Genomic DNA, 288358 nt, shown 5'->3' with positions numbered 1-288358 from the left:
TCGACTTGTGACTAGAAGAGTTTGTGTAGATTTAGAAAAACAAGTCTTAAGAGATTGCTCTAACGATTTACAACGTTCTTCCAACTCTGCTATCCTTGCCTCTCTTTTCCTTTTCAAATTGACCGCGAAGGAGCATGTCAAATCTCTAATAAATCCTTTAGTTGCTTACCATGTATATGCAGGGTCAGAAACTGAGTCGGTATTAATTGATATAAATTCAGCCAGTTTGGTTCTAAATTCTGTATCAAAAGCTGTGTTCTGGAGAAGGGAATTTTTAAATTGCCAAACACCTTAGAACTAGGTCTCAACCAGCTGTTAAGTTCTGAAGTAGGCTATGTGAGAAACAATTTCTGGAATAAGGTGTGTGTAAAACACACCAATCTAGTTGGAGCAATAAGCAGACTATGAGCTGAACAGACAGCATCCCTCATGATCTTTCAGTTCAGCTAAATGTTGAACAAACATAGACTGTAAACTGACCAGCCAGTATTTATCATGTATTTTCAGTCTGGTTAAGTGTCCCTTTAAAGCCTGGCTCCGAAACTTACATACCGTGTCCTCAGGATTTATCATGTTTTTTTTCAGCCCGATTAAATGTCCACAAAAGCATAGACTGTGTAGACTGAGTAGGCAGCATTCATCATTTCTGGTTACATGTCCCTTCAAAGGTTGGTTCCAAAACCTAGAAACAGCGTCCTCCAGTCAGTCAGTCAGTACAGTCGGTACAGTAGCCTAAATACCGTTAGTCCACCGGTGCTGAGTCCTCCAGTTGCGGCCACGGCACCAAACACGAAGTCCCACCGCCGCCCTCCGGTTCCTCCGGTCGGTAACGGTCTGTGGTGCGGGCCGACCCGTGCATGCTTCCTCCACTTCTAATTCCAGCCAGAAAACACCCGGCTCGCGGCTGCAGCGAAGACAAACTCTCTCCCTCCGTGGATCGCTCCCAGGGCAGGCAGGTGGCTAAACGATTCCGAGTTGCGTTCAGCGTGTAGTTTGTGTTGAGTCCCTTCAGGCACCCGAAGCCACTGGATCGTGAATGTGACGCAGTCAGATTGCTCTCACATACCATAATTTCCTGCATCTCAGGTTCTGCCTCGATGTGATGCTTCGAGGCATTCATTTCTGCCAACAATTTCTAGAACCTCCTTTCACTAGTTTTATTAGTAGATCACTAATTCAAGCACACTTAACTGCATCTCCAAAACCCGAGCGATTAAGTCCTCCATTTTAGAGAACGCGTTCACATCAGTTGCTCCATTAGCCGCCGCCATTCTAACAAATTTCTCTGAACGAGTAAATAGTTTAGGCGACAGCGAGACCCGCTTTTTCGTGCCTGCAGGAGTCACAGAGATAACAGACAGTGGGAGTGTGGGAGCCTCAATCTCTTGCAACCATAGCGGTGGCTGGTCACGTGATCCCCCCGCAGTTCCCTTTGAACTGAGCATGTTTGCTCCCTACGGTTTCGAATCTTACTTAACATGACTGAATACCCTGCACAGTCCACTTTGCAGGGAACTACTAGGCAATCGGAATGCACCCCCAGTCTCGTCAAAACTGATAACTTTGTCATTTCAGTCAAGGGGATTTCACATAAGATTTTCTGATATATTATCATGATCTAATGTGCCAACTGACAATATCAGCTGGCTTTAGCAGTTTAGATAACAGACACTTAACTGTCCTGCTGTTATTACAGAAATGCAAACTAATCACAGACATTTGCCTCATTAAGGAATCATGGCGGTGCACTGCTGCAGAAAGAATCTCTGATGTATGAAACTGCCTATTAGGTGCTGAAAGACAAAAGAAAAACTCCACAGAAATGTATTGAAATCACAAAGAGAACAATGAATAAGACTTTTGGCTTTTAAAAAAGTGTTCTCCCAAGTCTTGGCAATAAGGGGAAACAAAAATATACACAGTAACTAACACAAATTAAAAACTAGATTAGATTAGACTTATTCCCTAAAATGTCCATATGCTTTTATCCAAAAAGTTAGTTGTGCCATCTCCAATACACCTCCTACAATACTATCCAAATGCGCAAATGAGAATCTATGCATTAGTTATATATAACCTTCAGGAATTATTGCACAAAGGCTTTGATAAGACACTGCAGTTCCAGGCTGAATTACAAAGCTTCTGGAAGGCCCAGGATCGCGCGGAAGCCCTCTTTGGAAAGACCCAGATGTTAGCTAAAAACACTAGCTTTAAGTGATGTGGCGATATTGAACATTACATAACTTAATTTATGGATTCATAATTATGGATTCATTGTACAAAGCCACTGTAGTTCCAAGCTGGATTACATAGTTTCTGGAAGGCCTACAATCGCACAAAATACCTCATTGAAACGGCTTCATAAAAAAAAGTAAGTCTCTACACTGTATTGATCAGTAGGCCACTGCGAATGACATGCTTTACTGCAAGCCGTGAAGCCCTGCAGCTGCACACAGCAGCCATTTAGTTTAGCCAGGCCTGGAATTTTATCAAGCATGAGAAGTTTGGAGCATATTGGACAATGTACATTTGAGTTATAACAACTTCCTGTTTCATGCAAAAATGCGCAAAATGGCCGCCACACTATCTGACTTCCTGTTGCCAGTAGGTGGCGCTATGACTATGAGTCAATACTGGCATGAAGATGTCCTAATCATGCATGAGAAATATGGGGCAAATTGAACAATATATATTCAAGTTACAACCAACACGGCCACGCAATTCAACGAAAACTCACACTCTTCACCATAAAGCATCATCAAGGTCACAAGGCTTTCCTGACCTCATTTAATCAGGTTAACCAGCTTGGAGAAGCACATCAAAGTAAAGTCACTTTATAACTTCCTGTTGCTACTAGGTGGCACTCTGACTATAACTCAATGTAGATGTTTCAGGTTGAGACTCTTATCAAACATGTGAAGTTTGGGGCAGATTAGAAAATGTACAGGCTAATTAACAACCACTTCCTGTTTTGTGGCATAACATCAAATTTTGATACCTTCCTACGTCGTGCAACAAAGACACAAGCTTTGCAATTTTACTTTTCCAGGTCTTTAGATTGTACCGAACAATTTTGAAGTCAATCAGGTTAAATCAGTGGGAGAAGTGGGTTAAAGTACAGTCCAAGGAAATGGTAAAAAACATCCAAAAATGGCACAGTAAATTCAATATGGCTGACTTCATGTGGGGTTTCGCAGATGGCTCCAAAAGGTTTATTTTGTAAGTCTAGATGTAATACATGTGCCTACCAATTCTAAAACATCTAGGTATAACTTATTGTGAGTGCTACTTCATTGAAGTTTTGTAAGGGGGCCATGGCAACACTGTTCCATGAAAACACAAAAGTTTTGCAATTTGACATCGTGAAAGTCTTGACATGTTTCTGACCCAATTTAAGAAGGACTTGTTGAAACCTCTAGGAAGAGTTTCAAAAGGTTCCATACCTGTAAAGGACTTAAAATAGTGTGTTGTCACATGACCTATGACATCATCGTCAGAGCTATCGACTATTCCTTCACCTTTTAGAGTCACATTAGTCGGAGGATTATCCCAACCAAATATGAAACAAATCTGATAAACCCTCTAGGATAAGTTTGAAACCAAACCGCTGTATAGTCTCGCAATGCTCACAGGTTTTGACGTGTGCGCCAACTTTCGTGAGTTTTTGAGTATATCAAGGATGTCATCAAATGCTAAAAGTAATTTGGGGGCGCTATAGAGCCAACCTGCCACGCCCAAGCCCAATTGAAAAAATAATCAAAATAATTACTAGTTTGAACATGGGTGCAAAAGTTTGTGAGTTTTTAGGCATCAAACATACTGTATGTTCATAAAATGAAAATTAATGCACAAAGTCCAGGATGGCTGATTTCCTGGCAAGTGAAATAAAACAAAAGAAAGTATATGTTCCTAAAACTGAAAGCAATGATCTCACCAAATCTCGGGAACATCAAAATAACGCTAACCCAAAACTGTCATGCATAGGGGGCCGCTATGGAGCCCGCTGTCCACACCTGAGCCCAATCACTGCACTATAGCATATAGTATTAACTTTGCAATTTTACCAGGTCTGAAGTCCCTCAAAAATGATATTGTGCAGCAGAAAAATAAAAATAATTTTTACAAAACAAAATAGGTTCCTCACACTTTCAGTGCAAGGGAACGTTGGGGCCCTGGCACTTTCGTGCTTCAGCCCTAATAAAAATCTTTACAAAAATAATAAGCACTTTCAATACCAGGGACCGTTGGGCCTTAATAATGAGGATATTTATAATAATAATAATAATAATAATAATAATGATAATGATAATAGGTGATTGGTCCCCAATAAACATAGCCATTCCAATAGGGAATAATTAGGAACTTCATATCAGTGATAGAGGACATTGGCTAGGCAATCTCTTGATTTCAACACATTAATCTATCTGTTGCTCCACTCCTGTTTTAGGTGGAGTATGAAGGTCTGAAGCACGAGATTAAGGTCCTAGAGGAGGAAACAGAGCTCCTCAACAGCCAGTTACAAGATGCACTGCGTTTGAAGGACATCTCAGACGCCCAGCTGGAGGAGGCGCTGGAGTCTTTGAAGAGCGAGCGTGAGCAGAAAAACCACCTGCGCAGGGAACTGGTCCACCACCTCAGCATGTGTGATGTGGCCTACACTGGCAGTGCCCACCTGACATTTACCTCAGCCCCACCCAGTGGCACCGCAACCCCAACAACTCTGCTCTCCCCAAACGCAGATGAACCAATGAGGTGGCTATTGCACACACGAAAGTCATGTGGAGGAAAATGTAACATTTACATGTTAGTGATCACAAGAGTGTTACTTGCAAATAGTCAACTCTGTCTCCTACAAACACATGATATCCTACTAATTTGCTTTGCCAAATATGTTTCGGAGGAATAGTAATCGCTGCATGGATGTACACTTGCGATTTTTTTTTTTTTTAACTGAAGTAGGACCTGATGCATCCAACTATGTCAACAGTAATCAGGTTCTAGTGTATACACCTGTTTAACAGTTTGTGTAAAACAAACTGTAACCAGTCAACAACAAACGCTCTTGCAGGTAGGCGGTTGTCAGGTTTGTCTGGTGGCACCATCAAACCAGCTTTAGTGTTTTCTACAGGTCTAATAATGTTAGAAGTAGAATGTGCGCGAGCATGACTGTTTTTACAATTACTACCTGCTCCCGCAGTGTGTGTTTTACTCCAGCCCATTCCCACATTGTGTGTTTTGTCCCGCCCGCAGCGCAAACATTAGATTGATTGACTGTCTGACTGATTGACTCTGATTGATTTTTTGTCTTTTCCCCTCGCACAGGGAGACTAGTTATTTTACTGTGCAGTAGGCTAATGAAAATATGTATACCTGTCGGTAATAAGTAGCGAAATTACCTTCCAGTGCATAATTACATTCATACTAGTGCAATAGTTACGATTATTCTAGATTAAGGGCAAAGTTACATAGTATTAATTTATTTACTTCACTTATTTTAGAATGTGTTGTTGGCTGTGGGTTGTTTTCCTCGGGTTGTTTAATTTGGTTTTGTTTCCCTGTCAAAACAAAGGCCTGTTTGTCCCTGTTGATTGGATGATGGATCCCTCTGGTTGCCATAGGAGAAAGGGACTGGGAGCCCTGGGAAAGTGAGAGAGAGGAAGTAATAGAGTGTTAATAAAGCGTTTGGCTGGTATTCAACTGGATGCTCCGTGTGCGTTTCTGATTTTCTTATGAAACCTAGCTAGGCGAACCTATGAACAGTCGGTTACAGCACTGATCAGGAGCAGCCCGCTTGAATCCTGGGACCCGCTGTCTATTTTTGGACTTGAAAGATTTGTGTTGGGTCACGTGGGACCCATGGGAACCCAATCCTAATGCAGTCCCCTAGTTGGAAGTTGTAAAACTACAAATAAAAACATAAATGGCAAATTACTGGCATGTACTCATTCATAGTCCTTTACATGAATATATTGTTCACAGCAGCACTAAATAACATGTAGCCTAGGCTAGCCTAACACCAACAATGCATAGTAACAGTTAACTTGTCATTACGGAGCACACATAGTTTTCTCATAATGATCTTATTAATATTACAATATGGTGTCAAAACGATGTACACCTAACAAATATCTAAATAGAAGTAAAGATAACTATCAAATTAACAATATACATACAGACGATGCCAGGAAAGATTAAAGCAGATGTAAATGGTTTGTGGAGAAGGCCATCAGCATGTCATGTCAATGTAAATACACATACTTGCTGTTCTTTTTTAACATTCTGTCTCATGACACCTGGAACTTATTCCAGAATCCACCACTAGGTGGCAGAAAAAACACGTAATGTTACAGCTGAAACAGCACAGGTATAATAGTTTTAAGTGTTGGCCTGCGTTCTTGTACTCTACTTTATTGTGCTGTTTATAAATCTCTCTAATTTTCTATACTTGTGGGAAGCAAAGTGAATCTTCTGGATTTTAAAGATGTTGTACTCTACTCTGATCTGTCAGGTTTAACGGCCACCTCCAAGGTGGGACTGGAGCAGGGATGGCTGCAGAGTCGGTGCCCCGAGCTAATGGAGAGTGCCGAGGCCTGGGTCGGAAAGTTGAGGGGGCCGTGACGTCGGACCTCTTCAACGAGATGAACCTGACAGAGATTCAGAAGCTTAAGCAGCAGCTGATGACGGTGAGTTTGCTCTCTGATCAACAATGTACAAATCATTTACTTTAAGAAAGCCAGCATTAGGGACTTTGTTCAAAATGGGAGCACAAGCACAGCATGAAAGTGTTAGTCGGAACAAACAACATACTAATGAGTCTCAGATCTGCATTCCGATGAGTTGTAGAGCTGAGGGGCCCTGACTGTGAAAGCCCGGTCACCTTTGGTCTTGAGCCGGGGCATAGGAACAGCCAACATTTACCATCAGAGCCCTGCGCTCTGGCTCATAGGAGAGCAACAAGACCATGAAGTGCTTTAAACTTGAGCCTAAAAATCATAATTTGAAAAACTCTGAAACTGAATGGTAACCATTGAAGAGTCAAGACGTGACCATATATGAGCATATTAGCGGTCTTCCGTATTCAAGATCTGAATTTCCGATCCTGATGAGGGACTCGTAGTCATGAGATGGCCGCAGAGATGGTCTTGCTAGCTTGAGCTCTTCTTCATCTTTACCTGTGTTTACTCTGATGTTTGAATGTGAAAACTTGACCAGCCAGGCTAGCTAGCCCAGGCCAGCAGAGCTGGCAGGAGGTTAGTAGAGTCGGTAGGAGAATGGCAAGGATTCCCTGATCCTGATGAGTGACTCATAGCCACATGCCATCACTATCTAACATCAACCACATAAAGCAGAACTAATATTTGTTAAATTCAGCATACAATTCAGCATAGATTTTGCGGCACTGATGGAGAGGCGACAGGAGAGGTCAGTGCCGTCTAGAACATTTTATCAATCTGTGACACTTCATACAGCTCTCCCCTCTTTGTCGCACAGACAATGCATGCACAGAACAGCCAAAAGGAACGCTCTCGCTCTCTCTCTCTGAATTGACTATAGTCTCATGTGACGTCTAGATTTTCTGAAGCCTGAATACAGAGCCAAGAGGAGGTGCAAAAGTCTAGTTTTCTCTCAGATCACTTGAATTACAATATGCTGAAAGATCATTATGGACTTTTTGCCCAACGACACCAAAAATAAAGTGTCTACCACAGCTTTACTCAGTGAGCTTTAGAGGTGTTGGTAGAAGTATTTCTGAACTTTGCACAGAGTAAGACTAGCTTATTCCTGCTGCAGTCTTGTCCCTCTGAAATCAAGCGTTGCATGTCCCAAAATCTTCTTCAGCTAAAGGAAAATGAATGAAATAGTTGTATTTGGTCCTCCAAAGTCCATCCCCACTCTGGGGAAGCGTCTTGACCGTTGGATTAAAGAAGTGCTCGACGGGAGAGCCTCCAGTTGAGCAAGATTAGTCTCCAGGCTAGCAGATATGTAAACGCCAGGGCCCGCCTCACTGCAAGCAACAGGGAGGTCAGCGTCAGGGGAAATGCTAAAAATGGCAGACAAAGGGTTAGGGGGGATAATGTGATCATAGGCTCTGCTCATGGTGTCAAAATGCTCATCCAGAAGGTTGATAATTTAGGGTAAGACATATGAGTATGGTTGGCAGGGGACTGGTTACAGGCGTACCGAACAGTGGAGTATATTTTAGACCATTTTGTGTTTGTGTAGTGGACTATGAAGGACCTTGCATTGGATTAGGCCATGACGAGCACATATGGAGGATGAGTGAACCATAGCCAGAGCAAGGTCCCATTGTTGGTCAGTAATAGTCACGATCAGATCGCCCTCCCACGCAGCTTTTGTCAAAGTATGAGGGTTCGTGGAGGCCGAGCATAGTAAATCGTACAATACAGAAACGCATTTCTTACGGTTGGGGTCTATTGCCAGGAGGGAGTCAGTCAGAGTTTCGGGGAAGTTTGGAAAGTGGGGGAATATCTTCTTGACGAGGTCTCTAATCTGGAAAAAGCGAAAGAGGTGTGACTTCGGCAAACCATAAAGGGAAGAGAGCTCTGTGAAGGACGCAAATATGCCGTCCTTTTTTGACAATGCCATCCATTTTTGACGATGCCACTACTGTGCCAGGCCCTGAATGCCAGGTCTGAACTTGAAGGTAGCGCAGTCGTCGCTCATCCAGTATAAGAGTTTTTGCAAGTTAGCTGCCCAGTAATATCGTCTGAAGTTAGGGAGTGCCAGACCCCCCTCAGTCTTTGCAATATCACCTTTTGGATCCTAGCAGGTTTGCTGCCCCAAAGAAATTTAGATATTGCCATGTCCAGCTTGTCAAAAAAGATTTAATGATAAGTAGAGGGATGTGCTGGAAAAAGTAAAGGAATTTGGGGATTACAACCATCTTAATTAAATTTATCCAGCCCACGAGGGAGAGCGGTCAAAATCACTGCCACACAGTCCTCGTCTTATCCACCACTCTCTCGCCTGTAACCTTACAGTAGTCTGTAACTGACCCGAAGACCGAAGTTTTCGAGACAGGGATGGCACCAGGCAGGACAGCATGAGACGAGGGCATGAGACCGGAGGCTCCAGGCTGCAGCCATAGAGTCTCGAAGTTTTCCCAAACTTGCTGGCGGGTCCTCTAACTCTTGTGGGTCGCCACCACTCGCCATACTCGTGCCGCTATCTCTGACTCACTCACTGGACCGTCGACCTGACAAAAAAACTGCATTTAGGCGGAGGAGCACGACCCATGAGCTCGGCTAGCTTCAGAGCTAAGGCGGGGCTACAGATTAGGTGTCCCTAGAACCCGCATTACATTAATTAATTTGCACGCAAGTTTTATTTATTTATTTAATTTAGTGACGCACCGACACAAATTATTTGTGTTGACGCATTTGCGTAATCGATGACGTCGACTACGTCGACGAATCGTCCCAGCCCTAGTTACAGGCAGCCTACTGTAGCAACATGCTAGTTCATAAACTTTGCAAATAAACTCAGACATATTTTGGTTACAATGACGGGGTTATACATTTGTAAAGTGTCTATATGTCAGTAATGTTTTGAAATTAGCACTTTGCCAGCAAGCAGTACTTTGTGGGCAGTTGTGCTAAAGTTTGCTTGCTAAAATAACTGGCTGGCTGGCAGACACCTCGCAAAAGCCCCACACCCTCTAGTGTTATGGCGGTGAAATGCACCGCGATGCAAAGCAACCCCGACGCAGAACTATAGGAGCGAAGGCGTAGCTTCAGTCAACAGATTCATATCGATGTAGCGTACTGTAATAATACAACCGGATACCGATTCGTATCAGTAAATCTTTACACCCATGATAGATATTCCATCAAACTTTCTGTAAAGTCATCCCAAATGGTTCATTTGTGATCAATTTTGGATTTGATGTAAAAACAGTGTCTACTCAAGATTCAAGATTAACTTTATTGTCCCACATCGTGGGAATTTTGTCTTGGGCACTTAACCCATTCTGCGGCCATAGTAAAAACAAACAAACACAGACAGCATATACAAACAACAGATACTGTACAATACCATACAACAGACCGTACTATGGTCCTGATGGTGTATAAAACCCAACATGGTGTCATGCAATGCAGTGGGTTCATAATCCAGCAGCCGACTCCTCTTTAAAAAGCGAAGGCTCTTTGAATAATTTACTGTAAAACCATGCTGACATACAGTATCCCCACAGCGTAAAGCACTTTGTCTCTGACTTCACCCCTTTGTCTCCTCCTCTCACACACACAGTCACATATTCATTCTTGTGTTCTTTCCTAACACATTTCTCACACATTTCACACGTTCCTAAAGTCTCAGGGCATTTGTCAAAGCCTACAACTTACTTAATGCATCATACCATGCTCAGATCACCACAAAACTGTATATTATGTGTATACCCACTCCTCTACAGGAGTTTGTGTGAATCTGCTTCAGTTCTTGTAGGTGTAATCCCATCTGTTCCTGCTCCCTACTGCTTTGCTGATAGGTTGGGCTGCAGGAAGTGCTTATTTATATCTCAGCTGACACACTACACTATCGACCACTCTCCTGTAGAGGAGTGGGTTTCATTGCTGCTTTTGCTGCTGTCTAGGCTGCTATTTAAAATGTTAATGAATAACTTTTGTTCTACAATGTTATTTCTTTCCACCTCCTACATTTGTAGCATATGAAAAGAATGCACACTTCACAATATTTTTTAAGTTCTGTACATTACATATTGCAGAAATGATTAAAGGTACCCTGTGGAGTGTTGAATATACAGACATGTATTTACCTCACCAAATCACTTGTGTGTATCTTTGAGGCCTAATAAACATGACAAGCTTAACGCTTATGCTTATCTGTCTTTTCCCCCTGCTTTTTGCTTCTGCATGCTTCTTGGTGCATTACTGCCACTAACTATTGATCAGGTGTGTGGCATTGCGTCGTCATGTCATCTTGTAGAGCACACACTGAACTTGGCAGACTGGTGTTCAGAGAACAACCTGGCTCTGAACACCAAGAAAACCAAGGAGATCATTGTCAACTTCAGGAAGTACAGCACCGACCTAGCCCCCCTTTACATTAACGGCGAATGTGTGGAGAGAGTCCACACCTTCCGGTTTCTCTGCGTCCTTATCTCCGCTGACATCTCCAGGACAGACAACATCACAGCGGTCATCAAGGAGGCTCAACAGCGGCTACACTTCCTGAGGGTCCTCACTCAGGAAGCACAACCTGGACTCCAACCTGCTGCTGACCTTCTATTGCTCGTCCATCAAGAGCCGAGAGTATGGCAGCTGCACCGTGGCAGACAGGGAGAGGCTTCAGACATTTATTTACCTCACCAAGTCTGACGTAAAGGCAGCACAGAAGATCATTGGCTGCCCTCTCCCCTCCTTGATGGACACTTACACCTCCCGCTGCCTCAGCAGAACAGAAAACATCACCAAGGACAGCTCCCACCCTGGCTTGGATCTGTTTAACCTGTTGCCCTCAGGGAGGCGCTACAGGTGCATCAGAACAAGGACCAACAGATTCAAGAACAGTTTTTTTTCCAAAAGCCATAACCACTTTGAACTCACACATGCACTGACTTCACAGTCTAACCCCCCAACCCCCAGACTTTCTTCTACTCACCTACTGTGCAATATTTAATATTTAATACTATTGATAATATTGATAATACTGTGCAATTCCATTACTGTGCAATATCTGTATACTGTATACTATCATTACTCTCATTGTCCAATATCTTTTACTTATGATCACCACTATTGGGCAATAGTCAAATAATGTGCAATAACCCACACTGCAAATCACACTGTATATAAAACCATACTTATTTTTTTATATTATATAGTGTCTCAACTGTGCACCTTACCCCCCCTTCTTTGCACTACTTATTTTATTCCATGTTATATTTTTTCTATGTATATGTTGACACTGGAAAAGTTGCTTTTAATCTAAGTATAGTCTAGTATAGTGACAATAAAAGGCATTCTATTCTACAAGATACAAATTGGGGACTCACTGATCAAAACATTGCAAAAACAATTTCCCAACCAGCTCATTCCACAATCCAGAAGTCTCGGCAAAAGAACACCACAGCTCCCTGGTCTTGCTTGTCTACGTAGTCGGGATCATAGCCATAGTTCGTAACTTACAGCCATCTTCACCTTTTCATCTGTCTTCACTTGTATTTATTTGAAAACCTTGACCTTACATGGTACATATAGAAATACTTGAGACGCCGAAGGAGCAGTACGGCTTCTGAAACAGGTCTTGAATACACCTTAAGAGTACCTTGTCTAATCTTTGCATTGACTTTCCGAATCCTGCCATCATGGCTGGGGATGGTTTCCACAACAACACCTGTGGGCCACTCATTCCTTTTAACTTGAGTGTTATTAGGAGTACCACATCGCCAACTTGTAGGTTCTGTGTTTCTGATTTCCACTTCTTCTGGGGCTGTAGGGTGACCAAGTATTTTTGCTTCCAGCATTGCAAGCATTTGGACTTGCCTCCATTGCATCCTTGAGATCCATGTTCCCTAGAGGAGTAGATACTGGGGCAATCTTTTGAGTGAGCATCATTGCTGGCCTGAAAACAGCTGGCATCTCAGGTTTAGAGGACACTGTCACTCAGCCATGAGTGTCACAAGTACTTCATCATAAGAGAGGTGACAGTTCTCCTTTAGCAACATGGTATCCAAAATGTGGCATGCAATACTGATCATATTCTCCCACATAACTCCCATGTGAGAGGAGTGTGGAGGATTGAATGTCCAGGTGCAACTTTTGTCTTGCAGGTGAGCTTTCAACTCTGGATCTTTTGAGTTTATCTGCAGTTCTATGCGAGCTTCAACAAAGTTTGTCAGAGCAGTCTCACAGGCGCTCTTAAAGCAATGAATCTCCTCAAAACATTAATGAAGCTGGAGGTTGACATGGTCTTGATGTGCACCGCGCCCAGCATTTGTTTTCCGCATGACAACCTTTGGTCCTGCGCAGTGTTTCAGATCAAGGCTCGAAGACGTCACATCCAACGTCTGACTTACCTATGGACAGACTTACTGTCCATAGGTAAGTCAGATATTTTTTGTTATTCTAACTTTTCACTTATTCTTTTGCAGGTCACAAATTTGTGTATCAATCCCTTACTTCCTGTTATCCACAGTCTAGCTTTCCAAACTGTGCCTTCAGTGAAGTGTCAACCTTGGTTGAGCAACCTGTTTGTGGTAGTGTCTTACCAGCAGAGTTCTAGGGAAAAAACAATTGAATGGTTTTCTGTCCAGAACTTTTCTGCTGACGATATTCGCTCTCAGACTCTCAGCAAACCATTGTCATCAATGATGGGATCCAAACTTCCTCACCTCTTTTTCGCTTTTCATAATTATCAGAGTTCATCCTTTTTCTGTTTATGGTCTGACGATTTGTAGCAGGCTCTGGACTTTTGGATGAGGCTTGCTGTTGCACAGGTAAGTAGAGAGAAGTCCACCAGTAGCTTTTGTAGCATAGGTTGCATAGTCGGCAGGTTAGCTATAGCGTCAGGATTATGTCATATCTCGCGAGCGCAATAAAACATGCTCACAAGCAAATTATATCATTCCACACGTGCATATATTACTCTTTGTGCACCAATTCAACAATCAAGAGTTGTACAGCTTGAAACAAAACATAGGGAGAGGGAAAGAATGGCACCTTCGTGTATAAAACTAAGCAGCACGTGCACAGAGCAGCCACCACACGCCCACGAGTGTCTGCTTTGAGAGCGCTGGAGGGCATACAGCTGGTAAACTCTGCTCTGAAAGTTTTTTCTGCTCGCCTGACTTTTACGTTTTGGGGGCAGAAACCAAGGAGGCACAAGCCCTCCTATGATTGGTCACTTTTAACGCAATCTCACCCTAACTTGATTGACAGCTGTCATTCAGATAGCACGGAGTTGGTGTCCCGGCCGAAGACGTGTTTTTCTGTCTTTATTAACGATGTAGCACAAGATAGCACCGTAAATAAAGGAATCTATAACTGTGTCTCTCATCCATTCTGTTGTTGGGACATGTGCGATGCTTTTGAAATGTCCGTAATCCATAACAGAAATTTAGAGCCAACTGACCAAATACTTATATTATTTTTGGCATGTTTAACTTATTAGTAGAAAGCGATCACACATTAACTTTACATCATACACCACGTCATGAACATTATTTCTAGATAAATCAGACTGGATGGCCAGGATAACAACAGCCATGTTAGCTAAGGCTAACGTACACTCTAAGAGAGAGACAGAACAACAGAACGGATGAGAGACACTTATACATTCCTTTATTTACGCTGCTGTTTTGCACTACATCATAAATAAAGACACAAAAAAACTTCTTCGGCTGATACACCTCCGTGCTTCCTGAGCGATAGCTGTCAATCAATCGTTGGTGAGATCGCCTCGAAAGTGACCAATCATAGAAGGGCCAGTGCCTCCTTGGTTTCCGCCCCCAAAATGTCAAAAGTCAGTTTAATTCGGTCGAGCAGAAATCAACTTTGAGAGCAGTTTACCTGCGAGAGTGTGTATGCCCTCCAGCGCTCTCAAAGCAGACACTCGTGGGCATGTGGCAGCTGCTCTGTGCACGTGCTGTTTAGTTTTATACACTCAGGTGCAATTCTTTCCCTCTCCCTGTGTTTTCTTTCAAGCTCGCAGCTGCCTGTACAACTCTCATTGTTGAATTGGTGCGTGAAGAGTAATATCTGCGTGTGTGAAATAATATAATTTGCTTGTGAGCATGTTTTAACGGGCTCGGGAGATATGACATAAACCTGACGCCATAGTTAGCAGAGTCAGCAGGAGACTGGCAAGTTGATTTCCCTATCCTGATGAGCGACTCATAGCCACATGCCATCAACCACATAAAGCACAACTAATATGTGTATAATAGACAATTCAGCACAAATTTTGCAGAGCTGACAAAGAGACGACTGGAGAGGTTGCCTGCAATTTAGCTTGTCAAGTTGCCAGTGGCTGGTTTTACAATGTAAGGCACGTCACCTGTTTCATCAGCCAATAGTTAACTCAGCTGTTTTTTTATTTATGGGTTACGAACTGTCATCCGGTCAAAATGGCAGCATTTTGGATGGAGGCTCAACAAGTGCCCGCGAGCGCGGTATATGGTCAAGCGAGCTAGCGAGTAAAATGGCAGGTTTCAGAATGTTGCAGACTGGAGTATTGCAAGTAGTTGCAAGTTTCAACTAGTTTTGTTGGGAATCTTTGGTCTGAATTGGGCTAAAGTCTAAATGTGATGTGTTAAATGTTATGAGCTGTAAAAAAAGGTTTGAAATCTGCTGGGATCATACCATATATGCTGTGTTTCTTGCTAATCTTGCTGCTGCCCCCTTCAGGTTGAACGTGAAAAAGTATCACTGATGACCAGTCTGCAGGAGTCCCAGACTCAGCTCCAACACACCCAAGGGGCCCTGAACGAGCAGCATGAGAAGGCCCTCCGCCTTAGCCAGAGAGTCACTGCCCTCCGCCGCCTGCATAGAAGGGCCCACCTCAACCAGGAAGCCCATGTCAGTGCCACCTCTCAGCTCAACCCTGAGGCCCTGATGGAGCTGGACAGAGATGAAGAGGAGACTGAAGAGGAAGGAGGAACTGAGGGGGATAGGAGTGAGAAGTTAAACAAAAGTCAGGTATTTTCCTACCAGACGCCAGGTCTGGAGATCCTGCAGTGCAAGTACCGTGTGGCTGTGACAGAGGTGGTGGAGCTCAAGGCGGAGGTGAAAACCCTCCGTGACAGACTGACTCAGTGTGTAGAGGGAGCTGCAGAGGAGAAGCCAAGGCGAAGCGGTCAGCTTCAGAAGCTGGAGAAGCAGGTTGCCTCATTGGAGAAGAGCTGCTGGGAGGGTCGGGAAAAGGTAACCATGTCATACTGACTGTGTCTGTTTGAATGGAATGACAGATACTTACAGAGGTAAAGGATTTCCTCTCCTATCTTCTCAGGTGTCTAGCATGGAGTTGGAGTTGCAGGCAACTCAGTCAGCAGCCAATGAGAGCCAGGGCGCATTGAACGCAGCTCAGGATGAGTTGGTGACGCTGAGCGAGGAGCTTGCCCAGCTCTACCACCACGTCTGTCTGTGCAACAATGAGACGCCCAACCGCGTTATGCTGGACTACTACAGGTCTGACTGTTGTTTTACTAGTGGGACACATGCAGCACCAAATGTTGTGGAGCCTGCATTAGAGGGAGGGCCACTTGAGAAATAATTGCACCTATGAGATCTAAATTCAACCCGCAACCATACATTTGTTACATATGACCCAATTTCCTCTCTGGGGATCAATAAAGCTTTATCTTATACTGTATGTATTTATCATTTTCTATCTTTAAATTGTATTTGTTTCCTTTATATTTCTTCTTTTGTTAATTCCTAATGTAATTATTATTATTTATTGCACACGTCCTTTAGCAAAGCCTTAACAGTATGCCACCTATAACCTATTCTTAGTAAATGTGACAAATAAAACCTTTGATTGATTATTATTATTATTATTATTATTATTATTATTATTCATACATTCAGAGCTCCTGGCCCTCAAGCCTAGTATAGTTTCATAACCAAGAAATTAGAGTAAATTTTTTTAGGAACCTTGATTCTCAGTCTGTGTTTTCACATGCATGGTTTGTGCAAAAAGATGTGAACCCACAAATGGACTGCAGTCAGCAATAGTAGACACCCTGCCTTAACTTCCCTTTTAAAACTGTGTAATGGATCCTCATTTATTTCAGACGACAAAAATATGTTTGCAGGCTACCTTTGCTTTACGTTTGCTCACTTTAGGAACACCAAGTTAGAGCATTTCCACCTGGTTGCCACTGTGGTGGAAGTAGTAGTAGAGAAGTGGAAGTAGTAGACTCAAACTCCAGAGATGGCTAATATCTGCTGCAGATATCCACGAACATAATAATAAAGGTTCTACAGTTCAAAAAACCTAATTCACTCTGTTTTTCTTCTAGACAAGGCAGAGGGCTCCGGGGCCTCAGTGCCTGTCTTAAAGCCATGTCTTCGGACAACAGCAAAGTTCTCCTCACACCACGCCTCGCCAGGCGGCTGGCTGCTGTCGCTTCCACAACCTTTACTCCTGGGGAGTCGCGGAGCCCCTCGCAGTCTCCATCCAAGGAGCCCTTATCTGGGGAGGGAGGGGGGGGGGAGAAGGAGGGGCACAAGGAGGGCCTCCAGGTGCCATCTGAGCAGAGCCTGCCACTCTGCACACCTCCGACCCGCTCACCCAGCATCAGTGCCTCTTCATCATCATCGTCATCATCATCGCCTGCCCTGGAGCCAGCTGGTGAGCTGCGACGGGAGCCCATGAATATCTACAACCTCAACGCCATCATCAGAGAACAGGTAGAACAGTGTTCTCACATCAGTGTCAGTGGAATTCCCTTTGTCCTTTCTTTTCTCTCCTCTCTTAAACTCTTATCTCTTCTTGTCCTCACTAGAGCTGTCACAATTCCAAATTTTGCTATACAATTAATTGTCTCAGAAATAATTGCGATAAACAATATAATTGTCTCTTTCAGTCAAAATTTAAAAATATTTATTTATTACTTTTTCAAACAAATTAAAGTTCTGAATGAATTTCAGGATACGTCTTTTGGTTATATTACTGTTATGTGACCCAGACCATGTAGTAACACAGGTACACAGCCTATAAAGGTAACCACGCCTCTTTATTATCATAAAACATTGTTGCTGTTTTTTTAAATGAACATTGAACCAGAACATTTTTCCTTATCAATAAAAAACAAAGCATTGATCCTGAACCAGATTAAATTAGGAGAACAAAAAATAGTTATCACTATTGGCAAAACTATGTGGCAAAATAGTCATCACTGCTTCTGTATGTTTTATGTTTTTTTCTAACTGTATCCCTGTAACGGGAATGTCTTCAAATGACTCGTAAGAAGTATAGGCTAACAATTCATTCCCTAACATAAAGTGTGCTAGTAAAGGAAAGGCCGGCGGCAGTGGGTTAAGTGGTGCTTACCTGGAGCCGCGACCTCAGCTAGCTCCGTCAGCAGCTCTACACAAGCGACCAGCCCCGTCTTAAGTTGCTAGTGTCTAGTTCAAGTTTTTTGTTATTAGTGGTTGGTCAAAAAGAAAACAAAGCTGGCAATAAAAAGCGTTCAGGCTTCCAGGCCACAGGCAAAGGTGCTCCAATGGCAAAAGTCTCTTCAGTGTCGATAGCTACACACCACCTCCGTAATTCCGCCACACGTCTCTCTTCTTTCCAAGACTCCATCTCATTATTACAGTTTTTCTCAGTCGCTTTGGTACATTTCTCGAATCCTCCTCGCCATTTGCAAAACAGTAAGTGCATTTCTCAAAACAATTCGTACAAATAGCAAAACACATCTCTTGCTCAAAATCCTTAGTTCATCTCTCAAAAGTAAATATCTGTGTCAATGAACATGTCAGTGCCATCATAATGACAAGTCCTTGTGTCATTGTGTACGGCTAAGACAGTCAAATTGCTTAGTCATGTTGTCAGTATAACAGTGTACTCTGGAGGGATGTTCTGATGGAAACTATGGATAAAGTTTTAATGACAATTATTGTAAATTGTAGGTTACACCTTAGTGTATGTGGGAGTTTCATTGCAAGAGACTGGACAAAGATTCACATTTACGCTTTTACTGTTTGTGCTGTAATTTGTTGACAGACCATGTCATTGCGATACAGAAAGGAAAAGACAGCACTGCATAGCACAAAGAAATGTGAACAGAGGACATCTCCTTAGGGAAAACTGTACATGCATTGCTGTAGGAATTACAGTGCAGTCTTCCTACACCTCCTGACATTCATTGTAACATTGTGTTGCGCTCTGGCTATATATATATATATATATATATATATATATATATATATATATATATATATATATATATATATATATATATATATATATATACTTGCCAGTTGATGGTTCATGAGATGCACCTTCGTTAGAGAAAGTCAAGATTCACCTGGGAGAAATTTACCAATTCAGGACAGATTTTTAAAAAAAGTCTAATGGAAATGTATAGAAATATGCTTGACATATTATGACAACTTGTTCAACCATTTTGCATGTAAAGACTATGCTATGAACTAATGCCGAAATGTTGTGGGGGATGAGACTATTCAACAGAGACCATTATAATACATTTTGATCAACTGACATAAGCAACTGATAATGTAGGAAACAGCAGATAATTGTACATAATCATTTGCATGGATGTACCAAAGCATTTGCAACTGTTTCAAAGAAATGAGAAACTGCTTTTTTCAAGTGACACAATGATGTGAAGATTGAACAGGTAGTTTTGAGAATTTCAATTCTGATCTGAGAAATGTACCAAAGCAACTGAGAAAAACTGTAACTCAGAGCACCTGTGGATAAGCCCCACCTACTACCAGCCAGCCAAAACAAAAAAGGAGGAAGTACTAAAGACTACTAAAAGGGCACACTGCTCACCCTAACAATCCCCCCTTGTCATTTTTGTTGCTATGGACACGCAAGAGGGACAAGTACCAGCAACTAACAAAAAACATAGCTTTAGCTCAACAGTCCGACGAAAAATCACTTCTGTAATTACAATTTGGCACATACAACAAAATCAACAATTACCATCAACAGCCAAAAATGTTAATTGCGGTTAAACAAAGAAGCCGTGTTTACGTAAAAATATTTCAATTAGACAATTATGTAATAATTGTTACAGGCCTAGTCCTCACCTCATCTCTCCTCCCCCAGGTGAAGCACCTCCAGCGGGCAGTAGACAGGTCTCTGCAGCTGTCGAGACAGAGAGCTGCAGCCAGGGAACTGGCCCCTCTGCTGGACAAGGACAAGGAGAGCTGCATGGAGGAGATCCTGAAGCTCAAGTCTCTGCTCAGCACCAAGAGAGAGCAGATAGCCACCCTCAGACTGGTACTCAGGGCTAACAAACAGGTGAGACGTGATCTGTACATGTTATGATTGTAGCTGAACAATACTGGCAAGTGAAATAATATTTTGGATTATGTCATGTGAATTTTAGTTAAGTTTAGTTTAGTTAATTTCCACACAAAAATATATAAAATACATACACACATACACAAAGTAACATTATTACACATAAATATACATATATATGTGGTAATGTTGTTGTGGGTATGACTGTTGGTCCAACATTCAGAGCTATGCTGACCAAAGACTGTGTCAAAACTGTCATAAATGTAGCACCAAATTCTTGTGACTGCTGCCACGTCTGAAAACCAACCAGTCACAATATGACATGAAATGCAATTATGTTATCCTAAATATAAAAGATTTAGCTGCGCTAATGTGTGCTGTGTGTATGTTCACCCAGACGGCAGAGGGGGCTCTGGCCAACCTGAAGAGTAAGTATGAGGCGGAGAAGTCCATGGTGACTGACACCATGATGAAGCTGAGGAACGAGCTCAAAGCCCTGAAGGAGGATGCCGCCACTTTCTCCTCTCTGCGGGCCTTGTTTGCCACCAGGTCAGAGACGAAACAGAAGCATTTAAGTCCATTACTCAATATTTTATTTAGATTAATGACTCAGATGACTAAGTGCAATGTGAAAAATTTTGCTTGCAGTGATAAATCCGCAGAGCAGTTCCCCTAAGCTCTACTTTTGAGCGGCCAAAATGGAATAAATGCAGCTGTAGTTGCGATCTCAGAGTTTCTTCAGTTATATTCAAGAAGACACAGGAAAGTTGTTTTTCAGCTCTTTCATTTCCCAGTGTACCAATATGTGTAAGATACATTTTCTCTCAATCCAACAATCAACAATCTTTCTAATCTTACAGTAATGAAATAGGTTGACATTTTGGGAGATTATAATTATATATTATTAAAATTAGGGTTTTTCTGAAAAGATCGATGCCACTCTTGTGTCTGCACAGTAACTGAAGCTACGGCCAACCACTGGCTAGCTTAGCTTAGCACAAAGACTGGAAACAGCCCGGATCCATCTGAATGCATCACAGTCTGCCTACCAGCACCTCTAAAACTTTCCTGTTAACATGTTATTCCCAGACCCCAACTGAATCCGAATTTAGCGGACTGTTTTTCTGCTTGGGTTCGAGATGTGTTAACATTCTAAGATATTTTTGTTATTCATTTAAAATCTGTGGAACATTCTGCGGAACATACTGCATAATTCTGCGTCCACAGATTCCATGAAGCCCATGTTGTACCTTGTCTGTTTAAATGTATAAAAACTGAAGTGTAAAAGCAACACATTATAGGGGCCCCAGGAAGTTACTGCGCTTGTCCAAGAAACATACATAAGAATAGTATTGATCTTCTAATCCAACTATTAACCGAATTGTATTTCCCTCTTTATGGCCTTTTTTTCCACGTTTTTGGTAGTTATTTCCACATTTGTATCCGCTCCTTTTTTTTTTTACCTTTTTCAACCTGTTGAAACCATGCCCTCTCCAGGTGTGACGAGTACATTACCCAGCTGGATGAGATGCAGAGGCAGCTGGCTGCAGCCGAAGATGAGAAGAAGACTCTGAACTCCCTTCTGCGGATGGCCATCCAGCAGAAACTGGCCCTCACCCAGCGCCTGGAGGATTTGGCTTTCGATCAAGAGCAGACCCACCGCACCCGCGGGGGCAGGCTAAACCGCGTGAAGACCAGCACTCCCAAAGTAAGTCCCTCGGCCTCGGCTTCGGCCTCCAATATAGCCCATGGCTCTTCAGCTTTGGCCCCTGTCAGCCTCCCCCTTTCCAGCCTTCCTAGTCCTACGTCAATTCTTCCTGATGATCCCTCTGTGCCCCTTAGCCTATCTGTGGTCAGTTCAGCATTGGCCTCAGCTATCACCTCCCCTACGTCACACATACCACCTCGCAGTCCGTCATCACCAGCGGTTGCCTCATTGGCTGGCCCTTTGGCGCCAGAGAGCCCTCCATGTCTGGAGGCCCCCTCCTCTCCCTCAGCGCGGACCTCGCCCTCAGCCACTCTGAATCTGGCTCGCTCCCAGTGGACCCTGGGGGTGCGGACGGTTGTGGTTGACTCCCACAGTTTCAGTGTCAACATCTCCCCCACTCTGCCTCGTAGCTCGGGCCTCTCCAGGCACTACACCCCAGACTCTCAAACCTCTCCCCCATCCACCACCATCACCAGGCCCACCCAACCAGGATCTGCCCCATCCTCTCCCTACCGGTCCCCTATTCTGGGTCTCAGGCGCTCCACATGGAGCCCCTCACCCCGAACTCGGCCCTTGTCTAGCCTGATGCGCTCTTCTGTCCTTCCCTCCCCTTACTCCTCCTCCCACTCCCCTTCTTCCTCCCACAGCTATTCCTCTGCCTACTACAGCTCCTCTCCTGCTTTTACCCCCTCTAGCTCCTACCTTACATCTGGTACCTCCACTTCTTACAGCCACTCCACCAACTACACGCCCCTCTACCCCAGATACTACAGTTCATACCGGCCCCGGCACTGACGCCTTACTATAAATTCTTTACTATAACCTTTTTGAAGGCTTTTCCACCAGGCTCCTTATTGACATTAAAACTGCAACTCCCATCAGCCTTCTCTTTTTGTCATCTGAGAGAGTGGGGGCTCACAGAGAGGAGGACAGAGTGGTTTCCTGTTTCCCAGTTCCTGTTTCCCTGTGCCTAAGCTTTGGCCAATGGGTTCTAAATGTTCGGTGACTTTGCTCAGGGATTTGACATAAGGAGCACAAGCGGCCCCACTTTTCTTCTATTCTGAGACTGCTGATTGGTCCATAGGAGGACGTTAATAGAGACTTTTTAACGAAGGTTTTTAGCATTTAGGTTCTTCAGGTTGAGACCACACTTGCATGAAATGATTGAAACACAGAGACATTCAGACATTGACTGGACATCTTGCAGACAATTTCATAGGTATGAATGAGGGCCATGACACTAATTACCATGCTCTATATTCAATATAATATCCACTCTGCAGTGAGTCTGTATACACAAAAACACTGTAAACCACATCTTTCCAGTGCAAGCATTCTCATTTGTTGATGAGGTACTTGGGTTCAGTATGATTCAAACAAATTTGGTTGTGTCGTCTGAACATGTCTGAAGACAAAAGTGTTTATACCAGTTCCAAATGGCCACACACAAAGCTCTGTTGTAGACAGCGGGGGCACGATGATCTGTCCTGAAAGTCGGTTGTGGTATTGCACTCGGTGGCAGTAGAAGCTTTGTGAAGAATAAAAAAAGAGCCTGCAATTTTTTACACCTATGCCACCTAGCCAATTGTTTAGGCAAAGTCGCCATGCTTGCTAAATTGTTGTTTTTGAAACGTAAGGAAAGTTGTCGGACGCAGACCCCTGAATTCCAACATCGGGAGGGTGCTTAAGAGGCTGTATGTCCTTGCAACAAGAACTTTGTTTGAAGCATACTGACCTTTAGTGTTTCAGCTTTGATCTCACTCTATAATCTCTCCCTCTCACACACACACAAACACACTTGTTTGATGAGAGAGCACATTGATATGCACAGTATATAATCTGTCATGGTGGGCACCGCTTCCCAAAAGGAATTCATAGGACAGCTCAATGAGTATTCTTTGTTTCTTGTCCAAGGTTGTTGCCCTCATCAGCTCAACTTTCAGCAATTGTTGTGTATCTCTAGCACCACCCAGTGGTTTGTTCTCATATAGCAATGTACTCCGCTATGCATGTTCACGTTTGGATGCTCTTATACTGTAAACTTCCTCCCCCTTCCATTTAAAAAATGGATCTGAGAGAGGTGCAGGCTGTATAAAGGTCGTTGCAGGGATGAACTTATGAGGAGGAAGGAGAACACTCAAACATGGCATATGACCAGTGTAGGATCAGCTGAATATCATAGTGTAGTCATTTTACAAAGAAGCAATACGAGTTAGCTCTGTGATGTGTCTCAATAGTCTGAAGTTTCCTTCTCCTCATTTCTTATTTGAACTTGCTTTAAGTATATCAACTATTAAAAAAGCACTTCTAAAGTAACTATTCAATTCAACAACAAAAAAATGGAAAAATTAAGAGGAATTCCTCAACAAGTTGAGTTTCTCCCACATATAACCCATTATTTACAACTGACTTGCTTTTGAGAAAGATGCTAATCCCCACAAGCTACACTGGTTAGGATTAGAAATATGAACTTTTGTAGGAGGGTATAACTGGGCATGGGATGATTCTGACGGTATGATAACCTTCAGCAAAAGCCCGGTATTGCAATTACAGCTTTAAAATGTATTATATTTTTAATATGTCTGAGTAAAATTTTTTTTTTCATTGAAAACAATGTATTTTATTTTTTAAACACACTGCACACTGGCAGGGAGAGATATTTCTAAACTGCACTTCCTGTCCTTATGTCCACTCATAAAAAACAGCTTATACCTTAGGAATGGTATGACAGAAAATGTTCCTTGACATGAAACCTTGACTTTTTCAAAAACGGTAACCGGCCCATGCCGAAGTACAATAATCATTTGTAATTTGCATCTTCTGGCCCTGTATCACTTTAACCAGGTTAAAAGTAAGTCCCATTTCTATGCAACATAAGATTTAAACCCAGACTGCTGTCTCTCACTGTTACTTTTAGCTTACACAAGATGATCACTACAGAGGGACACTGATAATTTTGGTTGAGTAAAATTTGTTTGTTTAAAGTGTATATGTTTTCTCAAAATGCAATTTTGTGAGTAACCATAAACTAAAGTTAGGCATTTATTTCAAAAACGTGATTCAAGAAAGTACTACCACATGACCACATAACTTAGTATCTTTATATCCAAACACTGACAGCAAGTGATTCAAGACTATTCTATCTAACTATAATGGCCAACTAAAGGGTTAAACTTGTAAACCCACAATGTAGCACCCTTTTGTGCCTCTGAGGCCATCTGCAGAGGTCCGTCCAGTGACACAGAATGAATTCTGACACAGAATGTATTCAGGTTATGTTAAGTCTTGTTCATGGCATTGCATCAAACTCAGGGAACGTGACACACCTAATTCAACCTATAATGAGTCAACAACCATCATTCATGAGTCAACAACCATCCAGAATGACATTATGATATCATTTTGACTTAGAGAACAGATCTCCCAAATTAGATTGAAGGTTTGAGTTAATTTTAGTCAAGTTAACGGAAATATGGATGTTTTACATCTTACCCAGAGTCATACAAGAAAATTGATATCAATTTCATCTGGGTGTCTAGTACAGAGATAGTTCTCGGGTTTGTGTATCATGTTATTCCAATTTGGGAGTGTTACACAGTGTTTCACTTTTGTAGTGGATCAAATCCAACCTGTTTAACTAGTTTTAATTTGCTGAATTTGAGTTAATATTGGATTTAATTTAGATGCAACTGCCAGCGATGGTGGCTTTGCAGCCATTTTGCAACCGCTGTTTGTTGACACTTTTTAGTTCTTTCTGCCAAGTGGGAGATATAGTAGCTGTTAGAAATTCCTGATATCTTTGACTTTGAGGAATAAACCTGGAAATCTGCCATGATGGTTTTTCCCCACTTTGCTGCCCGTCATTGTTGAACGAAACAGATTAGGGCCGTAAAACTGAAAACACAACTTCCAGGAACTTTTTTTTGTTTACCATCCGCTCATTATCAGTATGTGGTTAGCTAGCAAGCTAGTCACCAATTCCAACTCTGTACTGGATTTGTTGATCTTTCCGTTTGACCTGAGTTGACAGCAAACTCATTTCTTAAAAGATGTTTTTATGTACTTTTAACTGTTAGCAAATGACATATGTGAGATATGAGTTCAGCACACATGACACCGTATTACCTGTGTCTGTGTGTGCCTTACAAAACTGATTATACAGCACCTACACAGTGTAGCCTGATAACAAATGCCTTATTTCCAAACCTTTTGTTTTGTGTGTATTTGTTTTTGGTTTAGATTGTTGTCTGTGGGGATGGATTGTGATTGTGCATAGTCAGATAATACTTGTAACTGTCAGTAGATATCAGACTTGGCAAATACTTGCCCATTAGTAACACTACCCTCCCCTTTTCTGCAATTCGTTTTTTCCTTTTTATCATTGGAACCTTTAATTACCACTTTACTTCTTTCTTTTCTGATCTATTAATTCAGACTATCACAGTAGTCTGTTGACTATTGACTCGTGTTTAACACTGTAAACACATGCCTTTTTTTAATATGCAACATGGGGCAAAAACTCATTTGACAGGCACCTTTATTTTCCGGATTTTTGATTGGCTCCTTTGAAAGTTGTGTTTAGCATAATAGGCCCACATCTTGCCTTCATTTTTTTCTACCTCAAACAATCAAATGTCAATCAGATTTTAATGAACAAATGGCATTTGAGAAGTCCTCTTTACATTTTCTGTATGCTACTGCTTGATCAATGATTTATGAATACATTTGTGAAAGAAATATGACCACAAAATATTTTAATAAAATTCACATCCCAACCTTATTTTTCTGCACTCAACCTGAGCCCTTTCTTTGACACCTGGCCTCTACATGTAATTTGAATCAGATAAATGCACATTACTTCCCTTATGGGACCACACCAGAGTTTTACTTTTTTTTTTTTATTTAGCACAGATTAGGCTCACCATTTTCTAAAGAATCCTCTACGGTTTCAGTTTTTCCTGACTTGAAACTTGCTTGTCCTGATTTAGAACCATCATACTACCTATAATGGTAATGCATCTCTATCTTCTGGAACTTGGGTATTTCAGTTACTGAGTAACTAGACTCCTCTTTTACAATCTATATAAACCATGGCACAAGGATGGCAAAAGATTTATTTTGTGTTCACCGACGAGAGCTGCTCAGCAACAATGTGCTAGGTTACAGCAATTATACTTAATCAATGGTAGAGTCAGTGTAAATGCGGTACACTATCATATTTGTAAGAGACCTTTTTCGTCGTTGTATGTTAAAATATGATTTAAAAACAGCACATACTAGAGAGGTGTTGCTGTTTATTTGAAAAGGAGCAAACAGATCCTTCTCTTTCTAAGGGGCCCCTGTCGAAAATGTGTTAGAAGCTTTAAACTGGGTCAGTGGGGCCAGTGTTCGGGGTCCTGGCAGGTTCCATTCTTCCCTCTACCTTTAGGTGTCAAAAAGCAGCCTCACAGCGGCTGTCTCCCTCTAGCGTATTGCTTGCAGTTGTAAGCTGACGCGCAGACGTCATGTCAGCTAACATGCAGAAGAGACACCTCTGGCAGGCCGGATTAATGCCCCCTGCTCTCCCCACTTTGGTATGGAGGAGATGGTGGATTCAGATGTAGAGGTGACATCCATGCTCTACTCTGAGGGCGGTGTAGTGTCCTACGGACAGAACATGGACAAAGTCATTGACTCCATTGTCAATGATTTTGAACAGCTTCTTGGCAGGGCGGCCATATCTCTGGACATTGCCCTTCCTGTTAACCTGACAGCACTCCTCTCTCAGTTAAAACGAAGTACGAGGGTGCAAAGGTGCGCTCCACACTGGTAGAATCCTGATTCCACAAACCTTGTGTGTCTCACCGCCGGCCACTCACAAGTGGTCTAGATCCTAGGGAGCAGGTTGTCTGCGGGCCGCTCCCTCCTCTATTTCTCCCTCAGCTCAGTGAGACCTATTGTGAAAAGGGGGTGAGCAGGGACCTCCAGCGGAGCCCTTGTCCTGCCAGTGGCCTCTTCGGCGGGCGCAGGTGACTGCCGCTGTGCACAGGAGATTTTTGGATAGTGGCCTATCCAGGCGTAAAGGGATGTGGATCTCTGAACCTCAGCCAACACTCAAGGTTGTGGCATGAGACCAGGAGGCCTCAGGCCCTTGACCTGAGCTGTGCGAGAGCGCAATAGAGCCTTTGAATTCTTCTTCTATTTTTTTCCTACAAACTTATTTTATTTTATTTTATATTTGCAGTTGGGAGGGTGCTTGCCACATGTGTAAGTTCACCAGGTGGTTCCCTACTCTGCGACAGCAGCTTGGCCTCCTGTCGTTTCTGCTGACCCAGCTAGTAGGCGGGAAAATCAGTTGCAACCGTGCAAGGAATTTTGGCAGTGGTCTAGACTGTAGTCTGTGTGTTGTGCTTCCACACTGCATGACTGACACTGACAGTCCTTTAGTCTCTCTTTGCTTTAGTCTCTCTTTGCATAGTGGACCATGGTCAAACGACCATGGTCCTTGGAGCACTTCTGCATCCTTCCTGATCTGAAGTGGCTCTCCCTTGACACTGGGTTACTCTGGCATACCTTTGCCTGAAGAGTAGGCAAGCTCCATGACACACCAACACCAACACAATAGCAGTTAAGGCTGCAGGTTCTTGGAGGATGGGGCCGGTTTATCCTTTACCCCGATCCAGCATTCCTGAGAGAGGTTCCATCATTTTGACACTATCTACGCTTGGGCAGCATTGTCTCCTCACAGGGTGTCTTAAAGAATTCCCCGTACATATGGAATATGTAACGGTAGAGAGATCTCGATACGATAGAGAACGCTCGGTTACGGTGTAACCTTGGTTCTCTGAGTGAAGAGACTATTTCTCCAGCTGTAGGCCACTCGGAGACGGTTCCAATCAAACTATCAGTGATTCCACGCCAGCACAGGTGCTTTATAGGAAATAGCATAGGGCATGGCCGGGCAAGCCGGTGTGTCTTAAAGAAGTATCCACGTACCTGACCTCAGGGGGATCATCCCCGTACATATGGAATATGTAACGGTGGAGAGATAGTCTCTTCACTCAGAGAACGTTACAGAGAGGGTTACAACGTAACCAAGCGATTTGAACACAGTAGTGAAATGTGAAATAATGACCTTTGACAACATTCACAAATGTAAAACACAACTGTGCGATTTAGAAAATTGTCAGCAGTAATGTTGATGAGTTTTAAAAATGGACTAAATCACAAGTATGGTCCCTGAATGACTAATAACACATCCTCAGCCATGCAAAATTGGTGGAATCTGCTGTCATTGCGTCAGCTAATCAGCAATTTACATGGTCATCCAAGATTATTTGAGGCAAAGTTGAGGTGATGCAAAAGTGGACTCAAAAGAAGGAATATTAAAATCTTGTGTGGGTGTAACCTGTATTATGGTTGAGGTAAAAGAAGGAAACCAGTGTGATCTCCTCTCTGTGATACCCTTGCTCTGGCTTAACAAACACAACTCACACACATGCATCTCCCTGTTCTCCGCCAACATACCAACTTACTATATACTGATCAAGTGAAAATGTAACCTATGGAAGACAATTTAAAGTCTGTCAAATGTTGTTATCTGTCCCATGGTACATCTATATCAGTTTTGCAGTTTCATTCATATACTGTTTCAGAGTAATCTCTGTTGCCTTTCTCGTAGATGGGACCCAAAAGAAAATTCATGCAACAGACACATTGAGTGGTGTACTAATTTTGGCAGCCATAGTGTAAAAGTGACCTATTATGCTCATTTTCAGGCTCATACTTATATTTAATGTTTCTATTTGAACATGTTTACATGCTTTATTGTTCAAAAACATTTTATTTTTCTCATACTGCCAATGAGTGCTGCACCTGTATTCACCTTTTGTCTGAGACGTTTTGTTGTGCCTTTTTTTTTAAGCCCCCCTCCCGAAAAAGCCCAGTCTTCTCTGATTAGTCAGCATTTCCGGGTCTCTGTATCTCTTCTCTGCTTTCGCTGTCACTGTGACGTTTGTTGCAGCCGGGGACTGACTGTAACGGAGTATAGGCAGCACTTTCTAACGTGAAAAATCACCAATAAAGGCTTCTAAACCAAAAATTACAATTGCATGTTCCAGCAGGAATGTGATCCGAAATGGTGGAGAAATGAACAACGTTGGCAGCCAAGATTACAGCTTTCTCTGGCGTTAGCATGTAGCTACATGTAGTTAGCAGTGGACTGTAACGGAGTATGGCAGCACTTTTTAACATGAAAACTCACCATTAAAGGCTTCTAAACCAAAAACTACACAACATGACATGTTCCAGCAGGAAGTGATCTGTTATTGGGGAGATATTTACATTGGCAACCAAGATTACAGCTTTCTCTGGTGTTAGCATGCAGCTAACATTACGGTTACATGTAGCAGTGGACTGACTGTAACAGATGATAGCAGCGCTTTCCATAGTGAAAAATCGCCCCAAAAACTTATAAATCAAAAACTACAACCATGATTACAGGTTTCCCTGACGTAAGCATGTAGCTACATGTAGCAGTGTATGTAATGTAAACACTGCAGTAACGTTCTTGGAGCAGGTGATAATACAAAGAAATCTGACACAAACTGACATCAGTTCGAGCAGAGTAGAAAAAACTTTGTGTGTTCAGAACCTATATCTGAGGTTTTTGCTCACAGGGATTACTTTAACATATGTTTACCGCATTATTAGAAGCTATGGCCATGTTAAATATTAACATTTGACATTGTAACATATATGACAGAAAATAAGGAAAGGCATAATAGGTCTCCTTTAAATAACTGTAAAGAAATATTAGTGTTAAAGGTATTTGTTCAGCCTGATTTGACATACTTTTCCTACAATATTGTATTGGTGACAGTATTCATTTCACAGCTTTTTATGACTATTTTCCCAAAAATGTTCCATTATTTACTGCAATAGACACTGACTTTATTACAGTTAAATGGAAGGAGTTTTCCCAGACAGACAATTCACAAAACTACAGAGCTGTTCCTCAGAGATAAATCATCTTATTGATTAGGTTTGACTTTTGTGGCCCAGAACCAAGGAACCACAGTTGAATGTTGAGTGCAAGTTGAATAACTCAGTGGTCTGACTAAAACATATGGCATGTTTCTCTTCCTTATTTCGTGGCCATGACAGTAAAATATTTTGCAAGAGCTCTAGGCTAAAATTTTCAAAAAGGCAGCTGCACTAACTAGAACAAACACAACTGATAAACAACAACTTTGTTTATCAAGCTTGTAGTAGCCACAAAGGGAACCAAATGTGTTCACACAACCAATTTATTTGGGTCCTCTCAAGGTTTGTCTGTCAATGGAAGAAACTTAAAGGTGCAATATGTCATACTGACAGCTAGCACTTAAAATGATTACTGCGATTACTGTCCAAATTCGAAAATTCGAAATACTGGAGAGGGTCGTCTCCCCTGGCCCCTCCTCCCCAGACTCGAAGTTCACGGGGTTGCCAGGTTGAGAACACTGAACCCAATGTCCCACAATGTCAATTAGGGATGCACCGATATCACTTTTTTTTAAGACCAAGTACAAATACTTACATTTGGCTAGTCGCCAGTACAGAGTACCGATACAAGTATTTAAAGACAAGACCGTAGGGTCCGAGGGTGTTTTCAGACACACAGATGATTTTGGCCTGCTCTGATATTGTTGTCAATTAGAACAACTAGAACTTTTTTTAATTCAAAGCTCAGTGCCCATTGGCTGGATATTACTCCGAGCTAGTGTCAATATAATAAATCATATCATTCATTCTGGATATCAAAATACTGAGTGAAGTTCAGAAAGAATGAAGAAGGCAAAGTCTGATGACGTCATTCACGTGCATTAAGTAGCCATGTGTTACCAGCTCCAGCAGAGAGGATGGTTTGTTTACCCAGCAGCTAAGTTCACAAGATTTTGTCCAAAGACTCATGGCTAGGACTGGGTACCAAATTCAATACTTTTTAGGCACAGACCGAATTGCCTCTAAAGTATCGAGGATCGAAAAATGCCTCATCATTCAATACCCAAATTCAATACCTAAGGAGTAAATCTCATCAGCGTCAGTGAGCCAACAAGCACGCAACATGCTTCTACCAAGTGCTAATAATGTTTGTGATTGACTGATGTTAGAGGCACGCAGGAAAAACTCTACGTTACACACAGAGGACTAACTAATAAAATAAATAAAAAGATTTGTTGAACGATAACCAGCCCTACTCGTGGCAAACTGTATAAACATTAGACTACAAACTGACAGCTTTCATTTTAGCTTGTTTGTAAAAAACAAAACAAATCACTATTTGCAGATTAGCACTGTGGTTGTACAAACAGCGCTGTGTAGAGACCGCATGCAGACGGAACAGATTGAAATATGGTTTTATTCATGTTTATGCCTGTTAAGCTGATGAGAGACATTGGGCTGACACTGCTACTCCAAATATCAGTGGCTTACCGGCAGGCTGCAAATGTGCACAAAGCAGCTTTGGAAACAGGGTTTCTGTTATGTGGTGACGGCTGGGAATCTCATTCCTCGGCTCCAGTACACTGAGAAGACATCAAAACCCAGTATTATTAACGACTGACAATGGCTGGTCGTCAAGTGCAATCATGGTCAGTTATTTTTACAGCCAAAAATCCCTAAACGGCTGGCATTGCTCCTCATCTGCCGCATAAGACCTGCTCGACGGAGAAGTTAATGTCACGTTGCTATGAGTGTGGTAGTATCAGAGTCATTTTATGATTACAAGTACAAGTACATGCATACGGCATCGGACCGATGCTCGATACTGGCATTGATATCGGTTCATCCCTAATGTCAATGTTAGCTAGATGCTAGTCTCGCATTGCCAGACATTACTCCACAGTGCTGTTGAGTAGCTAAATGCTGCCTATGTCGACAGTCATAAAAGCCTGTACTCTTGCTGAGCTCTGTATCCGGCTGACAGTCACCTTTTATCGGCTAAACGTAACAACAACCGCTAAGAGACTGCGACCTTGAGGAGCTCTGTACACGGCTGACACCCACCCTTTCTCTGCTAAATGCTACTGTGACCACCGGCTAAAAAGACCGCGACCTCGCGATCCTCTGTACCCCACTGACAGCCACTCTTTCTCGACAACGTTACTGCAACAACTGCTAAAACTACTTCTAAAAGCAGCTTGATTACACATTATGGTTGCATGTCAGTTTGTAACAAAGTGGGAATCATCTTACTGTCCAACATATCATAACCTTGAAGCTGAAGCTAGTAACATTAGCCAAAAGAATATTCCATAACGTAACATACCATACATTGCAGAGCGACCTGTAGTAAATGTCCCAATTCAACATTGTTGTTTTGCCAAAGTTAAATTGCATGTTTCCATTATGAGGAAGTCAAACTTGCAGTTTCTGTCACATGTCTGTCACGGTGGTTGTTACCAGCTTGCCCGATCCTCTGGTAACGTTAGTAGTTAGCGTGTGTTAGCATGGCAGCGTTAGCGTTAGTTAGTCACTTCACTGACTGTGTCTTAATATTTTTTGCGAGTAACTATCTTGAGTACACTATGTAATTTAATGTCAGTACGCAAACGTTGAAATGATTGAAAATGCCCATCATTACTACTAACGTTAGTCGAAATTACCGTAAAGCTCAATGCTTACCTGTTCAGGAGGAAATTAGCCAACTCAGCGTCCTTTTGGGCTCAAAGCTGGCACCATCTTTTAAATGTATCTGCAATATCCGCCCGTGTTTTACCACATCTCTGTTCATGCAACTGCTAGAAAGATGCAGTTTTTTTTAGTTCAGGTAGAATGAATCTATCTCTGTTAATCCAGTTGTCAGAATGGAAATTTCAAAGGAACAAATACTGGCTTTAGCACTGTAGTCAGACATATTGTTGACATGTTGCAGCCATTTTTTTTAAAAACAGTAAATGTATTACATATTGCTCCCATAAGTTGTCATTGCTCAAAATGTGCCATATATTGCCAAACTTTGCATCAATTGAGTTAAAATACGTATCATTTGTAGGTGGAATTTTGGCCACTAGTGCCAAAGTACCTTAAAATGCAAAATCCAAGTCAAAGTAAATGCCAGGATTGTTCTCACCATTGGCAGTGGCTCTCATCGGCAAGCCAGTATGGAGCAACAGTACGGAGTTAGAATGTAAACACATAACACATTTGACAAAAAAAAAAAACAGCCCCAAAACACATTGCAACCTTGCTCAGCAGTACAGAATGTATACAACAGGGTCTAGACACACCTGCTTAGGGACTGTTCGTTATTTATTTCAGGTGCCACCGGAGGAGTTTTGGGACCTTTAGGCAAAATAGACCTGACCCTCCCTACACCAGTCATACAATTTGGATGACCCTCCAAAATGACATGGAAAAAAGGGATGACCCTCCCCAGCAGGCATCAATAAATTGCTGGGGAGGGTCATCTCTTTTTTCCAAAAACATCCAAAACACCATACGAAAACATAACGGATCAGATGCAAGCTTTTATTTTGAAAAGTCAAAGCTTGCGAACTGCACCAAGGCGGGAGGGCATGAGATGGGAGGTCTCCAGGCTGCAGCCGTACCTGACTCAAATATCCTTTCGGTTCCGGTGATATTACACATATAAATGACAGAAGGAAGGAGCTGTAGCATGCAAGCTCCCAAATTGACACAAAGACATACAAATAGCCATTGTTTTTTTTTTACAGCCATGACATATGTGACGAAACCTCTGCATTCTCATCTTATGCATCACACTCCTCTGTCACTCCTCCCGTCTCATGCCCTCCTGGCTTGGTGCAGTCCGCAAGCTTTGACTTTTCAAAATAAAAGCTTGCGTCTGATCCGTTATGTTTTCGTATGGTGTTTTGGATGTTTTTGAACTAAACAGTACGGCAATCATGCTAATGAATACAATTATTTTTTCATCAGATGTCTTAGTTACAACACGATGGAGCTAGCAAAGCAGTTTTGTGTTTATATGTGCGAGCGGGATTTATTCAGTTTGGGAAATCCCACGGTCTCTAAAGCTACAGTTCAAATTGTCTGGCTGACTAAACAGGGAGGGACTCATCTGCTAGCGATAGGGGCTGAGACTGAGAGAGCTACATGGAGCTACATGGATAAATATGCACCAAACAAGCCACTTTGAAATGTTGCTGTTCTGACGAATACAAAAGTTGGGTGACCCTCCCCCCTAGACTAAAAAAACTGGATGACCCTCCCCTCAACAAAGAATAAAAAGACATGACCCTCCCCTATTTTCCTCCAGTGGTCCATTCCATAAATACCGAACGGTCCCTTAGGTAGAGAAAGTCTTTGTGGCTCCACCCCCTGCATTTAAAATCAAGAACTGTCTGTCTAGCTAAAACTTCAATCTCCTGTCACTGTATCAACTTATCACACAACACTATTGATTTACTGTTTTATTTTATTATATTGTAATAAAACCTTACTTGGTCATGCTGAGATTTAGCTGAGCTAATGCCCTGCTGTTCAAACATCCAGACTGTTAAATGTCATACCACTAAATGTGTCCGATGCCTGTTTGCTTTTTGACCACTTTATATGCACGTGTACATAACAAGTATTTTAAAGCTTTAACTGTAAATATATACTGTAAATATATATACAGTAATACTTTGTGTGTCATATTTTGTGAATGGGTGGTTGATTATCATTCTCCATTATTCTACACTACTTATATTTATTCCCATAATATCCATTTGTAGTTAGGTTCAAGTTCATACAGTGTACTTACCAATACCAATATAGCCCTTCAACAGAACAAAACTTAAAAAAATAACTTAATCTGACTTTCCATCAAAATACCAAATCCAACCCAACCTTAACCTGATGTGTGGGTAAGTGTTGAGTCCTTGATGTTCTTACCCTTTGGACAAACTTTTTACCTTTTCATGATTATATCTGAAATAGTTACAGTGTATATCTGTGCTTTGTGTCTATCTAACAGTGTCAGTCTCTTACAGATCGTCAGTAGCCTTCTGCCACAGTGCCGTTCTTCGTATCCTCCCCACAGCTGAGGGTTTGAGCCTCCTCAGCTCCTTTCACAGGTAAAAGCAACATCACAGTCACACAGCAGACTCTGAGACAGGAAAATAGATTGGATGAAAATGAATGATGAAAATGTGTAAAGACATTCATGGTCCCCAAAGAAGGACTCTCATTTACTTTGGTGATCCCCTGACTTTTCCTCTAGCACCACTCAGAGGTTCAAATTTGTGGTTTGGATTGAAATATCTCTAACTATTGATTTACTGTGAATTACTATATGCTGAAAGGTTATTATGGATTTTTTGCCCAGTGATGCCAAAAAAGAAAATGGTTGCCCCAGCTTTAAAAGGTAGTTAGACTTGAGTGAGTGGCAACTCACAACCCCTGTGTACCAGGCTACAGAATATGTAGCCTATTCTTCTGCTACGATAGATAGATAAATAGACAGACAGACAGACAGACAGACAGACAGATAAGATAAGATAGACTTTATTAATCCCACACTGGGGAAATTCCCTAAATAGATAGATAGACATATTAGAAATGCTTCTTTGCTCAAAAACAAACAAAAAAACTAAAGCACAATCAAAACACATTCAAAAATACACACATGTAGAATAAAAATGTCAAAACTACAACTTACAAGAACAGTGTAAAACAGGTCAGAATGCAGTGCCTATTTTAATCTGTTCAGAAAAGCCAGACAATGTGTTTATTCTTTTATTTTTTTACCTTTACATGCTATGCACATCACCTGCTATAAATAACCTATGTACCTGTATAGTTTGGGTGGCTGTAAGGTAATTAATTCAAAAGGAACATGATAGTACATCACATTTACAAAAGAATGTGTTTTAAATAATTACCTCTAGTTTTTTTTTTCCTATGTTGCATATATCTACCCTGCTACTCAACAGGTTGCCAGGCATTATGGTCTATGTAAAACCACTGGACGCCTACAATAAGTTTGACATTGTAGGTCAACCATTCAACTACTCCTTGCTCTCTTGTTCTCAGCAGCAGTGTGTCATGGATCCCTGACCCTCGGTCTGCCCACCGTGAGTGCCTCCTGTCATGGAACACAACACCTGACCCCTGTCCTGTGACACTGTTGACCCAGAAGACTTGCCCAACATTCTGTTCAGGTGGACAAGGTCAAATGTTCCATGATGCTTCTACAGGGATTGCCTGGCTCACACACATTTACATTGCTTTGGAGAAGCAGGAATGATGCTATGACACTTGCTACCGCCGGTAGAGCCCCATGAGCCTACTGACACAGCCATTGCCAGAACTGCATTACCTGTCTATCCACATATTGACCTATTCAGTTTGGGTGTTTGGAATATTAAAAATCTAATTAATCAAATCATTTTCAGTATGACCCACAGTCATCACACACTTTACTGTGTGTCAGCGTAAACATTTGTGTGTACCACAAACAGTATGGCACCATACAAGTATGTTAACCATTTTTGTGCATTTCATAAAGCATGTGCAACTGTAGAGGTAGAGCTTTCAATGCTTCAGAAATTGCTTCTTTTGAACCCATATGTAAAGCACTACCTGGCATTTTCCATGTTTTTCCTTTTCCATGTATTATTTCTACCCATACTGTAAAGCTGCCTCGACATTAAAAAATAAGGGAAAAACCTGTAGGATAAGCACAAACTGAAGCAATGCATTCCAAAAATGTGTGTGTGACTGTTAGCATCATATCAAAAGCTGCAAAAAGCTGACAGTACATCAGTATTCAACACCCCCTCTTTATGAAGTTGACAGTGCATGGATGTAACTTCAGAGTTACATCCAGGCTCCTCTGTGCTCTCTCAAAGTGAAAAGGGAGCACTTACTCAACTGCCAGAAGCTGAAGCCAAAAGGGACGTAACTGGATGAGCTGGAGTCTGGGGAGAAAAAGAAATGTATATCATTTGCGATTGCATCATAGAATTTTTCTTGACTCCAGGCTCTTAGAAATCTAACCCGATAGGCTTGTTTTGCAAGGTAGAGGTTTATTCACTTACACAGAGGGTACAGATAGAAGCTTTTACAGCCTGAATTCTGAAATACTTAAGTCACAAAGAAGAGTAACATTTGATTGGCAGGATGTTATTTACTTGAAACAAAATGGATCTGTGAATAAGAGATTAATCAGCATTACAAAGCAATATTGTTGTAATATGTTTGTTTCAGATATTGCCCACTACAGTAAAAGCCTTCTTTTTCAAATCCGAAATAAACTACTCGTACTCGCATTTGCTCTCTCTTTTCTACCTGTTCTGTATCCAAAGACTGTAGGAAAACATGGATGTTAGTGATATCATCCATATGTTTTTGAATAAATATTAAAAGTCTGGGTGTGCTTGCTTGTTTCCATGTGGAAGGAACACTGTCCAATTTCACCGTTTGGTAAAGGTGAGAAAGCCTGAGTGGAGCTGAAGTGGGGTGAGCAGGCAGCAATCATAATAACAGGAACAGAGATCCTCAAACCCACTAGTTATATAATTAGGAAGATATTAGAAGATAAGACATTACCTATCTAGGCCTGAACTCATGGAAACAAGGGCTAAAAGTTTATAGCCCCACTAAATGCCTTTTGAGCTTGTAGCATTAGAATAATTATGTAAAATGTTCATTCAAATTGTATTGCAATCCACCACTACATTTTGAGATATTTTGACCACAACTGCATATGTAAAGCCTAAGAGTGGCTCTATATGAAAGACTGAACTGTTTCCAAAATCAAAATATATAGCACTAGAATGATTCTGATAGTGAATGCTATTGCAATTATTTCTGTGGGTGGTGCAAGAGATGTGTTGTCAAATAGATGAAAGGGTTTCTAAATTCACTTTTCTTTTATTTAGTTGCCTTTTCTTTCTCTCTTTCTCTAAAATTTGATGTATATATCAAAATGCTGATGTGTTGCTTGTGTCTATTAAATTATTTGTGTGATTTGTAGATATACACTTTTTGAGCGTTAAGTGGCAAGTAGCCTACATGGTAGCTTTGCAGATCAAATTTTCCTGGATTGTTCTGAGAGCAGTTCATATAAATGATGGATAGTTTTTTGATTAGGCAATTAAGTGTCTGCTGACCTTAACCTCAAGTGTTATAACTATTTCCAATAAGGGCAACCTGAATAGATGTTTACATTTTACAGATAGAAAGTAAACAACCAGGAAGCTACAACACTGAGACAGACGCAGGGAGTGACGATGATCTGATACTAGACAACAGAAACACACAGATTAAATACACAAGGCAACGAGGGTAGTAGCGAGGGACAGGTGACATGAGGGCTAGTCTCGCTTTGCCAGACTCTCCTCCAAAGCGTGCTGGAGGAGAGTCTGGCTACTCCACATAACATTCGGGGATGGGAGAAAAACATGCTCTGGTTTATTGGCATTTCTTTAAACCAATCACAATCGTCTTGGCCAGTGCTAAGCACCGGAGAAAAGCTGCGGTAGCAGTATGTTTGTGTTGTTTAAAAGTTGTTTTAGTCATGCAAAAGAACACTCAGATTGGACAGATAGTCTAGCTACAGTAGCTGTCTGGATTTACCCTGCAGAGATCTGAGAAAAGGTTAACCGTAGTCCTCATAAATCCACCGGAGTTTAAAAAAAACACCAAGGAAGCCCAGGCAACGGATATCCGGCCTAAATGAGTGAGTTGCCGGCGGCAACAGAGCAATCCCGGAAGTCAAGTATAATTATAAACGTTTTTTAATATGTTTTTGGTGATCAGACAAAATTGTATCAAGACAAAACAAAAACAAAAAAAGTGCCTTTACAGAAAGTATTTCAGATCATAATAATCTTAGTGGTTATAAAGGAAGTAAACAAGATAAAGAAAGTTTAATTTAATTACATTTTACTTATAATGTCAAATCATATCAGACGTTATCTGATATAGAGTAGGTGACCACACTATAATTTACAGAGACCCAACAATTCCACCAAGAGCACTTAATGCAGCAGCAGCTAGCAATCAGCTAGCTTATTTCAGAATTTGATAGCTGGTTGAGACCTCGTTCTAGGGTTTTTGTAACACCGTTCATGTTTAGCATAAGAAGTTCATTAGACCTGTTTCAACATACCTGTGACTTTAGACAGGAGGGGTAATTGTGAGCTGGAGTTTGCGCGAGCTGCGTTTGATGTGGCCACGTATCTTGCAGATAGGGGTTGGGGTCTGCGGTTTCTCAGAGGGTTAGGGGATTTAGTTTATTTCTTTTATGTTTTTACCACACTTTGCTCCCAGCTAACAGTTCACCCTTTGCTACAAATTTATCAGCGAATCCCGGTAGGATACTCTAGACATGTATGCGTGTACATTTTGAAGATGGCTGAGCTTTCAATCCTTTCCACAAGCAAAATTTCTGGACTATTTAAGAAGGAAGAACATATGTGGCATTTACACAAGAGTCACATTTATGTAAAAGAGATGTAAATCGTCTACAAAATAAATACTTCAAGGTTTTTTTTGTAACCTTTATTTATTCAGGGAAGGTTCACTGAGAGGCAGCCTCTCTTTTGCAGGAACACCCTGATCACATTCACACAGTTACACATTCATACCTGGAAGCTGCCCAGTACAACCACAGTCTGATCTAATCACATTCATACCTGGAAGCTGCCCAGTACTACCACAGTCTGATCTGCTGGCCACTGAGCAGCTCCAGTTGGGGTTAAGTGCCTTGCTCAAGGGCACCTCAGTGGTGGTAAGGAGGGAGGGACAAGCACTGTTCTTTCACTTTCCCCACCCAGATTTCAAGCTCGCATCTCTAACCTTTAGGCCACCACTGCCCTATCAAGGTTGCTGCTTCATCTAGTGACGACACCAAAACCAAAATTATTATTTTAATGGCTGTAAACCAAGCAAATAGCTTGCTTTAAAATTAAAACAAAGCGAATCCAGAGCTACTATCAATAGCATCCGCACAGACGAGGTATCTTCAACGAATCTTAAGGATATCAGCGCCACTTTTCAATCCTTCTATTCAAAGTTGTATGAGCAACCCAGATCCGACACAGTACCAGAAGTTCCTAAAAGAACTATACCTGCCTCTTCTTGAACCAGAGGAGGCAAAATAACTTAGTCAACCCATAACATTAGAGGAACTTAAATCAGCATTAAAAACAGTTAAAAAGGGGAAAATGCCAGGGTTGGATGGAATTCCATCAGAACTTCTTCTACAGTATTTTGACATATTAAGACCTACCATTTTACACGCTTTAACTTCAGCCATAGAGAAGGGTACTTTCCACCAACAAACACTGTGCTAATTTCTGTTATACCCAAAAAGGGCAAAGATCTTACGAATTTCAGGCCCATCAGCCTCATCGGGACTGATATTAAGCTGTATTCCAAAGTCTTGGCTCTCCGCCTAGAGCGCTTTATCGAGAAGCAAGTCCACCCCGACCAGTCAGGTTTTATAACAAAGCGTCATGCTGCAGACTATTTCATGTAATAGAAGAAGCAAAAAACCTCCCAACAAAGGCAGCAGGGGGGCGCTGTCGAGCACTGCATGGAGTAAATGCTTTTTCGAGTGGCTCCACTACCCTCACTCAAATTACATTTAAAATCTACACTTGCACTGAAAATATTTAACCATGAGCAGCTCTGCTAGAAATGCTGCAAAGGGGAAATCTGCCATCCAAAAACCAGCCCCAAAGAAAGACGGTAAAGCTGCCTCTACTATGGAAGAAGGTGTCAGTGTTAGCATTGCCGAGCTAACTTGCTCAGCATTAGCTCCGAGGGCTACCCGAGCCTGCAACCTACACTGACCGTTATCTTAGCGGCCATCTAGAAGCTCGAAGAGGACATGAACTCTAGATTCAATGCGCTGCACTCGAAACTAGAACAAGTACAAACTTCTCTGACTGACCATGCAGCTCGCATTGCTGACCTGGAAGGTTGCGCCACTGACCACGAGTCCCGCATCACAGTCCTGGAGAAACGGTGCGAGGAACTGACAGAGATCAACAAGGCCACGATGCAGCTAATTGACCTAGAAAGCAGATTGAGGCGCTCGAACATTAGAATATCAGGCTTACCAGAAAAGGCGGAGAAGGGCAACCCGACGCAGTTCATGGCGGAGTTCCTGCCGCAGCTTCTTGGGATAAACAACTTTCCCAGCGGACTCAAAGTGGATTGGGCGCATCGTATAGGAGCACAATCCTCATCTGCACGCCCGTGCACTATGATCGCCAAAATCCACCATTTCCCGGAAAAAGAGAAAATCTCCCGTTGTTCAATGGAACCCGCATCAGCATCTACCCTGATTTCTCCCCTGAAATAATGGATCAACGCCGTGCCTTTGATGGAGTCAAGAAAAAGCTTAGAGATGCTGGGATTAAACATGGTCTCATCTTCCCTGCCCGCCTGATCTTCATGTTTGGATCAGAACAGAAAACATTCCATGACCCGGCAGACGCTGAAACGTACATAGACAGGTTTATCAATGTTGCAGCTGCCACTGCCTCGCAGCGCACTTGAGCCCGACCACCTCGCAGATGCCAGCTGCGCTAGAGGAGCCTGTGGTTCTTCGGCTTTTTGTTAAGAACTTTGTGCTGCTCAAATTAATCTTAAGAGCAATTGTTATGGACACGAGGGTAGATGGGACTGTTCAACAGGACAAGGTTAAGGTATGCTATTTTTATTAGCCTACGCAGTCAGTATGTTTAGGCATGTAGTGCCCAGCTGTCTCTGATGTCCATGAGAAAATTTGTACTCCACTTCGTTTGGGGAAGTGAGCAAATGGGGGGGGGAGGGTTTGCTGTTGTGTGTTATTTATTTTTGTTTAGTTTGTTTGTGTTTACCTAGGCTACTCCTGCTCTTCCCATTCTGCACCGTCACCAGTGTAACTGTTCATATATTAAAACAGCTTTGCTTAGCTATCCTTAATTATGGCCACTAGAAGTTCTCATCTTTCACCACAATGTGGCACCCTATCATTAATTAGCTGGAATGTCAGAGGTTTAAGGTCCAATCTGAAAAGAGGCAAGGTCTTCTCTCATTTAAGATCTTTATCTGGGGATATTATTTTTATGCAAGAAAAGCACATAAAGCATGGGGAACAATGGAGGTTAAAATGTAGTTTTAATCAGTCCACTTTTCATCCAAGGCCAGAGGTGTAGCCATATTAATTCGTGGAAACATCCCATTTGAACATGTTTCAACCATCTCTGACCCAAATGGACGTTATCTCATTGTAACAGGCCATATATTATCACGACATGTAACTTTTTTAAACTTGTATGCACCAAACTTCAACGATCCTGGTTTTTTTAGGAGAGTTTTTAATCTCATCCCAGACCTATCTACTACCCACTTAATCGCAGGTGGAGATTACAATGCCATTTTGGATTGCTTCACTGATAGACTTTCCACCCGTCCTGTTTCACCCTCTAGATCCTCCGTCGCATTAAATAATCTAATTGTAAATATGAATCTCGTTGATATCTGGAGACTGCAACACCCAACTGACAGAGATTATTCTTTTTTTTCACCTGTACATAAATCTTATACAATAATTGACTATTTCCTCACAGATGCTAGACTGACTCCGGACATAACCTTTACTAAATACCACAATATCATAATTTCTGATCACAGTCCTGTCGAATTAAAAATTACATTTGGCAGTGCAAAGCCCACATTCACTTGGCGATTCAATCCATTACTTTTAAATGACCCACAATTTCTCCAAAACACATCCAGCACAGACTATCTTTCTCACAACGACACCTCTGAAGTGACTCAAATATCCGACTTCCTTCAAGCAAGGGCTTGAAGGAAGTCGGGCTTATTTTAGGTAGGTGAAGGCACCTACCTAAAATAAGCCCTTCTGCACAGAAAGAGTTGAATGCAAATATAACATTAGAGGAAGTCAAGGAAGCAATACAGTCCTTCCCTAATGGGAAAGCCCCTGGCCCAGACGGATTTAGCATTGAGTTCTATAAAGCATACTCAGACAAGGTTGCTCCAATTATGTTAAGGATGTTTAAATCACTCTATTGTAACTCGTCATCTACCTGAATCTTTATATTCTACTAATATCTCCCTGATATTGAAAAAAGATGAAGATGAGACTGATCTCGCCTCATATTGCCCCATCGCCTTACTAGGCTGTAATGTCAAGGTGTTCACTAAAATACTCGCAAACAGACTCAATAAATATATCGCAAACATAATCCACCATGACCAAACGGGATTTATTCCAGGAAGATTTTCTTTTTTTAATGTCAGACGGCTCATGAATATTATGTACTCCAGATACGACAAAGATTCTAAAATTGCTATTTTAGCGCTGGACGCCCAGAAAGCCTTTGACCAGATAGAATGGCGATATGTCCTAACAGTAATAAAGGAGTTTGGTCTAGGTGATGGCTTTGCTTCCTGGGTCGAAATGTTATATGCTGCTCCAATGGCCTCTGTCATCACTAACTATAACAGGTCCCCCATCTTCTCACTACAACGTACCTGTCGTCAAGGCTGCCCTCTGAGCCCATTATTGTTTGCGATTGCGATGGAACCCCTTGCCATCAGTATAAGAAGTCATCTCTCTATCACCCCATTAATCTTAGGTAAAGTAGATCACCGCATCTCACTATATGCGGACGACGTGGTTTTGTTCCTGTCCCACCCCGAAAAATCCCTACCCCCGCTGCTAGAACTTATTAAAACATTTTGGTGGATTTTCTGGCTACACCATAAACTGGGAGAAAAGTGAACTCATGCCTCTTGTTGGAGACATGGACCCTGATTTTCTTAACAACTTGCCCTTATATTACTGAAGACAAGATTAAATATCTAGGAGTTGTCATTCCCAAAAATCTTCTTTATGAATTGAATTATTTGAACTTGAAAAACTTAAGAGCAACATTGAGACCTGGAGACTACTACCTCTGTCAATAATAGGTCGCGTTAACGCAATTAAAATGGTTGCACTCCCCAGGTTCCCTTTACCTCTTCCAAAACCTGCCTATATTTTTACCTAAAGCATTCTTCAAGCAACTAGATTCAATTATCTTACTATTTGTCTGGGGATTTAAAGTTCACTGCATTTCTAAAAAGCATATAACTAAGCCCAAATCTGCCGGGGGCCTCAGCTTACCTGTTCTAAGGCACTACTACTGGGCTGCAAATGCTAGAGCACTAATGTACTGGTAAGACGCATACCCAGGTAACATTACTGCTTCTACCCCACCATGGCTTGCCATTGAGCAGGATATTTCTAAAAGCTCTCTACCTGCGCTTCTCTTCTCATCTACCAAACCTCTCTCAACCATATCAGGTAATAACTTCATGGTAAAAAGCTGTTTAAGAATCTGGTATCAAATAAGGAAATCATTTAATTCACCTGAAACCTCCACTGCCACGCCTGTTCTCTATAATCATGCCTTCCCCCCTTCACTCACTGATGCTGCTTTTAAGATCTGGAAAAATAGAGGCATCGTTACTGTAGCGGACTTATACGTCAATAACACTTTTGCCACCTTCATCCAGCTAAAGGAGAAGTTCTCTCCCACCTAAACACTTTTTTCGCTACCTCCAGATTAGAAATTACATCCGGACAAATTTGCCACATTTTGAATTAACGCCAGCCCCCATTGACCTTTATACTTTAATGATCAGCCCCCTGACTCCAAAAAATGTGTCTCTCAATTTGTTGACCTGTTTACAGCATTTAACCCAACTCTCACACAGAATTTGAAGGAAGCATGGGAAAGGGACCTGGGTGTGATAATTACTGATGAAAACTGGTTTTCTTATCTTAAAGACATCCACAAATGCTCTATAAATTCTAGACACCAGCTAATTCAATTCAAAGTGCTCCATAGACTTCACTACTGTACTAAACTACATTCTTTCTATCCTTCTGTCTCCCCATACTGTCCAAAATGTAAGTCTGCTGAGGGCACCCTGGGTCACCTCTTTTGATCTTGCCCTAAGCTTAACAGATATTGGTCAGATATCTCTGCCTGCCTCTCCAATGTTTATGACTGTGACATTGTACTAGACCCGTGTACTGCGGTTTTCGGCAGGACCAGTCATCTAAAAATGTTGCACCACCTACATCGTAAGACAATATGGCATGATTATTGCCAAACGGAATATTTTGACATTGTGGAAAAGCGAGGATGTCCCCTCTTTTAAGACCTGGCTAGCAGAGATGTCCAACTTGCTACATATGGAGAAAGTACGATACAATGTCTCCCTCAACTCTGTAACCTTTGACGAAATTTGGCAACCATTTTTATCTTATCTATCAAGAATGTCTTAAAATGCTTGATTTTCACTTGGCGACTGTGTCAACTGGTTTTACTGTTTCTCAGAAGAGCATCATTTATTTATTTCTTTTATTTGATCCTGTGTTTGTACATGTATAATGTATGCATACTTTGTTACAATATTTTCTTTTTCATTTAGCTACCTAATTGTTAGTCTATTGTTATTGTTTTTTTTTTATGGAATAAATCTAATCTTCTTTTATTGAACAACAGGCATGTGACATCAGCCATTCCAAAGCAAAATTACATATTTATTTATTACCATACACACGTCGCTACAGCGAGTTGTCCAGGACAACTATGAAACTATATTAAGTAATGTTCAAAGGGATCTGGCCGATTGGTCTGCGCTGCCGGCATCGCTATGGTCCAGGATTGCTGTTGTTAAAATGAACATAGTTCCTCGTGTGAATTTCTTATATAATATATTTGGAATAATAAACATCCTAGGCTAAAATACCCTGCAACGTACCACAAACACGGGACGCTTGGCCCTTCCTAACCTTAAAGTGTATCACAGAGCGTTTCAGCTATGGGCCATCAGAGTGTGGATGGACCCCTCATCTACAGTTCCATGGAGAGAAATAGAGCAAAATCTCACTGGAAGTCTAAGACTGCAAGACCTCGCCTTTGCAGGTGTATGCCCAAAAAGGTGTATGCTGGCCCATGGCCCTATTATCACTAACACACTGACCAACTTTAAACAGGTGGAGGAGCAACTATGCTACACCAATAAGCAGTGTTGGGCAAGTTACTTTTAAAAAGTAATTAGTTACAGTTACTAGTTACTTCTTCCAAAAGTAACTAAATTAGTTATTCAGTTACAAATTATGAAAGTAACTAGTTACTTCAGAAAGTAACTATTGCGTTACTTAGATTACTCTTTAATGGAACTTAAAATACATGTGCATGTTCAATTATTTATGATACATCTGAATATTAGAATGAAATGGACACTTAATACAATACATTATTAACAGAAACAATGTACACAAATCTAAACTATTTTAATGTTGCTGTGGGACAAAGTGAGACTAGCCTCCAATCAAATGCCATGTATGTAGATATTATGTTTATATAGTGGATCACACTCAACACCTCAACAGGCCACAACTGGGCAAAATTTAATTATGCTTGTTAAGCACTATACCAATAATAAATAACACATATATACACTCTTTGTAGTGCAAATAACGTAAGTGGCCTGATCTTTATACTTGTGCGCTAGTGTGTGCCTCGAGCCGGTGTGTGTGTGTGTGTGTGTGTGTGTGTGTGTGTGTGTGTGTTTGTGGGGAGTAGGTGATAGAGCGAGGGAGAAGTGAGAGTGACGGCGATTAGCTTTGGAGCGAGTACCGACTCTAGAGTCATATAGTAAGAGAAACTGTTCTTTCTGACCAAGGTGGGAAATCTGTAGCAGGAAACGTTCCCTCTCCTTCATTTCATAAGCTTGTGTTGTTCTTGTGTGTCTGACTATGCGTTCTTTCGAACACCCGCCCAACTCTACCTCTGATTGGCTAACCATGACATTTTACTCAACCTCAGCCAATCGTCAGCATTTATGCGCTTCTGGTATATTAGATCGAGCACTCGGTGCTCGACTATGTTGCACTGTCAATGTTGTTACTTGGTGTTCAGGAAGTGATTACTGCCCCCCGGTGGTTGGGGATGTGTGTCTACAAGTAAAAGACGTGCTCGTACCGCAGCCTTGCCTCCGTGTGTATTATTAAATAAATGAATAGGAGCCTAACCCACAAACAGTAATACTAAAGTAGTATACATTACATAAAGCTACAACATGGTGTCAGAAGTTGGTGTTACGGAATAAGCCGAGGACGGTACTGTGAGTAAGCTAATTGAAGATTAGCAAGCTAACTGAAGATTAGCTGACAGCCAACAGACGGCGCAAACATGGAGCAATTCAAACCACCGTCACCGCTTATACTCACCGGCAACATAGCGTGCGTTGGCCTCAGAAGAGACGGTCAAAGTAGCCATTCTCCTTCACACTGTTGGCGAAGAGGCACTAGAAGTGTACAACACACTCACAATTACCGCAGCTGGGGACAACGCAACGATGGAGGAAGTTCTTAAAGCATTCAAGGATTACTGCAACCCAAAAAAGAACGTTGTTTTCGAGCGTCATCAATTTTGGTCACACAGGATGTCAACAGGAATATCGGTGGACAGATTAATCACGGAGCTACGTCAGAAGAGCAAAGATTGTGAGTTTGGTCGAAATGAAGATGACATGATTAGGGATAAGTTAGTGTTCAGTATAAATGACACGTGATAATGAGCTCACTCTGCGCAAGGCCATAGACACATGTAGATCTGCAGAGCTTGCCAAAACACAACTACAGGCGATGCAGACGTCACCTGTCGCTCAGGACACCTCAGTGGATGTATTAAGGAAAGCAACAGGGCAAACACGAATGGGTAGCGTGAACAAAAGCAGAACAAGCGGAAGGAAGCAAGCAACAACTGTCTGCCATAAATGTGGAAACAAGCATGAGCCTCGTCAATGCCCAGCTTATGGAGCAATGTGTCACAAATGTGGAAAAAACAACCATTTCTCAATACTCTTTATACATTGGCATGGTTCATAATGACAACAAAGAAGAAGCACGCCAAACAAAAGGCACTGTGTGGCATGAAACAGCCACAGTCAGAGGCGTAGCGATTCATTTCAAGCTCGACACAGGTGCTGATGCAAACGTGCTTCCCATGTCCATGTACAGGCAGTTACCAGGTCCCATTCAGATGAGGCCCACACAGACTGTGTTGATTGCCTTTGGTGGAGCCCGTGTACCCACAGATGGTGTTGTGTCTCTAGAATGCAGGACAACCAAAAGTGAAGCAGTGTAGCATGTGACTAGCCAGGCAGACAAGCCGATTCTGGGCGGAGACGCATGTGAGGAGCTGCAGCTGGTAAAAAGGGTTGAGGCACTCACAGCAAAGTTGCCGCAGCCAGGTAAACCACCAGCCACCAAAGAGGAGCTGATAGAAAGGTACGCAGATGTTTTCACAGGACTGGGTGAGTTTCCCGGAGTTCACAACATACACATTGACCCAACCGCCACACCTGTGATTCACGCCTGCAGAAACGTACCCCTCTCTATCCTGGACTCACTGAGAGAGACACTGAAAGACTTACAGAAAAGGAAGGTGATAACACCTGTCAATGAACCAACAGAATGGGTGAACAGTCTTGTTGCTACAAAGAAGAAAAACGGTGCGCTAAGGGTGTGTTTGGACCCTTGCGACCTGAATCAGGCAGTCAAGCGCCAGCACTACTCCATCCCTACTCCTGAAGATGTACGCAGCAGACTAGCTGGGAAATCCATCTTCTCCATCCTGGACGAAAAGGATGGATACTGGCAGATCAAACTAGACGAGCCATCGTCAAGGCTATGCACCTTCAACACGCCGTGGGGCCGGTTCCGCTTTCTCAGACTCCCATTTGGGATCAAGTCTGCCAGCGAGGTGTTTCAACAAAAGAACTGCGAGACCTTCGGCGATATCCAAGGTGTGTACGTCATAGCAGATGACATGATAATTGCAGCGTCATCAGAGCAGGAGCATGATGAAATCCTGCAGAAAGTGATGGAGAGAACAAAGGCAGCAAAGGTAAAGTTTAACAGAAATAAAATCCAGTTCAAAGTCGACACAGTGAGATATATGGGGCATGTCATCACGGCAGCAGGACAGAGGGCTGACAACACAAAGATCAAAGCGATCGTTGACATGCCAGCCCCAGAAGACAAACAAAGTCTCCAAAGCCTCCTGGGAATGACAAAATTCCTGGCGCAATACATACCAAATGAAGCTTCACTCACGGCACCCCTCAGACAGCTGCTTAAGAAGGCTGTAGCATGGCAGTGGTGCTCACAGTGCAGCGCTACAGACACTGAAATCTACCCTCACACAAGCCCCAGTGCTGAGGTATTATGATCACAAGAAGCCACTAACGCTACAAGCAGACTCCTCAAAAGATGGACTCGGGGCCTGATGCAGGAAGGTCACCCAGTATGCTATGCCTCACGAGCGCTCACTGACACCGAGAAAAGGTACGCACAAATAGAAAAAGAGTTGCTAGCCATAGTGTTTGCCGCCAAGAGATTCCACCAATATGTCTATGGTAGACCAGTAACTGTGCAGTCTGATCATAAGCCTCTGGAGGTCATTGTGCGCAAGCCGCTAAGCAAAGCGCGGCTGCAAGGAATGCTGCTACAACTGCAGAGGTATGATCTAAGCGTCACATACACGCCAGGCAAGCACGTGTACATTGCTGACACACTCTCACGCGCTACAGTGACTAGGGATGGCGAAAATGTTGACGAGAACCCCTGCGTTGAGAGAGTTGTGTATGCCTTGGAGTGAGGAAACACTCATACAACTGAAAGAGGCAACTGCAGCAGATAGCGTGTTACAAGCTGTGTGTGAAAAACACACAAAAGGCTGGCCTACGAAGAAGCGTAGCCTACAGGAAACTACACAGCTACTGGCCGATGCAGCAAAATATCAGCATACAAAACGGAATTGTAATGGTCAGAGACAAAATCGTCATACCGCAGAGCTTCAGGAGAGTGATTTTGGAGAAGCTGCATCTCGCTCACCAAGGAGTGCAGCGCACAAAAGCCAAAGCACGGAAAGTCCTCTACTGGCCTGGCATGGCACGAGATATAGAGACAATGGTGGGGAAATGTGTGCAGTGCCAGCAGCTACAGCCCAAACAGGCAGAGCCGCTTGTCCCACATCAGGTTCCAGACCTGCCATGGATGAAAGTCGGAGCTGACATCTTCGAGCTGAGTGGTCAGTCGTATCTTCTGTTAGGTGATTACCTGACCAAATATCCTGAAGTGCTCAATCTACCTGATAAAACGGCTTACACAGTAATTCAGAAAATGAAGTCAGTTTTCGCCAGGTACGGGATCCCCAGAGAGCGATCATGTCCCATTCGCCAGTTATGAAATGAAGTAATTTGCGGCTTCATGGGAATTCAAACTCATACATTCTAGCCCAGGTTTTCCCTCTTCAAATGCAATGGCTGAGCGGGCCATAAAGACTGTAAAACATGCGCTGAAGAAAGCCATGCAGACTGGCACTGATCCACATCTAGTGTTGTTGTCATTGAGGAACACACCGGTGACAGGACTGAGCATGTCACCTGCACAAATGTTGATGGGAAGAATCTTGCGGAGCACGCTTCCGTTTTCCAGTGCCGTGCTGAAACAGTCTACACCACAACAGATCCACAACAGAATACAGGACCTGCAGTCACGCCAAAAGCAACACTACGACCAGCATGCAAAGCCACTGCCGGCGTTGACCTCAGGTGACACCGTACACCCGGCACGGTTTGGGAGCCTGCAGTTGTTATCCGACAGAGAGATGAACCACGCTCCTACACCGTGCAGACACCGGCAGGAAGGATGCTCAGGAGGAACATACGACATCTGAGGAAGATACACCCGAGTCTCTTCAGGGACACATGCTTTGATGAACATTTGGACTCAGAGGTACAAACTTCTTAGACACCACAAGACCCACCACCACAAGACCCGCCACCAAAAGATCCTCCCCCTGTCAGTGTGGACAGCAGGCCTACATGCTACACTAGAGGTGGTAGAGCGGTCAGACGACCTGCCAGGTACAGAGACTGATCTCATGGACAATTCATATATTCATACATTCATATATATATATATATATATATATATATATATATATATATATATATATATATATATATATATATATATAGATACAGTGGGTACGGAAAGTATTCAGACCCCTTTACATTTTTCACTCTTTGTTTCATTGCAGCCATTTGCTAAAATCAAAAAAGTTCATTTTATTTCTCATTAATGTACACACCCCATCTTGACAGAAAAAAACAGAAATGTAGAAATGTTTGCAAATTTATTAAAAAAGAAAAACTGAAATATCACATTGTCATAAGTATTCAGACCCTTTGCTGTGACACTCATATTTAACTCACATGCTGTCCATTTTTTCTGATCCTCCTTGAGATGGTTCTACTCCTTCATTGGAGTCCTGCTGTGTTTAATAAACTGATTGGACTTGATTAGGAAAGGCACACACCTGTCTATATAAGACCTTACAGCTCACAGTGCATGTCAGAGCAAATGAGAATCATGAGGTCGAAGGAACTGCCCAAGGAGCTCAGAGACAGAATTGTGGCAAGGCATAGATCTGGCCAAGGTTACAAAAGAATTTCTGCCGCACTCAAGGTTCCTAAGAGCACAGTGGCCTCCATAATCCTTAAATGGAAGAAGTTTGGGACGACCAGAACTCTTCCTAGCCCTGGCCGTCCAGCCAAACTGAGCAATCGTGAGAGAAGAGCCTTGGTGAGAGAGGTAAAGAAGAATCCAAAGATCACTGTGGCTGAGCTCCAGAGATGCAGTAGGGAGATGGGAGAAAGTTCCACAAAGTCAACTATCACTGCAGCCCTTCACCAGTCGGGGCTTTATGGCAGAGTGGCCCGACGGAAGCCTCTCCTCAGTGCAAGACATATGAAAGCCTGCATAGAGTTTGCCAAAAAACACATGAAGGACTCCCAGACTATGAGAAATAAGATTCTCTGGTCTGATGAGACCAAGATTGAACTTTTTGGCCTTAATTCTAAGCGGTATGTGTGGAGAAAACCAGGCACTGCTCATCACCTGCCCAATACAATCCCAACGGTGAAACATGGTGGTGGCAGCATCATGCTATGGGGGTGTTTTTCAGCTGCAGGGGACGACTGGTTGCAATTGAAGGAAAGATGAATGCGGCCAAGTACAGAGATATCCTGGAAGAAAACCTCATCCAGAGTGCTCAGGACCTCAGACTGGGCTGAAGGTTCACCTTCCAACAAGACAATGACCCTAAGCACACAGCTAAAATAACAAAGGAGTGGCTTCGGAACAACTCTGTGACCATTCTTGACTGGCCCAGCCATAGCCCTGACCTAAACCCAATTGAGCATCTCTGGAGAGACCTGAAAATGGCTGCCCACCAACGTTCACCATCCAACCTGACGGAACTGGAGAGGATCTGCAAGGAAGAATGGCAGAGGATCCCCAAATCCAGGTGTGAAAAACTTGTTGCATCATTCCCAAGAAGACTCATGGCTGTACTAGCTCAAAAGGGTGCTTCTACTCAATACTGAGCAAAGGGTCTGAATACTTATGACCATGTGATATTTCAGTTTTTCTTTTTTAATAAATTTGCAAAACTTTCTACATTTCTGTTTTTTTCTGTCAAGATGGGGTGCTGAAAAATAAAATGAACTTTTTTGATTTTAGCAAATTTAGCTGCAATGAAACGAGTGAAAAATTTAAAGGGATCTGAATACTTTCCGTACCCACTGTGTGTGTGTGTGTATGTGTGTGTGTGTATATATATATATAGATATCTATATCACTTAAAGTTGAAAGTAGGGGGGTAAAGGAGTGTTTAACTTGAAATGTTTGAATGTTCAAAATGTTTATATGCTTTACCCAACAGGATGCAGAACAGAAAAGTTTGTGGTGATTTATTGGAAGCCATTGGTTCATTGAAAACATGCTTTATCGATCCTTGACATATGCATGTTGAAAAGAGGTATGTTTAATGTTGATAGACCTGAGTTAATGGCTAAAGTTTAGGTAGCTGATTTCGTGGACCACTTCTCAGTCTTGGAAAAGAGGGATGTGGTATATTAGATTGAGCACTCAGTGCTCGACTATGTTGCACTGTCAATGTTGTTACTTGGTGTTCAGGAAGTGATTACTGCCCCCCGGTGGTTGGGGATGTGTGTCTACAAGTAAAAGACGTACCGCAGCCTTGCCTCCGTGTGTATTATTAAATAAATGAATAGGAGCCTAACCCACAAACAGTAATACTAAAGTAGTATACATTACATAAAGCTACAACAGTGCTTGCGTCGTGCACTGCCCACTAACCAAGGAAGAACAGTAAAACAAAGTATTTGCCTCTCGGCTCAGACTCAGATCTAGTTGGTCTGATGAAAAAAACAGCTTCAAATATAGTAACGCGCTGCATTTTTTGGCAGAAACGGAAACAGTGTTATTTAGATGGGAAGAGTAATCAATTAGATTACTCGTTTTCTGAAAAAAAGTGGCATTTGAATACCCCAATATCGCACAATGCACACTTACTGTCTGGTAACAAACCCTTTGCTTGTAAGCAGTGGAGTGACAGAGGTGTTTATACTTTAGACTAGCTATTCAATGAGAGAGGTATGTTGAGTTTCGAAGACCTGAGAGCTAGTTTTGAGGTCCCCAGGACATCCTTCTACTTTTATCTGCACTTAAGATCAGCCCTAAAATGTTATGGAGTGCCATGGGGAAACAGTCTTGATAAAATGACTGTTTCCCAGTCATTAAATGGTTTGTTGATTTTCCTGTGAGAGGATTAGTGTCCAAGATTTATGCTAAACTGATGCAAATATCCATAGGAGAACTCCCAATAGTAAAGAAATGGGAATGAGAGCTTGTGCCCTGAGGGGAACACAATTAATTGGGAGACATTTTAGGACATTTTCCACTGTTCCAAAAACCCAAATCACCAGTATATCCACTTCAACATATGCCATAGGACATATTGGACTCCTCAGAAGAGATACGTCTCGAAAGCCATTCCCACTCCCTATTGTACATTCTGTAAACCTGAACAAACTGGAACTTTCCTACATATGGTCTGGGGGTGTGAACAGGTGCATGAGTTCTGGCATAAAACAACATCAATACTATCTGATGTGATAGGATATCTAATCCCTACTGACCTTTGTTTTGTTACTTAATGACAGAGTTGTTCACAATTAATTTTTTGGAAGTCCAAGTCGAGTCTCAAGTCTTTGAGCTAGAGTCCAAGTCAAGTTTCAAGTCTTAGAGGGGCAAGTTCAAGTCAAGTCTCAAGTCTTTAATGTCTCTTTCATTCAAAAAAATGTCTAATGTCGAAGTGGAAATCAAGAGAATAGTGGCTGCGCCACACCAGTTACAGAACAACATGCATCTCAGTGTCAGTCCAAATTACGCACAAGATATATGCTAAATTTAATGTCGCTTTCACATTAGCAAGTGACTGACCCATCTGGGTGCGTTTTGCCTGATGAAGTTCGACGACAACGCCAGGAGGACTTGGTGTCGCCATCGTCAATGCATTTTTTTATATATATTCACTGTGTGTGCGGTCGCCTAAAAATGTCTTGTTCAGCGTTATGCCAACAAAGCTAGCTTCTGTACCGCTGTATATGCAGATGAATTGCGCAGGACTAGCCAGTAAATCTCCATCTCCAAATCGTCAACTTTCCCTTTTTAGAATTTAGCGCAGCGCCATTGCAACCATAAACAAAACTGCTTCACCCTCTTGGGAAAAATCATCACATCCGGTTACAAAAAAACAAGATGGTGATTGCTGGATTCCCTAACTCAAAAAGGCAGTCCACAAACCAATGGGTGACGTCACGGATGCTACGACATCGACGCATCCGTGATGTCACCCATTGGTTTGTGGACTGCCTTTTTGATTTTAACAGCCTTGATTTTAACAGTCCTAACACAGGAACATTTAATCCGCATACAGACAATCTTTACTTACTTACTAGCTTTTTTTGGAGCCTTGATCGGTTTCTCACAGTATTCATCAGCAGATGGATATGATTCAGGTGTCATCATGTGAAACCTTGATCTAGATCTTTCTTTGGATGTTCACTGACTCAATTACCTTTGACCTCTTACCAGTGGATGCTGGGAGTGGTTTTGGGCTAGTATTTACTATTATAAATTGTATTGTCTGTTTCAGGTGTCAATTCACTGTTCAAGGTTTAAGGTTCATTTATTGTCATTGCACAACAGAAATGCTTTTCTGTTTTAGCCCCTTAATGCTACACAAGAAAAACAAAACAAAAACAGTGAATTGGAATTTACATCAGAAGGAATGTAAACAGCAGCAACAAAAACACAGGTGAATTCTCTGGGCAGATAATACGTTCAGGATCTTACATAAACAAACAAAAAATAGACACCAGGCAAAAGTCAAATGTGTGGTCAAATGACACATTCACACTCAGTGTTTGAGATTTTGGCATTTAGTGCTAAAAGCGCAAAAAAATAAATAAAAACCTAACAGCAGTGCCATATAGTTTTATTACATTGTAGGTATGGCCAATATCTCCAACTCAACGCAACTCACACCAAAACAATCTAGACTGAAAAATAAGATTTACAGATAAGAGGGAAACTATGTATTTTTGATTTTGGGGTGAACATTCCCTACATACCCTAAAATTATTTTGCCTAACGATCGAAGATAAAATGTCATGTTCATGTTTAACATTTTTATGTTTTTAATTCTTTTCATAATTTCTATCCATAACAATACATTGCACTCATCAAGTGAATGTAATAGCTGAGATCTGGGAACATGATGACATCAATGAAATAAGTCTGACAAGTCAAGAAACATGAGAAGTCAGGTGATCCTGTCTGATCTTTTAAGGTTTTAAATGAACCCACAACTTAACCAAACATGCAATGCGTAACAATTAGCATTACTTATTCAATGCAAAACAACAGCCCTGTTCTAAATGCAAAACGCTTCCCATTCATTTATATGGGCGCAGCCGTGCAATGGATTCTGGTAGCAAACAGGGTCTTTGGATAATAAAGTTGGCTCAGCTCAACGCCTCTCAAAAGCTGACGAAAATCTTTTGAACTGACCGTTGTCGATCTAAAATGAAGACAGATTTAGCAACTTCATGGCCTAGTTCTATCTTATAATGTTTTCAGAAACACGTTTCGGTGAACTATTTTCGTAAAATAAGAGATCGTATTCCAAACGAGCTGCCATTGCTTGTCAGTGGTCATTGAAGAGAAACTGATGGCAAGCTCACTAGCGTGCAATGCTGGGAAACGGGGCGATTCCATCCATGAAAACAAAGCGCATATGGACACGTATTATGAGGCTGAAGTGAGCTGAGGGCCCTGCAGCCACCAGAGAGACCCCAACATCAAACATCTTATGACCCTTAGGGGGTTTCTCTTTCCTCATGATTTAAGTATTAAAGGGTAATTTCATTTTTTTTCAACCTGGAACCTATTTGCCCGCATACTCTGGCCCAAATGAATACGGGCGGCCATCGAATTATAATTACCTCGTCCACATTGTCGAAATCATTTAAATATTGAGCCACGGCATGGAAAATCTTTTAGATAACACAAACCTATAATTTCCATACTCCAAAACAACAGACTACTTTACCTGACTCACGTCTCACTCTCCACACCGCTGTCTTTGGACAAGAAGTCACCTCGTGAGATTGATAATGTTGTCAGACACTTTTAATAACAATCTGAGCCTGTCAGTGGTAAAAAAAAACAATCACTTTTAGCGGACAAAAACTGAGGATGCACAATTGTCCCATTAGGTTACATTGCACCATTTTTAAAGATTTTGCTCACATCAGTCTATTAGACACAAATGCATGGGGAAATGGGGTCTAGGTTTGAACAAAAATCTGGTTCAGATATGGATGGTCCCCTCAGGATTAATAACTTTGGTTGGTATATCTGTATTCTATACTTGTCGGTGAAAATGTCTTAATTTATGTCAAGGAAAATACAAAATTCTAGTGGCAGGTAACAAATCAAAATTTTAATTTATAATGGAATGTAATGCAGTAAGGGAAGGGGGCTTTCGCATCTGATCTAAAATGGACCACAAAGTCCAATTCATCTGATTAGTATTAGTCTGGCATTGCCAGACCTTCTTCCACAGCTCTGAAGAGGAGAGTCTGGCTAGTCCACACTGCATTACGGGATGGGAGAAAAATGTGCTCTGGTTTATTGGCATTTCGTTGAACCAATCACAATCCTCTTGTGCAGTGCTATAGGCCACACGGAGCAACAGCGCCTCTGCAAAATAGCCTTGGGAAGGAACTTGTTTGGGTGGAACGTGTGTACGTTCAAAGGTTCAAAGGTCGTGCAACAGAAACAATTTCCGGCAGCACCTGAACAATCCCGGAAGTGGAACATCGTGGATATACGTATAAAAAGGGCATAACCGTATCTTTTTTCCCAAGGAGCACATTTAGCTCCTTAGCACATTTAGCTTATACAGGGAGTCAGGGCAATGCCGCACTCAAACTCAAACTTTGGTTTTCATGCCTACTAACGTACGGCTCGCATCAGGTGTTAAAACAAACTGTACCAAAACACGGGAAAAGTATTTGATGCTACTACGAGAAGTTTTTACAGGTTAATTTAATGCTGATAGACAGCAGCGCAGCCCGCTGTGCAGACAGACAGCAGTTGGAGCTCCGGAGGAAGAAGAGCTCTACGTCCATCAGCAACGGTTTCTCGCCACGCTGCCGGTCCCCAGAGCAGCATGGTTACTGGGAGAGTCCGGTACAGTCTGACTCTGCAAATGAAGATACCATTAGCGCTATACAGCTGAGTGTTCAGATCCAGTCAAATCAGCGCCAGCCGCATGTAATACAGTAATGGCTGTGGGTGAGAGGGAGGCTGGCTGCTGAAAATCAGACGTTTTGGCGCTCGTGTTATTCCTTAGGCGCTGACTGAAACCTCTTTGGGGGCGCCAAAAATGTCTCTATGCAGGAAAAACCCTGTCACAGTAATAATATGAATCGTAGTTGAAATATAGCTGGAAACACATGATGTACAATTTAGTGGATAGATGATTAATCGTAATTTCCTCCTAAAGGCAGCTACACACCGGGCCGATAAATAGGCCGTTGGACAGTCTGGCGAGGTCAGTGACTCGAGTCTGTTCGGTGTGTTCCGTGCCGTCGTCCGTTGGAGGAGCTGTCGGCCTTCATTTTGGCCGACCTGACATGCTCAGTCGGAGACAGGGCAGTCGGGATTCACCAGTGTTGGGTGTAATTCGTTACAAAGCGTTACAAAGTAACGCATTAAAGTAACGTAACTACTTTTTTGGGTAAAAAGTAGTGTAACGCGCTACTACTGAAAATTTGGTAACAAAACATAGTTCCTTTTTCAATTCGGCGCAACGTTACTTTTCCCAGGGACAGATTTGATAGTGACACTGCCTTCTCAGCTGCACGCTCACAAGCTCCACACGGGACGTGACAGAGGCTGGTAGCAGAGCAATCATGGCAAACGAGAAGCAGCCAAAGCTAACTTTTGAGAGCGTTTTAGCTTCGTGGCTTTTTGCTGGACGGCGCTATGAGCCAGGCAGACACAAAGCTGACAACCCCACAGATGGATTAGTATACACTAACACCGTGTAACGCCGATGACCTGCTGATGTGCTGCAACCCGGACTCATTCATAATGAATCAGCCGTCACTCTGTGAGAAGAGAATCCAGTCTGCAGTGTAGTTCAGACACTTCACTGATACACCAGAGATCGGCTTTATGGGCAAAGATAGTTTTTGTATAATTAACTTCAGTCTCTGCCAGAGATGCCTGCTTTTAAAAGTAACGTAAAAGTAACGAGTAAAGTAAAAAGTTACTTTCCATAGGGGGTAACTAAGTAAAGTAACATTACTTTTTGAAGAAGTAACAAGTATCGAGCAAACACAACTTCTTAAAAGTAACTTCTCCAACACTGGGATTCACTGACCTTTGTTGATCTGAAATGAAGACAGATTCAGCAACTGCACGGCCTATTTCTCACTTAAAGTGCCCATATTATGAAAAAAACACTTTTTCTGGGATTTGGGGTGTTCTTTTGTTTCTCTGGTGCTTCCACACGCATACAAACTTTGAAAAAAATCCATCCATGCTGTTCTGAGTGAGATACGGTTTCTGAATGTGTCCTGCCTTCAGTCTCTGGGTGAGCTGGTCAAAATCGGCACGGCTTGTGCACAAGCCGTGCAGATTTTGAAACGAACTGGCTAACCACAACCGTTAGCTCGTAGCATTAGCGTTAGCATGCTAACGCTAATGCTAACGCTAGCATGCTACCTCATTCTCAATAGCAAAGCACTGCTACAACACACACAAGTTCACCATAATCTACAAAAGAACTACTTCCATGTGAGCCCTCATTTAGCAGTCTCCCAGCTAATCCTGCCTTGTAACTGACCGAAGTTGGAGAAACAGCCTTTCTTTTACTGTCTATGGAGCTAGCTAGCTGACATGATCTACATCTGAGCTATGTGCGAGTGAAATCAAAGATAGTACAGAAGAAGAAGAAGAAAAGAGGTCTCACTCTGTAGCTAAAACAGAGACCAGGTGAAAAGAGGATCTGCAGCAGTGAGAGAGAGCTGTGCAGTTCAACAAAAATATGGTGTTTTTTGAAAATTAAACCATGTAAACCTATTCTGGTACAACCTTAAAATACAATTATGAACCTGGAAATGAGCATAATATGGGCACTTTAAAATGTTTTCAGAAACACGTTTCGGTGAACTATTTTAGTACAATATGAGATTGTATTCTGAATGAGTCGCCATTAATGGCCGGTTGAAAAATCCAAAATCCGGAAGCAGCAGCCAGAACCACGTGACGCGTTCGTCCAATCAGCTGCTGGTTTTCATTTTTTAGGCGCCAATACAGATTAGCGCCGCCTGCTGTTATGGAGGCGTATTAAGTCTCGTCTCTTTGGTGTGTTCCGAGGCACGTTTTTGACCAACTCGGGGAGACTGATCAGTCCAACTGCCTTTTCTGCCAATGGTCAGCCGTCTGGTTGGTCTGTAACGACTGTAACAGACAATCAATACTTTTACAATTTCACAAGTGAATTGCTTCTTAGTTGTTACTTGATGTTAAAAAAAATATTTACCTGCAAGGATCTCCTACCATAGAAGGATTAGCAGGATATTTCTGAGCTGCTCACATAGACATATATAAAATGGACCAACAGATCCCGTTGCTCTGGACAGAGACTAGTGAAGGATATTAGAATTATTATTTTATTATTATTATAATTATTGATCACTAAAATGCTAGTTAACATTAGTAATTAAACTTAAACAACGAATGTCGAAACTGCCTGCGAGCTTCTCCTGTACTATACGGTAATTCCTCTAATATGCAACAGTAAGTTGCGTGGTTATGACACAATCGTTAGCCTATTTTTACAAAAACTTCTACTATGGAGCCATAACGTGAGATACAAGGTAATGGAGCCTTTTATACATTGTCGTGTTTCTTTAGAAATAAACAATGGACAACTAGAGTCTTTAAACACTTCAGATGTAAAGTTATTCACTGTCAAAGTGGCGCCAAAATTAATGGCAGTCAACGGGAGGTGATGGCTTGGTAGCATCAAAATGGCGCCATAGGAGCTACACGTTCCGGGGAGAGACCCTTGGCTGCTCAGCCTGTCTGTCGGCCATCTTGGATTTGTGAAATTTGTGTTTGTGTCTTCATATGATATAATAATGCTTGCTGGATCAGCTTCAGCTGGGACAGCTATCCTCACTCATTCGAGTGACTTGACATATGTTTGCTGTTGCAAGTCCATCTGCAGATTTTTTATTTTTATTTTTATTTTACCTTTATTTAACCAGGAAGAGATTCATTGAGATTAAAAATCTCTTTTTCAAGAGTGTCCTGACCAAAACAGCCTAAAAGTGTTTAATTAACAAGAATTGTCATCACATTTGGTCTGTAGCTTGACTTCTGTGACTGACCTTTGACACTCAGTACGGCAGATAAACAACCAGTGCACGGCTTGCCCTCACAACCTCCCCTGGCACAGCAAAGGGTTACACGGAGAAGACTTGACTCCTGAGAGCCTGAGACATTGCTCACAGCTGTGGACCAGTGAACCAGGTGGCTTGGCAGTGCTTTCTTACTGGTAAGTTATTTAGGGGGCCAAAATGATTCTTGCCAACCAAGAGTGTAGGTGTGTCAGACATGTCAACAGATCAGGCCTGGGGCCACTGTAATATCTCCGAAACTTCAGGTTAAAGAGCTATAGCGAAAAATCACTGTTGAACAGTGCATTTGGTTTATCAATGTTTTAAGCCCCCAACGTCTCCTTCCAGGCAGCGCTGCCTGGAAGGCACTAGGATGTAGGCAATGGTTATGGTTAGGGTTAGGTTTGGGTTGAAACGCAACGCCCAGGATGGGCGCTGCGAGGGGCACGGGCACAAGAGCGTTTAAAAGACGGCCAGATATTAAAAACAGGTTAATAAGGGATCGTCCACGATACGGTACCGTACGAAACGGCACCTCTGATTAATATTTAGATAATTTGATAACGGTTTAATTTAGCCACTTACCGATTTTTCCTGCTAAAAGCTAATGAGTTAGCCATCACGGGGGTGTCTTTGTAGCCTTTACAGAAGGTTTTCTATCCAGCCTGGAAGTTGTGCCTCTTTTCGGAGTTGTTTATCCACTTGATGTCCGTAATTTAATAATTTTCCGTCCTTTTTGCCGCTAGCTCGATGCTAGCTGCCATTTTGAATATCCCATGATGCTTTGCGAGATTGTGTTGATGTCTTTCAACCAATGGGAAGGCAGGTCCGTCATACAAAGAGTTTATGGAGTGAAAAGATGGATCACTCCAGCGAATCCGAGCGAGAACAAAGGCTATAGAGTGGCAAGATAGGTCACTCCAGTCTATTACCGTTCTACAGAGAAGAATGTTTTGAGATGTGGCACACATTTGGGCCTTTTTTTGAAGAAATGTAAATAGTTTATCCTTTTACATGAGTTATAATGTTCATTATGTTTATTTTTGCACTGCATGACTCCAAATATATAGGAGAACTGTTTTAGAACATTGCTGTGTGTGTGATTTCAATAAATATGACATTATTATTTGATTATTGGCATAAGTGAATGTCATGAAGGCAAAAGCGTCTGGACTTTTTTTGAAAACATGTATATATTTTGTCAGCTGTATAAGTTATAATGTTTATTTCTTCACAGTGTGACTCCTAATACATATGGGAACTGATTTAGACAGGAGATTGGCTTAGCTTTAATTGATATGTGTGTGTATATCAATACATATCTGTGAGATTCATGTTCCGTTTTATTTATTTATTTGTCTTTAAGGTCATAAAACCTTTTTTTTACATTCAAGTGACCTCACTGCACGGTCTCTCTCCTAAAGACATTACAAAATAAAAAAATAAATAAAATATATATATATAGAGTTATGTAAATAAATAGCCCGGCGTCACAATACAAAAAATTCTTAACCCAATATTAAAGACATTATTTAACCTCAAAAATTAAAATAAAAACATTTAAAGGCTCTAAAATACTGTTTGAATTACTTGCCCTTGAGGTTAAAAAATATATACACATACCATTAAAAATTAGTGCTGTGTTTAAAAGTGCTTTAAAAAGTAAAAAGTGCCACACAATAACTAACCATAAATAATTTAAAATACATCATAGAATAAAACCACACTGTTAGTAAAATGCATAAAACCAATGGCATGTGTATCATCATGTTAAAATCTTGAGGCAAGTAATTCAATTTGTAATAATAATAATAATAATAATAATAAATATTAGCAATAAAGACAGAAGCACAATCAAATTATTAAAATATAGATAAGGCAGAATAAAAGTTATAAATTACAACTGAGGCATCTTTGAACATTTGATAAATTGAACCCCAAAAAAGAAAAGAATAATAAAATCTGAGAAGCATGCTATAAAAGACATAAATATGGAAATATTACAACAAATACAGTTATTATTAATCATAAATATGAATTAAAACAATAAAAAAGGTCATTTAAAATAGAAAACAAAGGAAAAACAAGGAAAAGAAAAGAAAGCATGCAGGGGGGTTAAAAGGTTGGGTATGATGCGCTGTAGAGGAGGTCCAGCTAAAACCTGAGGAGGAAACCAGAGCAGTGGGAGGAATTATTTCTAAAAATACCCTGTAAAACTTAGATTAAAAAGAGAAGTGGACCCATTTTAGTATTTGTCATTTAGACCCGTAGGGTCTATGGTTTTTAAAAAATGGATCCACTTCCTCTCCGCCGCCCGACGCTGAGCCATGGTCCAGGCTCTGTTGCTCTCCAGGCCCAGGATGCTCTGGACACTTTGAGAGCCGTGGAGTTTAAAATGTGCATATAAAACAGTTGTGCCATCGCCCTTATTTAAGATATACTGGTGTTGCTTTATTCTTAAATATAGTGCATTTCTTGCCTCCCCCACATACAATTTGTGGCAGGCCCTGCACCTAATTGCATAAACCACGTTAATGGTTGTGTGCTGCAGGACCTGCCCCGGGTTAAAACCAACTCTGCTGTGGGGGTTAAAAATGTGGGGGAGACTCATAAAACCAATATCCGAACCCCGAAGCGCCTCCCTAGAGTCATTATTTTTGTTGAGGTTGGTATGGACTAAAATATCTTTTAGATTTCTGTTCCTCCTGTAGGCGGAGATCATACAGCAGTTTTTCAGTCACACTCTTCCCCCGCCCCCTGGAAATTCCTTTTGATGGCTGGTATCAGGTTCCTCAGACTCTCTGAGTAGGTGATAACCAGGGGGACGAGGGTCAAGCTAGACGGCTGGATAATGATGTATTTTTCTTTATTCGTAAAACTGCCGCTGACCCCCGCCTTAATACCTCTAAGGAAGCGCCTTGAGTAACCCCTCAACCTCATTGCACTAAAAAGTGTACTAGTGGCCTCCTCCACATGCTCCGGGAAGGTGCAAATCCTGTGGAAGCGTATCAGCTGGGACTTAATGAGGCCTCTGTACGTGTGTTTAGGGTGATAGCTGGTCTTATGGAGAAGTGCATGGCGGTCGGTGTCCTTGAAATAAACTTTGGTGGCTAGTATTTTCGTCTGGTCTGCGGAGCTGCAGAAGAAGACCCGTGTGTCAAGGAACTCCACTGTAACGGGTTTTATTTTAGGGTGATGTGAGTTGAGGATGTCCAGAAAAGTAAAAAAAGTCTGTTCAGTGTTGTCCCAGAGGCCGAAGATGTCGTCCAAGTACCGGAAATAAAGCAGAGGTTTGATGGTGAGTTTATGGAATACTGTTTCCTCCCAATGGGCCAGGTAGATGTCAGCGTATGATGGGGAATAGTTCCGGCCCATTGCACAACCACAAAGCTGGAGATAGTGTTTATTGTTAAAAGTGAAGTCATTTCTGGTGAGTGTAATATGGAGTAACTGTAAAATGTGGCTGTCGGGTCTGGATGGATCTGGGTATTTATCAAAAATGTGTTTTATGGCAGAGAGGCCAAGTGGTGTTTCTATGTTAGTGTATAAAAAGTCTATATCTATTGAAAAGAGGAGAGTGTGACCGGGTACTTTAATTTACATACAAATTCGTATGTATCTTGGATGTAGCTAGGATGGAGTTTAGAAAGTGGGTTAATGAAATGGTCTATGTATTCTGTAATGTCATATGATTCTGATCCGCAGTCACTTACTATTGGTCTGCCGACCGGAACAACAAAGGGGACTGTCCAAGTCACAGGAGGCTTGTGGATCTTCGGGAGGAGGTAGAAGAGGGGAGACCTGGACTCATCCGGACCGTCCAGGTATTTTTTAGGTTGTCTGTAATGTCCCTAATAAGTGTTTATGTTTCCAATTGTAACAGGTGAGTAAGTGGTCTGTAATATGTGTTATTTGTTTATTATAGTCTGTTGGCTTCTAAAATGTAATTGTTCTTATCTTGAATAACTATTTGGCCCCCATTTGTCTGCAGGTTTTATGACTAGGTGTTTGTTATTACCTAGTGAATTAATAATGTGTTTTTGTTCCTGACTAATGTTGGGTGTTTTGTGTGGAAAGGGGCGCCAATGAGTGTTTGGTTGTTTTTATCGATTAATTGTACTATTTGTGGTGATAATGTGTCTGTGTGTGGTTCCCAATGGGACGGTCCGGTGAAGAGCACAGGCTCCCGCCTCTGTGGACTCCCTGGAAGTGGTCCAACAGTTTAAGCCTCCTGTGAAAGGTGTGTAGGTCCCCCCTGAGCTCCATCCGGGTAGGAGGTTTGGTTGTGGGAATGAAAGTGAGACCCTTTTCCAGTATCTCCAGCTGTGTGGGTGTGAGGGAGAAAACAGCAGAGAGATTAGTTATATTTGAATGAATGGGGGTTGTATTATGACAGTTGGTCCCCGTTAGTAGTTTAATTGCTGTTTCCAGTACTTGAACAACATCTTGGTCGTGTCAGCTGTCCAGTGAATGTTGTCTTTGGCTGTTTGGAAAAGGAGTGGGTTGATTTCTGCAAGAAAGGTGTATTTGGAGGTTATTGTGTTATTGAGAGTGGTTAGTAGGGCCTGTTGGTGTCTGTTCAACCTGTTGGAGAAGTTTATTACAGGGACTGTGACCAGTTTTTACCATCTGCTGTAGCTGTTAGGTAGTCTGTTCGTGTTCAGAGAGGCAGTTGTTGAGTCCAAATGAAAGTATGATGTGTTGTGGTTGTATTTCTTTTAATAAGATGGCTGTTATGTGATGGAAGGTAGCTCCGGGGTAACTGTCAACCTGTATGTCTGGGTCTGTGAAAGATGGAATGCGAGAGAGGTTGGAGTCCCCAAGAAAAAGGGTCCGCTTCCCCATCTCCAGCGACCAGTCTTGGAGTTTTTTTAATGTGCGTGGGTGTGTGTGTGGTTCCGGGTGCCCTGGGGAGCCAGGCGCTGCCGCAGAGACCCTGTTTGGGATAGAGGTGGATAACTCAGATGTTTGGGCTTTGTTTTGATATTTACCTCAGTATTGGGTTTCCCCCACAGGGTCCTGCAGCTAACAGCTCTGGCTCCCTCTGCTGTTTGTGGGATGTAATGGACTCTGTGGGTGAAAGAGATGAAATGGTGTTACTACAAGGTAGAGCAACATTGTGTCAGGTACTGAGGGGGGTGGGGAGGTGGAGGAGGCAGGGGGGCAGGCAAGGGACTCAGCCCGGCTCAATCCATGCCGCCGTAGTTCTTTGGCCGACAGGTTCATTTCCACCCTCACATGGCGTCTCGGGTTCCGCTTAGGGAGTTAGATTGGGAGCTGAGTCACCTCGCCGGATCCCCCGGGCACCTCCACCTCCCGCATACAGAGGCCTGAAGGACCGGGTTGTGCGTCAGAAAGGACTGGTGGAGGGGGGGAGGAGGAAGGAGGGGTAGGGGGATGAGGGGGGGAGGTAAGTAGGGTTGGAAAGAGGGGGGAGGTAGGTGGGGAGGAAAGAGGGTTGAGGTTAGGGTGAGAGGAGTGAAGAGGAGGGAGGATTTAGAGAGAGATAGGGGAGGAATAGTTACAGAAGGAGGGGTAGGGGGAAGTTAACATTGCCTAATCCTAGTGCCTTTCAGGCAGGAAGCCTGAAAGGCCTGGAAGGAGACGTTGGGGGCTTAAAACATTGATAAACCAAATGCACTGTTCACCAGTGATTTTTCGCTATAGCTCTTTAACCTGAAGTTTCGGAGATATTACAGTGGCCCCAGGCCTGACCTGTTGACATGTCTGACACACCTACACTCTTGGTTGGCAAGAATAATTTTGGCCCCCTAAATAACTTACCAGTAAGAAAGCACTGCCAAGCCACCTGGTTCACTGGTCCACAGCTGTGAGCAATGTCTCAGGCTCTCAGGAGTCAAGTCTTCTCCGTGTAACCCTTTGCTGTGCCAGGGGAGGTTGTGAGGGCAAGCCGTGCACTGGTTGTTTACCTGCCGCACTGAGTGTCAAAGGTCAGTCACAGAAGTCAAGCTACAGACCAAATGTGATGACAATTCTTGTTAATTAAACACTTTTAGGCAACATTCCAATCATCTGCAGATGGACTTGCAGCAGCAAACATATGTCGTCACTCGAATGAGTGAGGATAGCTGTCCCAGCTGAAGCTGATCCAGCTTCAGGGTCAAGCATTATTATATCATATGAAGTCTGAATGAATAGTACAGAGAACAGAGATGCTTTGTCTGTTATGTTACCCATGTTCAACATTATACATTAGTCCAGGGGTTACATGAATTATATGAAATAGTCAATAAATCAATGTGTCTTGGACTGCTATTACAAAACACTTGAAAAAAACCTACAAAAAAGATTTCTTCACTGCAAGGCATCCAATCCTCTGAATTTATTATCTAGAAAGTCAGCGGAAATTCATGCATTCAATTTTAAATTGAATTAATGAGCAGCTCCACTCAAACAAACTTTTACTAACATGCAATAAGAGAAATGGTGTCGTGAGACCTTCATTAAAGGGGAGTTAAGGGATGGCTGTACCGGGGACAGTAAGACTCCAGGGAGCTGATAACCTGGGTGCTAAGCTCTCCCTGCTCTCATTTCATTTAGAGTCAGGTCAGCCCAAACTCATTATAGCCTCAAATATCCTAAAAGGCTGAAGATAATATAGTATAAACTTGGCATCAGAGAAAATACAATAGTAAATAAACTAATCAAGAAGTATTACAAAGTTTCACTTATAGTGATCAGCGTGATGTTGGAAACCAGGCCTCAGCCGGATGCATAAACTATAGTATTAAAATATTATTAATTAATAATTATCAAGATAACTATTAATTATATAAAATAATGTGGTTTTATTTAAATAAAGTCAAGTGCTCTTATGGGCAAACTTGATAGTATTAAGAATTAAATTAAATGAAAATTAAATGAAAAAAATGATAATTTTGGTAAAGGTAAATGGTAATAAAAAAAACTAATTAACCTGGACCCTGTTATGTTTAATCATATAGCAGTGGACTGTAATGGAGTATAGAGAATGTGTGGTCACAAGGCTAAATTATATTCATTAAGACAAAATTATAAAACAAAGTAACAGCAGAGTGTTTGACTCTTTGCTTTTATTCAGGTAGCAGCATCAGTCAGCACTGTCCTACTTACACAATGCAGCTAATTCCAGCCCAGCAAAGCCACACACATTCAGAACAGTCAAACTTCACACAACTACATACTGAACATAAATGTACAATCAGACACACGCACCCACACACACACACACACACACACACACACACACACACACACACACACACACACACACACACACTACACCAAGCCCTTCGGCAGCTTTCCTGTACACAGTGAGAGACTGCTGTCATGACTGAGAGAGAGAGAGCGATAGAGAGAGAGAGCGGCCTCTAGTTTCACAATGCATCTTAAAAATAAGGAAATGTATCCTACTCTTTTTCCTTTCACATTTCCACATGCACTTATAATGAATAACAACTATCCTAACGGTAATATGTTTGACAAAACAATTCCAACTCAACTTTTAATCATATTGCATGGTCTTCATCATCAGATGGAGAATGCTCAGTTGTCATGGAGATTACTTTGTTAACAAGCTTTTTACGACTTCTCATCTGAATTAAAGTACATTCTTGACCTTGGAAATAGTACTTTAACAAAACTGTCCTCTTTGAGTTTTCATTTGTATCAAATTATTTGTGTGATTTTTTTATTGATTATATTCCTCAGGCATGACAGTGGCAGGAGATGCGTGACTTAACGGGATGGAAATCAGATTTTTGGAATACATTGTAGTCTGATTTTGAAAAGGTGTAAATACATCAGTCTCTCTTTCTTTTTTTTAACTTCTTGCCAATGTAACTACGTCAGTAAGCAATCTTTGGAACCCCTAACCCTAACTCTACAGTCACATGGGATAATGGCAGCTAAAGCCACACTGAAATTAACCATCTTTCCTACCGGCATATTGAAGCGAAAGCGGCTTCAGCGATCTCTACACATATGATCATAGAGACAGCGGAGTGAGCGGTTGTAGTGGTTATTCAATCCCTGATTACTTGATCTGTGTGGGGGAAGCGCTGTGAATAGGAGCCCATACAGAAGGTAAAACGTTTGTCATGCTCGTATTCCACAATGCAATTCATTAATGAGTTTGTCTTTAATGATAGTAGTTGTTGCAATGTTTTTGTTGAAACTAAACTGCTAACATGAAAAAGTTCTTCTTCTGGTGTCAGTTACCAAACAGCTTCAGGTGTATTATGTAGCACCACCCTCTGGATTGGGGAAACAAACCTGATTTGAATGTAACTTGGGAAAACCAGGACATATTGTAATCATATCTGAATTTGTTATTTATCATTTCAAGCCTGTATAATATTTAATATAATATTCAACATCGCACAAATCATCACAATCATATTTCTCGGTTATCTGTCATTTATCTTATACAGTACATTATTACATGGCTTGGTTGAATACTTGACTCTGATTGGTCAATCACAACATTCTGTGGTTTGCTATTTCTGTATAACAGACCGTTGCCATGGACGAAGTTCTGATCATAGACTCTGGGGGACCATTTTTTAATCAATAAAATATTTTTTTAATCAATATTTGCTCATACGGCTGATCAGCGTGGGGGAGAGAGAGGGTGGAGGAGACAGGGATCGCTAACAGTGCTAATGGCAACAGTGCAAACAGAGTGCAAACTGTCAATCTACCTGCCACGTTGGCGGGTAGCCAATGAGAATTGAGTGATTCATTAGTTGTTGTTGCCAATGTTCTTATACATTTCAACCATGTCCCTCATTTCCTTGGATTTGAGCTAAAACATGTGGCGGCACATGACTAGGTTGAAGAGGCCTGCTGAAACAAGCAACCAACAAAAAGAGTCATTAATTATATTCATTTTCTTAATAACTTGACAGCACATAAATGTGTATTCTTAACAAATCCAAGAACGATGCTTGTCCATTTCCTGTATTTCACCTTAATGAGGCAAAAAAGGCTGGTAAAAAGCCTGTGTGGCTAGTGGATTTTAAAAACCACCTGCCACAGTGGCTGGTGGCCAAAAAAAGTTAACTTCAGGCCCTGGCCGTGTAATAAACTGTGTAATAAGTGGGATAATGTAGAGACAGCTGGTCATTCTTGCAAATTAACACCTGCATCACCCTGGGTTCTAATTTGATAATGACCGGTCTGTCACAGACGCTACAGCAGTTGTAACAGCTGAACAGAATATCCGTATCAAAACCACATCAGGATCAACACACCCAGCCTGATGGTGTGTAAGAACACAAACAGAACACCCACCACTCCAAGGTTATTGGCTGCCACTCTACTTTTGTCAAACTAGAGGCCAGAGTGAGAAGGAAATAGCTAGAGCGAGATAAAAAAAAAGAGCATCCTGACTGCAAGTGGTTGAGTTTCAGAGTTTAAAGTCTCTTTCCTGTCGTCCTCAGATCCTCCTTACGGAGGATAATCTAACCCTTCTTGCTCCACCCGTCAGGACTGTAAACACACTGATGAATAATACTGATTGTTGGAAAGAAAAGTAAACAGTGAGCTCAGTGATTGATGTTTTGCCTCGTGCTGCTCGAAGTGGGACTTCCACTGCACCAGCTGCTGTCAGATTCTGTAGTTGTAACAAAACAATCTCTAGCAGCACGCTCAGGCTGATGTGAAGATACCCTAAATATCAATCGCATGGACGACCTCCAGCCATCTTTGCACTTCACTTGTCATACAAGAAGGAGGATTTATTCTGATCTGCATCAGCAATAAAACAAATTAAGCAGCAGCAGATGGTCGGCAGGCTGGCTGCTCGCCTCAATATCTGAGTGTGTGCCGCTCGTCACAATGACATTTTCAAAATCTGTGTTGACATGTATACAGCTTTGTCTTATCCTGCCGCCTGGTCACACTATTCACATTTGAGTTGGGGTGTGCTGTCATTCAGACTGCTGCTGCTTGTTGTCAGCACTTGGAAGGCGTGCAAACAGAACGTAGGCCCACAATGCTTTACATCTTTAGCTCTCCTTAAGCTTTTTGCTAAGCACTGTCCTGGACAAACAAACACACAGTCACACTTTTCATCTATCTGCATTTACACACACTCACACGCATTCACACATACATAATGTTACACGCAGCCCACAACTCTGTCACTGGCCTTACAAATATGGCAAGGCATTGAATGTCTGCTTTCCTTGCCTGCTGTCTGTCAGATTTCAGGGCTCAGGGCCCACACAGTCAGGGCCCATCCCTAGCAGTCACTCATGTTGTCTTTCACAGCTTCTACATCCTGACAGAGATGATCACCTTCTGGAGTATCTCTCCAATCCACAGCAGAGGAAAACATAAAGACCCTTGCAGTCCCACACAGAAAAGGGGCAAACGTTCTAATAAAGTCAGAAGGACTCAAGTCTCAAAGTATCCTGATGGCCTCACATGGGCTGGCCGTTTCCCCACCCCCCACCCCAGCCCAGCCCATGCAGTGTGTCAGTAGTTCAGGGCTGGGGGTGTGAGGGTCTGCAGTGGTGGCTAGCTGTTGTTCTCAGCCGTCATGTATTTTAGGGCGGCGAAGCCGTAGCGCCGCGACATGTTCTGCTGGAACTCCTCCTTCAGGGTCTTGAGGCAGACCCGGTACTGCTTGTTGGAGCGGAACTTGGTGATGTCGAAGCTGGGAGCATGAGGCATGTGGATCATGTAAGCGTTGGGCAGAACCACAAACTCATACTCCTGTAGAGAGAAGAACACAAAGAACTTTCAGTCTGGACAGCTGAGTACTATAACCACCACATGTCTTTACTACAACACCTCATATGAAGTTGCATTAGTTGTTTTTGGCCACATCCAGCAGACACAGAGCAACATTATCATTCATTTGGAGTCATTTTTGTGTCCACCTGATGAATGTAAGTCCAATATTCCTTTCAGCTCTATCAACTCCTGTTAAGTTTGATTGGAATTTTAAGGATAAAGGTAACACTAACGGCTATATTGCAACTACTTCCTTTCACATTGAACTAACCACTTTGTATAGTCTGTAAATCTAGTCTGTTAAAGGTTCAGTGTGAAGGATTAATTAGCATCTAGCAGTGATGTTGCAGATTACAACTGAATCTTCTCCCGTGTGCGTGTAGGAGAGCTACAGTGGCCGATGCGAAAACACACACAAGTACACAAATGCAATGTTTGGCGGTGTGTCTGTGTTTAACATGGATGTGTTTACCACTGTTGCCAGGCAGCCTGCTTTCCTTTACTTCCACTCTCTAATTCTTCTTCGCTACTTCTTGTTTATTTGCAGATTATTTTGTTTGTACGCCCTCTGGAATTTTGGAGAATTCTGCAACGAACAATGCGTTGATATCAGTGTTGGGGGTAACGCGTTACTAAGTAACTTACTAAGTAACGTGTTACTGTAATCAGATTACATTTGTCTGTAATGCAGAAATGTAATGCATTACTGTTGATAACTCACATAATCACATTACAGTTACTTAACAAATAATTATTGCTGGTTCTTCAACTATCTGCCTAACGTGAGGAGAGAATAACAAATCAGATGTCCATTTTTGTGCGTGTTTGCGTAACACCATAACACTCGTCCGAGTGACGAAACTAAAATGTCAGAGCCACCGCTTAAGACGTCTTTTGAGGGGTGGAAGTATGCCCATTACTTCAAATTAGTTGCGCGAAAGGACAAAAATTTGATTGTAAAGTGTAAATTGTGCCCAGGCCACAAACACCTCTCCACCGCCACAAACACAACATCCAATCTAAGCCAAGCAGCCAAGACTTGATTTTCAACAGCAGGTAAACAAAGCAGAGATAAATAGGCTTGTTGCAGCATACATAGTGGAGGAAATGTTGCCTGTTTTGACAGTGGAATCGCTGTCTTTCCGAAACATACTGGGCAAAAAACAGATAATGAAGAGCGGACGACCACCAGTTCTTCTTGACAAATGTGCTGATGTTCACAACTTTGTTGTCAGCTTTGCGGTATTAAAGAGCATATAAGAGAGAGCTTGTGTATGTCCTCATTATAATAAGGGTTTGTGTTGATCTGGGCATACATGAGGTTTAACTTTATATTGTTATTTGGCAAGTAAGTTATGGTGCATCTCAGGTGATATTACGGAGTAATACAAAAGTAATGTAACTAGCAGTGTAACTAGTTACTTTCAGCAGTGAGTAATGTAGTAAAGTAAGGCATAACTTTTTTTTTAAAGTAACTAGTAATGTGTAATTTATTACTTTTTTGAGTAACTACCCCAACACTGGTTGATATACATTGCTGATAAACTAAACTAAGCTAAGCTACTGTTTGCTGCTGAGGAAACATGAAACATAAGAGCAGAGTTTGTGGATGGAAGAAAAAAAAAACAATGAGCTGAAAGCTGCTAAAAAGCTTTGTAGAGCTGAGGGGAACCTCGCCTCTTGCCCAATGTCAGCTGTGATCACGTCCAGACCTCCCCAACCCTCTAAGGATAAGCGGCCTGATGGATGCATGGACTTTACTTCATTAGGGTTCAAACCCCGATGTCTGGCCCAGGGGTTGGCATTTCATTGATTAGGACAGAGCAAGGACAGATATTGAGGTCTTCATCCAAACCTGACCTAAGGCAATATAATAAAGCCTAATCATAATTAGATGCATAGTGACTTTTCTACAGTGGCATGTCTACAAGGGCATTTGCTGTACAACTGTATAGTTTTTACAACAATTTAGTTGGTATTTCAAGATGCCTTATTTCATGAACTGCAGACACCCTAACATGAAGCATGGAGAAGAAGCATACTACAATCCACAGATTGGGTGGTGGAGAGTAAGTTACCTGTGCATCCAGCTCCATGATGTGAGCCACCTTGTTCCAGCCGAAGCCCACAAAGCGGCGGTCATACTCAGGACTGTCCCTCCTCACCATGACGTAGGGCTCGAAGTCGGCTTCCCACTGCACCTTGTAGGGCGTGGTGGCTGTCCGCCATTTGGCAAAGTTAGTTGGTGCGTGGCCTTTAGTCCACACATGGTACCTAGAAGGAGAGATTTTTATTTATTTATCAAAGTAAACTATCCTCCTATATCCAGACTTACTGAGGAAGTGTGATTTATAGTTTCTAAAATATTAGGTGGCATTTTGATTATAAACCTCTGTCTGTATCATAGAAGGTCTTAAAAGTCTAGACTTTATTTATAGTGTTTGTAGACCAAATCATTTTTGATGGGAAAAAGTTCTGTTGTCTCCTTTTCTGTCTGTGCCATCAACACTTCTTTTTTCACCAACCCCCAAGATAAAAGAGTTATTTACTAACTGCAAATTCTAGGCAGGCGAGGCAAAGTGAGTGTGACTACAGGAAGCGTGACCGCCTGTAAGGTCTGCACACAGGAGAAAAATGAACACCCCAAATGTTTTGAAAAATAAACCATTAAATGGCACTTTCTGGAGAGTTTTGTGCAAAGAAATGGAGAAATTGAGTCTTACATGATATGTACAAAACTGCAAGGTTAAGAGCCTATACTTTGCATTGTTGTAGTATCAACAGGTATTTACATTACTGTTAATCAGTCATCACTTGATTACACATTGCATTACCTTGTTATAATATAAATAATGTGCCACATGAAGAGACAGTGCAGCATATGACAGTAGCAACAGCTGAGAAGATTTGGGTCTGTGGTGACCAGGTCCACCTCACACAAACTTCCTTCTCCCATTCTCTCTCTTTACTACACACACACACACACACACACACACACACACACACATAAATTAGCAGCCCACATTACCACGCCCATGCAGCCCCACCCACAGACACGTGCATTCACTAATTACATTTATGTATAGATGGTGAAATAATATAAGCAGTACTTTATGTAACAGATTTTTAAACATTTAATGTAACTGGCAAACAATGCTTTCTGCTTTTTAAAGAGCACACGTTTATAACAAATTTTTATTTATGCCGTTTGTATGCTGTTACTGTCATTCTCTACAGTATGTATGTAGGCCTATGTAGTATGTATGTTGTCACTATCTGTCTGTTTGATTGTCGTGTTTCTCTCTGTTGACACTGTACATATTGTCTGTCTGGTTCTCCATCTTTTCATCCGTTTTAACTCTAACTCTGCAATTTAAATGTTTTTTATGTCTGTCTGTGATTATACTTCAGGGTTTTTCCTTGCTCAGAATTTGTCTTTGCGGGAACACACAAAGCAGGTGGGGGGGGGGGGGTGGTCTGGGGGAAATTTTGAGGGTAAAAGACTTCAATTCCTGCATTCTGATACATTTTTAGGCACCAATTTATGGTAATAATGTCAATATTTATTACAAGGAAATCACAAAATTCTGGTGGCAGGTAACAATTCAAAATACTAAATATAATGGAATATTATTATATTCAGTAGTCCAGTAAGGGGGCTTTCACATCCGTGACATGGGCAGGATACAACAACATTTGACCCTAAAAGTCCAGATGTTTAATTAGCATGAACAGGGCTTTATGGTAACTTTTTTTCCCTAAGGAGCACGTTTTGCTCCCAAGTTGAAAAATGTAGGATTGACTTAGGCTACTTAATCAGTGATGTTGAATATAGTCTACAGTGTAACGAACCACCACAGTTCATACATACATGTGAACCGCGGATTAATTGCAGAGTTTAACCTACATAGTGTAAAATTAATTGTCTGCAAATATAGAGATATCACACCTCTAGAAGCTGAAAGAAATGAGTTAGAAAACTGTTTCCTCTAGATATGGACTTGTTTTTGTCTTTTTGATATCAAACTAGCAGATACAAGCACTCGGCAGATCTCCCATAATATGATCATGACTTAAATTTAACAATAAAATCATATATCAATAAATTACTGAGTTTGTACCCTTTTAACAATTTTAAATATGGAATTAATGTTTACCAATACCCCCGACCTGTGCCTTGCGCCCCCCCACACACACAAACGGATTTGCATGATTTACGAGAGCTTCATTTTCAGGTCGGAAATGCCGGATTTCCGGATTGATCCGGAAGAATCACACCCCTGTTTTCACCCGCAATTTCCACCAGTATTTTCACTGACTGCGGAACAGCTGCGTTACGACTCCATCCCAGCTCGGGCGATCTGCGGAGCAGATACGCAGAGCTTCTATTTTTGCCGGATGCCGGAGAGCTCCGCAGCAATTCAGCACAGGGCAGATTGTGCGGGTCAGGAAGTCGAGCACAGAAACAAAATAAAACATCCGGCTAATTTTCAAAATAAAATACACCATGCTCACAGCGGATCATATTTCCCTGCAGGTCAGCAATGACTTGTTCCCCCTATACTCCTCTGGATGGAAACAAACTGTTGTTGGTTTCGAGATCATACATGAATTCGTGAGATCTCGTGGGTCCTCGTGATTTCAGCTGTCAGTCATGGCCGCAGCCGTTCCGCAACAAATCCGGACCTGGTGGGTATTGAAGGACGGCGGAGCACGGAGCCGACACGCAGCGGAGCCGATCTGCAGCCGTTCCGCAGTTGGTGGAAATTGCGGGTCAGTCCCACACAAGCCGGGAGAGCTTCTAGTGGCCAGCTTTTAGGAAACAAATGTTCCCTTGTCCCTATGGATGATATTTTTATTCATAATAAAGTCCAAAGAGAAAATGAAGAGATCAAATTAAAAAAAACATTATTATTTAACTATACTACTAGGAATAATCAGGCCATAATTAAATTTAAAAAAAATAAAAAGGAAATTGAAGAAGCAAAGTTAAAATGTAAAATGATAATTTGAAAATGTAAAGTGACAGTGAAAAAAGTAAAAATGTAAACATTGTACAATTGTACCTAAAAAGTAGCCAGGGAGTGTAGTTTTTGTTTTGTTTTACATATATTACAAAAAGAGGTGAAGTCGCAACCCCTACCCCTGTAAACCTCCCCTAGTACCCTTACCGCCCTCTCCCTCCCACCTTCACCCCCCAAATACAATTAGTGACTTACATATTCAGACAGACGGGAGTGTATGTCAAAGGAGTTGTTTTGAAGTAATAATAATAACTAGAAAATTCCAGAAGAAATTTTGACAGTGTGCCTACTACTTGGTGCACATCCAAATAACACTAGCTCTAGTATTAATAATTAATAATAATTAATAAGTATTAATAGCAGTAGCTGTATAGGTCACACTGTCACTGAGAGAGAGCGAGAGAATACAGTTGTTTAACAATAGCAATAGGGAATGGATGGATGGCCTTACAAGACACCACAAATGCATACAGGTCAAGACCAGAGTACAGCGTAGTACCACTTACAGAAAGGTTAAAGTACTGATTATTTACATGGAGTTTGGTGAATTTAGGGTGCTTAAAGTACAGATTATTTAGATGGAGTCTGGTGGGTTTAGGATGCTTAAAGTACTGATTATTTACATGGAGTCTGGTGGGTTTAGGATGCTTAAAGTACTGTTTATTTACATGGAGTCTGGTGGGTTTAGCGACGCGAGCCTTAGCAATACAATATATAAATATAAGTTTTGCTTAAATTTTAAATGCATACAATGTTGCTTTAATGGTGAAGTGATAAATGTCTTAACCCTTCAGAGATAGACCGTTTTAAAACCTATTTAAGACCTTTCTGTTTACCAGAAACAGCTATAAAGTAGCTTGCGCTAAACCCACCAGACCCACAGACAGTACTTTTAGCTTGTATAGAGCCAACATATGTTTTTACATGTAAATCGGTAAACGGTAAATGTGTTTATTTCAACCAACACTAGTTGTGATGGTTGGAAAAATGTAGAGAAAATGAAAAACGTCTTTTCATAGTTTTATTTGGTTTCTGTAGACTTTGAATGAAGTGGGTTTTACGATGCTTAAATGACTATTTATTTACGAGGGTTTAGCGAAGCAAGCCTGTTTTAACAGTGAAGTGTTAAGTGTTTTAACCCTTCAGATATAGACCTTTTTAAAACCTATTTAAGACCCGTTTACCAGAAACGGCTATGAAGTAGCTAGCACTAAACCCACCAGACTCCATTTAAAAAAACAGTAGTGTTAGCATGTATAGAGCCAACATATTTTTACACACGTAAATCGGTAAACCTGTGTTTATTTCAACCAACACTAGAGTTGTGATGGTTGGAAAAAGTGTAGAGAAGACCAAAAACGGCTTTTCATAGTTTTATTTGGTTTCTATCTACTTCGAATGAAGTGTGTTTTCCGATGATAAAATGACATGGAGTCTGGTGTTTTTAAAAAAAAAAAATTTAGAGACAATTTTTTTGGGGTTTTCCCTTTTATTATGAAGTGACAGTGGATAGACATGAAAAGGGGGAGAGATATGGGGAATGACACGCAGCACATGGTTACATGTCTGCGACTGGCACAAAATTTGCTTCATTTTGACCAACAATGATGTATGAAGAGTGAAAACTGTAGGGGAGAGAGCAATTTGTTTGGAGAAAATTCAGAGAATCGTACCACAGCTCCCCACTCTGTCCTCCACTCTAACTATGAAGATTCCGGCCCCATACACACACATTGGAAAATCTGAAACGGTCTGAAAACTGGATGATACATAAACTGTGGTTTGGTAGAAACCGTGCTTGATATCAAACCAGATATCAGCCCATTCAGCCAAATAAACGCAAAATTCTTGTCTTCGGTTTAAACTTTTAATTATGTTTCTACATAAATGGCGATACAGCGGGAGAATTGAGATGTTTAGCTAGATTCCACCATCGCGTCTGTTACAGAAGATATCGACAGCGCATTCATTTTAAAATCTTCAACCGGCCTGTCTCAAACTAGCTGATGGTGTGGCTGCGACTCAGCTGTTCAAGTGGCAGAGTCTGGTTTTAGAACGTAAGAGGCTTCACCTGTTTCTACGACCAATAGAGAAGTCAGCTGGTAAAGTCAGATATATAACTATATGAATAAAATGATCATTGATCCATTTTATTTCTGCATTACAAACGCAGAAATGACAGAGTTTTAGACGGAGCGGAGCCTCTCAACAACCGCCCGAAAGCACGTAGCGTTATATGGTGGAGAGAGATAGAGAGAGACTGAAGAGAGGGAGCGCTCAGCGGCGTTAGAACAAAGCCGTGAATCAGAGAAATAAAATGCAACTGTAGCAAGCATGTCACTATCACTAACGTTATCCACATTTATATTTACACATTTATATTTACACACAACAAATGATATATCCAGCTTCAAAAAAGTCTAAAAGTTGGAAGTTAGAACGAACGCATTGTGATATGATTAATAATAATGTATAACAATAACAATAACTTATTTCACTAGTAAATTGCTGTTGAACGACAAAAACAACCACCAGATAGGAAAAGGACATTTACAATAACTTCAAATGCACCACGAGGCTGTAGTTTACCAGTTTCATTGAACGCACCGTCTGTGTTGTTTCTCCGACGGCAGCTGCAGATTGTTACATACCGGTGTTGAATCCTCTGCAGTAAAACACAGTCAAATTTTACACCGTTTAGCGTTAGCTGTCAGCATTTTAACCATGTTTAATCCAGCTACTAGCTAGCGGTAGGCTAACGTTAGCTACTGTTGAGTATTGTGTTAACTAGCGTCACATGCAGCGGGGTTTGTGTTTCCTGTAACGTCGGTTTCAGAGCATCAGAGAGATGCGCAGACATATCAGTGGCACCAGATTTCGTCTGTATGCAAACGTCAATATGGAATGGATTAATCTGCGTTAATTTTTTTAACGCGTTATTTTTTCTCAGATTAATTAATCGAAAATAATGCGTTAAAAAAATGAACGCAGATTAATTAATTAATTAATCGAAATTAACGCGTTATTTTGACAGCCCTACTTTGTATTATTAGCAGACATATACACTGCATAGATCGAAAAAACAATCAATCTAGCTGAGATGAGAAGTGAAATATATTGCGTGAAAAGAAGGGGGCCGAACAAGAGGTAAGAGACTTCCAATTGCTACTTAGTGGTTAAGTGTTGTCCTCAGGGACACTTTGATTGATGTATGACAGCAGGATTTGAACCCAGGTCTCCCACACCAAAGGTATGTGTCATATCCACTGTGCTATCAACACCCAATAGAATATGGGAGGTATATCATTCACCTCTAAAAAAGCCTTTCTTTGATCTGTAATTACCACACCTGCTGATGCTAATGAGTGAGACTCAGTGTGTGTCTGTGTGTGTCTGTGTGTGCGTGTGTGTTTGCGTGTGTGTGTTTGAGTGTGTGTGTGTGTGTGCGAGCGTGTTTGTGTGCATGTGTGTCTGTGTGTGTGTATGTGTGTCTCTCTGTGTGTGCGCATGTGTGTCTGTGTGTGTGTGTCTGCATATATGTGTGTGTGTGCATGTGTTTGGGTGTGTGTATGTGTGTGTCTTTGTTTGTGTGTGTGTGTGTGTCTGTGTTTGTGTCGGTGTGTGTGTGTGAGATGTTCTGTTATGTTCTTATTAAACTGTCTGTAGTTCAGTCTGTCAAGGGTACTAATGCCATGGTTACCATGTTTTTAAACACAGTATGGAATGCTTTGATGTATGTATTGAGATTCCTTTGCTCTTTAATCAGTTAACGACCGTGTCACCTGTGCCACACTGGAGCTATTCAAAGACACTGAGAGCAAGCTCTCAAATAAAGGCTCAGACTGCTAAAACGATAAGGGGTATCAGTCAAATGATGTAATCGTGACCACCACAAGGCCTTTGTGAACGTATTCATGTAAAATTTATGTTGATAAACCTAAAAATGTGGGCATATCAGCGATTTAAAAAAGTGGTTCGCTCTGCATTTCGCCCTGAAATGTGGAAAATGTTAAACAGGGCAGTGAATGGAGGAAGATGTGGAACTCTTGTCATTTGGAAGCTCACTGAGCCAAAAGTATAAGTATCATATCACATATCTGAGCACATTGGATGAAACTAGACAAAAGTACCTACGTTTTGATTTTTTAAGGCTCTGCACTCTAGTTTATGACATCATCCACTCTAGCTTGCGCAATACACACCCATATTAAACGCAAACAAATCCTGAAATGATCACTAAACTTAAACAGCTTTTTCACACAAACTGCAAAAGATATCAAACTGAAAAAATATAGCCTAATACCTGAAGGTTTTGTGAACTGCCGTCTGTAGGTGAAAGTACGAAGGAGCTGAATGTTTTGTGAGCGGAAGAAGATTTTAAGGATTTGAAGCATGCTCTCATTGAGTTTAATGTTAAAATAAAATGTTTAAAATCTTAATATTTAAAAAAGTATAAATAGTAGAAAAAAAGTCCTATCATCTGCTGAAAGAGCTGAACATTTTAAAAGTTGAATGGTTTTAATAGCTGAACGTATGCAGAAGTTACAGAGAGCCAAAAAATGTACGGAATAAATAAGAAGACAGAATAATAAATAACAGAATAACAATAGTTGGAATGCTGTTGAACAGCATTGCCACTAATAATAAGTATGAGCAATAATAGTGATTGTGCCGATTGCTGCTATTGCAGCACATCGGCATACTCACGGAGCTCTGTAGCCAACATTTTCGTATGATATTGTATGAACCCATTCATGAGAATGCGTTGATCACAGAGACAGATATCTCAAAACTTAGACAAATAATATTAAAACTAACATGGCTACCACTAGAGGTAATTGAGGAAATGTGTGCATTATTTATTTTTACTACTGGAAAGTGACTAGTCAAAAGGGTTATTACACCAATAGTAGTAATACAGTCATATATTCATGATTTACGATTCATAAGGATTGACTGAAACAATATTTTCTTTGACATTTTGTGACCATTAATTCCATATTTAAAATTGTTACAAGGGTACAAACTCAGTGATTTATTGATATATGATTTTATTGTTAAATTTAAGTCATGATCATATTATGGGAGATCTGTCGAGTGCTTGTATCTGCTAGTTTGATATCAAAAAGACAAAAACAAGTCCATATCTAGAGGAAACAGTTTTCTAACTCATTTCTTTCAGCTTCTAGAGGTGTGATATCTCTATATTTGCAGACATTTTGTGTTTACTATGGATTTTCATATACATGTATTTGGATATATTTTTTAATGTTATTTGTTTACTGTATATTTAATTTACAGAGCTGTAGCTTCTTGGTGCTTGCTGGAACATGTTGAGACTTGTTGTGTTAGGGAAATACATGGCTCAATATCACTCAAGTCACTCACAAAAAAGCCATGTTTCATGTATATATGAAGTTGAAATTGTTCATGCATTTGCTTACTTTTATAATAAAGTTTCCAATAGCATTCCAACAATTACATTAAAATAAATCCTAATGTTACCGTCCATTGTTTTGATTGCTTATTATCTTTTCCTCAATTTTATTAAATTTTTGTGTTGCACAAGTGCAAGTGGGTGTCTCGCAGTGTGCTCCTGAGGATTAAGTAAAGATCTGAGTTAATGAATAAAAAAAAATATATGAAACAATATTGCTGATTTACATAACTTCTACCACAGAAAAGGAAATGAAAAGAGCTGCTGTAGTGTTTTGTTGAATGAAAACCTGAAGACTCTTGAACATTGTTGGCTTCAGAAACAAAGACACGGTTCACCTGAAGGTGAAGAGTGTGCCCATGTCCAGCTGAGAGAGCAGCTCAGCCTTGGACTTTGGGTACGAAAGACGATATCGCAGCGTCTCAAAGGCTGGAACCACCAAAGCTTTCTTGGCGTTGGCCATGTCCAGCTGCACCACTGACTTCCTACAAACAAACACAGATACGATTGGATTACATACAGGATATCACTACAGCGTGCATGTGCGATATCTCATAAAAAAGGAAATAAAAAAAAAACTCATGCCTTTCTAAAATCTAAAGATACGAAAAACCAAGTGTACAGGAGTCAGTGACTGCCAACTTAGCTGGTTTCCATCTGATTCTCTTTCTCCTCTTACCTGAGGTACTCATACAGGCCATACATGGGCAGGAAGTCGATGTCCGATAGGAACATGTAAGGTGTGTTGACCTGCCGCATGGCCACATTACGCAACAGGTTGACTGGGTAGAACTGTCCCTCTTTGTAGACGATGTGGTAACCAACGTTCCCGCGGCTCATCAGCACCTCAGAGCCCTGAGCATAGCGCAGAAACTGCTGGGCTTCAGCGTCGGACAGATACAGGGCCAGGCTGATTGGACCTTCCCAGTGTTTACATATAGCCTCCAACATCTGGAGCCTGCAGAGGGCAGGACACAGGGATGGGTGACATCACAAAAATGTATCACTTTACACACTATACATTTGAACAATTACCCCAAAGTTGTTTTTTTTTGTGTGAGATAATAAAAAGAGTTACTTCTTTCAAATAATAACTAACAGTGAAAACACACTGAGCGTGTAAGATATTTTTATTTCAGCGCGCATGTTGTCCAATCTGTCTGTTCAAAGCGGCCGCGTCGGCTCGTGCGCTGCAGTGATTGTTTCTGCATAACCTCTATTTCTTGCGCAAGGTGCGAGTGAATGTGTCAAGCCAGGCAGGTAATCACATACAGGAAGACCACAGTGCTGCTAGATGCTTTACAAAAATAAAACACATTTCAAAATAAAACACCTAGGTTCATGGTGATTTTGGCTTTCTTGACTTCTCACAGCGAGACACGCAATCAGGCACACGGAGAGAGAGACAGATGGACAGAGAGACACGCACGTGCACGCACACACACACACACACACACACCACACACACACACACACACACACAGCCACATATACCGTTGGCTACAATTACCACAGTTTTCCCAAGTTATCCTGTCTCTTTCTATCGGAGAGAGAGAGAGAGAGAGAGAAAGAGAGAGAGAGCCGAGAGGCGAAGGATGGCTTTGTAACCGGCGCGTAGAAATACGATTCCGGTATGAATGGCCAGGCGCGGGTTCAGGCACGTATCTAAGCTACGCGGGCTATACATGACACTTAAGCGCCCGGGGTGTTTTCGCTGTTACACTGTTATACTACCATTCCATTTTAGCTTTAGTTACTTGATAATTTTACATACTATAATACAAACACATTTTGGTTTCCGTTAAAAGGTACATACCATTATAATTATAAGTAAGCTTTCTGAATGCACATCCTCCCAACCTCACTACATGACACTTATAAAATGACTTATAAACTTATAAATGACAAATATGGCAAAAAAACTTAGAAAATATGCTAACTGTCTTCCGTTGGCTGCTATTAATTCATCTGGCAGAATCTGGAAGAAGTATTGAGCCCTGCAGCTGTTTCCAACGGTTTGTTTCTTTGTGACTTTAAAAAGTGAAACATGCAATACAACATAACCATTAGACTTAGCCATTCCTGTCCAGAGCTTTAATTGTTTTTTTTGTGTAAATATATGGAATGAGTTACTCAACCTTGGACTTGATATGAAAATAGGGTACTTATTTCATATTTGTTACATTAAGGAATGCTTGAGCCTGTCTGCCTTAGCATTAGATTGGGCTTTACTTTGAGGAGTCAAGCTTCAAAAACATTTTGTTCAGGCTAATTATACTGAGTTAGGCACATTTCAGTATTTTAAATTCTGAAGCCTCCATGCATTGATTTGTAAAACCATGGTTTGTCAATCTCCTTTCCCCCCCCTTCTAGTTCCTCTGCATGCTTATCACTGCAGTAACTCTATTCATTTAATATTCTATCTGAAGGTGAGTTTGTGTTATTTGCTGAGTGTCTGACGCTGTTTTGATCTGGAATGCCAATATTTCCCTCGACAGAGCCACCATGGGCCTTATTAAAACAAGACAGTCCAATGCAAGCAATGCTACTTACACATACTAAACAATAATATATAGCTGAGCAGAAGACAACATTCTGACTAAATATTAAAACGGGGCTAAACTTTTGTTATTCCTGAGGGTGACTTAACGCACCATGGGGTTATCCAAATCAAAAGGGTTATTCCCATGGCTGCATGAATGGCCTCCGCAAATTTCATGACAATGTATTAGATCATGTTACATAATCATCTTGTGTGGAAGGTTTATATTTTGTGGCACATTAGGATTGCCTGTCGGATGTCTATAATGGAAAGCGATCATCAATGTAATGTAAAATGTGCCTGTGGTTTATTTCGTGGATATTGAAGGTATTAGCACATTACCACAGGTATTAGCAACCTTTCTCTGCCATAAACATCCATGACAATCTGGCTGGTACTTGTAATGGTATCTTAGTTTAAACCATAGTGTGGGAACAGATGGAGGAACCAATGCCATTCTTGCATCACGCTATTAGCAGATAATTTCTCACTAACATACCCATCTCATTCCACCACGGTCTACTCCTTTTTTGTACATTAGCTTGAATAATGTGGGGGTTAAATTATGCCCAAGGGGGAAATTGGGTTGTGGCAACAACACAGAAAGAAACACTGGTAACATACCAGGAAAAGAAAACAAAGACAGTGAAGGCAAGATTTGTAAAATATCAGCTAAATTAATAATATCTAATATGAAAACATATTAGAAGGAACAATCAGTCTGTTTTCGGTGTCAGCAGGAATTTTGAAAAATGTTGATGGGTGTTTATCTCTCTATCCTTACTTCAATTGCTGCTGAGATCCCAAGCTTACTAAACAAGCAGCCTGGCTCCTAGTTCCCACACCTTGAGGCTTAATTCTGCCCTCTGGAGCCAGCAAGAATTTAAAGATAGCAAGTAGATGAGGACATTTTCAGACATGCAATCCCTGACTTCATTAATCAAAATTATAAGTTCAGGCAGAAGACAATTCTGTTGACTTTGCCAAATTAATCCTAATGAATTCTGCATTTTGCAGACAATCTTAAAATTCAGGCACTTTCTTTACTGGTGGAGAAAGCTGAAAAAAGTGAAACACTGTCACATCCTTATCATTTTACAACTGGTTCTTGAGGTGGAGATAATGGATGTGGAGTTTTGAAGACCTTAGAAGATGTTAGACCCAGCAGCAGTGGGTCAGCGGACCGCAAACGTTAGACCCAGCCCGCTGTTCAGCTAATTCTCTGTAAACGATGCAGCAAAAAAGCCCGGCGGAACCAGCAAGCCAGCCGATGTTAGTTGGCTAACGTTAGCTTGCTGACTCCGCCTTAACGTTACCCCCTCGCCACATCGTTAACAGAAAACGAGCTGAACAGGAAATAAAGCTGTCACTCGTGGCAATAGCAATGTGCTTTGTCTGGATGAAGCATGAAGTTCATTTGACTCATTTTAATGGCTGGCTCTCTGCCTCGTTACATTACTACTCCACTGCTCGTTACTGCAAAACCTCAGCTGCGCGACTTGCCTGAAGTCGGCTTATTATCGGAAGTTTATAAGTTACCATGGCAATGGTACACATAAAAATGGCTACTGCTCTGACCATTCCGCTACGTTGATTTGAATGGAAATGGCCTTTCTATCCATTTTATTTCTATGGGTGGAGACGTGTTAACATTCTGAGTTTTATTTTGAATTTTATTAATTTGTTTAAAATCTGCGTAAAGTTCTCTGGAAAGTTCTGCAGAATTCTGCGTCCTCAGACTCCGTGTCTGTGGCTGATAAATTTACACTAGCTGCTTTTATCCTGTAAATCCAGTGTTTTCTCATTGTGCTGTGTCCTATTGTGTACAGAGAGCAGCAACTCACTATCAACCTGTGGAGGCAATGCGACAAAAAACAAACATTCTGCTGATTCTGAGAACAGACAGGACGGACATCTGGACAGTATACAGTAAATCTCGAATATGACACATCATTTCAATGAAACGCCACAAAGAAGTAGTAATCAGCCTGTTAAGCCTGTATATTAATTCTTCTGTCAGCAGCTGGGCTTATTGCAGGTTTAACTATCCTCAATATGGATCATATTGTTTATCCTGTTGTAATATTATTTCAGATTTACTGTACCTTCAGAAAATGTACTACATCTGTTAGTTGTGATATGCGTGTGAGCTGTCGCAAGCATGCACGTATCCTGGCCAGAAACCCTTACGTTAAATGGGTTCCCACGCAGATGGGCATGCTTGTCAGATTATCAGGTTATGAAAAGTTACCAAAAATCATCGAAAACTGCCCCCCAATTTCATGTTGGAGAGGTGTGGGTAAGGTTTGATAAACTGACAATCTCATAAGCACTTCATTTTAACAGCTGGAACACACCGCACACGTAGTGTGCAAGTGTCGCGTAGCGTAGATACGTCCCTGATCATGAGCCTGGCCGTTCATACCGGACGCGTATTTCTACTTTAGTGTCTGGCAGTATCTAACAAACTAGACTGCAATTAGTCACGTTACAAAGCTTTTCGCTTCACGGATGTGCAAATTAAATTTTCTGTGCCACCTTCTGACGTGACAGCTCTAGAAATCTGATGGATCCAAAGTGTACTAATGAAAGCAATAAATAAATAAATAAAGTAAAGAAAACAATAAGCATCCTCAAAGATAAATGATATTCCAATGTCATCCCTGCTTGGGACTTGTCATAAGCAAAAGGACTTTAAAATTTAGAAGAAAATGGATGTTGATATGAACACAATGCTCATTGCAAAAATGTGCATATACTCCCCCTGCTCATTGTTAACGATGAAACAAACAGCAGATTTTTGGCAGATTAATCAATATGCCCCATTGTCTCTTAGCATGGTGTTAGTAGAACACTGACAACCATTCATGGCTTGTAAATGACCCCTGTCACATGAAATATGAATCTGATAGGTGACCATATCCAATCTAAGCCAGGATTCTCAGCTGTCGTGTGTGCATGTACATGGAAGAGACCCTGGATAGGAAAACTCTCAGTAGATGCAACATGTAACTGCAGCACCATGAAGAGCCCATTTGTTCCAATTCAACTGCACTTTCACAATTTCTCCTTGAACCTATTTATGGTGAGTGGTTGCGCAGTCACTTTCAAAGGTGGTGAAGTGTTTGTGTCACCAATGACAGAATTTATGCAAATTTAGAGAATTAAAAGTATCAGAAGTACTTTTCCCCCACTGTAAATTCCCAGTTTTCCTTCAATGATTTCCTCAGTGTTCCTCAACATAGAAACACAGGAGTCTTCTGGATAATTGAAGCGGTTTATGGTATGGACATCATCAGTTGTAAAAAAAAAAAAAAGTATTACTTAGATTTTAAAGTAAATTAAAGTATTTTTCTAAGTAATCATGTTTTTCTTTCTGTTTTGAGCTCTAAATATGACAAACAAATTTCGTAAACTACAGAATCCAAAAGTGACTTTGTTTCTGCCAAGTGTAATCTTTAGCTTCAGCCACTCTTAGCAGTGGAAACACATTTATTTAATTGTTGTGGTTTTTTACCAAAAGGCTCCTTGGGAGTCGTAGGTGCATTCTCTACTAGTTTAATCTACACATGCTTGTACCTTTGATGTTTTTTATCAAGAACCTGATATAACGCAAACAGTTTAGCAGATTTAACCAGGAGAGTTTCATGTTGATCTAGGCTGGAAGTGCTCTAATTTCCATTCACTTAACATTATCTATGTAGAAACTATATGGATCTTTTACTTCTGGAACCCTGCAGTGCCCTCTATCACATATACTATAAGCACCACTGTTGCAGAACAAGGGTGTAAGCCAAAGCTAACTAAAAGTCATTTAGAGTTTTTTGTATTTGCTAATGTTTAAGTTTCTATATTATTATAGTTATTTTATGTTGACGTACACTGTATTCAACTATGAGCGTAGATCTGATTTACTCTAGTTCTATGTTTGAGCTACTGCGCAGGTGCCTTTTGTTTGCTAGAGAAAAAGAGTTGTTGGGGATCAACAGGTAGCGGCGGGGCAAAATGTTTTTTTGACCGTAAAAGTAATGTAAAGTTTGTAACGAATAAGTAATGTAACAAAGGTCAGAAAGTTGGAACAGAAGGTTGTACGTTTTCAATGTGGATTTATGTCTGAGAGAAGCTCAGGGAAATGTTTGGATGAAAATAGAACACTTGCATGGTTGTACAGGAAAGTTTGCTAATAAATTCACAAAACGCAACGCGGTGATGTGTATTCTGTGGGTACGTGACTGCAAACTTAACTAAAGAATTGGAAATAAAGAACGAATCAAGGCTAACTGTGCCTACTGCTGACAGAAGGGGATTTAATACAATATTTGATTTTGCCACTACAAAGGGTCTCTCAGAAGTTCACTATTTACGTGCAGTGGAGTGTTAACACATTTTTAACAGACTACCTTTTAAGCAGACTGAGCTTTGTTACTGTGGGTGTAGAAGAGTACCTGTCCATAGAGAGCTGGGCAACTAGTGTGACATCAGTGTTGTCAGAGCTGGGCTCATACTCATAGTGGAGGAAGTAGAGGTGCGTTCGGTGGACGGTGAATCGTTCTCGACGGAACTCGTAGCAAGGATCATCTTCATCCAGCTCTGACAGAGTCTTCTGAAGCTGCAGGCAGAGAGGGAACAAATTAGTAGGAAACAACACAAACACCATTTGCTTTGTCTCCTTTGTGGTGCAGGAATTTAAATCCCCCCAAAATCCATTTAAAAAAAGAGAACATTTCCCACACATACTTGTTACCTCTGCATTGGTTTATTGTCTTTCAAACAACTACATGTAGTATTACTACTACATGTCTTGACGACGACCAGGTGACAAGTGTGTGCAGAAAATTTCTTTTTTTCTTAGGAGAGAAAGGGACACCAACAGTAAGACAAGAAGGTTAATCACTGAAGGTGATGGATCATAGTCTGTGGACTGCCCGTGAATTTCTGTCTGCATAGATATCTTCTCCGACATTACCAAAATAGGACAAAAACAGACAGAGTGAAAATCTTTTCACATATACCAAACTGTGCCAGAGTAAATGGACTGCATTTATAATGCTTTCATCCAAAGCACTTTACAATTTACCTCTCATTCATCCATTCACATACAGACACACAGATGGCACAGAGATGCTGTGCAAGGCCATCAGGAAGAATTTGGGGTTTTGCTAATGAACACTTTGACATGTAGTCAGGAGGGGCCAGTGATCGAACCACTGATCCTGCGATTAATGGACGACCTGCTCTACCGCTGAACCAAAGCCTACCCTGGTAGGGTAATTAAAATGCAGTGATGAGAAAGCATGCACATACAAGTCATTAAAGTGACTAATGTTTAACTTTTTCATCTGATAATCATAAATGACCTGTAACAGCAAACGAGACTTACAGTGAAAAGAACGCTATTTTTATATAGTTTTTATTAATGCCTCTGCCAGGGTCAGATTTTTCCCGCAGTCACAAAATGATTTTTTGGCAGGTAGGTCCGGCTTTCAGCAAATGGAGACAATTACTGGATTGTAAATGATTCAAAAACCTCCCAGAAATTGCCCTCAGGCATGTAATATGTCTATTTAATTCATAAATTAACTTTACAATGCGCAATGTGGTTGTACACCAGTAGCCTAGATAACATTTTGTCCCCCTTCCATTTAGCGTGGACGTTTTATTCCTTTTAGTCTGTGTTTGTGTTGGCCTACTTTTTTCTTTTCCCTTGTCCCCCTATATAAAGGGCCCACAAACTTCTCCCTATGAGGTTTTCAGGGTGTATAACAATGTCATACTACTTCAGCCTTAGCTCCTGATATTGCCACTAGAGGTCTTTGTCAGTTAAATACAAACCTGCATCTTACTTAGGCATTTAAATAAACGACTGATACTGTTGTTTTTCACTGGAAAACTTCAGTGTCCATGTCTACATGTGTACTGAATCTTTGGGGTGGTTATGCTAGAGCAGCGTGGATTAAGTTTTGTGGGCTTTTCTGTGTCCCAGTCTGCCTCTGCGTACCACAAATCCAGGCCTCTGATCCTATATAAGTCCATTTAGCACCAAGCGTTTTTAAATTTAATGTGAATAAAATGCAGTTTTCCAATTAATTCTCCATGATTACTTCTTGTCAATTTTCTTTTGCCACACACAAACAGGGATGCAAGATTTGCTGAACACAAAGCTAAAGCCTTTTGCACAGTGTGTTCATATACTGTAAACTGTAGGGGTGGCAGTAGCTCAGTCAGTAGGGAGGTGTGTTGGGAACCGGAGGGTTGCTGATTCAAGTCCCCATACGGACCAAAGTATGGTGGTGGACTAAGGCACCGAACCCCCAACTGCTCGGGGCGCCAGTCCATGGGCAGCCCCCTCACTCTGACATCTCTCCATAAGTGCATGTATAGGTTCTGAGCATGTGTGTGTAATTCAGCCCTGTGTGTAATGTTGTAATGTAACATTGTAATTTCCCCTTGCGGGATTAATAAAGTATAAATTATATTATTATTTTATTTTTTAAATGTGATGTGTGACACATCACAAGTATGAATGAATGTCAGCATACTGTCCTTAGATCTATGTAACTTGTTCAAGAATTCAAGTGAAGATGAGCTTAACACTGAAATTCTGAAGCTCAACAAGCACAATCATTTTGCTCTGGGGAACAGCAGAGAGAAGTGGCTGAAGGCTGTCAGCAGAGGACTTGGTGTGGCATCGCTCTGCTTTGAACAGCGTTATTAGAAAGCGGCAGTGAGTGACTGGACTGCAGTGGCACTGTGGCCCTGGAGGAGCCCTGTCTGCAATGTGTTGCTGGAGCCAATCCCTCAGTGACTTCATTAGTCTACTTATCACTTTAATGGGATTTAAATCTTTGCTCAAGCTCTGAAAAATGGAGTGAGCAAACTATTTCCTGAGTTAAGGACACATTAGAATTGAGTGTTGGCAAAAAGGGCTCTTGCATACAATGATGGCAAATAATAATGTGATTAACTGACTGAACTGAACTAACAGATCCGACACTTAAATAATTCTATGGCCCCATAGTGGCTGGTCCTGTTAAAACCCAACTCCCCACGGTGACCTACAGCAGGTTAGAAGCTGAGGATGTCTGAATGATAAACCAGCAACAGAGAGTCTATACAGTAAGCTGGGCACTTACAGGGTGTGTCAGGACCTCAATAAGGCTCAAACGAACCAGGTTATACAACATATGGGCCAACCAAGTCTACAGTCAAAGTGTTTCCACCTGTTCTGCGCTGCACGTCGAACGGTTCACGCCTTCTCCATCGTCCATTAATTCCTGACAATGGACCCCTCATCAGGCATTTACACTTACAGAAGGCCCACAAAGCAACCCAACTGTATACTACTGACTGTGTAATTCTACTTCAGAAGAAAACATTGTACTACTACCTGACAGAGAAATGTTACTGGTTACGTTACAGATTCAGATTTTATAGAAAAATAGGTAATATTTTATATATATATAATATTATTTATTAAACTATCCAGCAATTTATTAGAGTTGAAAGCTCCACCTTGAGCAGACGTTAAGTACATTTTAGTACATTGTGCTGATATAATGCCTCTCTTTCACTTTAAGTAAACATTTGAATGCAGGACATGTACTGAGCTGTATCAAAACGTTTCAGTCCAGTTTTAGTCAAAGAAGTTATTACATGTTAGTCAACCTTTTGTCAATACTTTTAGTCAAAATGTTTTCTCTCTGAATTTTGTCAGGTACATTTTATTTAGTCTTATCCATCCATCTTCGTCCGCTTATCCGGGGTCGGGTCGCAGGGCTAGCAGCTCCAGCTGGGGACCCCAAACTTCCCTTTCCCGAGCCACATTAACCAGCTCCGACTGGGGGATCCCGAGGCGTTCCCAGGCCAGGTTGGAGATATAATCCCTCCACCTAGTCCTGGGTCTTCCCTGGGGCCTCCTCCTAGCTGGACGTGCCTGGAACACCTCCCTAGGGTGGCGCCCAGGGGGCATCCTTACCAGATGCCCGAACCACCTCAACTGGCTCCTTTCGAAGCGAAGGAGCAGCGGCTCTACTCCGAGCTCCTCACGGATAACTGAGCTTCTCACCCTATCTCTAAGGGAGACGCCAGCTACCCTCCTGAGGAAACCCATTTCGGCCGCTTGTACCCTGGATCTTGTTCTTTCGGTCATGACCCAGCCTTCATGACCATAGGTGAGGGTAGAAACAAAAACTGACCGGTAGATTGAGAGCTTTGCCTTTTGGCTCAGCTCTCTTTTCGTCACAACGGTGCGATAAATTGAATGTAATACCGCACCCGCTGTGCCGATTCTCCGACCAATCTCCCGCTCCATTGTCCCCTCACTCGCGAACAAGACCCCAAGGTACTTGAACTCCTTCACTTGGGGTAAGGACTCATTCCCTACCTGGAGAAGGCACTCCATCGGTTTCCTGCTGAGAACCATGGCCTCCGATTTAGCATGATCCTCATCCCAGCCGCTTCACACTCGGCTGCGAACTGATCCAGTGAGTGCTAAAGGTCACAGGCCGATGATGCCATCAGGACCACATCATCTGCAAAAAGCAGCGATGAGATCCTCAGCCCACCAAACTGCAACCCCTCTCCACCCCGACTATGCCTCGATATCCTGTCCATAAATACTACAAACAGGATTGGTGACAAAGCGCAGCCCTGGCGGAGGCCAACTCTCACCTGGAACGAGTCCGACTTACTGCCGAGAACCCGGACACAGCTCTCGCTTTGGTCGTACAGAGATTGGATGGCCCTGAGAAGGGACCCCCTCACCCCGTACTCCCGCAGCACCTCCCACAGTATCTCCCGGGGCACCCGGTCATATGCCTTCTCCAGATCCACAAAACACATGTTTGGGCATACTCCCAGGCTCCCTCCAGGATCCTTGCGAGAGTAAAGATCTGGTCCGTTGTTCCACGACCAGGACGGAATCTGCATTGTTCCTCTTCAACCTGAGGTTCGACTATCGACCGAACCCTCCTTTCCAACACCTTGGAGTAGACTTTACCGGGGAGGCTGAGAAGTGTGATACCCCTGTAATTGGCACACACCCTCTGGTCCCCCTTTTTAAGGCACCGTCCCAGACTTCCACGCAATGTTGAAGAGGCGTGTCAACCAAGAAAACCCCTCCACACCCAGAGCCTTAAGCATTTCTGGACGGATCTCATCAATTCCTGGGGCTTTGCCACTGTGGAGTTGTTTAACTACCTCAGCAACCTCCACCAGGGAAAATGACGACAATCCCCCATCATCCTCCATCTCTGCCTCTACCATAGAGGGCGTATTAGTCGGATTTAGGAGTTCCTCAAAGTGCTCCTTCCACTGCCCTATTACCTCCTCAGTTGCGGTCAACAGCGTCCCATCCTTACTGTACACTGCTTGGATGGTTCCCTTCTTCCCCCTCCTGAGGTGGCGAACGGTTTTCCAGAAGTACCTTGGTGCCGACCGAAAGTCCTTCTCCATGTCTTCTCCGAACTTCTCCCACACCCGCTGCTTTGCCTCTTTCACGGTAGAGGCTGCAGCCCTTTGGGCCCTTCGGTACCTTGCAACTTCCTCCGGAGTCCTCTGGGATAACATATCCCGGAAAGACTCCTTCTTCAGTCGGACGGCTTCCCTGACCCCGCCCCTTGAGGCACCTAAGACCCTAAGACCACAGCTCCTCACCACAGCTTCAGCAATGGAAACTTTGAACATTGTCCACTCGGGTTCAATGCCCCCAGCCTCCACAGGGATGCACGAAAAGCTCCGCCGGAGGTGTGAGTTGAAAGTCTGTCGGACAGGGGCCTCCTCCAGACGTTCCCAATTTACCCGCACTACCCGTTTGGGCTTACCAGGTCTGTCCAGAGTCTTCCCCCACCCCCTGACCCAACTCACCACCAGATGGTGATTGGTTGACAGCTCCGCCCCTCTCTTCACCAGAGTGTCGAAAACATACGGCCTCAGATCAGATGAAACGATTACAAAATCGATCATTGACCTTTGGCCTAGGGTGCTCTGGTACCAAGTACACTTATGAGCATCCTTATGTTCGAACATGGTGTTCGTTATAGACAATCCATGACTAGCACAGAAGTCCAACAACAAACAACCACTCTGGTTTAGATCAGGGAGGCTGTTCCTCCCAATCACGCCTCTCCATGTGTCTCCATCATTGCCCACATGCGCGTTGAAGTCCCCCAGCAGAACTATGGAGTCCCCGACTGGAGCCCCATGCAGGACTCCACTCAAGGTCTCCAAGAAGGCCGAATACTCCGAACTCTTGTTTGGTGCATATGCACAAACAACAGTCAGAGTTTTCCCCCCCACATCCCGCAGGCGTAGGGAGGCGACCCTCTCGTCCACCAGGTTAAACTCCAACGTAGCGGCGCTCAGCCGGGGGCTTGTGAGTATCCCCACACCCACCCGGCGCCTCACACCCTGGGCAACTCCGGAGAAGAAAAGAGTCCAACCCCTATCCAGGAGTATGGTTCCAGAACCGAGACTGTGCGTAGAGGTAAGCCCCACCAGATCTAACTGGTAGCGCTCCAGTTCCGGCTCCTTTCCCCACAGAGAGGTGACATTCCACATCCCCAGAGCCAGCGTCTGCTGCCCAGGTCTGGTCCGTCGAGGCCCCTGACCCACCCATATGGCAGCGCACCCGACCCCAGCGGTTTCTCCCACAGGTGGTGGGCCCATGGGATGGAGAGATAGGTGCCACGTAGCTTTTTTGGGCTGTGCCCGACCGGGCTCCGTGGCAAACCCGGACACCAGACGCTCACTGACGAGCCCTCCATCTGGGCCTGGCTCCAGACGGGGGCCCCGGGCTTCCTCCGGGCAGGGTCACGCCATCTCTACCTCGGTCACTCATAGGGTTTTTGAACCATTCTTTGTCTGGCCCCTCACCTGAGACCACTTTGCCTTGGGAGACCCTACCAGGAGCACAAAGCTCAACACAACACAGCCCTCAGGTTCATAGGGACACACAAACCTCTCCACCACGATAAGGTGATGGTCCCCGGAGAGTCTTATTCCTGTGTCAAATATCCTTTCAGATTATATTAAACATTTCCGGTAATCTAGTCACGCAAAACCAATAATCTTTGTCATTATACTCAAACTGATATCACATCTGATATATCTTATCATTATCTGATGAAAAACACAGGTGCCTACCAACACTTCACCTGTTCAACTGACTTTAGCAGTTTAGATAACAGACACTTTGACTTAGGCTTGCGGTGATTGGCGTTCAGTTTTCCCTACGCATATTAAAACGATATTAACTAACTTACTATCAGAACTAAAATATCTAGAATCTGTGCCCTACTGTTTATTTTCTGGTGGAGAGGTAAGTCCACCCGCTGAGCCCCATTAATCAGCACGAATGACGAGTGAATTTTAAACCCTAACGTTAATTACAAAGCAGTTTACCGTCTCTTTTCCATGGATCTGACACCTGATAGGCTGTGCTTCTTTCGGACAGTCACCCAGCCTTCCCGGCTGCTGCCAGGGAAGGAAGCTATATTAGGTCAGCCTGCACCAATTAACGTTACTGGGTCTAGTAATGGTCTAGTTTCCCTGGTGCGGCGCTTCGCCTCCAACATGACACGGAAGCTATAGTTATTACATAAGGATGCAGAGGAAACGCTTTACATTTAACACACAGATCAACAGAGAGCCGGAGAGTGAGACAGAGAAGCCACTGCAAACTGCTAAACTAAAGTAGCTAACAGAGCTAATAGTGTGTAAACAACTATGGGAATAGCAAGAAATTCGCAAAAAGGAGATTGCTGTAAGTGCTTGAGTGATCTAGTGTAAAGTTATGTTTAAATGTTACATTGATAATTAGCCACTGTAATAAAGAATATAACAAAAATAACTGCATCGAGCTACCGAAGCAAGACGGTATCAACACGTCAGCCAAGCAGGAAGCAGGACAGCCATGCCGGTGTAGCCAGTTTCATTGATGAAAGTGAAAGCCGCTCCACATATCCATAATATGTTATGTCCAATTACGTGTTGTAGCCTGTCAGACTGGTTATCAGATTGCCTGTTGGCAAGCTTGAGTAACCACAAATGGATTTGACGATTTGAAAGTATTAGAGGTCGCCCAAGCCTAATTTGACTGTCCAGCTGTTATGACAGATATGTGAACTAAGCACAGGCACTCAACTGTCCAGCTGTTATTAAAGACATGTAAACTACGCACAGGCACTCGACTGAAACAGATAGCAACACTGGCTGGTGTATATATGTTGGAAGTGTGTGTGAGCAGACTTGAGAATAAAAAGTGCTTTTGTCTGTGAACAGACTGTCGTGTCAACAGACTTACTTGTTGTTTGGGAGCCATCAGTGTGATGATACGATTCTTTGTAAGGAGGATTTACATTTTGCAAGAGAAATTGGCTGTTTTTTGTTTGGGAGATTAACTCACTCTCAACGTGCTGTTTGCCCGTTGCATTGCTGTTTGCTCCTTCCCTCACAAGGAGGTGAATATCTTCTGCAAAAAGTTGTTCCGTTGACAACACATAGAAACATCAACTTGACAACACATTCGCAGCTTTTTGTAGAAAGTGCTGTAAGAAGCTTACAACACAATGGAAACAGTTTCCAGGGGACACTAAAAAAGTGATGCACACGGGCCTATGCGTGGTCTGCTAACTCCGGGTTTGTGCCAGTGATTGCATGTTATCATTATTATACATCCATGGTGTAGGTATGCCGGTTTCCGCTGTTTTGGACTGTTGTTGAAGCACTTTCACCTGCTACTCCCAGCAACCGAGAGAAAAGTTTCAAATTGTGCATATCAAGTTACGTCCCAATTAAGAGGGTGAGTAACGTTAAATAACCATATAGTGTAGCGCTAGCCTATAGCCTAACCTAATGTCTGTAAACTTATTGTTTTTCTTCATAGAGTTTAGCTAGATTGAAAGACCGATGATGGAAAGTAAGTTAATGGCCTGACTTTGTATATTTTCTTAGTATCTAAGAAAGACTAAGACAAAGATGTTGTGTGTGTGTGAGGCTGTTATGGTCAACCCAGTCTCACGGCAGTTCGTGAAATGTTCACGTAATTTAATCTATTGATTCGTATACATGGACACGTTTATCTCGTTTTTTTCGTGATGGTCAGCATGTTTTTTAAACTAATGTATTTCATGGGAAGCATCTTTCGTGATCACACCATGATTCTTTCTGCCAGTCGGGCTGCAGTAGAGAAGCTGTATACAGCTTTGCTATTATTGGTATTTTTAGCCCAATAACCACTGTTTTAATCAACATTTACAGTGCCCTTCACCATACCTAGAGATTGGCATGGTTGTATTTCAGTTAGCCTAATAGCTGGTTTGATTTGCATTGAGAGATGATTTTATGGAAAGTACCCAATTCCCATCTCTAGGTATGGTGAAGGGTATATGATGATGTGGGGCTATTTTAATTCCAAAGACCAAGGGAACTTTATCAGGATGCATAGTATCCTGGATCCATGAAATAACGCCTTTATTAATAACGCCTCTGACTGCCTCTATGGGAATTTCACATAGGGGTGTACTTACTTATGCCCCCTGTATTTTAAGGAAGAACATTTATTTATTTACGATACATTATTCATTCACAAAGAAAATTGGTGTCCTTAAAGGTTGGATTTTTCCTCATTTTTTAAATTAAGGCATTAAGATCAATTTCCAAAAGATGATTTTTTTTATTCCTTTTTTTAGTCAACTTTAGCATGGGTTCATAAACTTATGAGTGCCACTGTATTCACCAGATCTTATCATGGTATTTCTTTTAATGTTATTATTTCGGTCTTATTACCAGGGAAGCTGGATTGTTTTGTTGTTTATTGATATTTGAAAAAACCATAACGCTACATCCATCGACATTTATTTAGATGTTATCATGGTATTCATTTCTTTATTTGAATAACAATATTTCAATCTCATTACCGGTGAAATATTACAGCATGCTGTAAGACAGAATACGATATGATCCGAGCGGGGCGCATGCAAAGTCCATATCCCACAATGCAATGCAGGCATTCATATCAGAGAATCTGACAGCGATCAGCAGGTCATAAACGCCAGTATCACTTAAATGTACATATTTAATCTGTGGTTTTGTCACCAGCAACAACACATTGCTCAGTTTTGTACCAGTAAGTTATGCACCGCAATAACGTTTAAAAAAAGTCAGCGGAATACTCCGGAAGTAATGTAGTAATTACCGCTCGGCGGATAGGAAGATACAAATACATAATATTCGTAATATTGATGTTTTTGTTTAATGTTGTATTTGAGGATTTAAACAATAAAGACAACAATAATAATAAAATATAGTTTCATGTATTTGTCTCATGTACAGGTGCTGGTCATATAATTAGAATATCATGAAAAAGTTATTTATTTCAGCAATTCCATTCAAAAAGTGAAACTTGTATAATTTATACATTCATTCCACAGACTGATATTGTTTATTTCTTTTACTTTTGATGATTAGAACTGACAACTAATGAAAACCCCAAACTCAGAAAATTAGAATATTACTTAAGACCAATACAAAAAAAGGATTTTTAGAAATGTTGGCCAACTTAAAAGTATGAACATGAAAAGTATGAGCATGTACAGCACTCAATACTTAGTTGGGGCTCCTTTTGCCTGAATTACTGTAGCAATGCGGTGTGGCATGGAGTCGATCAGTCTGTGGCACTGCTCAGGTGTTATGAGAGCCCAGGTTGCTCTGATAGTGGCCTGTTGGGTCTGGCCTATCGCATCTTCCTCTTCACAATACCCCATAGATTTTCTACAGGGTTAAGGTCAGGCAAGTTTGCTGGCCAATTAAGAACAGGGATACCATAGTCCTTAAACCAGGTACTGGTAGCTTTGGCACTGTGTGCAGGTGCCAAGTCCTGTTGGAAAATTAAATCTGCATCTCCTTAAAGTTGGTCAGCAGCAGGAAGCATGAAGTGCTCTAAAACTTCCTGTTAGATGGCTGCGTTGACCATGGACCTCAGAAAACACAGTGGACCAACACCAGCAGATGACATGGCACCCCAAACCATCACTGACTGTGGAAACTTTACACTGGACTTCAAGCAACGTGGATTCTGTGCCTCTCCTCTCTTCCTCCAGACTCTGGGACCTTGATTTCCAAAGGAAATACAACATTTACTTTCATCAGAGAACATAACTTTGGACTACTCAGCAGCAGTCCAGTCCTTTTTGTCTTTAGCCCAGGTGAGACGCTTCTGGCGCTGTGTCTTGTTCAGGAGTGGCTTGACACAAGGAATGCGACAGCTGAAACCCATGTCTTGCATATGTCTGTGCGTGGTGGTTCTTGAAGCACTGACTCCAGCTGTAGTCCACTCTTTGTGAATCTCCCCCACATTTTTGAATGGGTTTTGTTTCACAATCCTCTCCAGGGTGCGGTTATCCCTATTGCTTGTACACTTTTTTCTACCACATCTTTTCCTTCGCTTCGCCTCTCTATTAATGTGCTTGGACACAGAGCTCTGTGAACAGCCAGCCTCTTTAGCAATGACCTTTTGTGTCTTGCCCTCCTTGTGCAAGGTGTCAATGGTCGTCTTTTGGACAGCTGTCAAGTCAGCAGTCTTCCCCATGATTGTGTAGCCTACAGAACTAGACTGAGAGACCATTTAAAGGCCTTTGCAGGTGTTTTGAGTTAATTAGCTGATTAGAGTGTGGCACCAGGTGTCTTCAATATTGAACCTTTTCACAATATTCTAATTGTCTAAGATACTGAATTTTTTTTATTTTTTATTAGTTGTCAGTTCTAATTATCAAAAGTAAAAGAAATAAACACTTGAAATATATCAGTCTGTGTGGAATGAATGTATACATTATACAAGTTTCACTTTTTGAATGGAATTACTGAAATAAATCAACTTTTTCATGATATTCTAATTATATGACCAGCACCTGTACTGTTTGTTCGGTCGGCTGGCGTCAATCTGAAATGGAATGAAGCCCATTCACGGCAGACAGTACAGACAGACAAGTACACTAGTTTTGTAACAGGCTCTGTGGCGCGTCTCTAGTGGGAGCTGTAGTTTTAAAATATATTGGTATATTTCTCATAAGTAGAAGTTGGCAGTGTAGAATTTTGGATACACACTGGGGTTTTTTGGGATGGGGAACACACTGGTGTCATCATATTTTAAAATTTGAATCGTTAAATAGGTGAAAATAGCTTATTACCATATATGTTAGTGCTTACAGTGGGTAAACTTTGGTGACCATATCTACATGACAGCTGAGGTCCAGAGCTTTCTATAACAGCTGGTCCTATGTGTGTAGCACCTTCTGTTGCTAAATGACAAGCCTTCAAACATCTACTGGGTTCAACGCTCAGAGGTCAATATTTCAAAGCAGGAGTAATGTATCCTCTTCAGACTGACATATGTTACTGTCGAGGTTGAGACCTTTTCAATGTTTGCTATAGGCTTACTACAACATTTACATTTTTACATATCATGGCGACCACTTTGCAGGTGATACTTTGTCCTCAGAGGGATATTTGCCTTGAGTTCAAATGCTTCACACATAACACTTGACATATTGTTTTATCATACAGCTGACATATTCTTACAATAAAAAACAACATAAACAAAGTGATATGTAGCCAGACTGAAGCACATCACATAGCCACAATCTATTGCTCATCTTTCACTAATAGTGACAAGAGCAACCTACACACAACTCTATGTATTATATCATGAAGCTATTGCAAAACCCCTGCAGCCTCAAGCAACATTATTTAAAGTTTGAATTGAGGTAGGTCCAAATTAGGCCTATAGTTTAGAAATATTTAGTTTGCATTGGGGTACCCTATATCTTCTGCCAGAGGATAAGAGCTCATACTTGGCATGGAGAATAACGATAGATCAGACCATATTCCCTCTGCTTGCCTGGTTTCTATTCCTCTACACAACCTTCATGACAGTCACCTGACAAACAAGCTTTAAATGAGATGTTTTTAGATATTGCCATGCTTTCTGACATATAAATATGCTCTCTAATGCAGCCTTAATGCAGGGTGAATCATAAACCCTCTGATTCACCGTGAGTGTCTGCTCTAAATGATAACACACATTTTCAACACGGGCCTTCCAGCCAAAGGTGTTGTCCATATAAACACCAAGGTGCCTATAGGAGCAGAGCCGATTGATTGGTTCATCATTTATGACCTCTGATACCCTCTGACCCATGTCACGACCCTTTCCTCAGTTTGTGAAATGGTTGAATGAGATTGTTGGCATTGCACCACTGCACACAGGTCTCTATTTCAACAGAATATTCAAAAGTACTTGTGTCAGGCTCATTGAACTTAAGAAATTCACACGGGGAACTATGTTCATTTTAACAACAGCAATCCTGGACCGCAGTGATGCCGGCAGCGCAGTCCACCTGGCCAGATCCATTTGAACATTACTTAATATAGTTTCATAGTTGTCCTGGGCCACTCGCTGTAGTGATGCATGTATGATGATGCCCAAATATGTAATTTTGCTTTGGGTTGGTATTTTACCACTAATAGCTGATGTCACATGCTTGTTGTTGAATAAAAGATTAGATTTATTCAAATTAATTTTATAGCCGGAGATTGAGCCAAATTCGCAATAGAGGAATAGAGTCCTCAAGATCAGAGATGTACAACAAAATATCATCTGCAAATAATGATATTGAGCTGCTATTGGATTTAATCTGGACATTACATATTTTATTTTGCCTTATGGCTTGGGCTAACGGTTCAAAGAGAGATGGCAAATAGCATGGGGGAGAGCGGGCATCCCTGTCGAGAGCCCGGCTCCGTGGGAAATGGCTGAGAATGCAAGCCATTGATTGAGACTATGGCCATGGGATTCACATATAAAATATGCACCATGTCAATGAATTTGGCCCCCAAACCAAGCCTCTCCATTACTTGCCACAAGTAGTTCCACTCTAGGCGGTCAAAAGCTTTTTCCGCGTCCACTGATAAAACTGCTGCCGTTGTTGGAAGGTTTCTGGCTTCTTCTATTACAAGAAATAATCTGCGTACATTGTCTGCAGTGTGACGCTTTGGTATAAAACCTGATTGGTCAGGGTGGACAAGATTCTCAAAGCGTTCTAAGCGGAGTGCCAAGACTTTGGAATAGAGCTTACATTAATATCAGTCCCAATGAGCCTGATGGGCCTGTAGTTTGAGCACTCCGTAAGATATTTGCCCTTTTTGAGTATAACAAAAATTAGTGCAGTGTTGGTTTGTTGGTGAAAAGTACCCATCTCTATGGCCGAGGTTAAAGCTTGTAAAATGATAGGTCCTAATATGTCAAAGTACTGTAGAACAAGTTCTGATGGAATTCCATCCAACCCCGGCGTTTTCCCTTTTTTAACAGTTTTTAATGCTGTTCCTCTAACGTTATAGGTTGACCCAGTTCTTCTGCCTCCTCTGGGTCAAGAAGAGGCAGATTTAGGTCTTTTAGGAACTCCTGGCACTGTGTCGAATCTGGATTGCAGGAGGACTCATACAACTTTGAATAAAAGGATTGGAAAGTGGCGTTGATATCTTTAGAATTCGTTGAGATACCTCGGTCTGTGCGGATGCTGTTGATAGTAGCTCTGGACTCACTTTGTTTTAATTTCAGAGCCAGCTATTTGCTTGGTTTGCAACCATTAAAATAATGTTGCCTCACTCTGTGCATTATAAATTCAGCTCTCCTTCTTAGCAAATAATGGAGTAGTAAAGTATGGAGCTAGAACAGTGACAGTAACCTGTGATATTGACAATCAAAATTGGCATTGAAACGACAAAAATTGGCACTGAAAAATGTTGAACTGAAATATAAAACCCAAACATTAAAAAGTTATAATCTCACAATCCTATTTTATTTCACTTTGACTTTTGTTTGCATTATGATTTGATGTGAACATTTTTTCTTGATGTCTGTCTTTTTTCAGTGACAGTTTTTTTTTTTACGCTGTCAGGATTTTTACAATGTCACTGGTTTTCAGTTTCAACTTTCTGTCACTGTTTTGGCATAGGGAGGAGGGGCCTGAGGGGAGGGACAAAGGGCGTGGTTTACAGGTAATTTGCATATATTTTGCATACTGTGAGAGCCCGCACCTCCACAGGCATCCTCACAGATTACCCATATCTGCAATGGCTTCCACAAGTTTACCTGGAACCTCCAAATCTCAAGTAAGTCTGTTTATCTCTGCCATTTTTTTTCACATAGAAGCAGGCTGGTTTAGTGTTAACTTTAAATGTAGGCCTAAGCTGTGCTGTTTTGGCAGCGGTTAGCTGAACAAGCGCTACCGCTAGCTAATACCACATCAGCTAGCCCACTTGGGGGTTTAAAGTGATATCAATAGTGCACTGATGTGTCAGTCTTTAAGAGGGTCGCCTGCTAGATCCCTCCAACAGTCTGCATTTATTTTGTACCCACTATATATTTGTACCATGCCTCCAGAGGGACCATGACACTTTACCAGACTTCTCCAGGACCCTGTGCAGCTTCAAAATGTTCAAATAAACCTTTTTTTTAAATTTTGTTTTGGATATTTATTATGGCATTTATTTATTAAGTGTGCATTTCATTTACAAAAAAAATTGTTTTGTGAAGTATTCTAAAAGCAACTGCAGTCTTTTAACATTACTTGTCAATTACAGGATATACAAGATCTTTTCTTGGAAGGGGACCATGACAGGGTGACAGAAGAGTCTGCCAGTGGAGTACTTTTACCACCCATCCAGTGCCCTCTGAGGCCGCAGACTATGGCAGAACTGAGGGCAGCCATTAACCCTGTGACTCCCTCCTAGGACAATGGCGGATAGCTTTGCAAGACTGCACTTAACTATGTGATTCTTCACACATAAACATGGCAGGATAACACAGGAAAACCATTTTGTTGTTATTTTAAAATGACAATACCACTACTACTTTATATGTTGTACTGATTTTAATCCATAACAGTTTAATCCTTAACAATGACATGCATTTACAGTATGGACTCCAGCAAAACAGTTAAAGCTGTACCTTTTCAATGAATAACAAATACATATAGTCAAGTAAGAATTTGACTCTATATTTCATAACAAATTACAGTAAATGCAATGATAATGCATATTAGGGTTACTGTCTACTGGCCTTTGCAAAAAGGTACAAGTCCCATTTCATGACTTAAAACAGTGTAAGTGTAAAACACTGTAAAAGTGTAAATAGTCAAAATCCACAGGGTGACGTTGCAGAACTTCCTAAAGCCTTCTCAGCAGTCTCTCCATAAACTCCCTCCCAGTGGAAGGTGCCTGTAATTATACACAACTTAGCGAAATCGGATGAGAAATGTAAAGGTTATGCCTTTAAGCCAGAAATACCACAGACATACTTGTTTTTGTTTACAGGCAAGTTTATACATTTATGTCCAAGTAAACCTTTAACCGATAATATTTTTGACTAATTAACACTGTCAGTTAAACAGTTATACAATATTGTACTGGACTGGTTCACATGATAATGTTAACTGTTATGTTCAGCTAAGGCAGTTTTTCAGTAACTGTGTTTTCCCAGTTTTAGGAGATGTCAGTGAACGCGTTCTGCTTGTTAGTGTGATTTGCCTAGAAACCTGTCAGTCAGCAGCTATACTTGTGATTGGAGGATAGTTATGGGGGAGGGTTAACATTCCCTGCCAGTGTTAGCGGCAGGTAGAGAGCGCGGAGCTCGTTCTCTTAATACATCCATGATGGCGCTAATGAGAGATGCAAGCGAGTCAAGCCTTGTGCACCAGCAATAACACTGGCTTTAGGACTCCTAAAGGACAGGAATTACTATTATTATAACTACTAGATTATAGAAGATAGATTGACATCCCAGGCAGGAGACTTAGCTACAATTAGCCACAAGTTAGCTAACGTGTGCTAACCATGGATGTAGAACTTAAGAGAACAGTTCTAACCTCTGCCAAAACAGCACAGCTTAGGGCTACATTTAAAGTTAACACTAAAGCAGCCTGCTTCTACGTGGGAAAAAAATGGCAGAGATAAACAGACTTACTTAGATTTGGAGGTTCCAGGTGAACTTGTGGAAGCCATTGCAGATATGTGATTATAACACATAGATCTGTGGAGCTGCGGTCTCTCCCAGTAGCCTATGCAAATTACCTGTAAACCACGCCCTCTTTGTCCCTCCCCTCAGGCCCCTCCTCCCTACGCCAAAACAGTGACAGAAAGTTGAAACTGAAAACCAGTGACATTGTAAAAATCCTGACAGCATAAAAAAACCTATCATAAAGCAAACAAATGTCAAAGTGAAATAAAATAATAGCATTGTGAGATTACTTTTTGATGTTTAGTTTTAGTTTTAGTTTTTCAGTGCCAATATTTGTTGTTTCAATGCCAATTTTGATTTTCAATACCACAGGTTACTGTCACTGTTCTAGCTCTATAATAATTTAGTTCTGTTCGACTTGTGACTAAAAGAGTATGTGTAGATTTAGAAAAACACGTCTTTAGAGACGGCTCTAGAGATTTACAACGTTCTTCCAACTCTGCAATCCTTGCCTCTTTTTTTCTCTTCAAATTGACCGCAAAGGAAGATCTCTAAGAAAAACTTTAGTTGCTTGCCAAATGAATGTCGGGTCAGAAACTGAGTATTGATTGATATAAACTCAGCCAGTTTGGCTCTAAACTCTGCATAAAACGCTACGTTCTGGAGAAGGGAGTTATTAAATTGCCACCTTCTAGATCTTTCTCCTAACATATCACAATAGAATGTAGTTATCAGCGCATTGTGATCAGACAGAATTGCTGGTTCTATTGCTATTGTGTGGAACATTGCCTTAAACTCACTAGAACACAAAATATAATCAATGCAGGAGTGGGTGAGGTGATGTGTGGAAAAGAAGGTGTAATCATCAGGTGTAAAAATTTATTTTGTAGGTGATTTACATCTCTTTTACGTAAATGTGACTCTTGTATAAGCGCTACATCTATATTCTTTCTTCTTAAGTAGTCCAGTAATTTAGCTCGTTTGATCGGCCCGTTTAGCCCCCTGATGTTAACTGAAAGGATTGAAAGTTCAGCCATCTTCAAAATATACATGCATACATGTCTCGTGTACCCTACCGGAATGGGTGTAATGCTTGTGATCTTCGTTCCACATGACCGTGACCCCTGTATTGTGACGGTTCTGCACGAATACACAAACTGTTACAGCTGTGCCTACTACAGTCGACTAAACACTAATTTAGTCAGCACTTAATACACACCACAACCAGAAATACAGAAGCAGTTCCACCTACGTTCTCACTGTTGTGGTCAGCCTCGCTGGGACATCCAAACAGCTCTCGTCGCAGCAGGTTGCCATCGTACTCCAGAAACGTAAGATAGAGATTCCGAAAAAACTCCACATGCTTGTTCTTTACTCGCAGCTTCTTGGGAGAATTCCAGTGGATCACCTAGGCAGAAGAACCACAGAGAGGAGAGCAGTGAAGAAGTTGTCAGGCGTTGGGACCACAGAAAGGGGAATTAAACTATCTCTGAAATAAAGGAGACACGTCCAACTGCGGCCTACATCGCAACTCTACAGCCTGACTGCTTTCTGAGACAAAGAAACGTGGCTTTCTTAAACAAAGAAAGGCCTGGCATGTAGCTGTAGCAGCCTGACATTTCAAACATCTATGAGAACTCCACGAAGGGAGGGGGTTTCAAACTGGGGAGGTCTAAAAACTACAGACGTTGTAGTTCACACCTTCTAAAACTGTGAATTCCGATTGGCTAAGCGGAACCTAAACGCAGGGTGGGTCCATGTCCGGTGGCCAGAATATATAAAACTTCATGTCACCACTGAACCATTGTCTTACCCCTGTGGCTTCGGTCGCTACAGGTGGCACGCAAGCGTTTGCTGTAAATAGCTTCATTTTCCGGAAAAGTGGACTATTTCTTGGTTCTGGTGAACATATTGGATCCTGTGAAACACGCGCCCCGTGTTTTAATGCCTGCAGAAGAGAGAACGACGTTTCTCCAGTAGAAGAAAATTGGACAACAAGGAAACTGCTTTTCTTCCCAAGTCGACTGAAACTGTTTTTCCTACTGCCTTTCTGGGGAGAGACAGTTTTCTCCGTGACTCGCTGACGAGCGAACGGACCCGTTTTACCTTGGAGAAACACAAACTAACGGACTGCACACTGAGTAAGGAGGCTTATTTGTTCTGGGCCGATGTAGAACATGTAGTGTGTTTTTATTAATGAGTGATAGAGTCCGGATCGGGCCAAATTTTTCTGTCCGAGCCCGGCCCACGTCCAACAGAGCCGTGACCGAACCCGGCCCGAGCCCGACAGGCATTAAGAAATTTGTGTCCGAGCCCGACCCGAGCCCGACCCAAAATCAAATTTTTTTTCTCATACTAATGACACATGTAGGCTACGTTTTTGTGTGGAAAGCCCGCTTTTATTAAGCAACTGTAGGAAGGCATTCGGAAATGTCAACAGATGAGCGCATCAGCGCACATGGGGCAACAAGCGTACGTTAATAAGTTGTTAAAATGTTCAATGTGTTAACCTTTCCTGCTTGCTTCGTTTCCGACCGTGATCAGAAAACCAGGGGAGACTCGTTACCACCAGGCCGACGTTATAAAATGAATAACATTGGGGTTAAAATCCCGTTTCTGGTGAGCAAATGAACAAACTTGGCTTTCAGTCTGGGGTTTATTTCGGACACCACACACACCGTGTACAAAACTTAAACTCATTCCACCAACTGCTCCGGTTGCATACAACATGTCTGCTTCCTCTTTCTCTATCTCTCTTCTGCCCACTTACCACACACACCCACACGCACTGAGCTCTCTTAAACGAGCACCATTTTACAACAAATGCCTTATCGTGCTGATGTGACCGAGCCCGACCCGAACCCGACCATAATTTCTAAATATCTGTCCGAACCCAGCCCGGCCTGTCGGGTACCGTCGGGACCCGTTGAATTGTCAGAGTTTATCATGTGTAGTCCTTAAATCAGACAAAGTACTTATTGTAGGTGATTTTAATATCCATGTGGACGTTGACAGCAATAGCCTTAGTACTGCTTTCAACTCATTATTAGATTCAATTGGTTTCAGTCAGAGTGTGCATAAGGCCACACACTGTTTTAACCACACCCTCAACCTTGTACTGGCATATGGCATTGATATTGAGGATTTAATATTTCCGCAGAATCCTGTATTATCAGACCATTTTTTAATAACTTTCGAATTCTTACTACCCGACTATACAAAATTAGATAAAAGCTTCTACACTAGATGCCTATCTGACAGTGTTATAGCTAAATTTAAAGAAGATATTCCAACAGCATTTAACTCAATGTCATGCCTTAATAATACAGAGGACCTTTGTGTTAACTTTAGTCCCCCCCAAATTGATAAATTTGTAGACGGTGTTACCTACGGACAACTTTAGACTCTGTTGCTCCCCTCAAAAAGAAGATGATGAAGAAAAGGAAACTAGCACCTTGGTATAACTCCCAAACTCCCAAATTAAAACAAATCTCGTGAAAACTTGAAAGTAAATGGCGTTCCACCAAACTGGAAGAATCTCGTTTAGATTGGCAAGACAGTCTGAAAAATTATAGGAGGGCCCTCAGAAATGCCAGATCAGACTATTCCTCATCACTAATAGAAGAAAATAAGAACAACCCAAGGTTTCTTTTCAGCACTGTAGCCAGGCTGACAGAGAGTCACAGCTCTATTTAGCCATCTATTCCTATAGCTCTGAGTAGCGACGACTTCATGAGGTTCTTTAATTATAAAATTAAAACGATTAGAGATAAAATTCATCACCTTTTGCCCTCAACTTCCAACGGTTCACCTTTAAACACAGGACTACTAGAAAGAACGACAAGACCTGACATATACTTAGACTGCTTTTTTCCTATAGACCTTCAACAATTAATGGTAAAAGTCTCTTAGACCCCATCCCAACGAGGCTACTTAAAGAAGTGTTATCCGTGGTTAACACTTCATTACTAGATATGACCAATATGTCTTTATTAACAGATTATGCACCGCAGTCATTTAAAGTAGCTGTGATAAAACCTCTTCTGAAAAAACCCACCCTCGATCCTGAAGTCAGTTATTGTCAGATTATCTACATAGCAATAGTTTGTCACAGTATCACAGCACAGAGACGGCACTGGTGAAAATGACTAACGACCTTCTAACTGCTGCCGACAAAGGTCTTGTCTCCATACTTGTCTTATTAGATCTTAGTGCTGCATTCAACACTATTGACCATACCATCCTGTTACAGAGATTGGAACATTTAGTTGGCATTAAAGGAATCGCACTAAGCTGGTTTAAGTCCTATTTCTCTGATCGATCTCAATTTGTTAATATTAACGATAAATCCTCCAAGTACGCTAAAGTTAGCCATGGTGTTCCACAAGGCTCAATGCTTGGACCAATTCTATTCTCCTTATATATGCTTCCTCTAGGCCAGTGGTTCCCAACCTTTTTTCCTTGGCGCCTTCCCACTTATGTCTAAGAAAAGCTGAGCCCCCCCCTCCGAAACCGAAGTTGAGGTAACTCTCGAGATATAGCCTTACTTTCTTTTTTGATACAGAGGAGTTATCAGCACTTTTACGTTTCTCAGCTATGTTTCATTCATAAAATAGTGATGCCGTGGCAGCAGGAAAAATGAGGATGATAGCAGCTAGCAGCTGACCTGATGACAGCAAAGGCCACAGATTAAGAGGTCCTGGAGGTTTGGCCTACTAAGTAGCCTGCCTACAATTTTAAGCGAGAACAAAAAATATAGTTTCTCCGGGAACCATCACCTTATCGTGGTGGAGAGGTTTGTGTGTCCCTATGAACCTGAGGGCTGTGTTGTCTGGAGCTTTGTGCTCCTGGTAGGGTCTCCCAAGGCAAAGTGGTCTCAGGTGAGGGGCCAGACAAAGAATGGTTCAAAAATCCTATGAAAAATCGAGGGAGGGATGAAGTGACCCTGCCCGGAGGAAGCCCGGGGCCCCCGTCTGGAGCCAGGCCCAGATGGAGGGCTCGTCAGCGAGCGTCTGGTGGCCGGGTTTGCCACGGAGCCCGGTCGGGCACAGCCCGAAAAAGCTACGTGGCGGACATCTCTCCATCCCATGGGCCCACCACCTGTGGGAGGAACCGCTGGGGTTGGGTGCGCTACCACATGGGTGGCAGTGAAGGTCAGGGGCCTCGACGGACCAGACCCGGGCAGCAGAGGCTGGCTCTGGGGACGTGGAATGTCACCTCTCTGTGGGGGAAGGAGCCGGAACTTGTGCGGGAGGTGGAGCGCTACTCGGTTAGATCTTGGTTCTGGAACCATACTCCTGGATAGGGGTTGGACTCTTTTCTTCTCCGGAGTTGCCCAGGGTGTGAGGCGCCGGGCGGGTGTGGGGATACTCACAAGCCCCCGGCTGAGCGCCGCTATGTTGGCGTTTAACCCGGTGGACGAGAGGGTCGCCTCCCTACGCCTGCGGGTTGTGGGGGGGAAAACTCTGTTGTTTGTGCATATGCACCAAACAAGAGTTCAGAGTATTCGGCCTTCTTGGAGACCTTGAGTGGAGTCCTGCATGGGGCTCCAGTCGGGGACTCCATAGTTCTGCTGGGGGACTTCAACGCGCACGTGGGTAATGATGGAGACACATGGAGAGGCGTGATTGGGAGGAACGGCCTCCCTGATCTAAACCAGAGTGGTTGTTTGTTGTTGGACTTCTGTGCTAGTCATGGGTTGTCTATAACGAACACCATGTTCGAACATAGGGATGCTCATAAGTGTACTTGGTACCAGAGCACCCTAGGCCAAAGGTCAATGATCGATTTTATAATCGTTTCATCTGATCTGAGGCCGTATGTTTTGGACACTCGGGTGAAGAGAGGGGTGGAGCTGTCAACCGATCACCATCTGGTGGTGAGTTGGTTCAGGGGGTGGGGGAAGACTCTGGACAGACCTGGTAAACCCAAACGGGTAGTGCGGGTAAATTGGGAACGTCTGGAGGAGGCCCCTGTCCGACAGACTTTCAACTCACACCTCCGGCAGAGCTTTTCGTGCATCCCTGTGGAGGCTGGGGGCATTGAACCCGAGTGGACAATGTTCAAAGTTTCCATTGCTGAAGCTGCAGTGAGGAGCTGTGGTCTTAGGGTCTTAGGTGCCTCAAGGGGCGGTAACCCACGAACACCGTGGTGGACACCGGTGGTCAGGGAAGCCGTCCGACTGAAGAAGTCTTTCCGGGATATGTTATCCCAGACGACTCCGGAGGCAGTTGCAAGATACCGAAGGGCCCGAAGGGCTGCAGCCTCTGCCGTGAAAGAGGCAAAGCAGCGTGTGTGGGAGAAGTTCGGAGAAGACATGGAGAAGGACTTTCGGTCGGCACCAAGGTACTTCTGGAAAACCATTCGCCACCTCAGGAGGGGGAAGCGGGGAACCATCCAAGCTGTGTACAGTAAGGATGGGACGCTGTTGACCTCAACTGAGGAGGTAATAGGGCGGTGGAAGGAGCACTTTGAGGAACTCCTAAATCCGACTAATACGCCCTCTATGGTAGAGGCAGAGCTGGAGGATGAGGGGGGATTGGCATCAATTTCCAATCCTGTTTGTAGTATTTATGGACAGGATATCGAGGCGTAGTCGGGGTGGAGAGGGGTTGCAGTTCGGTGGGCTGGGGATCTCATCGCTGCTTTTTGCAGATGATGTGGTCCTGATGGCATCATCGGCCTGTGACCTTCAGCACTCACTGGATCGGTTCGCAGCCGAGTGTGAAGCGGCTGGGATGAGGATCAGCACCTCTAAATCGGAGGCCATGGTTCTCAGCAGGAAACCGATGGAGTGCCTTCTCCAGGTAGGGAATGAGTCCTTACCCCAAGTGAAGGAGTTCAAGTACCTTGGGGTCTTGTTCGCGAGTGAGGGGACAATGGAGCGGGAGATTGGTCGGAGAATCGGCACAGCGGGTGCGGTATTACATTCAATTTATCGCACCGTTATGACGTAAAAAGAGAGCTGAGCCAGAAGGCAAAGCTCTCAATCTACCGGTCAGTTTTTTGTTCCTACCCTCACCTATGGTCATGAAGGCTGGGTCATGACCGAAAGAACAAGATCCAGGGTACAAGCGGCCGAAATGGGTTTCCTCAGGAGGGTAGCTGGCGTCTCCCTTAGAGATAGGGTGAGAAGCTCAGTTATCCGTGAGGAGCTCAGAGTAGAGCCGCTGCTCCTTTGCGTCGAAAGGAGCCAGTTGAGGTGGTTCGGGCATCTGGTAAGGATGCCCCCTGGGCGCCTCCCTAGGGAGGTGTTCCAGGCACGTCCAGCTGGGAGGAGGCCTCGGGGGAGACCCAGGACTAGGTGGAGGGATTATATCTCTAACCTGGCCTGGGAACGCCTCGGGATCCCCCAGTCGGAGCTGGTTAATGTGGCCCGGGAAAGGGAAGTTTGGGGTCCCCTGCTGGAGCTGCTACCCCTGCGACCCGACCCCGGATAAGCTGATGAAGATGGATGGATGTTTAACATGTGCAATTTTTTTTTTTTTACCTCAACCTCAAACCAGATAAAGACTTGCGCACCCCCTGTGATCTTTGCCGCCCCCCTGAGGGGTCCCCGGACCCCAGGTTGGGAACCACTGCTCTAGGCAATATTATTAGGAAACATTCAATTAACTTTCACTGTTATGCGGATGATGCCCAGTTATACTTGTCAATCAAGCCAGATGAAACCAGTCAGTTAGCTAAACTTCAAGCATGCATTAAAGATATAAAATCCTGGATGATCTACAATTTTCTGATGTTGAACTCAAACAAATCTGAAGTTAGTGTGCTGGGCCCCAAACACCTCCAAACTTCTATCTTATATCTAAAGATATAGCTACCCTGAATGGTATTGCCCTGCCCTCCAGCACTACTGTCAGAAATCTAGGAGTTATTTTTGATCAGGATATATCCTTTAATGCCCATCTAAAACAAACCTCAAGAACAGCCTTTTTTCATCTTCGTAACATTGCCAAAATTAGGAACATCCTGTCTCAAAACGATGCAGAAAAACTAGTCCATGCATTCGTTACTTCCAAATCCAGAATGCTGCAGCACGTGTTCTGACAAGAACAAAGAAAAGAGATCATATTTCTCCTGTATTAGCTTCTCTGCATTGGTTTCCTGTAAAATCCAGGATTGAATTTAAAATCCTTCTCCTGACCTACAAAGCTCTAAATGGTCTAGCACCATCATATCTAGTAAAGCAGGAGCACTACGCTCCCAGAATTCAGAGCTACTTGTGGTTCCTAGAGTCTCTAAAATTAGGATGGGAGCCAGAGCCTTCAGCTACCAGGCTGCTCTCCTGTGGAACCAGCTCCCAGTCTGGGTTTGGGGGGCAGACACTGTCACCACATTTAAGAATAAACTGAAAACCATCCTCTTTGATAAAGCATATAGTTAGAGAGTGAGGAGATCCAGAAATGCTTGTTACTAACCTAGCTCTGGGGAGTTTACTCCCCGGAGTCCTTATGTTTCTTTTTCCCAGCATATTTCCTTGGATTAGGATGGCACCAAGATCTTGGTTGCAGCTGTCGCCATGGTCCTGCTTACTACACCCTGCTACGCTCTGCGGTGCCCTGCTGCTGAACCTGCTATGTCCAGCCATGCCGTGCTGTGCCACGCTACATACTGTATTGCCCTGCAGTGCCCTGCTATGACATGAACTACTACAACTACCATGTTCTAGTCACTGTTCCATTATCTTTATTGTGACTATTACTGCCATCATGTGATTATTGTTCATCACATCCCCAACCGGCACCGTCAGACACCGCCTACCAAGAGCTTGGGTCTAGCCGACGTTTCTTCCTAAAAGGGAGTTTTTCCTTGCCACTGTCGCACTATGCTTGTTCTTGGGGGAATTACTAGAATTGTTGGGACTTTATCAATTATAGAGTGTGGTCTAGACCTACTCTATCTGTAAAGTGTCTCGAGATAACTCTTTTTATGATTTGATACTATAAATAAAATTGAATTGAATTAAACCAGTTGCATTCCACCAAAGCATAAACCTGGTTCTGGGATTTAAGCCACTGTCATTCTAGCCCATAGTCTTTTCCCCAGGTCTCTACCGACCCGACTCTTAACAGACACAAAATGCAATTAATATGTCTGTGCCACATGAACAGGGCCTTACGTGTCAACAAGATGCGTTTTCAACTCAGACATTGTTTAAATTCACCTACCCTGGTCCTTGTATCGATTCTGCCGGTAGCTAGCTTGCCCTGCTAGCTGATAGCCGTTAGCCGTTAGCTGCTAGCTGCTGTCCAGTGAGTGTATTCAGACAGGCTTCTGTAATAATCATCCCAATAACAATCCACGGAGCGGTGGTGGTGTGGCTATGTCCTCCAGAGGACAGGTCATGTCACGTCTTGAAGTGTAGTCCCCCCTAAAATAAACAGTAGTGCGGTAGTAGCTGTTAGCTGCCCTCCGGTGAGTGTGTACAGCCACATAGCCGTTAGCCGTTAGCTGCTAGCTGCTGTCCGGTGAGTGTATTCAGCCAGGCTTTTGTGATAATCATCCCAATAGCGGCGGTGGTGTGGCTATGTCCTCCAGTTACTGAAGGCTAGCTTTAGCTTGCGTTTGGAGCATCAAGTTCATCTGCCTGTTTCCCCTCTGTCTGTCTCGTTCTTTCCAACTCTTGTGAGGCTAGTTCTTCGTCTGTATACTCGGGTTCAAATAAATAAGGATGACCATCAAACTCAAAAGGCTCTTCCGTGTGTTGTATATCTGCTATATTCTCCATAGTTACGTTACTCCAACCTTCTTCCCTTATAAACAACTCCGCTCTTCACACACTATATGTTTACCTTTTCCTGCTACAACTGAATTCCCAGGAGACAGCGTGATGCTACAGCTAAGCTTCAGTAACGCTATTACTGTGCAAGCCACAGACATCGTTTATCCCGTTTCCATGTAGTTATATAGTCACTGTTATGATCATAACCACTACAGTGCTCAATTACCTATTTTGAGGGGGAAATAATCTAAACCTGATGATTACCTGATGATTATCACAGAAGCCTGGCTGAATACACTCACCGGATGGCAGCTAGCAGCTAACGGCTAACGGCTATGTGGCTGTACACACTCACCGGAGGGCAGTTTTTTTTAGGGGGGAATACACTTCAAGACGTGACATGACCTGTCCTCTGGAGGACACAGCCACACCACCGCCGCTTCATGGATTGTTATTGGGATGATTATCACAGAAGCCTGTCTGAATACACTCACCGGACGGCAGCTAGCAGCTAACGGCTAACGGCTATGTGGCTGTACACACTCACCGGAGGGCAGCTAACAGCTACTACCGCACTACTGTTTATTTTAGGGGGGACTACACTTCAAGACGTGACATGACCTGTCCTCTGGAGGACATAGCCACACCACCACCGCTCCGTGGATTGTTATTGGGATGATTATTACAGAAGCCTGGACGGCAGCTAGCAGCTAATGGCAAGCTAGCTACCGGCAGGATCGAGACAGGGACCAGAGTAGGTGAATTTAAACAATGTCTGAGTTGAAAACGCATCTTGTTGACACGTAAGGGCCCTGTTCATGTGGCACAGACATATTAATTGCATTTTGTGTCTGTTAAGAGGCACAAAGGCACTCCAAAACTTGCCCCGACCACTACTGTTTTAGCTCAGGGGACACTTGTAGTACGTAAAAAAAACATACTTGATTGGCTACCTCTTTTGATACCATGGTTAAAAGGGAAAAAGTCCTAGGCACACAAAATGTATTCACAACTTGCACACAGTGCTGGTTCAGAAAAAGTCACGTTTAGATGGCAGAAGGGTACTTTACAACAAGAGAGATGACGAGGTGCACCTGAAAGCACCATTAGTTTACCAGGTGCACTTGAATGTACCATAAAGTTCTGGCAGTGACATGCTTTACCATTTGTTGTTTGTTTACATAACTCACGGTACCTGAATTGCTTGCACTGTAATGCTAATGTATAGCAGTTTCCACAGAATTTTAACCGAAAGATTTCTCCGCCAATTTATTTTTATCCCATGTGTTTAATCTTATTCACCACTTGCCTGATCAGGAAAGTGAGTTGCTAGGTTTACTAGCCCGATGTGGCATTTTGCTTGCCCCAGGCAATCGGGCAATCCTTATTATTGAGCCCTAAAGAAGAACAAAATGTGTGTCTCTTTGAGTGTGTGGTTGGCTTGAGACTTTTGAATAATGTAGGTCAAGTCTTTTATGTCTAAAAGGTGACTGAGTGTAAGCATATTGGGAACAGCAGGGTTTCACCTTGAGGTCTGACACGTCTTTGTAGCATTTCTCAGAGCGGGTGTGGTCAGACAGCTGGACGTTCCAGAAGCAGGGCAGCTGGTGAACCAGGAAAGGGTTCTGTTTGATCACAGCGTTGAAGATGTCCTGCAGAGAGACAGAGAGAGAGACACACACACACACACACACACACACACACACTGAGCCTTATGCTTTGCCTTATGTTTCATCATCAACAACCCTGCACCTCACACATTAATCTCGTTATTAAATGACCACACAAAACAGACCTAAACTAAAGACCAATTTCACAACACAACACAATTTTTCAAATACCAAACAGTATGTCTAACATGTTTTTAATTCATGCTTTATTATATTTTTTTAAATGATTATTTTAATATAGTATTGTACTATTTTTTAATTTAGCAAATTATGACAGCACATGAATACCACAAGCACAGGGTGAAACATTTTTGCAGACAGCAGAGGATGGTAATGCATAATACATACGTATTTTATCCCTGTAGATGATGGTATGTATAGAGGGAGACTGGAGGGTCGGAACCGACGGGACACATAGGTCTGACTCGTAATTAGCCACTGATGCAAACACACCTGGATATTTTGGGTACATCCCAATTACCTAAATTGCATCCATGTTTCCCTCACTGGCATCTTTACCTTGCTTGATGGTTTGGAGTATGTTTACCCATATACACACTCTCCAAATATTACTTAGTTTTTTAAGTCCTTCAGTATGTTTAATATGTTTAAACTGTGACAATTATTTGCACATTTATTAAACATGTATTTATTTATTTTGAGCTCAGATCAGTCAAACCACAATGTGTAAATAACTTTACTGCTCAGACACTGAACCATTTCTACTGGCAGCAATAGAATGCAATGCATTTTTAAACTGAATATTTCTTTGTATCTGCATTTGACATTACAACTAACTACATTAGAAAGTATGGATGTCATCAGCAGGCGATCGAAAATGGCAGTGATACAAGTGGATTTTTGTTCAGATGGCGAAAAGGTTGCCTCAAAATTCTGTGTGTAAAATGCAGATCCACACACACGTAGAATTGAGATCCACAAATGCCTTTTTTTGATTCACAGATAAAAACTGGACTCACTAATGCCTGTTCGAAGTTGAAAAAGTTAGGAAGATGTTCACAAATGTTTTTTATTTATTGCAACTTGTTTGTGTATTTTGCAGATGTGTTTTATATTTGCAAATTATTTTGTGAGTTTACAAATCCTTTTTTGTATTTGTGGTATGTGGTTTATATTTACAGATTGTCAATCTGTTCACACACATACTATTGAAACACATCTCTCTCCATGGTCATGAGGCCAATGTCAAAACCAACCACTTAATGACAATTTAATGTAATGTTAACACATAAAGTTAAATAGTTGCTTTAAGTTTGATAATTAGCCTGCTATAACATATTTATGACAGTTTACGTTGTCCAGGTTAAGGTCAAGTTGTTATATCAAAGACATTGACAGGTTATAGTGTCTCGCTTAATGTTGTTAAGTTGTCATAGCACAGAGATTGTAGTCATTGTTAATGTCATATTGTCATGACACAAACCTCTCAAACAAAGCCAATTTAGCATTAAAAGGGTAATAATTACCAAATTACACTTAAAGTGGCCATATTATGCTAATTTTCAGGTTCATAATTGTAATTTGAGATTGTATCAGAATAGGTTTACATGGTTTAATTCAAAAAACACCATATTTTTGTTGTACTGCACATTGCTGCAGATCCTTTTTTCACCCTGTGTCAGGTCTCTGTTTTAGCGTGTGTCTTTGTGGTCTTTTAGAGTGAGACCTCGCAACTTCTGTAACATCTTTGTTGTCAGTCGCACATGCGCAGTAGCTAGGGATTACATGAGCTAGCTAGCTGTTTCTGCAACTTCGGCCTGTACAAGGCAGGATTAGCCAGGATTGAGGGCGCACTTCCAACTTTGTGTGGAATACCTGCAGAACAGGGACTTGTTCTATACAATTTATTTTGTAGATTAGGGTGAATTAGTGTGTGTTGTAGCAGTGTTTTGCCATTGAGAACGAGCTAGCATGCTAACGGTTAGCCCCCTAAGCCGCTCATCTCGGCTAGTGACGTAGAAAGCCGTGCAGATTTTGAACAGCTCACCCGGAGACTGAAGGCAGGACACATTCAGAAACCGTATCTCACTCAAAACAGCATGGATGTTTTTTTTTCAAAGTTTGTATGTGTGTGGAAGCACTAGAGACACAAAATAACACCCCAAATCCCAGAAAAAGTGATTTTTTCATAATATGGGCACTTTAATGAAAACCTTAATAAACATTTATAAAGACCCCCTTATGTTCATGACAAGTGTTGTGTCATGGTTATGACAGTGTCATGCCAATCTTATGCACACCTCTTCATATAAAGTGTGACCAAAAGTATTTATGCTAAAAAAAGACTTGTTAAATTATTCATGATACAGATTAAAAGGCAAATAACAGATCATGAAGAGAAAGATCTTTCTAATGAATGAAGAAAGTTGTTGAAAGGTTAATCTGATGTCTCCTCAGAGATCCCTACTCACTCCTCAGAGCATGAATAAGCCCATTGGAACAGACTTAATGATGGCGGACCAGAACCATTTCTGAGTCAACTGAAGAGTAAGTAACGATTAAATATAGCCCTTGAGTTGTGCATGGCCTTGATCCTGAAATGGTGAATTGTCTCATTGTTGGTTTGGACTGAAACAACCTGAGCAATCGTCTAAATAGAAGCCTGACTCTACTGTCTTGTTAATGTTTTGTACGTCTCCAGATGTTCAGGCTTTAATTCCTAATGTATGTCTAATCATACTCGCAAAGAGAGTATACTTCAAATTGCTTTGAGGAAATGTACTTTGGTTACATCTGAGGGACTTTTTTGACTTTGGGATCTTTGCAGGTTCACAAGACAAAAGTCTCAGTGACAGATTCCAGCTTCCTAATGGTAGACATAAAACTCCACAGCCACATAATGATTGCTGCGATAAAGAAGGCTGACAGCCCATTGTTGGAGCTCATACAACAGAAGGCAGATGGAATGCTCAAACGATTTCCAAAGCCCTGTTCATTTTCCATACTGCATACCTTGCAGGATTTTACTTAATGAAGGTTTAATTAAAAACTCATAAACGCACCTCTGATCTACAAGAGCTGGGAATAGCTCTGAGATAATGGAGAGACCCTTTGCCAAGGTCTCAGTGTCTGCCCTTACTATGTGAGACATAGAACACTGCACAATTTAAAGTGTAACTCAATTGGATGAAAAAAGTCTAACCAAACCTTTGTACAACTTTGACATATAAATTAAGTGTCAGATGAAAATAGAGGCATACAATGTATGTAAAGTAGTTTAGTTTTTTAGCTTTTTAATTAAAGCTGCTGTGGGTCCCTTGCAAAAGATCAAAAGAACATAACAGTAGCACAACCCAAACACATCCACCAGCAGCAGACTCTCAGTTCAACTGTATTATACATTATTTCTGCTGAACCAGGAAAAGTGCTCATTGTGGCTGCTTAGCCAGGTGCCTCCTCCTACAGCACACAGCCAGGAACCTGGGATTTACCTCCATATTGGATGATGCTGTAAATCACTATTTAGGTTCAGTGTTATTGCAGAAAGTAGTAGGGCTGGGCGATATAGCTGAAAAATGTATTATGATAAAATGTTTAATTTCAGTCAATATCGATAATTATTGACAGTTTTTAATGACCTGGTTTTTAATAATTACCAGGAGAAAAAAGGTTGAATATAACCACTTTATTTACTAAGGCACACAGGTAATATTTTAATATTGAAGGGGATTTTCAGAGTTTTTTGCAACAGAAAGTGTAGCTTTGTGTTATCTAAAAGATTTTCAATTGTGGATTTTCCGATTGTGCCAATGAAATGCTGAGCTACAGCTTTTATAGAGCTTACATTTGGATACGGACAGTCAGACAGGCTGAAGTTGTGGCTAGTTGTGCTACAGCTACAAATGGATCCTAACACTCCGGTCTATACACTGTGCGTTGTAGACCATCGGGTCTGCATTGACCGTTTTGACTGGGATGACTACTGCCAGCCAAAAAGTTAAAGAAATCCTATACCAAAGAACATTTACCTAAAGAAAAATGCTGTTTCAAGAGTGGACAGTTGCAGACAGAGCAGCTAAAGTTACTGTATTGACCTGGCATCAATATGTTACACACAAAAGCCTGGCGATAATGGCAACTTATCTATCTCTCCATAATGTTGTCAGACACTCACTTTAGGAAAGAATTTTGACGGTGCGCATTGGCCCTATAGGGTTAAGTTGCAGGCTGGTTCACGGCTGTTACAGTGTTCTCGCTCAATACTGGACCAATGTTAACGATTTTTGTCACTTAGACACCAGCTTGTCTTTGCCAGACCTTCCTCTACAGTGCTGCGTAAGAGGGTCTGGCTTAGTCCACACAGTATTCTGGGATGGGAGACAAACTTGCTCTGGTTTATTGACATTTCTCTTTAAACTAATCACAATCGTCTTGGACGGTGCAGAGCCGCGGTGCCGCTGCAAAATAGCCTCAGGAAGGAACTTGTTTTGGTGGAACGTGTATGTAACACAAAGAAAGTGGAAGGTAATGGATATCGGGCAGAAACGAGTGTGATCAGGCAGAATTCCCGGCGGCAATGGAGTAATCCCGGAAGTGGAACGTCGTGAAATACTTAGACACAAATGCATTAGAAAATAGGGTCCAGGTTGAAAAATCCAGAAATTCCCCTTTAATACAACAATGAAAAGGGTGGTAGCGGAGATAAAATATTGTATGTTGTTGTATGCCCACTCTTGGTTGGGGTTAGGTTCTCCTGCACAGTTTAAACCCATCCACAGCATGTGAGCGGAGCAGGATGATTTTGGATGGAGAAACGGCTAATTTGAATTACCATGTCTGAGGTGTGAGGATGTGTGTGTGTGTGTGTTACCTGGTCTGCCAGGGAGGTGGACAGCATGCTCATTAGTTCTCTCTCTGCAGTCAGTCTCCACATCTGCTCCCATCTCAGCTTTCGCAAACGATCCAGGAGAAGCAAAATCACCCCTTAAAAGCACACACACACACACACACACACGGTAGCTTAAGAAACAGAGAGATTATTATCAGCTGCCTGGTAAAGGTGATAAAGTCCCATCATGAGGCTCTGAATCACATCCTTGTGTTTTCTGAGATAAAGCTGCAGACTTAGAGGTTAAAGACTGACCAACGTTGGATGAAGACAACATTTTAAAATCCTCCTGGAAACACAAATATTCTTAGAAAGTCATGCTGCTTTTCTCTGCTAACTTTCTCCCACAACAAATGAAAAAACAAAAACTTCTCAGTTCCCTGGCTAATAAAATCAATATTCTGGGGTGCTACAAATAAAATCAAGCAGCCAGTTTTCAGAGGGAGGGACATGGGCATAATGTTTTTGCAAATCGGAACAAACAAACCATCTTTCACACCCCGCTATGCTCTGTTGCCACGACCATGGTCACAAAGCCAACCAGCCTCAGCTGAACTGGAGGCTTTCTCTCAAATTGCTGTTCTGTGTAAACACATGGCTTTCTATTTCTGAGATCTGCTGTTCAGTCATTCTGACAGGCAGTTTAGGAACAGAACACTGAACCTTTACAAAGCAGATGTGTTCAGGTGAGTTTTACACAGCTCCCACTGAAATGTGTTTGCTGGGAAATTCACACAAACTGCTGCAGCAAGTCGTGCTGTTTGTTTTGGACTATAGTCAATAGAACGATTATCCTCCAGCTCCAAATAGAACAGAGAGAGCTAGAAGTCTCCTGAAGAAGACCTGCTGGATTTTAAGGAGGAAAAAATATATAGGCAGGGGAAAATAACAATGTGTAATGGAATTCAATCAATTCCACTATCAGATTTTTGAAGATGTTTTTTTCATTCAACTTTTAACACGCCTGTATTATTCATCAATGCCTCTGAAAATGTACTACATTCTTGCAAGAAAAGAAACTGCCTCACTGCTTCTTTACGTTCTCTATTTGGCTTTGAAATTACTATGGACTGACAAATCACAGTTTAAACCTCTTAAATCTAACCACTTAGTAGACTGCAGGGCGCTCAAAGAAAAATGCAGGAAAAACTCAATATTTAGAGCCCATTTGCACCAGTTCAATAATGATCGAGGGTCACTGACACTTTTCTGGACTGGAAAACAAATTCAACATCCAAGTTGCAACAATATTCTCCCGTCATGTACTATTGTGGGGACATCGACTAAATGGAAGTTTGAAACATTTTATTCTTCTTTTTTTGGGACCAAAACTATTTCAAATGTAAATACTTTATTTGGTTTCTGAATTATACTATTTTAACCTCCATCCATCCGTCCATCCATCTTTGTCCGCTTATCCGGGGTCTGGTCGCGGGGGTAGCAGCTCCCTTTAACCTATGTTACGTAAATAGCTGTTAGTTCAAGTTTAAGTATTATTAAAGGGAAGAAGGAAGCTTTAACATTACAGGTGATTCCAAACTTTTGAAAGGCAGTGTACATGTCATTTTATAGCAAGATATAATAACAAGATAATATAAATTGTAATATAGTACGTTTTCTGGAAAATCAATTGAGAAACTGTATGCATACAGTAACCAGACACACGTTTGTTTTAATCATCTGAAATGATTCCCATGAAACAGTCCTGCTCATTGATTTTACAACATTGCCCACAACCAGAAATATTAAAGAGAGCACTAGCACAGTACAAACAATCTGGTAAAATCACTGACTTTTGACAAATAGATATTGTCTCATGGTGGATATCGCCATTTTGGCCATCACTATGCCATAGTATACTGTTTTTGCATTTAGTACACAAGGATAATGTACTTTACCATTTTGTGCTAGCAGGAAACAATATAATATGTAGGTTGACACTGTCAAACAGTGATTTTGGAATACCACTGCTGACGGATACATGAAGAGGAAGCTATATAATTTCCCAAAGATTTAATACAGCAATTTCCACTGAATGAGTCGGCGACAAGTTGCAAATGTCCACAGGAAGTGTATTAGAAGCAGAATGTCTCCCAGCAGTCTATTGTTCAGCAGACATTTCCAGTGTTGTTTTTGAGTTGTTTACTAATCCTTTTGGTATTTTCCAAGCATATTGACAACTTACAGCTTCTTCATGATCGATGTGGTAACAGACATTGTGGCTGTATTGCCTGGTCTGTATTTTCCTGAAAAGTGAATATTATCAGAAGGAAACCTGCAGCATTTATTCTCCTGCTTTACATACTTCACAGGCAAAGAGACAGAAACAAAGAAAAGTTGAAGTCAATAAATAAAAATGCACCATTAGATATTCATTACATGTCAACTGTCTATTTGTGTATACATTCACAAGTAAATATCACACAAAGCTGCGAGCTACATTGGCAAGACTCTACAGTGGCAGTAAAATGCCTCCGGCAGCCGCTACAGAGCAGAATGCAATGCAACCATATCTAGAAGGCATTGGAGGTTTTCTGAGATCTGACGTGCTCCTGTGAAACCTCACCAGTGTTGAAGCCTCTGCTCAGAGCCGGCCAGGGTCGATGGTTCTTCCACAGGTTCCCCAGGTACCAGTCACTCTGGTTCTCCACCAGACCAAGAACCTGCTGACCTGAACATAGCAAACACAACACCGTTACTGCTTTTTCACATTCTCTACATCTACATATTTTCTCTGCAGCTTTCATTTATTTAACTAGAGTTTATTTTATTGTACGCTTTCTTTAATTTATTAATTGGTACTAATGTATTGTCTCCTGGGGCTTTTGGCTGAAGTAATTTGGTGGTTTTCCAAAAACCAATGCTGAATATCTTTAATATGTGTACCTCTAACTCATTGTACCCCAAAGAAACTCAACTGTATACTACTGACTTACTGTGTACTTCTATTTCAGAGGAACTACATTTACCTGACAGAGAAATGTTACTGTTGTTGTAAATGTTACAAAATATAACAATTTAAATGCAATGCATTATAATTCATTAAACTATCCAGCATTATATTAGAGTTTAAAGCTCCACCCTTAAACAAATGTTAAAGGTCCTATGACATGCTGCTTTTTGGATGCTTTTATATAGGCCTCAGCGGTCCCCTAATACTGTATCTGACGTCTCTTTCCCAAAATTCAGCCTCATAAAGTGAAATTGTCATGCCATGGGACCTTTAAGTAAAGTTAAAGGCATAATATGCAATAACTTCCTAAAAAGCAATGTATAGACTAATACAAAAGTAATCCCACTCAATTATCACTTATAACCCACTAGAAGTTTGTGGTGGTGTCTGTATCTGCAGAGACCCTGCCCTCTGCCTGGATTTTCTCTTTTCTTCTTATTTTGCTGATTGCAGGATGTTAATGGGCATCAAAGACAAGATTAACTGACACAGACACAAACACAGACAGGATGACGCTCTGCATTCACTCATAATCGGATGTGTGGCTGTTACGCGGTGGAGACAAACATTTTGGAAGACAGATTCCTAGGCGAAAAAACGTGGGCAACGTTAACCAGACCACAAGGAAGCTGGAATATGGCGCTTAAGAAAAATACAATCCTACCCGATGAGGTGGAGGAGATCAAGAAATCTCTGGACTTTTTGTCGGCGGAGATTTCAACCGTTACAGAGCAACAGAAGAAAATCATGGATCTGATGGGTGAAATACAAACGCTAAAGAGGCAAAGTTTGGAGAGCGACCGAAAGATCGCTTTTCTGGAGACTCGAGTTGCTGACCTCGAGCAATACTCCAGAGTTAACGATGTGGTTATCAGCGGCCTGAGAACCAAACACCGGAACTATGCCAGGGTGGCTGCGGACGCTGGGCAAACCGCTGCCGGAGTGAGTGAAGCCTCAGAGGAAGAGAAGGAGTCGCTGGAACAACAGGTGATTTGCTTTTTGGACAACAAAGGCATCTATGTGGACAGTGGGGACATTGAGGCTTGTCATACCCTGCCAAGCAAAAACAAAATGGCCACTCCATTGATAATAATCTGGTTCATGAATAGCAAGAAAAAGTCAGCACTCCTTAGACAGGGAAGGAAATTAAAAAGGGACCAAAGTTTACATCAACGATCACCTCACCAAAAAAAATGCTGACATCGCCAGGATAGCATACTCAGAAAACAAAACAAGATGCAGGCAACATGGTCAAGAAATTGTAAAATATTCATCAAACTACATAGGTCGACACCTGAGGCAGCAAAAGTGCTTCTCATCAGGGACATCACCGAGCTGGATAAGTTGGAAGAAGGAATGAATCAAGAGCAACATTGGCCTACATAAGGTAACTCGATACAAACTGAACTGAACTTATCAAACACAATGATCATGACAAACTTGGACAGAAATTCATCTGCTACATATGAACAACTGAACTTGGAAACTTTCAAATACACAGAACATAAACCACAAGATATTGAAAATGACATTGATCCAGATAATAACTTTTACATTGGTACTCACAGCCAGTGTGAATATTACACAGTTGAGCAGTTCAAAAAATACATAAAAATGGATGGCACAATATTAATAATAAATTTTAACAGCAGGAGCCTTATCACAAATCTTTCAAAAATCAAACAGTGCCTAAAACAAGTGGAAAAAAAATTCACAGCAATTGCCATAACCGAGATTTGGCTCACGGTAGAACATCAGGAGTGGTTGAGATTAAGGGATACAAACTGTTTTTCATCAACAGGAAACAATCAAAGGGTGTGGGCCCCCCCCACACCCTTTGATTGTTTCCTGTTGATGAAAAACAGTTTGTCATTTTGGACATATAAATGTCATTATATATTGACAAAAGATATCAATGTAAAATAGTTAATAAAATGTCTTTTGTTTTAGATACAATCATGGAATGCATCACAGTACAAATTGAAATGGGAAAATCTAAAAACACATCTAATTAGCTGCATTTATAGGAAACCGGGATCAAATATTGACATGTTTAAGGAAAAAATTACAGAAATATTCAGTAATAGCGATAACAAAAAAATGTTTTTTATCTGCAGAGACTTTAATATTGACTTGCTCAACCCACAAGAACACAATAACACTACAGAGTTCATTAATTTGATGTACAGTACCGGTTTATATCCCTCAATCACTCGACCAACCAGAATTACAACAAATAGTCCTACACTAATTGATAACATATTTACCAACGCTATTGACAATAAAGTTGAAAGTGGACTAATAATAAACGACATCAGTGATCATCTGCCAGTTTTTGCAAACATACATAGCTACACTAAGACCAGGACACTGCAAAATATACACAATGACCAGACACAGAACTCAAGAAAACATCAATATATTCAAAGAGGATTTCATGAAACAAGACTGGGGCAAAGTGTACGTAGAAAATGCAAATGAAGCCTATGATTAATTTTTGACTGTTATAACTGTTTATAAAAAAAACTGTCCTCTTGTAAAGAAAGAAGTAAAACAGAAATCGGATTAAAAAAAACCTGTGGATAACTAACGGAATATTAAATGCATGTAAGAAGAAAAATGTATTATATAAAGAGTTTTTAAAGAAGAGGACTAAAGAAGCAGAAAAGAAATATAAGATATACAAAAACAAACTGACCAGAATCATGAGAAGCAATAAAAAGAATTATTATAGTAAACTACTGGAGGACAACAGAAGCAATATAAGAAACACCTGGATGGTGCTGAATGAAATTATCAAGAAAAAAAAAAGGCAAAACAGGAGAGACTAACTATTTTTTGACTAAAAATGATAGAGGTTAAGGATAAACTTGGCTGCAAATGAATTTAATGATTTATTTTGTTGGAGTTGGTCCAGTTTAGCTGAGGAGTTTGCAAAGACTGGCAGTATAAATTATGTGCTAAGCAAGAATGTAAATATTATCTATGTTTGTTAAGGGAACTGATAAGAAAGAAATGATTGAGATTGTTAAAACATTTAAGAGTAAAAAGTCCACAGACTGGAATGGCATTGACATGTTTATGGTCAAAAGTATTATTGATTGTGTTGTGAAACCTCTAACACATGTATGTAATCAATCTCTGAAAACTGGAGTCTTTCCAGATAAAATGAAATTGGCAAAGGTGATACCAATATACAAGGCTGGTGAAAAACATACACTCTCAAACTACAGACCTGTTTCACTGCTCTCCCAATTCTCAAAAATACTAGAAAAAATATTCTCTACAAGGCTCGATAATTTCGTTACTAAACATAATATACTGTGTGATCAGCAATATGGTTTCAGGGCTAATAGGAGAACTTCACATGCACTTATTCAATTTGTAGAAGAAATAACAACAGCAATAGAACAAAAAAAATATGCAGTGGGTATATTCTTGGATCTTAAGAAGGCATTTGATACAGTAGACCACAATTTATTGATCATGAAATTATACAAATATGGAATTAGGGGGACTGCACTTTCTTGGTTAAATAGCTACTTATATAATCAACAACAATATGTTGAACTGCAAAACCATAAATCAAAGTTAAGGAAAATCACCTGTGGGGTCCCCCAGGGGTCAGCGTTGGGACCATTGTTGTTTAACTTGTATATAAATAATGTATGGGAGGTGTCAAAAAAATTGAAAACCATTTTATTTGCTGATGACACTAATTTAATCTGTTCTGGGGAAAATGTGGAACAACTCTTGGATACAGTGGAAAATTAATTAAAAAAGATGAAAAGTTGGTTTGATGCAAATAAACTAACACTGAACTTAAGTAAAACTAAATTTATAATTTTTGGTAATCGTGCAATAACTTTACACAAAAAACTTAATAACATTGAAATAGAAAAAGTAAAAGAACTTAAATTTCTGGGAGTAATAATCGATGAAAACCGATGTTGGAAGCCATATATACACTATATTAAGGCTAAAATATCCAAATCAATTGCTATACTGTATAAAGCCAATTACCTATTAAATCAACGCTCATTGTATACATTGTATTGTTCCTTCATACTGCCATATATTACTTACTGTTTGGAAGTGTGGGGAAACACTTACAAAACGAACATTGAACCTATTTTTATTCTTCAAAAGAGAGCCTTAAGAATTGTAAATAAAACCACTTATAGAGCATCAACTAATTCACTTTTTATCAAATTAAAAGCACTAAAATTCAGAGATATTGTTGACTTTAAAACTGCACAAAATATGTACAAAGTAAATAATCAACAGCTATCGAACACTATCCAAGGGTTGTTTCAAATGAGAGAGAGCAAGCATAACTTAAGAGTAACGTTTGTATTTCAAAAGAAACTTATAAGAACAAATGCTAAATATCACTGCATCACAACCAACAGAGTTAATATATGGAACAGCTGCAGTGAAGAGATGAAATCATGTACAACAATGAGCAACTTTAAGAGACAATTTAAAATGAATATATTGAATGGATACGAAAAGGTCTTGAGGTGATAGTATTGTATACTGACTGTATGGTTCCCAAACCTATTAACTAAGTGTAGTATGGATGTGTTATTTGATTTACTATAGATAAACGGAAAGGAAGAAGATCGATGGAAAAAAAAGAAGAAGAAAAACAATGTAAATGTGTGTGTATGCATGTATGTATGCATCTGTGTATGGATGGGTATATGTGAGCTGTAGGTAGGTAGTTATACGGTGTATGTGTATGTAAAGAAGAATTTTGTTGAATTGTTTTGTATTTAACTAAAAGATAAAAATAGAGAAAGGGGGTAGGACTAGAAAAGTTGTTTGTTTGTTTATGAACTTCTTCCTAATCCTTTTTGAACATGGGAATTTCTTATTTGAATTACTTATAATAACTTTGGTAGATTGTGCTGAGAAGTACATGTCCTTATTTATCTGTCATTTTAATTTTATATATATACATTTTTTTTTATTTTTTTATTTTTTTTTTTTTTACACAAAATAAACTTCAAAACCACTCATTAAAGATCAAAACCACCTGGGTACCGGATACACCAGGCCAGCACTGAGAGGCTCAGGAGGAGCTTCTACCCTCAAGACACTAGGATGCTAAGTTCCTAAGACTGCCCCTCCAGCCCCCCACATTCTGATTTATGATGAATCATGCACAAGTTGAAGGAGCTGATGGGATTACATTTCATTGAAATTGTACCTCATAGGATTTTCATGTGACAAATAAAATGATTGATTGATTGAGATAATTGAGGGATGATCTGAAGCTAATCAGCTGTTCTTGGCTTCCCTTGGATTGGACTGTATGCAGACAGAAATAGAGGTTAAAAGGGGCTTTTATGTCTGAGTCAATGACCAACTGGGAGAGAACCTTAACTTCCACCTCACAAATGGCACACCGCCTGCCATTAGAGAAGGTCCAAATTGAATTCTATACTCAAAAAAACAATTAATTTAAAGTTTTTAAGCCACAAGACAAAAGGTATAAATAGGACAGGCAAGGAAGCAGAATGAAATAAAGAGGAGATCCAGGAGATGACGGGACAAGAAGGGAAGGGATGTAACGTGGGCTTTAGGGCGAGAGATTATGAAAGGCAACCTGAGCAGAGATAAAGGTCGAGGAGAGCCTGAGGAGCAGGCATGGGTGTAACAGTTGCAGCTTGAAGGCTGTAAGAAAGATTAATGAGAGCTTATTGGAGCAGGCAGCAGAGAGCAGGCAGCCCCTTTAGAGAGGCTGCAAAACAAAGAGGTGATGACTGAGCGGGACAATTAGAGCTCAAAAACAAAACCTGCTCATTTTACTGAGACAAACTTCACAGGTGATTCTACTTTGGTTTAGGTTCATCAAAAAAGTGCCTGTTAGCTTAATCTGATTGTGTATGTCTGCTATTTGCTGCTGAGCAGTTGGTGTACAATGGGTTTATCCGGGTCTGCACTGAAAACAGCTGCCTGCTGCTGGAAATGAGTTTGATGAGCAAAATCCAAAACAATGGGCTGAAAGAGGCTAAAACACTGTAGAGCTGAGGGGAACTGTAGAGTTGTTTATGATTCTATGTGGGTTTGTCACTACAGGCACTAAACAGGGAAACATGTTGATGCTGTTATACTAAATAAATGCTGTCATGACCACAATGTGTTAACACCATAGACAGTATATAAGAATGGACCAACAGATCCCGTTGCTCTGGACGGAGACCAGTGAAGGCCATTAGAAGCACTTTTCCGGTGAGCGCTGAGCGTTACTGCGCAGTCTCCAACTGAGAGAGATGATGTAAATGTGACGTGAGCAACCTGTCTGAAAGTTGTAAGTCTTCTGGTAGCTGTGCCAAGAGAAATCTCAATCATTCCCAATCTTGCAGAGACGGAGAGCGTAGGTATATGTAAGGAGATAACATGAACACAGGCTAATTATTGCTAACTAAAATGCTAGTTAACATTAGTAATTAAACGTAAACGGCTAATGTAAGTCGAAACTGCCTGCGAGCTTCTCCTGTACTATACGGTAATTCCTCTACTATGCGACAGTAAGTCACGTGGTTATGACACAATCGTTAGCCTATTTTTACAAAAACGTCTACTACGGAGCCATAACGTGAGGTACAAGGTAATGGAGCCTTTTATTAGTGATGTTCCGATACCGATCCGATACTGCCTAAAACGCTGGTATCGGTAAGTACTGGAGTTTATGCACCGATCCGATACCACGTTATAAAGCCCTAAAGAAAATCTACGTTAAAGTAGTTCATGTATGTTCTTTTTCTGTTATAACTGACTGTCAAACTGCATAATAAAAGAAAGTTCTGGGGCATTCATGTTTCACAAAGAGTTTAACCTGAGCCAGACTGACAACAAAGATAGAAATCATATCACATCCATACAGGGATAGTAGTATACAGTTGTTAAAACATAATAAAATATATGACACACTGGTATCGGATCGGTACTCGGTATCGGCCGATACGCAAGTTCAGGTATCAGAATCGGTATCGGGAAGCAAAAACTGGTATCGGACCATTTCTACCTTTTATACATTGTCGTGTTTCTTTAGAAATAAACAATGGACAAATAAAGTCTTTAAACGCTTCAAATGTAAAGTTATTTGCTGTCAAAGTGACGTCAAAATGAATGGCAGTCAATGGAATGCTAACGACGGGTGATCGCTTTGTCAAAATGGCACCATAGGAGGTTCGAGATCTGAAGCGAAGCTTACCCCCTTGGTTAACATACAGAGGCCTACCTTTCTTAAAAGTGTTTTGACTAAATCTAAACATCCACAATGAGAAAAACTGAGGAGCACCTGACCGTGAACTCTCAACCATCGGCCCTTTTCAAGAACAGTTAAATACTGGGTTTTCAAGTCAGAGAGCCATGACAGGCAAGAAAAAGGAAACAAAATCATAGAGCTGTACTCTGTTTCAACAAAGAATAGGTTATTCATCTCCGGTTTAGAATATCTTAAAGAAAATAGCCCAAATAGCTCAAAACAAGGTGATTCTTCTCACTGAGCTTTTAGAATCTTCAAAACATTCATTCACATTACACTGTTCAGTAGCTATTGATTTTGTAATTCACAGACTGGCTATCTGGCCTGTGAGCCCGTGAAGAATGAAAGCCAATACCTGCTATTCAGCAATTACAGTCTGGTTAGAATGGATTACAGTTGGACATAATAGTATGTATGCATGTCCCACTAAGCAAAGTCCTCACACAGCAAACCTCAGGCCATCCAAAATCTATTTCTCAGCATGCAGCATGCGGCTGAGGGGGAGTGAGCAAGTTCTTAAATTAGCTGTGAAGAGGTACAAGGAGATCAGTGGGAGTGTTTCCTGCTGAGTCAGTGGTGCTGGTACAAGTAAAGATGAAAGCCAAGGTCAGCAAGCCCAACATAGCCTCTCCTCACTCCACCATTTCATCCTGCTACTGCGCCTCTCACATGGAGCTTTGATTAACAACCATATCAGGATATTTATTCATCATTAACAAGTCTAATCACATTTCTAATTCTAAGTGAGAAATCTTTGAAACTTTTGTTCACTTGGAGGTTGTTTTGTCACTAAAATGATCCGTACTACGGTTAGAATTTTTATGATATGATGATATTGTCTTATTGTTTTACAAAATTCTGTTGTCCAAATTCATGATGTAACTTGTGGAAAACAGTTAATTGCAGTAAACATTAATTTAATTATTTTATGTAATTTTAAAACAACGTGATATACTGTGTAGACCACATGGAGGCACATAAGATGATACATTTTTCCTGGAATCTATTTTTGAAAACTCGAGGACTATTCAATTATGTGGTCATAACATCAGATATTCCATTTGAACGAAGCTCAGGTGTAACACCAGCTTCTCTCGAAAGTGTTGCATTATGAGTTGTTTGTAGCCTTATTGTTGCTAAGCTAGTTTCTTCAAGTCTGTTTATAGTGTCAGCTTAAGTCACCATTAAAGAGTTTAACCTGAAGTAGTTTCTGACGGCATGTATAATGTTTTTTGCTGCCACAAAGGAAAGAAATTCCCAAGAAGTGAAAAGCCAAAAGCATCTCCCAGTGTCTACAGCGTTTACTGCAGAAACAGACAGACAGGTTCAAATCCTCCACCCATCCATACATACATTTATGTTTTGTTTTAATGAAAGTATTTCATTGATTTCTATGAGGAAAAAAAGCCTACAGAAATGAGGACTATCTTATCCTTGAACTAACTATCTCAGGAAAGCTTTCTCAACAGAAATCTGAAAGAAAAAATATTTTCCAAAAAACAGGTGGCAGAAAAGGGGGGCTCACAATAATCAGGATAATGGCCAAGATGGTATCAGAAAAATATTTGATTCATATTGTGATATTGAATTAATCCTTTTCAGGCCATATTCTTATTTTTCACTGTTCAACACTGCCACCAAAAATGAACATTTTTATTGGAAAATTTAGTAAAACCCCAGACTACATTAAATGAAAATGTTGTTTAACCTCCAATGCCAAAGGTTTTTCTCCAAGCAGGCATTTTGTCTTCTCATGGTAGGAAAAGCACAGGCATTACTAACAGGGTCAACAATTCTATTCAAGTGTCCCAGCAAACCATGACAGTGTGACAGTGAGCCAGCATGAACAACACCAGCACCCTAAACTGAAGCAGCTAAATGGAATTCAGCCACCTTCAATGCATTTTATTGTTTACACCTGCGCTTCCATCAGGGGCGGATCTACAAGGGGGCAAGGGGGGGCAGCTGCGCCCTTAACTCAGGTGTTCTTAAGGGCCCTGACACACCAACCCGATTATCGGCCGTTGGACAGTCTGGCGAGATCAGTGACTCGAGTCTGTTCCGTGTGTTCCGTGCCGTCGTCCACCGAAGGAGCTGTCGGCCTTTATTTTGGCCGATCCGACATGCTCAGTCGGAGACAGGCAGTCGGGACTCACCCGGAAATGGCGAGCGGATGAGCCTCTCAAAATCTGACGAAAATCTTTTAAACTGACCTTTGTCGATCAGAAATGAAGACAGATTCAGCAACTGTATGGCCTATTTCTCGCTTAAAATGTTTTCAGAAACACGTTTCGGTGAACTATTTTAGTACAATATGAGATCGTATTCTGAACAAGCCGCCATGACAGTCTGGCTGTGAATTACCGGAGAAAAAAGACCCACGTGACGCGTTCGTCCTATCAGCTGCCGGTTTATATTTTCTGGGAAACAATACAGAGAAGTGCCGCCTGCTGCTATGGAGACATATTACGTTTCACGCACGCGCAGAGCGTACGGTCAAGTCGGCATCGCCTTAGTGTGTTTTGAGGCATTTTTTTGGACCTCGGGGACCCGACTGATCAGTCCGCCTGCCTTTTCTGCCGACGGTCGCCGTCTGATGGTGTGTAACAGCTATAAAACTGTACTTGTAAAAACAAAACGCCACTATGTCCACAAGCTTCTCAAAGCATTAAAATAAACAAGAAATTGACTAAAACTGAATAATACATACATAAGCCCAATTTATGGTCCTGCTTTAAATATACGCCGCAGGTATGTGCGTAGGTATGCGTAGATGCGGTCACAACACCGTACCCTACACCGTTCCCTACGCCGTAGCCTGACGTGCACCTCTCAAGGCCGTGGCCTGGTAGCGTCACATTTCCCCCAACTCATTTCCTGGTTCTCCTTCTCCAAAAACAACATGATATCAGGGAGAGGGTTAACTTTTCCTGATACAACTTTCCAACCGTGGTCAGAAAGCACAGGGGAGACACTTTGTTTCTCCGTCTCCACCTCAAGAGTCAGATTTGCTCCAGAGCTAATCCTCATCATCATGTACCACACACTCCCCACGTATCCACACATGCCGGCTCTGCTATTCTCTTAAAGAGAATTGCTAGAACGATGCAGACACCAGGACACAAGTATTAAACCTGAGTAATTTCGTAGGCTACGGTGTAGGCTTTGCGTAGATCCTACATACAACCATAAATCTGCCTTTAGGCCCCTGTCCCTCCAATACTAACTGTAGCTACATCCCTGCATCCAACCTGTTCTCACTCCCAACTTAAAATACTGATGCTTGGTCAGTGACTCTCAGGGTCGGATACCGACGCAAAAATCACCAGTTAGCGTCTGTATGGGATGCACTGGGCAGAGCAGCAGCTCAGCCACAGTGCTGTAAGATGACGTAGTATTAAGAGCAACAACAGTAGCGAGTAGTATGAAGGATCGAAAATCTGCATAAGGAGGTAGGTTGGGGTGGTGGAAGTGTCAACCAACACAGGACTTTCACCCAAGAGACTGGGTTTGTGTCCCGTCATTGTCCCGTGTGTCACTGAAACGTACATTCAGTAACCCCACCCCCAATCTTTTCCTAAACCTAAGGGACTGTTCGTTATTTAATTAAGGGGCCACCGGAGGAGTTTTGTGGCCTCTAACCTTACTTCAAATACTAAGTTACTCTAGTAAACTAGTATTCACATGAAATAAAACAATAAAACATTGAGACCATTTAGCAAAGGACAATGGGAAATAACAATTCAACACTGATTGCTATGGACTTGTCACTAGGCTTCCTCAGTCATTGTATATTTTAGCACATAGGTAAAGGTGCCGAAGCTGAACATTATATTCCAAAACATCTATGTTTATTTTTAAAGCAGATTTTAAATTACATTGTAACAATTTAACAATTCGCCCTGATGAAATCCAATTGCGGCACGGCTGTTTTGGAACGCAATAAACTCACCATAAAACGTTAAGACGCGTTAAGAAAAAAGATCCGTATTTTGCCGTAATCCAATGACACGGAAAAAAAGTAATCCACAGCGATCAGTAGATCCACAAAAAGGGTCACGGTGTATCCAGCAAGGCCTATACGAGCGTCACATTCACCAGCCAGCTACAAACAGGTGAACGAGGCCTCTCCACTTCTCCGTTTAAACAAAGTGGAATAAACGTATACCTGTCCAAATCTACACAAAACCCGCAATCAATTAGTAAGCCGACATCACATTTATATACAGGGCATTTAGGAAACCTTTATTGCAAGGTTGGCACGGCAAGATGTCCAGACTAGTGCAACGGTAACTTTCGTTTTTTGCGTCCTGCTGCTCCCATCATCAGCCAGGTAATATTTTTTTTTACTAAAGCAGTATCTGAAATCAGATGTATTACCTACCACCATTTAGTTGTTTTGTGTTATTTAAGATATTTATAAAATATCTGGTCATGCCAGACGTAATTATTCGCCTCATTTTTTAAACAATGCAATTACCCGTTTCAGCCACCAGGGGGGCCCTGCCCCCCCCCCCAGCAAACTCCGTGTATGCGGTCAGACCCATCTGCTAGGGGGCCGAGACTGAGAGCTACACGGATAAATATGCACCAAACAAGCCACTTTGAAATTTTGCTCTTTTCATGAATAAAAAAGTTGGGTGACCCCCCCAGACTAACAAATGTTGGATGACCCTCCCCTCAACAAAAAATAAAAAGACATGACCCTCCCCTATTTTCCTCCGGCGGTCCATTCCATAAATACCGAACGGTCCCTAACTGTCCAGTTTTCAAGTCATATGTCAGTTAAATGTATGTTGCGACCCAGAGCGTCAAAAATGTATGCCAAAGGGCTAGACGCGAGTCCCGAGAGTGCCAAATGATGACGCCAATAGTCCTGATCCAGAGCGTCAAAAAGTGACGCCAAGATTCCTGACCCAGAGTGTCAAAAAGTGATGCCAAGAGTTCCGACCAAGTGTGTCTAGATATGATGCTTGTCAAGGTTTTGGTATTTTGTTCTGTCTTATTGTGGTAGTCTTGTTTTTCTGTTATGTTCTGTAGTCTGTCTTTCTCCCTAGTCTTGTCTGATTTACTCCCTGTCTTTTGGTTTTCCAGCCCTTGTGATTGTCTTATGTGTTTCACCTGTTCCCCAGCCCTAGTGTCACCTGTCACTCGTTTCCTCATTACCCTGTGTATTTAGTCTCTGTGTTTCCTTTGTGTCTTGTGGGATCATTTCATTCTGTCTGTGTTCTGTTGGTGGGTGAGTTTATTATCAAGGAAACTACAACAAAAAGTGTCCAGAAACTGGCAGAACAGAAAACGAGTTCCAAAAATCACAGGGGAAACTAGAGACATGAAAACCACAAGAAAACTCAGCAACAAGGAAACCGCAACTCACCCACCAACAGAACACAGACAGAATGAAATGATCCCACAAGACACAAAGGAAACACAGAGACTAAATACACAGGATAATGAGGAAACGAGGGACAGGTGACACTAGGGCTGGGGAAGAGGTGAAACCAGTGGCGGTTCTACATTGAATTATACCCAGGGCGAGACCCCCTTTGAACCCCCCCAAAAAAAAACTTTTGCAAAATTACTATATTATAGTGTATATTTATTTTAAGTTCTGATAACTTATACTGTCATATTTTGTGCAGAATTGTGTTCATTGTCTTTTGAAAATGTTGGAGGTGGAGATTGTGCACTTAAAAAGTGTTTCCTGTTGTAATTGCAATAGTTAAATAACTGGATTCTCTTAAGTGTGTTTTTCAAATGTTCTAATATGAAAGATTTGTGCAATTGAGAAATATAATTTTCTCCTTCACTTATGTTGTTATAATATATATATAAATAAATGTGCCAAAAATATATACAATCAGATATATATAAATTGTAACAATAGCAGAGAGCAACAATAATATAAAATATTAAGAATAATATACAAATAAAATATAGAATAAATAAGCCTATTCTAAATAGCACAAATCCTTCATCACACAAATGTGAAAACACACTAAAGAGAATCTAACTGTTGCACTAAGAACAGAAAACACAAACTAAAACCTGACCTTTCTGGCCTTCCTTGATGCAAAATCATCAATGATGTTATTGTATGAAATCTGCTCCACTATTGAATGCTCACGGGCGCACGCCCTTTAAAAAAAAAAGTAGTCAAAAAATGTTTGCATTTCAGACACGAACACACACGCCTATCAACTCGATAATAAAGCCGTAAAGTAGGCAAGACTCTTTCAACTCAGGATAGGATTGAGATGAAAAGTTTAACTGACACATAACCGCGATCAGCTTCGTGGGTGCTCAGCATTTTCGGAGCACCAACGGTATCGCCGCCTATGCCCAGCAACCCGTTCGACCCAGAGGTGAACTGTCCCCCGCTCCCCCCTCCCCTTTCCCCTTCTCACACAGCATCTCTGTGCAGTGTGCGCACGGCACCTTCTCAGCAAGCAGGGGCGCAAATTTGCCAATTCCCCACACGGTGAAATGATAGATAATACAGTTGAAAACCACTTCGAGGATTTTTTTTGAGTCATAAAAAAATGCGCCCGGGCGGCTGCCCGCTTCGCCCGTGCCAAAAACCGCCACTGGGTGAAACACATAAGACAATCACAAGGGCAGGAAAACCAAAAGACAGGAAGTAAATCAGACAAGACTATGGAGAAAAGACAGACTACAAAATAAAACAGGAAACAGAAGAACATAACAGAAAAACAAGACTACCACAATAAGACAGAACAAAATACCAAAACCCTGACAACGCTAAAGGAGATTTTTTGCATCAATAACAAACGCCAAAGGCACCTGTCGCTTTTTGAGGCGATGGGAGTGAGAATGTGTTGCTGCATCAAACGTGCAGGGTGGCGTTCACACAGTCTGGCTCTCACACAGCGTTTCTTCTGTGGTGGCCCTGCATCCCGACAAAGACTGGAGCGACTGAGCTGCCCCCGAGCATCTGAAAGTGAAGTCAGTTTCACCTGGTGAAGTTTAAACACATCAATTTAACTTAAAGTTAAATTTGTAATGAATGTAATGTCTGCTAAAGGCGATTCAGCATTAGCAATAATATCGTGTCCATTAATTAGTCAAATGTGAAATCGCTCCTTCTTGATTTGTAAGAGCATTTTGTCCTTTGATTAGTTCTGATTTTAGTAAAGACAAGAACAGCTTAATATAATATATTTAAAACTGGCATGTTTGAATTCATAACGTACAGAGGGTCGTCGTATCAGGGGCGTTATGTTACAACACACTACACAGTGCTAGCTAGGAGATTGATCATTTTTATTTGATTAGCTAAGCTGTACTATAAAATCCACTTCCTCTCACATATCACGGCAATGAGCCTGCACAAATTAAACCAGGTGGCATCCTTTACTGTCAAACTGGGAAAACAACAAATACAATGTGATTAAGAAGGCTAGTCTAAACATAACTGTTGTGTGCATGTGCCAACTCTTTTCTCATTAGGGCCCTAGCGGCGAAGGCCCTATTGAAAATGAAGGAATAATTATTATTCTTTTTCCCGGCAAATGAATTGCCTTTTTGAGGGACTTAACATACTCAAAAACTCATCAAAATTGGCGGTCAATTCATCCGATGGACTTCAAATTTGGTCTGTACCATCTCAACACATTAAAATTGAAAAGTTATTAAAAGAAAAACTTTTAATAACCAATATTGACTTTTGGTCATAGCGCCCCCCGCTGGCAACAGGAAATCAGCCTTATATGACAAACATCATCCGATTTACATGAAACTTATATTGTGTGGTCTACATGTGATACTGAGCCACCTCCTATACTGTAACCACGCCCACTTACTCAGGCCACGCCCCCTTTCATAACATTTGAACCGTTTAAGGTAGTCTTGTGTGAGGTGTCATTGAACTCAGCAAGGAGTTCCTTCTTCATTGGTGATGGTTTGGCCCGCCCCCTATGCTGAAGCCACGCCCCTTTTTCATAACTGGTGACCCGTTTAAGGTACAGTCTTGTGTGAGGTATCATTGAACTCAGCAGGGAGTTCCCTTTTCATTGCTGATGATTTGCAGTGTCTGAGTGCCGTGCAAATGTGGGTTGCAAGGAGCGGCTTCCGCCAGTAACCCCGACATGCACAGAGGTGCGAGGGCCCGAGCGCCGACAGCGGCGAAGGCCCTATTGAAACTGAAGGAATTATTATTTTTTTCCCGGCAAATTAATTGTCTTTTTGAGGGGCTTAACATATTAAAAAACTCACCAAAATTGGCGGTCGCATCAAGCCTGGTGAAAAAGTTGTTTTTATTATATTTTTTATTTTATTTTACATAAACAGTGTAAAGATATTTCAAACAGACAGAAACTTCCATAATCATAAACAAACTACAAAACACACAAATCAAACAACATAAGAAATGCACTCAGATAACACTTTTATCGTAATCCCTAACATTAATGTAAAAATGTATAAAATCAAAATCTCTATGAGACTGCCATATCTTCAAAAAGTCTGAGGTTCTGTCTTTACTAATATAATAAATTCTGTCCAAAACAAAGTAGCTTGAGAGTTCATACATTTAAACACTGAGATATCAACTTGGTAACAAATTTCCAAAATAACGAAAGTTGTTCACATAACCAAAGCATATGAAAAAAAAGTACCTTTATATTTCTTACAACGCCAACAAAGGAATGATATTTCACTGTTCATTTTATTTAATTTCTCTGGGGTATAATAGACCCTATGCATTATCTTAAATAATGCTAATTTATGCCTTAAATTATAAGAGCATTTATATACTTTGCTGCATATAAAAGACCAATCTTCTCGCTGTATTTCAATCTAAAGGTCTTGTTCCCACTTTTGTCTTAAATAGTCTGTATTTACCCATGAGCTTGTAGTAAGAACACTATAAATCTTTGAGATAAGTTTATCCTTATTTTTCTCCATATTGTTCATTATAAAATCAATTTTTGATGGTTCAGGTTCTTGCAAAGAACCATGCTCCAAGTTGACTACATGCCTTTTTTGAAAATATCTAAACAAATGTGAAGAAGGAACTCCATATTTCTGCTGAAGCTCAATAAATGAAAGAAAAACCCCCCTTTCAAACAAATGTGAAATTTCTCTTATACCTTTATCATACCAAAGTTTAAAAGTATCATCCCCACAACAAGAAATACCTGGATTTCTCCAAATTGGGGAAAACGGGGAGAGAGTATTTTTATATCCTAACAATTTATGAGACCATTTCCAAATATGGAGGCTATTCAGTATAACAGGATTTCTAATGATTTTAACCACTTCTTTAAGATCCATATATGGTTATATATAAGTTATATGGACCAATGTGCAAGGATTCTATTCTTTCCCATGAACATGTTGTATCTAAAAACCATGATTTTATCTGTTTGAGCTGAGATGACAAAAAATAATAATAAAAATTGGGAAGCTTCAGGCCACCAGAGTCATATGGTAAGTGCAAAACAGACACCCAGACACGTGGGGATTTATTATTCCAAATAAAGAAAGAGATAAGACTTTGTAGTCTTTTAAAAAAATGTTGTGGTGGGGTAATCGGGAGATTTTGAAATAAATATAAAACTTTAGGCAAAACAGACATTTTAACTATATTTACTCTCTCCATAAGTGAAATGGGTAGTTGGCCAATTCTTTTTAACTCCTCTGATACTTTATTAATTACTGGAAGGTAATTCAAACTAAATGTATCTTCCATTCTTCTAGGGATGAACAAACCCAAGTATTTAATAAACTGTTTAGACCAATTCCAATTGAATTGATTCTTAAGAAAAGTACAATCAAAATTGGAAATTGGCATTATCTCAGTTTTATCCCAGTTAACTTTGTAGCCTGATAACTTTCCAAAGTTTTCAAACAATAATAACAAAAAATGGAATTGAATTCATTGGGTCATGAATATACAACAAAATATCGTCTGCATACAAGATATGAGGTGCTCCTCCATCCCAATTTCCACACCCTTGATATGATCATGAGCTCTAATTGATGCAGCTAAAGGTTCGATAATAGCAAATAATGCAGGTGACAGTGGGAAACCCTGTCTCGTGCCTCTTGAAAGTACAAAGGGTTTAGAGTAGTTAGCATTAGTTTTAACCACAGCCATTGTACAAAATGTGTATCCAATGACAGAACTTAAGACCAAAATTAAATCTTCTGAGAACAGACTTAAGATAATCCCATTCAACCCTGTCGAATGCTTTCTCCGCATCGACAGAGAGTATTACATTTGGAGAATTGATATCGTTAGTATGATAAAGAATATCAAAGTACCTGCGTAAATTATCAGTAGAAGTACGACCAGGAACAAAACCAGTTTGATCTAAATGAATAAGACTAGGTAAAACTTTTTCAAGGCGCAGTGCTAAAAATTTGGCAATAATTTTGTATTATAGAATTATATAATGTAAATGTATAATAATATACATTTAGAATTGAGATTGCCCTATATGAAGAACATTGAAGAGGATCCTTACCCTTTTTTTGGAGTAAGATTATGGAGGCCAGGTATAAGGATTGCGGGAAGTGACCTTTACTAAAGCAAGCATCAATCATAGCAAGAAACAGAGGCATTAAATAAGTTGAAAAATGTCTATAAAACTCAATTGGCAGTCCATCCAAACCCGGAGCTTTACCACTTTTAAGTGTGGCCATGGCAGTCTGCAGCTCTTCTAAAGACACATCCGCATCTAATAATAATCTGTCTTCTTGTGCTAAGGTAGGTAATAAAGTTTTCTCCAAAAAAGATCTGCATCTGCCTAGGTCACACTGTGAAGTAGATGTATATAGTTCACTATAGTATGATTTAAAAGCATCATTGATCTGAAGAGGGTCCATGGTAGTGCCGCCATCTTGTTTTTTGATTTTAAGAATTGTTCTATCTTCCGACTCTTTTTTGATCTGCCTAGCTAATAGTTTGACTGCCATTTCACTCTGTTCTACATAGGATAATTCTGATTTTATGAATTCTAATTCACATGCATGAGTATTAATAGAATTATACTTCAACTTAAGTTCATCTATCAGCAATAAAATATTGGAGTCATTACTTACATAGTGTTGCTTCTCCAAATTATTTATATCATTTTTAATGCATTTCAACTCATTTTTTGTTTTCTTTTTAAATGATGATGAAAAGGATATCACACACCCTCTTATATAGGCCTTAAGCGTGTCCCATATTATCAATGGACACTCTGAGCTATTTTGATGTACCTCAATGAACATTTCCAAATACGCATTCATATACAATGTAAATTACTCTTTTAAGAGTAACATAGTATTAAATCTCCATGGCTTGAAGTTTGATGCTAGCTTTCCAAATTCTATTTCACAAATCAAAGCAGAGTGGTCTGAAAGAATCCTAGCATAGTAAGAGCACTTTAGAATTAATATAGATAAAAAATCTAATCATGAATATGAATCATGCACATGGGAGTAGAAAGAGAACCCTTTCTCCTCTGGGTGAAGCGTTCTCCATGCTTCATAGAGTCCTACATTTTGTGTATTATTTACCAAAGCTCTTGACATATTAGATAATACATATTTATTTTGAGATGATCTATCCAATGTTGCATCCAGTACACAATTAAAATCTCCACCCCCAAATATTGGAATATCATGCTGGAGTAACATAATATAAAGATTGTTAATACATTTAGGATCATCATAATTAGGACTATATGAATTCAATAGAATAACCTCTTCATGGGCTAAAAAACCTCTTACAAATATATACCTACCACATGGGTCCGATTTAACTTCTTAAAATAAAGGTATATGTTTACAGACAAGAATAGCCACCCTCTCGAATTAGATGTAAATGACGAATAATACACTTTCCCAAACCACCTAGAGTTAAGATGATCATGAGCAGATGATATGAGGTGAGTCTTTTGTAAATAAGCTACGTCTATTTTATTTCCTTCAAGGTGCAACAATACTTCTCAGAACTCCCCAACCCTTGAACATTCCAACTCAGAAATTTATATTTCGGCATTGCATAGAAACATCATGAGTACATATGAAACCGAGATGCATTACAAAAAACACACAAAAACGAAAAGGAAATACATACTTAACAAATGACACCCCCTAGACCTAACTCCCACCCCACTAACGTTATATACTCCCTGTACATGTCCCCCTCTAAGCAATGAAAGAGGTGCTGCATGGTATACAGTCAGCTCCGCCTCAATTACATAAAACTTAAATATCCGTATTGAAGTTTGAACATATCCTTTAACTATTGTCCATTAAGAGACAAAACTAAACAAAAACACTATCCATACTCCATGTAACTCCCAGTCTACTCATTTAAATTCTTAACGCCATCTGGCCAAAAATTTGGATGACGAGAAAAAAAAAAAGAAAAATAATAAGAAAAGGCAAGAGCAGGCGTAAATAGTAATAACAGAAAAACAAAACAAACCGCCCTATAGACTACCTGGCCCGTTTATCTAACAAAACATAAAAAAACTCAATATTAAAAAAAAAGTGAGCCAGAAAACAACCAGCAAAAAATTGAATAAATAAAAAAAAAAAAGAAGAAAAAAAATCTGGCAGTGTTTACAGTAGTCAAAACTCAAGAAAGAGATCCATATACGGACCTTTCACACTTGTGGCACCAAACATTTCCCTCAGAAAGTTGTTCATGAAGGCAGTCGGTTGTCCTCCTTCTGCGCCGCTAGGGATCCCGATGATGCGAACATTAAATTTACGGCTGTGATCTTCAATTTGTTGGATCTTTTCTCTCAATGAGATGTTTTCTACATGTAGATTGGCATATTTCTTCTCCATTTCAGTCAGCCGATGGTCATTATCTGTAACTGCTTCCTCTACCTCCCGCAGTTTGGAGGATGTGTCCTTTATGATTTCTTGTAAAGAATCTAGTGATTGCTTTATCGGCTGCAATTTTAAATCAAATGCCAAACCAATCTCCTCTCGAATAACATCTCTTATAATCACAGTGAGCTCTGTGCGATCCTTGACTGAATGCATGGCAGAATTGCTCCTCAAATTATGGTCTTTCCCTGACATTAAGCGTTTAAATTGCAAAATGTTTCAAAACTTGCAATTCAGGACATTGTGTAGTCTTGATTAAAGGAATGGTCAAAAGTAGAGATGGTCCGATACCATTTTTTGCTTCCCGATACCGATTCTGATACCCTGAACTTGCGTATCAGCCGATACCGAGTACCGATCCGATACCAGTGTGTCATATATTTTATTATGTTTTAACAACTGTATATTGTACTATCCCTGTATGGATGTGATATTATTTATCTTTGTTGTCAGTCTGGCTCAGGTTAAACTCTTTGTGAAACATGAATGCCACAGAACTTTCTTTTATTCTGCAGTTTGACAGTCAGTTATAACGGAAAAAGAACATAAATAAACTACTTTAATGTAGATTTTCTTTAGGGCTTTATTACGTGGTATCGAATCGGTGCATAAACTCCAGTACTTCCCGATACCGATACCAGCGTTTTAGGCAGTATCGGAGCCGATACCGATACCAGTAACATCTCTAGGCAAAAGTAAAAACTTTTATCAGAGGACAAAGCGACCAGAACGTGTTCACGTCATGCTGCCGGAACAGGAAGTCACGATGAGCCTGGTGAAAATGTACGTATTTTAAGGGTTTCGGGAATAGGCGCACAGAAATGGCTCGCTAACACCCCCTACAAAATAAAAAAGAAATTGAGCCCCTGCAGTACGTTTAATGCAGACTCACGAAACTTGGTACACATATGTAGCATTTCAAGACGTACAAAAAAGCTCATTGGAGCCATACCCTAAACCCAACAGGAAGTCCGCCATTTTTAATTGAAAGTTCGAAAAATTTTGGCCATTTCCACATGTCGTACTTTAACGAACTCCTCCTAAAGAGTTCATCCGATCAACTTCAAATTTGGTCTGTGCCATCTTAAGACCTTAAAGATGAAAAGTTATTAAAAGAAAAACTTTTCATCACAGGGCATGGCCGCGGCGGGGCGGCCATTTTGTGCGTTCCGCCATCGAAACAGGAAGTGGGTGTAACTCAAGTGTACATTGTCCAGTTGGCTCAAAACTTTTTATGATTCATAAGACTCTAACTCTGAGGACATTTACCGGACAAAACTGACTCAAAGTCATATCGCCCCCTAGTGGCAACAGGAAGTAGGCCTAAAAGTCAAGGTTCTATACTTTAACGAACTCCTCCTATAGATTTCATCCGATGGACTTCAAATTTGGTCTGTACCATCTCAACACCTTACAGATGAAAAGTTATTAAAAGAAAAACTTTTCGTCAAACGGTGTGGGCGTGGCGGCCATTTTGAGTGTTTAGCGATGAACGAGAAAGTGGCTGTACATTGTCATATCTGCTTGAAATTTCCCAAAATGAACAAGAGTCCAGTCCTGAGGACATATACAGGCCAATATTGACTTTTGGTCATAGCGCCCCCCACTGGCAACATGAAATCAGCCTTATATGACAAACATCATCCGATTTCCATGAAACTTAGAATGTGTGGTCTACATGTGATACTGAGCCGCCCCCTATACTTTAACCATGCCCACTCACTCCGACCACGCTCCCTTTCATAACATTTGAACCGTTTAAGGTAGAGTCTTGTGAGGTATCAATGAACTCAGCAGAGACTTCCTTATTCATTGGTCATGGTTTGGCCCGCCTCCCTATGCTTAAGCCACGCCCCCTTTCATACCTGGTGACCCGTTTAAGGTAGAGTCTTGTGTGAGGTATCATTGAACTCAGCATAGAGTGCCCTTTTCATTGGTGACGATTAGCCACGCCCCCTTTAATAACTAATGACCCGTTTCTTGTACACTATTGTGTGAGGTATCATTAAACTCAACAGAGAGTTCCGTTTTCATTGGTCATGGTTTGGCCCGCCCCCCATGCTTTAGCCACGCCTCCTTTCACAGCTAATGAACTGTACGACGTCAGGTCTTATGTGAGGTATCATTGAAGTCAGCAGGGAGTTCCCTTTTCATTGGTGATGATTTGCGGTGTCTGAGTGCCGCGCAAATGCACAGTCGCAAGGAGCGGCGTCCGCCAGTAACCCAGACGCGCACAGAGGCGCGAGGGCCCGTCCAACGCTGCTTGCAGCTTTAATTTTGTATTTGTTTTCCTTCTTCATGGCCCTACAGTGTAATGTAATACAAGGATAACCAGAGCTTTTCACATGAGGCAAGTCCCCATCTCTCCACATCCTGATGTCCTTGAACACCAAGTAATCAGCCAAAAAGCATTTCTGTCACCTTAGGTTTAAACTTCTGAAAAAGAGAGAAATAATGTCTCCTGCACTTAGAAAATGGCAATACACTTAAGTGTTTCTAATTCAAGGGCAGGTAGTTTTGCCTCAATGCCCAAAGGCAGGGCATTGAGGCAAATCATGTAGTGTAGAGTGTTGGCATGGTGACCAACTTCTGTCCTAAGGGCGAATTCCATTTTGTAAATTAATTGCAGGTGCAGGACAGGTTTGAATTAGGTTTATATCTACTCTATGAAAATGTTAAAAGAACAACATCCAGAAACATAATTTATTGTATAGTATAGACCATAGAAATAAAATGGATAGAAAGGCCATTGAACTGTTTCCCGTGGTCATTTGATTGGTACACAACAAAATGGCGATTGTTACAATATGTGTAAACTGTGTCGCAGCTCGTTAGAAGGAGAGCCGCCCGACGCAGCTCGGGAGACGTTCTCAGAGTTGCAGGGAGTGAGGAGGGACAGTTAGATCTAGCGGCAGGGGGTCAGCGAATCGCTACCCCCTCGCCACATCGTTCACAGAAAACGAGCCAAATAAAGCTGTCACTCGTGGCAATAATATAATAATATATATATTATATACATTATATTATCGGAAGTTTATACGTTACCATGGCAATGGTACACATAAAAATGGCTGCTGCTCTGCCATGCTACGTTGATTTGAATGGAAATGGCAAACATATATATATATATATATATATATAAAAAACTATGTAAATAGCCATTTACATATACGCCTCTCAATGGGCTGTCTTTTTACATTACATTCTCCTGTCATGCCTGAGATCTAAAAATGTATGGGGCATTCTGTTTGTTTCCTGGTTAGTGAGCTGAGGCTCACAGGCTAATGTTGCATAAGGTCAAGTTGTGTAGTGCTCTTCTTCCATTGTGTCCATAGTAGCTATAGTGCCCACCCACCACCATGCAGAAGCACTTTTTGATTTTAAAATGGACACTGCTGTGAAGGATTATTTCATCGGTTTAGGAGGATGTTTAACATGAAAATCAATTTTCACTTTAACTTTTAGCTCCTTTAGTTCATTTTTTTCAGTTTCCCCGTTTGCTCACAACCCTGGCTCTCTGAAGCTCTGTGCACCGCCAACACCACTAGCAGGTGGCTGGATAGTTAGCTAGCTTGCTAATTCTGCCATGCTTTCATGCTACACTGGTTACAGAAAATGTTGTCACTCATAAGGCGTTAGCAATGTGCTTTCCTGTGCTGTGACAGGAGTATGTGGATGAAGCATTTAGCAGTTGGCTGGCTAGTTAGCTAGCTAGCTAGCTCATGCCTCCGCGTTGAAAAGCCATATCACCAGCATATCTACGTGGTTACTGACGCCCATGTTGTTTCCACCACAACCCATGCAAAAAAGTTGATAATATCTGGACCATAGAAATAATGATACCCAAATCCAATCTGATCACTTGCACATAACAGTCCGGACAGTCTGATTATATATTTGTTTGCTGTTTTTAATCATTTTATTTTCACTGTAACTCTTATATACGCGATATAGATGAATTAGATGATTAGATGAAGAATGTGTGAAAGTGTGGCATATTTGAAAAAATGCGGACATTGGCTGATTATGCATTGAATTATGCGATCGCATAATTGCGTTTTTCTGGAGGGACTGAATAACATATTTTTGTAGAACCTGACATCTTTCAATCACCTCCTCATCAGGGTCATTTCATCAGATCCAGAAGATATTATACAGCTCAAGTAAATTCACCTTCATGTAAAATTGGTGGTGTTCCCCTTTAATTCTAGTCTACATATACTGCCTCTATCTATTTGTGTCTAGTGCCAGGACCTCTTCCTATAATTCCACTGAGCACATCTTTAAGTGTTTCATGTTTGTCTGAAAATATCAGATATCAGATAAAAAACTTATGAATAATTTGCGATCAATCACAATTAAATATTTTAATCAATTGACAGCCCTAGCTTAAACATTTGCTTCCATCTGAAATGAAGGCTTCTTTTGCACTTGGCCCTCTCAGACACACTCTTAGACAAAAGTCAAAGCACATGCAGCTGATTGTGAGAGACTGATTTTGCCATGTGCATACAGTGTAGGTGACTGTACAGTACTGTGCACTGGTTGTACTGGGCAGATTTCAGGTGCGAATGTGTGACTGAGAACAGGGAATTCCAGAAAAAGACAGCTTTTCTCCCATCAAAACTACCCTGGTCAAATAAAAAAAAAGTGCCCAGCCAAGGCTCAGTTAAGGTGGGCTGACCTTTAAGGTAGGCCAACCATAGAGGCCTAACAACAGTGCTGCTGCCAGCCTTTGGCAGTTATTTAGAATTTAGGACAGGGTGTATGCCTTCCTGCCTTGGCCATAGTTTTTTTTCCCTGAATGCAGTTAGGAAACGTGTATGTAATAGCAAAAATCCTAATTTTAATCCTAAACTGAGATAAAATATTCCAGACTAAGGAAGTTTCTGTAATGAGGCCCCTGGGCTCTATATCCAACACCTGAGAGATGTTTAAGAATGAATGAGTTCAAATGCATTACAACATACTGTTCAATCTCCACCCCACCTCTACATTAAATACCTGACTTCAACCTGCCTGCCCTCTTCGCCTTGCTACAAACCCTTGCAGGCCTCAAATTTGTCAAAGTGGGAGGGGTCATGGATTGTACTCCCTGGAGGACATGGTATATGGGAATGAGGCTAAGATGAAATATGAGGTGTTGAGTCAAGCTCTAATTTCCCTGGGGCTCCACACCGAACCTCAGGATATCTTCTGATTAGAATGGGAGGGTTAACTCCAGGCAGGCACTAGTGATTTCTGACAATGGATGGATAAATGGTGTACGTCAACATCTCTGAGTAGCCCTGGAGCCCATTAGCAAGAACATACAATCAGCAGTGAGGGAGAAAAGGTGGAATCAACATTTCACCTTCCTAAGTGCTGCCAGAGTCATACGGAAAAAACAGGAGAGCTAAAAGAAAAGGCCTGCAGCCAAGCGGGAAACGTAATCCTCGAAATAGACAAAGCAATTAACTGACAATGTGAGCAAACCAGCTGTGAAATATAGGGTCCATTCTACCAACAATTACATTAGATTGGACTAACATGCACTGCATGCAGAGTTTTGTAGGACCATATTTTACATCCTAAAAATAACGGTAACCGATACATACATGTCAGATTGACATACACTGAAAATCAACATCCAAAACAATAATTCAGACAGGCATACATGCTGTTTTTTTAATTATAAGCATGTTCGTTATGACCCTAACCCTAATCTTATATATTAAATTCTCAAATAATGGCATTTATTAACTCAACTGCAGAGATATTGGATTGGAATCAAGCTTATATCAGAGACAAGCCTTTTTCTGATTTCCCTTTTTTAAACTAAGACTCGCTCGCAAACTCACGCACGCAGTCACTCACTCACTCACTCAGTGACAGACTAGAAAGAAATAGAGTTTCTGCTGAATTCTGAGATCAGTCAGAGGCTGAGTGGAACGCAAACACACACACACACACACACACACACACACACACACACACACACACACACACACACAGTTGATGCCTCTGTTGCTATTTGGGGCAAATCAACACCGATTGTGCAAACGGTCCAGTGGTCAAATTGTTGTGCAAAATTTGCTTAGCTTCCTGTCTGAACAAACATTTACAGCTCTACTGTTTTCAGCTTTGTGGAACTGTAACAATCACCACACTTACTCCAAAGAGTGGATGATGAGAGACACTACTACATCAACAGGGACCACTGGACCGGACCCAGGACCTCTAGTGGGAGCTGAACATCAGCTCCTTCATCAAAAAAGCCCAACAGAGGATTTACTTCCTCCGGCAGCTGAAGAGTTCAACCTGTCAAAGACAATGATGGTTCACTTCTACACTGCCATCATCGAGTTCATCCTCACCTGCTCCATCACCATCTGGTACGCTGCTGCTACTGCCAAGGACAAGGGCAAACTGCAGCATATCTATGTGTGAAATGAAACTGAACCAACGGTAAATCGCTCCAAGTTTACAAACTCATCAACTGATTCCAACCAGAGCAAACAAACTATAGGTTTGAAAACGCCCTTAATGACAACAGTCATAAACATTTATAAATACTCCTTCATGTTCACAACAGGTGTCATGTCATGGTTATGATGTTGTCATGTCAGTCTAATGCACACCCTTTCGAATAAAGTGTTATCATAAAGTCTAAGTCACGCTGGATAATTTTAGCAACAGTCCTACAGTGAAAACATACCAGGCTGGACCAGCCGCGTAGCACAGCTATTTTTATTTCTGGGCCCATGTTATCCAATATGTCCGTTCATACCGGGCACGGAGCAGCTGCGTCGACCCGTGTGCTGCAGCGATCATTTCGGCATCTCCTCTATTTCTTGTGCGAGACACGAGCAAATGTGTCAAGGCAGGTAATCACATATAGGAAGACCACAGTGCAGCCAGATACTTTACAAAAATAAAACACATTTCAAATGAAAAACACCTAGGTTCATGGTGATTTTGGCTGTCTTGACTTCTCACAGCGAGACACGCGATCAGGCACACTGAGAGAGAGGTGCTTTGGCGCGGAGAAATATGCGTCTGGTATAAATGGCCAGGCTCGCGATCAGGCACATATCTACGCTTTGCAGGCTATACGCAACGCTTACATGCCCGGTGTTTTTTCACGGCTAGGCTTAAATCAGGGAGGCACTACGTGTACACAACACCAGAAGAAATGTCTGTTTTAAAGCTTACAGAGTGTATTATATCAAAACAGAAAGTTTGAGAGTGGGAAGATGGAGACAAGGATGAAGAAAGGTAATGTTGTAGTAATGTTGGTACATGAAAGAAAGAAGAAGTGAGTGAGTAGGAGCACTATTACCTGAGCAGAAAAGATCAAGACAGGCTGCTGACTGGACTAGCTTTCGACACAGTCAACCATCAGGTTCTTATTGCCAAACTGTCTAATTTTAACTTCTCCCATATCTCAATTATCAAGCCATATCTAACTGATAGAGAACAATATGTTTCTGGGAGCGGTTATCGTTCATCAGCTCTTAGCTTATGCACAGGGTTACCACAAGGATCGATACTTGGCTGACTTTTGTTTAGTTTATATATTAATGATTTTCCGTTTGTTTGCCCTGATGTCAAAACACTAATGTATGCGTGATATATGTGCATGCCAGACAAAACATCTGACTGCTGCCAAACTCACCACGGCCATGAATCAGATCACCGATTGGCTAAATCGTTCCTGCCTTCAACTTAATGTAAATGAAACTTTAGAAATGTTTTTCACAAAAAGACAATGTAACATTGTGTCAAATATAACCATCTCTGGGCAAAACATTAGTATTGTGCCACAATTTAAGTATCTTGGCATTATTATCGATTCTAATCTTTCTTTTAAAGCACATATTAAGAAAGTGTGCAATAGCCTAGCCAATTTTTAATATATTAGAAATGCAAAACTTTTAATTCTGCCAAATTATTTATGGATGCCATGATTATGTCACATCTAAAATATTTTCTGGCAAGCTGGGGACAAACAGCTCATCATTAAAGCCACTAGCTACTCTTTACAAGAAAACACTCAAAGTTTTGCCACTGTATTATCCTTAAACAACGTAAACTGCTGAGCTGGGAAGATGTAATTAAATACAAAAACATCTGTCTGGTCACAAAGATTCTGCATAACACTGCTCCTCCTCCTTTGAACTATTTCATAACCCAACAGCAGTAAGATCACCAGAAGCACCACACGAGGTGACCTTCTAATTCCATTCAGGAAAAGCATATTTGGCCAATCATTTTCTGTTACGGCAATACAAAACTGGAATTCACTGCCCACTACTATTAAAGATATACATACATATTCCACCTTTACAACACACCTTAAAACATGGCTGTCTGATAACTATTACTGCACACATTAATCTGTCAGATGTGATGTGTGTTTGATGTGACAATCATTGTTGTTGCCGCTCCATCTCTGCTGCCTGCCTCCATGTTATGTCTTGTATGTGCTTTCAATGTGGCCTCTGTGACTTTTTCCTTTCTCTTGTCTCCTTTTTATTGTCTTTACTGCACAGACTGTTTTAATGCCTTTGCCATCATCTGTGCTTGCTTGTTTGTGCTCCACTTCTTTGTATGTTTTAATCCTTTTTGCTTAGGCCTGCTGTCATTATAGATATAATGTAACTCATTTTAATGTTAACAATTGTATTTTAGGATGCCTATTGTCAGCTGGCCGGGGACTACAGCTGGAAATTAGCTGTAGAGGCTAAAGCTGCTCCTTTTACTGTACAGTTAATTAAGGGGGATTGTCCACGATATTATGAAATAATAAACTAAACTAAACTTCAGAATTTGACTTACAGAGAATCCCACAGCCTCTCAAAAACACAGCACATCAGGGTACTTTTTACAGCAACTCATCTGCCACTGTTAATGGCTGTTAACATTGCAATGCTATAAATTCAGTCTCATTTACAGGGAACTGATAGCAGTAATAGTGAGACCAGAGTCAACAAAAGCACAACAGAAATGTTAAGTTTAGAGCAGTGAGGGGAACGTGTACCAGGGGGTACATCGGCAGTTGCCAGAGGGTATGTGGAAATATCGTAGAGTAGCTTAAAAAATTAAATTATGATTTGATTGGAAGAATATTTGGGGTTGGGGATGTGATGAACAGTGGCAATAATAGTCACTGTAATATATCCACATATTGACATGAAGTCAACTGTGTGTTTCCCGAGTCCCGACAAAAGCCTGTTGGGACGCTAAAATGTCCCGGTTTACACCAACCACTATGAAATTGTCCCGGTTGTCAGCGATTACATAGCGGATGTGATCTTATTATAGCCCGATCATTAACTAAACCCATGTGGAAAGACTAATAAAGCGCCCAGTGTATGATTTTAACAATGTGTGTGTGTGTGTGTGTGTCAATCAATCATAGTGGTCTGTGTCTGCATAATCTGTGCAGCCAGCGCAATTTATTTGTAAACACTGTTGCAATGCCTCTTCTTATCTGTCGCTTTTTAAATGCGGTGAAGTTGGCTGGACGTTTGCTATTCGGTTGATATTCGACTGATAACTTCCCCTTTGTTCGAGATCGACAACGCAATTCAGGTCAATGATGTGATCAGGGTCAAAGAAAGTTGACATTATTACAGAGTATCAAGAGAAAACAACTACAATTATTATCAAGTTTTATTATAGAGTTTTATTGAGTTTTGTATCCGACATAAAGCTTCATAGCACTTTATCATCTGTTCTGTCTCTAGATTCTGTGTAAGGGACCGTCAACAAATTACCGTTTTGGTAATTTGGTAAAAGTAGAGATGCAAAACGTTCATGATGATTGCATTACTTCCCAATACGTACAGTTCCGTTATTATTATTTCTGGAAAATATTAAATAAAAATCTCATTCTCTCATTCTGACTGCTGTAGTAGGCTACTTCCCAATCACTCACTGCTACTTACTACAGGTCACGGTTTCCTGAAAAGACAATTTATATGGATGCAGGACTCAATTTTCTTTGAAAAATATTCACCAAAATTCAATGAAATTAGTTTTTCTCATTTTGATTGCTGTAGTACTTCCCAATCACTCACTGCTACTTACTACAGGTCATGGTTTCCTGAAAAGACTATTTATATGACTAGACTAGACGAGCACTACGGTCACGCGCAAAGTGTCCCGGTTTTAGTTCCGGGTAATCTGGTCACTCTAAAATAGTAGAAACAACTAGTCAAAAGTAATGACTAAACAGTTCAAATTATTATGTAATGGAGAATTGGTTAAAAAAGCTAAATGCTGAAATAGTTTGCTGACGGTTGAAATAGTTAGAAAAAAGTAATGGCTTATGGTAACGTTAATGGATATTTGGCTGAAACATTCAGCTTTACTTCAAGTAGTAGTATCTTAGAAGGCTTGAAGTAGTAGGATTGCTAACCAAACCAACCTTGATATTGACAGTTCAATTGTATGAAATAACTAGAAAATTACGACAGTGTGCCTACTACTTGGTGTACATCTGAATAACACTGGCTAACAGTAAATGTCCTGAAAAGAGAGGACAACACGGCCTACAGTAAAGAGTCTCCTTGATAGGAGGAGGAGTGTGTGTTTGGTTAGTCCGAATTTTTGAGAAACTCTATTCAAACTTTAAAATGTTAGTGTAGTATTCAACTTTCAAATCACATTAATACTTTTTGAAATATTCACCCTTCTTTGAGGCTTTTTAAAAGAACATGCCCTTTTCGGACAGCTACTGTCCTCACATTTCTTACACAACACACCATACCCTGCTGATCATCCTGTGCAAGAATGGTGCACAGGATGATCAGCAGGGTGTCATATCTGTCACAGTATTAAACATTAAGCAATAGGAGTTACGCTGGTAGGTCTCATCTCTGTGAAAACAGCTGTTGGTGTTGAGGCCTGAAGTCAGTTAGGAGTCAGTCAGTTGGTCAATTAGTCCATCCTGACATCATGTTAGCTGACAAATAACACCTCTTATCCTTTCTTCATCTTCTCTCCTCCTTTCTTTCTCTCCTCTTCTTGTCCTCTCCTTTTCTTCTCCTCCTCCTGTGGCAGTACGTGTTGCTAAAGTGATTCGACAATGATTGAGTAAAGGCCACTGTCAACACAGGTATATAGTTAATATCATTAGTAACAGCTGATCTGAGCTACCTTTACTCTGCTGTTTGACATGTCCTGCAAAGAGAGGACAACACAGCCTACAGTAAAGAGTCTCTATGATAGGAGGTGTGTGTGTGTCAGAACTTGTTGCTATGGTGATTTCCGCAGTGAGGGAGTAGAGCAGGGAGGGGTAGATAGTATCGTTAATGGGTCAAACATGTCCATTTAATGATAATTATACCTCTTAAGTTTGTTCTGTAATTCAAAAACTGTGGGTCCAAACCGCAAAAATATTATCATCACAAGAGAGATAAAAGTCTGGCGAACGCATTTATTTGATTTTTATGTTTGTGGTGTCAAATATATGCGACACAGAGCAGGTCACAAACAGGGAACCGTCTGCGTCCTTTCAGATATTTTTTTTTCATTGTTTCTATCGGCAGTTGATATGAACAGAGCCAAAAGTTTAAGTCCGGTGGATTCCATAGTTACATGTCTGCGACTGACACAAGATTTCCTACAGTTTGACCAACCATGATGTATGAAGAGTGAAAACTGTAAGGAAAAATTTCAGAGAATCGTACTGCGTCTTCCCCTCTAGCTCTCAACATTCCGTCCCCATACACACACATTGGAAAATCTGAAACGATCTGAAAACTGGACGATACATAAACTGTGATTTAGTATCAGAATGCCCATTCTGTCAGGGTTTTGGTATTTTGTTCGGTCTTCTTGTGGTAGTCTTGCTTTTCTGTTATGTTCTGTTTCCTGTTTTATTTTGTAGTCTGTCTTGTCTCCTGTCTTGTTTGTTTCCCGCCTTTTTTGATTGTTCTGCCCCACCCTGATTTGTTCCACCTGTTGTGTCACCTGTCCAGTGTTAGTCCTCGTTACCTGGTGTATTTAGTTCCTGTTCTGTCTTTGTCTCTTGTCGGATTATTGTTTGCTGTTTAGGGTTTTGTGGGCGAGTTGCTTTTTCTTGTCACTGCATTCCTCGTGGTTTTTGTGTATTTTGTTTTTCTCTGAGATTTTTTGGAACTTGTCTTTGCTGTGCCAGTTTCTGGACACCTTTTGTTGTAGTTTTTTGTTAATAAATTCTCTACTCTAAACTGAACTGCATTTGGGTCCAAGCCTTGCTACTTACCTCTCTAACACACCGTGACAGAATAATCCGACCAAATATGGACCCAGCAGGTATGGAGTTTGTGCCTCTTTTTCACCCTCTGGACTCGGTCAGTAAGACTTTTTTGAATTTTTTTTTTGTGAGATTCATGAAGAGGATCCTACTTTTGTCAGGCACCTCATGGAGGTTCGCTGGCTGTCTACGGAGCAGGAATTTGGCTTTCCTGTCTCCAAGCCTGGCAGCCTTCCAGAACTTCAGCAGTCCAGTGTTCCTGAGCTTTCTAGTGTTCCTGTGTTGTCCAATGTTACTGTTCCTGATAGTCGGGGAGCCAAAGTCTCAAAAATGGGTTGAACCTGACATGGTCTGCCATACTTTGTATTTGTGTTTTTTCTGTTAACTTTGACCCTAAGAACCAATAATTGGAGGCTCTGCTTTGCCGGAAATATCGCGAAAAAAAATTGTGGGCATTTTAGTGTATGCATCCTTTATTTTTTATCATAAAAATGTGAAAATTTTTTTCCTCAAATCCTTAGTGGGTTGGGTAAGCTGTCAATAAGCATTCCAGATGCACAGAACATGTGCTGACAACATCCACTGAAAAAATAACTCTTAAAACACATTTCTACCTGATTTTGGCTCAATTTAATGCAAAAACTGTAGGCGTTTTCTCACTTTTTTCCAATATTTTCATCTTTACTTCATTGGCAATCAACTATTCCCCCACGTTATGGCATCAGTCAATATGCCATTCTTTTCACCAAACAGTATACTCATTCCACAGAAAAAATTATAAAAATCCAACCAAAATCAATGGATCTGTGATGATTTCACTACTAGTTGGCGATCAACAGGCTCACAACCTCAACAGAATTTTACTCTCAAAATTCCGAAAGACGTTACCAACGGACTTCATAGCTGCTCATCATTGTCTGTGGTAAGTGACAGTCACTTTAGTGAATACCGGTAGGGATTTTTGGGAAAAGAATGGTAATATGGATATTGTAATGGTAATTAACTGAAAGGATCACGCCAGTCTTCAAACAAGTATATTTCTGAGGATTCCTCATCCCAAACGTATCCCTGTAGCAGCAGCATTCATTCTCTACTAGCTAGTTTACTTAGTTAGCTTTAGCCGTTTTAGCTAATTCTGTGGTTTCTTTAAACAGCCATAACTCCTCACAGGAATGGGGTAGAGACTTACTTATTTTTTTTTAAATGCTCAGAATCTTATGCTCTACGAGAGGTATGTGTCCTATATGTCCATCTTGCTTCGACCACCGAAATTAGCTAAAACGGCTAAAGCTAACTAAGTAAACTAGCTAGTAGAGCTCGAGCGGTGCCTGCTAGAAATAGAACCGACGCCTATTTTTCACGGAGACGCGAGCGTGTTGGAAGCGTTTCCAGGCATTGTCATTTAGACATGAATGCATATTAATAAATGACATCTTGATGTTTGAAAGTCTCTGTTTTGACATCAATGTAGATATAATGTAATAAAAAAAATTCAGAGAGAAGATTTTCCAATATTGCACCTGTCATACAGAACGAAATATTCTGTAACATATTTTGCAGTCAATACTGCCGACGTTGTCTTGCTTTAATCAAATCAGTAGGCTATATATTTGTTTAACAACTCTCTCCCCGTACGTCGAACAAGGGTGATCTAAATCACGTGACTTTTTTTAATGTTGAAACCGGACACCTTCAAGTCTACACTTTGAGTTTGCAACAATGGACGACAGCAGGTTAATTGAAGAGGTAGAGAAACACCGACTACTGTACGATACACAGGATCCTTGTTATAAAGATCCACGAAAAAAGGAGAAAGCATGGGACGCAGTTGCCACAGCTATTGGTTATGATGGTAGGTTTACATATATAGCCTAGTCTACATGTGCACGTTATGTTATAGGCAACTTACCGGTAGCTTACATGTTGACTTTCAGCTCCGATGAGGTTTGAGGGAGCAGGGTGTAGAAAATTTTTTTCATAGCCTATAAACTACTAATCTTTTCAGGTGTGTTATCTATCCCTCCTTTATTATTGGTCAACCAGCACACACTTTATTGCTGTCTCCTGCTTGCATTTCATAAATTCAGAAATCCATTCACCACGTAATTAACTAATTGACCTATACAAAGCTTTATTTGTTTTTTGGAATATGTAAACGTCAAGTTGTTATTTCCGTGTGTTTTTGTCACTATTACATTATACTAACAATATAATTACCATTTAAAAAGTTAGTTTGAAGTGATGTGTTCATCTGCCACATATCACAGAAAAATCTCCACAACCTTTCAAAACTCAAGTCACCCCACAGACACAAATCACAGCCGTTTTCAGTGCAGGCCTATTGACTGTGATAATATAAATAAAATAAATTGTTTTGGAGAGATTAACATGTCATTCTTTATTTAGGATATTTCTTATAATTAGGAACAGAGAAACAATATTTGCAGGTCATTAATTGAAGTGCCACACAGAACATTTTAAAATACACAAAAACATGAAAAACTATATACAAGAACAGAAAACCAAGTTTTTAAACTATTTACAATGAACACTACTGTCCCACATCGAAGTCTGGTATGGCATGGATCCAAAACTACATGAGTTATGATGTGATCACAGGCTCCCTTTTGGAGAATTGAAGAATGTGCTTATTTTCTCTCACACTGCATAGGCATCCCTGCTGCCCCTGTTTCCTCCCATGTTCCTTATAATAGGCAACCTGTCTCCAGTTTGTTCTACCTCGTCCTGCCATCTCTGGTTTTGCGATGGGTTGGTGAGGAAGTTGTGCAGGATGCACGAAGCCATCACTACAGTGTCCACATAGTCCGGTGAGATCTGCAGCCTTGAGAGCAGCACCCTCCATCTCGCAGTGAGGATGCCGAAGGCACACTCAACTACCATTTTGGCCGAGGACAGTCGGTAATTGAAGTTTTCAAGTCACCTTGGGAGATGTTGACCTGGGAAAGGCCTCATAAGGTACGTTTTCAAAGGAAACGCCGCATCTCCGACAATGACGTAGGGCGTGGGACCCTGCACACCTGAACCTGGTAAAGGGGTGTCTTCGGGCACATTCAGTGTTTTGGCCTCCATGCCCCTGCCAAGCCTTGAAGAGGCGTACACCCCCCCGTCACTGGCCCGGCCAAAGTCTCCCACCTGGATGTAGGTGAACCTGTAGTCTGCATCCACAAGTGCCAGAAGAACAATGGAGAATGTCTTCTTGTAGTTGAAAAACAGACTTCCAGAATTGGGCGGTGCTTTGATGGTGATGTGTTTCCCATCTATCGCACCCAAGCAGTTTGGAAATTTCCACTTGTTCCAAATTTGGAAGCAATGGCTTTCCACTGGTCCTCAGTTGGTGGAGGAATGTGGGTTGCCATCATCCTTTTTTCAATGGCACTGCACGTCATGTGCACAGATGAGCACACAGTCATTGCCCCCACACGGTACTGATAGGCCAGGCTAGTAAAGCGTTCTCCTGCTGCAAGGTATCTGTGTCAGAAAGAAAAAGATGTCATTGACAATATGAGTAATAATAATATAGTAGTAATAATATTACTGTTAGTACTATGATGAGATTATATTTTCTCCTCATAGGTGATGATTGCAAAAGAAGGTGGAAGGTCCTGAGAGATTCTTTTGTAAAGCATAAAAAACAAAAGCATCCTCCCAGTGGCTCTGCAGGTGGGACAGTCAAGGAATGGAAATATGAGGCAGAGATGTCATTTCTGCTGCGGTCATTTGCAACCAAGAAGGTTAGTATGTAATTTAATTTCCTTGTTTTGGTTGTAGGTATACTGAATAACTTCGTAGCTCAAAAACATTTCATTGTTTACATTATATGTACACACAGGTTTATTAATTGTATAAAGTTAAATTTGATTATCACACTGACCACTGTTACTATCATTTTAGCTCAAGATGTTCACTGGATCCAGTACAGCTAATGGACGAAACACAAGACACCATTGACATGAGCGCAATAGAGGAGGATGTGGACCGCACAGCAAGTCCAACATCACAGAGGTCAAACACCCCCACCCCCGAGCTAGTCCCTCTGCAACCCACCCCCGCATTCAAGCTATTCTGTCAGAGACTAGACAAAGCACCCCATCCCAAACAAGACCTGCACGTGACAGGAGAAGACAATTAATTACTGAAGCTGAGCAACAGCTACTGGACATCATCTCCACTCCAGCATCAAATGTCCCCCCTCATGTCCCTACTGCGCAGGAGGAGATGTATTATTTTGCTTTGAGTTTGGTGCCTAGGCTAAATAGGCTATCACGTGAGGCACAAACACAGGCCCAAACTCACTTCTTAACATACCTCACTGAACTGGAGGACAGACAGCTGGCACAGAGGAACACTCCAGGCCCTATAAGAGAAAGCCACTCTTCCACCTCCACTGCATTTCACCCATACAGCCCCACACACCAAGCCCGGTCCCAATATCATCCTGTTCCTCCCCAAGCTGACTCTCCCAGGTCATTTTTGGAGGATCTGTCTGACCCTTCACCCCACACCTACCACAAATTGTAAATAATGACATTTAATTGTAAATAATTGAGTTATGAAACCATTATGTGGAATAATATATTTGTGTAAAGAATTGTGTTTTGGTATTTAAACGTTTATAATGTTCAATTGTTTATTAAAAAAAGTTCTTCGTGTACAACTGTCTTTGGTTATTTTAGTATACAGAGAATAACAAGCCTACCTGAGTGTAATGGCAAGCCTCTGCTTGGGCTCGATAGGATCACGGAAATTGGTTGTCTGCCTCGTCAGGTCGGGTCCAACAATAGACAAAATCTCCTCCATTTGTACCGCTGACATCCGAAAGTAATTCAGATGTTTTTCGGAATCAAGTTGCAACTCGAGGTGATAATAAGCTCCGAAAGGTTTTCTTGTCCGATTCATAAGGTGAACCCACCATCGTCGTCTGTTTCTCCTCCGGCGAATTCTTAACAAAAGAAGGGCCGCAATGGCTTTTCTTCTGTCAACAACTCAAACTGAAAAAGAACAAATAGCGTTTTAATTTTCCATAGTAACATATGTAGCCTATATATAAAGGGTAGGATAGGCTACAATAACATCGTAATACTTACCCATTTTTCAGAGTTTGAATCTGTCGGTGCTAAGTCCCGAGATCAGCCCTCCCTGTACCCAGAAGCAGCGCCGCGTCAGACACGCTTCTGGTGTGTGGGACACAGAAAAATCCACGTAGCCGCCACGCTTCTGAGACGCAACAGAAACGCCACGCTCGCGAGACGCTTCCAGTGTGTAACCGGCCTAACTGTTCAGATGCCTATTAATGTTTAATACCAGAGATGGGGACTCAAGTCTGAGACTCGGACTCGAGTCGCACTTAAGTCGCACAAATAGCTGACTTCAGACTTGACTTGCGACTCGACCCAAAAGACTTCAGACTTGACTCGGACTCGAGCTTCGAGACTCGTCAACAACCTGTTTTCATGCAATTATTGCTTTTTAAATCAAAATGTATTCATGTATTTCTATTTTCTTTTATTGGCGCATATACGGGGAAACGTATGACGAGCTGTATGTCCCCTGCCCTTTGCCATAATGTGCAACGTAACGCATGCACCTATGTGCGCGCACTCACATATAAAAAAATGCATTGCCGATGGCGACACCAAATCCTCCTGGAGTTGTGCCTTTTCTCATTAGTTTTGCTTTCAATAACTTGGTAAACAGTGGCAGTAAGCTAACAGCTACATGCAAAGTGTGTGGCACCAAGATAAATGATGCCGGATCAACAACGTCGGACTTCATCAGGCATCTGATCTCCTGATACAGCTATGCCAGGATGCTTTTGTTCCAGTGCTGATTCTTTTCTAAACCACTGTATGTACCACTGTGAATTTACATTGTTGAAAACTGGAATTGTATGACAATCTATGTAAGCATATAAAGAGAATTAAAAAGTAAGAGCAATGGGACTGGCCGTTACACTAGCGTCTTAAAATCTCGTATTTTATCTGTTTTTATGTTTTATTGTTTTGAATTGCTCTTTAATGTTTTATGTAAAGCACTTTGAATTGCCCTGTTGCTGAAATGTGCTATACAAATAATGCTGCCTTGCCTTGCCACTGTATCACCACCACCTTTAGTAGGTAGTTTAGCTTACTGAATTCATTTGTTTAAAACATTAAAATAAATGTCATACCTCCTACATTTAAAAGGTTACATAGATATACTTTTACTATGGCTTAGATCTAACTAAGTAAATAGTCAGACTTAAGATAGATTTCTAAACTCATCTGCTGCACAAAGCAGTTTAGTAGAATTAATTTGCCATGGGTAAATGAAGACTTTTTTCAAAGACATGGCTAACCAAGCAACCATGACAGCTGTAAGTGATTGTTACCATGGGAACATGGCTCCGTTCTGAGTTAGCCTGGGGGTAGGGTGACTAACTTTTTAGGATTCAAATGAGTTAGTCTTTATTTTTGTGAAACTGTCTAACTTAGACTAATCTATGACCCCTAACACTACAGACCAAATCTAAAATATCTCATCCATCCAAATCACAGAAACAACACTTAGTATTAGCTAACAGATGGTTTGATTTAATTTGTTCATTTATCATATTTTAGTATATTTCCACAGCACTAATCCCATCAGTACAACAGCAGAGACATGTCATACTCACCACACAGCTGCCCTGAGTTTCTCTTATTAAACACAAATACTTTTACACTCACTAATTAATACAATACATTTGCTTTTTTTCTTCGTTCAGTCATAAGTTACCAACAATAAAACTTGACACTTATTGCACAGATATTTTACATTAAAAGCCTTAATTAGAAACATCTGCAGGAAATGTGTTTCGTCAATAGTTGCTTACAATGCTTTTTTTCTGTTAAAAAAGAGTGGGTGGTGAGTTATACAAAACTGTTGTACTGATGGAATTAGTGCTGTGGAAATATACACTATTATATATATATATACACACTATTATGTCAATGATTTTATTAGCTGGCCTTTATTAGGTAATGCCTTTTATTTGTTATTGCTGGCCACTATTATTTGAGACTTGGCCATTTTAAGTTTAAATACCAGAATTTACAGCAAGTTCTACCAAAGACATAGTCCCTAGTGGTTGCCTTGGGTAGGCCAGTATGTGGTAACTGTATGTAAACTCCTTGAATAAATTAACATTTAATCATCCCTTATATGCTGGTGGCTTATATGAGCTTCATTACGTTAATGACCAGATAAAATAAGAGCTGTGCTGGTTAAATCATGGCACTGTATAAGCCCTCCCGACCATCTTTGTAAGTTGTTTAAACAAAGCTAAAACCTGAGAGTAACATTTATTGAATGTGTCTTACTGGACTGTTGTGATGCTTTAAAAACAATGGGGCTAGACAGTTCAGGCAGACTGGACAGCAAAGAGAGTGGGTGGCAGAGGTGCTGCATTGGAGTCAACTGCTAATTAAGATTGATCCAAACCCCTGCTGGCCGCACTGCACTATTGGACAGCACTACGTATAAATCTTTGAAGTGACTCACCACCGCCTTCTTCCTTCCTCCAGCCTACGTGTCCTCCCAGGATATATAGGACTTTGTGTCCTATCGCCTCCACACTTCCTGCCTGTCCTCTGTCATGTTATTAAGGTCTGACTATGCTTGTCTGATTGTCTTCTTTTTTATTTTTTATTCTTCAGTCCTTTTCCTCTTTTGTTGTTTCGCTGCAAACTCTTCTTGTTGATAACTGCTGGACCCGGCCACTGCCTCCCCCTCTCCATCACTTGCTAGCACATGCCACCTGATGCTGATTGGCTGGAATAGTGTTTTGTGGCTCTTGTGCACCTATGTTTGTTTTGCACTACCTATAAATCATAGAAGTGACTCACCAACGCCTTCTTCTCTCCTCCTGCCTGCGTGCCCTCCCAGGATACAGTGGGGAGAACAAGTATTTGATACACTGCCGATTTTGCAGGTTTTCCCACTTACAAAGCATATATAACTCTGTAATTTATATCATAGGTACTCTTCAACTGTGAATGACGGAATGTAAAACAGAAATCCAGAAAATCACATTGTATGATTTTATTGCATGACATACGCATACCCTATTGGGTTCAGGTCTGGAGACTGGCTAGGCCACTCCAGGACCTTGAGAGCCACTCCTTAGTTGCCCTGGCTGTGTGTTTCGGGTCGTTCATGCTGGAAGACCCAGCCATGACCCATCTTCAATGCTCTTACTGAGGGAAGGAGGTTGTTGGCCAAGATCTTGTGATACATGGCCCCATCCATCCTCCCCTCAATACGGTACAGTCGTCCTGTCACCTTTGCAGAAAAGCATCCCGAAAGAATGATGTTTCCACCTCCATGCTTCATGGTTGGGATGGTGTTCTTGGGGTTGTACTCGTCCTTCTTCTTCCTCCAAACACGGCGAGTGGAATTTAGACCAAAACGCTCTATTTTTGTCTCATCAGACCACATGACCTTCTCCCATTCCTCCTCTGGATCATCCAGATGGTCATTGGCAAACTTCAGACGGGCCTGGACATGCGCTGGCTTGAGCAGGGGGACCTTGCGTGCGCTGCAGGATTTTAATCCATGATGGCGTAGTGTGTTACTAATGGTTTTCTTTGGGACTGTGGTCCCAGCTCTCTTCAGGTCATTGACCAGGTCCTGCCGTGTAGTTCTGGCTGATCCCCCACCTTCCTCATGATCATTGATGCCCCACGAGATGAGATCTTGCATGGAGCCCCAGACCGGGGGAGATTGACCGTCATCTTGAACTTCTTCCATTTTCTAATAATTGCGCCAACAGTTGTTGCCTTCTCACCAAGCTGCTTGCCTATTGTCCTGTAGCCCATCCCAGCCTTGTGCAGGTCTAAAACTTTATCCCTAATGTCCTTACACAGCTCTCTGGTCTTGGCCATTGTGGAGAGGTTGGAGTCTGTTTGATTGAGTGTGTGGACAGATGTCTTTTATACAGGTAACAAGTTCAAACAGGTGCAGTTAATACAGGTAATGAGTGGAGAACAGGAGGGCTTCTTAAAGAAAAACTAAAGGTCTGTGAGAGCCGGAATTCTTACTGGTTGGTAGGTGATCAAATACTTATGTCATACAATAAAATGCAAATTAATTATTTAAAGATTTTTGTTTTAGATTCCGTCTCTCACAGTTGAAGTGTACCTATGATAACAATTACAGACCTTTACATGCTTTGCAAGTAGGAAAACCTGCAAAATCGGCAGTGTATCAAATACTTGTTCTCCCCACTGTATATAGGACTTTGTGTCCTATCGCCTCCACACTTCCTGCCTGTCCTCTCTCATACTATTAAGGTCTGACTATGCTTGTCTGATTGTCTAACAGTATCTGAAACCCCTTTTTCAATGGCAGAATTAGGTGGGGCTGCTTCCAACAGTATTTGGAAGGATTGGGTTATGCTCAGGCAGAACTACTTTGTCAGACATGTTGTATGACCATGTTGAGAGGCAAAAGGGTTTATGGTTGTTTTGATGAGCCACACTGGAAGGCGGAATGAAAAGCCAGATCTCATAGAGAGGGGTAAGATGTCATATTGTTTAAATGTAATATATATAATGGCGCACATTTTCAGACTCTCCTGGAATGCATTTATAGTGTTGCTCAAATGTGTCGGGTTGTTTCAAACCCTGGCTCCTTTCTCACCTCCACACAGCTGGCCAATCACTACATGAAGTGGGTGTGAATGACAAAGTGAAAACGGAAATTCACAGAAATTGTTGACTCCCAAATTTGACGTGGGAATAGGTGTGGGAGGAGAAGGTGTCCCATTCTGTTCCAACATCCAACAAGCAATTCTGATGAAGCATGCAGGCAGCTAAACTTTCAGAAACAGAAAATCTGACACTTTATACATTGGCCTGGTATAAAAAAAAACCACCTGTTTAAACTGGCTTACTCACTATAACTTAGAATTAATTAAATACACTGCCTCCCTTTCCACAACCATATATATATATATATATTTTTTTAAGCTAGTGTCACATTTTCATTTTGTGTCTTGTCTTTGTCATTGCCTGTCTTGCTGTTTTATTATGTTTTTATCTAATGTTAGGTGACCTTTGGTGTTCTGAAAGGCGCCTCCTAATAAAATGTATTATTGTAATTGTATTATTAGTATTAGATGTGTGACAGCAGCCAGGGTTTCATCTTCAACTATTTTCATTTATAGCACATACAATGTAGTTCATGAAAAGATGGAGAGCTACTCCTCAAGGCTTATTTCAGGAACACCACCTGTGTAACACAAAGCTTCTATCCAGCTGATCCCCACAACATATTTGATTCAACAGAAACAATCCTACATGGTGAGTCATGAATCAGCCATTATCAAAAATGTGAAGGGAGAAAAAATTACTAAAGCTCGACAGGCCAACAGCTTCTATAACAGACCTTTAGTCTGACTGTACTGTTCAGGTTATTTTATTTGTACCTGTACATTTGTTGCGCAGTTATAAAGTGCAGGGCATCCGTGACACACAGTTTTAGACAACAAATTGGTAGTTGTTGAAAACACGGATTAGTGCACAAAATAACCATCATCAGTTTCAAGACAAAACTACTAGTAACTGCCATATTGGTCAAACCCTTGGTAAAATATGAATGTTCATACAGTGAAATGTCATAGAGTTTGAAAATAGGAGCTGTATTACCTTTGAACTTGTGGAAGACAGCCCAGAGTTCAGCGATGTCAGTGGCAAATGTGATGTCTGTGTCCAGGACAATGACTCTCTGCAGGTCGGACGGCAGCGTCTTAGTGAGCACCAGCTTCATCAGGCCGTAGATTCCAGAGTAATGTTTGTTGGGGATCCATGACACCTCAGACTGAAACACCACACCAAAGCAGGGTTGGGATCATTTACTGTGAAATTGTCTGAATTTTATAAATGTGTACTTTATATAAAAGCATCGGGTCAAGCTCTCTGTGGTTAGTCTGGCTGTTATAAAGGCTATGCCGATATTTGGTTTCTAATGGGGCATCATTTGTTATAACAGTGTCTTAAGTATAGTATATTTTGGGTTCAATACGGCAATATAAGTGGTTTCAACGTACATTACAGCATAATTTAGGTGTATGCTATCTAATTAGGGTATAACTGAGTTTGTTTTATGTCCAGTAAAGATCACATTATTTCTGGTCTAATTTGATACATCTTATTAATGTACCAATTACAGCATACTTTCTGTCTAATGATGGTATAACTGTTCATTTACTGTCTAATAAAGACCACATTATTTTTTTATTTCTAGGTATAATTTAATAGAAATTATGGTTTATTACGGCTCAATAATGTACCGTAAAATAAAGTGTGACCCAGCATCCTTAAAAGATGGTTAACAGAGCTAATAACTTCTCCAAAGAATTAAAGAAGGTGGTGTCAGATCAGTAAGCACTACAGGATAGCAAGTGAAGTTGAATGCAGGTCGGAGTATTTCTGAGGGAAGCTGGGAGTAAATGAGGTGGAGAGGTTGTGTTGTTCACCTTCAACTCATCTGCATCGTAGAAGTCGACCTTGACGGCAGGGACCATCCAGGTATGGAACAGAGAGGACAGGATCTGCTGAGCAATGGAGTCTGTGATGAAATGGAAATGTAGTGGGTTCCGCCTATGGACACACACACAAACACACATACCCAAAATGAATAAGCTCAATCTTTTAAGATTGAACATTAGTCTGGGGAGTCTGCTCTGTATTTTCTACTGCACAAAAGGCGTGATCATCGGGCATAGTTCAAATGACTCTGTACGCAATTGGATTGTCCTTCAACCAATCAGACTAACGATCCGGGTAATATAGCAGAGCCAGCGGCATTAAACGGGTTGCTGTGCTTTGGTGGCCGCCATGTTGAATGTAATCAAAAAGCTGCTTGCCGTTGCTTCCCTATCGTCAACGTGTTAAACATGCCAATAGCGCGCCAGGTGGATAAGCAAGCTTGTGATTGGTCCCCACAGATTTGTAACGGAAGCAGGATAGAAGAATGTACAGGTTTCCGGCCTGAGCTGAAGGGTGAAATCAAATCGCCAGCAGATCGGGCTGGGTTTACCCAGTCTAGCCAATCTGTCTATTCCATAAAATTGGGATAATTCTGTGAGGGTTGAAAAATGTCTGGGTTAACTGGAAAAGAAAACAATTATGACAAACAACATTGGCCTGCCCAGGGACTGAAGATAACAATTTTTGCTAAATCTAGCATATTTACACCATATTTATGTTAATTGAAGTGTTGAATAAATGAATAAATTAAGTAACTCTATCAAACCCGAAATTGTCATGTTATTTTCAAAATTAGACTTTATCCATCCAACGTTTTGTTATTTTGCATTATTAAATGTTACTAAACAGCACAATTGTCTGGGTTTCAACAGCCTATTAAATAACTACCACATTAGAAATATCTATAGATCTATCTTAGAAAGCTTTAAAAGCTAGGTGCTAAAAGTGAATAATCATAAATAAAGCTACTAGGACAGCACTCCAATTTGATAGTTTATTGCCACACAATGGACGTTTCAGGCAGCGTCCTTTCTCAGCATGTGCACAGGCAATTACAATCAATACTCCACACACAGGTGGGTTTAATTATAGAACCAATACTGCACAGGTGGAATAAATCATCCACTAGCAACATCAATCCCAACAGAGGGAGCCACAACCAATCCAGATCAGGGTTAGTAAACACAAACCAAAACACAAATAAGCAGTGAAAAATTATTTTAATAATTTTACCCAAAAAATACAAAATAAAGTCAACATAAACATGGATGCAAATACATTTTTTTATTGATTGTTTTTAGTTTTTTACAGAAATAGAACAGACTTAACATTGGCACTCCAGGAGATGGCTCTATGCCTACAATTACTTCCTATCAAACACTAAAGCAGTGCAGAGATTAAACATTAAACATTCAACATCCTTGCTATTTCTACAGTACTACAACTATCCATTTTGTCTGTATATGTAGCTACATACATCCGAGATGCTACACCTGGCCCCAACCAAAACTACTGTAGAAAGGAAACTAAACCTATAAAGACTGAACCTTTCTGAACAATTAGCACACAAATGCTGCTCCGAAAACTAACAAACTAAATTAGAATATCGACATAGTACATCAGAATTTATGTATTTACTGAGAGTTGAAAGAGCAGTGGGTAGGATTTAGTGGCATCTAACGGTCATGTTGCTGAATACCCCTACGCTCATCCTTCTCATTCCAAGCATGTAATAGAACCTACGGTGGCCTTCAGGTAATGTAAAAGCGCAAATGACCCTCTCTAAAGCCAGTGTTTGGTTTGTCCATTCTGGGCTACTATAGAAACATGGTGGTGCAACTGAAATCAGCGTTCATCAGTAGTATGCAGTATGAAACCGTTAAATCATTTTATTCTGCAGTATGCTAGGCCAGGCTGAGCTTTTGAACAAGCTCTTAAAGCACTGGGAAAAACAAAGAACTCACACCACTATTGCAAATGAAAAATATAAATAATTTTGTTTGTTTACTTTATAAGATGCTGAAAATTTAAGAAACTGAAACTTAAATAGTAACCCTTACATCTTTATTCATGTGAAATAAGCAAATAAAACAAACCCTAATTATGAACTAAAATATTAAATCTAATGTATCTATATGTTATAATTTATTTACAAGAAGGGTATCTCTCTGCCATGTCAGTCGCTGCTCTCCCTCGCCTCTGCCTTCTCCGTGGCCGGTGTGTGAGTGACACACAGTAACTTTGAAAAACCACAGGTTCCATCCATCCATCCATCCATCTTCATCTGCTTATCCGGGGTCGGGTCGCGGGGGTAGCAGCTCCAGCAGGGGACCCCAAACTTCCCTTTCCCGGGCCACATTAACCAGCTCCGACTGGGGGATCCCGAGGCGTTCCCAGGCCAGGTTAGAGATATAATCCCTCCACCTAGTCCTGGGTCTCCCCCGAGGCCTCCTCCCAGCTGGACGTGCCTGGAACACCTCCCTAGGGAGGCGCCCAGGGGGCATCCTTACCAGATGCCCGAACCACCTCAACTGGCTCCTTTCGACGCAAAGGAGCAGCGGCTCTACTCCGAGCTCCTCACGGATAACTGAGCTTCTCACCCTATCTCTAAGGGAGACGCCAGCTACCCTCCTGAGGAAACCCATTTCGGCCGGTTCTTTCGGTCATGACCCAGCCTTCATGACCATAGGTGAGGGTAGGAACAAAAACTGACCGGTAGATTGAGAGCTTTGCCTTCTGGCTCAGCTCTCTTTTCGTCACAACGGTGCGATAAATTGAATCTAATACCGCGAACAAGACCCCAAGGTACTTGAACTCCTTCACTTGGGGTAAGGACTCATTCCCTACCTGGAGAAGGCACTCCATCGGTTTCCTGCTGAGAACCATGGCCTCCGATTTAGAGGTACTGATCCTCATCCCAGCCACTTCACAAGTTGGGCTGCGAACCGATCCAGTGAGTGCTGAAGGTCACAGGCCGATGATGCCATCAGGACCACATCATCTGCAAAAAGCAGCGATGAGATCCCCAGCCCACCGAACTGCAACCCCTCTCCACCCCGACTACGCCTCGATATCCTGTCCATAAATACTACAAACAGGATTGGTGACAAAGCGCAGCCCTGGCGGAGGCCAACTCTCACCTGAAACGAGTCCGACTTACTGCCGAGAACCCGGACACAGCTCTCGCTTTGGTCGTACAGAGGTGGATGGCCCTGAGAGGGACCCCCTCACCCCGTACTCCCGCAGCACCTCCCACAGTATCTCCCGGGGCACCCGGTCATACGCCTTCTCCAGATCCACAAAACACATGTAGACTGGTTGGGCATACTCCCAGGCTCCCTCCAGGATCCTTGCGAGAGTAAAGATCTGGTCCGTTGTTCCACGACCAGGGACGGAATCCGCATTGTTCCTCTTCAACCTGAGATTCGACTATCGACCGAACCCTCCTTTCCAGCACCTTGGAGTAGACTTTACCGGGAGGCTGAGAAGTGTGATACCCCTGTAATTGGCACACACGCTCTGGTCCCCCCTTTTTTAAAAAGGGGAACCACCACCCCGGGTCTGCCACTCCTTAGGCACCGTCCCAGACTTCCACGCAATGTTGAAGAGGCGTGTCAACCAAGACAACCCCTCCACACCCAGAGCTTTAAGCATTTCTGGACGGATCTCATCAATTCCTGGGGCTTTGCCACTGTGGAGTTGTTTAACTACCTCAGCAACCTCCACCAGGGAAATTGATGCCAATCCCCCCTCATCCTCCAGCTCTGCCTCTACCATAGAGGGCGTATTAGTCGGATTTAGGAGTTCCTCAAAGTGCTCCTTCCACCGCCCTATTACCTCCTCAGTTGAGGTCAACAGCATCCCATCCTTACTGTACACAGCTTGGATGGTTCTCCCCTTCCCCTCCTGAGGTGGCGAAAGGTTTTCCAGAAGTACCTTGGTGCCGACCGAAAGTCCTTCTCCATGTCTTCTCGAACTTCTCCCACACACGCTGCTTTGCCTCTTTCACGGCAGAGGCTGCAGCCCTTCGGGCCCTTCGGTACCTTGCAACTGCCTCCGGAGTCGTCTGGGATAACATATCCCGGAAGGACTCCTTCTTCAGTCGGTCGGCTTCCCTGACCACCGGTTACCGCCCCTTGAGGCACCTAAGACCCTAAGACCACAGCTCCTCACCGCAGCTTCAGCAATGGAAACTTTGAACATTGTCCACTCGGGTTCAATGCCCCCAGCCTCCACAGGGATGCACGAAAAGCTCCGCCGGAGGTGTGAGTTGAAAGTCTGTCGGACAGGGGCCTCCTCCAGACGTTCCCAATTTACCCGCACTACCCGTTTGGGCTTACCAGGTCTGTCCAGAGTCTTCCCCCACCCCCTGACCCAACTCACCACCAGATGGTGATCGGTTGACAGCTCCGCCCCTCTCTTCACCCGAGTGTCCAAAACATATGGCCTCAGATCAGATGAAACGATTATAAAATCGATCATTGACCTTTGGCCTAGGGTGCTCTGGTACCAAGTACACTTATGAGCACAGGTTCCAGTTAATCTTATAATGGATATGTGTGTTGTGTTATTTAAACAAACGATCGTGGAAATAAACGCCTCTTGTCCACGAGTCTCCTGATCAATTTTTGTAAAATGGCCCATATTTGAGCTCTATATAGTTGATTTCTCGCATAATAAAGTCTCAGAAGTTAATTTAGTGATGAAATCGCAAACAAACAATGTAAAAAGTTTAGAGTTGTTGGCCACAACGGCAATGTGCGGTTGTTGTGATTGTTGCGGCGCTTTGCATTATGGAGATAGACTGGTACGAGGTATACCGAAGATTTCCTCCAAATCAGTACGACATCTGGGTATTTTTGGCGTACTGCATACTACATGCTGCATTTTGGCTAAATCAGTACGCACTGCTAGTATAGTATGCGGTTTTGAACATGGCCTGTAAATATTAACATGATGTCTTATTCATTGAAACATTGAAATGTGTAACTCATAAACTTGACTTACTTTCCAAATTAATAATAAATTGTGATAATTTCTTCTCTACTGTAACTCGTGTCACTCATGACTGACCACCAGACCCGCCCAGACATACAGAGTTAGTTTAGAGACCTGCATGTATTTTGACACCTTCACACACATTACGTTTTTGGTAAGCTTCACGTTGGCTTACATTTTTAATTGTTTTCGGTGCTATACTCAACGTTCAGAGTTAAGCCCTGACTAAATGACCTGGCTACTGTAAGTCTAGTGAGAAAGTCGCCCAATTTGGCAACACTGTGTGTATGTGTGTGTCAGGTGCCTGCACGTGAGAGAGGGGGCATGGATAGCTACGTTTGCCACATAGCTATCAGTGGTTGTATGAGTTCATAATGCATATTCATATTAAATATTTTGGCAGTAAAAAAAGACCTGTGTGTGACCTCAGTACTCTTTTGGTACAGACCAAATTTTTTCCAAAGCACAGAGTAGTAAAATATGGCATTAAATGCCTAGTCAGATTTGTAGTTTTTTTTTTACTCACTGATTGAACAGATAGCTCCCGATTCAAATCTGAATTTTTTTTATTTTCGTATGGGCAAAATTCGTATATAGTTGTTCCGACAATATTTAAAATGTAGCTTAATTTGTTAAAAGATAAGAGGATTGAGAAGAACATTTACATTCCTCAAAGTATTGTATCAATTCCGAAACTAAAGTATCTTATTGGCCAGCCTTGACTTGTAAAATGAGTGCCCCTTTAATATACCAAATATGATGGCCACACACATATTCCTTCTTTCAAGAAGCAACATGTTCTCAATAAATATATCTTATGCGCATAATCTCAACTATATACTGTAGTTTGAGTGTATGCAGTCAGCCCTGGGGCTGGTAAAGTAGACACAGCACAGTGAGGAGGTGATTCATCAGACAAGACGCCCAAAGCTTCATCCTGAAAAGCATGCACACTCTGTATCCTACAGCTCACACACACACATAGAAGAGGAAGAATGTACAAAATAGGTATTCAGGGCTTCCAAATCAGGTCAAGAAATAGTTACGATGCGGGCACCCTTGGGTGTCTTGTGCTGAAAGACTTTGGGAATGAATGTGTCAGCTGCACTTGATCAATAACTACCGGGGGCTAGGAGCTGTCAAAATGTATCAGAACTCTGGTTCCACACAAGCTGTCAACAACACCGGTGCAAATAGAAAGGGTCTTCGCATACTCTGGACAAACAGCAACAAGCCTTTAACTAGATACTTGGGATTATGCCGATAAGGAAGCAAATATGTCAAGTACATCCTGATTATTAGAGCTGTGCCTATGATAATCTAATCATGTAATCTTCATTATGCAATATTGTTATCTTGTTCCCGTAAAGACTTTGAGGGGACACAGATACAGATTCATTGTGTTCTCATCTGCTCAGGCAAAAGTGGAAAAAAGAAAAGGGTTTTCCTGAACCTGAGCATTCACCTTCAAGTACCATATGTAGAGTAGGGATTAGAGTTGGGTCGATTTCCGGTTGCACCGGTCTGTTCTGGTGGACGAGGCTAAACTGGTTGAACCAGCATTTGTCACTATTACACCTTGTTGCAACCTCTGTCGCCGTCACGGCGCTAAATCTAACTTGTACTGCAAGCAGTGTTGGGCAGTAGCATTACTAGTTTAATTACTTCTCTTTCAGGTGTGAAAATGCCCTTAATCACATCTGTGTGCCTTTCTGGTTGTTTTCTGTTTGTCTCTTTGTAATCAAATTGCATTTCTTTATATTAGAGTTGTTCTGATACCAATACCAGTATCGGAAATACCTTCAATACTACCTAAAATGCTGGTAAATGCCAGATTAGATAACAAAAAGCTTACATGGCCCACGCTTCCGGTGATCCCAGTTATGGAACCGAAAAACTGCGGCTAATATGTGCTGTGGTTTGTGTAGTGAACGGTTCATTTCTTTATGGTTCTGTTTTGCATCCCTAGTCGCCGTGTTGCTGTGCACAGCTTGTGATTTTTCCCAGGAATGTTGCCACAGACACCCAATATGTAATACTACAAATGCAAGGGTTTTCATTAGTGGGCCTTGTTAACAGACATTTAAATTAAAATCTTCAAAATTATTACTTTAACTATATAAATATTTAGTTGATATTTAATGGGGATCAGTTACATTTAGTAAATACACAATCTGCCTAATAAGGTCAGTATCGATGCCAATATCAATAAAGTGTAACAGGCTTCAGAGAATGTGGCGGACCCAAATGCAGAGACAGCAGGCAGTGTTGAGTTCAAAGATTTAATAAACAAAATCCATTCAACGAAAAGAGTCCTTAAGACTGCAGGCAAAATAATGCAAAACTTCCAGGAAGCCAAAAGACCAAGAATACAAAAACAGGAACACCATACAAGGGGTAGACTTACACAAACTCTCATAGAATAGAATACAATACAATACAATACAATGATCTGACACTAGACAAGGGAAACACAGAGACTAAATACAAGAGGTAACGAGGTGAAACAAGAGACAGGTGACAAAAGGAATCAGTAACAGGTGAAACAAATCAGGGTGGGGCAGACAATCACAAAAGGCGGGAAAACACAAAGCAGGAAGTTAAACAAGACATGACAAGGGAGAAAAACAGACTACCAAAATAAAACAGGAAACACTAACAACAGAAACTCACAACCATGACATAAAGTGGATCAAAATTGTCTCATCCTTAGTGTAGAGCAGTGGTTTTCTCTGAAACCTTTTTAGTCAGCGGCTGTTGTAACCAAGCATATTTAGTGTGGTTTATATGAACTTAGATACAATTACAGTTGTTTTTAGTCTCACATTTTAGTGTGGAAGGGGAAACCAGCGCACCTGGTTAATATATATAAGTGATAGTCAACCTTTACATACATAGCCAATTACTTCCTCTATATCAGCAACATTAAAAAACAGCTCTTTCTGTAATGACTTCTGTAGCATGTCGCTGGTCGCACAATTGAGGCTTTAACATTGATATTCATTCTGGATTATCCATTGGTTTGTCATTGCCTTTCAAACTATCCATATAAGCATTTTCTGATCTGGTGCACCTACCAGTAGGATGACACACCCAACAATTCAACATATTTAACGACAAAATGTTGTCAGACCCACATAACCATTACAAAAATGATTCCTGAGCTATTAGATTATGTCTGGTTGAGTGTCAGCAACTAAAACTATTTGACTAAGCTCAGGGAAAGATTGTGCTCATGAATAAAAGAAACCAATGTTGACAGAGAGGCAAACTGAACTCTGATGTCAAAGCCAGATGCTTTACATGTCCAACCATCCACCCATAAAAGAGGTTTCGTGCTGTGTAACAATGTCTATTACCGGTACTTCCACTTTAGCTTCTAATGGAACAGTTATCATTTGTACAGCCATGAGAGGTCACCTGTCAGGAATAAATACACATGTCATGTAAAGCTTTTGAACAGATGCTATCGTTTTTCTGGGGAGGACATTATTGGATTACCCCGACAGGACATATACAGCTGCTGTTTGACTGGCCATTGTTCAGGTGAAACAGAATCAGTCACACACTGAGGGCCAGATGTACTAACGCTTTTGTGCCCACTTCAGGCGTATTTGTTTCGCAACATGCGCGTAAAAGCATGGCGAGGTATGTACAAACAGGCCGCACTGAAAAAGCGCAGACTGCCTGTTGCGGGAACTGAAAATGGCAAATTGCGCTTTTCCGTGTCATGCATATGCATTCATGGGAGGGTGAAGGGGAAAGTGGGAGTTTTCCATAATGAGATGGGAGGGGAAGCGTAAAGTGCGCCTAATTATGTATTCCGTGGTATGTACAAAAACCTCCCGTGACAGCACGCCTCTATTTTGCGGGGAAAATTTTCCGCCTCTTAAAAGCAGGTGTAAACCAGCCGCAAGCAGGTTTCCTCGCATATGCCTCCTGGTGAAATGGCAGCAGTAATCCGAGCAAGACGAAGAAATTGGTCAAGGAGACAAGCTGAAAGGATTTTTGAAAGGATCACACTTTTTCAGTTGAGTGAACACGAACTCATTAAGCGTTACAGATTAAGCAGCCATGCAATATTACAGTTACTGGAAAAAATCAAAGATGACATTGAATCTCCGACTCAACGTTCACATTCCATTCCAGCAGTTGTTAAACTCCTCGCTACATTACAAATATTGGCATCAGGATCATTTCAAACAGTCATAGCGTCAGCAGTGCGAATATCGCAGTCTGCACTCAGCCGTATCATAGCACAAGTACTTAATGCTTTGCTACAGCGCAATTTACGGTATAGTGGGTGGAGAAAGGCGCTGATTACCCGATGAAATGCAGGTTTGGTAAATATGACGTAAGCTGAAATATCACAGCGTGCCATGGCGCTGATAACGCTACATTCGCAAATGTACGTACATCTGGCCCTGAGAGCGATTCAAAAGGGCTCTCCATCACTGAGGAAAAAGATGAACTGGTGGCAAATATTTGATTTACAATGGAGTCTAAACAACATACAGCTGCTGGATGTTAACTGACGGTATAGTACAGTAACTATGGCCTATATGATTTAAATTTTGTTTCACACAGAATATATAGCATATTCAATATTTCTATATATTTCTATTTGTTAAGCTTTTGGCCAATCTGGACCATGAAAAGTCATGCTGCATTAGCTGCCTGTAACCATCGATGTACAGACTAGATTACTTTAGATGCTAAAGGCAAAATCTAAATTTGAGGACCATGAGTGCAGATCTGAAGTTTTACAGAGCATCATCTTACATGATTTCTAAGCAGATACAGTATAAGGCTACTCCTCAAACATGAGCATGTTTATGAATAAACACAACAGTGGTGCAGTATATACTGTATTTATTATTCATAATATTTTTAACCTGGCAGAAATGTTATGTTACTTCAGCCAATTTAAAACAATAGATAGAGACTGTGCTTCTTAAGTATCTAGTCATGAAAAAGAAAATAAATGACGAAAGGGCTGTCTACCAGCTAGAGTTAAAGCTAATTTTCTAGCAGTATGAAGTGGAATTATTATTGCACTTATGATTAATTCACCTGCAACTCTGGAGCTAATTAACAAGTAGTGCCGTTAGAAGCTGTGATGCTGATGCACACTAACTGATTACTAATGGGTCCTCCATCTCCAACACAGAATAAAGCATTCATCATTTATGTTTACATAAGACTAATGGCACACAACTAACATCAAGTAAAGTTTCACACTATTTAACAATAAAGTGCCCATATGTCAGCTTGCAGGAATGCAGGCTTGTCTTTCAAGATCTACTTTATCACATATAACAGGTTTTCACATGACAATATTTGTCATTCTAAAACGGGATTTATGATTCTGTGGGTGCTCTACACAGAGTTTACGCCATAGCCTACGTTAGTGGCTTGAAGTTTATACTTATGCGCTCTGCCTTGTTCTAGTGTATCGCTTTAAGAGAATAGCAGGGCCGGAATGTGTGTAGGCGTAGGGAGTGTGTGGTAGAGCGAGTGAGAGAGTGAAGGTGATTAGCTTCGGAGCGAGTAGTGACTCTAGAGTCATAGTGAGAGAAACAAAGTGTCTCCCCTGTGCTTTCTGACCATGGTGGGAAATCTGTAGTAGGAAAAGTTAACCCTCTCCTTGAGTTCATGTTGTTTATGGAGAAGGAGAACCAGGAAATGAGCCAGGGGAAATGTGACACTACCAAGCGGACCAATCACAGTTGTTGCGGTCTGCTTTGCAGTTTGCGTTGCCGCAACGTGTTACTTTTTGTGAGAGGTGCACGTCAGGCTACAGCGAAGGGTACAGTGTATGGTCTGTATTTACACGTACCAACATATGTACCTACGTATGTACCTACGTATTTACCTAAGCTGTTAATTTAAGGTTGGACCATAAATTGGCCTTAAGAGAGATGCCACTCTTTCATTAAATCAGGAAATGGTTCCGAACATTCAGTAAAGAGGCCACTTTCATTTGGTTGACGCTAGATTGTTGCCAAATTCCCAAGTTGACATCTTTCAAATATTCAATCTACGTTGTATGTATGTTTACAACGTAAGACTGCCTGAATGACTAAGGTGAACCTCAAAAGACAAAATCGAGGTTAAGCCCTGTTTGGGGTTTGGGCTTGGGACACAACTTATAATGAGTTGTTTTCAGTAAGGGTTTGGAAAAATTGAGGTTAAATGTCATGGTCATCACAATCTTGACAAATAAGTCTGATATATACATGACTTGTATATAAATTTCATTTCTAGGAAACTTGGTTGGTGTAAGAAGAAGTCAAAAAGAGCATTGCTGTACCTGTGGAAAAGGACAGATTTAACCAGTGTCACCACGTCTCGACTGGCGTTGTAACCTGCACAAACGATCGCCACGTGGATGGTCTGTGGAGATCATGACAAGAGTGAAGGATTAGAGTGAAAGATTATAAGGAATAGATTGAAACAAAAAAGGTTTGAAAAAGATACTCATTCTGCACGTCAAGATAAAAACATTTATTCAGATTTGCTGAGTAGAAATAACCAAAAGAAAAGTAATTTGAAGATATAAAGTACTGTTTTACTTTCAGCACAGAGAACAGCGTTTGTAGCAAATCATACAGTGGAACATTCATTACCTTATATCAAAGTATTATGGGAAAATTCTGATCAACCATATAGTAAATAGTACCATAATCCATAAATCCAATTGTTTGTTTTAACAAACAATTGGATTTACGGATTGTTGTTTTGCAGCAGAAAGCTAAGGCTTCTGTCTTTCATGTCATTACATTGTATGCTTGTGATGACTTGTGATGTCATGTTCCATGACATCTGGTGCAAAACCGTGTGACACCTTTCTATTGCAGATAAAACGCCTTTACACTCTGCTCATAAAAATGAGCATATCTCAAAAACTTAAAAAATTACAGTTAAAGTGTGTTAAAACCTATTTTGTTCATGTTTCTACATTGAGAAATATGTTGGACCAATATGTTTTGTGTGTTTATTTAGTAAAATTTGATGAAAACAATTTGAATAATTTTTTTTAATTTTTAATTTTATTAATTTGTAATTAGTAATTTTATTTATGATACACTTCAATATTTATATTAATTATTATGGTTTATTGACTTACTTAATAACCTTTTATCTTAGGTTGTACTGATTTTAAGGGTATGAAGCATTTGAAACTTCTCCAAGAAATGACATCACAATAAGCAAAAAATACCAATGTAGGCACTGGTGGACTATTTTTGAATGCAGAGTTCAAAGGGTTAATTTGTTTCATATTAACCTCTCCGTTAGACGGTTTTTAACATTATGCTGGACTTCTCCCTCACAGCCCTGAGTTATGGCTCCAATTTTAGCTCTCCCTGATGCCAGCTTGACATGTCAAAACTCCATGTGCTTTTTCTTTTCCCCTCTCGGAGCTTCGAAGGTTCTCTCCCTGCAGGGGTCAGGGCAGCCGGGCTAACCCTCCAAATGAGCAGGGGTCATGTTCAAGCACTGCTGGAAGGATGCTACAGTCAGACTGCAGCCTCTTTTTTCTTCTCTTCCACCCTGAAGCTCTGCTTTCCACGCAGTTGGCTGGCTTTTGAACAGTGCTTGTCTCTAGCCAAGAACTGTGAGTGACAGCTGATGTGGGAGGAAAGTAGAACGTGGTGATAAGAAACCATCTCAGGGCATATGCTCTCTTAGAGCACTACACACACACCACACACCTGCCAATAAGAAAGCATAAGGTGTGTGTCTGTGTGTTATTGTGAGGACAATCAGCTCTGTATCCTTCTGTTATTCTTGGTGCATTCTTATTATTCTGAGCAATACAGGAATATGAAAATATATTATGAAGTTGTCTCTTCCTATCCATTTTTTTAGTACATTTTTTATATGAACTTTTTCATTTACAAAATCTATTTAATAAAAGATTGTTGGAAAGGATTTCCTTTTGTTTGTTTTAATTTCAACAAGCAATTTGTTGTATTTTAGCAAAATATACTGAAAGCAGCAGAAATGCAGAACTGAATACACTTTAATATCTGTTTATTTATCGCAAGTATCGTTATTGCGACATTCAACATCATTATCGCGTATCGCATATTTTCCTCATATCATGCAGCCGTATTGTTTGTAGTGAGTAAGGCTACGTTCAGACTGCAGTCAAAACTGGTCCAAATCCGTTACAGGTTGGATATTTTAAAAATGCGACCTGAGTCTGGACAGTCGGATTGGAATTAATGCGACTCTGACATCACTCTAGAGCGAACATCATCACAATCCTGCGCCGAGAACAGCAAGCCCCAAACATAGCGGCATAGCGGCCGGCGGTGGAATTGCAACGTTTTTTTCCATAGACTTTATATGGTGAAAGATGTTTTTGAGGTACATCAACTTACCAGTCCGAACACTTGAATAAGTCCTCATTTAAATAATTATGTTTTAAAAGTTGTAACATGCAATAATAGCAGAATCCAGAGCTATTTAACTAGGGATAATGAACACACATAATGAACGTACATAATGAACGCGAGCAGACCCACAGGACTGGGCCCGGCTGAGCCGCCCCGCTACTGCAGGCTCATATGACGGTTCTCCCGAGTTCCTGTAGTTGTAATAATGGATATATGGCTGTAATTCATCATTTGCATTATCTTATAAATAGGGCTGTCAGCGTTAACGCGTTAATCGCGATGCGTTTAAGGGCCGGCGCGACGCGATAACTTTTTTTAAATCGCATTAATCGCATGCTGGCATTTATTAATTTATTTTACACTTCACTCGGTCGGTGCTACTATTTTGACCCGTTGCAGCACTGTTACTTATCATCAAGCTGCCACTTCTTCCTAACACATCCTGCTGTTGCAGGCTGCAGGCATGATGGAGAAACAGAGCAGCAATAACTCTGAATGGAGCTTTTTATTTTCCAAAACTCCCGGACAGCTCGTAGACAAGTCGAAAGCCATATGCACATTGTGTAAAGCCGAATTAAAATATCACTGAAGCACGTCAAGCTTCAGCTACCACCTACGAACTAAGCACAGTAGTACAGTTAACGTGATGCTACCCGCTAGCGGGCTAAACGGGTGGCAACTAACTGCAGACCTGTCAGCATCGTAGAGGACTCGTGTCTTAAAGACGTACTACGGTTGACCTGTCTCGTTGCCGTCGAGGGAGACAGTAGTTTCACCATACACATACCACAGGGAGAAAGCAGCCACACTGGAACAGCTGCAAGGTGCTGCAAACGCTGTCTCATTAACCGGTGATCACTGGACGTCAGTGAGTAATCTATATCTACTAAATATTATTTAGGAGTTACTAAACACTATATTGACTCTGGTAAGGATAGGGATTTTTTGTTTTTTAGTTAGGTACTTGGAGGAATTGTGCAATAATGACAGATTCACACATTTTTCTTTTGTTTACAGTAAATAAATAATTACAAATCTTAAAATCAAGTTCATAAAGTAACTTTGCATTCATTTGATTCCCAATCAAGATACACTGGTAAAAATTGCTTTCGATTGTTAATATGTACTTAAAAACTGTTCTGAAATGCAAAATAATAGAATTTTAATCATGTGATAAAATATGCGATTAATCGCGATTAACTATAGACATTTAGCTATTAATCGCGATTAAAAAATTTTAATCGTTTGACAGCCCTACTTATAAAACATCCGAGCGCAGTATGCTGTAAAGCCTGTACCATGGGTGTAACGTTAACATCTCGGCTCCAGCTGTCGGCTAGTAGTAGCAGTAGCTAGTAGCACTACATAACAATTACATCTCCTTGGTTCTCGTAATACATCTGTGGGTTTATTTGCTATGACACGTGACGTTGTATTACTTGTTTGCGAATGCGGGTCAATTTCAGGCCGTGCCCAGTACTTGAGTCTGATGCGGACCACATAAAAAACACAAAAAAATAGTCAAAGAAATCTGATCGAAAATCGAAATTGAGCATAAAGGCCTGCAGTATGAACGTAGCCTAATACAGAAGATAGGAACTCCAGAAAAAATATTGCAATTAGATTATTAGAATTACATTATTATATATATATATATATATATATATATATATATATATAATATATACATATTTTATATATATATATATATATATATATATATATATATATATATATTAGGGCTGTCAAAATAAAAAAATTAACGCAGATTAATCCATTCCATATTGACGTTTGCATACAGACGAAAATCTGGTGCCACTGATATGTCTGCGCTTCTCTCTGAACACAAACCCCGCTGCATGTGACGCTAGTTAACACAATACTCAACAGTAGCTAACGTTAGCCTACCGCTAGCTAGTAGCTGGATTAAACATGGTTAAAATGCTGACAGCTAACGCTAAACGGTGTAAAGTTTGACTGTGTTTTACTGTAGAGGATTCAACACCGGTATGTAACAATCTGCAGCTGCAGTTCAATGAAACTGGTAAACTACAGCCTCGTGGTGCATTTGAAGTTATTGTAAATGTCCTTTTCCTATCTGGTTGTTGTTTTTGTCGTTCAACAGCAATTTACTAGTGAAATAAGTTATTGTTATTGTTATACATTATTATTAATCATTTCATTGTGACCATATGGCCTTAGCAATAAACAAGCCGTTCTTTAATGTCACCAACTGTTGTTTAGTACCCTTTTTTTTTCTTTTCTTTTTTTACTTTCTTAAAAAGTATCGGTTCAGGCACCGTTAATTATGTATGCGATTGTATGTAATTAATTAGATTACATTTCTTAATCGACTGACAGCCCTAATATATATATATATATATATATTACATTATTTTCCCAGCTAAATGTGATGTTAGTGATGATCAGTGTGTGGATCCCAGCATGGCTATCTTAAAGCGCTTACATTATCCAGTCTTCTGACAGTGAGCCTTATCCCAACGGCAAACCAACATCATCACTGCTGAGGATTAGGCTAAGAGGAGGCCAAATCCAATCCATATTATAATCCAAGCTATAATATGGTCTCACAATGTGCTAATGGTACCCTGGTTCCTGGAAAAAATCTGCAAGGTCATATTGCATTACTGAACAAAAAAGGCTTTGAGTGGTGTGTAACGGATGGTACCTAGGCTCCTAGGAAGCTTTGTGCTGGGGAGAGACGTGTATGACGGGTTTATGGTGTTGTCATTTATACATATGTTTATTTAGTGTATAGTCCATTTTGTTAATATTTTGTATGGTTTAGAATAATGTGGTTACTGTGTCATCTTTTCTTGATTTTTGTCTGGGTGGGTGGTGATGACAAAGTGTGTGTGTGTGTGTGTGTGTGTGTGTGTGTGTGTGTGTGTGTGTGTGTGTGTGGGGGGGTATGTTCATGCTGATATATAAAATAATAATTAATAAAAATCTCACCTCACACTTATCCACCACTGGTAGCTGCACACAGTCTGAGCTGTTTCCCACTGCAGCAGCTTTCTGGCCCTCATTGTCGCCGGTGCCTTCCTCTGAATGGGTTCGGCTTTGGTTGCCACGGTGACCGGCGTTTGGAAGGCGTGCAGACGGGCTCCTGGGTGGCCGGCTCAGCTCACGGCGCAGTGCCCGGTTCTCTTCCTCCACTGCCCGAACTCGCAGCTCTAAGGCCTGCCGCTCGCCAGCTCCGCCCACCGGCGTTGATGATTGAACTTCCAATGGAGACAGGGGGAGGGGCTTCACTGTGGGGCAGGAACAAGGAAAAACTGATTTAACATGAGGATGTTTTCAATATATTTAATGGTGTAGATTTTTTTCTGGGAATTTAACCAAGAATCTCATAATAATCACATTAATGGTAACAAAACTCCTGTGAATCTGGTATTCTCACAAATGATTTAACACAACCAGCCATACAAATACAAATTTAACACAACCTCAAAAATTGAGGAGACATCAATTATGGAAAGGATTCCTACAGAGATAGACCTTTTTTTTAAAAGAGTAAGATCCGTATTGTTTAACCAGAAACATCTCCGAAATCGCTATTGCCAAACTCACCAGACTCTATTTAAATAAAAAGTACCTTTAGCATGTATAGAGCCAGCATATTTCCACATGTAAATGGGTGAATTAAGGGTTTGTTGTAATCTGATGTTCAGAGAATGTTTAATATTTCAAAGAATTTTCTTATAAGGTTAAATGTTAAACTAAGACATAACATTTGAACTGCAACATTCAGGGCCAGATGTACGTACATTTGCGAATGTAGTGTTATCAGCGCCATGGTCAACCCGCAGAAAGCGCACACTGTGATACTTCAGCTTACGTCGTATTTACCAAACCTGCAGTTCATCGGGTAATCAGCGCTTTTCTCCGCCCACTATACCGTAAATTGCGTGCATCTTTCTATCATGGATCAGCCACCAAGTCAGTCAAAACAGCGAAAACAAAGATTTAGCGATAACAAAGTTGATCTGCTTGTTTATGAGGTAACAGCTTAATGCATGTAAATTTGCATTTGATGTTGTCAGGGCCACAGATCATGTTACATGTTATGGGTGGTGATGGCGCAGTGGATATGACACATGCCTTTAGTGTGGGAGATCTGGGTTCAATTCCCACTGTGATACATCAACCAATGTGTCCCTGAGCTAACTTGCACCAATAACACAAAAGCTGATTGGCTGCAATATAAGTTGCATGTTGGTGTCATTTGTAGTTGTAATACAGCAAATTATATTTGGACTAGCGAAAGAAAGAACTACAACACCATGGAATAAAAAATTAAGACCTGTTTAAAATTATTAAAGACCTAGAACACCATACTTCAGCAAATGTAAGACTTTTTAAGGCCTAAAGTTATGATTTTGAAAAGACTTTTTAAGACCCCGTGGAAACCCTGGTAAATGTGCCATTTTACTTCTTACTTACTTTTGTTAAGCTGTAATACTCTCTTGTACATGTAAATGGACTGCATTTATAAAGCGCTTTTCTTTCTTTACAAATAACTTATGTTGTATACTGTATTTTTTGCTAGGACGAACTTCCTAGCTAATGTAAGGTTTACATTCATTCACATATTTGAGTTAATTTACTAAAAATATAATTTACAATGTTAATACAGTTAACTATTTACATATGTGTTTACACAGTCAGTATTTGCATATTTACATGTTTAATTATTTATATCAGCAGTTATGAATCTACCTCTGTGTCTCAGCTACATGTGAGTGAGAAACAAGGAAGTGTTGTTGTTGTGGAGCTGATGAAGTGTAAAGAACAGTAAAGTGCTAATTAGGAAAGTTATCCATCTCCATACGGCTGTTTCTTCTCTTTAAGAGTGATCCAACCACCAGATATCGAACCCTTATGTTACACTAACTTTAGCTGCTGAGTTCTTCAGTGTGTTTAGCTAGTTAGCGAATAGTGTTTTTAGTTCTATCAATTTACTGAACCTGCATTGTTTCCTTCAGATTAATGGTAAACTGCATGGCACTAGACAGAAACGGATGTGACACGGACTTACAATGAAGGAATGTAGACCAGGTAAAGCCTCGGGTGGAGCGGGGTTGGACGTCAGAATACGGGCTTATCTGCTAATGTAAGCTACGGACCGTTACCTTGAAACCATCCAGAAAATAGACGGTACGTTGGGTGATTTAACGTCACCGCTCATTTTACACACAGTTTACCAACAAAACAAAACGCTGAGTGAACATTACTAGCTACATTTTTAATGTTGGTTTTGAGTGGTATGCACCCCCACTAACCTGGAAAACGGTTTTAAATCAGTCTGTCAAATAAACGCCCCTGTACTGAACAGGCCGAATACCATTGTAAAAGTTGTCATTTTCTCAGTTTTTTTATGTGTAAAGATGGCTAAATGCTGCATGTTGCAAACCTTCTCATTGGTCTTGGTTTGTTGTCCAACCAAGTGTGTTAATGAATTGACACATTTTGTTTTCCTTCAGCTGTATTGTTCCCAGTGGCCAAAATTTAAAGGCAGTCACTAGGGCTGCACAATTAATCAAATTTTAATCACGATCACGATTTTGGCTTCCCACGATCAAATTCACGTGATCGAGCAATATTTAAAATGCTTCATTCCGTTCATAGCTCTGTATCAAAGTATTTCTTTTTACAAAGCTCCGTAAATCACTCTCTGATCACGTGCCTCCATGAGCCAATCAGAGTTGCTCCCTGCACAGCTTAGTTTAGATGTAGACAGTTACAGAGGACAGAGTAACGAGAAGAAAATTCCACAACAGATAGCTAGCAGTCGGTCATAAGTCGTCACAAGGTTTACCAGTTTACCAGTAAACGCAACATTTTTCCCCTTTGTGTTGTTTTTCAGACAACAGCAGTGACCAGTGCTAGTTTGAGTCTTTTAGCTCATAGCTTTAGCAGCAGACTGTTGTACGTCCCGCTGTTGGGATCCTCTACAGTGAAATACAGTCACACTACACCGTTTAGCTGTCAGCATTTTAGCCGTGTTTAATCCAGTTACTACTGTAGCTAATGGTAGGCTAACGTTACCTGCTGTGTAATGTGTTATTAGTGTTTACTAGCATGATATGCAGCAATGTTTCTGTTGCCTCTAACGTCTGTTTTGGAGCATCAGAGACATTTAAGTGGCACCATAATCTGTGCTGCTATTTCGTCCGGTAGATACCGGCCACCGGTGCCCTATTAGCACCGGATTTTAACATAAGCCGTTAACGTGAACAGAAAATTTTTTTGCTGGGCCTAATCCCACTGAACTGGTCATTTGTTCGTGCTGCTCAGAGATTGCATATGGCATTTTCAGGGCAGCACATGCACCTGGTCTTTTAAGCAGCCAAGCCAAATCATTTGGCTCATTTACATGCAAACAAGAGACTCAGTAAAAAAACATCAATCAAATTTTCCCCCCCAAAAAATAGTACAATGCACTGTAATTGATAGTGCTGGGCGGTAAACCGGTTCATACTGTATACCGGATTTAATTTCCCGTATGATATGAATTTTACATTGCCGCAGAGAGCGCTACAGCCGAAATAATCTGCGAGTGAATTGAGAACAGGAGCCCTGTTAACTGCGTACCCTTCTCACTCATGGTAGTAACTTTATAACACAACAATTAATAGCCCACAATTAACTATCTTTAACAGGATAAAACACCATAGCACACAACAATGTTGTTGGGTAACATTAAAGCTGCTAGCTAGCCAGGTAGCATAACAGTCTGTTAAGCTAGGAGAGGCTCCGGTCGCTACTGCACATTCAAGAACAGAGAAGAAAGTTGAGGATGAAGACAGACTGGAGATACACCAGAACAACGTATGCTCAAGAGAGGAGCCGTCTGTTGTTCCAAAGTTTTTTTGTTTCTAAAAAATCTTACATAATTTAGCCACTGTTGTTGCCCGTCGCTCTAACATTACTTGGTTGCGCTAACGTTACTCGGCCGTGCTAACGTTAAAGACATGTCACTTCAAGCATGCAGCGGAGCAACATTAAGAACGCAATACCAATCCACTTACGGTCCCAGACTGTTGAGAAAGACGGGTTCAGAGCAATGATTAAAACATTGGATTTAAGATGTCTTGCCTCGCTGAAATACATCCGCCAACCTACTAACATTATTCAAACACCAAAGGAGGCTGACAACGGCGCTACGTTCAGTCGCCCACTTTTCTACAACAACCTAACTTACCTGTGGCCAAGGTAGTGTTTATACAACTATCTTACAACTATTTTGTTTTGAAAAGGAAACAATGTTAAAGTTGTTTGTATGTGTATTCATTTGATTTAAGTTTATTTTACTACTGTGCAGTTTGCACAATAAAAATAGTTTAGATTCTGTAACTGTTTCATGCATTTTCCTCAGCTTTTAGTAAACATGATGACATTAAAATGTTTTTGTGATATTCTATGTACTCCTGACATTAGAATAAGCCATTATAAACCTATATAAAGGCCCAGTCAAGCAAAAGAAAGAAAATACCATGATATACCATGAAACCACCAGAATCTTAAAAAATACCGTGATACAAATTTTTGGTCATACCACCCAGCACTACTGTGTGAGAGAGAGTGAGAGAGAGAGTGGGTGAGTGAGTGAGTGAGAGAGAGTCTAAAAGAGAGAAAAGAGAGATTGTTCTCCACATCACACGCTTCTGACACAGAGAGTCCTACTTGTTGACGTCTTCTCACAGGTCTTCACACCAACATGATGGTCTTCATTGTTTGTTAACGTTAGGGCCCTGACACACCAACCCGATTATCGGCTGTTGGACAGTCTGGCAAGGTCAGTGACTCAAGTCTGTTCGGTGTGTTCCGTGCCGTCATCCGTCGGAGGAGCTGTCGGCCTTTATTTTGGCCGACCCGACATGCTCAGTCGGAGACAGGGCAGTCGGGACTCACCCGGGAAATGGCGAGCGGATGAGCCTCTCAAAATCTGACGAAAATCTTTTAAACTGACCTTTGTCGATCTGAAATGAAGACACATTCAGCAACTGTATGGCCTATTTCTCGCTTAAAATGTTTTCAAAAACATGTTTCGGTATATGAGTATAATATGAGATCGTATTCTGAACAAGCCGCCATGACTGTGGAATGTGAATTTCCAGAGAAAAAAGACCCACGTGACGCATTCGTCCTATCAGCTGCCGGTTTTCATTTTCTGGCAAACAATACAGAGAAGCGCCGCCTGCTGCTATGGAGCTCAAGTCAGCGTCACCTCAGTGTGTTTTGAGCAAGGGGGTAACCGTCTCCTCACAACCCCAACCTCCTATGGCGCCATTTTGATGCTAATAAGCACTCACCCCCCCGTTAGCATTCCATTGACTGCCATTCATTTTGACGTCACTTTGACAGCGAATAACTTTACATCTGAAGCGTTTAAAGACTTTATTTGTCCATTGTTTATTTCTAAAGAAACACGACAATGTATAAAAGGCTCCATTACCTTGTACCTCACGTTATGGCTCCATAGCAGACGTTTTTATAAAAATAGGCTAACGATTGTGTCATAACCACGGGACTTACTGTCTCATAGTAGAGGAATTACCGTATGGTACAGGAGAAGCTTGCAGACAGTTTCGACTTACATTAGCTGTTTAAGTTTAATTACTGATGTTAACTAGCAGGGGACTACATATGTTAACTAGCAGTGGACTACAGATGAAAAATAGCCTTTTGGCTAATTCTGTCTTTTTTAACACATGGGAAATCATGTGTTTTATTAATTTGCGCTGTCCCCTTCCATAAATAAACTAAACTCAAACTAATTTTAGTGATCAATAATTAGCCTGTGTCCATGTTATCTCCTTACATATACCTACGCTCTCCGTCTCTGCAAGATTGGGAATGATTGAGATTTCTCTTGGCACAGCTACCAGAAGACTTACAACTTTCAGACAGGTTGCTCACGTCACATTTACGTCGTCTCTCTCAGCGCTCACAGGAAAAGTGCTTCTAATGGTCCATTCGTATATACTGTCTATGGTTTTGAGGCATTTTTTGGGACCTCGGGACCCGACTGATCAGTCCGACTGGCTTTTCTGCAGACGGTCGGCCATCTGGTTGGTGTACACAATTATTAATTCCTGTTTTTAAAATTGCATTTTCGATTTCATTTTGAAATTCTCTTTTTTATTTAGTAATTCATTAATGTATTTTTAAATTATGTATTTATTTACTGTTTTAAAGTTTAACTTTTCATAGTTCCTCTATTAAATAATGGATTAAATAATCAATTTGAAAACAAATTTAATATTTCCTCTTTTAATGTACAATTAAATATTAAATAAAGAAATGCTCTATTTCAATTTACAAGATCCTGGAGGTCCTCCATAACTTTCTCACATGAAAAAAAAGGTTATCCATGCTTCCATCTCATCAAGCCTTGACTATTGTTCGGCTTGTCCCAGTTCTCTCAGCACACCGCCATATTCTGGTATCACCAAGTTTTAAATGACTTCCCTTTGGTTACAATGAACAAATGCCAGAACATTTTGGCTTTCCACTCAAATGTAGATTATTTCTGTAGACATTGCCATGCCTCCTAATGACCATTCTGGGGCAGACAGTCTAACAATATATGAATAAATGAGAATGAACTACTATTGTGCATTTTGGAAAACAAATCACAGATGGCCCCAGAAAACCAGTTAAGTGAATCCCATATTTTATTTAAATTGGCAGTAATGGTGTCTAAAAGTTGCATGTTCATTACTTCATTACTTTGACCTTCCTGCCAAATTCATTCAAGTTCCCATAACAGCTGGTTGAACTTGTCTTTAACAGTCTTTCATATTCATAAAACAAAAAGATATGCCCACTCCAGGAATTCGATTTATGGAGAAAATTCCCTATGGTAGTTCAGAAGTGGAAATCAATGTTCCTCCATCCTCGGCATGCCTTTATACAGACCACACATGGCTGTCTACAGAGAACTACATCCTGAAACAATCAAACAAATGATATCTGACAAGTTTTCATTGTTCCTGGAGCCACTTGGCTCATTTACAAAGCAGTATTCTTTTAAAAGCCCTGTGGGAAAATATATTTACAAAGAATCCAGAGCTCACCTTCATAACCCATCTAAACAAGCCAAGAGTCCACATACCTCTAAATCTCTGAATCGGAAACCTCTGAAAATTATTTTTGTGGTTTGGGTCTTTGTTTGTGAACAGTCGCATAATTAAGAGTGTATGTACTAGGTGATGTAGCAGCTGTTGGTGTCAATGTCACAGGGGAATGAGAAACTCTGGCTCTGAGATGGTGGTGGGGTTTCTGTTGTGGATCACAGCTGTTGGCAAAGAGTTTGACATAAGCCTGGAATTAGGTTCTTGATTATGTTAAGAATTCTAGAGTAAGATGCAGCTTAACCAGATTAAATAAGGAAGTTTGGTTAGATGAATGATGTTTTACGCCACATGAAGAATATTTGTTCAAGATGTGATTTAGCACACAAAGTTGTGTGAAAGCTATATCGTTACTGTCTTAAGTTTTCTTATTTCTATTACAGTCACTTTCTAATTCCATCAGCCCTTGTACTCGTCCCAGTTTTCCTATAATTTAATCACCCTCTTTGAAGGTGTAGCACACTCCACAACTGTAATTTGTGTCATACAGAACATGACAGTTTCAGGTCTCTGTAACTTGATGCATCAACAGGCTCAGCTAAGACAGCCATCTGTCTCACCATGAGGCTTTGGCTTCCAATAGAAACACTGGCTGTAGATTTTATTTTTCCACCAGCAGTGGGGGGATGGGCAAACGGGTACCAATCATTACAGAATAATAGCAGTTGGTATCTTCGATGCATCGTCTCTGCCACATACAGTACATTTGTTATAACGTGAGAGGTGCTGCACTCCAGCTGTAAAGGAGTGTTTTCAGAAAAGCTTCACAGGTCTGGTGAAGATCTCTCTTTTTTAAGGATATATTTGATTCAGGTAGGTTTTCCATGGCTCTGTTTCCAATCTTGTCCCAAGTTTGGAAGTGCATCAAGCATTGTGAATTGCACACAGGTATAATGAGGGCTCAACATTTTTGACCATGATCAAAGAAAACATTTTAGAGACTTGGCTAACTTCCTGTTTGTGTTTTCACTGTCACCTTTTGCTGCATTCACGTCCTATGGGAGTTACCATGATCGTAATTTTCAGACTTGTAGATATCGTTTAGGTTAAAATTCTAATTACAATTGTGTCAGACTTAAAGTGCTCATTTTCAGGTTCATAATTGTATTTAGAGGTTATATCAGAATAGGTTTACATGGTTTCATTTTCAAAAAACACCATATTTGTGTTGTACTACACATTGCTGCAGCTCCTCTTTTCACCCTGTGTGTTGAGCTCTCTGTTTTAGCTACAGAGTGAGCCATCACACTTCTGTTCCATCTTTGTTGGGAGTCGCACATGTGTAAGGACTACTAGCTAGTCAGAAGCAAAGTATGAGGGCGTGCCATATACTAAAGCAGGGTTTTTTTTCCAAGAGACAAAGAGCAGTCTAGACTAAATATGCTACTCTGGAGGTGACCAGCCAAACTGACTGAAAGCTCCAAATCATAATGTTTTTTACAATATTCTCATCAATATGCAAGGAGTTGATGCCAACCATAAAACAAATCATTGCCTTTTTCCCAATAATGGGGATGTTTGTGCTTCTGGAAATATGATGTCACTGTGGAAAAGGTGCGAGTAAATTGTAATACAAATGTACACCCCAATGTTGCCCCAGATCACAGCAGTTTAGAACCATGAAAAAAGTGTGCTTTGGAAAACTACATGTTTGCTCATTAGATGATAGCTTAGTTAGATCAGTCAAGTAGTGCATGTTATTTTCTATATTCCCATAATCCTTTAACATTAGTTGTGAATTCACATTATCTTGTTTAACTTTGGAGGTTCCCACTAAACTATATCCACTCATTATTCTTACCTACAAGGTGTACGCAGCAGTGAAGAGTTTTAAGGTAAGCACTTTGTACCACTGAGGTTGTCATTGTGGGGTATTTTGGTGTTATTAAACTAGAGCTTTGCCAAAATGTATTATGCTCTTCTAATAGGGTATGTAACACTCTGAACTATTTTATTAACAGGGGCTCAGTCTTAGATCATTTAGTTAGCACAAGCCATACTAACTAAGGGTTAATAATTGTTGATTCCACATGTAAGCAGAAGACAAAGGCAGAAACAATTGAATGCATGCATGCATAATACACTGTAATTGATCAGTATGTAGACCAGTAGCTTAACTGATCAGTCAATCTATTAGCAACATTGTGCTGAGCAGAAATCTATTTTTTTCAAAGTACAGGCCAAATCTAGCTGAAGCATTACTTTTAAATGAAACAGAAATATGTGTATTAAAACACATGGCAAAAATGAGGTATTGCCATGATAGTTAGTTAGTTAGCTGGGTGATTTTTCTTTAATTTTGTATTGTCATAAAAAGGAAAATTGACATGGCAAAGTAAAATATTTACTAGTACTTACTTACTTAACTTATTTATACATCAGTGGAATAGTACACTTGAAATAAAAAAAGACGAAAAAAAGTGAATTGTATAGACCTGCTAAGACAAAAATAAAAAATAAAGTATATTTCAATGTCCTAATGCAATGAAGATATGCCTACCTCTAAACACCTTTTAAACATAACTTAAAATCAACCTATACAACCCTAGCATCCACACATATGCAGTGTCGGTACAGTAAAGTCAAAATTGACCAATTGTATACATTATACAATGGGCCTCATTCAGCAACGTTCTCTTACATTTCTTGTATTTTCTGTTAAGCTTCTGTTGAGAGAAAAAATAAGAGAAGTAAATGGACTGGACAGATTTGGTGCATCAACATTCTTAAAGGAGAATTCTGGCCGATTTTTACCTGAATCTTGATCGCTATATAGCTCTGAGTACTGTCGATAGGAAAAAAAACAAGCAAAATCGGTGCTAGCAAACTGAAGTTGCTGCAGCTACGTCCAGATATCACAGTTAGCTAAAATGCCAGTTGTCGGGGCATCTTATAAAGAGTGCCTTTGTGTCTCTTAACATACACAAATGCAATTAAAATGTCTGTGCAACATGATCAGGACTCTTACGTGACAACAAGATGCATTTTCAACTCAGATATTGTGAAGAAATCGTTAAAATTCAAAGTATGTACTGTCACGATCCTGCTGGTAACTTGCTCGGCCTGCTAGCGAGAGAGGGGGAACGACATGCAGCAAAGGGCCACAGGTTGGAGTCGAACCCGCGGCCGCTGCATCAAGGAGTAAACCTCTGTATATGGGCGTGCACGCTCTACCAGGTGAGCTACCCATGCGCCCTCATAAGCCTTTTCTATTTGCAAATATTTCATTGTCTATAGTTAAATGCCAGGGTGAAATATTACGAAACATAAACCTTTGTTTTCGATTTGTTAAACAGCTGAACACAGATTTATCGTTTTGTCAGGAATCTCATTCAACTTCAAGTGCTGGTCAACTGGCAGATGACACAACACTGTTTTTAAAAGACAGCTCCCAGGGGCCTGTTGCACAAAAGTAGAATAAAGAAATCCAGCATAACTGAAAAAGCGCAGCTTGACTTAGTGTGGTCTGCTCATCGCGGCTTAATCGGTTGCACGTTTGCCGAGCCAGGATGAGAAGGTGAAGCTATGTCAAGCCAGGTGCAGATAGCTGGGATAAGTGCACGTCCACGGCTTTCTTAAATAGACCACGGTATCGATCACAGATTTATTGATGCAGAAATGGAGAAGACGCGTGTGGCATATTTTTCACCCGCCGAGCAGCAGCTTCTAATGTAAAGTTATGACGGCTGTTGTTATCAGGCGGAGAGAAAAAGCCTGGCAGACAATAGCGGACTGACTGAATGCGCAAGGATTTAAAAAGATCTACTTACTAGTCACTCCACATTTTTACAAAGTTGTACACTCTGGGCTAGAGATGCACCGATTTCAACTTTCTAGGCCGATTCCGATTTCCGATTTTCTTTGAGTTAGGCCAGCCGATATCGATTTTAGCCAATTCCGATTTCATTTTTTCTAACCACTTTACAGCACACACAAATATTTATTTTCTATCTTTTCTTTTTTTTTCTTTTTTTGCACAGAACATAGAACATTTTTGAACAGATAATGGATCACTATAAAATAGAACTATATAAATTACTCCTGGTGTGGGAAATTCACACACATCTAAAGTGCAATGTTAGAACCAACATCTTTCTTTCAGAATCTTTCTTTTCACATCCAATATCCAACTAAAAAAATGTGATTTTGGTTTTTGGTGTCGTCCCTCCACGCCCTGCTTTTTCCTTGCAGGTGTTGCATATTGCAAACTTGTTATCTTCTGCACACACGCTGAAGAATTTCCAAACAGCTGACATGTTGCAGGTTAATTCACGAGGTTCCCTACATGTGCGAGAATAGCGTGGACACGCACTTCACACCGCGAGCGAGTACGCGCGACACACGGCAGAAAAGTTGAGAGAAAGGAAAAAGAGACTGTGCTGTCGCGTCCGTGTGTGTGTGTGCGTGCGTGCGTCCTTGAGAACTGTAACTGGTATAACTTATGTTGTCAGTTAATTGTAGCATTGACCGGCCTGAAATCGGCATATGTCAGACTGACCTGCCGGTCGCCGGTCATGGCCGAACAACATGAAAACCGGCCAATTCCGGTCGCCGGCCGGTCTATCGGTGCATCTCCACTCTGGGCCTAATTTACTAACACTAGCGCAGTTTGCGCTGCGTCTGTTTATGCGAGTTTGGTAATAGTGCACGCTATGCTTCCACATTTTGCGTAGTATTTATCAAACCTGACACCCATCAGGCAATCAGCACATACTCCGCCCTCCATTAGCGCGCCTCTAAAAGAGCAAACAATGGGCCCGTATGTATCTATCATGGATCTTCCTACGGGAAAAAGAAAGCGCAAGCTTAAATAAAATATAAAATAAGAAATTAACATCTTAGTGCATGAAGTAACAGCAAACCTGAACATATTACAGGGCAGAACATCCACACCCTCGGAAAAAAATTCAATTTGGATTGCCATAACAAATAAAATCAACTTGTCATCATCTACACGGAGAGAAGTGGAGGAGGTAAAAAAACGGTGGTAAGACATAAAGCGCAGAACAAAAGAGAAGGTTGCGTACAACCGGGCAAAATCGAGGAGAACCGGTTCAGGTCCACCAGAAATAGACACGCTAACTACTACTGAAGAGGTGGTGCAGCAAACACTCGTTGCCGAACAGGTGGAAGGTGTGGACGGCATAGATACTGCTGAGATCTCTGTAGAGAATGAAGGTATGTGTGGTTTGTTATGATACTGGTGTATTGGCGTTGGGCAGGGGCGGATTGGCTATCTGGCAACTCTGGCAAATGCCAGAGGGGCCAGACCATTTTTTTTAATGTGGGCCGGGCAGATTTTTTTTTTTTAATATACAAATAAATTGTCTTTACAGGCCGACAGCGCAGAGGACGGGTTTTTATCGCTTGCACGATTTCACTATGGTTATAATAATAATATTAATAATAATAAATATTAAGCATTTGGCCAGTCAGCAACGGCCGGGCCAATCAGAAGTTACTCCAACCGACCCAATCAGAAGTTACTCAAATTGGGACAGTCAGTCAAAATCAAGCACTTGCTCTGGGGGACCGGCTGCAGCAGTGAGAAGCCGCTGCTGACGGGCAGAGAGCTCCGCCAGAGCTCTGACTGCTGTCCGTCCGCGCGGCCGTCTGACGGCATCAGTATTAAATTGAGACAGTTTCATTACCGGTTAAAAACATCTCGTTGTCGCGTTAAATAGTAGTCCAGTTCAGTGTTTTGGTACAGTTGGTTTTAACGCCTGATGTGTAGGCCTATAGGAGTACACATGAAAACCCTGAACAAGCAGCGTTGTTCTGCTCCGTCTTTCTGCTGTGCCCCATTCACGCAGTGTGAAGGTTAAACTCTGCAATTAATCCGCCGTTCACATGTATGCATGAACTGTGGTGGTCCGTTACACTGTAGTCTCAACATCACTGATCAATAGAATATAGAAAACATTACACTTCATAACGTTTTGTATCCATAACATGATTGTGTTATTGTACAATTTAGCAGTAAAAGCAGTAGCCTATGTAAGTCAATCCTACATTTTTCAACTTGGGAGCAAAACGTGCTCCTTGGGTACCATAAAGCCCTTTTCATGCTAATTAAACAACTGGACCTTGGGGTCAAATGTTGTCGTATCCTGCCCATGTCCCGGATGTGAAAGCCCCCTTACTGGACTACTAAATATAATAATATTCCATTATATTTAGTATTTTAAATTGTTACCTGCCACCAGAATTTTGTGATTTCCTTGCCATAAATATAGACATTGTTACCATGAATTGGTGCCCAAAAATGTATCAGAATGCAGGAATTGAAGTCTTTTACCCTCATAATTTCCTTGGGGAGGGCCCCCAGACCCCTCTGCTTTATGTGTTCCCCAAAGGCCAATTCTGAGCACAAACGGCATCGACAGACAGTATGTGTACATTTGTTATAAACGTGTGCTCTTTAAAAAGTAGTAAGCATTGTTTGCCAGTTACTTACATTAAATTAAAACATTAAAAATCTGTTACATAAGGTACTGCTTATATTATTTCACCATCTGTACACAAATGTAATTAGTGAATGCACCTGTCCGTGGGTGAGGCTGCATGGTAATGTGGGCTGGTGTGACTATAGTGCCAGGGCTGAATTTTGGTCCCAGTCCGCCCCTGGCGTTGGGTATATATGCATATGTTTAGCCTATATCATTAATATGTCAACCCAACCGATGGGGTTAAGTAATTAAAGAGTGTTATATAGTTAAATAATCGCAAAATTGCTTATCAAAAATGGAACAGACATGGAGGCGTTTTTCTTTTTTTGTGCCAAGTGTATTTGATGCTATGTTTGGAACTTGTCCTTTCACAGTGTTTGGGGAACCACTTGAACCACCTGGCCTGTCTCAGCCTCCTCTGCAACCTGCCTCGTCTCAGCGTCCTGCACGCAGGATAGATGATATTGATGAAATGCTGTTGACTGAGCAATGCGCCCAGACAAAGGCCCTTCAACATATATCTGGTAATGTGCAGCAGATGAATCGTGAAATGAGTCGGAATAACGGGCAGGTAAAGGAACTGGTTAGTGCAATGAATGTATTGGCCAGGGCAGTAATCAGATTGTGTCGCCACCAGCAACAGACCAACGACTGCCTAAGAACCATTGCTGCGGGCATGGTCGGTGGACTGCAGGGTTGTAGTTTTGTTGTGCTGCAGTTGTGGGGTTAATTGGAGTCATTAACCATGGCTGTTGGGGATACCCACCATCACCTACAGCAAAATATAGAACATTACAGATATCTGTAATGTTCTATATTTCTAGCACATTCTAAGAAAATAATGATCTGGTATTAATGCATGAGCAGTTGATAATACTGGTATATATGGATGGACAAATTATTTTCACAAGGGAAATTAAGGTTCACTGTAAAACATCTCCAAACAATGCTTACCAAGTAGCCATGCCTCTCCAAAAGCCCGGTTGCTCAATCTTTGGTAGATAGCACTATGACGGAAAATGAAGCTGTCATGGACAGACCCAGGGAATTTGGCGTCACATATGACTTGAACATTCATTGAGTATGTATGCTTCCTATTTCTGTAAACGTGCTCGTTGATTGAAAGTGGGAGTATAGGGATATGAGTGCAATCAATGGCTCCTATAATGTTCGGGAAGATTGCAATGTGAAAGAAATCTTCTTTGATGCGTCTTATTTTGGCGTCAGTAGTAGGGAAATGTATGTATTGACCAGTGCGCCGTAGTAATGTGTTGAGTACCTGGGTGAGTATGTGGCTGAGTGAAGGCTGCGATATTCCCACAGCTGATGCAATGACCGCTTGAAATTATCCTGATGCCAATATTTGTAATGTTGCCAGGAGTTTAACGTGTGAAAAACAATAAAACAATATAGCCTATTATTATTCATGTTTTTTTTCTCACTCCCAAGCTCCAAGATGCGTGACAGCACCAAAATAAAAATATTAAGAAGCTTTGTGGCATTCCAATACATTCCCACTCCCATCTTGTAAAATACGGATGTTTGGTCAGGTGCCATTGTCATCGTTATTGACGCTAAAAGTCTCCCTGCCTCCCCCCGCCTCTCCATGTTGCACGGGGCAAATTCACAGGGAGAGCAGAGGAGGAAAAGCCCATTTCCTCCACATTGTCCCACTTTATCTCCGGTGATAGTGCAACCATTTCTTACCATCTAAACAACTGCAATAGTAGGATTTAAATCAAACTTGTCACAGCAATAGTAACAAGTAATGCATGTTAATAAAAATAAAGCAGAACACATTCAGAAGACAACGGAATAACTGTTAAACATGTTTATTTCGGATCAGAGCGACAGCTGATTTAACACATAAGACTCCAGGATTAATCTTAGCCTGGCTGTTAGCCTGCTCTGGAGCAGGCTAGCTGCAAAGAATAAATCTCCATGGTTACTTGGCTAGTATTAATTATTTAGGGCTTTTTCAATAAAAAGTCCCAACAATGGGAGTGAAATTATTCTTGCATCTTTGGAGTTCATTTTTATCAATATAAAAATGAACTCCAAAGATGCAAGAATAATTTCACTCCCATTGTTGAAAAAACAAGAAAGAAATTCAACCTTTGAATTTTACGTGACTTATCATTAAAAGGCAGGATTCTACTCTTGAAGGCTGAAGGAATATCAAGATTAACATACGCTGTACTGTCTTTATATGTAGATCAACAAATGTGTAAAACTATAGACAAAGTTCTATATGATTTTGTGTGGAAAAACCGCACTCACTATCTGAGAAAGTCTGTTTTAATGAATGAGTACAGTAAACGTGGCCTCAGTTTCCTAGACTTTACTACCTTAAATAACACTTTCAAAATTAATTGGATTAAACGTTTCTTAATTGTCCAACCTCCTTGTGAAATTTTATTCCCCATTATGTCTTTTCCTCAGTTGGTGGACTCCAGATTTTATTGGTATGCACCTATAATATTGACAAAATTCCTCTTAAACTTTCTTCATTTCATAAACAAATGCTGCTGGCTTGGTCTTTGATTTGCAAGCATAATTTTACTCCTCATAGGTTTTATATTTGGAACAACAGATATATTTTGTATAAAAACAAATACATTTTCTTTCAGCAGTGGGTTGACAACAACATATTGCTTCTAAGTCAATTACTCAACCAGCGCTTTATAACTATGTTGAGTTTATTCATCACTACGGCATCCCTGTCTCTCCGAAGGAATTCTATATTGTTTTTGATGCAATACCTTCGGCTGTCGTTGCACTCTTTAAAGGTTTTAATGGAGTTGGTGATCACCCTATATTGTTAAATGTGAAAGAAACAATTGTTGGGAATATTTGTTTTTCACTACAAGCTAAAAGTAAGAATAAGGCAACTCGTCAACTCTTTCAAAAAGACGTTAAGAGTACACCTGCTGCTTTATCGTACTGGTCTTTGTATGTTACATTACATGTCATTCAGCTGACACTCAAAATGCTCCACAAATTTTACCCAACTAAGCATTATCTGGAGAAAATGAAAAAAAGACCTTGATATCAGCTGTACTTTTTGTGGAGAACTAAGTGAAACACTGGTCCATTTATTTTGGTCTTGCCAATATACCAAGAGACTTTGGAGCAGACTATCACATTTTATTGCTGTTCATATCTACCCTCAATTCACATTACTTTGGGTAAATGTATTGTTTGGATTCACTCAATATGATAGAAAGCTTTATTCAGTGTATTATGTGATACATTTGCATACATTATTTGCATAGTAAAGGGGTATCAATGGGATTTTGAGCTTCTATGTATTTCCTATTTACCCACCGAACTGTCGTTATTCAACTATGACAAGGTAAAATTGGTTTTGCATTCTATCACCCCTTTAATGCATCAGGCCCATAGAGCTAGAAGTCCGAATGAAAGCACCCTTGTTTTATTTGCGATCTTATGGAGAAATACTACACTAACCACAACAGCGATGTCTCTGATTCGTCTAACTCGCTGTTACCATGAAAACGTTTACCGTACCCGCAAACCCTCGAACGGCTAGAGCAAGCTTTTACCATTGAAGTCTGATAGTTTCTGTACACAGTCTTGTAGCTTTGCCTTTTTTTGCCGTTTTTAAAATAAATTAAAAAAAATTGTTTTCTTTGTTTGTCTTCTCCGGGAACCATCACCTTATCGTGGTGGAGAGGTTTGTGTGTCCCTATGAACCTGAGGGCTGTGTTGTCTGGAGCTTTGTGCTCCTGGTAGAGGTCTCCCAAGGCAAAGTGGTCTCAGGTGAGGGGCCAGACAAAGAATGGTTCAAAAATCCTATGAAAAAATCGAGGAAGGGATGAAGTGACCCTGCCCGGAGGAAGCCCGGGGCCCCCGTCTGGAGCCAGGCCCAGATGGAGGGCTCGTCAGCGAGCGTCTGGTGGCCGGGTTTGCCACGGAGCCCGGTCGGGCACAGCCCGAAAAAAGCTACGTGGCGGACATCCCTCCATCCCATGGGCCCACCACCTGTGGGAGGAACCGCTGGGGTCGGGTGCGCTGCCACATGGGTGGCAGTGAAGGTCAGGGGCCTCGACGGACCAGACCCGGGCAGCAGAGGCTGGCTCTGGGGGACGTGGAATGTCACCTCTCTGTGGGGGGAAGGAGCCGGAACTTGTGCGGGAGGTGGAGCGCTACCGGTTAGATCTGGTGGGGCTTACCTCTACGCACAGTCTTGGTTCTGGAACCATACTCCTGGATAGGGGGTTGGACTCTTTTCTTCTCCGGAGTTGCCCAGGGTGTGAGGCGCCGGGCGGGTGTGGGGATACTCACAAGCCCCCGGCTGAGCGCCGCTACGTTGGAGTTTAACCCGGTGGACGAGAGGGTCGCCTCCCCTACGCCTGCGGGTTGTGGGGGGGAAAAACTCTGACTGTTGTTTGTGCATATGCACCAAACAAGAGTTCAGAGTATTCGGCCTTCTTGGAGACCTTGAGTGGAGTCCTGCATGGGGCTCCAGTTGGGGGACTCCATAGTTCTGCTGGGGGGACTTCAACGCACACGTGGGTAATGATGGAGACACATGGAGAGGCGTGATTGGGAGGAACGGCCTCCCTGATCTAAACCAGAGTGGTTGTTTGTTGTTGGACTTCTGTGCTAGTCATGGATTGTCTATAACGAACACCATGTTCGAACATAGGGATGCTCATAAGTGTACTTGGTACCCAGAGCACCCTAGGCCAAAGGTCAATGATCGATTTTATAATCGTTTCATCTGATCTGAGGCCATATGTTTTGGACACTCGGGTGAAGAGAGGGGCGGAGCTGTCAACCGATCACCATCTGGTGGTGAGTTGGGTCAGGGGGTGGGGAAGACTCTGGACAGACCTGGTAAGCCCAAACGGGTAGTGCGGGTAAATTGGGAACGTCTGGAGGAGGCCCCTGTCCGACAGACTTTCAACTCACACCTCCGGGCGGAGCTTTTCGTGCATCCCTGTGGAGGCTGGGGGCATTGAACCCGAGTGGACAATGTTCAAAGTTTCCATTGCTGAAGCTGCGGTGAGGAGCTGTGGTCTTAGGGTCTTAGGTGCCTCAAGGGGCGGTAACCCACGAACACCGTGGTGGACACCGGTGGTCAGGGAAGCCGTCCGACTGAAGAAGGAGTCTTTCCGGGATATGTTATCCCAGACGACTCCGGAGGCAGTTGCAAGGTACCGAAGGGCCCGAAGGGCTGCAGCCTCTGCCGTGAAAGAGGCAAAGCAGCGTGTGTGGGAGAAGTTCGGAGAAGACATGGAGAAGGACTTTCGGTCGGCACCAAGGTGCTTCTGGAAAACCGTTCGCCACCTCAGGAGGGGGAAGCGGGAGAACCATCCAAGCTGTGTACAGTAAGGATGGGGACGCTGTTGACCTCAACTGAGGAGGTAATAGGGCGGTGGAAGGAGCACTTTGAGGAACTCCTAAATCCGACTAATACGCCCTCTATGGTAGAGGCAGAGCTGGAGGATGAGGGGGGATTGGCATCAATTTCCCTGGTGGAGGTTGCTGAGGTAGTTAAACAACTCCACAGTGGCAAAGCCCCAGGAATTGATGAGATCCGTCCAGAAATGCTTAAAGCTCTGGGTGTGGAGGGGTTGTCTTGGTTGACACGCCTCTTCAACATTGCGTGGAAGTCTGGGACGGTGCCTAAGGAGTGGCAGACCGGGGGTGGTGGTTCCCCTTTTTAAAGGGGGGACCAGAGGGTGTGTGCCAATTACAGGGGTATCACACTTCTCAGCCTCCCGGTAAAGTCTACTCCAAGGTGCTGGAAAGGAGGGTTCGGTCGATAGTCGAATCTCAGGTTGAAGAGGAACAATGCGGATTCCGTCCTGGTCGTGGAACAACGGACCAGATCTTTACTCTCGCAAGGATCCTGGAGGGAGCCTGGGAGTATGCCCAACCAGTCTACATGTGTTTTGTGGATCTGGAGAAGGCGTATGACCGGGTGCCCCGGGAGATACTGTGGGAGGTGCTGCGGGAGTACGGGGTGAGGGGGTCCCTTCTCAGGGCCATCCACTCTCTGTACGACCAAAGCGAGAGCTGTGTCCGGGTTCTCGGCAGTAAGTCGGACTCGTTTCAGGTGAGAGTTGGCCTCCGCCAGGGCTGCGCTTTGTCACCAATCCTGTTTGTAGTATTTATGGACAGGATATCGAGGCGTAGTCGGGGTGGAGAGGGGTTGCAGTTCGGTGGGCTGGGGATCTCATCGCTGCTTTTTGCAGATGATGTGGTCCTGATGGCATCATCGGCCTGTGACCTTCAGCACTCACTGGATCGGTTCGCAGCCGAGTGTGAAGCGGCTGGGATGAGGATCAGCACCTCTAAATCGGAGGCCATGGTTCTCAGCAGGAAACCGATGGAGTGCCTTCTCCAGGTAGGGAATGAGTCCTTACCCCCAAGTGAAGGAGTTCAAGTACCTTGGGGTCTTGTTCGCGAGTGAGGGGACAATGGAGCGGGAGATTGGTCGGAGAATCGGCACAGCAGGTGCGGTATTACATTCAATTTATCGCACCGTTAGACTGAAAAGAGAGCTGAGCCAGAAGGCAAAGCTCTCAATCTACCGGTCAGTTTTTGTTCCTACCCTCACCTATGGTCATGAAGGCTGGGTCATGACCGAAAGAACAAGATCCAGGGTACAAGCGGCCGAAATGGGTTTCCTCAGGAGGGTAGCTGGCGTCTCCCTTAGAGATAGGGTGAGAAGCTCAGTTATCCGTGAGGAGCTCGGAGTAGAGCCGCTGCTCCTTTGCGTCGAAAGGAGCCAGTTGAGGTGGTTCGGGCATCTAGTAAGGATGCCCCCTGGGCGCCTCCCTAGGGAGGTGTTCCAGGCACGTCCAGCTGGGAGGAGGCCTCGGGGGAGACCCAGGACTAGGTGGAGGGATTATATCTCTAACCTGGCCTGGGAACGCCTCGGGATCCCCCAGTCGGAGCTGGTTAATGTGGCCCGGGAAAGGGAAGTTTGGGGTCCCCTGCTGGAGCTGCTACCCCGCGACCCGACCCCGGATAAGCGGATGAAGATGGATGGATGGGATGGATGTTTTTTTTGTCCCGAATAAAATGTTTTATGGCCACGATTCCTCTCATAGCTGATTGGCTTGGTTCCAGACTTAAAAGTCTTTATACAAGCAATTTTTTAAACGCCAATAGAACAATTGAATGGGGAAAAACTCCTGGAACCAGAGTCGTTAACCCCCCGTGGTGGGGGTTTAAAACCTGTTAGCAGCTGTCATACTACATCCATCTAACCATCCAAAAACATTCAAGGTCACTGACCCAGACAGTTCATCAGTTTTTATTACAGTGCTGTGGTGAGTCCCTGCATGATATCATCCAGATAATACCATCATGGTCAATACTATGATTAGACAGCTGACACAATCCATCTGTCCTGACATAAACACATCCTGTTGGGTACACACACTTCCTGCTGTGCTGTAAGGCTGCTGTAAGGCTCATCAAAGCTTACATAAGGTTGGCTGGTTAGTATAGCAAGGTACTTGAGTCTTGTTAATAAACTCATGCTCTTACAATAAAACATTTTTAAAAGGTAAGTTAGTTCATGATTAAGTACTTTTGTGCAACCGGTCAAGAGACACAAGCAGTCAGACAATGAATTGAAAACAAACCTCAAGATTTTTCAAACTTTGAAAGAGTAAATAAAGTTAAATGTTAAAACTGTTACCCAAGCTGCCTGAAAACTCAAATTCAAATTTAGCCAAATTTGTGACCTCAGCACTACGTACATTACTCCACGATTTGGTCACAGAGTTCCTAGTCTCGCTTTGCCAGACCCTCCTCCAAAGCGCGTTGCAGGAGGGTCTGGCTACTCCACATAGCATCCGGGGATGGGAGAAAAACATGCTCTGGTTTATTGGCATTTCTTTAAACCAATAACAATCGTCTTGGGCAGGGCTGAGCATCGGAGAACAGCAGTGGTGCCGCTGCAAAATAGGCTCGGAAGGAACTTGTTTTGGTGGAACGTGTACATGTAGAGTTTAAGGGTGTTTTCACACCTGAAAGTCCGAACCAAGGTCCGGACCAAGGTTCATGTTTTTGTTACATTGTGTACATTTGATCCGGTAAGTTTTGGTTTCACACTGCAGTTATGCAAGCGTGACAAAACTATGTCCTGCCGTCCAAGGAGCGCCTGCCAGAGCTTCTTGTATTTGGTCCAAAAGTCCGAACCATCCAAAAAATGCTCTCACACTATAAACGAACCGGACCGAGACCACCTCTTTTTATCGGACCAAAATTTGGTCTTTTGATCCGGACCGTGGTCCAGGGGAGGTTTCACACGTGTAATTTTGGTTCGGATCAAACTGAAAAGTCCAAAAGTCCTGACCAAATGAGGTATGTGTGAAAACGCCCTAAAATGCCAACACAAAGGAAGCCCAAGGCAACAGATATCCGGCCAAGATGAGTGAAATCTGGCGGATTTTCAGGCGGCAACGGAGCAATCCCGGAAGTGGAACGTCAAGGATATAGACTACAGAGTTCCCTACAGATAACCTGGGGGAAAATCCAAACATTATTTACCTGTTCTCCAGCAGCAGATTGTATCTTCAAATGTATTTTTGTGATCTCATAGATGTAACCTTACTGTCCAGATGGATCAAATGTTTGCCCAGGACAAAACCAATGTTTAAATCAAATATTATTTTACAGACGGTGTCAACCACTGCCCAGACTTGACATTGGTTTGAGCCTCAACAACCATTTTATTATTCTGGGCAGACAATAGTAGGGATGTCCTAACCCTGATCGCAAGTATCGGACAAGAGTCAATATGGGCATTTGTTTTATTTGTTTTTAGATTATTTTTGGGGGCTTTTCTGCCTTTAGTTGACAGGACAGCTAGGTGAGAAAGGGGAGAGAGAGGGAGAAGACATGCAGGAAATCGTCACAGGTCGGATTCGAACCCTGGACCTCTGCGTTGAGGCATAAACCTCTAAGTATATGTGCACCTGCTCTACCCACTGAGCGAACCCGGTCACGATATGGGCATTTTTTAACTGATCGGAGATCTGCATTTACCCCAATTACCTTACTCTTACCGCCTTTAATCACACACGAACTGCACCACAGACACACTGCCATACTGTCTGGATGCCGGCACTTTTAAACCAACATGGTGCGCGGCCACTCAGCAGTGTCCGTCCAGACAGTGTCTCGTAGCTTGCCAGCCCTTGGCAACAAAATTCTGTCTTTCTTAGTCATCCATTTTACAGAAGCGGATTACTCTAATTCACACGGCAAGTGTGTGCCCCATTGGTACGATTCATCGCATCAAGACTACAAAGTAGAGATGCACCGATTACAACTTTCTAGGCCGATTCCGTTTTCCGCAGGTGAATCTAATTCATTGAGTTAGGCCAGCCGATACGGATTTCATTTTTTCTAACCACTTTACAGCACACACAAATATTTATTTTCTATCTTTTCTTTAATAGAACATTTTGCATAGAACATAGAAAAATTTTTGAACAGATAATGGATCACTATAAAATAGAACTATATAAAATACTCCTGGTGTGGAAAATTCACACACATCTACAGTGCAATGTTAGAACCATTTCCTTCTTTTCACATCCAATATCCAACTAAAAAAATGTGTTTTTGGTGTAGTCCCTCCATGCCCTACTTTTTCCTTGCAGGTGTTGCATATTGCAAACTTGTTATCTTCTGCACACACGCTGAAGAATTTCCAAACAGCTGACATGTTGCAGGTTAATTCACGAGGTTCCCTACATGTGCGAGAATAGCGCGGGTACGCGCGAAACACGGCGGAAAAGTTGAGAAAAAGAGACTGTGCTGTCGCGTCTGTGTGTGCGTGTGTCCTTGAGAACTGTAACTCGTATAACCTATGTTGTCAGTTAATTATAGCATTGACCAGCATGAAATCGGCATATATGAGACTGACCTGCCGGTCGCCGGTCATGGCCGAGCACGTGAAAACCGGCCAATTCACCGGCCAGTCTATCGGTGCATCTCTACTACAAAGCCATGCAAAACACAGAACTCTTGGAAAAAGATCAGGGAGGCAGTATGATGCAGCCAAGAGGCTATGAAGCCAGGCCCTTTTTGGTCTGGAATGTTTTATTTTTCTAATAGTAATCTCCTTTTGCTCCAATCTAGGGTTAGAGTTAGGACACTTTAGGGTTAATAGGAAATAATGTTTATTGATGCTATTCACTCCATCCGTTTTATCCAAGACAAAATGGCGGCTGGCTGCTGTAGTTGTACAGAGGTCTTTCAAGCTGCTTGCAAGGTGAACAGATGCCATTGCGTGATGGATGTGTTGCCTCCACCCAGCAGATATCTGCCTGAGAGCAGTACAGAGATGATGGAGCTGTACAGTTGATGACATTTAAATCTGACATACATGAATGCACTTGGAGCATTGCATCCAAACATTCATGAATCACTCAGCAGGTGCTACAAGTGTCTCTGTTAGCTGGATGAGAGGTCAGCTGATCATCTATAACTAAGTACATTTAGTGAAATGCTCATGTGGTCCCCTGTGTGTTTCGGAGACGGCTGTGTCAAATATTTTACTCCCATACATTTATCTGACATCTGCTGCTTCTAGATACTTTGCAAAATCTGGTTTTTAAGAGTTAGGAGCCAATTCCATACATATTATGTAGTTCAGTCACAACTATGAATCATAATGAAGTTCAAAATATTAATAGTAAGTTGGGAGGCAATTTGGGGATTTAGGATTACCCACATCTGGGTGAAAAACGTTTTTCTTCCTCTGGGTGATAGATTGCCTACATAGCAGGCTACATGTGTAAAGCTGTGTAACAGATGTAAAAGGCACCGTTTAGTACAGAATTGCATCTGATGCGGTTACTATCCAACACTTACACCGGGAACACACTGCCTGCCAAACGCTGTGAAGCGTAGATTCGCGCCTGGCATACCAGCCGCGCATTTCTCTGCACCGGTCACAAAGCGATCCTTCTCCTCTCCACTCTACAGAATATCTCTCTCTCTCTCTGCCTGTGAGTGCTTTGATGGTGTGTGTGTGTGTGTGTGTGTGTGTGTGTGTGTGTGTGTGTGTGTCACTCTGTCTGTCTGTCCATTCGTCGGTCTCTCACTCTGTGTGCCTGATCGCGTGTCTTGCTGTAGACACAGCTGAGAAGTCAAGACAGCCAAAATCGACATAAACCTGGTGGATGCAGTACTTTCTACTCAATTAATCAATATCAATCAATCAATTATTTATTTGTCACATGAAATTGTACGTGGTACAATTCTAGTGAAATGTTATCCCATCAGCTTCTTTACCTGGTGCATGATTCAACATAAAGCAGAAGGTGGCCTTCAGATCGGCACACAGAAAAAGAGTCACAAATAATCAAACAAATAACCTGCTGGTGGTTTTCTCTTAGATGTCAATTACTAGTGCTGGGCGGTATGACCAAAAATTTGTATCACGGTATTTTTTTAAGATTCTGGCAGTTTCACGGTATATCACGGTATTTTCTTTCTTTTGCTTGACTGGGCTTTTATATAGGTTTATTATGGCCTATTCCACTGTAGGGAGTATATAGAATATCACAAAAAACATTTTAATGTCATCATGTTTACTAAAAGCTTTGATTACTAAAGGGTTTGCTTTGCTCCACAACATTATACAATAACGTTATATGAAGGAGAATGCATGGAACTGTTACAGAATCTAAACTATTTTTATTGTGCAATATGCAAAGTAGTAAAATAAACTTAAATTTAATGAATACATGTACAAACAACTTTAACACTGTTTCTCTTTCAAAACAAAATAGTGTTTGAATAATGTTAGTAGGTTGGCAGACGTATTTCAGCGAGGCAAGACATCTTAAATCCAGTGTTTTAATCATTGAACCCGTCTTTCTTAACGGTCTGTAGCGGGACCGTAGGTGGATTGTTATTGCGTTCATAATGTTGCTCTGCTGCATGCTTGAAGTGACAGGTCTTTAACGTTAGCACGGCCGAGTAACGTTATCACTGCTGAGTAATGTTAGCGCAACCAAGTAATGTTAGAGCAACAGACAACAACAGTGGCTAAATTATGTCCGATTTTTTAGAAACAAAAAACTTCGGAATGACAGACGGCTCCTCTCGAGCATACGTTGTTCTGGTGTATCTCCGGTCTTTCTTCATCCTCTAACTTTCTTCTCTGTTCTTAAATGTGCAGTAGCGACCAGAGCCTCTCCCAGCTTAACAGATTGTTATGCTACCTGGCTAGCTAGCAGCTATAATGTTACCCATTATAGTCTGGCGGTGTAAATTTGTAAATGTAAAATTATTAGTGTTTAAGTCACAAATTGTTGTGTGCTATGGTGTTTTATCCTGTTAAAGAGAGTTAGTTGTGGGTTATTAATTGTTATGTGTTATAAAGTTACTGCCATGAGTGAGAAGGGTACGCAGTTAACAGGGCTCCCGTTCTCAATTCACTCGCGGATTACTTCGGCCGTAGCGCTCTCTGCGGCAATGCACCGGTATTACGGTATATGAAAAATTCATATCATACGGGAAATTAATACTGGTATACGGTATGAACCAGTATACCGCCCAGCACTATCACACAGACACACACACACTCTCTCTTTCTCACACACACACACTCACATGGATATACGTGGATTTGCTTAGAGCCAAATGCAAACTCACCTCTCCCCAGTTCACCCCTCTTACCCCCTTTCACTCAAGGCTCTGACACACCAACCCGACGGCCGACCTTTGGCAGAAAACCCCGAGTTGGTTAAAAAAGTGCCCCGGAACACACCGAAGCGACAAGAATCAGTTGACCTTTAAGCTAGTTCTTTTATATCTTCCCGGCTAAGTAAAAGTTTTTTTTTTTTTTTATATATGATGACGATCTGTTGTATTATTGTGAAAACATTATTTTGATAATCACAAAGGACGGGTGGTATTTGCGATCTTATGTGGTGAGCCAGTCTGGGCCAAAATGCCAGGGCCGATTTTTGGTCCCTGTCCGTCCCTGCATCAGATGAAGTGATCTTTTCTGTATTACAGATAATGCTGAGTCAATTAATTAGTCATGGCAAAACATACTGATAATTACACAAATTGCTTTCACTAGAAAATGAGCCGGTGGTCGTCACAAAGATACATAATAGCTATAAGTGTATGCACTATACAGGATTTACCCTTTTATACTTTATCGACAGGAATTGATATGTCAAACAGCAAACAGCCACCCACAAATATGTCTATAAACAAAGCATCTTTGAGATTTCATATGAACAATGGTTAAAGTTACTCAGGCTACCGAAGAATACCATAATTCCTCCGTTGAATTAGGCCTAAGCGATGCACCCCAAGCTTCCATCCTTAACAAACAGCCATGTATATCGGCTCTTCCAGTCCCTCCAGTGCTGGCTGTTCCAATTTAACGGGAGAGAGGTGCAAGAGGGGTTAGGATCGTGACCGGCCTCTGACAAGCTGTTATAACTTCCATCTTCAGCCAGAGACAACATTATTTCTTCAGCTTCTTCTTGTGTTGTCACCCCGGCAGGAGGTGTGCTAACAGGGCTTGCAGCAGGTGAATCAGTCATGCTATTAATGTCATCGCTACACAATTTCTTAGTAAAACCAAAATTAATTAAACTGCCTTGTTTTCTTTTTGCCATGGCTATATGACGCTAACTGCAGAATGGATTTCAAGGACTTTGCGCGCCAATTAATGGCCTCCAACATTTATATTTTTTCTACGAATCTTTGAGTTAAAGTACTCATATTATGCTCATTTTCAGGTTCATAATTGTATTTAGAGGTTGTACCAGAATAGATTTATGTGGTTTAATTTTCAGCAAACACCATCATTTTGTTGTACTGCACATTGCTGCAGCTCCTCTTTTCACCCTGTATGAAAACTTTACACACTTAAGTGTTTTATCTCTATTGTCTCAGATGTTGTTCCTGTCCCAGTTTGAGGGTTACAGCCCAGAGTGCTCCGATTACCACTGGAACCCCTGTTGCCTTCATCTTTCCACTTTTTCCTAGCTTCTCTCTAAGACCTTAACGTATTTTCCAAACTGCTCTTGTTCCTTCTTATTTTTGCAATCACTTAGTATTGCTACATCTATCACAACTGCCTTCTTCTGCTGATTGTTGACTACCACGATGTCCGGTTGGTTAGCCATCACCATTTTATCAGTCTGGATCTGGAAGTCTCAGCAACCTTTGGAAATGCCTCCCACTTTGACTTCTGAACTTCTAGCCTATACTTGGCACAGATGTTCCTGTACACTATGCCAGCCACTTTTATACCTACCTGCATCTTATCCCCCACTGTTATGTGCTGGACTTTCTCAGGGGCATCTTTACACAACCTGTACCTGGGCCGATCTTGTGCTTAGTGCCTGTTCTTATGTTTCCATGGTTAGTGCAAGACACTGAACCCCGAATTGCTTCTGATGCTGCGCCCTCGGTGTGTGAATGTGTATAAATGTTTATCTGATAAGCAGGTGGCATCTTGTATGGCAGCCTCGGCCACCAGTATGAATGTGTGTGAATGATGAATGGTTCCTGAAGTGTGTAAAGCGCTTTGAGTAGTCGTTCAGACTAGAAAATATAAATGCAATCCATTTAATTCTGTAGCAGAATTTAATTTAATTACATGGCCAAAACTATGTAGACAAATTAAACTTACACCCAGCCTGATGCTAATTAATCTTTTATTGAGCCTTCTGGTTAATGTGCTCTGCAAGGCGGTGTCTGTACTCAGCCAAAGATCTTTTGTGAGGGAAAATAAGTATCACTCTGTAACATCACTCTACGGCCGCAACTTCAACTTCTGTGCATATCATATCAATCAAGCTAAGCAACTTAATAGTTAATATAAAAAATTTTTTTTAAAAAATACATAGGCTACATCTATCAAAGTATCAGATATATTTAATCAACATTTCATAATCTCTGTTGCATGCAAGGTGGCCACTAACAACTGCTGTGTCTCTGGCTGCTGAGCAAAAAAAGGTGAAAATCTATTTGATATGGGACAAGAAAGGATTCAGATTTGATAACACACTATCAAACCCCAACCCTAGCTACATACATATTTCAAAATAGTATTCAGGATCAATACTCAGCCCTAGCCCAAACCATAGAAAACAGCGCTAGGCAAGTATGTGAAAAGGGTGCCCACATACTTTAAGCCCTATGAGGTATTTCTCTATCAATATGACCTTATTCTCTCTGCAGGCTTGCTATATGTGGCAGCTAATTCAGACAAAGCACTGAAGACCCCAGACACTTGCCATCTCTCTCACTCTGTCAGACAGATAAACACAACAGAGACAGATGAAAGAAAGAAGAAGAGAAGAGAAGAAGAGAGAAAGAGTTAGAAAACAACAGTGAAGATAGAGACAGAGCAAAGAAAAGAGGTTAGAGATGGAGAGAGGGAGAGAGGAAGAGGTAGTGTAAAAGGCAGAGTTCGAGCCAATGGAGGCACATTCTTCCTGTCTCACACATTCAGGCCTCACCTACAGCTGAGGCTCCCTGCAGCCAGGTTCTTTCACAACTTATTACACTCCCAGATTTACTCCCCACTGCCAGGAATTTACTGCCAAGTCCAATAATTACTTTGCAGACAGTGGTGGCTATTGTATTATGGGATCGTATTCACATATACAGTCTCCAGTGACTGTGACCCCGAGTCAAAATTGTCAATTTAATCATAATTAATAATGGCACTACTGCAGCATTTCAATCCTGTGAGTCAAATTCATTAAAAAGGCTCCAAGAACTCCTGGACTATATTGTCTTCAGGAAGTAATCAACTTTGGACAGGCCTCAGTAATTCATTATTATAGCACCTCCAGAAGAAAAAGAGGAAGGAAGGGTGACTTTGTCCACAGGAAATTTGTTTCTTCAGACTTTCTGGGACAATTCTGGATGTTTGATATTAAGGCATGGTGTACAGCAAACAATTAAAACAATGCTGTTGTTTATTCTTTGTACATTTTGTAATTCCAACATATAAACATGTTTTTCTTGTAGTGTCATTTTTTAAAATTCTAGACATTGATCAAGGTGTTATTTTTTATATGGATTAAATTAGTGGCGACTAATCATCACCTAACCATCACCTTATCGTGGTGGAGAGGTTTGTGTCTCCCGGTGAACCTGAGAGCTATGTTGTCTGGAGCTTTGTGCTCCTGGTAGGGTCTCCCTTGGTAAACTGGTTTTGGGAGAGGGACTGACTAAGAATGGTTCAACCACTGCCTTGTGGCCCGGGAGGGAGAAGGCTAAGGGAGCACACCCCGACAGAAAAGTAACCTCTAGGTAGGCCAATCCCCCCCCTAAAGGTCAAACTTTGATTACAGAAACACTCAACGATATATCACACACCTTAGAATTGGGAGGAAGAAGACCTTCAACTGGAAGGAGGATAAAGCCTTGTGGTCAAAGCAGACAGGAAGCCACAAGGCTGACGCTTCTTAATCCTAAATCTATCACAAAGATTGGAACATGGAATGTGCGCTCAATGCATATCACAGGAAAAGCGCAGACCATCGCAAATGAAATGAAGGCATATGGCATCCATATAAACTTAGCACAAAAAGTAAGGACATTTGTGTTTGGTAGATGATTTCTCTGTGGTAACAATGCTTTTTGGCAATAACTCTTATACTGTTGGAAAGCCTTTTTAGTTCCCTTTCAAATGGTGCCCCACTTGTAAGGAACATGCATTTGTGGGATGAGCAGGAGCGCTGAGTATGTGGGTTGCGCCCATGAAAAAACGGCCAAATCTTCTCTGCCAATGCCAAACAGCTTATTCTGCCATTGACTCGTTTGTTGTTTGGTGGATTGGATGATTGAAGTTTGAAGAAACAAGACATACTGGCAATTGAACAATTTATTCATTTCACAAACAGGAGCCTCAGTAGCGTGTGGAAGAACCATACACAGCCACAACAGCCTGGCACCTCCTCCTCATGCTGGTCACCAGCCTGGTCACACACTGCTGTGGGATGGCATCCCATTCTTCAACCGTCCTGACCTCAACCCCATTGAACACTTGTGGGATCAGCTTGGGTGTGCTGTTGGTGCCAGAGTGACCAACACAACCACGTTGGCTGACTTGCGACAAATGCTGGTTGAAGAATAGGATGCCATCCCACAGCAGTGTGTGACCAGGCTGGGGAGATTTGATTTAGATTTCGAATTTGAAAAAAGCATGACTTTAGTTTTTTCTGCATTTAAAACAAGTTTTAAATCAGAAAGATTCTGTTGAAGCATGTTAAAAGCAAGTTGTAACTGGGAGAGGGCCTGGTCTGCGGTGTGTGCAGAGCAATAAAAAATAAATTTATTTATTTATTTAAAAATAAATTTGCAGAGAAGATTTGGCAAATTTTTCATGGGTGCAACCCACATACTCAGCGCTGCTGCTCAGCCCACAAATGGGACACCATTTGAAAGGGAACTAAACAGGCTTTCCAACGGTATAAGATTTATTGCCAAAAAGCATTGTTACCACAGAGAAATAATCTACCAAAAATAAATTTCCTTACTTTTTGTGTTAAGTTTACATGGAATTGCCGAAGCCAGGTGGAAGGAAGCAGGACAAACATGGCTCTCATCAGAAGAATCAATCATATACTCCAGGCACATGGGAGATAATGCGACTCACTCATTATGGCCAAATTCAAGACCTCACATAAGCGCATCGTCGTTAACATCATCCAGTGCTACGCCCCCACAAATGAAGCAGAAGAGGAGGCAAAAGAAGATTTCTACCAAAAGCTAGAGAAAACCAGGAGAAAAATGTAAAGAGGAGGATCTCACCATTTTAATGGGGGATCTGAATGAAAAGGTTGGAAACGATAACACCGGCTTTGAACAAGTGATGGAAAAGCATGGCCTTGGAGTGATGAATGAGAATGGAGAACTCTTTGCCAACCACTGCGCTAACAACAATCTTGTCATTGGTGGAACCCTCTTCCCCCACAAACCGTGCCACCGGGTAACTTGGGTATCTCTGGGTAGCACTTTTTATCTCTTTACATACATATTTGTTTCTACTACTATGGGCTAACAGTTAACATAGACACGATCAGACATACATTTAAATGTCCTCTGTAAATAGACAGTATTACATTGCTATGTTGCCGCCTGCTGGGCAGTAACTTATAACTTGACCCACTTTCAATTAACTAAGGTGCAGTAAAGTCTAGACTCAATCAGTTTTCTGTGATCTGCGTAGTTTGCCTTTAACAGAACGACAGTAATAACCTAATATACCATAATTACTGAGATTAAACTACATTCTCCATTATATTTGCACTGAATAACGCATTCAATAAACAGAAACATAACATTTGCAGCGCACATAAACAGATGCGCAATATTAGCTCACACATAAAATAGCACCCTCGTGAATTAGCCTACTGTTGCTAACGTACATTCATAAATCCTATATAACATTCTCCGTACCCACAGGACATCAGACTTACTTATTGATGCACAGCAGTGTCCATAAACTTAGTCCAATGAGGGGAGAAAGGAAAGTGTGATAGCGTTCCATGTTAACGCCTTTTCTCTCTCAACTATCGCATGCTGATATGTTACTAGTCCAGGTAGAGCGAGCTAATGCTGACAGGGAGAGAGACTGTATCACTAACAGCCAATCCAGTCTGCTCAAAGCGATGGTCTTTTTCACAAATAGGTTGCACGTAAGGGAAACAAAAACTAGCTTCCACTTAAGGGGCCCTATCTTGCACCCTGCGCAGCACAGTGCAAAGCCCGACGCAAGTGTCTTTGCTAGTTTAAGACCGACGCAGTTGTCAATTTTCCGTCCAGCGCCCGCGACTAGGATTAGCGTGTGTCTGACAGGGTGGGGGACGTGGCATCACGATGGTGGCTCTCCATCGTGATGGCTGGCTGACATCACAATGATATCGTCCATCGGCACAACCCTAACTGGGAGCAAGTAAATGAAGCATTTACAGGGGCCTGTGAAGTCGGGCCCAAGAAGAGAAAACACCAGGAGTGGCTCTCACCTGACACCCTGATCAGAATAGAGGAAATGAAGACACTATAGGATGTATTAAACAATTGCAAAACAAGAGCAGCTATGAAAACAGCTGGGGAGGCATATAGCAGAGCAGACAGGAATGTAAAAAGGAGTGCTAGGAGAAATAAGAGAAACTTTGTAGCCAAGCTTACAGCAGAAGCGGAGGAAGCTGCAAGGCAGAACAACATCAAAGCTCTCTACGACAACATCCGACTCCTGACCAAAAAATACCAGAAAGGGAACCACCCAGTTAAAGATAAGGGAGGAAGGACACTGAATACACAAGAAGAACAAATGAAGAGGTGGGTCAAAACATCCTTGCAAATACTATATGACCTGTTTGGTAGGATCTGGAAGGAAGAAGACCTGCCTGGGGAATGGAAGAAAGGCCATCTGGTAAAAATACCCAAGAAAGGCAACTTAAGCCTCTGCGACAACTACAGGGGTATAATGCTTCTTCCGTACCAGACAAAATCCTAAACCGGGTAATCTTGCAACGCCTCAAGGCAGTGGTGGACGCAGAGCTTAGAGACAACTAAGCTGGATTCAGGCAAAATAGATCATGTGCCGACCAAATAGCAACCCTGCGAATCATCCACAGTATTTTGGACTTTTAGAAAGCATTCCACAGTCTGGATAGGGAAGTGCTCTGGCAACTGATGAGACACTATAGCATACCAGAGAAGTTCTTCACCATCATCAAGAACACCCATTCGGGAATGCAATGTAGAATCATACATAAAGGCCAGCTGACAGAGGCTTTTCACATCACAACAGGAGTTAGGCAAGGCTGCCTACTTTCCCCATTACTATTCCTCTTAGCGGTCGACTGGATCATGCGGAAAACCACGGACAACAGGCGCAATTGGATCCAGTGGACCCTGTTTATACTTCTGGACGACCTAGACTTCGCAGATGATATTTGCATAACGATTAATCTAGCGATTATTTTTTCGATTAGTCGACTAATCTAACGATTAATTTTTCAATTAGCGATTATTTTCCCATTGCTCAGTTATTAACAATTTACACAAAACAAATTTCAATAAGGTTCAAATCTCTATTTATTAAAATTGTTTAACACTGCACTGTTCAAGTAAAATGAATTCGTAGTGTAACCTGAAGCCAGATGTAGGCTATCAATCCAACAACAAAATAAAGTCACTTTCAGGAGGAATACAAAAATAAAACTTAAAGTAAACAGAGCAAGTGCAAAAAGAGTAGCCTGTATTTGCTTTTTTTAACAGTAGTAGGTCAAATAATGAATACGCTCTTGTTTAACATGCAAGCTCTTCTCCCTTTAATCTTACAGTAAAAAAGTGCAATTTTAGCAACATATGAAATCAGATGTATCAAATAAATCCAACAATAAAACATAATATTTCAAGTCACTTTCAGGAGCAATACACAAATAAAAAACTTTAAAGAAAAAAACAGTAAAAAAAGTGCAATTTTTCTCTCTCCTTTCTAAGGGAATTATGAGCCCAAGCCCAATTTAAACCCAACAATTTTTTAATATGTGGCCCGTTATAACTAATGTTATAAAGGACTCGTGAGATAACTGAAACAATCTGGCCTGGTTGCGCAATTATCGAAGACAGTGCTACAGATGGGGGAGACACAGCACCTTTTACCTCACATTCAAGTCAGTGCAGGACATACTGTATACGTGTAAGCTATGGGAGAAGCTGGAGAGGCACAGGTGTACAAAGTCTACAGACTACCACGTTGTTGTTGTTGTTGGCATTAAGAGTAAAATACTGACACACTTTTTCTCAACGTGATGTTGAACTTGCAAGGAATCCATACTTTCGCTGTTGCTGGAGGCAGCCGGTTATTTTTAGATTTCTACGCGTGACGCGCATAGACAGTTAAAGACGCGTCGATGCAAATTATTTGTGTCGACGCATTTACGTAATCGATGACGTCGACTACACCGATGAATCGTCCCAGCCCTAATTGCATTACTGTCCCAAAACCACCAACCAACGCAAGAGAAATTGAGAGCGGTAGAACAGAAGGCAGCTGAGACAGGTGTCCACATTAGTATACAGAAGACCAAAGTGCTCAAGGCCAATACAAAGACGCTGGCCAGCTTGATGGTTAACCACCAACCACTAGAGGACGTCAACTCCTTCATTTACCTGGGAAGTGAGGTAGCGAGTGATGGCGGATCAGAAAGATGTAAAGAGGAGAATAGGCAAGGCAAGAGATGCATTTGGCATGATGGGGGCCATATGAAGAGCACATAACATCACACTCAAGACCAAAATACGGCTATTCAACTCAAGCATAAAAACCATACTGCTCTATGGATCTGAGACGTGGAAAACAACAAAGAACCTCCTGAACAAGTTAAAAGTCTTCACCAACCACTGCCTCAGACGTATTCTTAACATCACATGGCCTGATAAAATAAAGAACGAAGAGCTGTGGGGAAGAGCAAAGCAGCCCGCGATAGAAGTGGAAATAAAGAAATGAAAATGGGGATGGATTGGGCACACATTGCGGAAACCGAAGAATTCCATCACACGCCAAGCCCTGCAGTGGAACCCACAGGGCAAACGTGGTAGAGGGAGACAAACAAACACCTGGAGGAGGAGTGTCAGAGCCGAGATGGAAAGAGCTGGCTACAGATGGCAAGATCTGGAGAAGCGGGCACAGAACAGGACGAGGTGGAGAAATATTGTCAGTGGCCTATGCTCCTTCTCGGAGTTACAGGCCTAAGTAAGTAAGTATGCACCTTTATAGATACACATGTTCCAGCAATCAGCTACTTTTTACTTGAATAAAACCTGATATTTAAATGGGTTTAATGTGACGAAAGTGGTGAAAAACGTGGTCATAAACAATGCTGTTTTTACTGTATCTCAAGAGTAAAGAGAACAATGCCATCAATGTGTGTAATTTTTTAATTGTAGCATATTAAGGCCTCATGTTATTCCTGCATTGTTACTGGTGTTAATGTGTTTTACATTTTGTTCCCCTGTGTGTGTTCAAATGAGAGACTCTGGAGTGGTTACCTTGCACGGCAGCTGGATTCTCACGATATCACGCGAGAAACGCAGGGATGACACATCACACGAAAATCCATATTGTCAGGCTTCAAGTAATAAGGCTCGTTCAAGATAAACTGCGCCTCCCCTGTAAAGTGGACGAGAGCAGGCGGCAGCAGCCGGTGACAAAAATCCGCTGTCAAGTCGGACCGTTTCCAGCCGCTCACATCCTCTTAGGTCCAATTCCGATTTAATAAAATGTTATCAGACCCATATATCAGCTTGTACACAAGTCTCCAGTTGTTTTTATTATGACGAGTAGGTCTAGCTGTCAAAATGCTCTACATGCGATCTGTTGCTGATTTTAATTAACAACACACTGTAGTCTTCTAAACGTTACTATCAGCCACACAACATGTGGTTTGCACAGAATAAGCCTTTAAATCAGACAAATAGCAGTTAAAATCCCTCCCATTCAAAATCAATAAAAAGTTTATATGAAATGTCATCATGTTCAAGTCGATTCTGAACCAATCAGCTGTTATATCAGCTGAGAGGCAGGTGTTTCCCAGCATGCCCTGGGTCCACCTGGGTCTTGCAGTCGGTGAAAAGCAACTGCGCTGCCTGCGTCTCAAACCTGCGGCCGCCTTGAGCTCGTAAGGTTATCGTTGCCGACGTGTGCATGACGTCAGAGCAAGTGGGGATCAAGTCGGACACATTTGGCTGTTTCCTGTTGCTCTGATCTAAAATCATCTGGCCAAAGGACTACAGTTGAAAATTAGCCGGCTGGCTAACACTGGCACATTTTCAGAAATGTTGATTAATGTGTGACTGTCCTTTATAAAATAAAGAATAAAGAATAAAAGAATAAATCTAACCGGCATGCACTGGGCGGCGATCGCTGGTGATGGATTCTGCGCAGACCTGGCTCATTTCAAACGAGCCTAATGCTTTTTAGGTGTGTGTCACGGCTGCAAACATGCGTTCAAAACAACAATGGAGAAGGTGATAAACAGATGGTTCATCCAATCACCTGCCAGTTATTTTTTGAAAGTGCCTGCCCTTTCCCAAACAGTTTCCAATGACGGCTTCTAAGATGGTTTTGTGTTAACAAATCATCTGGCGTGTCAGGTTACTGGAGAGGTGCGTTCAGAGGCGTAATTTACGGGGGGATGGGGGGTTTTAACCCCCCAAAAAATCTTATCATAATGATGACTGTAAAATATTACCTGTTATAAAAGACGATAAGTGATTGGCTTTCTCGATTCAATGTAGTTGGCAAGCAAAGAGATTTGGTTGTGCCTAACCCTTCTCTGTGTTTTTCAAGCACACAGCACGGCAGGTGTGACTCATGTCGCGTCATTTTATTGTTGTTAGCTTTGATGCTAAAGCAGTTTTAGCTTTCCCATGATGCTTTTGAAAGTTTTTGACCAATCAGTTGCTTAGAGGGCCCGTGAAATAAAGTCGGAAAAATACATATTTGACTGACCCACAATGCTGCAATATTCTTTTACAGAATAGTATGGAATTAAGTACAGTTAAATAATAGTATGACTATCAAATGGCTGAAGATAAATATCAATTTTACTAATACTGGAACAGACTTCACACATTACAAATGTTGAGATATGTAGAGCATGTTGTTTTGCTATGGCTCTTAAAATGAAAGTGAAACAGTCTATTTGGGCATACATGTCCCGGGACCTCCCAAGATAGTTGGAGTCAACTTCCGTGTTTTGGTACAGTTGGTTTTTACACCTGATGCAAACACATGAACTGTAAAGACCACCTTTTCAAGTGGAATTGGGCATGGATGTGTGAACAAGACATCTGATCAACTTTAGGATACGGGCCCAGATGCCTAATGTAAAAGCCCCCTTACTGCCTTATACCCCATTATATTTCAACACTTTGAATTGTCACTTGTATTTCCTTAACATAAATAAAGGTATTTCCAACATAAATTTGTGCATTAAAAAATTATCAGAATAGAAAAATTGAAGTGTTTGACACTGAAAATGTCCTACCCCCCACTTTCATATGTTCCCCCAAAAAGGCCCATTCTGAGCCAGGAAAAAAATATATTGTAAAATCCTGATTCACACCAGTAATTTTGTCTTTTTCTCTAATCTTAAATATGTTGGTTATTGATAAGATGCATAACTTTTATTTGGTTTATGTCAATGTGCATTACTGTGTAATCACGGGAAGAAGAAGAGAAAGGAGGAGAAGAAGAGAAACATGAGGGTGTAGAGCATAGACAGTAAAAGAAATGACACAGCGACGCCATAGACTTCGACGGAGACCAGTGAAGTCAATTAGAAGCACGTTTCCGGTGATGGCTGATCGTACTGTGCAGCCTCAAACTGAGCTTGACGACGTAGATGTGACGTCAGCAACCTGTCTGAAATTCGTAAGTCGTCTGGTAGCTGTGCCAAGAGAAATCTGAATCATTCCAAATCTTGCAGAATAAAGGAATAACGTTAACCGCAATTGACATTGAGATGGGTTTTTTCCATTGCCTGTATAATTTCCCCATCCCCCGTGAATATAGGTATACCTCGTTACCCTTCATTATTTAACAACATATACTTTTTCTTAAAATATCCTAGTTGTTCTTGGATAAATGTTACTTCATATGAATTCACTTGCCACATACCAAAGTATTTCCAATCCGTACATTGCTGAAATATTTTGTTCCGATGCTTTCATGGACTCTGTATGGGCTTCTCCCTTGACTGTATGCCTCCACGTCCCCCCCGATTGCCTGCAAGCTTCTCCTGACTATACAGTAATTTCTCTACTGTGTGACAGAAAGTCACATGGTCATGACACAATCGACACTATTTTTTACAAAAACGGCTGCTACGGGGCCATAACGTGAGATACAAGGTAATTGAGCCATTTATACATTGTCGTGTTTCTTTAGAAATAAACAATGGACAAATAGAATCTTTAAACGCTTCAGATGTAAAGTTAATTGCTGTCAAAGTGACGCTAAAATGAATGGGAGTCAATGGAATGCTAGTGGAAGGTGATGGCTTGTTAGCCTCAGAATCTCCCTATAGGAGGTACGCTTTCCGGATACTTGCTTACCACCTTGGTGTAGAGCAGTGAGTAGAGCAGAGTCGAGCAGATAGTGAGAGACAAACCATATAGTCTAGCGTTTTAATGTGTATTTTATATACATAGGACTGTGAACTGTTTTCTATATTATGCTACGAGTGTGAGTTGGGACGGTTTTCTGCTTGCCAAGTGTGGTTCTGTTGGCCTGAAGCAGCTAGCCAGCTTAGCTAAAACGCCGCCAACGCCGGAGAGACGACAGTTGCATTGTTCGCCTGCACGCACGGACTGGAGCGAAGACTGTGGTCGAGAGAGGTTTCGGAGGTCAACGCGGATGTGCTGCTAAGGAGGGTCTGCTGTGAGTCAAGGTGGTCTGCTGCTCATCACTTCTGTGCGGACTGAAACGGGTCTGGAAAAAGGACGCGGTAGGAACTGTTCTCATTCTACACACAGCAATGGAGGTAGACCTACTGATGGCCTCGCTTTTCTTTACTTCATGAGCTCCAACTTCAAGCGCAACGAAACTTAATGCAAGCTTGCTAAAAGAATGAACTAAAACAAAGAGTGCACTCAGGTTAACATACTAAAAACTAAAACGGCCCAGGTCTTTCTGTTTACTATTTTATTTTTCATATTAGGATTTTTCTGTAGTAATGTGAACTAAATCCTGCATACCATGAATACAAAATTGAACAGAGATACTGTGTTTGTTTCTCATTATACTGTAAAACTAAATGGGTTAATTTATATATTTTGAGCATTAAGTTAATTTTATTTTTGGTTATTAAACCAGGATTGTTCTCCTAGCCTTTCATTTGTTATTAAAGTCATAACAAGAGTCATAGCTTACCCTAGACAGATTTATTATACACTGAGATGTCTCTCTCACCATTTTACTAAGTATGTAGTCCAAGGGTGTAACACTGTGATTACTGCATAAAGTGTTTTTCATGTTACGAGCCTATGGTGAGAGGGTTACATTATATAAATATATAATTAGACTACAGCCCTGGGTGGAGATCTCAATTCCCCCAATGTTGAACCCAAAGTTACGCATTTGGGTGCGTTGTGACTTAATTCCGTAAAATAAAATGGTTTGCCTTGACTTTAACAAGTCAGTTTTTTTTGTTTGTTTTTTCGATGGATAGAACTATGTTGATTTCACTTGAAGATATTTCGTGTGAACCATAACCTCATTTTTTAAAGCTGAATAAAAGGTAAAAAGAAATTCTCAGTGATAGAAAACAATATTGTGATAAAAACTTTAAATGGCACTCCCTAATTTTGTTTCAGTGGTCAGGACAGCCTGAAAATCTCAAATGTCTTTTTGGAAACAGTCCGGTTTCCAAACATCAACAGTAAAATGAATAAATGTTACAGTACTTTGAGTTTGGGGGACTGGGAGGTAAGAAAGGCAAATACAATGAAGTAAATAGATAATTTAAAGAAACCTTTACCATTACAATTACTTAAAGGCCGGAGCGAGCAGCAGCGGTGGCCGGAGTGAGCAGCAGCAGCTGCGGCGGCCGAAGCCAGCAGCTGCGGCGGCCGTAGCGGACAGCGGCCAGAGAGGGCGATCACGGGGGAACATCCTCAGCGGTGAAACGCAAACGGGGGCTGGAGTATACCTAGCTAGGTGGAAACCTAACGCTAGCCGGCCACCTGTTCCATCAATCCTGCTTGCAAGTGTCCGCTCATTAGACAAAAACCATCCAGCCTTTTTATACTGTCGCCGGGTAAGAGTGGAGATGGGCTGTGTTAACACGGACTTGTGCAGAAATGAGCTGCTCATTAACCACTGATCACTGGACGTCAGTGAGTAATCAACATTATTTAGGAGTTACTAAACACTACATTGACTCTGGTAAGGATAGGGAATTTTAGTTTTTTAGTTAGGTACTTGGAGGAATTGTGCAATAATGACAGATTCACACATTTTTCTTTTGTTTACAGTAAATAATAATTACAAATCTTAAAATCAAGTTCATAAAGTAAACAATGAGGTGAAATTTGCATATTCAAGTGAGTGGAAATATTACGCTAGCATGCTACCTTGTTCTCAATAGCAAAGCACTGCTACAACATGGGCGCCCTCATTTAGAAGTCTCCCAGCTAATCCTGCCTTATAACTGACCGAAGTTGGAGAAACAGCCTTTCTTTTACTGTCTATGGAGCTAGCTAGCTGACATGATCTACATCTGAGCATGTGCAATCAAAGATAGTACAGTATAGTATAGAAGAAGAAGAAGAAAAAAAGAGGTCTCACTCTGTAGCTAAAACAGAGACCAGGTGAAAAGAGGATCTGCAGCAGTGAGAGAGAGCTGTGCAGTACAACAAAAATATGGTGTTTTTTGAAAATTAAACCATGTAAACCTATTCTGGTACAACCTTAAAATACAATTATGAACCTGAAAATGAGCATAATATGGGCACTTTAACAGAGATTACTACCAGGGTAATCTAATCTCCATTTTCTCCTCCTAATTACCTGAGCGTCCCTGTGTAATTGCAAAATTGCACCTTCTAAATCTAGTGTTGAAACTTTGTTAAAACATTTTGCATACATACACGACTTGTTATGAGTTTCACATTAAGCAGAAAGCCAGCAGACACTGAGTGGAAGTATAGGACATAGCACACGTTGTCACACACGCTGTTGAATGGCAACGGTGTTTGCAAGCCTACTTGATATGCAAGATTTGCGGTTGGCATTAAATTACTAGATTTACCCGAAAGGAACGGCTGCTGTCATCATCATCATCTGTGATGTCCACCACCACACTGGCAGGGCTGGGACTCTCTTCAATTTGTCCGGCGAGGCCGAAACTGGCTGCTGCTGTTGAAGTGCTTTGCCTTGCGTCACGTAGGTTATCAAACACGGTGCATTGTTCGGCTTTTAAATAAACTCCATGTGTCGCGAGATGTTTCATCAAATTTGACGTGTTACCTCCCTTGCATGACATTGGTTTAAGGTACCTGTTGCATGTCGCGGAGTCTGCATCCTTAGACGTGAAATGCAGCCAAACCTTGGAGCGTTTTGCCTTCGGCATCTTCATTGATCCTCTCACTATCAGTTCTGATCAACAAGTGTGCTGAGTAGCAGCACTGATGTCACGCAAGTTGACGCTGGAACACCAGGGGGAGGTGAAAAAAAGTCAGGCACCAAAATGAGGCACTGAAATTTCCGTTCTTATTCGGTATCGTTACTACCGTTTACATCGGAACCGGTGCCCTATTGGCACCGCATTTCGGTATCCAACCCTACTCCTGATGTCCTGACGTTGTTGAATCACAAATGGAGAAACAAATCATTGTAGCTGTCTGTGGGCACCCAAAGCTCTATAGTGCTCTCTCTCCAGTCTGTCCTTCTTTACTACTTATGGAATACTTGGAATACCTACAGTATCTTCCTAATCTGTTTATTTTGTACTCGTACTAGGGCTGCTCGATATGAGGAAACTATACGATAGGCTATAACGTTGTTGAATACTGCGATAACGATATAACTTGCACTAAGCAGATGTTGGATATGTGATTTCAGCTGACGCAGAAACTCTCTGGGTGTCTTTTGCAGTGTGTCGCAGCCTTTCGTGATGTGTTTGGTGCAGTTGATATTCTGACAACGATATAAAATTCATTCATTCATTCATTCACCATATTATTTGTACAGAGGCCTGGACAAAAAAGGAGCTTTCTTGGGGAAATGTAAGCGGGGAAGTTGGACTACCTGTTAAGTTCTGTAATGATGCGTTTGTTGTTGTGTTGATGGAGCAGCTACAATGTTGCCATAGCCCTGATCAATCCGAACTTAATTCAGAAAACAAGCATTTTAAAAGGTGTTGCTTGTCATCTTACGGACAGACCTGACAAAGTATGAATTCAGACTTTTTACAAATCGGCATCATGATGTTGTTATTTCGGCATACTTTTTATCCGTTTACTGCAATTAAAAATCATCAAAATCTGTACCTCGAGTAGCGATGATAGAAATGATACCAATATGATCCTTCAATCAAGATCACGCGAATAAAGAAACGCGAATATTTGCAACACCTCTGTGTGAACGCACTTAAGGATCTTAGAGATAGTTAGAGATCTGTGCTTACCTTGAAAGCTCCCGACTGACAGGTAAAGCCAGGTGAGTGCTGGGATGAAGAGCAAAGCGAGAGAGGCCGCCAGGAACTTCCTGCGCCCACGACACATTCCCAGCATCCTCTGGACTAAGTAATGGAAAGAGAGGTAAAGTGACCTCTATGTGGGTAATAGTTGTTGTCCAAGCTGATTCATGGCACTGGATGAGAAGGGAGAGACGGAAAAACTAGTTAGACAAGGAAAGGATTACAGCTGAGCATATGGCTTCTGTTATATGGCGAGTTGACAAAGTTAAATACATCTTACCGCCTGCGCCAAAAGACACTATTTATTTATTTTTGGGGGAATTACTGGAATTGTTGGGTCTTTGTAAATTATAGAGTGTGGTCTAGACCTACTCTATCTGTAAAGTGTCTTGAGATAACTCTTGTTATGATTTGATACTATACATAAAATTGAATTGAATTTATAAAAAAAAAGGTATGTATTTATGTGATTAATAAATTAATCATGACATTTTCAGAATACTGATGAAATAGGAAAATTCTATTACAACCATCTATAGTTTGTATTTGCACCAAATCTGATAAGTCTGGAGAACATTAAGGGTTGGGGCACCAGATTTGGGTTTTTTTTTGTGTCAAAATGACAATGTACAAACAAAGACCAAGTTGCAGCTAGCAAGCAAAGTACAATAATGAAAAAACTGTTTTGTTCTGTCCTAGTTCCAAAGAATATCTTGACACCAATTTGTTATCTCTTAGTCGAAAAACCAGAGACTAGTTCGCAAAAGTGAGCTTCATATATATCGTGGCCTATACCAGTGAATTCTGCTCTAAAGAATGCATTAACATAATGCATTTGAACTTGAAAGGGGCTAGCAAGATATCAACCAAAAACGTCCCTTATTGTAGTACTCGTTACGGTTTACATGGGTAATTTTTCAGAGGTTGGCTTCTTTCTCTAATACTCTTACCAATTTATACATTTGCACCTTTACGGGTTTGGGATGCTCTTTGCAATGCTCTTTAACTAAAAGTTGATGGTAATACATTTAAAAAATGAAAAGTTTTTGTGGGTTCTCAGACACTAGCCCTTCAGAGGTTTTACTAGCCAGATGGTTGAACTTGTCAGAAATGTAAAATGTAGAAATAAAAAAAAAATTAAGAATCAACATAGATTTGGGATCAACTATTACAATTTATTAACATACAATTAACAAGTAGCAATAACAAAGCTGGAACTAACTTATTCCTTCAATTACTGGGGGAACCAGTGCTTTGGTGCCTCTGGCTTTTCAAGCTATTGTGCAGTGTTTTTGCCTTTTTCTGTTATTGTTTTGTTGTGAAGTAGGAATAGCTAACACTTATGGAGCTAAATCAGGGCCAAATGTTTTGTTAATTTGAAAAAAATATATATAGTTGAAAAACTAAAGCTTGAAATTGAAAATTTAAGTTTTGGTCTAAAACTTGAAAAATAAAACCATGTATTCAAACTAAAAATAAGTGTATCAATTTTTTCTTTCAGTTTGAATCAAATTTAGATTAAATTCTGGAATTATTTTGAATAAATTATTAATTTTCATTTTTCACTTTTATATTTGTTTTCAGATCCACATTTCATGTTTTCAGATTCAAAACTTTTTTTTTTTACGCCTTCAAAACTTTTTTTTTACAGTTTCAGATTTGTATTTCAGTTTCTGATCAGTTTTTTTCAGTTTCAGACTTTTGACCCAGATTTTGCCTAGGGGGCGTGGCTTCAACTCAGAGGGGCGTGGAATTATGAGTGACAGCCTAACAAAGAAGGCAGAAGACTCTCCTCAGTCATGTTGCCTTCAGTAAATTGTGTTACTGCGAGAACTATGACTGAATGCTTTCTATCCACCATATACATGTGATTTTTACTAAACAAACTGATGCCAGTGACAAATTTAAAAAACTTTTTTTTTTTTTTTTTTGACAACACGTGGTACCAATTACACTATAAGAGCAATAAACTGTGCCAGATTGTGCAGTTCAGCAGGAACAATGACTTCTCCCACTTCCACGTACAACTTTGAATGTATGCACCACAGTCTTCACTCGGCCAAGGCAGCCCTGGCGCCAGCGCACAGATAAGACGTGAAAGATATTTTTGAGACATTTTTGAATAGATACTCTGGGACAGTATGCAAAATCTGGGCTAAACATCTGAAACTGAAAAAAACTGATCAGAAATTGAAATACAGATCTGAAACTGTAAAAAAAGATTTGAAGGCGTAAAAAATAAGTTTGGAATCTGAAAACATGAAATGTGGATCTGAAAACAAATAAAGTGAAAAATGAAAATTAATAATTTATTCAAAATAATTCCAGAATTTAATCTAAATTTGATTCAAACTGAAAGAAAAAAATTGTACACTTTGTACAGTTTGAATACATGGTTTTATTTTTCAAGTTTTAGACCAAAACTTAAATTTTCAATTTCAAGCTTTAGTTTTTCAACTATATATATATTTTTTTCAAATTAACAAAACATTTGGCCCTGATTTAGCTCCATAAACGCTTAGCTATTGTAAGCTATATCAATAAGTTTCCTTTAAGCAAAGAACAAATATACTGTATGTCTAGTGCTTTTATTGTGAAAAGCAAGAACAGAAAGAGTGTCTCTGCCATTGAATGAGCCTGTCACAGAGCAGCGACTCTCACTCATAAGATTACATTTATTTTCCACTTTCCCAATCAGATAACTGCATGAGCATGCCACTTGACCTAACACAGAGTTTACTTGCCCGAGGCGGGTGGGCAAGCGTTAATGTCGAGCCCCGATGACCAATCAAATGATAAAGTCTCCATGGAGCCAACTTATCTAGCTCATTAAACCATTCATACTGAATTTATATTAAAAACTCAAATAATGACAACTGCAAGCACGAAGCAACCTTTTTTACCTGCCAATTTGAAGAGATTCATGTTGCTTAAATCAGGCAGTCAAATCCTAATCTGACTTTGATGACCTAAACTAATTTGTCAATTTCCGGTGCTATGCAGGGCAGAGAGTATAGACGTCTCATTTAATGATATTAGTAAAAATCCTCTTTCCGTTACAACCACATTTGTCCAATTAACCTGTTGACCTCATTCGATTTTTAATCTTCACCAGTGACTGCCCAGTGATAAAACATAATACCGCTGGCTGACACTGTGGAGGCTGGCACATACACAAGCCAGGATTCCAAAAACCATACTGTCACCCAGTAGAATGCAGTAGAGGGAGCAGATTTCAAGCATGGAAAAGTATTTCTAGTACTCTCATCGTTTTTTATTGTGGCCTGGGCAATGTGAAGAGTGTAGAGTGAGACGGGGTTAAATGAGGCTAAAGGAGATTAAACAAGACTCAAGTACGACAACCTCTGCTTTAATAGGCAGACTATGAATCATTTCAGCGGCTCCTTAGCCTTTGACCTTTGTGTGATGTTAGCTCTCCACTGGATTTTGTGATTTATACTGCAAATGCTACACTGAAGACATTTATTACCAAAGTCAAGTGACTTTGGTATGCCACTGAATAAGCAGCTCCAGTCATGCAGGGATGCAGGGGAAAAAAGGCATTATGTTGCAAAAGAAAAAGAGGTTGCAGGAGCTAAGACTGAAGAGCAGCAGCAGAATGAGGGCAATGTCCTTTGTTTCATCAAAACTAGGTGCCATGATATGTGAAAAATATGATAAATAACCAGGTGATATGTGAAAATTATGTTCACTTTTTCATAACATTTTTAAATTTGGTACACTTGTACAGTTCGGGAGCTGAACAATTTTAGAAATGGAACCATCGCAAAAACGCCATGTGGCGGCCATTTTACTTTCTGCCATGACCAGACCAATTATAACACAGAATAGGTGATGTCTACCCATATTTTTTGATGGGAAAGGATTACAATGATACTATACACAACATCGTAAACTGTTCAGGTAAATAGTTAATGGTGCGTACAGTGACGTGAGAACTGTGACAATCACAGTATCTTAAGTGTTAAAGGATGATCTGGGTTGAGTTGTCCACAATGGCTACTGCACTACTGTACTCCCTGTACACACACTACTGTGTAGCCACTTTCGACTCCAACAGCATTGTCAAGTTTGCTGACAACAAAACTGTGGTGGCAGCTTCAAGTACCTTGGTGTCCACATCACCTAGGGTCTGACCTGGGCACTGCATACTGACAGAGTGGTGAGATAGGCAAGGCAGAGGCTGTTTCACCTCAGACGCCTGAGGAAATTCTGGGTATCCCCTCAAATACTTACCATAAGACCCTGCTTGTTTGGCTGAACATACACTAGGCGGTGCCCGACCCTGCCTAAAGGATATTTTACACCAGGCGCTGCAAGAATAAGTCTAGCAGAATCATTAAAGATCCAAACTATCAAACTACCTAGGTAACAGCCTTATCTCCCTGTTGAGGTAGGGTAGAAGATACCGGACACATCAGGCCAGTACTGAGAGGCTCGGGAGGAGCTTCTACCCTCAGGTCATGGTATCGAAAAATCTTGGAACAATACCCAGCCCTACTGAGAGGATTCAGAGTAACTGCAAAGCTGCATTCTTAAATCATTTACTTAGGGGTATCAATGGCCCGGAACGACCCGGATTTGGTAGAAGAAGAACTCAAAATGCAAAGCTTTTTACTGAAGTAAAACTATTAACTATTAATAGTAAAACTATTGATACTGCACAGTGCAGTCCTGCATTCAAATGTTTACTTAAAGGACGATTCCGGCGCTTAATGAACCTAGGGGTTAATAACACATGGGTACCGAGTCGACCGTTCTCTGGGATATGTTTTCTGCTAATCGAATGTGACCAGTTTTAGGGCAAACCGCTAATTAGCTTAGCATGAAAACATATCCCAGAGAACGGTCGACTCGACACCCATATGTCATTAACCCCTAGGTTAATTTTGCGCCGGAATTGTCCTTTAAAATGAAAAGAGAGGCATTATCAGCACAATGTACTAACATTTCCTTAACATCTGTTCAAGGTGGCGCTTTCAATTCTATAATTTAATGCTGGATAGTTTAATGAATAACGCATCATATTTTAATTGTGATATTTAGGCTAAATGAAAATCTTAGAGATTACAACTTTAATGCCAGTGAACTATTTTCGTAAAAGAAGAGATTGTTTTCCAAACGAGCCGCTATTATGAAGCATCCCAGATGTTAGATCGCTACAAGAGGTAAAGACTCACATTCGTTGATCCCGACCCTCATTGGGCACAACTCTGAACGTTTGTCTGCGACGTGACTGTTTGGTCAAAATCGGGCTGAATTTGTGTTGTCTGATCCTGGCATTAAACTTAACTTCATAAAAGCCTGAATCCTCCCTAACACTTACAAACATTCATAGTCTGAGAGGGAGCTACGAATCACATCCAATCTTCTAAACTTGCCTAGTACAAAAAGTATGTTGATATCCATTGCCTGGCTTCAAATTTATAGTAATTTCTAGAGATGTAAATGGTGAGCCTTCCCTCGTGGCTCAACAATAAGTTAATAGAAAATGGAATTTTATATCCACAGCTCAATAGCAAATTAGTGTGTGTTGACACTAAAAGTGATGAGCGATGATTATGGGAGCAGTGGTTTATTGATAATAAAAGGCCGTGGGGAAGCTGAGAGAGACTGATTGAATTGTTCTGTGTGAAGGAAGGCGCTGCAGTGAAGCTTGGAAATTCTAGATAGGCAGAGGTTAGAAATATAACAGGCTCTGACAGATGTTTTCATTTCATCTGCAGATTCTTCTTTCATAACACATCTAAAATAAAGACTTGTAATGAATAAAAGATACCTGTAACCCATATGTCAGTTTTTGTTCCTACCCTCACCTATGGTCATGAAGGCTGGGTCATGACCGAAAGAACAAGATCCAGGGTACAAGCGGCCGAAATGGGTTTCCTCAGGAGGGTAGCTGGCGTCTCCCTTAGAGATAGGGTGAGAAGCTCAGTCATCCGTGAGGAGCTCGGAGTAGAGCCACTGCTCCTTCGCGTCGAAAGGAGCCAGTTGAGGTGGTTCGGGCATCTGGTAAGGATGCCCCCTGGGCGCCTCCCTAGGGAGGTGTTCCAGGCACATCCAGCTGGGAGGAGGCCTCGGGGAAGACCCAGGACTAGGACTAGGGATTATATCTCCAACCTGCCCTGGGAACTCCTCGGGATCCCCGAGTCGGAGCTGGTTAATGTGGCTCGGGAAAGGGAAGTTTGGGGTCCCCTGCTGGAGCTGCTACCCCCGCGACCCGATACCGGATAAGCGGACGAAGATGGATGGATGGATGGATGGATGTAACCCATATGAAAATATAGGGCAACTTAACTAATGTCATTTAGAGGTGTAGCTGCATGTTGTAACCATAGGGAGTGCAATACACTGTCTGCGCATCTAAAAAGTTTGAGTGCTACGTGCTGTCAGCAATTCCTTTTCCGCGGAGATTCCTTCGTGTGTACACCTGCTATGAATGACGAAGCAACTAATGGTATGAAACGCCACAGAATAGACCTAAAATTTTGATAATTTCTATTCGAAAACACTAATAAGCTGTTCCTTTATCAGAATTCCAGATGTGAACAAGAGGTAGTATTAGTGTTGAAGAAACTCTGGTGAGTTGAAGCACACATGCTTTTGTAATGTAGTATCATTTTATTTAAACAGGGACAATGCACAATTAAACATATATATATATATATATATACACACATTAGGGCTGTCAAAATAACGCGTTAATTTCGATTAATATGATGAACACTGATATGTCTGCGCTTCTCTCTGATGCTCTGAAACACAAACACCGCTGCACATGACGCTAGTCAACACTATACTCGACAGCAGCTAACGTTAGCCTACCGCTAGCTAGTAGCTGGATTAAACACGGTTAAAATGCTGACAGCTAACGCTAAACGGTGTAAAGTTTGACTGTGTTTTACTGTAGAGGATTCAACACCGGTATGTAACAATCTGCAGCTGCCGTCGGAAAAACAACACAGACGGTGCGTTCAATGAAACTGGTAAACTACAGCCTCGTGGTGCATTTGAAGTTATTGTAAATGTCCTTTTCCCATCTGATGGTTCAACAGCAATTTACTACTGAAATTAGTTATTGTTATACATTATTATTAAATCATTTCATTTTGACCATATGGCCTTAGCAATAAACAAGCCGTTCTTTAATGCCACCAACTGTTGTTTAGTACCCTTTTTTTTTCTTTTCTTTTTTTAGTTAATCGGTAATTATGTATGCGATTAATTTTATGTATGCGATTAATTTCGATTAATTAATCACAGAGTATGTAATTAATTAGATTACGTTTTTTAATCGACTGACAGCCCTAATATATATATATATATATATATACACACACACACACACAAAGCATGTAGAGGTCTGTAATTTTTTTATCTTAGGTGCACTTTAACTGTGAGAGACGGAATCTAAAACAAAAATCCCAAAAAATTACATAGTATGATTTTTAAATAATTAATTTGCATTTTATTGCATGACATAAGTATTTGATCACCTACCAACCAGTAAGAATTCCGGCTCTCACAGACCTGTTAGTTTTTCTTTAAAAAGCTCTCCTGTTCTCCACTCATTACAGGTCTTAAATGCACCTGTTTGAACTTGTTACCTGTATAAAAGACACCTGTCCACACACTCAAACAGACTCCAACCTCTCCACAATGGCCAAGACCAGAGAGCTGTGTAAGGAGATCAGGGATAAAATTTTAGACCTGCACAAGGCTGGGATGGGCTACAGGACAATAGGCAAGCAGCTTGGTGAGAAGGCAACAACTGTTGGCGCAATTATTAGAAAATGGAAGAAGTTCAAGATGACGGTCAATCTCCCTCGGTCTGGGGCTCCATGCAAGATCTCACCTCGTGGGGCATCAATGATCATGAGGAAGGTGAGGGATCAGCCCAGAACTACATGGCAGGACCTGGTCAATGACCTGAAGAGAGCTGGGACCACAGTCTCAAAGAAAACCATTAGTAACACACTACGCCGTCATGGATTAAAATCCTGCAGCGCACGCAAGGTCCCCCTGCTCAAGCCAGCGCATGTCCAGGCCCGTCTGAAGTTTGCCAATGACCATCTGGATGATCCAGAGAAGGAATGGGAGAAGGTCATGTGGTCTGATGAGACAAAAATAGAGCTTTTTGGTCTAAACTCCACTTGCCGTGTTTGGAGGAAGAAGGATGAATACAACCCCAAGAACACCATCCCAACCATGAAGCATGGCGGTGGAAACATCATTCTTTGGGGATGCTTTTCTGCAAAGGTGACAGGACGACTGCACTGTATTGAGGGGAGGATGGATGGAGCCATGTATCACGAGATCTTGGCCAACAACCTCCATCCCTCAGTAAGAGCACTGAAGATGGGTCGTGGCTGGGTCTTCCAGCATGAAAACGACCCGAAACACACAGCCAGGGCAACTAAGGAGTGGCTCCGTAAGAAGCATCTCAAGGTCCTGGAGTGGCCTAGCCAGCCTCCAGACCTGAACCCAATAGAAAATCTTTGGAGGGAGCTGAAAGTCCGTATTGCCCAGCGACAGCCCCGAAACCTGAAGGATCTGGAGAAGGTCTGTATGAAGGAGTGGGCCAAAATCCCTGCTGCAGTGCGTGCAAACCTGGTCAAGAACTACAGGATGATCTCTAATTGCAAACAAAGGTTTCTGTACCAAATATTAAGTTCTGCTTTTCTGATGTATCAAATACTTATGTCATGCAATAAAATGCAAATTAATTACTTAAAAATCTCTTTCTGGATTTTTATTTTAGATTCCGTCACTCCAAGTGTGAGTACAGACTTGAAGAGTACCTATGATAAAAATTACAGACTTCTACATGCTTTGTAAGTGGGAAAACCTGCAAAATCGGCAGTGTATCAAATGCTTGTTCTCCCCACTGTGTGTGTGTGTGTGTGTATATATATATATATATGTGTGTGTGTGTGTGTGTGTGTGTATATATATATATATTTTTTTTAGTATTATTTTTTTTTATTGTATATGAACAAGGAGAGATGCCTTTTTCTTTTCTGCCCGCAGTCCCTGGGCAGGTAGGTAAAACAATAAATATTCAATGCAAGTTAAGTAAAACATCAGAACATACCATTTTACAAACACATTCACACCTAATTTACAATAATACAAATGTGCAAAGTTGCATCAATGGGCTCAATTGTTCCCACATCCTAAAATCAGTACCCCCACCCCTTCCCAAAACACACACACACACACACACACACACACTTTCAATATCAGCATACCTTAATAATGACCTTTCTGCCCACATTCCTCAAACCAACAACTCCCTGTGATGCTGTTCTTTAAATAGCATTGCAATTCTGTCATTCTGTCTGTCAGACCTACTATTGCACAACCCACCACCATGACCTCCATAATATCCAGGGAGAGTAAACTGAAAGTTTCCATTAACCACCTGCCAGATATACTCCACCACCACTAGCATCTAGACTCCGGGTGACCCTGTCCTATCTTTGTATGGGCCTTTACTTAATGAATATGTTAGACATTGATGAAGTTTAATCCCCAGAATCTTACTGTTTCTAACCTCAGTAAATATTGCTATACACTTCAAATTGATTTATCCTTATTAAACTGTAGCTGTAGCAGATAAGAAATGTGAATATTTTTTTAACAGTGGTTTTTAATGGTTTTGAAAAGCACTGACAGACGAAGATCAGAAAACACAAATGTATAAATCATTTTTGAAGGCACTGAAAACTGGGTATTTAGTTTGGAATGCTTGTTTGTGAAGAAAGTTCTAGCTTTTTTTTTAAATCAAATATTTTAATGCTGTTCCATTCACCTCCTTAGCATTGAGTTGAAGGCAGAGATTTCAGAGGTGTTCACAACAGTTAACATCTTTACAACAACACAATGACGTTCAACAATATCAAAATCTATTTTCTGTGCAAATAAGTGTTCACAGACATCCAAACCTTAAAATTCAAATAAAATACATAAAAATATTAAATAAAAAGACAAAGAATAAAATAAAATGTATTGCACTTATTATGACACCATCTACTTGTTCCTTTAATAATATTAAATAATATTAAATATTACTTTCATCTTATTCCCTTACAATTGTGGGCTTTGTATATTTACTATCCTACGTTCAATGGTAAAAGATATAATGGGTCACTAGTAACATTTGGGCATATGGTTATATTGTAACTAATCTGATCATGTTTGCTTGTTCACACTGTGGTGCAACAGCTTAGATCTGCCTTCCACACTGACAGCTGCTATTTCTTGTGCACACTACTGGTTCTGCTTCTGACACTAAACCACATGTTATAAAATGTCATAATCCTTTTTACAAAGCTTTCTGATCAAGTCAAGTCAGTTTCATTAGTGCTGAATCATCTGGCATCATTAATTGTCTAAGGGCATTTTTCATATAGAGCAGGTATACACCATACTCATATTAAGAGAGCGTAGGTATATGTAAGGAGATAACATGGACACAGGCTAATTATTGCTAACTAAAATGCTAGTTAACATTAGTAATTAAACTTAAACAGCTAATGTAAGTCGAAACTGTCTGCGAGCTCCTGTACTATACGGTAATTCCTCTACTATGCGACAGTAAGTCATAAGCCGTGGTTATGACACAATCGTTAGCCTATTTTTACAAAAACGTCTGCTATGGAGCCATAACGTGAGGTACAAGGTAATGGAACCTTTTATATATTGTCGTGTTTCTTTAGAAATAAACAATGGACAAATAAAGTCTTTAAACGCTTTAGATGTAAAGTTATTCGCTGTCAAAGTGACGTCAAAATGAATGGCAGTCAATGGAATGCTAACGGGGGGTGAGTGCTTATTAGCATCAAAATGGCGCCATAGGAGGTTCGAGTTGTGAGGAGACGCTTACCCCCTTGGTGTTAACCCATCTTCTGAACAGGAAGTCAAACCTGTAAGATTTGGGAGGTGAGCCAATCGGCTCTTTTCGTTACCCATGACACCCTTGTGTGCGAATATACGTGGAGACATTTACATTGATCCGATTCCCGCTTAAAACCTCTTTAAGAACAGTGTACCGTGGACGGCACTCATAAACTTCGTTATAACTTTAAAGCATTAAATCTTCAAAATATACGGTCATGCGACAACAATTGAAAGCTTAGCCTCTCATGATTCAATTACGCCCACACACAAAGCATAAGATGATTTATAGCAGTTATACAACTGTAATCAAGTTAAAGAAAATAAAGAAATACAGAAGTAGACTGCGCATCGACATCGGTGATATTGTCCCAAAAACGTTTTTTTCATACCTCGCCAGCACTCCAAGGAAATGGAATATCCAAGCCATTTTATCCAAAACTAGCTGTTTGCCTCTTAATCTTGAAATTACGAGACCCGAATTACATAAAAAGACAAACGCTATTCCACTTCCGGGCTTTTCAAACGTGTCTCTCGTCTCACGCTAGACTTCTAACGGCCAATGAAGGCATCCATTCTATTCTCTGAAGTCTTACGAATCAAACAAGACCTCTCAGCCAGTTACAATTTCATGTTACGAGACCCTACCCTACCCCCTACCTTTTTAGCCAATAAGGAGACGATTCAAATGAGCCCATGCAACATGATGACGACATTTTTAACCCTGTAATGGCTGTAGCTGTTTCAAAGCACAAACAGACTGTTATGATGCATAGCACTCCCTGAACAATTTATAATTACTTATTTCTATATATTTATGTATATAGTTATTTCAAGTATGTGTGTGATTGATGTGGACACCCACATCAATCACACACATACTTGTTTTTGTATTTGAGAAGTTTTGTATTTTGCACTTTTTTGGCTTTTTTATTTGAACTTTCCAAATGGATCTAAGAAAAACGGACAGACATACCTGTAGAAAAAAATTCATATAAAATCCATTTTTGAGTCTTTTGACTTCAAATTGTGTTGTCTGTATCTCACCTATATGCAGTGTATTTTAGTCATTTTACAGATGTATGACTTGGATGGAAATAAAAAAACCTCCATTCTAGCCTCTGTAACTCTGTGTCAGTAAGGCCTAGAATCACCCTGACACTTGTAACAAATACTTGAGAGTGTTACCTTTCCAATGATATCAAGCACACCCCAGAGTGTCAAAGTATATGGGAGCTGTACCACTTTTAATTTGGGTATGACGTTTAGACCAAAAAGCATAGAATTTCAAGCGTTTTTTAAGAGTTTTTAAACCAACCTTTTAAGCCTTTTTCCAAGCCTACTCTTAAAGAATGAGATGTGATTATTAAGTTAGTTAAAACCCACTAAATGGTTAGCATAGCCTCCCCCGTTTTACCAGGAAAGTAATCTTCTCACAAAAAAGCAAATTACTTCCAGCATGGAAATAAACAGGAGAAAGTTCATGTATAAAAGCACACAATAAACCAGTCCAGAGACAGCCAGCAGCTGTTCTTCTTGTTAATGAGCATGATGTAGTTGGGGATAACATCTAACCACTGAAAAGCCATTTAGATAGTAAATAAGTGAATTATGTTCATAAATATGTTAAAGAAGCTGAAGTTGGAGGATTAAAAAATAGCTTTAAATGATCAATAAGTATTATTGACTTCACAAACAGCAGACATTTCAGTCCTTATTCTGAAAGTAGAATTAATGTGGGGAGTGATAGACAGAAATATTGACAGAACGAGAGAATATTGTGTTTGCAGCACAGAGATAACCATCAGATACTGCAAGTTGGCAATTAATGTTTTCTCTTCGTTTGGAATGCACGGGGTTTCCGGACCATCAAAACACGAAGGGAAGTTCAAGGAGTGACGCGGCTCCTCCCACTTCCCAATTATTTTATACTGAGTAAATAAAACAAGGTTTTGTTTGTTGTGTGTGTGTACCCACAACAATGTGCTTGGATTACTTCGATACATTATGTAAAGGAAAAAAAAGTGACAATGTCTTGTGTTTTGAACAAATGCAGATTCATTCAAAACATGCTATATTCACGTAAAGATACACATTTAACATTTGATTGTTAATATCACAGATTTTATTACATAATGTCTACATCCACACAGATTTAATTTTTTATTTTATTACACAGTGTTGTGTGTGCTTCGATCTGAATGACTGGACAGCCCACATACTCTGGCCTGTTTTTGATGTCTGTCTTGATTGACAAATGTAAAATAATTTGTTTAGGACATTTTGAATCAAATACTGCTGGGGTGAAATAAAATGAATGTTATATTTTGATGTTTCCAATATGTCATATTTTCACAAATATTTTTACCAACTTTTGTTAGTAGCCATCTGTAATTTCTTTAGACAATGACTTAAGAGTAGTCATTTACTTGAGCATGAAAGTTCATTGTTGACCTTAATCATAATTGAAAAAAGGTAAATAACTAGACCAGCAACTACAATGGTCGCAGGTGACATAATCCCAGATTTTAAATATGTATAAATTTAAATTAAAGCGTTATTGACGTTACAAAGCTGCCTTGGTTGCTGTCCGTTTGTCTGTTATGAACGTTGACGTTACTACCGCATTGCATGTGGAATACCGCCGTAGTGTCCAGTGTTTGCATACTGTAGCATTACTAGCAGTAATAGTATGCAATTCATGTACTATTGGTTTCATACTACAGTTTTGGACATACTAAAAAAATCTCACATACTGTTATAGCCAACTAAATAGCATGTTAGTATGGAATTCCGGACGCAACCACGAGAAGCAGTTGAAAGACATTCAGAGCTAAAAAAGAACAGGATGTGATAAGAACACATTGAGCACAACCAAGCATATGTATTACAACCACACAGTCTGGTATAAGTACAAAGATGAAAAGCAGCCTCTGTTCTGTGGAGGTTAGCAGAGAGGACATACAAAAATCAAGAGTAACCACAGGTCAAAACAATCCGTACAGATTGTACTGTGGACTAAATGGCTCCTGCTTTACCCACAGAGGAGAAAAGTATATTGATTGTGCAGGGGGAGTTGCATTTCATTTCATTATGTTACCTTAGCAGTACACTTATTAGTATTCTGTGATAGTAGGGAGGGACATGTGCACTACCCTGCAAACGGGGCTCTACAGTATGTATGTCATTGGAGTTTTAAAGCGGTAAGCTTAGTTTTGTAGACTTGTACATTTATGTTTGTATCTGTAATCACAGTTTTGTACACAGAAATAAACAGGCTAGCCAAGGGAGAGAGGGCGGGATTCCCAGCTTCTGACCAATCAGTGTCTTTGGAATCGCTACGCACAACCCAGTTGGTTGGTCAACACTGTCAGTCAACCCTGACATCTTTCAGTCAACTTGCCCAACCCTAAAAAAACACTGCCATGCCTCTGCGACTGCCAGTAAATCAACAACTTACATGAACTTGTATTTAATGTAATATTAACTTTTTGGAAAGGTAAAAAAACTAAATATGGAGAAATATGTAATATATTTACTGTATTAAATCATACAATTACCATAAGTCATCAGATATTAGACCTTCATCTCTGACACCAATGCCTAAGCCAGTGCGTTTTCCTTTGAAATTTCCATTATGGTCCGGAACGGCTGTTTTTGTTTGGCCTGTGTTTTCGTCCACTACCCATTTTGACACCCTGGCCAGTTTGCCAGATATAAGGGTAAAACTAACAGAACATGACTTAAGTCTCAATAAATAAATGCATGAATAAATGTTGAAATAAATAAATACAGGGAAAAAAATTAATACAGGAATAAATAAATAAATGTAGGAATAAATGCTGAAATAAATGAATTAATTAATACATGTGTAAATGAATGTATTAATAAATAAATAAAGGAATAAATACATGCTGAAATAAATAAATGAATACATGTATAAATGCTTTAAATATATTTTTACATTTTTGTTCACCTACATTTATTTATTTATGTGTCTATAAGCTAATGAGGTAGGAGGTCCTAACCTCAGTTTAAAGCAAACATGATCATCAAATCGGAGAGCCAGACAAAAGCAAACGATCCCTGATCCCTACCGAATCTTCCTCCCTGTGTGATACAGATGTATGAAAACCAGCTCTAGTTAGCATAATGGCTACCCAGCAGTCCGCTGGAAGATCTGCTGCAGGATGTAAAATGCCCTTAAATAAGCCTACAACTAGTAGATCCGTAGACAGTAAATGTCAATAAATGTCTTTTTTTTTTTTAGGTAAATGCGACATAATGATGACATCAGTTGAAACAGACAGTGTGAAAGAGAGTGAGAGAGAGTGAGTGAGTCCTTACCAGATGCCCAAACCACTTCAACTGGCTCCTTTCGACGCAAAGGAGTAGCGGCTCTACTCCGAGCTCCTCACGGATAACTGAGCTTCTCACCCTATCTCTAAGGGAGATGCCAGCCACCCTCCTGAGGAAACCCATTTCGGCCGCTTGTACCCTGGATCTTGTTCTTTCGGTCATGACCCAGCCTTCATGGCCATAGGTGAGGGTAGGAACGAAAATTGACCGGTAGATGGAGAGCTTTGCCTTCTGGCTCAGCTCTCTTTTCGTCACAACGGTGCGATAAATGGAATGTAATACCGCACCCGCTGCGCCGATTCTCCAACCAATCTCCCACTCCATTGTCCCCTCACTCGCGAACAAGACCCCAAGGTACTTGAACTCCTTCATTTGGGGTAAGGATTAATTCCCTACCTGGAGTAGGCACTCCATCGGTTTCCTGCTGAGAACCATGGCCTCAGATTTAGAGGTGCTGATCCTCATCATACCAGCCGCTTCACACTCGGCTGTGAACCGATCCAGTGAGTGCTGAAGGTCACAGGCTGATGATGCCATCAGGACCACATAATCTGCAAAGAGCAGCAATGAGATCCCCAGCCCACCGAACTGCAACCCCTCCCCACCCAGACTACGCCTCGATTGGTGACAAAGCGCAGCCCTGGCGGAGGCCAACCCTCACCTGAAACGAGTCCGACTTACTGCCGAGAACCCTGACACAGCTCTCTTTGGTCATACAGAGATTGGATGGCCCTGAGAAGGGACCCCCTCACTCCATACTCCCGCAGCACTTCCCACAGTATCTCCCCGGGGACCCGGTCATACGCCTTTTCCAGATCCACAAAACACATGTAGACTGGTTGGGCATACTCCCAGGCTCCCTCCAGGATCCTTGCGAGAGTAAAGAGCTGGTCCGTTGTTCCACGACCAGGACGGAATCCGCATTGTTCCTCTTCAACCCGAGGTTCGACTATCGGCCGAACCCTCCTTTCCAGAACCTTTGAGTAGACTTTACCAGGGAGGCTGAGAAGTGGGATACCCCTGTAATTGGCACACACCCTCTGGTCCCCCTTTTTGAACAGGGGGACCACCACCCCTGTCTGCCACTCCTTAGGTACTGTCCCAAACTTCCACACAATGTTGAAGAGGCGGGTCAACCAAGACAGCCCTTCCACAGTCAGCATTAACACGTTAATCGCGATGCGATTAAGGGCCGATTTTTAAATCGCATGCCGCCATTTATTAATTTCTTTTACACTTCACTCGGCTTTGCGTCGTGCCTAACAGGCTACCATACTTCCTTGTAATACATCCTGCTGCTGCAGGCTGCAGGCATGATGGAGAAAGACAGCAGAAAACACAATTCTGAATGGCGCTTTTTATTTTCCAAAACTCCTTAGACAAATCGAAAGCCACATGCACATTGTGTAAAGCCGAATTAAAATATCACCAAAGCACGTCAAGCTTGAGTTACCACCTACGAGCTAATTAACATGACTAACATGACTACATGAGGTTGATGCTAATGGGCTCAGGCAAAGCACTATTTTGGAGAGTGCTACTCGCCGACCTGTTGATGAAACCAAATCCCAAAAAATTACTACAGCTCTTGCGAAATGGGTGGCAACTAACTGAAGACCTGTCAGCATCGTAGAAGACTCGGGTCTTAAAGACGTACTACGGTTGGCATGTTCTGACCCGTCTTATACATTGCCATCGAGGGGGACAGTAGTTTCAGGCATACACAGCATGTACGACACGGAGAAAGCAGCCCAACTGGAACTGCTGCAAAGTGCAAACGCTGTCTCATTGACTGGATGTCAAGTAATCAAAATTATTTAGAAGTTACTGCACACTATATCGACTCTGGTAAGGATAGGGATTTTTAGTTTTTTAAGTTAGGTACTTGGAGGAATTGTGCAATAATGACAGATTCACACATTTTTTGCGGCAAAAGTGCGGCGTATTTGAAAAAAATTCGGCCCCCGCATAAATATGCGGACTTCGGCTGATTATGCATTGAATTATGCGATCGCATAATCGCGTTTTTCTGGAGGGACTGAATACTGACAGATTCACACATTTTTCTTTTGTTTACAGTAAATAAATAATAAACAAATACAAATCTTAAAGTCAAGTTCATAAAGTAATTTTCCTTGCATTCATTTGATTCCCAGTCAAGATACACTGGTAAGAATTCCTTTCCATTGTTAATATGTACTGTATGTACTTAAAAACAGTTGTGAAATGCAAAATAATAGAATTTTAATCATGTGATAAAACATGCGATTAATCGTAACTATAGAAATTCAGTGATTAATCGTGATTAAGAAAGAATTAATCGCTTGACAGCCCTAATATATATATAAAAAAAAACAAGGACAACAAATACTTGAATATATATATATATTCAAGTATTTGTTTTCAGGCAAAAGCATGTGAATACTACTGATATACAATAACAATAAAATGTTAGTTCATGTTACGAGACCCTACTCTAATTAGTAGACATTATTGCTGTTTTTTTTTTTCCTTTCTGGTACTCGCATTAAATTATTATAAAGTACTCAAGTTAGTAGGGATGTAGTCTAATCCACGATGTTCAACTTCCAGGATTGCTCTTTTGGCCAAATGTCCATTACCTTGGGCTTTCGTTGTGTTAGAATTCTAAACTCCAGTGGATTTATGAGGACTATGGTTAACTGCTCCTCAGATCTCTGCAGGGTAAATCCAGACAGCTAGCTAGACTGTCCAATCTGTGTTTTCTGTTACACGACTAAAACAACTTTTGAACGTACACGTTACACCAAAACAAGTTCCTTCCCGAGGCTATTTTGCAATTTTACAACAACATTAAATGCACAACACAAGCTTACGGAGCCGTACTCAAACACACCATTAAGTCCCATCACTGTTGTCTATCCGACAGTGGCAGTGGACACAAAGTGCTACTAGTATGCTCTGTGTCTTCGGCTGCAGACTGTTGTACGTCCAGGTGTTGGAATCCTTTCCAGTGAAATACAGTCACACATTTTACAGTTTAGCTGCGAGTATTTTAACCATGTTTAAGCCAGCAAAAGTTACTAGAAAACGGTAGGCTAATGTTACCTGTTGTATGTTAACAAGCGTTACACCTTAGGCTGTTTGAAAATTGCATCGCAAGGAAATTGTCTTTGTCAGCTGTATGGACTAGAGCTGTCAATCTTCCTCTATAATACCATTTGAATTTAATTTGTTGCCACATATTTATAAAAAAAAAAAAAAAAAAAGAATCACATTTGAATAGTCAATTTTGCATTTGAATAGTACAGATTTTTTTACTATTCAATTATATTCGACTTTGAGAATTTGTTCCAACAGCCCTAGTATGGGCGGAGTTTCAGCTGCACGGCTTCCGAGGAAGGCTGCTCTCGTGTATCGCCGCTTATAGCTCCTCGGAGATCCCTCCTCGATCCTCGCTCCTCGCTCCTTGGGGCAGGAATAAGAGTTTTGAGACGGCTTTCACGAAGGAGGGACAAACAACTTCTGGTTCAGCTGGGTACCGAGGAGCTATCGAATAAGGGATGTGAGATTCAGCCAATAGATTCAATGCAACAACTATTTCTATTCATCTACACATAAACTTCAACATATACCATAAAGATGATAACTTTGTCAATTTTTGTTTTGAAAGTAGACAAAAGTTGACTGTCCGGGTAGGTCGCAGTGTTTTTAGCGGTTGTTGCAGTTACGTTTAGCCGATGGTCTTTTATGACAACATGTCAACATAGCTATCATCTAGCGAACAGAAAACTCAACTCAAAAGTAAAAGTCTATAAGGAATCATTTGACACTTTGGAAAATACCCTTTTATCATATATTAGGGCTGCACAATATATGTGACCCTACGACCCTTCCCCTTTAAGACAGGTGGTCATGTGACGTAACGTTAGTCCGACGGGGAAGGGGGGGGTTGTTATGGGAAGTGAGGCTCTCCCGTGTGTAGCAAAGTACCGTAAGCGGAAGCTGCCACTGACACAGTGACACACATGCTTTTCCATGGGTAGTGAAGCTAGTGTTTTATGTTCGCTGCAAAGACAAACTAAATCACCTGATTAATGCAACGTAATCACGACATATCCCGGCCATTTTCACCACAGAAATCTGCTACCAGCCAGGCTAAAGCTAACATAGTTAGCCTAAAGAAACAAGGTGCCTGTCCCAACTAACGTTATGGTTCAGAGCTGCGACGCTGGAAACGCAACACTAATCTACAACAGCAGTCTGTTCCTGATATAACGTCATTTACACTGATTTAACTGCTCTTGGATACACAGTTTGTTGCAAGGGTGTGACATGCAGGCTCTGCATGCATGGCAAACTAACAATCATGATCAATTTTAATCAATTTATCAAACAACCAAAGCAGGCCCCACTAGTCGCCACAACCTGAAATTTAGAGGAAGCAACATGCATGCATTATTAAAAATAATTAATTAAACTAAAATTAAAATAATTAAAGTAAACACGGTTAAAATGCTGACAGCTAAACGATGTGTTTAAGTGTGTCGGTGTTTCACTGTAGAGGATTCCAACATCAATACAAGACGTACAACAGCCTGTTGAGCCGTTGTCTGAAAAACAACTCAGATGTTGCGTTCACTTGAAATTCGCCTCGCCAGCCTCGTGCTGCATTCAAAGTTGTTGTAAAATACCCTTTTCCCATTCAGTGGTTGTTTTGTCATTTAACAGGAATTTACTGGTGAAATAAGTTATTGTTATAAGTTATTATTACATTTTTAATAAATCATTTCATTTGGACCCTGTGGCCTGTGGAAAAGATAGAAAATAAATACATATATGTGCTGTAAAGTAGTTAGAAAAAATGAAATCGGAATCAGCTAAAATCGGTATCGGCTGGCCTAACTCAATGAAAATCGGAATCGGCCTAGAAAGTTGTAATCGGTAATCTCTAATTATATATATAAAAAGACAAGTAGGCCTGTAACAATTCCAAATTTTGCAATTGTCTCAGAAATAATTGCTATTACCAATATAATTCTTTCTATTTAGTGAAATAATACAGTTTTTACTTATGTATTACTTTTTCAAACAAATTTAAGTTTAAATGAATCCCAGGATACATCTTTTGTTATACATCACTCTTATGTTACCCAGATACGCAGGTTCACAGCCTCTTTATTATCATAAAAAAGAAATTGAAAATAAAACATTTATTCCTGCCAATAAAAAACAAAGCATTAATCATAAACAAAAAACGTGTTTCATTTTTCTGGTTTTAGATGGCTTACAGCCCAGGATGTCTGGAGTTGCCGCTAGCTGAGGTTATTATAGTTTTGCATTTGTCATTAGTTTTTATTTTGTTTTGACTTTTTGTTTTCAAATTCAGTTTAGTTTTAATTAGTTTTTAAAGCGGGTTTGCTAGTTTAGCTGTTTTACCATGAAAACCCATGTGAAAGCCCATGTGAAAAAAAAAAAACGTAGTAATGTTCACTCAGCATTTTGTTTTGTTGCTAAACTGTATGTAAAATGAGGTACCATCTATGTGCTGGAGTTTTCCTTAGCAGAGGTAACGTTAGCTACCGTTAGCAAATAAGCCCACAGACGGCACAATGTTTAGTTATGACAGTAGTGGTCATAAGTGAAAATGTGATGTGAGACGCACATCCACAAATGTGTTATGTGTCTGGAATAGTTCATTAGTTATGTGTGATATCTGTAAAGCTGAACAGACTCACAGTAGTATAACGTTAACAGATTTTATTTTGATTCTGACTCTTTCTGTAAGAGAAAGGACACTAACATTACATCATGGAATGTAATTGTAAGACATATGTTTTTAAGAAAAGATTGCAAATAAAGCAAACTGTTGCTAAAAAGGAACTACAGGCTGTGATCACTTAGGTAACGTTACTGTTGACTGTGTTTCTCCTTCCGACCAGAAACTTTGTTTTATTTTGGCCATGCATCTCTATAGCAGCCTTGCAAACTGTTGGCTAGTTGGGTTTTGTACAATGGTTGTCATAATGGGGTCCGGGGACCCCCAGGGGTCCTTGGGGGGGTTCCAGGGGATCCCCAGCAAAAAGTGGAGTAATTTATTTTCACTATAATTCCATCCATAAGTAACACAAATGACAGAATGTATGACTATTTTGATATGGCTTTCATTGACCTTTTGTAATAAAACATCTAAAAAACAAAAATCCTATCAGTTTGAGAACCACTGGTGTACAACAACCATAGCAACACACAGAGCTGACCGCCAGCCGTAAACAGGCAAGAGGCCGTACATTTTCGCACACTGCAGTAAAAACCCTGATTGAGATGCATATTCCGAATGTGCTGTATACATGTCCAAAGAATGCTTCTAAAACCCAAATAATACTGGCATAACCCACATGTATTAATCGGAAAAGGCTAAATTAAAAAAAAGGCCTTATTCAGAATATCCAAACAGAATATGCTGTTTACATGACCTGTATCAAATTCTGAATATTGCCATATTCTGAATAGTGGAATATATAGTATGTATGTAAACACAGTCACTGACAAGTCTAATGAGTGGTGGAGTAGGCAGAAGTATGGCTACCTGTGGCAGTGGAAATTAGGCTTGAGCATGTGCACCCAGTTCCACAACAATGTATAAAATAAATAAATACATATTACAGAGTGTTTCTTTTTTGTTTAGCTTACATTAATGGTTGGTACAAATTATATATATATATATATATATATATATATATATGTGTGTGTGTGTGTGTGTGTGTGTGTGTGTGTAAAGTTTGAATATATTGAATGAACCTTGAATATATTGAATGAAAGTCTGAATATATTGAATAGAAATCAGAATATATTGAATGGATGTCTGAATATATTGAATGAATGTCTGAATATATTGAATGAAAGTTGAAATGGAATCTGATGTCATTGTCTGCCACCATCTTGTGTTTTCATTGTGATTAATCCTAACTGAAGTGAGACACTATGAGCGAATCAGCAAGAAATCTACTGTCAGCAATTTTGAGCAATGAAGAGATTATTAAAACACTGGCGAATGCCTGTATGGGCCAAAACACTGGTTATGGTAACCATATCCAGTACCGTTCTCCCAATGAAGAAGTTTATTCACTTTTTCATCATGTAAGACCGAATGAAAGGAACCTCTCTGGTCAGGCAGGTCCCTTTCATCAGGCTAACGTCAAAATGCCTTTCATTCAATATATTCAGACTTTCATTCAATATATTCAAAGTTCATTCAATATATTCAAAGTTCATTCAATATATTCAGACTTTCATTCAATATATTCAAACTTTATAACATGTATATAATAATTTCCTAAACAGCATGCCATAATATATACACACATACACACACATTTTTTATTTATATATATATGGGCTGTCAATCGATTAAAAAATGTAATCTAATTAATTACATACTCTGTGATTAATTAATCGCATACATAATTAACGGTGCCTGAACCGATACTTTTTAAGAAAGTAAAAAAAGAAAAGAAAAAAAAAGGGTACTAAACAACAGTTGGTGACATTAAAGAACGGCTTGTTTATTGCTAAGACCATATGGTCAAAATTAAATGATTTAATAATAATGTATAACAATAACTTATTTCACTAGTAAATTGCTGTTGAACGACAAAAACAACAACCAGATAGGAAAAGGACATTTACAATAACTTCAAATGCACCACGAGACTGTAGTTTACCAGTTTCATTGAACACACCGGCTGTGTTGTTTCTCCGACGGCAGCTGCAGATTGTTACATACCGGTGTTGAATCCTCTACAGTAAAACACAGTCAAACTTTACACCGTTTAGCGTTAGCTGTCAGCATTTTCACCGTGTTTAATCCAGCTACTAGCTAGCGGTAGGCTAACGTTAGCTGCTGTTGAGTATTGTGTTAACTAGCGTCACATGCAGAGGGGTTTGTGTTTCCTGTAACGTCTGTTTCAGAGCAGCAGAGAGAAGCGCAGACATATCAGCAGACATATTTTGACAGCCCTAATATATATATATATATATATATATATATATATTTGTACCAACCATTAATGTAAGCTAAACAAAAAAGAAACACCTACCACTGTGCCAGTAGTAGCAAAGCAGAATAGAAAACTTAAATAGTGAAACAAGCCCATCAGAGACAGGCAGAAACCTCTAGAGGCCTACAGCTGGGCGTAAAGGTTTTCTCTAGACGTCTGACTGGGTCAATATCTAGTCTCCTCTGTAGAAATCAATAGCACATGCCTGTGGCAGTGACAAACTTCACGCCAGAGGAGCAGAATATCTGTGGACACCCTACATGAAAAGGAAATGTGTCAAATATCACATGTTGCTACACAAGACTTTGATATATGGATAATAACTTCTCACAGGATTGCATGGGCTTACATGAGAGAGCTCCGACAGGTACACAAAGGTAATGACCAACATATCTGCACAGATACAAGCAGCCAATATTATGTGCCTTCTGAGCAGGAAGTCATTTTGGGGGTAAGCAAACAGCTGCTATGTTTAAACAATTTTCACAGTTCCTGCTTGGTGCGACAGTATTAGGGCCTTTATCTAATATCGACTAATACCTACACAGAGAAATTCCCAAGCAGCACAGCTCAGCAACTCAAAATGCAATGTTTAGACAATTAGAATGAATCAAATTCAATCAAAAGGAAATCATGAAGCACCAATTACATCTTTAATCAGTGAGTAAGCGACATTGTTTTGTTTGTTGTGACATTCTTTGTTTACTCAATAAATCAACAGTTGTAATAAAGAAATATTAAGGTTTAGTGACATTTCAGTGGCAGACTCCCACCTAATTAATGCATAAGTACTCTGAAGCTATCAGGAAAAATTACTTTTGGAAAACAGTATACTAGCATGTGTTCCAGCACTCTCTTGCAGAATGTAGCAATATCCACGTGTTGTGGACATACAGTATAAGAATGAGTTTGCCAACTTATTGGACCAATAGTGGGATATATTCAACCTTCAGAAGAGGTGTGTGAATGCTCCGGTTTTTAGTTCAAGATGTAATTTCAAGTCTGTAAAGTTACTTAGTGCCACATCAAATTCATACGAAAAAAAAAAGTATCTTATTGTACGCTTTGTCCCGTTGCCTGTCAACAATGAGAGTATGACATGTCACATGTGTCAGGGACTACGAACATGGACAGAATATTCAGTTGACATTCATGTAGAACCATTTGAACATATCACTGCCTCAGGACAGAATATGTACTGTAGCTGGATTACAGAGGTACACAGATGTTATTGCTTGAGTTTGAGCTTGATGGGACAAAAGCAAGTGACTCAAAGATGAGTGTCCCCCCCACTCAACACCCCCAGCCCGATTTTTCGTTGCAGCTGGTGTGATCCCATCTCAAGTTTGTAAATTACATGTACAGTCATTTAACATTATTACTACTACTGTTCTTTATAAGTGTATATAGAAACACAAACTGCGTTATGAAACTGTGCCCTGTAACAACTTGAAGTAGCCATGTATGCTGTACTATGGTTAAAAAGCATGCATGTCAGTGATCAACGCCTAGCACATTAAGTTCAAACAAAATCAATGAAACCTGCAGCCCTATCTACAATAATCAATAAATTATGTTTATAAGGGAGTTAAATGTTCCATAAATACACATTCGAACACTTTGAGGTTTTTATTTAATGTGTTCACTTTTTTTTTTTTTAAAGAGAAATGAGTTGCCCCTCAGCTGGTATCACATTTAATGCCCACCCCCCATTCAAAACAAATTTTACATGCTAAATGTTATAAGCCCAGTCAGAGCACCACGGTACATACACCTTGGCCAGTGTTCAGTGTCATGTTAACTGGTCTGTAGCTTTTTGACTATTGTGCAGTTCTCCAATTACCCTTCTTTCCAAATTCAAAATGATCCAATTTGTATATCCACCATGTGGCTTGCCAATTATGTGGTCCAGGTGCGTCTAGGTGCCTGACAGGGCTCACTTCATACAGCTTTTATTGACATAACCACTCCATTGCCATTAAAATGTCTGTCTTTATTAGCAAATCCAGCAGACAACACTGAGATATCTGGGATTCAACTTCTGCCACAGGGTTTCTATTTGTCTCCTGAAAGTGCAACATAATGCCATTCATTTAGGCCTACCTTGGCACTGAGCAGTCTCACTGTGCCGATATATTGGTGGGTCACTTGGCATATAGACCCACATAACCAGACCCACCTCCACACTTCCATTTTAGCGCTGTGCAGTCCCTCCAAGAATTCACGATGTCGCAATCACAACAATTCACGCAAGTCGCAACCAGTCATTGTGAATTCGGTGCGACTCGCAATTTTGACCAATCACCGCAACTTTACTTATACTCCAATTTGTCAATGGAGAAATTGCATTGTATTTTTACTTCCGGAACCCACTGTGGGTGGGACTGTTGAGCTCTATACTGACACAAAGTCTGCACGTGGGACTGCTGTGATTGGTTGAAGTCGTGGGAAACTCTGGTTATTGGTCAAACAGTCCCGCCCCTCCTCTGAGAGACCTTGAGTTCCGGAAGTAAATTTCCCATTCATTTCTCCCATTGATATATAATATATAGATTTATGACAGAATATAGATATATAATTGCTGACAGAAACGTCATGTAAGCTCAGACAGTTTACATGCAAATTGCTAGCCTGTGTGCTTTCATGTACCGGTAACGTTATGTGAGTTATAGCCTGGCAGACTGGAATTAGTTGGAGCTCACAGCAGCAAGTAAATGAACTTCCGTGATTGTCATGTAAACCGGCTTTCTCGGTAGCCTAGGTAATATCACTCAGCCGCTGCTGTAGCCTATGCTACCAACTACAGGGAACAAAGTATAACTATTGCAATGTGATGCAAGGGTAGTTTTAATTCTAACATTATTCTATCAACAGACATTTACATCGATAGTCTGGCGTTATAATTTATTTGCCTCGGGTTTACTGAGGAGTGTGTAAGACTGCTTTTAAATGGCAGGCTAGCAGATACTGTTGACTTGCGCTAGCCTAGCACCAGCGAACTCTGCAACTGGAAGGACTGGATGAAAAGTGTTGAAAACTGTCTCCACTGATAAATAACACACTGGCTAACTTGGAAATGAGGTCCTATGTCCAAAATTCTGAACCACCCCTTTAAATAATCGTGATTATCGATTATTGTAATCGAGCAGCCCTACTTTTGGCTTCACTTTTGTACAGTGGGAGGAAGTGGAGACGTGTCTATGGCTCACATATAGACACAAGTGTGCAGCGGCCTCTAATGTAGCTGTCATTTAACTAAATGTTCATTATGTGTTCGCCTGTTGCTTAGCCTTCTTGTTTTTGTTACAAAATCTATATACTGACTGTAAAATGTGAAGTTTGACTGCTATCGCTAGTGTTTCTGTTCAGGTGCCTTCACAGTGTCATTTCAAAGCTCAGACTTTCTACTGTTTAGCAATACCAAACACGTCATGTCATGTTTTGATCACAACTTCTTATATTTAGAAAATTTTCATTTTTACGACTTTATTGTTAAAACGTCTTAATAAGTTAATTGTGTTTTGTATGTACAGTCAATTCTGTAAAGTGCCCTTGGGTTTCATAAAAGGCGCTATATAAATACAAGTTATTATTATTATTATTAATAAGACCGTTTCAACAACATACAATTGGTTCATGGATTCTGAAAGCCAAAGATTAATGTTTTCAAACTAGTTTAACATTTACATCTTCTATAAATAGAAAAATTTGCTCAACAACACCGTGGGTTGCCCATGGTACTGGGGGCTCTCAGGTTCAAGAGTTTAATAGAAATTGCAATTGCATGCAAGCATAAAAGAGAACTCAAGTTTAAATGAAACAATGACTGGTTATTATTAAAGATGGTTCTGAATTAGTCAGCAAATCAATTTCTGTACGTTTAGCTTTTTAGTCAACCACTTTCTCTGGATGAAATTACAAAATGTACCCATATTTTTTCTCATGCTGGTGTAGCCAGATAAAAGTATCAAACCACCTGTTTAAAGGCAGAAGGCATAATACAGGAAATGACGTTCGTGACTAATGAAAAAGCCCTGCCTACTGTCAGATGCCGAAGGACATAATAGTTGAGTAGGCAGTCTTTCAAAGTGGCCCAGGCCACATTTGCGTACATACTGCAAAAAGAGTGTGACCACCTCTGAATGTGGTCTGAGTGATCGGATCTAATGCGTCCTCAATGCATCTTGGGGGCATTCAGACCTGTCCTCAGAGCTGTTCAATTGTGATCCGATCTCTCAGGATGGATTTTAAAACTAGGTAAGAAGAACATGTTTGTGGATCTCACCTGCCAAAGAGTCTGAGCTTATTTCCAGTGAAGGGGCTTTGCCTTCCAAAATATCTCCAGTTAATACATTGTGATGAGTGCATAACCTGAAATGTGTCTGTTTAATGCCACTGGCCTGAATGGGGAAATCAATAAAGCAGTGGACAGAACAGGCTTGTTTGCCGTTCCATCAAACATCCCCGAGAGTGGGCCTCCATGCTCATTAATGAAGACAAATTAATATTTTACAATTATTATTAAAGACATTAATACTGATACAACTATGTATCCAGGGACAGATGGAGATATTGATTGTCTTCTGATTTTCTTAAGGTTATTGACTCATTTGGCTCATATATCTAAATGCTTAATTCTTTGAGGTGAACTTATTCAGCATGCTTCCAAGCATATTATGGATAAAACACCTTTCACAGTTTCCCACACATAGACTAATGTGTGGCGGTGCGCCACACTATCTAATTTTTAACACGTTCAGCTGCATTTTCTTTAACTGCTCTCCTCCGTTTCTCTGTCACTTGTGTCTCTCTCTCTCGCTCTCGCTCTCTCTCTCTCTCTCTCTCTCACACACACACACACACACACACACACACACACACACACACACACACACACACACCCCTCCTCCCACCGTGCAGTGTTTGGTGTTTTTAGCCCCCAACATCGCCTTCCAAGCAGCGCGGCAATGGTTATGTTTAGGGTTAAGGCATGGGTTAAGGTGAGGGTTAGCTGCCTGGAAGGCAACGTTGGAGGCTTAAAACACCATCGAGCGTCTGTCTCCATAAAGGAGTGAAGACGGCTAGCGAAATTCACTAGTTCACGAAAGGTTGGTATCTATCTCGTGAACACCTTTACACAATCACCAGTGTTGGGCAAGTTACTTCCAAAATGTAATACATTACAGATTACTAATTACTGTCATTTGAGAGTAATTAGTTGTATTACAATATTACTGTCTCTGAATTGTAATGCGTTACACTACTTTTGCATTACTTTTGAGTTACTTTCACCAAAATAACAGGAGAAGTTTGATTTGGCAGCTAGCTTGTGAATTTCACCACGGGATCAATAAAGTCTCCTCTTTATATGCGTATTTTAGTTTAAAACACTCTAAAGGAAATGTGCAATTATAGTGTGATTAAAACTCACTATTTACATTATTTACAGTACTTGATTTACAGCTGATTTGTGAAAAGGTAGCCTACACAACCTTATTTAACAGTAATTTAGTTTTACTGCGAACCGTCACAGGAAGTGCTTTTATTTTGAAGTAGGCTACACGGAAGTTGTCTGTTGTGTAGGCTACTCTTGCTAGCTTACTGAGATGCAACATGTCCGTCAGGCTAAAGCTATTCACTTTCTTGTTTGTAAAACTGCAACATATTGAACAGTAAATGGTCACAGTAAAAGACAAGCGTTTTTGGTCGTCATTCGAAGCCATTCCACTACAGCCGTGGAGAGTAACTCCACGGCTGATAAAATGCAATGATATTTACGTGTAGCAAGCCTCAACATTAATTCCCGACATGTTTATATCTGTCAGCAGGCTGACGTACCGTCACCTGTTGGGACATACATGCTGTCCGTACCGTCTCTGGTTCTGGCTCTGACCACGGGAACAGAAACAGGACAGCTCACTTCAACGCAGCATAATAACTCTGTGGAGGGTGGAGAGACTACAAATACTGTGAGAATCGCCGATCTGCTTTTGATGAACGAAACTGAAAGCTCATTTGGATAGATTTTCGATTTAGAATCGACTAGCTCGGGCCCTAAAAGAGTTTGTTGCTTGGTAAAAGAAAAATAGGCTATACAATATTTTTTTACTGCTAGTTAACTTGCCAGTGATAACTTTGCACTAGCAAGTTGTTTTAAAAAGAGGGAGACCCAGACCACCCGGTCTTCTAGAGCAGGGTTCTTCAACGTTTTTTAAGCCAAGGACCCCCTAAATGAAAGAGAGATGGAGCAGTTTCTCCAAAACGAGAAACTGACCACATGAGGAACCGGACAAGAGTCCCACTTGGTCAGGCTTTCACTCGTTGGCATGAGCTAAAAAGCAGCAAAGGTAACGTTAAATACAAGTACTCCACAGCGACTCTAGGGTTCGCTGTTTGACAAAAATGGAAACTGCCTTTAAGGTTATTGCCAAATGAAAGCTTTAGGGGCTGCAGCCACCACCAGGGGGTGGGGGGCTGCAGCAAGTAAAAAGTGGCTCGCAATATCAGTACACAAGTGCAAAGCAGCAGCCTTGAAATTAGCATAGCAAATCCCCTGTCCGTTCTCCAAAGTTGACTCTGAGTTTACTTAACCTAAAAACCTAACTTTACTTTTAATCATATTAAACAAAGAGAAATGTTCTCCGTTCGTCCTATAACGGTCATAAATCAATACTAGAGTAGCCTACTTCCTTGTTTAGTGCTGCAATGAATACAATGCAGAGGAGGAGAAAAGACCATCTGTCTTTACAAAAATCATCTGTTGAGTGTTTGATGGTCATTTATTTGTGCTTTAGAACGTAATCAATGTGAAACAATAAAATAAGCTTTATTTCTCTCTGTGTACTGTACAATGACAAATTGTAAAATACAAAACAACTGGTCTCAACTACTGCCAGAATACGCTTGGTTACGTTGTAACCTTGGTTCTCTGAGTGAAGAGACTATCTCTCCACCTTACATATGTAATAAGTAACAGTGTAACTGTTAGTTATACAGGAGAGAAGCCAGTCATTTGAGTTTGTGGCAAAACCTTTCAGTGCTGGTTTTCTAATTTTGTGACTTTCGATTGAATAAATGACTATTTTTCCAGTCTTATTTCATCATTGAAGTTTTCTGTAAAATAGTGTTAAAATCTCGTCTTGTCTCGATCTTGTGAACCCAATCTTGTGTTTCGTCTCGTGAGCTGGGTGTTTCATCCCACCCCTACTTTATACATACAGTGGGGAGAACAAGTAACTGCCGATTTTGCAGGTTTTCCTACTTACAAAGCATGTAGAGGTCTGTAATTTTTATCATAGGTACACTTCAACTGTGAGAGACGGAGTCTAAAACAAAAACCCAGAAAATCCCATTGTATGATTTTTAAATAATTAATTTTCATTTTATTGCATGACATAAGTATTTGATCACCTACCAACTAGTAAGAATTCCGGCTCTCACAGACCTGTTAGTTTTTCTTTAAGAAGCCCTCCTGTTCTCCACTCATTACCTGTATTAACTGCACCTGTTTGAACTTGTTACCTGTATAAAAGACACCTGTCCACACACTCAAACAGACTCCGACCTCTCCACAATGGCCAAGAGCTGTGTAAGGACATCAGGGATAAAATTTTAGACCTGCACAAGGCTGGGATGGGCTACAGGACAATAGGCAAGCAGCTTGGTCAGAAGGCAACAACTGCTGGCGCAATTATTAGAAAATGGAAGAAGTTCAAGATGACGGTCAATCTCCCTCGGTCTGGGGCTCCATGCAAGATTTCACCTCGTGAAAGTTTTATTTTTTTAGCTTTATTGCCAAGTACGTTTTTTACACATACAAGGAATTTGTTTTGGTGTTGTAGGTGCATGTCACACATTCTCTAAAATAAGTTAAACAAACAGGTTAAACAGAACAAACAATATAAATATAAATATATATACACACACACACACACACTATTAAAAATAAGACAGTAAGAATTAAGTAATGGCAGATTAAGTACAGTGGCATGTAGAGCCAGAGGTGGGGTGCGGAGAGAGTCAGGGTGGGTTCCGGGCCTTGTTAATAAGGCTAGTGGCGGAGGGGAAAAAACTGTCCTTGTGACGTGAGGTTTTGGTCCTGATGGACCTCAGCCTCCTGCCAGAGGGGAGTGTCTCAAAGAGTTTGTTGCCGGGGTGGGAGGGGTCAGCCACAATCTTTCCAGCACGCTTCAGAGTTCTGGTGGCGTAAAGGTCCTGGAGCGGCGGCAGATTGCAGCCAATCACCTTCTCAGCTGACCAAATGACAAGCTGCAGTCTGCCCTTGTCCTTGGCTGTGCTAGCAGCATACCAGATGGTGATGGAGGATGTAAGGATGGCCTCAATGATGGCTGTGTAGAAGTGCACCATCATTGTCTTTGGCAGGTTGAATTTCTTCAGCTGCCGCAGGAAGTACATCCTCTGTTGTGCTTTATTGACAAGGGAGCTGATGTTCAGCTCCCACTTGAGGTCCTGGGAGATGATAGTTCCCAGAAAGCGGAAAGACTACAGTGTCAATTGTGGAGCCACAGAGGGTGATGGGGGCAGGTGGGGCTGAATTCTTCCTGAAGTCTACAACCATCTCCACTGTCTTTAGAGCGTTGAGCTCTAGATTGTTTTGCTTGCACCACTTCACCAGGTGGTCAGCCTCCAACGTGTAGGCGGACTCGTCACCATCAGAGATGAGTCCGATGAGGGAGGTGTCGTCCGCGAACTTCAGAAGCTTGACAGACTGGTGACTGGAAGTGCAGCTGTTGGTGTACAGGGAGAAGAGCAGAGGAGAAAGAACACAGCCCTGAGGGGATCCGGTGCTGATGGTCTGTGAGTCGGAGATGTCTTTCCCCAGCTTCACATGCTGCTTCCTGTCAGAAAGGAAGTCAGTGATCCACCTGCAGGTGGAGTCAGGCACACCAAGCTGGGAGAGTTTCTCCTGAAGCAGAGCCGGGATGATGGTATTAAAGGCACAGCTGAAGTCCAAAAACAGGATCCTGGCGTAGGTTCCTGCGGAGTCCAGGTGCCGGAGGATGTAGTGTAGGGCCAGGTTGACTGCGTCGTCTACAGACCTATTGGCTCTGTAGGCAAACTGCAGGAGTCCAGGAGGGGGTCAGTGATGTCTTTGAGGTGAGAAAGCACAAGGCGCTCAAAGGAATTCATAACCACAGAGGTCAGGGCGACGTGTCTGAAGTCATTAAGTCCTGTGGTCCTTGGCTTCTTGGGAACAGGGATGATTGTTGAGGACTTGAAGCAGGCTGGCACGTGGCATGTCTCCAGTGAGGTGTTGAAAATGTCTGTGAACACTGGAGACAGCTGGTCAGCGCAGTGCTTCAAGCTGGATTGGGAGACAGCATCCGGTCCAGCAGCTTTCCTGGGGTTCTGTCTCCTGAACAGTCTGTTGACGTCTTCCTCATTGATGGAGAGAGTCGTCACTGAGGTGGGTGGGGAGGTGGAGGTGATGCACTGTAGCTGGAGCTGTTGGGAGGTGTCGCGGGGGATGGTATCAGGGAAGACCCTTTGTTGGGAGGTGTTGAGGGGGATGGTTACAGGACTGACCCATTGTCCATCAAAGCGACAGTAGAACTCGTTAAGGTTGTTGGCTAGGTGTCGGTCGTTGGTGGAGTGGGAGACTGTGGGCTTGAAGCTGGTGATCTGTTTGAGCCCTCTCCAGACAGAAGCAGAGTCGTTCGCTGAGAACTGGTTTTGGAGTTTCTCAGAGTACCGTTGTTTAGCCTCATTCACCGCCTTGCTAAACTTGTACTTTGCTTCTTTAAGTCTGTCTTTGTCCCCACTCCTGAATGCCTCTGCCTTATCCAACCTTAGCCTTCTGAGTTTGGCTGAGAACCAGGGTTTATCATTGTTGAAACTCACTCTGGTGCATGATGGAACACGGCAGTCCTCACAGAAGCTGATGTATGACGTCACAGCCTCTGTGTACTCATCCAGACTGTTGATTGCAGTCCTGAACAAATCCCAGTCAGTAGAGTCCAAGCACGTCTGGAGATCCTCCACAGCTACACTGGTCCACTTCCTCACTACAAGTTTGCAGAGCTTAAGTTTCTGCCTGTAGGTGGGGATCAGGTGAACCATGACGTGGTCAGAGTCTCCCAGTGCAGCACGGGGGACGGCGTGATAAGCATCCCTGACTGTGGTGTAACAGTGATCCATAATGTTCTCCTCTCTGGTCGGGCATTTAATATGCTGTCTGTATTTAGGTAGTACATGAGTGAAGTTTCCTTTGTTAAAGTCTCCAAGGACAATTACTAAGGAGTCCGGGTTGGTCCACTCCACACATGGTATCTGGTCGGCGAGCATGCGCTGTGCGACCTGCACGTTGGCCTGCGGTGGGATGTAAACACCGACCAGAATGAATGAGTGGACCTCACGGGGTGAATAAAAAGGCTTACAGTTTATGATGAAAGATTCCAGGTCAGGAGAACAATGCTGCTGGATCACTGTCACGTCGTTGCACCAACCACTGTTGATGTAGAAACAGATTCCTCCACCTTTAGTTTTGCCAGAGAGGACCGTGTCTCTGTCCGCTCTGGAGAGTTGGAAGCCTGCCAGCTGCAGCGCAGAGTCCGGTATTAATCCAGAGCCACGTCTCCATGAAGCACAAAACAGTAGATGAAGAAAAGTCCCAGTTTCCCCCCAACAGCAGTTGTAATTCGTCCAGTTTGTTGGGCAGTGAACGCACGTTAGAGAGAAATATGCCCGGTAACCGTGTGCGTAATCCTCGCTGGCGGAGACGCACCAGCCCGTTTCCCTCTCCTCCGACGTTTCGCTGCATGAGCAAAGGTGAGCGCACCTTTGACTAGAATGTCCAAAATTTCCAGTGTAGGGAGAAGAAAAGTCGGAAATAAATCCTCTGCCGTTGTTCCCCTGATGTTCAAGAGCTCTTCTCTGGAGAAAGAGATCCGGGTACCATCGCAAAAACACAAAACAAAAACAACGCGCACAGACACACCGAGTCGACCATCTGCGGCGCCATCTTAGGCATGACAGCGACCCAAAACACACAGCCAGGGCAACTAAGGAGTGGCTCCGTAAGAAGCATCTTAAGGTCCTGGAGTGGCCTAGCCAGTCTCCAGACCTGAACCCAATAGAAAATCTTTGGAGGGAGCTGAAAGTCCGTATTGCCCAGCGACAGCCCAGAAACCTGAAGGATCTGGAGAAGGTCTGTATGGAGGAGTGGGCCAAAATCCCTGCTGCAGTGTGTGCAAACCTGGTCAAGAACTACAGGAAACGTATGATCTCTGTAATTGCAAACAAAGGTTTCTGTACCAATATTAAGTTCTGCTTTTCTGATGTATCAAATACTTATGTCATGCAATAAAATGCAAATGAATATGAATTACTTAAAAATCATACAATGTGATTTTCTGGATTTTTGTTTTAGATTCCATCACTCACAGTTGAAGAGTACCTATGATAAAAATTACAGACTTCTACATGGGAAAACCTGCAAAATCGGCAGTGTATCAAATACTTGTTTTCCCCACTGTACCTTGCATAGACTACTATGTTATTAAAATAGCCTAATAATTGTTGCCATGATTTCATAAATCATGTTTTAATGTTAAAATATACATGTGGCACAGTGTATCCTTAGGATTAGGATATGTGGATGGCCTTAGTGACTACCTTACCTATAGGCCAGTAAGTAGGTGTGTGCATCTCTCCCTTATACGGTTCAGGGACAATACATTTTTAACGATTCAGTGCGATTCAATTTGATGTTGAAACAATTCGGTGCAATACAATGAGATACAATTCAATCTGAAAGATAGAGTTAATATTTGTTTAATTTACACACATTCATTTCCCATTATAAATTAAAATAAGCCAATTCTATAAAAGAAGCAGTGCCTACCTTTAAATAAATATATATTTTGTAAAAGGGACCAGGGAATAGTAAAGCTAGGACATGCTAATAGTATACACTGTAACTTCAATTTAATTAGTTAGCCACTTATAACCAAATCACATCAGGTCCATGTGCTGCTGTAATCTTAGAGACAGTAACTCAAACACCGGTCCACGTTACACAGCCATTGGGAGCACTCCAATAATAACCATATACAGTATTACGCGAGTACATAAATGAGCACAATAATTCTGTTGTGAGCATTAGCATGTGGCTTGTATCTGAACATCTTAGAACATATAAAAGTCAATAAAAACTTAAACACACCCAAATATATATCTATATACATTTATACCAGTCTACTCACATTTTTATGAACACACACATGATTGAATGACTCACAGAATGCAGCTAGTAAAATTTACAATATCCACAATGTATTCCTCTCAGCCACTTTAACCGCTAAATCCAAAAACAAAACCTAGCTAGCAGTCTAGTCGGCACGTTTTTTTCTGCAAACCCAAACAAAGGCACTGATTGGCTGATCCCTGCCATCATGTCTCAGTCACACATAAACACACACTCGTCTCTTACAACAGCATTGCCACACCGCAGCAGCTTCGTTGAATTGACAGCAAAGCTTCAGTCAACCGATTCGTAACGTTAGAACCGGGTCATCGGGCAAATCTTGGTCCATTTAGACCGATGTAGGGGTCCATGTATCGATGTAGCCGTATCTGTGATGATACATCTGGATACCAATTTGTATCGGTGAATCTTTACACCCCTGCCAGTAGAGATGCACCGATTGACCGGCCGGTTAACGTCATCGGCCATGACCGGCGACCTGCCGGTCAGTCTGACATATGCCGATTTTATGCCGGTCAAATTCACTCGGGTGCCGCGTGACTTACATCGCGCAACATCAGCACCACACGTACACATGCAGGGTTTCCGCTATATGCATGTAGCAGTGGCGCACTGCCGCTCAATCAGCTGTTTATGAAATGTCATAAAGTCGTAATTATACACGGCTCTGCAGAGCCGTCTGCTCTACTGATCTCAGGCGAACAGTCAGCTGCTCTCTCTCCCCTATGAGGCTGAAAAACTGGAACATGAAAACCGCACTCACGCGGGTCCCGTGAAATATGACAGCTACAGTTTATTGGAAAATAGTGTTGGGCACTCTGACATTGATGAATTGACTCTTTATCAGACCCCAGATGAGACAAGAAGCTAACGTTAGCAAACGCTGTGGTCCCTCTGCCTCTTACGCCCTGCTGGCCGCTGTAGGAGACAAAAAACGAAAAGAAAAAAAAAGAGATGCTGTATTCCTCCGACACACTGTCCTAACGTTACTGTTTAAAACGCTTTCTAGGTTAGTGGGGATGCATACCGCTCAAAATAAACATTAAAAACATAGTAATCTTCCCTTGGTGTTTAGTTTTGTTGCTAAACTGTGTAAAATGAGCAGTGACGTTAAATCATCTGTTTCAGGTAATGGCACTCTAGGGTACCATCTATTTGCTGGATTGTTCCGAGGTAACCGTCGGTAGCTAACGTTAGCAGACAAGCCCGTTGACAGCAACGGTAGTGTTCATATTTATGCACAGTGACACATAAAGCAAACTTGCTAAAAAAGGAAATACACGCTGTTTTCAGATAACGTTACTGTTGACGTTCAAACAGGCTTGTGTGTGTGTTTTGAGAAATATCTTTTATTTATTTATATATTTTATTTTTATTGGTTATTTATATTACTTATTTTATTGCCATTACCTGTTTTCATACATAGAAGTTTAGTTTGCTAAATATATCACATTTGTTTAGTTGGATATTGAAGAAGGAAATGGTTCTTCCATAACACTGCACTTTAGATGTGTGTGAATTTCCCACACCAGGAGTAATTTATATAGTTCTATTTTATAGTGATTGATTATCTATTCAAAAAATGTTCTATGTTCTATGCAAAATGTAAAATTTTCTATTAAAGAAAAGATAGAAAATAAATATTTGTGTATGCTGTAAAGTGGTTAGAAAATATGAAATCGGCTAAAATCGGTATCGGCTGGTCAAGCTCAATGAAAAATCGGAATCGGCCTAAAAATTGTAATCGGTGCATCTCTACCTACCAGTAAGCCTATCATCGTTGGGGAGTTATATTTGCTAATAATATATTGGATTAATGTTTGTGACATTGAAATGAAATGTGACATTTTAATTTTTGGAAAAAAACTTTCAAAATTTAATAATTTGGAGGCCCCCCTGCATTGACTCTGAGGACCCCCTAGGGGTCCCGGACCCCCTGTTGAAGATCCCTGTTCTAGAGCAAAGTCTAGAGAATTCACAGGATACAATTGGGCGGGTTGATGATGTTCTTTCATGCGGCTGGCACTACGAGAAGTAACAAACAAGGGTGAAAAAGAAGACGAAAACAAAAATGTCTAAAAGATCCCAGAACTTGTCAAAAAGCGACTTAACCAGATAGACGACTAGATCCGGGAACTTCTCTCGGTAAGGGCCGATATTTTAATATATATATATATATATATGATAGATAGTAGTAATATATAGTTGTTTTAAAGGAATATTTGAACACTATTTTTGGCTAATTTTGACAGTCCTAGTGAAAACCATATATCTCAAAATCTGTTTAGGATTAAATGTTTCATTATGATCTGAGAATGTTTCCTCTTCATTGTGTTACATACATTATTTTAAAATCCACTGGACTGTTAAAAGTGAATTTCTCCTCTGGGATTAATAAAGTATGTCTTCTTCTTCTTCATCATCATCATATATGAAAAATATAATGTCACTAATCTGAAAACAGGGTTGTCCTTCTGAGTTTATAAGAAGAGAACGTTTTGTAGATATAGGCTTTTCATGGGACAGCAGTAAAATGCAAAATAGGTTAATTAAAAAGAAAAACAATATAAATGAACTCATTTTTATACACTTGAAGCTGGTTTAAGTAATTTGTGGTTAAGAAGAAACCGTTTTTAAAAAAACTGTCCTGAAAACTTACAATAACTATTTATAGTCACATTATTTATAGTTTTATATGAATGTAATTTGGTATCGTTTGCTAGGCCTATAATTATGGCCTACTATTTAATGACTTGCTAAAAAGGAGTAGTAAATCAAAAACTTGTTATCTTAATCGGCCAATTTTTACATTAATCTTGATCGCTATAGCTACGCGAGTACTTTCGATAGAAAAAACCCCGACCCGAATCAGTGCAGGTAACACGGAGAAGCTGCAGCTATGTACTACAAGCGTCCCCTGGGCTAAAACGGCAGTGGTCAGGGCAAGTTTTAGAGTGCCTTTGTGCCTCTTAATAGACACAAAATGCAATTAATATGTCTGTGCCACATGAACAGGGCCCTTACGTGTCAACAAGATGCGTTTTCAACTCAGACATTGAATTCACCTACCCTGGTCCCTGTCTCGATCCTGCCGGTAGCTAGCTTGCCCTGCTAGCTGATAGCCGTTAGCTGCTAGCTGCTGTCCGGTGAGTGTATTCAGACAGGCTTCTGTGATAATCATCCCAATAACAATCCATGGAGCGGCGGTGGTGTGGCTATGTCCTCCAGAGGACAGGTCATGTAACGTCTTGAAGTGTATTCCCCCCTAAAAAAAACGTAGTGCGGTAGTAGCTGTTAGCTTCTAGCTGCCCTCCGGTGAGTGTGTACAGCCAGATAGCCGTTAGCTGCTAGCCGCCGTCCGGTGAGTGTATTCAGCCAGGCTTCTGTGATAATCATCCCAATAAAAATCCACGGAGCGCCCAGTGGTCTGGTGGATGTCCTGCATAGGACAGATCATGCCTTCGCAGCGAAAGGTTTAGATTATTTCCCCCTCAAAATAGGTAATTGAGCACTGTAGTGGTTATGACCATATCAGTGACTATGTAACTACATGGAAACGGGATAAACGATGTCTGTGGCTTGCACAGTAATAGCGTTACTGAAGCTTAGCTGTAGCATCGCGCTGTCTCCTGAGAATTCAGTTGTAGCAGGATAAGGTAAACAGTAGTGTGCAGATTGGAGCATAGTGTGTGAAGAGCGGAGTTGTTTATTGGGATGATTATTACAGAAGACTGTCTGAATACACTCACTGGACGGCAGCTAGCAGCTAACGGCTATCAGCTAGCAGGGCAAGCTAGCTACCTGCAGGATCGATACAAGGACCAGGGTAGGTGAATTTAAACAATGTCTGAGTTGAAAACGCATCTTGTTGACACGTAAGGTCCCTGTTCATGTGGCACAGACATATTAATTGCATTTTGTGTCTGTTAAGAGGCACAAAGGCACTCTAAAACTTGCCCCGACCACTGCCGTTTTAGCTCAGGGGACGCTTGTAGTAGGTAGCTGCAGCTTCTCCGTGTTACCTGCACTCATTCGGATCGGGGTTTTTTCTATCTTAAGTACTCGCGTAGCTATAGCGATCAAGATTAACGTAAAAATTGGCCGGAATTCTCCTTTAACAATGCTAGGCAGGGTTTGAATTCCTATTGTTCCTTTTTTGCTGCCACTTATTGCTACATAGTAGCATTCCCGCTGTTACTGTAACACTGTAGTAGCAGTGTTTCTGTGTGCAACTGTTGCCATTCAACTCGCTCCAGTGATACATATGGCTGTTGATGCACCCGCGTGCTAACGGACTGCACGCGCAAGGAAAGGGACAAGAATTAGCATACTTATAAAAGACAAAAGAGAAAGATTTTCGCGCTGTCTTCTCAAATATGACTTGAGTGCGACAGATAGGAAACTCAGAGGAGGGTTGACGACCCCAGGTGGTGTTAATCCTCTCCCCCTCCTTTCTGGGGAGGATTAAAGGACCGGTTTTGCCCTGGCTTCTGTGGAGAGAGCCTAATCTGCTGCGTTGCTGTCTGGACTCTGGATTCACAAACACATATATAAAGGCCTTAATATAAATATAGGCACAATGATTTTAAAGGTTATAATATAACAAGTGAAAAATAACACAAGTCGTTACAAAAATATTGCGGAGGCAAGCTGTTTTAAGCAGCTAGAATGAGGCTGGTGAGGAAAGGTCGCCGTGCTAGTCAGACGTGAATAACTGCGTATTCCACTCACCTGAGGCTTCAAACTGCTGCTTGTAGGATGCCTTAGTCAAATATATATCCCCATTAACAGCCCACGATGCTGCTTTATAAAAAAAACTGCTGTCTATAGATCAGTCATAACAGTTCTCCCTGCGCAAAATGAGACGGTGGTCCGCAGCTGACTTGTTCCATGTAGTTGGGAGCTTTATCGGGATGTTTATCTGGTCCGGCAGCCTAAACTGTTAGCCCCAGCTACCAGGAGCAACAGCTGAGCCGTTATGTTTCCTCCGGGCTGGATAGAGACTTAAATCTCAGACAGGTTGGTTTCCTCTCAATCTCATTAATAGCAACGGGTCTGGATTACTGTGACCAGAAGGCAACGACACGCAGTCGGAGGGAAGAAACAGAACCGCGGCGGCCTCGACAGCAGGAGCAGGGAGTCTCGGTCAGTGCTCCACTGAAGCTCGGCTAGTTAAAATGCCTTCCCAGTGTCCAGTAGAGTATATTCCTTCCACGGAGGTACTCCAGTATCGTCCAGTGGTCCTGCTTGTGTCTGAGTTTTCGGCCTCAACACAGCAGCTCTTTCTTCCTGACAAGCATCCAGCGTCCAATCACAGCACTGCATTTAGAGAGGGGATGGAGGATAAAAAAGGAGTGGATCATAACGGACTGGAGTCTGGACTGGACGACAGGACTGGTGGATTGAGGACCTCAGTAAATCAAATTACCATAAACTTTGCCACACAGTGAACCCAGGCCTTTGGGGTATTGTGGGCTGTACTAAATAATGTAATTACATTTTATTTATAGTGTCAAATTTCACCAGAAGTTATCTCAAGACACTTTACAGATAGAGTATGTCTAGACCACACTCGATAATTTACAAAAACACAACAATTCCCCCCCACAAGAAAGCATAAGGACTCCGGTGAAGAAGCTCCCCAGAGCTAAGTTAGTAACATGCATTAATGGGACATGAATGCACACAGATGGAAAGAGAGAAGAGAGGAGCTCAGTGTGTCATAGGAAGCCCCCTGCAATCTAAAACAATAGCAGCCTAACTAAGAGCAGGTCCAAGGCAAACCTGGGCCAGCCCTTACTATAAGCTTTATCAAAGACGAGAGTTTTAAGCTTATTTTTAAATGTGGAGATGGTGTCTGTTTCCCGAACTGCAACTGGGAGCTGGTTCCACAGGAGAGGAGCCTGATAGCGGAAGGTTCTGGCTCCCATTCTACTTTGGAGACTCTAGGAGACAATAACTCTGCATTGTGGGACCGCAGTGTTCTAGTGGGGCAATAGGGTACTATGAGCTCTTTAAGATATGATGGTGGTTAACAATTAAGATCTTTGTAGGTATCTACTTATTTAATCTCCTTAGATTGGGATGCACTGGATGTTGTAGGTAGGGGGGGGGGGTGGGTGGGGGTTGTATTTGTTTATGTGTTCTGTGAAAAATCCAAAAGTATTGTCCTTCTATATAACTGTCTTTCTGTACCTTGTTCTCAATAAAAAGATAATTAAAAAATAAAAAAAAAAAGATCTTTGTAGGTCAGGAGGATTTTAAATTCAGTTATGGATTTTACAGGAAGCCATTGCAGAGAACCTAATACAGGAGAAATATGATCTCTTTTCTTAGTTTTTGTCACGCGCTGCAGCATTCTGGATCAATTGGAGAGTCCTAAGGGACTTGTTTGTGCAACCTGATAGTAAGGAATTACAATAGTCTGTGGCTAGCCCGCCTCCCACCACCTCATTTTCTATTCTCTTACTCTATTGTGTTTTATTGTTATTGTTTTTATTGAGCCAGAACAGGTACACAAAGAATTTCACTGAACATTGTACTGTGTATGATTGTGTATGTGACAAATAAATTAGAATTTAAATTTGAATTTAGTCCCGCACCAGCTATGGGGCGCTGGCTAGCTACAGAAGCATACAATTTAGATTCCATAGTGCGGAGCCGGGCCTTATGGGATTATTTTTGTGTCTTTAATTCCAAGCAAAACTTCTCAAGTATCAAACAAAAAACACTAACTCAAGCAAAAAAATTGTCACCTCAAATGTAAAACTTAAAACTTGCAAACAAAACATTTGTGTAGTCGTAAACTATTGGTCTTTTATTAGTTTGATATGTCCTTTTGTTTACAGTTCCCTCTGCTTCTTTCTCAATGATCAGTCTTTTGCTCTCTCCATCACGTTTGCAGTTTTTCTCCCAGCTTTCTCATTTACAGAAAACAGATAAGGAAGAATGTAAAAAAGTGTTTTAATATATTATGTGCATTTTAAAATATAATTACGGTAAAACAATGTAAACACAAATTAAATTACAGGACAGTATACTGTAGTAGGATATATTGACATACAATGGACTTAGAAACTACAAGTACACAAATGAAAATAAACTTAAGAAAAAGGTTATTGTAAGTGTTAATTGAGTATATATTATTATATATAATTTATCTCAGTAAAATATGATCAGTACATACTCTATCGGTCTATACACTGGCTGTTAGAAGCCTTTGCAAACATAGTGTTTCCTCCACAGAGAGACTGAAGGCTCCTCTCTCTCTGCTGCTACCACGTCCTCTTGGTTGGACTGCCTGCTGCCTGATGTGAGCTGTGATAGAAAATTATAACACACCTTACACAAATCAAATGGTAACAAAGTTCGCATTGATAACTGCAGCTTCTAAGCTTGGATGATTTACAATTAAAATAACTTGCTTTTAAGTAGCCATTAGCAAATGTGTAGGCTTTAAAAACACTATGAACACTTACCTTCTGCTGACCTGCTTACAAATGCAACAGAATACATGTAATTAGAGTTAGGATAGCCAGTCTTTGTCATAACTAGGAAAGTACAGATGAACATTTTGTCATTCTTGTTCTTGTCTTGTAATGTCATCCTCTTGGCTGTAAATGTAGCTATCATTACTGAGTTTGTTTTCATGCTATGCTATGCTATAATAAAGCACATAACTATAAAGAACAACCAGTTAAGCAGTGCTAACACTGCATATGTACTGTACGTGTCAACCTTTAGATAGAATACATTATATTCACAGCTTCTACATTGTACAACTTAACCAATACCCTAGCATTGTGTATTATCAGAACACTATTTGTAGTTAGCTGGATAATAATTTGTCATAAGAAAAGTGTGTACAGTGTGTACAGATGGAACATTATCTAATGTATGTGTCAATCTCTAGATAGAATACATTATATTCACAGCTTCTACATTGTACAACTTAACCAATACCCTAGCTGGATAATCATTTGTCATAATAGGCCATATAGCTACATTACTGACCTACCTGGGACAGCATCGTACAGTGGGTACGGAAAGTATTCAGACCCCTTTACATTTTTTACTCTTTGTTTCATTGCAGCCATTTGCTAAAATCAAAAACGTTCATTTTATTTCTCATTAATGTACACTCAGCACCCCATCTTGACAGAAAAAAACAGAAATGTAGGAATTATTGCAAATTTATTCTCTCCCTCTCTCTCCTGTGAGACATCTCCCTCCTGGGTCTCTCCCCTGTCTCCTGTGTGGACTGTGTCTCAGTGAGGTTGGAGGTTGTCCTCCGTGGCGTGATAAACGGCAGGAGGAAGGACATAATCTGGGCATAGCACCAGGGCCTCTTCTGAGAGGCAGAGGCCCTGCTTACCCACCTGGACTGGTCCTCCCTCCTATACCGGACATATGCATCACAGAGGTCCCTCCACTTTTTTTGCATCCTCCACTGAGAAGCACAGACAATGTTCAGCACATTTTAATGAATTAATTAATCTGTGTGAACTGAACTTTGAACTAGTTCATGAGAAGTATGAACTTGCACAACACTAACACACCACACACACACACACACACACACTGTGTGTGTGTGTGTGTGTATATAGATAGATAGATAGATAGATGGATAGATAGACAGATACTTTAATAATAAAATCAAAAGGGAAATTCAAACTTCCAGTCACACAGCAATACAATGGTAATGATAATGAAACACTAGCTACAACATTAGTGTGTAATTATAGTATGAGTATGAGAAAATGTCTTCTTCTCAGGGATGGGATGGTTTGGGCTCTTGAATCAAGCTAGGTTATACGTTGTTTTACAGTCAATATGTTACGTGAGTTTTCAACCAACAATGCATAGGATACCGTCTAATGCTAATTGGTTAGCTAGCAACAGACTTCGAACTATTGACATTATACCGCTATATCACATTTAAACGACCTGACATGTCAACGTCCTGGGCAACTTTTCTCCACGCAGCAAGCAGCCTTTCTATTTATATCTCTATAACCCTCTTCAGAAAGATTATAGAGAATCATACATTCAGACACTGACAGAATCAGTCGTTCTAGTCAAGGGGGTAAGCCACTCCCCCGAACGCATAGCTCCTATGGCGCCAATTTGATGCTACCAAGCCATCACCTCCCGTTAGCATTCCATTGACTGCCATTCATTTTGGCGCCATTTTGACAGCGAATAACTTTACATCTGAAGCATTTAAAGACTCTATTTGTCCATTTATTTCTAAAGAAACACGACAATGTATAAAAGGCTCCATTACCTTTTATCTCACGTTATGGCTCCGTAGTAGACGTTTTTGTAAAAATAGGCTAACGATTGTGTCATAATCACGCGACTTACTGTCGCACAGTAGAGGAATTACCGTGTAGTACAGGAGAAGCTCGCAGGCAGTTACGACTTACATTCTCTGTTTAAGTTTAATTACTAATGTTAACTAGCATTTTCTGGTCTTCGTCCAGAGCAACGGGATCTGTTGGTCCAGTTTATGTACTGTCTGTGGTTCTAGTGTCTCCGCCATTTTTGTTCTACTCGCTTCCGACGCTTTTCAACGGTGTAGTACGACGTCCTTTGGGGGCGTATAGCGTATTACGGAGCTGATTTCAAGGGCCAGTGGGAAGGCGGTGTAAGAGTTAGAATTTAACGTTAAATGCTAGCCAAGCCAAGTAACTTTGGCTTACTCGGTTACTAGGTTACTGAGCTAATTTGCCATGGGAAACATGTAGGCTTAGTGAGGCCTTACTCAATGGAGCTGTATTAATTATCATCTTCTCTCTGTAGAACAATGAAACATTGTGGGACCTGCAGGACCCTGGCAGAGCTACAGTGGGTACGGAAAGTATTCAGACCCCTTTACATTTTTCACTCTTTGTTTCATTGCAGCCATTTGCTAAAATCAAAAAAGTTTATTTTATTTCTCATTAATGTACACTCAGCACCCCATCTTGACAGAAAAAAACAGAAATGTAGAAATTTTTTGCAAATTTATTAAAAAAGAAAAACTGAAATATCACATGGTCATAAGTATTCAGACCCTTTGCTGTGACACTCATATTTAACTCACATGCTGTCCATTTCTTCTGATCCTCCTTGAGATGGTTCTACTCCTTCATAGGAGTCCTGCTGTGTTTAATTAAACTGATTGGACTTGATTAGGAAAGGCACACATCTGTCTATATAAGACCTTACAGCTCACAGTGCATGTCAGAGCAAATGAGAATCATGAGGTCGAAGGAACTGCCCAAGGAACTCAGAGACAGAATTGTGGCAAGGCACAGATCTGGCCAAGGTTACAAAAGAATTTCTGCAGCACTCAAGGTTGCACAGAGCACAGTGGCCTCCATAATCCTTAAATGGAAGAAGTTTGGGACGACCAGAACTCTTCCTAGACCTGGCCGTCCAGCCAAACTGAGCAATCGTGGGAGAAGAGCCTTGGTGAGAGAGGTAAAGAAGAACCCAAAGATCACTGTGGCTGAGCTCCAGAGATGCAGTACGGAGATGGGATAAAGTTCCACAAAGTCAACTATCACTGCAGCCCTCCACCAGTCGGGGCTTTATGGCAGAGTGGCCCGACGGAAGCCTCTCCTCAGTGCAAGACATATGAAAGCCCGCATAGAGTTTGCCAAAAAACACATGGACTCCCAGACTATGAGAAATAAGATTCTCTGGTCTGATGAGACCAAGATTGAACTTTTTGGCGTTAATTCTAAGCGGTATGTGTGGAGAAAACCAGGCACTGCTCATCACCTGCCCAATACAATCCCAACGGTGAAACATGGTGGTGGCAGCATCATGCTATGGGGGTGTTTTTCAGCTGCAGGGACAGGACGACTGGTTGCAATTGAAGGAAAGATGAATGCGGCCAAGTACAGAGATATCCTGGAAGAAAACCTCATCCAGAGTGCTCAGGCCCTCAGACTGGGGCGAAGGTTCACCTTCCAACAAGACAATGACCCTACGCACACAGCTAAAATAACAAAGGAGTGGCTTCGGAACAACTCTGTGACCATTCTTGACTGGCCCAGCCAGAGCCCTGACCTAAACCCAATTGAGCATCTCTGGAGAGACCTGAAAATGGCTGTCCACCAATGTTCACCATCCAACCTGACGGAACTGGAGAGGATCTGCAAGAAAGAATGGCAGAGGATCCCCAAATCCAGGTGTGAAAAACTTGTTGCATCATTCCCAAGAAGACTCATGGCTGTACTAGCTCAAAAGGGTGCTTCTACTCAATACTGAGCAAAGGGTCTGAATACTTATGACCATGTGATATTTCAGTTTTTCTTTTTTAATAAATTTGCAAAAATTTCTACATTTCTGTTTTTTTCTGTCAAGATGGGGTGCTGAGTGTACATTAATGAGTAAGCCAAAGTTACTTGGCTTGGCTAGCATTTAACGTTAAATTCTAACTCTTACACCGCCTTCCCACTGGCCCTTGAAATCAGCTCCGTAATACGCTATACGCCCCCAAAGGACGTCGTACTACACCGTTGAAAAGCGTCGGAAGCGAGTAGAACAAAAATGGCGGAGACACTAGAACCACAGACAGTACATAAACTGGACCAACAGATCCCGTTGCTCTGGACGGAGACCAGTGAAGGATATTAGAAGCACTTTTCCGGTGATGGCTGCGTAGCCTCCAACTGAGCTCGAAGACGTAGATGTGACGTTAGCAAGCTGTTTGAAAGTTGTAAGTCTTCTGGTTGAGGTGGTTCGGGCATCTGGTAAGGATGCCCCCTGGGCGCCTCCCTAGGGAGGTGTTCCAGGCACGTCCAGCTGGGAGGAGGCCCCGGGGAAGACCCAGGACTAGGTGGAGGGATTATATCTTCAACCTGGCCTGGGAACGCCTCGGGATCCCCCAGTCGGAGCTGGTTAATGTGGCTCGGGAAAGGGAAGTTTGGGGTCCCCTGCTGGAGCTGCTACCCCCGCGACCCGACCCCGGATAAGCGGACGAAGATGGATGGATGGAAGTCTTCTGGTAGCTGTGCCAAGAGAAATCTTAATCATTTCCAATCTTACAGAGATGGAGAGCGTAGGTATATGTAAGGAGATAACATAGGCACAGGTTAATTATTGCTAACTAAAATGCTAGTTAACATTAGTAATTAAACTTAAACAGAGAATGTAAGTCGTAACTGCCTGCGAGCTTCTCCTGTACTACACGGTAATTCCTCTACTGTGCGACAGTAAGTCGCGTGATTATGACACAATCGTTAGCCTATTTTTACAAAAACGTCTACTACGGAGCCATAACGTGAGATAAAAGGTAATGGAGCCTTTTATACATTGTCGTGTTTCTTTAGAAATAAATGGACAAATAGAGTCTTTAAATGCTTCAGATGTAAAGTTATTCGCTGTCAAAATGGCGCCAAAATGAATGGCAGTCAATGGAATGCTAACGGGAGGTGATGGCTTGGTAGCATCAAATTGGCGCCATAGGAGCTATACGTTCGGGGGAGTGGCTTACCCCCTTGACTAGAACGACTGATTCTGTCAGTGTCTGAATGTATGATTCTCTATAATCTTTCTGAAGAGGGTTATAGAGATATAAATAGAAAGGCTGCTTGCTGCGTGGAGAAAAGTTGCCCAGGACGTTGACATGTCAGGTCGTTTAAATGTGATATAGCGGTATAATGTCAATAGTTCGAAGTCTGTTGCTAGCTAACCAATTAGCATTAGACGGTATCCTATGCATTGTTGGTTGAAAACTCACGTAACATATTGACTGTAAAACAACGTATAACCTAGCTTGATTCAAGAGCCCAAACCATCCCATCCCTGAGAAGAAGACATTTTCTCATACTCATACTATAATTACACACTAATGTTGTAGCTAGTGTTTCATTATCATTACCATTGTATTGCTGTGTGACTGGAAGTTTGAATTTCCCTTTTGATTTTATTATTAAAGTATCTGTCTATCTATCTATCTATCTATCTATCTATCTATCTATCTATATACACACACACACAGTGTGTGTGTGTGTGTGTGTGTGTGTGTGTGTGTGTGTGGTGTGTTAGTGTTGTGCAAGTTCATACTTCTCATGAACTAGTTCAAAGTTCAGTTCACACAGATTAATTAATTCATTAAAATGTGCTGAACATTGTCTGTGCTTCTCAGTGGAGGATGCAAAAAAAGTGGAGGGACCTCTGTGATGCATATGTCCGGTATAGGAGGGAGGACCAGTCCAGGTGGGTAAGCAGGGCCTCTGCCTCTCAGAAGAGGCCCTGGTGCTATGCCCAGATTATGTCCTTCCTCCTGCCGTTTATCACGCCACAGAGGACAACCTCCAACCTCACTGAGACACAGTCCACACAGGAGACAGAGGGAGAGACCCAGGAGGGAGATGTCTCACAGGAGAGAGAGGGAGAGAATCAGGAGAGAGAGGGACAGACACAGGAGAGCGTGCGCCCACACAAAATAGAGGCCGCACAGGGCACACCAGACCTGTCAGGGGAGCGCAGGCGTAGGCTCCTCAACGTTTGAACAGAGGATTGTGACTGCTATAGAATCTGCCAATCAACCACCAACACATGAGAAAGACCATGCCTTCTTGGACAGCCTGCTCCCCGCACTAAAAAGGATGTCAATCCAAAAAAAACGCAGCTACGAAGCTGAAAATGCAAAAGCTGATATATGAAGTTGAATTTGAGTATAAGTATTTTGTTGTGAACGTTCTCCACACTGGCTTTGATAATGTGTAACTTGCTGCCATCTCACCTTTTCATTTTTATTTGTGTTTTTTGTAGGGCTGTCAAACGATTAATTTTTTTAATCGCGATTAATCGCCAAATTTCTATAGTTAATCACGATTAATCGCATGTTTTATCACATGAATAAAATTCTATTATTTTGCATTTCAGAACTGTTTTGAAGTACATATTAACAATGCAAAGCCATTCTTACCAGTGTATCTTAATTGGAAATCAAATGAATGCAAAGAAAGATTTAAGATTTTTTAATCTTATTAAATTAAAATGATTTAAGATTTGTAATTGTTTATTTATTTACTGTAAACAAAAGAACAATGTGTGAATCTGTCATTATTGCACAATTCCTCCAAGTACCTAACCTAACTGAGATGTAACACTAACACTTTGTTTATACAGTACAAACAAAATGGTCCAAAAACCAGATGCCACAGGACATTTGTAACCTTTACATTTTTCTAATAAGGAATGTAACAATTCTCCTGGACAGAAAAGGGGGTGGACAATGTCCCAAATGACAAAAACAGTAAAAAAAACCGATACAAACACAGTCCTAAAACCGTATGCTGATATACATAGTCAATCTAGTGTGCAGTAACTTCTAAATCATTTTGATTACTCACTGACGTCCAGTGATCACCGGTTAATGAGACAGTGTTTGCAGCACTTTGCAGCAGTTCGAGTTGGGCTGCTTTCTCTGTGGTGTACAGGCTGTGTATGCATGAAACTACTGTCCCCCTCGACAACCTTTTAAAAGTAAACTTTCCATTCAGAATCTTATTGGCATCCATTTTGGCGTCTCGCGCTCGCCATCCACTCAAAATGTAACGTTAGCCTACTACTGTACTCACAAGCCCAAACAAGTGGGCGTGCCTGTTGTTTTGTTTCCGGTCTAGCTAGATCTGGTGTGGTGTTGTAGTTTTTCTAACGTTACTAGTTGTTGCAACAGCATGTGAAAAAAACTACAAAGTTTTCTAGGCCAAAAAGAATGTTAATCTTGCGATTAAAAAAAATGTACGTCGTTAAAATGGGTTTGCGTTAACGCCGTTAATAACATGTTTAACTGACAGCACTAGTTTTTTGTTTTACAGAATCTGGTGGAGCTGAAAACACACACACAAAGTGTATAGTATCATTAGTATAATACAGTTCACTTTATTATTCAGTATTGTGGTTTCATTTTGGGTTGAATTGCAAGAGAGAGCTAGAAGAGACTGCAACACACAAACACTAATAGAAAGCGCATATAGAAAGTGCACCTGATTACTATACACTTACTTTACATACAATTAATGACATGAGTTTTCTACTTGAAATTTATAATTTAGTTAGCAAAAGAAATTACACATAACACTGACATGGAATTGCAATTGATGACATTGTGGTTGGCCCTTAAAAAGGGCCTTTTGGTCATTGCCTATAATTATGACACAGGATCATGTCGGTGGACACCTCCTGCCTCAGAGGAAAAGTAGGTTGTATAGGCCTCTCTGACACGAACTGCCTCCGCGGTGGAATTATCGGCACCTTGTCGGATGACACTGGGCAAGCTTGGGGGTGGGTGGGGCGCACAATTCTCCCTTGGTCTCGAAGGGGGTGGTGGGGCATCACGGTGATGAAGGTTGTGGAGGACACATGTTGCCTTCACGCACACTTCCACATTGTGTGGATGCTTCCACATCACTCGATGGTAGATCCTGAACCTGGCTGCCAGGACACTGAAGGCTTGCTCTACTACAATTCTTGCCTGAGACATGCGGTAGTTAAACATCCAACGTCGTCTGCAAAGGTTCCTTCCAGGATATGGACGCATCAGGTGACAGTGCGTCGGGAAGGCTTCGTCCCCCACAAAGGTGTGAGGAAGTGGCCCAAGATCCTCTGCTCCACGGATGATGGCATCTGGCGGAAGTCACGGTTAACCCGGAACTGCTCCGCAATACCCTGCCAATCACTCTCCTTTGGCACTAGCTCCTCCAAAGATAACCTTGGCCACCTCAGGCACAATGAGAGACAGTGCTCCAGCCCACTAGGAGTCACCAGGTGTCTGAAAGAACATAAGATATTAATAATAATTATAATATTAATACATTTTATTTGGTGGACAACTTTCTAGATACACAAGGACATCTTACATGTTTAAGAGGGCATAAAAGAAGAAAATGCAATAGAATACATTTAGATTCATATAAATACATTTAACAAAATAGACTATAATAATATTGAAATAACCAAATGAATTTAATGATGAAAAAGTCAAATGATTTTCCCATTTATACAATTCCATCATGTAATCAGTTCTGTGTGGTTTTTAATTGGTTATGTTGGGCAAAAAAAAATCAGTTGCAGGGCCATGGTCTTTGTAGGCTACAAATACTGGGCTATGCATAGAAAAAGAAAAACCGTTGAGACAATATGCCTATTATCTATAATGTGATACGTAATATCAATGGGATAGAGACAGAGTAGAAACTCACCGGAGACAGATGGCTAGGCGTTCTGCCGGACAAATACATCTCCGAAACCGGGTGTTGATTCTCTTGATCCATGGACCAACGCGGTGGAGGATTTCGTCAAACTGACAGCGCAACACCCTGAAATACTCCCTGAAATCCTCACCGTCATTCAGACGCAGCTCGCCCACCAGACGGTGAAACTCCCCGTATTGATTCCTCTCCGCCAGGTAGTATTTCACCCACACGGATCTCTTCTTTTTCTGCTTGCGTCTCCAGTATAGGAGAGCAACAGCAAGAGCATTGACCAGCTGACGATTTGCCATCATTCATGGAATGAATGAATTCTGGCTGTATGGCATGTCTGGCAGATTGCACGTATGCAAGATTCTTGTGGTCAGTCCAAACAACAAACGGTTGTACCGCCCCCTCCAGCCAGTGGCGCCACTCCTCCAAAGCGAGTTTGACAACGAGCAGCTCCCGGTTCCCCACATCATGGTTCCTTTCAGCTGGAGAGAGATGACGAGAGTAGAAAGCACAGAGATGAAGCTTCTTATAAGTGGAGCATCGCTGGGACAGGATGGCGCCAACTCCCACATCAGAAGCATCCACTTCCACTACAAACTGATGGGAGGTATCAGGCTGAGTGAGGATGGGAGCATCAGTGAACCGGTTCCTCAGGAGTCCAGCAGAAAGATCTGGTGCACGACGTCAGGGCAGTCAAAGGAGCGGCCACCCGGCTGTAGTCACAGATGAATTGTCAGTACAAATTTGCAAAACCCAGAAACCTTTGGAGCTGCAGTCTCGTGGCTGGGGCCAATCCAGGACTGCCCTAACCTTCTCTTGGTCCATCTTCACTCATCCCTCGGAGATGATGTAACTGAGGAAGGACGTGGTATGGGCGTAAAAGTCACATTTCTCAGCCTTCACGAAGAGGCGGTTCTCCAACAATCGCTGCAGAACCTGCTTGACATGCTGGATATGGTCAGAAAGGTTCTCAGAAAAAATTAGAATGTCATCCAGGTAAACAAACACAAAATGACCCCCCTGAATCCCGTCAGCCATTCGTCCCCCTCCCTTATTCGGACGAGATGATATGCATTGCGTAAGTCGAGCTTGGTATACACAGTAGATCCCTGCAGGGAGTCAAAAGCAGAGTTCATCAAAGGCAGAGGATACTTGTTCTTGATGGTTATATCATTTAACCCCCGGAAATCAATATAAGGCCGAAGGGACCCATCCTTCTTACCCACGAAGAAAAACCCCGCCCTCAGAAGTGATGAGGAGGGACGAATGAGGCCAGCAGCGAGGGACTCTTTAATATACGACTCCATAGCTTCGCGTTCCGGTCGAGAGATGCTGTAGAGGCCTTCTTTAGGATATGCAGTTCCAGGGATCAGGTTCATAACACAATCATACGGTCGATGGGGTGGAAGAGACAAAGCCTTTTGCTTACTGAAAACGTCACCCAAACCGTGATAGACTTTGGGAACCAGGGACAAGTCTGGGGGGGGCATGGTCAATAACCTGACTGGACACAGAATGGGAACAGGCAGTCTTAAGGCAGTTAGCATGACAAACAATACTCCAGCTGGTTATCTGTCCTGTCACCCAATCGAACATGGGTTAGGGTTAGGGTGATAACCCAGAACCAGAGGAGTGCAGGGAGAGAGCAGGATGAAAAAGGATATAACTTCTGAGTTGTTACCTGACAACAGCATCCTCACAGGTTCAGTTCTCATAGTAATCCATGCCAGAAGTTCGCCGTTAAGAGTGGTAGCTTCAATGGCCTCTGGTAAATGTTCCTTGGAGAGCCCAAGCTGTTCCACCAGGTCGGCATCCATGAAGCTGTCATCCGCCCCTGAATCGACCAAAGCATTTATCTCAACTGAATGGTTAGAGTTTATGAGGGTGATAGGAAAACGGGGTCTGACTAGGTTCTTGGGAGACTGAGGTTGGCTCGCTAAGAAGCCTCCCACACTCAGCGAGCCTGGGAGTTTAAAGGACACTGTGGGGATGTAATGACCCATTCTACTGCAGTAAAGGCAGCTGTTGGACTCACGCCTATGCTGGCGCTCCTCCACAGACAACCCGTGACGTCCCCCCTACATGGGTTCAGAATCAGATGACTGAAACTCTCCTTTAACTCGCCGGTCCATTCCCCGACTTGGATGGTAACAGGAACGATGAATGGTTGGAAGACCCACCGCGTCTCTCCCTCCTTCTCTCATGGCATCTGTTATCCACCTGAATAGACAACGCCGCCAGCTCGTCAAGGTCTTTAGGTTCAGGATAAGAAATTAGTTCATCTTTAAGTTGTTCGGTTAATCCCTGATGAAACACAGCCTGTAGTGACTCCTCATTCCACCCACTTTCCACTGCCAATGTCCTGAATTCAATAACATACTCCGCTACACTGCGGGCTCCCTGGTGGAGTGAAAACAGTCTTCTCGCTGCGTCCTTACCTCGGATGGGTTGGTCAAAAAGCTTCTTCATCTCATCCTTGAACTTCTGGTACAAAGCCATGCAGAGGTCCTGTTGTTCCCATAGGGCAGAAGCCCAATCCGAAGCCTTCCCATGCAGCAATTCAATCACAAAAGCTATCTTAGCTTTGTCTGTGGTGTAGGAGTTAGGCTGTCGTAAACTAGTCCACACTGCATGAGGAATGAATGACACTTTCCCAAATCCCCTTCGTACTTATCCGGTGTTGGCACTTTGGTTCATCTCGGCCGGATCGTTCTGTCACGATTCACTAGAACAGGAACCCAAAAGCAGACCAGGACAAGGTAAGTAGAATGAACAAGGTGAGTATTTATTTGGATATTGAGCATGGAAACAGGCGAGTCCAGATGGTGGGGGCAGTGGGTGGAAGTGAGCCGGCTGGAGGGTTAGTGAAGATCCGATAATGCTGGTGAAGCAGACAGCCAGGCGGAGGTGTAGTGAATATCCCAGGTGACAAAAACTGCAGACAGGAGAACAGGAGGCAGATTAGCAACAGGCACAAAAGCACTAAACAGCAGAGCAAACTTTCCAAACTGACTAACTGATACATTGGCAAACATACTGGTAAGGCTAACGATCCGGCAGGGAATGGATGTCAGTACTAGGCTTAAATGGTGGAGAGGTGATGATCAGGACCAGGTGTGCAGATTGCAGATGAGACACAGGTGTGGGTGGTTGCAGATTCTCCGGCCTTGCTTTGTCACCAGGCAACCAGACAGGGTGCGTTCAGGAACTCATGGAAAACACAGATTAAAAGGCGGAAAACAGGAACTCAGGCAGAAAACGAACTCAGAAGGCGGGATTCCTGACAGAAACATCAGGCAGTCAGGCGGAAAGGAGCTGTCACTCAAAAATACTCCAAAATCGTATTAGCCAATGGGGACGCACTCCTGTAAGACCCGGCCACGTGAGAGGTTTGTTTCAGTATTGCAAACAAAGACTTTGGAAGCGCAAATGACAAAGCTGGGAGCTAATAGCGTGTAAACAACTGTGAGATTAGCGAGACAGTCCATGTAAGAGAAGGGAACTATGAGTGCTTGAGTAGAACTAGAGTAGGTTTAAAGAAAATCCAGGTAATTAGCTGCTAAAATTAAGAATAAAACAAAGTTAACTAAGCTCAGCTAGCAAAATAGCATTCTCCACACAGAAGCACCGGAAATGAGACAATACGCTTACATACATGTCAGCACGCCCACACCAGATGTGGACGTAGCATCAGTGACATCACCCATTGGTTTGTGGACTGCTAGCCTCACTTTTTCCAGACCTTCCTCCACAGTGCTGCGGAGGAGGGTCTGGCAAGGAACTTGTTTTGGTGGAACATGTGTACGTTCAAAAGATGTTTTAGTCGTGCAACAGAAAACTCATAAATCCACCGGAGTTTAAAATTCCAAAACAAATAAAGCGGAAGGTAACGGACATCCAGCCGAAAAGAGTGAAATCCAGCGGAATTTCTGGCAACATCCCAGAAGTGGAACATAGTGGCATACCTGCAAACTAGTCGCTTTTCGGCGAAAATCATCGTTTTGAATGGGAAAATGTCATCCAAGTGAATCATGTAGATCCGAAGAGTTCTTATTTGGGGGGGTCCGAGACCTGGTGCTAATATGGCACCGGTGCCTTAATGACCGTTATCTACCGGACCGAATAGCAACGCGGATTTCGGTGCCTTATTTAGGTGCCACTTAAATGCATGCGCTTCTCTCTGATGATCCGAAAAATGGACATTAGAGGGAACTGAAACATCACCGCACGGGACGCTAGTTAGTTAACACTACACTCAACAGCAGCTAACGTTAGCCTACCGTTAGCTAGCAGCTGGAGTAAACCTTATATATATGTCAATGGAGTAAACACGGTTAAAATGCTGACAGCTAAACGGTGTAAAAGTGTGTCTGTATTTCACCTTTTTCAGCCCTTCTGAGTTTGCAGGTATGTAGTGGATAGCGGACTGCTGTTTGGAAGCCTCAAGTTTGACAATTTGGCCGTCGCCATCTTGGTTTTTTGGCGCTGGGGAGGATGGTGCGGCCAAGCCAGTGTTGTTTAAGGTTGGAATGGCGGTGCACTAAAATCAACGCTAAAGAGGGAAGTCTTAATTAAGCGAGTAATCCACTCAAGGCCGACGGTAGCTAGGGACAGGGATGGCCTCAGCCAGGCCCGGCTTGGCTAATCGGGACCCCCGGGAGAATTCCTGGTGGGCCAGTCTGGTTTTTTGGTCGCGAGGGCTGACGGTGTTCAGTCACGGTGCTTGGTTGAAATCCTAGTTGAATATCATGGATGCTGTCCCTAGGCTGCCTGCAGTCCCACCTCTTTTTATTTTTTTTATTTTTTCTTGCAGCCCGTTGTTCTCTACATTCATGCAGCCCACTACAGAGTGCAGTCTGGTTATTATGACGTAATTATGTTTTGACCGCGTACACTTCAGTCAGTGGTGCTTGGTTAGAGGATGTGACTGCGTGCAAAAAGAAGCTATAAAAACAGATAATAATAAGCACATAAACGGCGCTGATAGGGCTGATTCCACTTCCGATTAAGGAACCCGTTCTCACTCCCAACAAAAAACATAAGGACTCTAGGGAATAAGCTCCCCACAGCTAGTTTTAGTAACAAGCATTTCTGGGACATGGATGCACACAAATGGAACGAGAGAGGAGAGAGAAGCTCAGTGTGTCAAAGGAAGTCCCCCGGCACTCTAAAACTATAACAGCATAATTAAGAGAGACAGGTTTAGGAGAGGAGCCTGGTCGGGAAAGAACTCTCCCCAACCCGATCGGGCTGCTCCCTTCTACTTTGATTATACTATTGATTATGTGGTAGATGAATCTGACGACTATGACAAGAAGCAGGTGGGCCGGGCTAGACGGACGCTGCAACTCACTCCCTAACTAACACACGAGTGTGACGTTTTTGTTGCGTGTCAGCTGCGTGGCGGCTGTGTGGATTGATGTCCTACACACCACAAACGTCTCTGATACGAAGCTGCTGCTGCTAGGTGACATACAGGGAGGGCTATCTCGGGACATAGCGCCGACAGATTCACTAACATTAACAACTTTATGTAGCTGTAAAGAACCTATATTGTAAGCCTACCTGATATTGGACCGTCACTCAGAACACACACTACATTGTTATTGTAGTCTATTCTATCTTGATATATACATGTATACATATATTACTACGGAAAATTAAAACGCTATTTGTTCTTTTTCAGTTCGAGTCGTTGACAGAAGAAAAGCCATTTTCAACCTTTCTTCTGTTAAGAATTCGCCTGAGGAGAAACAGACGACGATGGTGGGTTCACCCTATGAATCAGACAAGAAAAACCTTCGGAGCTTAAGTTGCGGAGTTGCAACTTGATTCCGAAAAACATCTGAATTATGTTTGGATGTCAGCGGAACAAATGGAAGAGATTTTGTCTATTGTTGGACCCGACCTGACGAGGCAGACAACCAATTTCCGTGATCCTATCGAGCCCAAGCAGAGGCAACAGGCTTGCCATTACACTCAGGTAGGCTTGTTATTCTCTGTATAATAAAATAACCAAAGACAGTTGTACACGAAGAACTTTTTTTAATAAACAATTGAACATTATAAATGTTTAAATACCAAAACACTATTCTTTACACTAAAACAGATACATTATTCCAAATAATGTTTATTTTACAACTGAACTATTTACATGTAATGCCATTATTTAAAAATTCTGGTAGGTAAGTGTTGGTGAAGGGTCAGACAGATCCTCCAAAAATGACCTGGGAGGGTCAGCTTGGGGAGGAACAGGATGATAGTGGGACCGGTCTCCATGCAGTGGAGGTGGAAGAGTGGCTTCCTTTTATAGGGCCTGGAGTGTTCCTCTGTGCCAGCTGTCGTCCTCCAGTTCAGTGAGGTATGTCAAGAAGTGAGTTTGGGCCTGGGCCTGTGCCTCACGTGATAGCCTATTTAGCCTAGGCACCAAACTCAAAGCAAAATAGTACATCTCCTCTTGGTAGTATGAGACATGAGGGGGGACATTTGATGTTGGAATGGAGATGATGTCCAGTAGCTGTTGCTTAGCTTCAGTAACTAATTGTCTTCTCCTGTCACGTGCAGGTCTTGTTTGAGATGGGGTGCTTTGTCTAGTCTCTGACAGAATAGCTTGACTATGGGGTCAGGGGGTGGGCTACAGAGGGACTAGCTCGGGGGGTGGGGTGTTGATGTGATTGGTGCAGATGGTGGGGTGGGGATGGTGGGGGTGTTAAACATCTGTGATGTTGGAGTTGCTGTGCGCTCCACATCCTTCTCTGTTGCGCTCATATCATGGGGTCCTGTGTGTCGTCCATTGGCTGTACTGGATCCAGTAAACATCTTGAGCTAAAATGATAGTAACAGTGGTCATTGTGATAATCAAGTAACACTTAACTTTATACAATTAATAAACAACCTGTGTGTACATATAATGTAAACAGTTACATGTTTTTGAGCTAAGAAGTTATTCAGTATACCTACAACCAAAACAAGGAAATTAAATTACATACTAACCTTCTTGGATGCAAATGAGGCAGCAGAAATGACATTTCTACCTCATATTTTCATTCTTTGACTGTCCCACCTGCAGAGCCACTGGGAGGATGCTTTTGTTTTTTATGCTTTATAAAAAGCATCTCTCAGGACCTTCCACCTTCTTTTGCAATCATCACCTATGAGGAGAAAATATAATCTCATCAATAGTACTAACAGTAATATTATTATTACTACATTAATATTATTACTCATATTGTCAGTGACATCTTTTTCTTTCTGACCTGTGTCAGGAGAAAGCTTTACTAGCCTGGCCTATCAGTACCGTGTGGGGGCAATGACTGTGTGCTCATCTGTGAACATGACGTGCAGTGGCATTGAAAAAGCGATGATGGCAACCCACATTCCTCCACCAACTGAGGACCAGTGGAAAGCCATTGCTTCCAAATTTTGGGGCAAGTGGAAATTTCCAAACTGCTTGGGTGCGATAGATGGGAAGCACACACCATCAAAGCACCGCCCAATTCTGGAAGTCTGTTTTTCAACTATAAGAAGTCATTCTCCATTGTTCTTCTGGCACTTGTGGATGCAGACTACAGGTTCACCTACATCCAGGTGGGAGACTTTGGCCGGGCCAGCGACGGGGGGGTGTACGCCTCTTCAAGGCTTGGCAGGGAGGCCAAAACACTGAATGTGCCCGAAGACACAATTTTACCAGGTTCAGGTGTGCAGGTTCCCATGCCCTACGTCATTGTCGGAGATGCGGCATTTCCTTTGAAAACTTACCTTATGAGGCAGCAAGGATGCTTATGCAAGAGAAATTAAGCACATTCTTCAATTCTCCGGAAGGGAGATGTGTGATCACATCATAACTCATGTAGTTATGGATCCATGCCATGCCAGACTTCGATGTGGGACAGTAGTGTTTTC

The 288358-nt window shown here is 41.4% G+C and overlaps 2 protein-coding genes, 1 long non-coding RNA gene and 1 pseudogene across 3 annotated transcripts in view; 2 read left to right on the top strand and 2 right to left on the bottom strand.

Annotated features, from left to right (window-relative positions):
• The window catches only part of LOC144537659 (protein bicaudal D homolog 1-like), a 66776-nt gene extending 31019 nt beyond the window's left edge, over window positions 1-35757 (top strand). The window contains exons 4-14 of the mRNA XM_078281444.1: window positions 4448-4752; window positions 6509-6683; window positions 15390-15560; window positions 15681-15905; window positions 15991-16169; window positions 17187-17228; window positions 17282-17396; window positions 19789-19983; window positions 20384-20535; window positions 21484-21694; window positions 35674-35757. Of these exons, the coding sequence (XP_078137570.1) occupies window positions 4448-4752; window positions 6509-6683; window positions 15390-15560; window positions 15681-15905; window positions 15991-16169; window positions 17187-17228; window positions 17282-17396; window positions 19789-19983; window positions 20384-20535; window positions 21484-21694; window positions 35674-35727 (1824 nt within the window). The 3' untranslated portion in view covers window positions 35728-35757. The remainder of the gene's footprint in view (window positions 1-4447; window positions 4753-6508; window positions 6684-15389; window positions 15561-15680; window positions 15906-15990; window positions 16170-17186; window positions 17229-17281; window positions 17397-19788; window positions 19984-20383; window positions 20536-21483; window positions 21695-35673) is intronic.
• A 21566-nt stretch (window positions 35758-57323) lies between these two features.
• Window positions 57324-62403, bottom strand: LOC144512385 (uncharacterized). The gene is made up of 2 exons (XR_013501000.1): window positions 62216-62403; window positions 57324-58419 (listed from the first exon to the last, which is right to left on the bottom strand). It is a non-coding gene; the product is annotated as an uncharacterized LOC144512385 (long non-coding RNA).
• Window positions 62404-68686: 6283 nt separating this feature from the next.
• On the bottom strand, window positions 68687-269551 carry large1 (LARGE xylosyl- and glucuronyltransferase 1). Its single transcript, XM_078242511.1, has 15 exons — window positions 268977-269551; window positions 228690-228874; window positions 185856-186154; window positions 180788-180870; window positions 169464-169587; window positions 168634-168805; window positions 125199-125303; window positions 122615-122727; window positions 117640-117765; window positions 107642-107797; window positions 89822-89985; window positions 83514-83792; window positions 83173-83319; window positions 74452-74647; window positions 68687-72352 (listed from the first exon to the last, which is right to left on the bottom strand). Exons 2-15 carry the CDS (start codon window positions 228793-228795, stop codon window positions 72155-72157), a joined length of 2268 nt encoding a protein of 755 aa, XP_078098637.1. The 5' UTR covers window positions 228796-228874; window positions 268977-269551; the 3' UTR covers window positions 68687-72154.
• Window positions 269552-285072: 15521 nt separating this feature from the next.
• Window positions 285073-288253, top strand: LOC144512427 (uncharacterized; annotated as a pseudogene).
• The last annotated feature ends 105 nt before the right edge of the window (window positions 288254-288358 follow it).

Source organism: Sander vitreus, chromosome 23 (assembly GCF_031162955.1).
Source record: "Sander vitreus isolate 19-12246 chromosome 23, sanVit1, whole genome shotgun sequence".
In the NCBI taxonomy this organism is placed as follows: Eukaryota; Metazoa; Chordata; class Actinopteri; order Perciformes; family Percidae; genus Sander; species Sander vitreus.
The sequence above is the reverse complement of the archived record's forward strand: the minus strand, read 5'-3'. Positions and strand labels throughout refer to the sequence as shown.

Coding starts and splice junctions, on each gene's coding strand:
- large1 (XM_078242511.1), bottom strand. CDS start 228,795: ATGCTGGGAATGTGTCGTGGGCGCAGGAAGTTCCTGGCGGCCTCTCTC. Junction 180,871..185,855: donor CAGTGGTGGATAAGTGTGAG/GTGAGATTTTTA, acceptor TGATCTCCACAG/ACCATCCACGTGGCGATCGT. Junction 83,793..89,821: donor GCCCAGCTCTCTATGGACAG/GTACTCTTCTAC, acceptor TGCCCTCTGCAG/GCTCCAGATGTTGGAGGCTA.